Raw genomic sequence first — 288,358 nt, 5'->3', positions numbered from 1 at the left:
TTTGAAAGCTCAACAGGCCAATAAAGAACTTGCCAGGAACCAGTGTCACTGTTGGGAATGATTATTATGGTTTATGATAGAAATACATTTTGGGCTGTTCTGCTTTTAAATCTCCTCTGAGTATAATGAAGTAAATGTCTCAGAATTCAGAAGGCGTATCTGGCTAAGGAGATTGAATGGGGCAATGTTCAGTGAATCGTTTGACCGATATGATAACTATTAGCTGCAATGGACAGAATAAATCTGAGTAGGACATTTTAAAAGCAAATTAATTTATTTTTTTTTAAAGAAAAAATAAACATGCTACATGATAATAGGTCCTTCCGGTCCACGAGTCACTCAAATACCCAATTAACCAACAACTCTGGTATGTTTTGAAGGGTGGGAGGAAACTGGAGCATCTGGAGGAAACCCACACAGACATGATGAGGAGAACATACAAACTCCTTACAGGCACCTGTGTGAACCCCCGTATGCTGGCGATGATCGAGTCTCCACAGGTTTCTGGGACAGAGAATTTGAAAGGTGCATTACCCTCTGTGGAGCTGGGGGTGGGGGATTGTCCTCATTTCAGTCTTAAATGGCCTACCCTCTGTTCTCAAGCTGTTCCTCTGGTCCTTGATTCTACATTCATGGAAAATATACTCCCTCCATTTTGCCTGTCAAGCGTCTTCAGAATTGTGAGACTTGGGAGATTGCAGATTCAGGATTAACAAGGAGAAGAACAATAAGGAAGTTTGAGGAACTTGGCAGGCCAGGCAGCATCCATGGAAACAGATGGACAGTTTGAACTAGTTTTTAAAGTTGGAAAGGGAAGATGGGAGGCATAAAAACAAGGAGGGAAGATGCGAGGGGCAGCTGGGTAACAAGACGTAATGGGGCACTGAAGTTGGAAGAGGTGAATTGGGTAGACAGGAGGAGACCATTGGTTGGAGGTGGTGGTTGTTAATTGAGGGAAAGTGAATGCTGGAATGGGCTTGGAAAGTGGGACCAGACGGAACTGGAATTGGGACTGGGGTCACATGAAAGTGGGAAATTTAGCAATCGTCCTATTCGTTTGTAGACTCCCCAGATACAATATGATTTACTGTTCTTCAAGCTTGTGATTGACCTCAACTTGTAAGCAAATAAGGTTAAGGATAGACAGGTTCTTGTGGGAGTGGGGTGAGGAATTAAAATGGCTGCAGACTAGTGAATGCACAAGGGCAGTGTCCCAAAACATTGGCCAGTTCTCTCCATGGATGTTCTCTGATCTGATCTGCCCATCCGCTGCCTTCTCTCTGCTTAAGATGGCAGCATGTGTGGTTTCTGGTCTCTCTAAACTGCGGGAAGAACTTGCCTCGATCATCTTCTGCCCCCTCGGATGCTGTTTGACCCACTGTTGCTTTTCTGCGGGGAGGGGTGCTGAGAGGAATTGTCCACGGCTTTAATTGTTTGTGGTGTTGGGTTTGCTCCCAGCGCATTGGCCATAGATGCACTAAGGTGCAATTGAAAATCTATAGGAGATTTGAGTGCTGTCTAATCCAGGGGTGTGTGTAGTTTGATGCTGGTGTTGGATTTATGGTTATATTTTAGTTGATATGGCCTAAATAATGCTGCTCGCTCTTTCCTCCTTTCAGTCAAACTACTGAAATACAGGCATTGAGTGTTTGCAAAGGAAACATTGTGGCTGAGAATATAAAATACAAACATTACAAAGCAATTGAACTTCAATTACTCTAGGATCAAGTGTCTGCTGCTTCATTTCTATGGTGAAATTGTGTGGAACTGCATCAAATCTGGAGCAGAGGTGCAACCAATCCTGCCCAATGGGCAAGTGCCCTTCCTACCGTCTGCAAAAATCTCCCACCTTTTATCTCCTCTGGTCAATGCAGCCTTCTGTTCCTTTCTTCCTTCTGGAGGTAACTCGCTTTCCTGGAAATGCTCATACTCCCTTCCTCATACTCCACCTGTAACTCCCACTGCCTCGTTGAAGCAGCCAATCCCTCCCCATCCACACACTCCTGTGAGCAAGAAGATTCATGAGTATGACATCGCCACCACCAGATTCAAGGATGGTTTCTTTCCTGCCATTATCAGACTCCTGAATGAGCCCCTGAATAGTAAGTTGCGCAGCCTTTGCTCCATCCCAGCGGATCATTCTCTGTAACTCTGCTTATTTGTACAATTTCATTTGTTGTTCTATGTGTGAGATGTGTACTGATCTGCTTGTTAAACAACCTCAATCAATGCACCTTGGGAGATGTTATAATAAACTTGAACTATTTTCTTCAACCATTCCATATTTCTTAATAGAAAAAGGGGTGTTTCAGCCCATCATCTTGATACTGGCTCACAGATCTGTTCCCCCACTAATTTTCCATGCTGGTTTTTTTTCCTCCCTCCCTTTCCATTAGATCTTTCTAGAGGCTGCCACTGAATTCCAGTGGCCAATTAATCTGCCAATTTGTATGTGGGATGAAACTAGAGTACCTGACGGAAAACCCATGCGCTTACAAATGGAACCTTCAAACTCCATACAGACAGCACTGGAGGTCAGAATGGAATTTGGGCCACTGGAGCAGTGAGACTAGCTACATCAGTGTGCTGTCTTCCTTCTGATATTTCCTTGATCACACCATTCCCTGAATAAAGATGCTTTTCCTGAATTCTTTGTTAATTCTATTTCTGATTCTGCTAGAAAAGTGGAAACAACTTGTTCCCACGAATCCTTCCAGAATGTTAAGCATCTTGGGTCTTTTTTCCCCGCAAAGGATGGTTGATCTTTCTCAGCTCTGATGTAATCTTGGAGTTGCCTATATAGAAATAATTTCTATGTTATCCTTAAGCTATTTATGCAGGTGGAAGTTCAAGTTTATTATCATCTAACTGTACATGTACAACCTTACAAAACAGCATTTCTCCAGACCACTGTGCACACACATACCTAATAAGCAGCACATAATTGCATACAGATGTAATATAAAATAAATATATACAAATATTTTGGAATGATTTACTTGGTTATAGGATATTGTTTATCAATTTGTGGTAGCATAATTAGTACAATGCTGTTACAGCGCTAGCAATTGGGGCCAGGGTTCAAATCTGGTGCTGTCTGTAAGGAATTGGCACATTCTCCCCGTGTTGGTGTGAATTTTCCCCGGGGGCTCTGGTTACCTCTCAGCATTCAAAATGTACCGGGTGTTGAAGGACATTTGGGTGTAATTGGGTGGTACAGGCTCATGGGCCGGAAGAGCCTGTCACTGTGCTCTTTGTCTAAATTAAATTCAAAAATAAATTAAAAAATGTACATTCATCAGTTTTTATGTTCTGCCTGTGACCTGTGTGAGTTTTCTCCAGGTGCTCTGGTTTCCCCCCACCCTCCAAAAACGTACAAAGTTTGTAGATTAATTGGTGTATTTGGGTGAACCATGTAGACGAGACTTGTTCTTAATATATCCTAATTTCAAAGCATCATCGTGAGCTAAGATATTCCAAATTTTGATCTCTTTAATCCAATAAATTCACCTCTGTGGCTGCTGCTTTATATAGTTGTAATTCATTGATAAAATGGATAAATATTTTGCGTAGCTTCGTGTTAAGACTTTCATAATGATGAATAACAAAGTATTTACTGAATGATAGAGATGAACAAACTTTAGAGAGATACAAAAGATATAGATAAACACATTTAAAGAGACAAAGAATTTAGAGAAAAATTTCTCATGCTCACACTTCCTCTACATGTTGTAATGAGCAAGTTGTTGGCCTGGGCGGATATTACAAGATATCAAAGACACTATGGTAAACTCACAGTTTTCTTGAAAGAGATGGGCACAAAATTAACTAAGAGTTAAAAAAAAACACAATATTTTAATCTTTACAGACAGAAGGGTCTATTATTATGTTGTAACTTGAAGTTAAATCTCACAGGCTGTGGGAAGAAGCTACTTCCCAGCCTGGCAGTTCTGATTTTGATGCTTCTGTACCTCCTCCTTGACAGTAGTGGGTCAAAGATGCTGCGTACTGGATGAAAAGAGTCTTCCGTAATTCCTTGAGCCCTATATAAGCAATGCTTCCAGTAAATGTCTTCGATAGAGGAAAGGGAGACTCCAGTGATATTCTTGGCCATTTGGACCCAGTCTGCTGCTACTGTACTATGCAATGATGCGGCTAGACAGGGCACTAAAATGTTGCCAAGATGGGGGCCGGTCACCGAACCCTCCTCATCCCTCTCCGGAAGTGTAGGTGCTACACCTTCCTGACTAATGAGGTGTTTTGAGTCCAGGATAGATCATCCTTTATATGCATACCAAGGAAATGTATATATTTTTATCCATCTAATATATATTTATGCATATATGTCTGTCTGTCTGTTCTCCATGCAAATCAATATGGAGCACTCTAGAATTGTCCAAGGAGCTTCAGTTGTGCTAACATTTGATGCTGAATGTCAGGACCACATTGAATTTAACCTTTTAAGGTCATATGAAGTTCAAAAGTCAAAACTAAAAATTTGAACTTGCACGAGGGACACCTCAATTCGTTACAGTGGTGGGCATCAATGTACATTCAGAATAAAAACAAGCCCAGTTTGGGCCCAAAAAAGTGAAGCAACCTTGGCAGAAGCTCTTCACAAGCCCATAGAGTTGGACAAAGGAGAAAGCAAGAGACAGCAGGGGAATATCAGTCTCTCCTCGCTGTTGATGCTTCCAGACAGGCAAGGAGCAGGCAGCGGGAAACTGAACAGCAACATCAGGCCTGCCTCAGTGCTCAGGCCTTCAGATATGCACAAATATTAGATTATCATGATGTTTTTTGGGGTATTTTGTTTCAACCACCTAGTCAACTGAATGTTTTATTTCCTGCTTATATTTTGAAACTTGGAATGTGACTTAAAAAAATGTATTTAGGTTTAAAGCTTGAGGCAATTACTAATTTACTGTTAAATGTGGTGCAAGTTTTATAGCCCTTCAATTGTTCATTGGATACAGATTATGAAACTGATATTCCTGTAATAAATCCACTCAATTCTGTTGGCACAGGTGGAATCTACTTGGAATGTTTTATAATGCAGATTTAAACCTGGATTGAAGCTGTTAAGTACATTTAAATAGACAAAATGAGAATATTCACACCAAAGATCTGATTTAACTAAAATAGGAATAGTGTGAAAGAAAACAAACTATCGTCAGTCTAACATCCCACTGCTGCCTGGTTTGAACACTGAGAGTCATAACATTAGATGTTGGCAGTGAGAATAAGTTCTCTAATTTTCTAACATGCAGAGGAGTAGGTTCTGGTCGTGGTGGTGAGATATGTCAACACTATTTGGACAGGCCGAGGTGTAGTGATCCCTGTAGTCTCCTAAGGTCCCAGTCTATCCAGTCTCTCTCTTTCTAATTCAGGCCAAGTAATCCTGGTAATGTTCTTGTTCAATCATCTCAGCCCCCTTTCCCACTGATTGATACCTTTCCTGAGGATGCATGACCAGAGCTGTGCATGGTACTTCAAGTGTGATTTCCCCGACCATTCATACAGTTGTAACATGCCAACCTTTGCCCTTGCGCTCATTGCCCTGACTGATGAAGACATGTGCCAAGAGCCTTCTTCACTCTCTCTGTCTCCCCATGTGGCCACTCTCTCACAGAGGGCAAGGCTACCGGCCCCTATCTTGACAACATTTTTTTTACAGGAGCACAGTTGAGAGTGTTCCGTTTGGCCTCATCATCGCACAGCATCTCAGCTGGGAGAGCTGTTGACTTGCTCAGTCCTGACCCTCAGTGGAGTTGGCTCATTTTCACGTGACCATGGGATTTTGCCATATCTGAACGATTTAATTGGCCATGGTAAATTACCTGCAGGGTGAGGGAGAATTGTTGATTTTGGGAAAAGTTGGTGGAATGGGGTAAAAATAAAAAGGAATTGATTGGATTGTTGCACTTGGGTGCTTGATGCTGAGATGAGTACATAGATAGGAAAAGTTTTAAGGGATAAGACTTGATTGGTCAGCATGTTGCTATAAAACAAAGTCAAGATAACGATCAACTTTTTATTTTAGAGCCCCAATTTGGAAATGGGGCTCCATTTTCTTGGCTTTCCACTTTACAGGTAATCCAGCTGATTTATAATCAATATTACCTGCAGGTTCAGAGAATGAAGCAGAGCCCAATGATTCTCTTTTATTCATCTAAAAAGTAAAAGCAAGTCACGTAATTCTTCCGGACCAAATCTCGTGTCCGGTTGTGTGTCTGTGTGTTTTGCACCAAGGGCCGGAGAACACTGTTTCATCGGGTTGTTCTCGTGCAATCAGATGACGATAGACTTGACTCCTCACCAGCTCTGCACCAGCTCAGGGTAAAGGTAGACCTACTCCTTCAGACGTGGTGAGCCATAGGGTCTGGTTCCACGCTGCATAATTTGATGCTAAGCATGGACACCTGACCTGCATAGGGTAGTTGTGGGAAGACGGTGTTGGTGGTGAGATGGGGAGGATTTAGGATGCATTAACAACAGGGAGATGTTTGGGAAAGGAATGGGAGGGGTTAACAGTACACGTCAAAGTGATGGACTCCCCTCCTCCCTCACTGAAAGTGTCCCGACATAATTATTTCTCAGCCTGAAACCCAAAGGTTTGAAAATCCAATTTTAAATAACCACCACCCCATTTTCTCCCAATGTTCTCATCTCTTATTTACCTTCTACTGTACTTTTTCCTTATTCTCTAACATCATCCCTCTCTCCCTCCCTCACGGTCTTTCCCTCTACCTGTTTTTCCAGCTCTCACCCTTCTGCCCTTTCGCCTCTTATCCCCTCCCTCAGCTTTGTTCTCTCTTTGTATGTGTAATGTCACCTCCTCCCCACCCCCGCTTTCCTCTGGTCTCGATGAGGAATCGTTGACTGACCATTTCTACCCATTAATGCTGTCTAGAGTTCCTCTGGCAATTCTTTGTTGCTCAAGGTTCCAGCATCTGCAGTCTGTTTTATTTCATTAGTCTTTCTCCACCCTCCCCTGGTCCCTTAGGACTCAGACTATTTTTTAACCTTCCATAATAAATCGTCCAGTCTGGGTCCATGGGTAAACTACAGTATGAACACCAGTACGAACCAGCTGGTAGTTGGGTATAAAACCAGACTGGGAAAATGGGGTAACAGAGTACATGCTTGTTGTAGTCCCTGAAAACAGGGACACGGAGGTCAAAGGGTTAATGTAAAGGACTCTTCAACCTCGTGGCATATGGGGGAGGGTGGTGAACATAGTAGAGCATCTGAACTTTTTACAGGCTAACTTGAGGGCGACATCAGACCAAGTTTGGCCCACGGGGAAAGCCTGGGTGTTCAATGTCAAACTGTGTGAACTGTACTGTGTGAACTGGTGTAACCTTTGAAGTGATACTGGAAGCTTCAAGGGAATAATACAGAATGGTGCAGAAATCAGCCAGCCTCGCTTAATGTTAATATTTAATCTTGCTAATTTGCCTTAAATGAAATTCTTTTCGGTGATTCTGGACCAAATTCTTTGGATTTCCTGCTGATGCAGGAATCTGTGTGTCATGAGCAATGCTGACCACTAGGAACAGACAGGCTGTGAACCTGCAGATGAACCAACGAGATCCACTCGAACTGAAACAGAAGATTTCTGTTCCTCTCCCAGACGGAATTTGACACTTCCCGGTTCCATCAGAGTACTTTATCTCAACCTGTGAGCCATGCCTCACTGGTGGGTCATGGCGTAATTACACAGGGTTTTTAAAAAAATTTTAAAACTTTAAATTAGCTGAAGATGTGTTCCTTGCAGAACTACCCTTGACTTGAAAATATTGCTCAGTTATTGCCAGTAGTGAGCCATGGCACGTTTGGCCGGAAGCCAGATGGGCCTTAAACCGAAAAAGGTTGAGAACCACTGCATGAAGACCAAATGCATGCCTCATTGAGATCTGCATTTGCAGAAGTGAGTTGGCGTTGTGTTAAGCAAACAAACTACTGGAGGAACTCGGAGAGTCGGGCAGTAGCGTCCACAAAGGGAAATGGACAGTTGACATTTCGGCTTCAGTCCCAGCCTCAGCTTGCAGTTGGGTCTATGGCTCTTCATTCCTGCATCTGCAGCCTTTTGCATTGTGCTATTTTCAAATTGTTGCAAGCAAGGAATATTTATTTATAAGCATGAATCAAGAACAATTCACTGCTGAAGAACTTAATCCTCTCTCGAGATCTAGAGCCTCACAGCTGAGGATAAGAAGGGGGTGGACACCTTTGTTGTCCTCATGTTTTGCAGTGTCACAGCAGGGAATGAGCTCATTGTATCTGTTGATTACATACCAGCTCCAGGAGCCCCCTTCCCTATGCACCCGAAAAGTTTTACTTTTATCCCTGTGGTGCAACCACTGTATGTATGCATCTGCTGGCCCACCCTCTGAACCTGTGACTCCTCCCTCCCACAAATCCCTATAAAGGCTGTTACACCCAAACTCCTCCCTCAGTACCTGCCTTGGAACCAGGCCAGCAACATGTGAGATGTATTGATGTCTTAAGGTGATTAAAGCCTCTCTGTCCAATGTGGTTGATTGATAGTGGTACAATTTAATCACCTTAAATTGTTTGGACCATAGACAAGGCGACACAGGCAGATAAACTGGACACTGACCCTAAAGATCCGGAAGTCTCAGTCAAATTCGATCAATGGCACCACTGCCTCAACGCTTTCATGTGATGCAATGATGTGCAGAGTGAGGAAGATGAACGAGATCCAATCTTTGCTCAGGTCAGCCACCAGGTCTTCCAGATGTTAAGAGACTGCACGACTTACTCAACCACAATGGAGCTCCTGCATAAACAGTATCGGACGCTGACAAATGTCATCAATGCCAGGTTCCTTCTGGACAGTCATAGAAAGTGCCTGGTGAGCTCCCGTGGGAGATGGGATGAGCCTATGTCTGCCGAGAAGTCTGCTGCTGCCCATCTAGAAGGCCTGATACGCGATGCACATGTGGTTGTATTCAAGTCTGATCACATTAGATGGAGACTCCTGGAAAAGGATGATCGAAGTCTGCAAGAAGTAGTTGACCTAGCTAAAGAGCTTGAGACAGTGCAACTGAATGCAGAGGTCTTCTCAGGGAATGTGGCCATCATGTGGGGTACTTGGGCGCTGCCATCTTGGGTTGCAGGGTCCCAAGTTGCCACCGGTACCATCGAGCATTTGAAGTGCTACTCCTGCAGATATCCAAAGCATCACCAAAAGAACTGCCCGGCCTGAAATGCTACATGCTCCACCTGCAGGAAGAAGGGACTCTAGAGGAAGGTATATAGATTCCAACCCCCTTCCAGCAGTGTCTCGCGCAGCTGACAGCCGCCACCATCTTGAACCATTTCCGGCTTCACCTCCAGCGTCACTTCCAGTCGCAGAAAATGGCTCAGTGGGAACTTGTGGGGAGCAAAACGGGACGGCACCACTTCCGGCGGCGAGGAGCACCACCACATGTGCGACATTTTGATGGCGCCTCCAAACAAACTCTACATCAATGACTCAGACAGTGACCAGATGCTGGCCTCGATTACCTCGGATCAGGAGAGCTCACATCAACTGGCCAGGACCACGATGAACATAGAGGTAAATGGTTGCGTCACAAACTGCTTATTTGAAGCAGGGAGCACGGAGAGCTTCATTCAGCTGGGCACGGTGCCACTCTACTATCTTGAGGTAACCCTGGCAAAATGTAAAGATTCCCTGGCCTCCAAATCCCACGCAGCTGAGACACTGTGACACTGACTGTTCAGGGCATGGAATATGAGGTTTAAACTCCTTATCATGCCACAGCTCTGTGTACCAGTCATACAGGGACTGGACTTCCAGTACCAGCTCATACAATACGTGTTGCACCACATTTTATCCCATTAAATGCTACAAATGGAATCCGATCTACTGCTTCATGTGTAAAATGATGTTTCTTCATGATTCTTTTGGACCCTCATTCATTCTGTGATGACACCTTTGCCAATGGAAACTTTCCGTATCGCAGTCTCTCTCTGTCTCCTTCCCCGCCCCTTCTCTGTCTTAATCTTACAGATTTTAAATAGCTCCACTAGATGATCTCCCAACTACAAAGAGTTGTATTGTGCAGAAACAGGTTCTCCTCACCATATTGACCATCAGGTATATATTTTTAAACTAACTCATTTTAGTCTTTCCACTTAACCATTGATGTGTCCTAGATCCCACCACACACACAAGGTGCAGTGTACAGCGATCAATTAAGCAATCCGCGTCTTTGCGAAGTGGGAGGCAACTGGAGCCCCTACCGCTGACCCCCATGCAGTTCCAGGGAGAATGTGCAGACTCCACAGAAACAGCATTTGATGCAGGGATTGAACCCAGATCAGTGCAGTTCAGCAGCAGAACTCCACTAGCTCCATCCCTCTGTCTCCCACAACTCTCTGTTGACCCCTTCGCCAATGGAATCAAAGCAAGTTTCTCCAATCTGGCCCCCTAAATTAAGTACCTTTTCTCTGACGACCGGAGCCTTCAGACCTTTTCTAAGGCATGGTGTCCTTGTCTATTCCCAGTATTCCACTTATGGCTGTGTTCCATAAATACTGATGATGAATTCCTCAATGTTAGTATTTAGGCATAGTTCAATGGATTTATTTTAGACTATAAATATTTATAATTGTCAGAAGCATCTTGATTTAAGCCTTTTCTCTCTTCTTGGTTTTAAATGCAGGATTTAAACTTGCATGATCTTGAATATATGAGAAATTTATAAATGATATTATTCAGAAGTGAGCATTTTCCAGGATCTGGCAGACTCTTGGGGTCGAGAGAGAGCGACCCATTGTTTTGGGTCAATACCCTACATCAGAACTGAGAGTATAAACGGGAGATGGTCAGTAAAAAGATGATGAGCAGGGGTGATGAAGGAGCCCGCAAGCGAACTGGGTGACCATGGAGCCAGGGTGGGGGGAGAGAGAGTAGAGGTTGGAAGGTGTCTATCCTTGCCTCTCTCGCCTCTACACTCTCAGTTCTGATGCAGCATCCCAACCTGAAAAGTCGACAATCCCTTTACCTCCATGGATACTGGTTGACCCGCTGAGTTCCTCCAGCAATTTTTTTTTTGCTGTAGATTAGAATCTACAATCTCTCGTGCCTCCATGATTCAGGATCCCATTGTCATAGGAAGAGTGGGAATACAGATGTTGTGTACTGAGGAAACCTGGGACTATTTTATGCTAGAGCATGAACACTAACAATTTAACGGGGGCGGGGGGGGGGCACAGTCCCAAAGCCAGGAGGTAATTGGTGGTCAGGGAGGGAGGGCACACCATCAGGCGGGGGAGAAGGGATGGCTCTGTGAGTGCATGGTTGTCAAGCTTGAGAGCAGCAGGCATAACAGATAGGGAGCAGAGAGATAGAATCCCACAGAACTCCCTTCAGAGAACAAATAACTTCTTCAGAGTAGGCGACCCAGGACTGAAAGGGATTTTGTAATTCTACTGGTGAAATATTGGTTATGTGCTTTTATTATCTTTGCTGTATAAAGTTCACTGTTTGACCTACTGAATTTCTCCAGCTTTGTTTTTACTTCAACCATGGTGACTGCAGACATTTGTCTTTTACTACGAATTCTATTAGTTCATTGTTCAGGCCTTTTGCTTCACTTTGTCTTGAAATATCTTCCAGTAACTTTTTTTGGGGCAAGTGTTGGGTGCACAGTGTTGGCTGCTGTGGAAGGTAGTCGAGGAGTGCAGGTACTATGGCCACATTTCAGAAACCTGTCAAAAACAACAAATACCACTATTCTGTGGTAGGTGTTTAACACATCTTGGCAACCCGTCCACAACCATTCCCTCCCTCCACCTTCGATAGGAGCAGTTTTGTACCATCGACAGCAGCTCTCCAAGGCTCCTCAGACAGCTTCTTCCAATCCATTGTCAGTACCAAGGACAAGGGCAGGATCAGCAGGGGGTCCACTGTTTCCCAGTTCCTTCCCTGTTGCAGGGTCAAAATACCGGAACCTTCTCCCTCGCAGACCTTGCACACCAGCGGATCAAGAAAGTAACTCACTGCTCCCTTGGGGGGGGGGGGGGCAATTAAGTGCTGGCCCAGCGTGAAAAAATCCATACCCCTCGTTGTAAAAGAGATGGGTAAATAATATTTGTTTTTTAAGATCTTGTAGTTTCCTCTTCTCCCAGCTGATGGATTCTTCCTTTGGATCTAAATGTCAGAAGATTATGTATTTTTAAAAATCTCTCAGAAGTTCATTTTCAAACACTTTAAAATGTTTTATTAACAAGTGCATTTAGGGGATTTTGAGAATCAAATAAAAGCAGTGGACAGTGAATGTTGTGTCACAAGATAGCGGTGATGTGACAGGAATTGAGTACAGATGTATTAAATTTTATTTTTCTCTGAAGTTGTCAGATCATATTGAGGTTGTCTGTGACCATCTGGGAAAACATTCATGTGAGTTTAATTATGTTAACACATTGAACTTGAGCAGAACAAAGATGACGCTTTTCATGTGTAAATTTAATTTGCCTTTTTCGTTTGTTCTCTCTGTTATTTTGCTTTCTTGAACTTCCAAACTATGTGTTAAGAAAATGAACCCCCATGAAATGATAAGAAATGTGTTAGAGTACCATTCTTCTGTGGAATGTGTCAGGAAGATTTCTGGTGCTGAAGTATTGTTGAATTTAAAGGTAATGACAGGAAGGATGTACAGTGGATCCTTGTGAGAGGATGCAGAGGAGAATTGCCAGGATGTTGCCTGATTGGAGAACTTGTCTTATGAAGTAAGGGTGACAGAGCTAGGGCTTTTCTCTTTGGAACAAAGAAGGATGAGAGGTGACTTAATCATGACAAAATATCCGATTAGGAGGGGCTTAGATAGGGTGGACAGCCAACACCTTTTTCTTAGTGCGGCGATAGCAAATACCAAAGGTCATTGGTTTCAAGGCAAGTGGAGGAAAGTTCAGGGAAGATGTCAGTGGCATGTTTTTAAAATTCAGAGTGTTGGCTGCCTGGAAGACGTTTTGCTGGAGCGGGTGGTAGAGGCTGGTACAGTAGATTTAGGCACTTGGATGTAAGAAAAATATGAATGATGGGTGTAATAGAAGCATTAGGATAGTTGTTGAGTAGGTTTCCAACCTGGTGGGTCAAAGAGCCTGTACTGCAATGTATGTAATTTTGAAAAATACAGCATCTTCAGAAGCTTGTTCTTGTTATTTCCAGCATTAACTGGATACTGATTAAAGTCTTTAGTGGTTCTATATAAAATAATGTTTTGCAAGGGTGGACAACCTTTTTTAAAACTCACATTCTATCTTAAGTAATCCCTATGCCATAAGAGCTCTTGGTAAGGGATTACTTAAGGTAGTATGTGAGTGGGAAAGGAAGGTTGAGAACCACTGCTCTAGACCCAATTGGCTTGAGAATAATTGTCCTTTGGAGTTATGAAACCGTTCATGTAATGAGTCAATGAGGTGTGATTAAAACAGTTGTTTTCAAATCTTTTTTTCTTTCCACTCACGTGCCACCTTAAGGAATCCCTTACTAATCACAGAGCACTTATGGCCTAGGCAATACTTAAGGTGGAATGTGATTTTTAAAAAAAATAAAAGGGTTGTCCACCCTTATTTTAGAGGATTAAAGCAAGGTTTCCTTTGGGTGCAAGTGAAGCTGGTCCAGTAATTGGGTGAAAACAAGTTATTGTGTCATGCAATAGGGAAATAGTCCCTTCCACCAATCGAGTTGGTGCCAACCGACAACCAGCTATTTTCACCAAGTTATGATCCCATTTTATTCTTCCCACTTACCCATCAGTTCTACCCCAGACTCTACCAATTGGAGCAATTTACTGTTCTGATCTACCCTACCACTGGTATGTCTTTAGGGTGTGGGTGGGCTGCATAAGTCGGTGAATAAATACAGTAAAACCCCTGGAATCTGGCCCCTATGGGGGATTGTTGGATGCTGGGTAAATGAATTTTCTAGTTGTGTGAGATCGCGTGTTTGGTGAATTAAAGGTGAGGCGCACCAATTTTAAACTGGCGTATTTTTACCTATTTATTTTCCGTGATCTTTTTGCCGGTTGCTTGAATTCTGGATAACGGGGACCATGCTGTGTGTTCACAAAGTACGGGATAATGAGCTTCCTGGAAATTTTCTTCAGAACTCCATTCTAAAAGATGATCTCTACAATCCTGGTTTGTGTAATCTTGTGTTGTATTATAATCTCCTGGTCCCATAATCTGCTACATTAGATCAACACTGCACTTTCTTCAAGGCTATTATAGCCCTCTTAAGGTGTAGTGATCTCTTGGCATGAAGAACAATAATCCATTACCATGACTTCCAAATGACCTTTCTGCATGGATCTCTGGACCTGCAATGCTTCCAACTTTTCACCATTGAGAAAGTCTTCTGTTCTCTCTTTGGAACAATGTTGACAACTTTATTTTGGAATTCAAAATTGCTTTATTGTCATGTAATATTATAGAATTGCCTTGAGTCAGAAAAAGAGTTGCCATCAATCAATTCTGGTCTGTAAATGCTTTGCAGGTCAGGTAGCGTCCTGTAGATAGTGTTTCAGATGGTTAAACAAGAAAGCCTGCCAGTGCTGGGGCCGAGCGCAATACACAGAGTTGTTGGTGAAACTCAGCAGGTCACGCAGCATCTACGGGAAGTAACAGTCAAGCAACGTCTCGGGTGTAAGATCATCATAGAGAGAACATTCTTCTTTGGTTGTCGATCAGGTTTGGGAAAGATGGGAAGAGTGACATGCTTTCTCTGACAAGATAGGGTATGGTGGCATTTGCGTTGTGCAGGGCGCGTTCTGTGGCTCTGCTTCAAGAGCCAAAATCACACGTTTCTGGCGGCAATGCCCAGTTCTAATGCAGGCAAAAAGAAAGGATTGTTTCCGCAAGTTGGAGAGTTCATTATTTTGTGTAGAGGCTGCAGCATGTCCAGGTGGAAAATGAGGGCTTCCCTTCTGCCTTGTAACGTGGTAGGAGGCGACAGACAGACAGGTCGGAGTAGGATTGGGAATTAAAATGACTGACAACCAAAAGCTCACTATTTTCATTTACTTTGCAATTCATTTTGTTACAGCTTTGTCTGATTGCCCTTTCACATCTCTGTGTTAAAATGCTTTCACCTGCACTGTTGAGAGTGTTGACTACTTTTGTAACATTGCCAAACTTGGAAATGAAGTGATCTATTCTATTTTTTAAGTCATTTGTGCTGATGGCGAATAATTACAGGTCCAACACAGATGCTTGCAGACACCACTAATCGTGCTCATTATCCCCACTGCCTCTCTCCTGTCACTCAACCAGTTTCCGAAATCGGATCTAAACTGTATGGATTTTTGTTTGGTTAGGGCAAGTTTTCAAGCTTCAAATTTATTGTCGCACTATGCCCCGTGCAATGAGAAGCATCCAACTGCAGGCAGTCTAGCAAGTTAACTCTAACATTCATATACCCATCACAGTGTACCAGGGCAAGAGCACAATTACACAGCATGGGGTTGCCATGAGAAAGATGAACTGGTATAAGGCATAAGCAGTATAATAAGACTTATTCCTGATGTCCGAGGGGAAGAAACTGTCTTCAAGCCTGTTGGTGCACACTTTTGCATCCTTGAATGGGAGCAGAAGGTGTGTCTGGGGTGAGACGGATCTTCCCGTTTGCCAGCTGCCTTACGCAAGAAGCGTAGATAAAGTCGATGCAGGGGAGAAAGGGTTGGTTGATGTTCTGAGCTGCGTTAAGGGATGAGAACCGAATTGATCTGAGTGATGGTTCAGTCAAGAGCTGGCTGAATTTCAAAATAGGGTTGAGGAAACAAGTGGCCCACTTCTTTTTTATCCACCAGTATGGAACACGTTTCTGCAGCACGAGGTGTGGTATCATTAGTAGAATGTGGGAAAACTAAAACAATACATTAATGTTTTATTAGTTTAAGAGGGTAATTGTTAGGGAGAAGGGTCTGTCTCCCAAATTTTAGATTTATTCTCAGAGTATATACATGACATCACATACAACCCTGAGATTCTTTTTTCCTGTGAGCCAGGAATAATTTCTATTAATAAGTACAGGTAGTGCAAAAATTAATTGTACTCAGGAAAAGATTCGTATAAAAATGAGAGAAATGTGAACAAGAAGGAAGTGCAAACTGTGAAATACAGAAAATAAATGTTCATTAAAAAATAATGTGTAAAATTAAGACTCTTTAAATGAGTGCCTGATTGTTTGTGATTGAGGAGTCTGATGATACCAACTGTTCTTGAACCTGGTGGTATAGGTTTGGGGCACCTATATCTCTTTCCTGATGAGCAGAGCCTGTGCTGGGTGGTGTGGATCCTTGATGATGGCCTGCTGATCTGTGATGAGAGGATTCCATGCATATTTTCTCAAGAGTTTTGCCTGTAAAAACACAATGCTGGAAAAACTCAGCTGGTCAAACCATGTACTTTATGTAGCAAAGATAACGATACATAACCATTGTTTTGGGGTTGAGCCATTCATGTACTGAGCTGTGTTTACTCCCTTTTGCAAGGCTTTATGTTCAGGGGCATTGGTGTCCCCATACCAGTCAGCACCCTTACATGGAAGTTTGCCAAGGTTTCTGTTGTCATACCAAACCTCTGCAAACTTCTGAGGAAGTAGAGACGCTGAATGTGCTTTCTTCATAATGACATCGGTGTGTAGATTCCAGGACTTCCAAGATAATGACTCCCAGGAATTTAAATTTGCTCACCCTCTCCACCTTTGATTCCCCCAATGGTCACTGGGTCGTACACCTCTGCTTTTCCCCTTCCTGAAGTCAGCAATCAGCTCCTTGGTTTTGGTGACATTGAGTGAAGATGTAATTCATGCACCATTTTGTGAATAGAGAGGGAAGGGGGGAGGAGAACTGGAAAGGGGAAGAGAAGGGAGGGGGGAGGAAAGAGGAGAGCAGGTTAGCAGAAACCGGAAAAATCGGTGTTAATGCCATTTGGCTGGAGTGTGCCCAAATGGAAATTCGGGTGTTGTTCCACCATTTTTGCAGACGGTCTTGGTGAGGTAGTACATAAGGTCACAGACAGACGTGTGAGTGTGTGAGTTTGACACAGAACTGAAATGGTTGGCTCATGAGAAGTCTCTGTCACTGGTGCGCATGGTCATAGATGTATAACCAGCAGAGATGCAGGCGAAGTATGCAGCTCTGTGATGCTCCGGTACTGATGGAGGGGATGTTCTTACCGATCTGCATTCATTGGGGTTTGGAGATGAGGAAATCCAGGATCCAGTTACAGAGCAGGATATTGAGGCCCATGTCTTGGAGTTACTGATCAGTTGTGAGGGGATGATGGAGTTGGATGCCAAAGAGTAGTCAATAAAGAACTGTATTTCTTGAACAATGCAGTACTACCATTAAAAAAAAATCCTTTAGCATATTATTGCCTATCAGATTCATACCCTCCATTTTTTTAAAATGCCCCTTTCAAATTTGTTTTTACAAATATATATTTATCTTGGAAACTGGTAAAATGTCTCTTTGTTTTTCTATATTTACCTCCTGTTCCCTCATTAGATCCAAAGACACAGACTGGAAAATATGTTCCCAATAAGAATGAGCCTTTCGATATCAACTTATTTGTGATGCCACTTGTAATAAGGAAATGACATCCAGTGGATCATTATTTGCTGTCATTCAAATATGTGACTTTGATTGAACTGACATATTCCATTCCTTGTAATAAAAGCACAGAAATGCTGGAGGAACTCAGCAGGGAGTCCTTAGGAGGGAAATATATATAACTAATGTTTTGGGCTTGATGCCTTCTTCAAGGTATGAGCAAAGATTTCTCACCTTTTTTCCATATCCTAGGAGCTAGAAACTACAAAGAGAGTGAGGAGAGACCGCACTCCTCTGCAGGGTTCTGCTGCCTCGTCCAACTTCCGGCACTCAGTACAGGCTTTAAACGGCCTATTAAGGGAGTTGACTGAGGTTTATTTTAAAATCCTGTGACCATCGGTCTGGACCCAAGATGGTGGTGTTTACGTTGGGCAGCAGCTATGGGGGCTGGCAGACTCTGGGGGAGACAGGGGACTGGCGCGGGGCACCAGAAAATGGGGAGTCCAACCCCCATCAAGGAGGAGATGGCCCTATGGGACGGTGAGCAATGAGGAGCTTTGCGGCCGAAGAACAAACCGGCGCTGCGCTGTTGGTGACCCACGCAGGCTGCGGGCAAATGTGGTCAAAGGATTCACACCAGGCTGCAGACCAGCTATCAGGAACGGGATACAAGTGGATGCTGAGGGCCTTCAGGTTCGGATCTGCTGGTGGTTTGGACAGGGGTCTGTGAAGCTTCAGAAGCATTGGAGGTGAATCCATGTCTCTGGGAGGACTCTCTTGCTTCTCTTTCTCTGACTGGAAGAGGCTCTCAGTAAATCTTTGTTGATGGCGAATCTGTCTGCCTTACGGCAGACTAAAGCAAATTTAGTGTGATGTTACACTTGCATGACAATATGACAAAAAAGGAATCTTTGTTTTTTAGGTCCATCAAAACTACAGTGTTATCAAAAGAAGGGCTCCAGCCCGAAACGTTACACATCTTCACCTCCGATGGATGCTGCTGAGTTCTCCCAGCTTTTTTGTAATTTTATTGTTAATAAACTCTTTCTTACTGCTTGTTTACGTGAGATCTAACATAGTAAGTTAAATAATGCAAAACTGGAAGTTTAGAAATTGAGAACAATACCTGCAAATTCAGACTTGTCTATGTAATTCGAAACTCCTGAGGGAAGCTTTGATTTCAGACCAGAGTTCACGATCTGGAATCCCAGCAGATGGATACAGTTGTGGTCAATCCTGTGGCGACATTTTGATTTTTCTTGCCCTGCTGATGAATCAGTTCACATGTAAAAGGGCTATCGTTGAAGATGAAGTACTTAATCTGTGGTCCATCGTTGTAAAAGATTCCACCAAATGTCCATGAAGCTGTACGCTTTTCTGAACTCCTTGGTTGCATACTTGGGGAGGGTGGGAGGACAAGGGGCCGGTGGTAGTTCCTGCTATCTCAAGTTCAATTTCATGTTTGTTGTTATCTGACCGTACATAAACAATCCAATGAAACAGCGTTTCTCCAGACCACAAATTTCTCTGCACAATTTACAGCACAAAATAATAATTTATACATCAAGATGTGATTTAAAATAAATATAAATATTTGGAATAATTTACTCAGTTACAGGATACAGATCATAAATCCCACGGCCTGCAGAAAGGAACTATTTACCAGCCTGGAGGTCCTAATTTTAGGTGAAACATGGAAGTCTAGAGACGCTGTGATTGCAGTAAAAACACACAGAAATGTTGGAGGAACTCAAGCCGGTCTCGCAGTGTCCATAGGAGGGAAAGATATATTCCTGATGTTTCAGGCCTGAGCCCTTCCTCAAGGTGTAAGCAAAGAAGAGGAAAGCATCAGTATGAAGATTGAAGACTGGCTGGGGAGAGGGGGGTGGGGAAGGAGTCCAGAACTACAAAAATGGATATGATAAGAGGAAAGGTAAGAATTGATTTTGGCTCTGTGAAAGGAGACAGAGGGAAAAGGGAAGAGAGAAAGAGAGCATACAACAATATATAAGCATGCCAAGTCAGTGAGTCAATAAATATAAGGCGTCCCACAGCTTCTGGCTCTGAGTTGGGTTGTACTTGATCCCTTAGCTGCACAAGATGGTTGAACCTCAGCACATATAAAATGCTTTGCAATAATGGTGAAAGGGGTAAGACTCAAAGGTGACCTGGTGGGTAAGTTTTTCCATCCATGGGGTGTTGACTATGTAAAACCAGCTACCAGAAGAAAAGAGAGAGAAAAATTGGTAAGCACAAAAGATATTTAGAGAGTTACATATATAGGAAGGGTTGAAGGATATGGATTAAATGCAGGCAAATAGGACCATCTTGGATTGGCAACTTGGTCGACAAAGGTGAATTGGGCTGAAGGGCCTGTGTACATTCTGTACAACTATAAAAGAGTTTGTTCACAGGTGTATCTTGTTGTAGAGGTGGAAGTCTGTTTTGGATAGGAATTTTATTGGTGTAAAATAGCCATCAGGATCATCCTTTAGACCTCGCCCATTTTACTGCTGCTCTCTTTGCTTCTGATGGGACTGTGCTCCTCCACCTGCCCCACTCCCTCCTATCTCTGCAATTTTATTTGGGCACCTGTCCTCATTTTTGTTCATAACTTGATGAAGGGCTCAGCCTGAAATGTTGGTTATGTATCTTTACCCTTGTTACCTCAAGGACACTGTTTGACCCGCTGAGTTTCTCCAGTATCGTGTCTCTACTTCAATCATGGTGTCTGCATACTTGCGTGTTTTACTCCTTTAGACCTGATGTCAGCTAGAACTGACTACACAACCTCCGATTTTCTGCTTAAGCATGGTGGCGGACCAGTAAGGAGGGCTCTCTGCAGCTGAGGGGCCAGTGCACGCGATGGGCTGCTGGCAACATGAGGCGAGGAACCTGCAGAAGCTGTGGGCAGCTGGAGGCTGCTATCGGGAGATTCACGCCAGGCTTCTGACAGCTGAAGACTGGCTCAAACTGGCTGGAGGGTTACCAGGTATGTGAGGGTGTGCCGAGGGCGCTGAAGGGTTCCCGAAGTTCAGATCTGGAGCTTGGGTTTGGACAGGACTCTGTGTGGCTGTGGGAGCTGCTGGAGGCAAATCTACGGGCACTCAGTGACTCTCGGGGTCTCTCTTTTGCTTGCCTCTCTGTGTAGGACTGACTGTAAGAGGCACTTCGGCAATCCCTGCCGGTGGCGAATCTGTCCGCTTTGCAGCAGGCAAAAGAGAAATTTCATATCATATGACACAGTATTATAATTATGATAATAAATTGAATCTTGAAGCTCACCAGAGTAATTTGGCCTTTGGGGCGAATGCTGAAAAGTGTTAGTCAAAACTTTCAAATAACTTTTCGGTGATCTCTTGTGTCTGATTAAAGAGTGGATTGGACTCTAGCTGATTTTTATTTGAGACGTGGGTGTCCTTGTGTGAAAACTGTGCAGACTTAAACCTCGTAGAGATTGGCTTATATTAGATGTGTGGTGATTGGCAGTTCTAGTAGATAAGGAGAAAGCTTGTGATGGAAGGCAAGGTCAGGTAATGGGAGTTCAGTGCCACATTAAGTAAGAACTAAATGTGAGCAATGGCAGTGTGTGAAGATAAATAAGATAATGACTTAATATTGAGAACTATGCCCGAATGCAAAGGAATTAACTTCACAGCTCTTTAATTAACCTGCTGTAATTTCATGCTCTGTTATGCAGAGCTTGTGTTCAAATCCTCATTTATCGAATCCACGCTGCTGAAGATCCAACTGCGCTGGGTAGGTCACGTCTCCAGAATGGAGGACCATCGCCTTCCCAAGATCACGTTATATGGCGAGCTCTCCACTGGCCACCGTGACAGAGGTGCACCAAAGAAGAGGTACAAGGACTGCCAAAAGAAATCTCTTGGTGCTGCCACATTGACCACTGCCAATGGGCTGATCTCGCCTCAAACCGTGCATCTTGGCGCCTCACAGTTCGGCGGGCAGCAACCTCCTTTGAAGAAGACCACAGAGCCCACCTCACTGACAAAAGACAAAGGAGGAAAAACCCAACACCCAACCCCAACCCACCAATTTTCCCTTGCAACCGTGTCTGCCTGTCCCACATCGGACTTGTCAGCCACAAATGAGCCTGCAGCTGACGTGGACATTAACCCTCCATAAATCTTCGTCCGCGAAGCCAAGCCAAAGAAAGATCACAGGAACAGGATAGTTTCCTGCGCAGATCTGTGTCACAGTTAGTGTAGTGGTTAGTGCAGCACCAGCGACCTGGGCTCGTATCTGCTGCTGACTGTAATGAGTTTGTATGTTCTCCTCGCATCTGCTTGGGTTTCCTCTGGGGGCTCCGGTTTCCTCCCACACTCCAAAAATGTTTGGGGTTTGTAGGTCAATTGGGGTATTTGGGCTGGAAGGGCCTGTTACTGTGCTGCATGTCTAAATGTATAAGAATATGTATATATTGTAGCTTAACCCTTTGGACTCTGGGCATTTTTAACCTTTCATAATGTATACTCCAGCCTGGGTCCATGGGTAATCTACAGTATGAACCGAGTATGAACCAGCTGGTGGTTGAGTATTAAACCAGTCCCGGAAAATGAGCACACAGAGTATATGCACTTGTTGGTAGTCCTTGAAAACAGGGACACAGAGTCCAAAGGGTTAATACAACTGGTTAAGGAAGTCACCTTAGCAGTGACCACTGCAATGACTTATTCACAGGTTGCAATCATCACTGGTAAGGGGAGTAGTTATTGTCCACTTTTACTGAATGGTTTGCTGAACTATTTCAGTTTAGCATTGCACAGATGAGGCTTAGTTTGGCAATGAGGGACATTTGTAAAACAGATTGATTTTAGGGCAATCCAGTCAGTTCTTGTCAACAGCGATTGAAACTAACATCTCATTCAAAGGTCATTTCATTTACTTGAAATTAAATTCCCCAAAATTAGAATTAGCATTTCCAGACCAGTAGATCTTTCTACTAGTCCAGTACATTACTTGCTGTGCTCAACACGAGAGGCTTATTGTGCTCTATTTCTCTAACGTCGGGAGACAGTGTTAGAAAGGGAAGACTCAGAATCAACCCTTTTGGTTCAGGAAGTTCCTCTTTTGAATTTATTTTCAAGGATCTATCCCGTAAATTTAGGAATGTAAAATTGGATGTGGCTTGCAAAGCTGCCAGCTCCATTTCTTGAAGAGTTTATTGCTAAAGATCTACAGTATATAAACATGCAAAGTCGGTGAGTCGATAAATAGAAGGCGACCCACATCTTCTGGCTCTGAGTTGGGTTGTACTTAATCCTTAGCTGCACAAGATGGTTGAACCTTAGCACGTATAAAATGCTTTGCAATAATGCAGAAAGGATAATATCGTGCCAGATTTAGCTGGGCCAGCAGCAGTGGTTATTTAAATAATTTGGCATTTTTGCAGATTTTCCAAGGATGTAAATCAAAGTAGTTTTGTTTACTCGTCGTTTAGAGTTGTGACAAAGGCATCTAGAAATCTGGAATCCCTGTGACATTAAGTTGTGTGGTTTTCTTTCTATGATCGAAAAAGCCATGTTATAAAACTTGCCGATATGTTCCACAGAATGTAGACATCTTAGAGGAGAATATAAGCTAATGATGGTTTGGCTTTGCCATCTCGTGTTAGACATGTTGAAATGCTGTAAAGTGTTTTAATGCAATACTTTATTGCCAGTGCACATCCAATACAAAGGCCTGTCTTTTCCCTGTTAGAGGAACCATTATCCAAGCTGACTGCATCAAATGTAATATTCATTAAAATCCCCTGTGTACACAATGTCTGGAAAAATTAAAGTTATTCCTCTTGACATCCTAACACTGAGTGACAAATGCTGTCTGTGTGATTCGTCACTGTGACATATAAAATTATTTATGAAGTGCCTCAGAATGAGTAGCCAATTGATTTGCCCCATTCCCTTGCTCACGATGGGAATTTATCTGTAGGAGTCTGCCCTTTACTGTAATTTCTAAGCATTAGCAGGTGATGTGCAATGTGTTGATAGATTCATATGGTGTTCTGCCTCTCTCGCGCAGAGAAAGAAGGCATTTGGATCTCCACAGTGTGAAGTGAGCTTATTAGTCTGTGGCTAAGTAGCCCAACTTTCCTCAGGAACACCTGTAAAATTTTGTTCCTCGGGAGAAAGAATGCATATGAAATTTTTCGATGCAGGTTATGAAAATATTAATGATTAATTTCCTATTTAATTAATCATGGTAGAGCTCATATTGTTAAAAGAAGGTTATGAGAAAATTACCCCAATATCGCTGCACCTTTTCCAACATACTGCCATTTTCATGGATGGTTTTGCTTGATCAAATCCTATTTTGAATTCTGCAATAGTTAAGTGGCTTTGGCTTGTGCCCCAGGAGATTCCAAAAGTGGTCAGGATTAGGCTTTCTTATTAAAATATTTTTTTATTGGTATTTAAGATGCCAACAATTGAACAATACAATTATACAATGTGTGATACATTTAAAAACATAGGAAAAAGATTTCAAATATGAACATAATGCTCATTGGCCATAGTGGTGTAAAACATAACATCAAACAAAAAGAAAATGAAACCCAACCCAAAAGAAAGAGAAATAAAGGGGAAAATAAAATCAAAAGTTCTTTTCTAATGAATTATAAATTAAAAAAAATGTTTGCAATTGTATTTCCTTCTCATTTTGTAAGAATTTTTATGAAAAGTTGTATTATTCATGGTTGACCAAACCCATTATCTGTTATATTATCCAGTTTTAAGAAAAATTGGCTTAAAGACCAAAAACAAAATCAAGGATTTTATCTGCTGGCCAAAATCTAGATCAGTGGTTCTCGACCTTTTTCTTTCCACCCACTGTACGTAATCCCTATGCCATCGGTGCTCTGTGATTAGTAAGGGATTGCTTAAGGTGGTCTGTGACTGGGAAGGGAAGGTTGAGAATCACTGCTCAAGACCCAATTGTTACTGCAATGTTTTGCTTGAGAAAAATTCTTTGGACCATTTCTTTTGGAGTTATGAATCTACATCACCTTTGTTGACCTCACCAAAGCCTTCGACACCGTGAGCAGGAAAGGGCTTTGGCAAATACTAGAGCGCATCGGATGTCCCCCAAAGTTCCTCAACATGATTATCCAACTGCACGAAAACCAACAAGGTCGGGTCAGATACAGCAATGAGCTCTCTGAACCCTTCTCCATTAACAATGGCGTGAAGCAAGGCTGTGTTCTCGCACCAACCCTCTTTTCAATCTTCTTCAGCATGATGCTGAACCAAGCCATGAAAGACCCCAACAATGAAGACGCTGTTTACATCCGGTACCGCACGGATGGCAGTCTCTTCAATCTGAGGCGCCTGCAAGCTCACACCAAGACACAAGAGAAACTTGTCCGTGAACTACTCTTTGCAGATGATGCCGCTTTAGTTGCCCATTCAGAGCCAGCTCTTCAGCGCTTGACGTCCTGCTTTGCGGAAACTGCCAAAATGTTTGGCCTGGAAGTCAGCCTGAAGAAAACTGAGGTCCTCCATCAGCCAGCTCCCCACCATGACTACCAGCCCCCCCACATCTCCATCGGGCACACAAAACTCAAAACGGTCAACCAGTTTACCTATCTCGGCTGCACCATTTCATCAGATGCAAGGATCGACAATGAGATAGACAACAGACTCGCCAAGGCAAATAGCGCCTTTGGAAGACTACACAAAAGAGTCTGGAAAAACAACCAACTGAAAAACCTCACAAAGATAAGCGTATACAGAGCCGTTGTCATACCCACACTCCTGTTCGGCTCCGAATCATGGGTCCTCTACCGGCACCACCTACGGCTCCTAGAACGCTTCCACCAGCGTTGTCTCCGCTCCATCCTCAACATCCATTGGAGCGCTCACACCCCTAACGTCGAGGTACTCGAGATGGCAGAGGTCGACAGCATCGAGTCCACGCTGCTGAAGATCCAGCTGCGCTGGATGGGTCACGTCTCCAGAATGGAGGACCATCGCCTTCCCAAGATCGTATTATATGGCGAGCTCTCCACTGGCCACCGTGACAGAGGTGCACCAAAGAAAAGGTACAAGGACTGCCTAAAGAAATCTCTTGGTGCCTGCCACATTGACCACCGCCAGTGGGCTGATAACGCCTCAAACCGTGCATCTTGGCGCCTCACAGTTTGGCGGGCAGCAGCCTCCTTTGAAGAAGACCGCAGAGCCCACCTCACTGACAAAAGGCAAAGGAGGAAAAACCCAACACCCAACCCCAACCAACCAATTTTCCCTTGCAACCGCTGCAATCGTGTCTGCCTGTCCCGCATCGGACTGGTCAGCCACAAACGAGCCTGCAGCTGACGTGGACTTTTTACCCCCTCCATAAATCTTCGTCCGCGAAGCCAAGCCAAAGAAAAGAATGAATCTGTGCACATAATGAGTCAGTTAGGGATTGAAACAGTGGTTTTTAACCTTTTTCTTTCCACCCACATCCCACCTTAAGCAATCCCTTACTAATCACAGAGCACCTATGGTATAGGGAATACTTAAAGTGGAATGTGAGTGGAAAGAAAGAGGTTCACAGTTACTGATCTCGATGGACGGAGTTAACTCGGAGTAGAGAATATCAAATAATATGTGTTCAATTCAAAGAGACAGTGAAACTTTAGGCTATATTCAGTGTCAAACCTAGTGTACTACTTTTAACCTATGTCCCTTTGGGACCACTACATCTTTTTGTTGGATGTTTTGGTGTTAACGGAGGAAAAGAAAAGTAAAAATAAAATTGCAGCGTTCTTTGTAATTTAAGAAATATTTCAGTGCTGAAAGGGGCATATGAGATATGACTGAGAAACAGCAACCCTGGGGAGTGGGGATAAGATCGCTTGAGGTGGACCAGCTTTTAAAGCAGCCACTCATGACGGGGGCCCTATGGCTCTCTTGGGGTGGGGGGGAACAGCACATTTATGTACATAATAGCCTTGTTTTCCTTTCCTTTCTTTTCAAAATATTTTATTAAGTTTAACATTACGATCCATATATAAAATATTAAAAAAGCAAGGCAAAATATCGTATAAATGACATAAAATTAAATACATTGTATGCCATATTTTAAATCCCATCCCTTGTTATTAAATGTGATTATCTGTTAAAATAATTATACATATAAATCAATTAAATACTATTGTAACAAATCACTTTATATCTTAATAAGATTTATAAAAAAGGATATTATACAGGATAATTATAATTAAACCAACAAATCCACTTACCTAAAAGAAAAAAAAAGCTGAAACTAATCTATCCCCTCCCTCTAATTAAGGTTACAAAAAAATTACAAAGGTGGATCATGTCACCCACCTCTAGAAGACGGACAGATCAGTCCTAGAGCAAATCCTCTAAAATTGGCAATGATAATATTCTATAAATGGGCCCCATACCTTGTTCATCTGATACTTTTTAAAATCTTTAATACTGTACCTAATTTTCTCTGATCTTCGATATGAGATTATATCCTGTTGCCACTGTGAACGAATCGGTGAGAGTTCATCTTTCCATGTCATTAAAACTACTCGTCTGGCTATCAACGTGCTATAAGCTCAAACTTTCTCTTGAGATGCTGATAAAAGTTTATCTGGTTCGCATGGAAAAACCAAACAGGGCAAGGATCTAATTTTTATCTCAAAAATCGTTGAGATTTTCACAAAATGGATCAACATCCAGATGGAAGCGGTAATGGCCTTGTTTTCCTTTCGTACGTCAATGACGTACGATTAAAACAGTGGTTTTCAAACTTTTTTTCCACCCACATACCACCTTAAGTAATCCCTTAATAATCACAGAGGACCAATGGCATAGGGATTACTTAATGTAGAATATGAGTTTAGAGGGGCAGTTTGAAAACTACTAATCTAGACAATCCAAATTGGTGCATTTGGAGAAGAGTAGATCATATGGTCACCAGAACCTGTTTAATCATTGGCCGAGATCATGGTTGATCTGATCTTGGCCTCACTTCCACTTTTTGCGGAAGGGAGTGGATGCAGCCCAGGAGATTGCAGGCAAAATGCTCCCCCACCATTGAGAACATCTAGAGAGAACACTTCCATCAGAGAGCAGCAGCAAAGATCCACATCACCCAGCGCACGCTCTGTTTTCGATGCTACCATCAGCAAAGAGGTATCGGTGCCAAAAGACTCGCACCACCAGGTTCAGGAACAGCTGCTACCCCTCTGCCATCAGACTCCTTAACAACAAGGGGTGGCATGGTTGGTGTAGCGGTTAGCGCTACTGGGGTTCGAACCCCACGCTTTCTGTAAGGAGTTGTAAATTGTGTGGCATAGACTCGTGGGGTGAAGGCCTGTTACGGTGCTGAACTAAAAAAAAAATTAAATTTGAAGTTTAAAACAAACATAATCAGGGACTTACTTTTGCCCTTCACCTGTTAGCCTGTGCTCCTTCCCCTGCCCCTTTCTCCCTTCCCCCTGTTTTCTCTCCCTCAATCCCCCTTTTTATTCATGTGTCTGCCTGTTATGTTTCTTATCCCATGGTCATCCTTTATTTCCTACGAATGCAGTGTGTCCCGCTGAGTTTCTCCAGCACATTTGTATTTGTTAATTGATCACCCTGGGTCAGGAAAGGGATTAAAGAAATAACACAATGGGGTTTTAATTTACAGGAGGAAAGGCTTGGCTTTTTACTCAAAACCAAGAAAAAGGATTATTCAAGATGCTTCATTTAACATTTTCTGCCATCCTGATGTTACAAGAATATAACTCAGTTGGAAATCAATTTCAGAAAGGATATACTTAAAACATTTGAGGTTTTTAAAAATTTCCCTTTTGCTTACATAGTTCTTTGACATCCTCTTAGAAAGCTGCACCATAGCAAATATGAAAGAAAGAATTCAGTTTATACTGGTGCCAAGCTAGTGTGGATAAAATGTTAAATTTCTTTTGTGCAATGTTTTAAAATTTTTTTTCTTTTTCACACTATGAACCGTACTGACCAAAATACACACAAACACTTCCCTCTTGAATATACACAGTGACATTTTCTCCCATTTCTCCCCCTCCCTCCTTCACCCCACCCCTCCCCACTCACTCAACGTTCAACATATACGATACATTAAACCCATTAACCAATGTCATCACACAATGAAAATAAACAAGAAATTTGTGTCATCTACTTTTACACACTGGGTCAGGTCATTTCGTCGTCTTCTCCTTCTGTCATTTTAGGTGGTGGAGGTCCACGGTAGGACTTCTCTATTGTGTTCCATGTACGGTTCCCAAATTTGTTCGAATACTGTGGTTATTTCTTAAATTATATGTTATTTTTTCCAATGGAATACATTTATTCATTTCTATGTACCATTGCTGTATTCTCAGGCTCTCTTCTGATTTCCAGGTTGACATAATACATTTTTTTACTACAGCTAAGGCTATCATAATAAATCTTTTTTGTGCTCCATCCAAATCGAGTCCAAGTTCTTTGCTTCTTATATTACTTAGAAGAAAGATCTCTGGATTTTTTGGTATGTTGCATTTTGTGATTTTATTTAATACCTGGTTTAGATCTTCCCAAAACTTTTCCACTTTCTCACATGCCCAAATTGCATGTACTGTTGTTCCCGTTTCCTTCTTACAGCGAAAACATCTGTCTGATACTGTTGGGGCAATGTTTTTAGTTGATTAAGTGGGCCCGGTTAGCACACAGCAGCAGCAGCGATTGGGACATGGGTTTGAAACCTGCGCTGTCTGTGAGGAGTTTGTACGTTCCCACTGTGTCTGCATGGGTTTTCCCCGGGGGGCTCCGGTTTTCTCCCACCGTTCAAAACATACCAGGGGTTATAGGTCAATTGAGCAGAATGGGCTCATGGGCCGAAAGAGCCTGTTACCGTGCTGTGTGTCTAAATGTAAAAGTTTAATCTGCAGAATTTGTTTCTTTAACAAAAATTATTGCATAACAATGTAAGAAAATTTGTAAGGGTCTCTTTGAGGGGACAGTGTTCCCCTGTGGGGTCCGACTGCCCAGTCCATATTGCCATCAGCTCCGTACAGCCTTTAAGTGGCCTGCAAAAGGAGCTGATGGTGGTTTCTATTAAAATCCTGTGATGGCAGGGTCTGGCACTAAGATGACGGCACCTATACACAGCAGCGACCAAGAAGGGTTACAGACACTGGGGAAGCAATGGATTGGTGCAGGGCACCAGAAAACCACTCTTCTCCCCCCCAACCAGTTAGAGAAGATCCATGGGATTGTGACCTAGGTGGCAGACCAACGAGGGGCTTAGAGGCTGAAGAACACCTAAGCGGTAGGCTGCCGGTGACTCAAGGCGAGGAACCCATGCAGGCTGGCAAATATGGTCAAGGGAGTGCACTACGCTGCGAACAACTGGAGACTGGCTGAAGGGGGACCAGGTATTGAAATTGTGATGTAAGGTGGGGGGGGGGGGGGAGGGCGATGAGGGCTTCTGATCATGTTGGAGGTTCAGATCTGGAACTCAGACTGTCGCTGCTTTGAACTGAAGTCTGTGGGGCTGTGAGAGCTTTGAAGGTGAATCCACGGGCACATAGCGATGCTGGGGGACCCTCTTTTGCTTCTCTTTCTCTGACTGTAAGGGGTGCTGGGCAATTTCTGCTGATGGTGAATCTTTGGCCTTATGGTAGACTAAAGGAACTTTACACCTGCTTTATTACATGACGATAAAAGGATCTTGAATCTTCATCCTAAAATGGGTCTCATGGAGCAACATGGATGCGGGTTGCTCAGAACATCATCTGTTGTGAGTTTCCCAGTGGTTGGTGTCGATGCCTTAAGACCTAGTGTAAACTAGATTGAATTGCGTGTAAGAAATGGAAGCAGGGGTCTGCAGTCTGGTCCATCGAGCCTACTCCACCATTCAGTGATCATGGCTGATCTGATGAATAGACGTCTCCACCTACCTGCCTTTTACCTCATATTTCTTCATTGCTATGTAAACAATCTATTGAATCTTGTCCTAAATATATTGTATTTACTGAGGTTGTCCCCCCTGCTTCAATGTGATGTGATTTCCACAGATTCACCACCTTCTGGGAAATCCAGTTCCTCTTCATCTCCATCCTAAATCTATTATCCTGAATCTTGTGGCCATGTCCCCTCGTTCTGGTCTCCACCACCAATGGAAACTGATTTTATATGTTTCTATAACATCCCCTCTCATTCTTCTAAATTCCAGTGAGTACAGTCCCAGATGACTCCATCCCTCCTCTTAGGCCAACCCCTTCATCACCCTGGTGTGCCACCTCCTCTGCACTGCCTCCAAACCCAGTACATCCTTCCAGAACTGCATGCAATACCCCAGATGTGGCCTCACCAGGACCCTTTGCAGATGCAGCATAATCTCCCTGCTCATAAATTCATTCCCTCTTGCAATGAAAGGCAACATTCCATTTGTCATCTTGATCACCTGCTGTACCTCCGGACCAACCTTTGGTGATTTATGCACCAGCCCTCCCAAGTCGCTCTGCATGGCAGCGTGCTGCAATCACTTGCCATTCAAATAGTAACCTCAACCATTTGGTTTTGTCAGCAGATCAGGTGGGCATCTGTGAAGATGGAAACCAAGTTAATGTTTTGGTGACCTTCCATCAGAAGCTGCCAGGCTTGCTGAGTACTTCTCACTTTTTCAGCTTCCATTTTGCATCTCCAGTTTTAGTGTCATTATTATTGGTTCTTAATTGCATTTCATCTACTTTAGGTCAGGATTGGGTTTAACAGTTGTTGGGCACTACCAGTTGCCCCAATAATCACGGAGACAAAGACTGAGGGGAACGGTAGGCTTTATTATACAAGAGACTGATGGCCCAGGTCAAGGCTAGGGAAAATGAGGAGAGGGAGAATGAACTCGACCTTTATGGCCTGGGTCACATGGGAGGAGATCAGGGAGGATGTCATCAGGAGGGCGGGCCAGCCTGTACATGCAACCATTTCACTACAACGGTACAATTTGTTCAACTAAAAGCATGTTTTAAAAAAAAATAGTCAACTATGATCTTAAGGGAAGAGGCTTCAGTAACTTGTACGGTGGGTTCTTTTTTTAATACAACTGGCTAAGTTATCACTTATTTCAGCAAACAGTTTCTCAAGATTCAAGATCATTTTATTGTCATGCAAAAGAAAGTGTGATATTACATGAAATTTCCTTTGGCCTACTGTAAGGCACCAATTGCCCATTGCCCCTTACTGCCAGCGTAAGTGTCTCCCCCCCCCCCCCCCCCCCCCACCAAGTCACTGAACGCCCATGGCTTTGCCTGCAGTTCTACCACAGCCTCTGCAGCCTTCCGTCCAAACCATCAGCAATTCGAGTACCAGGTGCAAACTTCTGACATGACCAGGAAGCCTCCACCACCCTCGGCACCTCTCACATCTCTGTTCTGATACCTGGTAACCCCTTCAGCCAGTCTTGAGACGGTGCAAGTCCCTTGACTGCAGTTGCCAGCAGCATGGGTTCCTGGCCTCGAGTCACCAAGGGGCCCACCATTTGAGTGATCTTCAGCCTCCGAGACCCTCACTGGTCCGCCGCCAAGGTTACCATCCTTGGTAGTCTCCTCTGCTTTCCCTCTCAAATGGGGGGAAGGTGGGTGTCCCCATTTTCTGGTGCCCAGCGCCAGTCTTCAACTCCCCTGGCCTTTTTGAATAATTTGGCTTTCTCTGGATCTGGTGGGAGTGATTAGTAACTTACCTTTGGAGTATGAAATTCAAATTGAGGATTAAAATCCTTCATAGAAACTTCTCAATTGTTCTTTCGGCCAAAATCCAGTGAATGAATTAATGGGCGCTTTCCACATTGGGTGACTGTCTTCTACTGTTATAATTTAAAAGTCATCCTCACTCCATGATCTTTATGGACTGGCCACCTTTCAAACTTAGTCAGATTAAATCTAACTTATATAACTATATAAAGTTATATATTTAAAAAAAGAGAGATCTAACTTCTTGAAGTGAAGCACCAATTGTATACACTTGGGAGGGAGTATACTGAGGAATTAAATGTCTGAATCTGACCATACAAGAGACCCCCCCCTCCACCCTCAAGCCAACTGCAAGTTACAGAGGGAATTAAACATGAAAGCCGGCAGACTCTGTGATTGTAGTAAAAATCACAAAAATGCTGGAGGATCTCAGCAGATCTCGCAGCGTCTACAGGAGGAAAAAAATGTATATCCAATGTTTTGGGCCTGAGCCCTTCTTCGAGGCCTCTAAATGGCTCTATAGATCTTCAACCTCTTGTGGACGCTTGCTGAGTTCCTCCAGCATTTTGTTTGTGTGTTCTTACCACAAATTATAGCTGATTATCTTGCATGAAAGACTAATGTGTGTTGAAAATAAAATAAATGTTATAATTGCTTTTTCCATTTTTGTGAAAACCTATAAACAGGTATATAGGTATCGTTTTATTGGGAGAGGGAAAAAAACTATTCAAAGAAGGAATATCATGGGTTCAACATCCAATCTGTTATGCGCTGGCTATTTTTAATTTGTAGTGTTGAGAGAGGCCTTACAATTGGCAAGAAGAACATTTGGCTCCATTTTCTTTTGCGGTTGCTACTGAGCAACCAATGCTTGATGTTGGTACGTGGAGCTGCGATACTTTCATAAATGAGGCATCAAAGTGATTATTCTGGACTCACAAATTGATATTGGAAGCAGAGAAAAAAAGAATTGACGAGGAAATACAACATTAAAAGGGAATGGTTGAATGCTTTTCGTGGTCCATCAATCACTTGATTGTAATTGACGTGATAGTTTCCATTAAGGGAAAAGCAAGCTAGTCCCAGAGTATGTGAATGGTCATAGATCTTTCATTACCCTTTTAAAATGAGGTTTGTGGATCTTTAAGGTAACTCTAATGTCTGGTGTACAATATTACTGGATCTAAATTGAGCTATCTTTCTTTCATGTGATGAAAAATATGATTTTTTAAATGGTAATGGTTTATTCACATTCGCTTTCAATTTCAATTTTAAATTTAGACATACAGCATGCTAACAGGCCCTTCTGGCCCACGAGGCAGTGCCGTCCAATTAACCTGCAGCTCCAGTATGTTTGAAGGGTGGGAGGAAGCCGGAGCACCTGGTGGAAACCCACGCGGACACAGGGGAGAGTGTACAAACTCCTTTCAGACAGGGCTGGTTTTGTAATGGTGTTGCACTAACTGTGTCGCTTGGAAACGCTGGAGTAGAAAGTAAATGAATTGTTTTCAGTCTTGCAGCACCTATTTTGCTCTACCTTCTGTGTGCAGGAGTCCGTGTTATCTTGGGCAGACTTTGGGAGAGTTTACAGTTCTAAGTCCGTAATTGACTGGTGCCCTACTTCTCCACTTAAATTCTCATTAGTCATCATCTGGAGAGAGCTTTTATCCTGAAAGCCTCAGATGAGGTTGCCATGGTGTGTGTTCGTCAATTGTTCTTCCTTATGGCTGTGCTCCAGGCTGTACGTGGACTCCAGCTAGGCCACTGTGAAACTGCATGAAAGAAAATTGACTCCAGTGATATTTCTGTTCAGGTCAAATCTGACAATTGACTGACTCAGATGTTTATGAACATGAACTCGTACTTGATAGGTTTGCTTCCATTTTTAGCTGCCTTGCCTCACACACTTGCACCCCTGTCACTCAATGGAGTTGTCTCAGTGCCATCTACACAGAGAATCAGTGAACATTTTCATGTTTTTACTTCAAAGTGCCAGGTTTTTGCATTAAAAAAAATTACAGCACGTTAGAAGCCAATTCTCATCATTTAAACCTGTGCTACCCAGATTAACCTACAGCTCTGTACGCTTTGGAGGATGGAAGGAGACCAGAGCACTCGGAGAGAAAAACCACGCAGGTTATGAATAACCATAACCACATAACCATTCACGGAGCGGAAACAGGCCATGTTGGCCTTTCGAGTCCGCACCGGTTCACTGATTTTGTGCGCCCTCTTCAGGCATTGGTCCCGGAAGATCTTCATTCACTAACGATGATATCCACTAATTTTTTTTCTTCCTCAGATACTATTGACAATAACAAAGGGGAATGGTTCAAGATAGTGTGTGTCAAATATTCCACCTTTTGTACTTTAGGTTGAACTTGAGCTGCCAATAAAAACGTCAATTTGTCAATATGTCTTATGTTGGAAAGAATAAAATGAATAATCTGAACATACAAACTCTTTACAGACAGCGCCAGATTTGAAGCCTTGTCGCTAGCGCTGTAATAGTGTTCCCTTGACCCTCGAGCCCTTCTCCCTAAATTATCTCCTTCAATAAGCTGAGACCATACCATTATTGCACGTCCTTAGAATTGTAAAAATAATGCACTTGACATTTTTGTGTTGCGCTTTCTATTCCATTCAAAATTTGATCAAGTTTCTCAGTGACATTTGGCTACAGATTTGCTGGTTGAGTTTTTTAAAAAAACATACCACGTAAAGCATCAGAGTTTCTTCCCACCTAATCAAGAATTAATTGTATATAATTCCAAAGACGCGCAGTGCATTTGGGTGGTGTGGGCTGGAAGCAAAATATTTTAGATGCTTGAATCTGAAATAAAACAAAAAAAAGAATGAGAGGGGATTTCAGAAACATTTTGAATAATAAATGGATTGGACAGAGTAGATACAAATAAGATGTTTCCCCTGTTGAGGGCACAGTCTCAGAATTTAAAAAGTACCTATTTACAGCAGGGATGAGGAGAAATTTCATTAGCCAGAGGGTGGGGGATTTGTGGAATTCGATGCCACATGCAGCTGTGGATGCAAGATCATTGGGGGAATTTAAAGAGGAAATTAATTAGTCAGGGTATCAAGGGATATGGGGACGAGGCTGGAACTTGGAACTGTTTAGCTCAGGGAGGTTTCATGGAGCGGACTCGATGGGCCAAATGTCCTGCTTTTGTTCCTTTTTCTTGTGATCATGTGAAATAATTCATAAGTTTTAAATTGCGTGCCATTCTGAGTAGTGTGATGGAATCTCGCGCTGGGACGTGAATCATCCCTTTACCCAGCGTATTCATGCTGTACATGCTACCCGCCCGTTCGTCACTTAGTAACTGTCTCAGTTATCAAATTGAATGTCGTGATATCGCAGAGCTTGTGTTCAAGTAACCCCTTTTTTAAAATATTGTTATAATTATTCTATTTCATTATTAGTTACTGTTGTTAACCTGGGGGAACTACTGTAATCTCGAATTCAAGAGATAACTTTGTTTTTATTTTGGATTGCGTTTTGATATTTGATTAAATCAAGAAATGTGGTCTTCTATTATAACCTCCTAACTTCCTCTGAATTGATATGCTCAACTTTCGTAAGGAGTTAATGAAGTGTGTGATGTAGCAGCATTGGGCAGAGGTGCAAGTTGCATCTGTGCCATGTTGCTCCTGCGGTTTGCCTCCATTGACTGTTTCAAAGCTATTTACAACTTTGGCAACAATTCTGGTAAGCATTAAGATACTTCCTAATATGGAGATGGCTTGCAAGCAAATTTCAAGGAGGAAATTTTCTGATTGTTTGGCTCCCATGAGGTGTTGATGTTAAAGCATTGCAATTATATTTAGAGCTTCAACACGGCTATACTGCTCGATCGGTTCAGGCATTCAGGACAATGTCAAAAATCTGGAAAAAAAAGTACTCAAGAAATATCTGGGAATTTGAGGTTTTAGATTACAAATAGTTGACGGTTTAAAAGTATTCACACTACTGAAAGTTTTTTTTCCCCATATAGATTGTTAAAATATTTCAGTATCTGACATTTTAATAACATGCATTCTCTTTATCGATTGTCACTGTATAACTCTTTGTAATAATATCTCCCACTGGGACCATTTCAGTTGAGAGGGATAATTTGTTCTGAATGTTATCATCCATCATTTGTCACACTTCATGTTACAGTTACAGTGTCCAGATCAGTTGAATCGTTTTGCAGTTCATAAATGCAAGAAATAATTTCAAGCAGAGCCCACCTGATGCTTCCTTCATTGTTCCACGCATTCTTACATTTTGCAAACAAGATCGATGACATCTCACTCATTCTACAAAAGAGATTGGCCGTGGAAAAGATTTAAAATAACAAAATTTGATGCTTCGTGTAAGTAACAAGTGAACCTCTGGTTTGGCCAGGGCGCTTTGCCTCAACAGGAATGTTACGCTTGCAAATTGAAACTGAGAATTAGAATCAGAATTTATTGTCATGAACACGTCAAGAAATTCATTATTTTGTGGCAGTGTTAGTCAGGTTTCATGTCATATTGTTTATAGTGAATGTTGGTCTTGGATTCACTTTTGCCAACTTTAATTATTGGATGGGGAGTTGCAAATGCTTATGTCCTCAATGCAAATGTACATTTTAGACTAAAGGAGATTGGTCTGTGCTTTGCGGTGATGTGTAATTACACCACTAGGTCAGCAGGGGTCATATATATATATATGTCGTAGTTAAATGTAGACATGCTTATTTGTAGGTTTAATTAATATTTTGATTCAAGAAATGCGATCAAAGCTTTAGATGGTACCTAATAATCTTTCTAGTGAATTCCCCATCACTTGTGTTTTCGAACAGCTGTTAGCTATTTACATTTCAGAAATTTGTAATATCTATTCAGCCTGAAAATGAATTCGATGCCTCTGTCCTAAAGCACCATTGTTAAAAGGAAATTCCAGCAATATCTATTGAGTTGACTTTTTTAAAAAAAACAACCATATTTATTTTAATCAAATGTCCTTTGGAGAGTATTTCTTTTATACAATTCACATAGCGAACTTACCTCAATCCTGAATAGTTAGAAAACTAGTTGGATAAGAACTAAGATATTTATGGTGATCAAACAAATTTGAGAAGTGCCAAGGTTTCAAAGTCAAAGTTGAGATTGATTGTCAGAGTACCTAGGTGGCATCATGTACAACCTTGAGATTCTTTTTCCCAAATGCCAGGCAGAATTTCTACATATAAGTAGTATAAACTGTACTCAAGAAATATAAATGTAGACTAATTGCCAGTCCATAAAAAAAATATTCAGTTATAAATAATGTGCAAAGTCTAGAGTCCCTTAAATGAGTTTCTGATTGAGTTTGTTGTTGAGGAGTCTGATGGTGCAGCTGTTCCTGAACCTGGTGGTCCGGGTCTTGTGGCATCTATACCTCTTTCCTGATGGCAACAGTGAGAACAGAGCGTGTGCTGGGTGGTGTGGACTGTGATGTCTTGGAGTGGACTGTGCCCACTACCTTTTGCGGGGCTTTCTGCCCAGAGGCATTGGTTCCCCCATACCAGGCTGCGATGCAGCCGGTCAGCACACTTTCCACTGCACACCTGTGAAAGTTTGCCAAGAATTTCAATCTCAAACTCCGGAAGAATTAGAGGCTCTGACATACTTTCTTCATGATGACGTTTGTGTGTTGGGACCTGGAAAGGTCCTCTGAGATAGTGACTCCCAGGAATTTAAATTTGCTCACCCTCTCCACCCCAATGATCACTGGATTGTACCCCTCTGGCTTTTCCTTCCTGAAGTACCAAATCAAGTAGCGATGTTAGATGTGAGGTTGTTAGTACACCACACAGCCAAGTTTCCATCTCCCTCCTCTATATTAACTCATCACCCCTTTATATACAATCTACCACCATGGTATCGTCAGCAAATATTTATATGGTATTATTGCTGTACCAAACGACCCAGTCATAAGTGTAAAATAAGTAGAGCAGAGGCGTACGGTACTGGTGGAGATTGTGGAGGTGATGTCCTCACCAGTACCAATTGAGTGTGGTCTGGAAGTATGTTTGTTGAACATTATTTATTTTGTAGCAACACAATGAAGCTTGCGATTAGGAGCACATTGTAACAAGGTTCACGTGTTTGTTTCCCTCATTGTGCCTTTTGCAAACATTCCTTTCATAGGAGAGGAACTCAAGCCTTTTGCAGGAAATTTTTGGTTAATTTCTGATTGACCCACTAAAATCCAAATGGAAAAAAATAGTTTTTAAAAGATATTTAATATAGCCTCTGCAGCGTGTAAGAGAACCCACTGAATTGCTTAAATCTGACCATATGTTGGAAAAGAACTTTTATCTTTGTTGTAATTAAACAATAAGATGCCTATTTTACTGTCTGGAAGCTGATCAAATTTTATTAGGTTTTAAAGGAGGACTGTGTCTCTAATATTTCTGCCATGTGTTATTTGGATTAAAATGAACCCCAGACATATAAACACAAATGATTAATTAATCATGGGTGCTGATGTCCCACAAGATGTTTCAACTTTTCTCAGGCTTCAGTTTGCAAAAGACTGTTTAGTGCAGCCATTCTCAACTTTTTTTTTCTGGCTATGCCCCCCCTCCTCCCTTAAGAATCTGCTTAAAGTTTATAGGGCCCCCTTCCCTGGGATGCAGTCAAGTTTTGGTTTCGTCCTTGCTCTCCTACCAACTACATAAAACACGCAAAAAAATTAATGTTACGTGAGGTGAAAATAAACCAAGGCTTTTGCGTCAATGTGCTGTTGCCACCTGGGGGTGGAGGGGCTGTTGGACCCCCGTTGAGAATGGCTGTGGTAATATTATTTGAGTGCATATTGTGCAATTCAAAAAAAATCTGTAGATTCTGGATATTTGAAGTAAAATCATAAAGACAAAAAAAATTAAATAAAAAAAACAATAAAAAGCTAAAAGCTGGCACTGTATGCAGGGCGGTTCCAGGGCTGTACGGTTAGTGCAACACTGTTGAATCTGGCGCTACCTGTAAGGACCTTGCATGTTCTTCCAGTGTGTCTGTGTGGGTTTCCTCCTTAGAGGGGCTGTAGGCTAATTGAGGAATTTGAGTGGCACAGGCCTGTCACCGTGCTGTATATCTAAATTTAAAATGGCAGAAACCCTCAGCAGGTCAGGCAGCATCTGTGGAAAGAGAAAGAGTCAAATCCAGGATCCCTTGTGCCGTTCAGTTGACCAAATGGAGAAAGGTCATCAATAATGTTGCAAAGAGGCTAACCTCGTTGCTGAGATTCTCTTCAACATTGAACAGACCTTGTCAAATATATAGATATGTTTAATAGACTTTTGGTTCATCAACAGCCAATCATTTACATTTATCCATATCTAGTAAACATCTTGTGTACTACAAGCACTTCCCTAAAATTCTGCTTGACATAATTTTATGACACAGCTAGTAAGTTGTTTTATATTGAAAACTTTAATAAAAAAATTATTGGTAATGACAGTGTGTCTGGGGAAATCTGCAATAAACTCAGCGGCATCTGTCATAATGTGCGTGGAAGCTTCCTGGCAAATCTGCTTAAAACATCCTTTGCTTTCCTGAAACTTTTCACTGTTTAATTATCTCTCCTTCATTTGCATTTATGGAAAGAGAATGCCAGTTTTGATTCCTTGTAGAGTCTGGTTCACCATCTCAGTTATTGGATGATATCGTCACCAATCATGGAGTCTTAGTGATACAGAATAGAAACAGGTCCTTCAATCCACTGCCTCAGACTGATCATCAACTGCCCTTTACGCTCATCCAATACAATCACAAGCCACAAGATAGAGGAGCAGACGAAGGCCCATTGAGTCTGCTCCGCCTTTCTAATCATGAGCTGACCCATCTCCCCAGCTTTCTCCTGTAACCCTTGATGCCCTGACTAATCAAATACTTGTCAATCTTTACCTTAAATACACCCAATGATCTCGCTTCCACAGCCGCTGGTGGCAACAAATTCCACAGACTCATGACCCTCTGAATAAGGTAAATGTTTCTGCATCTGTTTTAGTTTGATTCCCTATTATTCCGAAATTATACCTACTTGATCTAGATTCCCCTACCATGGGAAACATCCTTGCCACATCTACCATGTCCTTTCAGCATTTGCAATGCCTCTATTTGGTTCCCTCCTCATCCTTCCATATTCCAACGAGAACTGTCCAAAAGCCATCAATCATTCTTTATTTGCTAACCTTTTCATTTCTGATATCATTCCCTGAACCCTCTCCCACACCAGAACGTCTTTTTTCAAATATGGCATCCAAAATGGTACACTGTACTCCAAATGAGGTTTCACTGGTGCTTTATAGTCTGAACATTATATCTCTACTCTTGTTTGCGATCCCTCTAGAAATGAATGTCAACATTGCATTCACCTTCTTCACCACCACCACCAATGCAACCTGGACGTCAACCTTTAGGGTAAACCTGCACAAACAATCCCCATATTCTCAGCAACTCTCCCCCCATCAAGATTCTACCACTCAAAGATTCAAGAGGGACAATTTTTAGTGGTCAAAGAACCAATCATGTCCATGAGTCTTTGGGGTGTGGGAGGAAGCTGGAGCTGCTGGTGGGACCCACACAGGCACTGAGAGAGCATGAAAACTCCACGCAAACAGTATCCGAGGTCAGGTTTGAACCCCAGCGCTGTGAGGCAGCGACTCCACCTGTGGCACCACTTCTCATTTTAAAAGAAATAATGAAAACAGAATGGTAGGATTGGCATAGCAGTTAACGCATTGCCTTTTCAGCACCAGTGATTGGAACTAGGGTTTGAATCCCTCACTGTCTGTGTGTATGTTCTCCCCGTGTCTGTATGGGTTTTCTCCAGGGGGCTCCGGTTTCCTCCCACCGTTCAAAATGTATCGGGTGTGTAGCTTAATGAGGGTTAAATTGGGCGGTGCGGACTAATGGGCTGAAATGGCCTGTTACCGTGGTGTATGTCAAAAATTTTAAAGGAAACAACAAATGGGTTGGTTAATCTTTTGTCACTGGCATTGTAACTGCTTTTGAGTTAAGTGTTCCAGTTTTAGTTTGTGGCAGACTGTTTCTAAATGTTAATTATTTTTGATTTGTGTATTGTGAAGACTGCATACAGAATAGGCATTTAGCAATCACACTGAGTTTTCCAAATGCCAGTTTGTTAATCATTTACTAGCTGGGTCAGTCTATTGCTTCATTATTTAATTATAACTGAAGGCAAGATTATGGAAATGTCACTAGAAAGCTTTTTGGTCTCTTAATGCATTTCCTAAATATGTCTTTTATTTGCCTTTAAGTAAATGATGAACAGACTCAATATGAACATACCCAACTGTTGAAATGGCTGCACAAGTAAATGTTAAAAAGACTTCCTCACTTTTTTTTCCTGCACTGAACTTTTTCATCAACCTCATTCTAAGTTGGACTGCAATTCTATCTGCAGTGGGAATTGCAATTAAGTGAAACGAGATAGTCAGGATCCCTGAGATTTTTCCATCTCTTTTGATGTTGCTCCCTGGGATGTTTTTATTTCAGCTCGAAAGGTACCAGTTTTTAGCGTTTATTCTTCTGTTCAAGCCAACAAATATTCCACTTCAGATTCAGGTAAAGAGTGATGCAGATGAAGTTGAACACAGGATGCAAATGACAGTTGCCCACCATCTCCTTGGCCTCTGGGAGGAAGCCAAAGGCAAACCAAATGGTTACGGGGAGAACATGCAAACTCCGCACTGACTGCTGATCCAGGGACGCAGTGGCAGAGTGAGGGTCTCCAGTCTGCTACTCTCCAATCGGATGACATTTACATCAACTTCTCTGGTTTCTACTCTCTGTTCTCTCTTCCTTTCCCTTCCCTCTGAATCCTTTCCTCCAGCTCTCCACGCCCTTTCCTCTCCATTCGTACAGTCATCCCCCCTCCCCCTGTTTACTGCTGTGCCTTCCCTCCCTTATCCACCTATTATTTCCTACCTTTGGGGCCATGCTCGTTCCCTACCCCTCCCCCCCCCCACCATTTTGTTTGAGCGCCTGCCAACATTTTTCCATATCTTGATGAAGGGCTCAAGCCAGAAACATTGGTTAATCTGTCTTTATCTTTGCTACACAAGGTGCGCTGTTTGACCTGCTGAGTTTCTCCAGCGTTGTGTTTTTACTCCAGACACTTTTTGATGGATTGGTCAGCTCACGTTCCCCTTTCAGGAGTCCACTTGTTTGGTTGATTTTATTTTCCAATGAAGACCTTATTTACTGTTGAATCACCATCGGTATTCGAAGACCTTCTGCCTTCTAAATGTAATCTGACCAGCGTACGACAGTCCTGCCTCATCTCTTCGCGCAGTCTCCCATATTTATGAACTCTCATCACATTCCACTGCTCAGTCACTCACGGAGTGTTTTTACTGTGGCCGAACCATCTCCCAACTGCGCAGTCTTCTGGATGAGGAAAGAAATTGAAGAACCTGGAGGGAGCTCTGTGGTCACAGGGAGAATGTGCAGTCTCCACGCCACCACCATCTGAGGCCAGGGTTGTGGCTGAACTCACTACACCAGTCTATTTTCCCCATTATAAGCTCAGCTGCTTGACACCCTGACTGATTTCCCCAGCTGTTTTCAGGCATCCAGTCACTTTTACCTTGCATCAGATTTCCATCAGCATTCTTTAGCTCATGAGCCTGGCAAAGTAAACCAGTCGAATTCAAGCTTTAAGGTTTAAAATCAGCAGGGATTCCAGCTTTGAAAATTTAAACTGTTTTAAAAGGTTGCAGGAGTCATTTCCGCAAATGAAGGGGACTTAATATTACTTGAAACTGGGGAAGGTTTAGCAAAATCCATGCTCGTGCTGTTTGGAGGTACCTCCTTGCTCTCTCTGGCCTCCACTAATGGTAAAGGTTCCATTATTGTAACGTAATACTAGATTGAGAATGTAGCATACATGAAATTCTTTAACTTTTGCGGGAGGCAGACAGAGTCGCCACTTTGTCCAGAGCCCCTCACAGAAGCCCACAGCCCCTTGTGTTTCTAGGCCGTCTCTCCTCCAAGTACTGACTTAAGCGTTGCCCATTACAAATAAGCAGTGAAATCTCAGCAATTTGTGAATGTGAATAATAAAGTGTAATCCAAATGACCCAAATTTATAAAATATTTAATATTTTGGTGGTGGTACCAGTGATTCACGTATTAATGGATTCTAAATGGGTGCAGATTTAATCCCTACATAACAAATCATGTATTTTGGATGCTCTGCAATGAATCAATGTCTCTGGTCATTTGCAGTTCCCAGTTCTGGTTGTGTTGGAGACCTGGCTGCCAATCATAAATTAGCAGGTGAGAGTTAGCTTTGAAGTGTCCAGTCTGCATTATATCAATAGTATTGGCCTAGACTTTACAAACTTGATTCAAGTGGCATTTATTTCCCATTGCTTGACCCCTTTTGAGTCACCTACTTGAACACCTTGCATAATGACATAACAAAGAAGGAGCAGGAGTTCGACATTTTACCCCTTGGGTTTATTCTGTCTTTCAATTAAATTGTGGCCAATCAGATCCAGGTCCACTTTCCTGCCAGGCCCCAATACACGCACTTCAATAAGAAATAGCTCAGACATTTAATAAGATCATGGGTAATCTCCAGCCTTATCCCCATATCCCTTAATTCCCCGACGATATAAAAATCTATCCAACCTTGCCTTCAGTATATTTACTGAGGCCGTCCGTCTCCACTGCTTCAACGGGCAGAGAATTCCACAGTTTCATCACCCTCTGGGGGAAAAGCAGTTCCTCCTCATCTCTGTCCTAGATCTACTACCCTGAATCTTGAGGCTGTGCCTACCTCTATCTTATCGATTCCTTTCATAATTTTATACATTTCTATCAGATAATATCAATTATTCATCAATGGTCTGAAAAATCTTTCTATATTTGATGATTCTGCTTCTATGGCTCTTTAGGGTAGAGTATTCCACTGAATTACTTTTCTTTAACATTACAGCACAATACAGGCCCTTCAGCCCATGATGTGCTGACCCATTTAAACCTACTCAACAAACTAAACCTTCCCTACCTCACATCCATATCCCTCTCTTTTCCTTGCATCCGTGTGCCTGTGTAAGAATCTTTTAAATGTCCTACCCATTAAATTCAGATTGGCATTGCCTTTATGCAGTATGCAGTCTCAGTCTAATCTGTGAAATTGAGACTATCGTAGGATCTTGATGCTTCTTTCCTGAGAATTGATGAGTGACTGAATTGTTGTATTTTATCTGAGGAACAACTGCTGATTGTCTAATGTGGTTTGGGATGCACAATGTTAATCACTCGTGCTAAACCTGATGGTGTAATATGGTTAGTAAATGTTGCTCTAAACATTGGGTGGATCATCTGTTCGGTACTGCAGTGCTCTTCTTGCCTTTGGTATTACATCATGTTGCTTCCAGTTTTAATCTTAATTTGTAAATATCTTTGAAACCAATAGGGTTACTTTTAAACCTTGCATCTCCTTACTAAAAAGAAATTCAAAAGTTTTCTCATTTGATTCATCAGAATTGGAAGCAAGCAGATTTCCGGAGGAACAGACACAAAGCACAGCACTTTATTCGGGGGTGGGGGGGGGGGGGGTGGTGGTCACGGTTAGCATAGAGTTTAGTGCGACATCTTTACAGTGCCAGCATTCAAATCCCACGCTGTCTGTAAGGAGTTTGTATGTTCTCCCCAAGTCTGAGTGGGTTTTCCCCAGGGGTTCCTGTTTCCTCCCACCTACCAGGGGTATAGGTTAATTAGGCGGCATGGGCTCATGGCCTGATACAGTGCTGTATGTCTAAATTTTTTTTAAATTGTGACTGTGATGTTATATTTGTGTAGTGAGGCACAAAGATTTTTATTGCTGGTCTGGAGATACTTCATTAAATACAAACACGATCGAGTCAAATCCTTTTGACCTCAATTAGAGGGTGCGTTTTTCGTACTAAGTGACAATGTACACCTTAGTTTAACTGCTCATGCAGTCGAGTGGGGCCCATCCTTTTTTTCTTCCTTGAAGGGAGAACCATGTCAATAATATCTGTGATCACTCAAGCTAATGTGGTTATTTATGTTTGAAAACCGAACGTGGGAATTGCAAGATGATAAAAGACTGTAATCCATCTGTCTCATTTTGTAACATCCTGATAATGATAAGTTGCTGTGACAACAGAGTTGTCGACTAATCAAAGCAATCAATCTCTGTCAATTAGTTCGGCTGCTGATTCAAATATAAGATTGAGTCCCCACAGGGGCTAAATTTGGGGAACCATCACCCTGATGAAGCTGTCCTGTCTTCCTGAGTGGTGAACACTTTTATGTCACAGTTAACACATTTTCAAGATGTGATATATTGTGAAAGAAATCCACCTGATCTATACTTTAGGAATTAACATCCTTTTTTCTTTACACTCACATACCTCTAAGTAATCCCTATACCATTGGTGCTCGGTGATTAGTAAGGGATTGCTTTAGGGGGTATGTGGGAGGAAAGTTTGAAAACCACTGTTTTAATCGTACTTCATTGACTCGTTATGTGCATGGTTTCAGAACTCCAAAGGAAATGGGCCAACGGCTATTTTTCTCAAGCAAAATATTTCAGTAACAATTGGGTCTGGAGCAGTGATTCTCAACCTTCACTTCCCACTTTGCATTTCAAAAGGCAAAGTACTGTTTTGGATACTTTCATCGAATTAGCCCATGACACATTAATCAGTCTCCTTGATGTTCACAATTTTCAAATATTGAATGTCATGCTGTTTTAGGTTGAAAAGAATAAATGAATGAATATTGGGATCCAGTAGCAAAATATGTGAAAGTCTGCATGCTGCTGTGGGTTCCATTATTCTGTTCCATTGCCTGTTAGCATTTGTTGATACCTTGATGAAGGCCTCAAGCCTTTATATCTTTGCGATATAAAGGACACTGTTTGACCCGCTGAGTTTCTCCAGCAGTTGTGTTTTTACAACAACTACGGTCTCCACAGACTTCTTTCAACTAATGATTGTAGAGCAGCTGAAGCATTTATTGTCTCATAGCTAATAGCCTGAATACCTTGGGATTGTCTGATCTTGGAAGCTAAGCAGGCTCAGGCCTGGTCGGTACTTGGAGAGGAGACCGCCCAGGAACACCGAGTGCTGTGAGGGGCACTGGACAAAGAGGCAACTCTCTCTGTCTGCCTTACAGTAGAGAAAAGTTAGAGTTTCATGTATGTTACAATCTAAATGTAGTATTAGTGACAATAATGGAACCTTTACCTTGGGCCCCCCCCCCCCACCTGAATATTGGGCACCTACACCCTTTCCCCTTCAGCTCAGCTTTTTTCTGTCCTCCCACCTATATCCACCTACAACAGTTGGCCTGTTACCCTCCCCACACCTTTTTATTCAGCCGCTTTTTGCTCATACCCGGACGAAGCGCAAGAGCCCGAAATGTTGGTTACTATAGACACTGCATGATCTGCTGAGTTTCTCCAGCACTTTTGTAGATTGCACTGTAATCACAGCATCTGCAGATGTTCCTGTTTGAACTACTTAGGGCAGTGGTTCTCAACCTTTTTCTTTCCACTCACATACCACATAAGTAATCCCTATGCCATTGGTGCTCTGTGGGACGTGGGTGGGAAGGGAAGGTTGAGAATCACTGCTCCAGACCCAGTTGTTATTGAAATATTTGGCTTGAGAAAAATTGTAATTGGCACATTTCCTTTGGAGTTCTGAAACAGTGCACATAACGAGTCAATGAAGTACGATTAAAACAGCGGTTTTCAAACTTTCCACCCACATACCACCTAAAGCAATCCCTTAATAATCACCGAGCACCGATGGCATAGGGATTACTTAGAGGTATGTGAGTGGAAAGAAAAAAGGTTGAGAACCACTGATTTGTTACTGCCAGCAGCCAAATTCCATAGGTAAAAAAGAGGAGCAATAATATTTCAAAATAAATCTAAACATTCCTTTGATAGCTGCTTCTGGTAAAATGCCCTTGTCCAAGACCCGCCTCACAACAACTGCCCCCGTGACCCAATACACACTGCTCGAATAGATCACTTCCCTCAGTTTTTGGGTCAGATGCTATATTGGACATGAGTCCATGCATCCCTGCGAATTCTCCTTGAGTCACCACCTAAATCCCTTGGCCAGCAAAACCTCATGTTGTTTAAGCTACTGGACCCAACCCATGAAGGAATAGGAGAAACTTGCAAATAGTTACAAAGCTGCTTGTTGGGAAAAAAAGACCTTACAGAATAGTACAACAGGAAACACACGGTAAATTCCAGATCAGCCATTTTCAATATGTGCCCTTCGGCCTTCCTTGTAGGGGGGGGGGCACAATGTATGTACATAAATGCCTTGTTTTCTTTTCACCTTGCATAATGTAAACCTTTTTTTAATCGTTAGGAGGAGAGACGTTTGAGAGAAACCAAAACTTCACTGCTTCTCGGGGAAGGGGGCCCATAAATTTTGAGAAGAGTCCTGGGGGTGGGCACAGAGCCGAAATCAGGTTGAGATAGGCTGGTGTAAATGCTGGAATCTGAAGCCAATCTGCTGGAGCAACTCAAAGGGTCAATCGGCATCAGTGGGAGAAAAAGAATGGTCAGCATTTGGAGCTGAAACCCATGTTTATTTTTGTCCAGTTCGCCTCAGTCTACCATTTCTTCGCTTTATTAGAGTGAAATGTGTTATATCCGTGAAAATTTAGGAACTTGGATTTTGCTGCATTCAGGGAAAAAGAAGTCTTGATTACATTTAAAAATGGTGTGATCCAAACAACAGCATGCTTTAAAAAAACCCATCATGATTCAGTTGAATGAAACAATGGGAAAATAATGAAATACGTGGCTTCAGCTTTTGCATACTGGGAGTACAAATAGATCTCAGATGTTTTTTGTTTTCCGTATTCTCTAGTACAACATAGGATAGGAACAGAATAAATTGGCAAGTAAAGTCTCAAAGCTTCTTGCCAATAACATTAAGTTTGTTTTGTACATTTTATGATTTGTATTTCATATTGGTGCAAACAAATGCATTAAAAACTGTGAAATGGTTTGTAATGTTCAGCTAACATGGGGCACCCGCCACTGGTGCCTATATTTCCTCATCAGTCATATCTATTTCTGGAACATTTTGGAATTAGAATGATATCTAAAGCACAGCTGAATAAAAGGGCAAGTCTCCTTTTATGGAGGGAGATGCATTAACAAACAGGGCTTTGTTTCGCTTGCTTTGAGATTTTTAAAAAAAGTTAAATACTTTATATTTTAATGCACCTTAAAAATTGTTAAGTGGCTTCAGCTGTTAATCTTGTCATCTTGTTTAAATGCATCTCAATTAAATAATTTCTTTTCCTTTATACTGGTTGATAGGCATCAACTGGCACTGACCTCTTAATTATTTTGGTACAATTCTTGTCCTGTAAACAATTTAACAATGCAAAAGCCTCAGAAAAGTCATGCTCTTGTTATTCTTTTTATAGACTGATTTCGCCGTGTCCTTAATTGGGCACAAAGGCAAAAGTTTGACCTTTGTGTCAAGATATCTATGCAGAAGGATTGACCATCTGAGCTGGCAGTTAAACAGGACTCATTAATTGGAGTCAGATTTTGTCGTTGAGTCACGGAGTCACAGTTTTCACCAGGCACTTCAGCCCAACTTAGCTGGCATTCTGGGCCAGTTGTAAGTCAACTTTATTTTCATCTGATTGTACAAGTACAAGCCGATAAAATAGCGTTCTCCGGTCCTCGGTGCAAAAACACACAGACACACAACCAGACATAACACACATACAGACAAATAACATATATGCAGGGCAAGTATTATATCTATAAAAATAAATAAGTATTGTTTTGTTCAAATTAGAGTCTTCGTTGGTCAGTGTGAGCAGTTCCTTTGGTCGTTCCGCATTCTCACTGCCTTGCCACATTCGAAATGTCTCAATGAGATTATACAAAGGCAGGTGATAAATTCCGTCATGAGGAGGGCACAGCAACTTTGCAAAGTGATAACAACCAGTTCAGTGAGCAGAGAAGCACAACAGTATCATGTGGAGTAATGAGAGGTTTTGTATAGGAAAAATAGAAATACAGAAAATTATTTAATTTATGCAAGACTAAATGTTGATGTTCAGGGAGATCTGTATCCTTGTAAAAGAGGTGCATAGCTTGTGTGTAGGTGCAGCAAGTAATTAGGAAGGCAAATGCTTTGTCAAACGACTGCAAGGTGGATGGAGTACAAAAGTGCAGAGAATTCCATGGATCTACACCACACCATGACAGGAATACAGCTGGAGCTCTTTTTGTCTCCTGTTTAAGGAAGGATCCCTAAGAACCATGTTTCCTAACCAGTGGGCCATGGCCATTGGTGGGCCACCATGTGTTTCTGTGTGGACCACAGAGACTTCCCAGCCCATCTGGGTCTGAGGTTATGTCTCAGTCCTCCCAGGTGACCTTTGGTGTGGTGGCAAGCAATCAGGTTAGCTGGCTGTCTCTCAATACAAGTGGCTCCACCAGCTATCAGACTCTTGAACCTTCCCCTTATGACACCAATCAGGGACTGCTCCATCACCACTAAAGGATTGTCCTGCACTATTGCAAGCCACTTTTTAAAAACTAGGATTGCTGTGAATATAAATGGTCTCTTTTAATTCCATGAAGTTTACGACTTAAAACCCGTTATCCAGAATTCAAGCAACCAGTAGCCTCAAGCAACTGGCAAAAAAATGAGGAAAATATATAGGTAAGAAATACAGAAGTTTAAAATTGGCGTACCTCACCATTTGTTTGCAAATCCAATCCACACGCAGTGTCAAGCAACCAGAAAATTCACTTATCCGGCATCTACCAATCCGTACAGATGCCAGGTACCAGTGTTTTATTTTTACAGTGTACTTGTTCAGATGCAGCGTAAAGCATATTTTAGTGTATATTTACATTATTCAATTTATATGACAGTGAACTCATTATCAAGTTATGATTTCAATGTTTAAAAAGTATTTGAACAAATGCATGGATAGGAATGGCTTGTGGGCAAAATGCAAGCAAATGGGACCAAATTGGACCATGTGGCATGGATGAGATGGGCTGAAGGGCCTGTTTCCCTATTGTATAACGCAACGAAGCCATGAAAGTTTCACCTTTTCCAGTCTTTCTCCTTTCACTTCTAAAGCAGAAAATATATTCATTGCAATTGAATGTAATGTGTTTTTGCCCACATTGGCCTTTGGCCTTCTGTTCTTTGGAGCCTGCTCCGCCATTCATTCGGATCATGATTGATACTCTAACCCTTGCCAGCACTATCCTCTTTGTCAATCCCTTTATTGTGGAGTAAACACAGCAAAGCAAGGACGCTGTTTGATGGAGGGCCTTAAAATGTGTGTGTGTGTGTGTGTGTGTGTGTGTGTGTGTGTGTGTGTGTGTGTGTGTGTGTGTGTGTGTGTGTGATACATATAAAAGCACCTTTTTCTTTCTTTCACTGTGTAAATGTGAAAATATTTTATGCTTCTTGTTGGCCAAGGTGGTGACATAATGGAGTCTGCATGTCTCTGCCTTGTAAATGTAATTCAATCAAATGATTATAGGATGCCCAATATTTGTATTTGATACCTCTTCAGATTCAATAAAGTATTAAATATTATTGACAGCAAAGAAGCCAGATGTTAAACATTAACAACTGAGGTGTATAATTTGGCATGTACAGTGGGATAGGTTTGTAGCTTAAAGCCAACATTTAGATGTAAAGACGTTTAACAACTTTCTCGCACACAGCCAATTATTTTTCTAAGTTGGCTGACTTTTGGCAAGAAATTCTCGGCTTGATTAACCTTTGCATGATCACTGCAAAGGGTTTCACCGTTACTTCTGTACCATAGCAATGTTATTACAGCACCCGTGACCCCAGGTTGAATCCAGTGCTGTCTGTAAGGAGTTGGTACATTCTCCCCATGTCTGCGGGATCTCTGCTTTCCTCCCACCCTTCGAAGCATATGTGGCTGCATGTTAATTTGGGTGTAATTGGGCGGCACAAACTTAAATGGCTGTAATCGGCTTCTACCGTGCTGTAAATAAAATTTAAAATTGGATTTGCAAGCCAGATTTTTGGTGACTCTGCATTACACTGATCTAACATAAAAGTAAAAGCATAATGCTGTCGAAACTCAGCAGATAAAACGGTGTACTTTATATTGCAAAGATTGAGATATGTTCAAAATGAGGGCTCAAGCCCAAAAATGTGCCATTACCTTTGCTACATAAAGGACATTGCTTGACCTAATGAGTTTCTTCAGCATCATGTTTCTACCATGGTGACTGCGGACTTTTGTGTGTTACACTGAGCTAGCATACATCTTTCATCCTCTATGCCTGATCTTTCAATCCAACAAGCTGACGTGATAAAAGCTAGCACAGTCGGAGGAGAGCGCAAAATGTGATTGTGCAGGCCGAACCTGGTGAACACGGAAGCAACTTCAATTGTGCATTAGCAGCGAGTAATCTTGTCCAGTGAGCATGCTGCAAAATAGATACTGCTGCCATTGGAAGGAGTGACCAGCAGTGCTAGATGCTGTTTCAGGAAGTAATGGGAGTAGATGGTCTGGTATCTAGGAAATCCCATTTTCCAACGCATGATCTGTCCAGCCTGCATCACCAAATAGTATCCAAAGAAATTAAATAAAAAATATATATATTTGCTGCGCTGATGCTTTCTATATATGGGAGCTGTGGAAACTGAGAAGATGTGGAACGTTCTTCAGTTCTTCATTTCCGACAGTGCTACAGCTTTGTACTGGAAATGCCACAGATTGCGAACATAAATCACTCTTTGTACTGATTTTGGGGGGGAATAAAAGTATGGTCGATTGAATGCTTAGGCTTTCAGGCAGATAATTATTGTGCTTGTTTGCAGACAAATAAATCTTCAGTGTGAAATGTTTTGAGCCTTTCAAGTTGCCACTTTTTAATAAGAGTACTTTTTCATTTTTATGTCATCCCACAGGAGATATAGCAGCAAAGTATGATGATTGAAGTCCTACATTTTCACTTAATGGCAGGCTATGTTTATCTCCAGTAATCTGACAGGTTTAGTTACAGTAAGGTTAAGTAACTGCATAGACCTTGGGTAGAACATTATCACAGTAATGACCTAACTTTTGAGCTGATGTTTTAAACAATGATTCAACATCCTCCTACATTCTTGGTGTTGTTCATGAAGTTTATAAATCATTCAAAATAGATTTGGCTTTTATAATATTGGCTGAATTGCCTTAGATCCTTCCCTCCCCACCCCCGCAGTTTGTTCAAGCAAAGGTTCCTGGTTTTCAAATTATAGGCTACCCATGCAACTCGCCATTGCAAATAATATCTGACGTCGGCCTCTCATCAATGTTGAGACACGAGTGCCTTTCAAAGCTGTTGGAATTTATTTAGATAATCAAGTTGTTAAATGTAGCTCAGGTTATCAGGGGAGGCTGGAAAGGCTCGGAATTTCTTTCTCTGGAGGGGAAGGAGCTTGTACAAAATGATCACAGTCAGAGATATGATGAATTGCCATAACCTTCACTTCAGAGTAGGAGACGGCGCAGGTTGAAGGTGAGGGGCAAAGAACTAAAAAAGGTAGTGCATATACGAAACGTGCAGCCAGAGGATGTGACGCTCAGACAGCTACGTGGATGGGAAAGGGGTAGAGGGATGCGGGCCAAGTGCAGCCAAATAGGATTAGCTCAGGTCAGCATGGGTGAGTTGGGCCAAAGGGCCTTCTTCCATGTTGCCTGGTTCTCTGACTTATTTGAATAGCAGGGAAGCTGCTGATTGGCAGGACGTATTGTCTGTCAGCGACCTCAGGTCCTGCCATGTATGATTGCTGAGTGAAATTTAAATGCAAAACCTTTAATTTTATAGAGTCATCAAATCACTACCCAGGAGGTTCCGAGTAAATATGACCACAAATTCATTTTTCAGTATCTAAATTGTAGTCAATCATATTACACTATGGTTTTAGATTATACTAATTTAAACAAAAATATTGATTGCAATTAATGACTTTAATTAACATTAAGTAACAAAAAATTGTATGCTCATTAATTGTAAAACACTATCTTAAAAGTAATCTTTGAACAATTTTATAAATAGTTAAGTTGACCAGATTCCACGAGTCTCAGAACGTAGAAAACTCTGCAATTGCAAGAATTCATAACTCAGTCCTGCAGACCAGAACCAGACCCTTCATTCACAGAGTCCACAAAGGCAGCCAAGTACCCATTCACACTAGTCTAATGTTACCCTCCCAACGTTCTCGTCAACTCTATCACTCACCTGCATTGGTCAATTGACCTGCCGACCTATGCAGGGAGACGGAAGAAAGCTAGAGCAGTTGGGAGAAATCTACACAGCCTCGAGGACAACGTGCAAACTCCACATGGACAGCACCAGAGGTCAGGATCAAACCAGGATATTGGGAGCAGTGAGGCAGTAATTCTCCAAGCAGAGATGCTATAACCCGCCCCCACAGCCCTCCTTTTAAAATCTTGGCTGCCAGACTAAATGCATCAGCGTCATTCAAAACAAAATGCAGCAATAAACATATCCATGATTCAATCAAAGTCTGTTGATGCTTTCACTCTCTTTACCCTTTTCCCTGAAGGGAAGAAGAGAGGGTGTCTGTGGTGTGATGACATCCTTCCGTATTTTGGCTGCCTTTCCAAGGCAATGGGAGATGGAGATGTGATCTGTACTTTCTCATCCACCTTTCAACTCTTTCCTAATTCTCCTGCAATCCATTTATGTTTGGGATAATTTACAGCTGTCAATTCACCCACCAGCTTGTCTTTTGGTACGCAGGAGGAGACTGGGGCACCTGTGCCCATCTTGGTTCCTATGAGCATTCGCGAGTCTTCGGTTGGCGCATGCACGGTTCGTGTACTGTAGATCAGCTGGCGCAAGAGTTAAGTGCCCAAATTCAATATCATCAGGGCATTTATTTCTCATGCATGCGCCACCCGAACTGCAATATGCAAACTCATCCATTGAATGCTCGTGCATGTGCCCAGGAATCAAGATGGCCACACCCAGCCAATGGACTCCAGGATGCAGACTAACAAAGTAAGGGTGCACATTTTGGCTCTTACATGCTCTGTATCCCTGTTATAGTTGGTCAAGTAGATCATAAACTGCGTAAATTTTATATCTTTTCTTTATTTTTTTTAACTAATGTATGCAATTCCATCATGTGTCCATTCCGAGATTCAACAGATCCTTTGGTCCGAATTATGGTCGTAAGTTGAGGAGTACCTGTAATTGTCCATGGATAGAAGGAGAGAATTGATCGGGGAAGGAGTGGCTCTGTAAATGCAGAGTTGGAGGAAAGGAGGGTTGGGGAAAGGAGGAGTTGAGTTTATTGTCATCTGATCATACAAGTACAACCCCGCAAAACAGCGTTCTCCGCTCCTCGGTGCAAAACGTGCAGACACAATCAGATGTAGCGCACATACAAACATGCAGTACATAGGTTGGACAAGTATTCGTATTCTGCATATAAATAAATATCGTTTCATGAATGAGAGTTTCGGATGGTCAGTGTGAGCAGTTCCTTTGGTTGTTCAGCGTTCTCACTGCCCGTGGGACATATGGGGGGGAGGGGTTCATGGAAACCAGATAAGTCAATGTTAATGCTGTCTGTTTGGAGGATGCCTAGGTTGTTAACATGGCAATACAAGTGTTTCAATTTCTATCCAATTCGTAAATATGCTTTTAAGAGCACAGTTCTTAACCAAGCCAAAAATGCAAAGCACTATATTTAAGACTTGGTTAAACTCAATGAAGATGGATGAGATTCAATCTGAAAGTAGACCAAATGCAAAATCCCCAAATAGTGGAGTGTGATCCAAAGGATGTGAACATGATCAACAAGAAGAAATGTTGTTATGACAAGGAAAGATATTTCAAAATGTGGAGGGGTTCCATTGGGAGGATAGGAGCAGAATGCCAGTTGTACGGTGAAACCCAGTCCTGCAGAAAACAGAAGGGATCAGCAAGTGCTGGCAAGGAAACTGAGGTTAACGGGAATGATGAATGAAAAGACCAAAAATGGAATTCTTTAATACTGTGATGGCAACTTCATAATGTTTAAAAGGCTAATTATTTGGACTATAATATAGTGGGTCTATTGCTTAACTCATAATCCATTAAGACTTCCAAGCAAATAATTTGGCTTTACACCAGTTTCAGATTCTTTTGTGCTTTAATTTTGTGTAAATATGCAATCTGTGATATTTTGGAAGCTTTGAGTTGATTTTGTACGTGCAGCTAAATTTAGTACCTCTGGCCAAGCTGAGAGTAGTTGGAGTTATTTTATTCATGGTTTTGATGAAAATTTAGCTGTCATCTTTCACAAGATGTCCCTAAAATTAAAAAAAAAGATGTCAAAGAGGAACATGGTGTTTTAAAAGGTTAAGACATACAACATTTTAACAGGCTCGCTCTGCCCACGAGCTTGTTCTGCCCAATAACATCAAATTGACCCACAGCCTGGTATGGCTTTGAATGGTGGGAAGAAACTGGAGCATGCTGAGGAAACCCATGCAAGCATGGGGAGAACGTGCAAACTTCTTACAGACAGCGCTGGATTCAAACCCCAGTCAGTGATGCTATAATAATAATGCACTAACTGTGACACTAACTGTGCTATGTTATTCCACAAATTTACATTTAGCCTAACCCAAGTATAGATCTGTCTGGGAACGTTGAGGTGAAATAGAATGGCTGGCAACTGGGAGTTCCAGCTTGGACTCATGGACAGAGTGCAGGAGCAGGGGAAAGCAAATGCCCAATCTATGTTTCGTCTCACCAAGACCACACCAAGTGCACTAAATTCAACAGATTTTTTCTGTGCACATTTAATAGCTGCAGTCTATCCTGTGTTACTGTTGATTTTACTTCTAGTGGTTAACAAATAAGCACATGTCAGAAAGCTTGCACACATGCAAATTCAAAATGAATGCTGCAAAGGTAACACCGACTGACCAAGTTGGAGTTTACTGATGGTTTGGATAGAACCCTGTCATTAACTGGCTCCTGACATAGTGTACACCGTGTGCCCCAAGTCAAAATGTGCGGATGTTTCCCACGAGTTGATGAATAAGCAACTTCAAGTTCATTGGAGTAGAAATCTTTTCCGTACATCAACACTACAGAAAATCAGAAAGGTGTTTATTCTACTGACCTGGAATACCTTTGGGAAGAGTTCAGTAAACTAAAATGTCAGCCAAACGACAAACATGTTGACAGAAATAGGTCAAAGGCACAGGTCGCTGTGTAATACAGACCATCAAAGGTATATGAAAGATGTCTTGGATACTGCAGTTTAAATGACCATGTTGCTGGAGTATCTTCACGGAGGCAGTTTACTGTTATTTCTGATATAATAGCAGCTGAATTTCGTGAAATCAATACCATCATCCATCTTTTTTTTCTCTGCTCTCTTCAAAATGTTGATGATTCAATAGAGCACTTATATTTTGTGAAATAGCTGCCTCAATTTCCTCTGTCTTTAAACTTGTTCAGCCATACAAAATTACAAGATGCTGTCTCCATGGACACCAAAGTGAATATTTGGTTGGATGTACACAATACTAAGACATTAACAGAATAAATTGAAATTTACAGACAAAATATAATTGTCAATATTTGGCCTTGTTTTCGCAAAAGCACCCTGATGGATACAGACGTTATTCTATTCAGTGCCAACGTCAATTCAGGAGCCAAGGAACAATTTCTTTAAAATGTTCTTGAATGACCATTTTTATATATCTTTGCAATTCCTCGATCATCATTTATTTGCTCCTGCCCCTGCCTCTACTTCCACTCCCCTTACATTTTGTCTCATAGCTTGAAGGGCTCAAGCCTCAAATGTTAGTTAAGCATCTTTATCTTTGCTACACTGGTTGACCTGCTAAGTTTCTCCAGCCTTGTGTTTTTAATTTTACAGCAAAAATACACTTGTCTGTTTGTTTATTGGAGACTAATGGCATTTTGCACTTCTGTTTTGCACATGGTGCTTTTAATGGAAAAGCCATTTCAAGGTACTTCACAGATGAGGTGGATATAAAAGGTTCATCAAGCCAGTTAAACGGGGAGTTGATGGGGTTGGAGGAACAGATATTGCTGATCTCCAATGTGCTTCTCAAGACTGGACAACTTCCTAGAGATGTCTTCAAGGATTGGACAGATCCCATCAAAGCTGACTCCGCAGGATCTGAATAAAAGAAGATGAAGCAAACCCTTGCATCGATGCCTCAGTTACACCTGATCCGTCAGGTTGGACAAGCTACACCATTTGCGTATGTGATGGCTTCACATAACAGACACCCTGTTCTGAGTTCTCTCATGAGAAGAGATCAGGCCAAAAGCAGATAAGATTCAACAATGTTTTCAACGTCTTTGTGGAAAAAATGCAATCTCCATTGACTCTTGCAATCTCTGTGATTTTCCAGAATAAAGAAGGGGCATTTTGGATGGTTATGGACTCACAGGGGGATGTGCCATGGAAACGGGCTCTTTGGCCCATTGTAACAGTGATGACCATTCATTTTAACGTTAATCCTATGCTAGCCTACAAAAGTGCTGGAGAAACTCAGCAGGTCACCCATCATCTATGGCAAGTAATGGGTCACCAATATTTCAGGCCTGGGCATATGTGACCAAAGCCCCAGGCCAGAAATGTTGGTTACTCTTTACTTCCTATGGATGTTGTGTGACCTGCCGAGTTTCTCCAGCACTCTTGTGCATTGAGCTCGACCCCAGCGTATAAAAGTGGTCCAAAAGATGGTTCCAATGCTTAAGAGCAAAGAACAAAAAATTATAAGCAGGAGGAAATTATTCCTCCCCTTCCATTTGCTCTGCTATCCAATAAAATGTTGGTTGATCTTCCTTTCTCTGTATCACTTTCCTGCATGAATCCAATATCCCCTGGGATTTTTAACATCCAAAAATATGCTAATCTCCATTGCTCTCTGTGGCGAAACCACCACAATTCCTTTGGGAAAGGAATATGAAAGGTGCACTATCCTTCTGCACAAAGAAATGTCTCTTCTTCCCTCCCTTGAATGGCCAACCTCTTATAATAAGAGCCCTGGTTCTAGAACCTCGCCATGGGTAATGTCATTCCTGTCTCCACCCTGTCTGGGCCCATTCAGAGGTACGGATGTTTATTAGTAGTTGATTGCAACAATAGAAATGTTGAAATAAGGTTCAAGGATTATGTTTCTCCTGTTGTTAGATGCAGTGCTCTTGGCAACTCTTTATTAGAGTTTATCATGTATGTGACATTTTTAATGCATTATTACATTAAAGGAACCTTGACCCTAATTGACAACGTGTTTGTACGCTGCCATTTGTTTTCCAATTTTGTTGAATTTTCTTTTCTGTTTGAATTAAAACCACTTATGTCTTCATACAAACGACTATATTTTGTTAAAATTTTGTCGGATGGGGGAAGCCCATCATTATGAACCTCCTCCTCTTTGAAAAATTGCAAGATATCCAATCCATGTAGAAGACATACAAGCAAATGGAAAAGACCAAGCAAGTAAAATGTGTCAGTTCACAATTAAATCTGTAAATTGGATGGTCTGGTAGCTCTCACCTGAAAAGGAAAGGTTAATTAAGGGAGACGTTTAAGCGCCACATTTTTATTACAAGATGAAGGTTGTAAGATTGCACATGTTTATTTGGTTGTGGAAATCCAGAAGATCACTGATGCAACACGTTGTTCTGTTTCCATGCTCTGCTGCGACCCTGCACTCAAATAATTAGCATGGTGAAGCTAGCTCAATGCTGTTACAGTGCCAGCGATTGGGACCGGGGATTGAACACTATGCTTTCCGTAAGGAGTTGTACATTCTCCCCATGTGTGCGTGGGTTTTCCCCTCTCCAGTGGCTCCTGCTTTCTCCCACCCTTCAAAAGCGTACTGGGAATTGTTGGGTGTATTTGGGTGGCACAGGCTCATGGGCCGAAAGGACCCGTTACCGTGCTTACATCTAAATTTAAAGATGGGTCAATGACCATTGGATCGATAAATCAGGAATGGATGATATGTTTGGGGCTTGTGCCACCAGGAATAACTGCAGGATAAGTTTAATTTATTACTGAAGAACCTCTCTTAGCTGGAAGAACAAGTTTACAAATGTGGAGACTTTTTCAGAAGAAAATTGATGTTACAGTTTTAAATATATTTTTTAAATACTGCAAGCACAGAGGTCTGTGCCCAAGATGATGGTGCCAGTGCTGGGCTCTGTAGCACAACGGGTAGCAGAATCTGGAGGAGCAGCAGAAATGGAGAGAACACTCCCTGCTGCCCCACATCCCCATCTCCCCAGTGAGAAGAAGAAGGGGAGATGACCCTTCAGGAAGGTGACCACGGCAATAGACCACAAGGGGCTTAGTGACTGAAGGACTCACAGAGGCTACAGGCTGCTGGGGACTGGCTTATGGGAACCATGTTTTGGAACTGGATTCCAAAGAAGGGCTCTGGGATATCAAAGATTTGGATCTTGTGTTCGGGTTGCCAATGCTGCGGGAGCGCTAGAGGTAAATCCACGGACACTCAGGGACTCTCTTGTTTGCCTGACGCTCCTTACAGTAAGAGAAAGACAATGCTCGTGGCGACTCTATGTTTGCTTTATGGCAGACAAAAGTTGAAGTATATCGTGTATATTACGTTTCGTTACATGACAATAACCGATCTTGATTTTTTTTGGTTTTCTCTGTTTTATTTCTCTTGGTCTTTTGTCCCAACTTTCAATTCACTTCCTGTATAATTATTTAAAGTAATTCTATTTCTCCCTTTTTTTACTTGCCACACCATCTGCATGTTTCATTGACAGGGTAAGGTTTTACCTCACTGTTCATCTTACCAGATGTCATATCAGATATCTGGCTGTTAACAAGCCTTCGAGCCTACCAGCTGTGTGCTCACAACAAAATCCAGTAAATTACTTTTGCTTTTCATTCTAGCAGAACAGCCAATTAAGTCAAAAGTTTTACCAGTTTGTTGTTGAAACACATCCCTTTTCCTTTGTTAACGCTTTGGCTCTTTTAAGTACTTGCCTCACTTGTCTTAAGGTGGACGAAGCTGTAGAACGGATATGATAAATACATATTTTTTAATGAAATGTTATAAATATCAATCTGAGAAATAATTTTAAGTCATTTCAGAAATAAAATGGGTTTTTTTTTTTGCTTTCCTTAGCTTCATTTTAGCACAATCTTAAATGTGGTTTTGCTGCTAGGATTTTTAAAAATGATTTGAATTGTAATTTTCCCTGAATAAGACATTTGAGAATAGTGCAGATCAAAAACTCATGGAGAGTACTGATATTTTCACTGATCACTCTGTATTATGTTTCGAGAAAGGTGTTGCTTGATATCGTGTACATACAGGCAATGGCGGAGCAGATTTGACAGGCCATCTGGCCTACTTCTGCTTCTATATTGTATGATCTTGAATTATACTGTGCTTTGGACCTGGTAAAACAGGAATGTAGCAGGAAAACATTCAGTATTGTCTGTCAAATATCTATTTCTACTAATCCTACACAAATCCTAGTTTATTCTTGCCATATTCCCACCAACTGCCCTCAAATCTACTGCTCTCCTGCACAAAATGGATAATTTTCAATTTCTGATGAACCTAACAATCCCCTGTCTCTTTTTTTTTGGGGGGGGGGTGGCAAACATGGGCTTGTTTGTAGAGAAAAGCCACAGGGTTACAGGGAAAATGTGCACCCTCCCCACAGACAGGACGTGTCAGCACCAAACCCAAGTCACTGGTGCGGCAAAGCAGAAATTCTTATAGCAGTCCCACTGTATCACTGACATTCCTGTACACCCTGTTAAATGAAACTTAGCTGGACCATCTTTAACAGTGGTTCTCAACCTTTTTCTTTCCACTCACATCGGTGCTCTGTGATTAGTAAGGGATTGCTTAAGGTGGGAAGGTTGAGAACCACTGCTCTAGACCCAATTGTTACTCAAATATTTTGCTTGAGAAAAATTGTCATCGGCCCATTTCCTTTAGAGTTATGAAACAAGTCAATTAGATTTGATTAAAACAGTGGTTTTCAAACTTTTTCTTTCCATCTACATACCACCTTAAGCAATCCCTTACTAATCACAGAGCACCTATGGCATAGGGATTACTTAAAGTGGTATGTGAGTGGAAAGAAAAAGTATGAAAACCACTGGTCTCAAAGATATGACGAAGCCTTTATTTCTCAGTGATTTGAAACTCTTTTTGTTCAGGATAAAAATGATGTGGAAAGTTATTTAGTTCAATTTTTTTTTTAATTTATTCATGCCTGGAACTTGGGCTGTGTGGGATTGTTTGTTTTAGCACAATGTTGCAATGTTCCATTTTAACCCGAAGTAAGTTGTGTCATTCCCTGAAGTGGGGGAGGCTGAAGGGTGACGGTGTACAGGTTCATAATATTGTGAAAGCTCACAAGGTTAGGCAATTCTCGAACTGGAGGGCAGTGGTAGGGGTTAAGAGGGTCAATTCCTTCACTCAGAGGATGGTCTGTATCTGAAATGAGCTGCCAGAGGAAGTTGTATAAGCAGGCACAATTTCAATAGTCAAGAGACACTTGGACAGATGCATGGTCTTAGAAGGATATGAACCACATGTAGGCAAGCCCAGGACTAAACTCTCAGTCATAGATTTGTTGCAAAAACAGTTTCATCGTGCACTGAACAAATTGGATGAAAATCAATGGATTGATTTTGCCAAAGTGAAAATACAAAAATGCTGAAAGAACGCCATTAATTGTACCCAGTTCTATTGATCCAAAATGTCATAAGTCTACTTTAGCCAGATTTCTAGGTGTGAACTTCACTGGAAAAACAAAGAAATGCTGCTGGAAATCTGACATGCAAACAGAACGTGCTGGAAATACTCTGCAGGTCAGACAGCATCTACACGAAGAGAGGAAAAAAATCAAACTCAATTCGGATCAATGACCCGTCATCAGAATCGTTCTGTTTCCCTCCGCACGCACTGCCTGACCTGCTGAGTGTTTGCCTGCATTTCCTGTTTGCAGTTTGGGCTCTAATGAACTCGAGTTCGGGTTATCCAGTTGGAGTCTGTGCTGTTTTACCACTTTCCCCTGATGCATCACAACAGTTCAATCTGCTACGCTCGGTGAATATTTTAAGATGTCTTCTCGCACTTTTTATTTGGTTGTATTTCTACAACTCATTTCAAAGGTGAAAGTTTGACTTCTGAAAGTGTATTGCAAGTTTATTCTGTAAGCCTCAGGAAATGCTTTAAAAAGGCCAAAAGTACAGGATTGAATGTCAGTGTTAGTTTGGTTTTTCAAAACGTTGACTGTAATGTGAAGCCTGCTGATCATGCACCTTTAGTGGAAACGATACCTCGAGGAAGGGCTCCAGGCCGAAGAATCCTTGCCTCCCTTGGAGGCTGTGAGACATGTGAGTTCTTCCAGCTCTTCTGTCTTTCTATTAATTTCCTTCAGTTGGTTGTGAAGATAAGGCCCTTAGCGTTGCTTGATTTGGCTTTCAAAAAGATGGTTTGCTGTCATTCATCTAAAATATAGTTGCAAAAACATTAATCCACATTAGGGTGGCACAATTAGTGTAGCAGTTAGTGCAATTCTACTGCAGCACCAGCGACCCAGATTTGGACCCACCACTGTCTGAAAGGAGTTTGCACGTTCTCTCTGTGTTTGTGCAGCCTTCCTCCGGGTGCTCCGGTTTTCTCCAGAACATGTGGATGTTGCAAGTTAATTGGGGGTATTTGGGTGGCTTGATGGCCTGTTTAAATTTAGCAACCAGAAGCAGGTAGATACTGAGAGTTACCGAATTGATGTGACCAAAGATATTAGGTAGCCAATGAGATATACTGAAGATGAATATGGAATAGAAGTTCTCCTTCATTCTACACCATAACAGCGAGCCAAGTGATGGTGATTTAAAAAAAACCAATGTGCAACCAGATCAATAGCCACAAGCAGACTTGAGGTGTGTGATCAAAGGCTGGTATGGAGGAAGGAGACTCGGACCATCAGCCCCACTTGATGTCAGGAAGTTCTTTATCACACGAGGAATAATCAATATAGAATATGTAGTTGAGGGAAATTCACTACAGAATAAAAATGACCTGCGATTATTTAAAATGTTTGAACACTGCAATGCCTAAAGGGTTGAAGGAATTTGGAAAAGTTAATCTCCTGATCAGCTGATTAATACGCTGCGTCTTATTCTCCCATTTTCTTTCTTTCATCCTTGCTGTCTCAAAGTACAAAATGGAGATCTTCAGAGGGGTAAAGGTTTGCGTTCATTCTATGGGTGCCACTCGAATACATTCGACCTCTCATAAATGGCTATCACATTGGTTCAGAGATGGTGAAGAGAGCGTGATTTCACATCCTGAGGTTCGACTCTCTGTGAACTTGTTTGACAAATGGTCCTCAGACTGCAATATGCGCAGTTGCAAGATTTAGGGACTGGATCAGGCATATTATTTTTCCTGGAGTCAAACCCCAAATATTCCATTGGTCACTCTCCAACTGGATCGCATTAACATTGACTTCTCTAGTTTTTGCCAGACCACTCCCCATTCTCCCTCTCTTCCCCATTCCCTCAGTCTCCCTTCCCCCTCCATTTATTGAGTCATCCCCTCCCACTATTTGCTGATGTGCCCTCCCTCCCTTATCCACCGATCACCTCCTGTCCGTGGGACCATGCTACTTATCCTGCCCCTCACCTTCCTTCATTTTGTTCGGGCTCCTCCTTACATTTTGCTCATCCCTTGATGAAGGGCTCAAGCCTGAAACATTAGTTTTGTATCTTTATCTTTGCCATATAAAGGATACTGTTTGACTTGCTGAGTTTCTCAAACTTTGCGTTTTTAAATTATTTTTCCTGTTATATTCATATACAACAAAATTTCTATTTTATGATCCATATTCTTGTCAGACACATCATCTAGATAAACAGTTGAATGACTCTTTTTGAGGAATGCAGTCCTGGTGCTACAATAAGATCATGGGCTAGATGGTCCCATATCTGATCTGCTGCATGTAGTACCTGTGTACCCACTCGAACCTGATGTGAACGGAGAGCTAACCATACTGATCCAACACAAGTCGAGATTTGTCCTGTGAAGAGCAAACTGAGAGAGGTAACCAGACGATAGATTGTGTCAACCAATGCCCAGAATCATCCCACACATCCTTCCTCTACATGGCTTGCTGTCCTATCATAGCTGACAGTAGGCTCATTGGTAAACCACTATTTGTGGGTCTCTCAACAAGCCATGCCACATCTCATGCACTGGGGCTAAGCCCTGGATCTTTTTATTGAACAAAATCAGAATTGTTAGAGCATCTCAGCAGGTCTCACTGCATCCATAGGAGGTAAAGATATACTGTACAACCAACGTGTCGGGCCTGTGCCCTTCTTTAAAGAATGAGTAAAAAGCAGGCAATGCCAGACCAACAGTCAAAGGGTATTACTTGCATATGCATAGGGGGACAGGAGAGAGGAAAGGTGAATTGGGGGGAATTGAATGGGGGTGTTTGGCTCTGTAATTGAGAGTTGGGGGAAAGAAGCACTTGTTGAGAACCTCTGTACACACCACTGCAATAGCTTGCTCTCCCAGCAGCCCACCATTTCAATTCCCCACCCCATTCCATTGGTGACATATATGTCTATTGTCTCAAACAGGCACTGTCAGAATGAGACAACCTGCAAATTGGAGGAACAACACCTCATATTGCATCTGGGCACCCTCCAACTGGATGGTATTAATGTCGGTGACTCCAGTTTCTGTTAGCCCACCCCCTCATCTATCCCTATTTTTCCTTTCTCGCTCTCTCTTCCTTTTCCCCCTGAGCTCTGCCTCCACAGAGTCCCAAACACCCCTCCCCCAGTCAAATGCCAGCTTTTCTCTCTCCTGTGTCTCCCCGCCCCCCCCCCACCCCGAGAAATATACAATTAACACCCTTTGTCTGATTCTCTGGTCTCCTCCCCTGCTCTATCTTTTTAAATCAGAGGATGCCTGCTTTTGATTCCAATCTCGAAGAAGGGCTCATGCCCAAAATGTTGGTTAAATATCTTTACCTCTTTTGGACATTGCGAGACCTGCTGAGTTCCTCTAGCATTTCTGTGTTTTTGCTACACAGCGTCTGCTAATTTTGTGTTTCATTTTTTACTGAACACCCCTGTGGGAGTAATGTTAGCTGAGGACAGCAACAATTGAAGAAGGAATGGTTTTAGTATTTCAGTGAGATGGTAATTCATTGGTGGTCTTCGAATCGTGGCCATATTCTCAGTAATGCCAACATTTGCCAAAATCATACCAAAACGGCAGTATTTTCTGGGCCCCTGGCAGAAATAGCAATTACTGAGGTCTTTCCTCCATGGCATGTTGCTAAATAATTTTTTTTTTGTAATTCCAATTTTTTTTTACACAATTGAAAACAAATTTAAATCAAAATAAACAATTGGAGATTCCGCCATAATCTTGTGTGTTCATCCCCATCTTTCTATTCCTGTGCATTGCTACCAAAAAAAAATCAGGTTTTTTTTGCTTCCTGGTTTCCTTTTTGTTGGAAGTTTTCAATGTGATTGGTTAATCAGTCTCAGGTGACATCACCATTTTTTTCCCCAAGTGATTTCATACGCTGAAATCAGATGAGATCAAAGTGGTGAAAGCGGAAATTCACAGCAGAGATAGGACCAGATTTTTAAGGCTGACCTGTATGGAATCCCATCATCAATAACTGCAAAATATTGATCAGATTTTAAGAGCTCCATTTTTGGGACTCAAATTGTAAATTCTCTCTCTGTGCAACAAGAAACTAACAGCATCCTATTTCAATTATTAAACCGCTGGACCATCAGAGGAGATCATTTACTTTGGTTAAGTTGTATTCTCCCATTTTCCAGTCATTTGGGGTCAGATGTTTATCCTCTCCATTCCTTATATTGCTTTGGATTTCTCCTTCTGTGTTCTTGCTATGACTTGCTGAGTGTTATCCTTAATGTGATGACATACATGGTTCGAGCACGTCAGCATGCTGGTAATCCTTTTGAATTGTGTCACGTTGGGAATGTTCCAGCCATGTGAAGATGTAAAGTGTCAATCAGAGAGATGCACCATACTTCAGGTAAGATGTCCCATTTTTGGTTTTGTAAAGTGAAAATGAAAACAAGTCACCACAGTGCAACAGGAGAAGGGTTACTCAAATCCTCAAATGCAAAAGAGGTAAAACGCTTTGGTTTGATGAGGCAAAAGTAAAAGCTATTATATTTCTACCTTTTGCAGCTCTTCTCTGCAATAGTCTATAATATGCGCAGAGAATGATTTATTACTTAAACGAATGTTACACGAGAATGTAATCTTGCAAAAATGTAAATATTTTTAAAACTCTAGTTTTGCATCAACAGGCCTTCGATGACTTTATTTTTGCATTTTTTGCCGTGGAAATGGTCACAAAGATGGTGGCTCTCGGTATATTTGGGCAGAAGTGTTACCTGGGAGATACGTGGAACCGTCTGGATTTCTTCATTGTAATGGCAGGGTTAGTAATTTATTTCCTGCGCAACGGATCTGTGTTAGTATTAATCCTTAGTTTAATGTTAAAACTATATTTTATCTAGATATGGTTTAATCAGTTAGTTTTGGGTGGGCAGGGCTCATCTACATTCGACAGGTACACACATTTCTTTTCAGCTGTTAGCTGGCTTCAGCACAGAGACAACACATTAGCATTTTAAACACGATGGAAGACAGAAGCCAGTTTGAGACAGAATGGCTGTCGATTGAAGTTGGAGTCAAGAGAAGAAAGGATTTATGATGGTTTTTGAGATACTGGAAACAATGGGTGTTATCTCAGAAACACCCGAGTAAATGCACAGCCATTTGTATCTATATGGATAGACATCATGGAGGCACAAGTGGACAGATATGTTTTAGCACATACATGTGAAAAGACATTATGAACTTCAAAGATGGAAATGATGTCACATGCCATGTGACATGAGAGATTTGGACATTCTGAATCAGTTTCAGAAGTTAAGACCCTGTGTGAAGCATACAGGAGTTGGAACCTTGTGAAAGACAGGGTTGAATTACTGAATAGGTGTTGTTATGTGTTACTCCTAATAAAAGGAGAATACAGAAAATAAGTGGATTTCAAAAGGAAACCCACTTTCTGACTGCTCTTTTGAAAATAAAGAGTGCAGCCTCATCGTGGAATAAAACCATGAAACTTAAGTAAACTGAAGAAGAAGAAGAAAAACTTCACTTCCTAGAAAGACAGGACTTGTATTATTGTATTCACAGGAGATACAACCTAAGTGGCTTTTAGATAAGTCAGCCCACTGAAGGACAACTCATCGAAAGAATTGTGAGTTTAAAGAGGCCTAAAGATATGATGTTTAAAAGCACTTTATAATTATTTCTGACCTACGAGCAAGACCAAAATAATGTTGAAGTTTTAAAATCGATTTTTAAGAGTTTGGGACTTTAACACACACACATATTTACATTTGTGCATAGTGGGGTTAAATTTAGAGTTTAAGTTCGAGATAAGTAAGAAATGTCATATTATTTTGAATTTACCATTGTCTGGTGAATTTTTGCCTCTGCTGTTCTTTTGACAGAGCTACAAAGTCCCTTTAAGTCCCAACAAAATTGAGAGGGTTCATGACAACAGAGAAACTAAATCAATCTATTGCATGTTCATGGAATTTTGTTGGGAAGAAGGACACTTGTAGAAGCCTGATGAATTTTAAAATCAAGTTAATGAAAGCCCTTTTAATTATTTCATTTTCAGCAGAATTTAGTTTTCCACAAATAACATATGACAAATATCATTTTTACAGGTAGCCTGGCATTGAATCACATTTTGTATTTGCCTTGGAAGGTGAATGTCCCATAAGTTCATCTTTCACAAATGCCTTCCTGGTCCCATCCCTGCAATTCTTGGAGTATTTAGATTGCCTGAGACTTTTCTTGTCTCTGAACATTTTGTGTTTTAGCCCTGTGAATGCCACTGGCTTGCCTTATTTTTCTGAATCTGAGGTATTCCAAAAGAGTCCTCACCAATCTCCAAGTACATGCAGCCTTGACATAACATGGTTGTTGGGGGATAACATTTGTACCAGCATTGAAGGTTTGGTGCATTACAAATGAAACTAATGCTCACTTAATTTGGAGCCCCTCTTTGGAGATCCGCAATTAAGTTCCATTTCCATGATGTGACTCCATATTACAATTCCCTCATTCAGCAGAAAGTTATCTAATTGGTGCTCAAGCACTTGCATGCAAACTTCCTGGGGAGATTTCTCCTCAGTCCACCCACATTCAATCTCCTTGGTTGTATCCCACAACTGCAATTTGTTCCACACAACCCCAGCACTGGAATGTCGACCCTGTTGCAGAATGTATTGCTCCCTCCTCAGCTGTGCCTTTGTCAGATAGATTTTCACAAAAGTCTTTGATGTTCTGTTGTGAATAATACTGCTACAGCTGCTACGAGCAAAGCCTGACCAAGGCCCTCCACTGGCTGGATATTTGCTCCCATCATCACCAAAGGTTCATGTGTAACTTCAAAAAACATTCACAATGTTAAACTTACATTTTTTTAACCTATTAGTGATATTAAATCTTTTTATTTATTGTTCTTGATTTGTTCTGAATGATATTGTTTTTGATTTTACTTTTGTCTGATACCAGGGGCTTTTCTGCAATAAAGTCAGTAAAGGTAGACAGCTCAACAGCATAATTATTCCTTACTGGACAACAGACCCATCCCTGTTTTGACCCTCCAGTGTGTAACACCTCACAATACTGGATCAAACTCTATCTGCCTTTTCTCTGTCCATGTTTGTAATTGATCCATATCCTGTTCTAAACTTCAATAGCTCTCTCCACTGTCCACAAATCTTTGTGTCATCTGTAAACTTACTATCCCATGCACCTACTTATGTTCTCACCCAAGCTCATTTATCCATGTCACAAAGAGCAGAGATTATCACACCGATTCCCGAAGAACACCACTAGTCACAGATCTCCAGCCAGAATTACACCTTTCCACACTACCTTGCCCAAACACGTTCATTATATATCTTTACCTCTTACAGATTCTGCGAGACCAGCTGAGTTCCTCCCAACATTTTTTTTTAGTACAATCACAGCATCTGTAACTTTTGTTTTTCACTCCTTTCTTTCCACCACCTGCTATGCACCAGCCAATTCTGAATCCAGATATTAATTTACCATGAATCCCCTGCAAAGGTACCTTCTGGATCAGCCAACCGTGAGGGACCTTGTCAAATCCCTTGCTGTAACACACAAGCATAAATTCCTGTAAAACCACATTTTATGCTTTTTTCCCCCTTTTTTTAAACTAATGATTTTTATTTCCCATGGAAGGTTCATAAAGGCAACAGACTATAAATTACATGTTGACAATAACAGCACAAAAACGATTAACATTTTTTGTTTAACATTCCTCTGGCATTTCAGTAGGAGGGACATTAACTCATTTATTTTGTTTTGTGTCATTCAAGTTTTATTTTTAATTTCTTAAGTACCTGACTGTCTAAGCAAAAACTTTAATGCAAAAGGCCAACACATAAAATGAAGGAACAGTTCTCATCACCTTTGTAACTCCTTCGGTAGTATCTAAATTGGCCATTCTCAATGGAGGGGGGGGGGCCTCAACTCATTTAATTAAATACCTTGTTTTCTTTTCACCTCATGTAACCTTCTGCCCTATTCATTCATACTGACCAAGTTGGCATTCTGGGCTAGTCCCATTTGCCTGCAATTGGCCCTTATCCTTCCCAGCCCTTCCTATTTGTACATCCGTCCAAGTGTCTTTTGAACATGATAGTTTCCTCTGGCAGCTCGTTGCAGATATGGACCATCCTCCTACTGCAGGAGTTGCCCATCAGGTTTCTCTTCAATCTTTCCCCTCTCATCTTAGCCCTATTAAGCCATCTCGTTGTAGTGTCACTTGTCCTCGGGATAAAGACTGTGAGCATTCACTTTGCCTGTGCCCCTCATGTGATTTAAGATCATTCCTCAGTCTCATACCCTCTTGGGAATAAAGACCTAGCCCATTCAACCTCTCTCTGTTACTCAAGTTCTCCCATTGCTAACAACCTCCCAGTGAATTTTATCGGCACCTCTTCCAGTTTGTCAGTATCCTTCCGATAGCTGGACGACTGTAACTGCACACAGTAAGGCAAGTGTGGGTTCACCTATTCTGTGCCCAGCTCTATCATGAAGCTCCAGTTTTTGCACTCATTACCTCGCCTAATGAAGGCAGGTGTGCCCAATGCCTCCTTCACCATCCTGTCCACCTGAGTCACCACTTTCATGGAACTGTGCACCTGTACATCAAGTTCTTCAACCCTACCCAGATCCTGCCATTTATAGTGCAAGCCCTACCTTAGTTGACTTACAATAATAACTTGGAGCAGAATTAGTCCATTTAGCCTATCGAATCCTAGAACATCACAGCACAGTACAGGCCCTTCAGCCCATGATTTGTTCCAACCTATATATTACTACCAAAAAAACTACTAAAACCTTGCTACTTCGTAACCCTCTATTTTTCTTTCATCCATGTGCCTGTCTAAGTCTCTTAATTGCTCAGAATGTTTCAGCCTCCACCACCACCCCTGGCAAGGCATTCCAAGCACCCGCAACTCTGTGTTTTTAAAAAAAATATATCCCTGATGACTCCCCTAAACTTTCCTCCCTTTTCTTTGTGCACACGTCTTCTAGTGTTTCCTGATCCTGCCCTTGGGAACAGGTGCTGGCTGTCCACCCTATCTATGCCTCTCATAATCCTGCAGACCTCTATCAAATCTCCTCTGATCCTTCTACAATCCAAAGAGAGAAGTCCCAGCTCTGTTAAACTTGCCTCATAATGTTTGTTTTCCAATTCAGACAATATCCTGATAAATCTCTCTATCCTCTCCATAGCTTCCACATCCTTCTTTTCATGAGATGACCAGAACTGAACACAATACTCTAAGTGTGGTCTCACCAGGGATTTGTAGAGCTGCAAAATGACCTCTTGACTTTTGAACTTGATCCCCTTATTAACGACGTCCAAGATACCATCAGCCTTCTTAACGATCTTATCAACCTGCATGGTAACCTTGAGCGATCTATGGATTTGGACCCCAAGAACCCTTTGTTCCTCCAGACTGTTAAGTATCTGACCATTAACCCTGTACTCAGCCATCAGGTTTGACCTTTCAAAAGTTATCACCTCTTACTTACCCAGAGTCTGCTCCGCCATTCAAATCACAGCTGACCAAAGTGCAGCACCTCATGCTTGCCGCTTCTTGGGTCACCTTCCCAACTGCTCTGGATCCTGTTGTAAGCTTGCATATCCTTCTACAGGGTCCACTCCATGTTGGTATCATCTGCAGATTTACTAGTCGTGTTAATTAGATTACCATCTAAGTTGTCACTATAGATGCCAAACAACAGTAGACTGCAGGGGCCCCACCACTAGTCGCAGGCATCCAAACAGAAAAGCCTCCAGTGTCCACGGCCCTCTATCCTCTTAGCTGAATCCAGGACAGCGTGGTTAGCGCAGCGCTATTACAAACACCATTGTTCCATTAACAATGGCGTGAAGCAAGGCTGTGTTCTCGCACCAACCCTCTTTTCAATCTTCTTCAGCATGATGCTGAACCAAGCCATGAAAGACCCCAACAATGAAGACGCTGTTTACATCCGGTACCGCACGGATGGCAGTCTCTTCAATCTGAGGCGCCTGCAAGCTCACACCAAGACACAAGAGAAACTTGTCCGTGAACTACTCTTTGCAGATGATGCCGCTTTAGTTGCCCATTCAGAGCCAGCTCTTCAGCGCTTGACGTCCTGCTTTGCGGAAACTGCCAAAATGTTTGGCCTGGAAGTCAGCCTGAAGAAAACTGAGGTCCTCCGTCAGCCAGCTCCCCACCATGACTACCAGCCCCCCCACATCTCCATCGGGCACACAAAACTCAAAACGGTCAACCAGTTTACCTATCTCGGCTGCACCATTTCATCAGATGCAAGGATCGACAATGAGATAGACAACAGACTCGCCAAGGCAAATAGCGCCTTTGGAAGACTACACAAAAGAGTCTGGAAAAACAACCAACTGAAAAACCTCACAAAGATTAGCGTACACAGAGCCGTTGTCATTCCTACACTCCTGTTCGGCACCGAATCATGGGTCCTCTACTGGCATCACCTACGGCTCCTAGAACGCTTCCACCAGCGTTGTCTCTGCTCCATCCTCAACATTCATTGGAGCGACTTCATCCCTAACATCGAAGTACACATTTATGCCAGAGCCCCTTCGATTTTTGTTGATCAGGGAAAAAAATAAATTGACACGAATTAAGAAGACAATGAGTTTGTTGTGTTTTTTTAATGGTTATTCCAATTGTTGTAATTCAGTGGTTCTCAACCTTTTTCTTTCCACTCACATCCCACTTTAAGTCATCCCTAGCCATCGGTGCTAGGTAAGGGATTGCTTAAGGTGGTATGTGGGTTGGAAGGGAAGGTCGAGAATCACTGCTCTGGACTCAATTGTTACTGAAATATTTTGCTTGAGAAAAATTGCCATTGGCCCATTTTCTTTGTAGTTCTGAAACCGTGCACATAGCGAGTTCATTAGATGCTATTAAAACAGTGGTTTTCAATTTTTTTCTTTCCACTCACATCCCACTTTAAGTAATCCCTGTGATTAGTAAAGGATTGCTTAAGGTGGTATGTAGGTGGAACGAAAAAGTTTGAAAACCACTGTTTTAATCGTCCCTCATTGACTCGTTACATGCGAGGTTTCATAACTCCAAAGGAAATGGGCCAATGACAATTTTTCTCAAGCAAAATATTTCGGTAACAATCAGGTCTAGAGCAGTTGTTCTCAACCTTCCCTTCCCACTCATGAACCACCCTAAGCAATCCCTTATTAATCACAGAGCACCGATGGCAGCGGGATGACTTAATGTGGGATGTGAGTGGAAAGAAAATGGTTGAGAACCACTGCTATAATTACTTTTGGTATCAGAAATATTACTAGATCGTGTCTGGAATAGTTATTACTCCGTTAATTACACAGGAGGCATGGTTAGCTCAACACCTTTACAGTACCAGTGATCAAGACCGGGCCAGGGTTCAAATCCCGTACTGTCTGTAAGGAGTTTGTCCATTCTCCCTGTGTCTGCAAGGGTTTTCTCCCAGGGCTCTGGTTTCCTCCCACCCTTCAAAATCATTCTGGGGAAGGGGGAGTGTAAATTGGGGGTCATGACTGAAATGGCCTGTTACCGTGCTGTATGTCTAAAAAAAATTAAAAATATAAGGTAACCAGCATGTCCAATAGCATCAATAAATATGCTTTGACGGTTGTTTGTGATCTTGGCAGGAAGGTCCATTTTGAGCACTCATTGCCAGGGAATTCCCCCTGGTGTTTGGCTGCACTTCATCTGTGTGCATTTTAATGGGCAATTCTAGTGACAGAGAAATTTGTCAAAAGAAGCTATCTACTTATTTCCCCACAACATAACTTACCGCAGGAATGTGGTGATTCTGATATGTATGTCTTCTTGGTTTTAGGATGCTGGAATATTCACTGGACGGACACAACGTGAGTCTCTCAGCCATACGAACAGTTCGAGTTCTCAGGCCACTCAGAGCCATTAACAGAGTTCCTAGTAAGTTTAGAATCGCCCTTCATTTTTCAGAATTGATGTGAATGGCACTGGACAACAGTTTTTTTTCAAAAAAGTTGTTTCCTGAACAAATTGCCGACGATTTGGAAAATATTTTCACTGAAGGCACAGATGGGTTTTAACTAATTTTACTGAACCAAATTTACATTTTTGCATCATTTTATTCATAGCTCCTCAATTAAGGCGAGAACTAGACAAGAATCTTGCTCCTAATTGTCTTGTTGTTAGCAGTTCTAAAGATAAAGAGAATAAACTTCGCATAATTACTTCCAGTAACTTTTGATTTCTTCCCGTTTTGCCTGTGTATACTGTTTTCTTGTTCCCAGTTGAAATGATGCAATCAGATTCTGACTGAGATGAGGCGCGGTTTGCACATATGAGCGCTGCTGTGTGAATAATTTTGACGCAAAGTCCACACACTGTACAACAGGCTTTAATAAGCTTAAACTTGTACACACCAGTCTTAGTATCTTTGCTGGCTCCATGTGTCCCTGAAGGGGCCGGCTCGAGTCTTTATAAGGGCTGGTGGGGCCAGTTGCTTACCTGTGGTATAGTGGTTTCCCCCTCCAGTAGGCTGGTAGGAGTGAGGCCAGTGTAGTGGTTATATCACCACAGCTTAGTGGTTCGCTCAGCACTATTGCAGTGTCACAACCTGGGTTCAATCCCCAAACTGTAAGGAGTTTGTACATTCTCCCCGTGTCTCCTTGCATTTCCTTTGGATGCCACCCTCCAAACATAAGGGGGGTTATAGATGAATTGAGGTAATTGAGCACCATGTTTTTGTGGTCCAGAAGGACCTATAACTGTGCTTTATGTCTTAAATTTTTAAAAAATCTCCAAACTTTATGAAGAATTGAAAACTTTTCTTTAAATTAAGAGAGCTTCCAAAATTTAAGTTGTGATAACTATTCTGGTATCAAAACAGCTATTCTTAAAGCTACTGCAGGAATTGAACAGCAGCTTATAAGCTTTTAAAAAGCAAATTGACATTTCATTAGATTTATAACTAGATGTTGTTATTATAAGATTGTCATTTAATGATACAACAGGGAATCCAAAGGAAACTGCTTTCATCACAGAATGGACAAGAGTACAGGAGGTAGTTGGGGCGTACGGTATGGATGTGGAGGAAGCTGGAATTGGAGGACTGTAATGTTGCTAGGGTTTCGATGAGGCAATGTTCAATTGCTGGCATTAATTGGTTTCATCTATCATCTCCCTGCATGTCATATATCCAATGTCATTTTAAAACTCTTGTGTTGCAAATGTTAAAGGTGAATGTGTAATTCTAATTTGTAGATGGATGGTGATGGATTTGTGGATGTGCGGGGCACTCCCTCTTCCCGCCGCACCTTTTCTTCCTGTAATGAGGATGTCCAGTCAGCCTCTCAAAACAACAATCCTGGGGGAAGTATCTCTTTCCCATTACTGCTTTCAGCACCTTGTACAGTGCACACTGGGGCTTTATTGTTATGTTGAACAAAATATTGGAGTGTGAGGTGCAAGAGGTAGATGCCAAAGAGTTCCCTTGTTTTCTCTGAAGTGAATTTGAAAAGCAATTCAGGAAAATGAAAATGTGATTCAGTGATGGTGTTTCCTGCTGCTGCCTGTGTGTCAGTTTCTTCCTTTCCATGCTGAAAATTGTACATGATTTTCTTTTTTTCCTGGAAACACTGGTGATTATGTTATTCCCTTGAGCATTAATTACGTTAACTAAAATGGGCTCTGCATTTGAGGTGACCTGTGCAATGAAGTGGTGAGGAAGCAAAGGGTAAATTACATTTAACAAAGAACTAACAGTGCAGAGGAGGACAAAAGAAGTGAAGTCAAAACACCGAAATGCTGGAGAAACTCAGCTGCTCACACAGCGTCCCTTAGAGGTGAAGGTATATTGCCGAAGTTTCGGTCCTGAGCCCTTCCTCAATGTATGTGAGAAAAGTCAACATCTGAATTAAAGACTTGGGACATAAAGGGGGAAGAATGGGAAAGGGGGTGGGTGGTAGGGGAACGAGTGTTAATTGGATATAATAAGAGGAAATGTGAGAATTTGATTTTGGCTCCTGCCCCTTATTTTGGATTTCACCCACCCCTTCCCCTCCAGCACTATCCTTTCCTCTTGCTCTGCCTCTCCCTCTCTTCCCTTTTCCATCCGTCTCCTTTTCCCAGAAAATGTTATTTATAGTTTTGTGAACTTGTGTTATAGGGGAACAATCCTCCCCTTTTACAGGTCATTGTTGGCTGTCGTCACTTTTCCCCCCTCTCCCCCCCCTCCAAATCCTTCATCCTTCCTCCCACTTCAACCCAGGTAAAAGCATTCAAATCCATTATTAAAAATATCGATACAAATGGATGAGGGGGAAAAAAGTGGGGTGGGAGCCGGCAGAACTTCCAAATTGTCTCCTCGTTCTCAGTATTTCTGGGCTTGTGTGATCCTGTTATTCCTACTGAGAAAGGCCCTGGGAAGGCTAATCACACCTGCATTTCGACCTGTTGCAAGTACGGCTGCCACACCTCAACAAATGTGCGATATCTCCCTCTTAAGTTGCAAGTAATTTTCTCCAGGTCCCTCTGTCTCCTTTCACAGAGTCAAAATCAATTCTCACCTTTCCTCTTATCATATCCAATTAAGACCTTTTGCCTGTTGGTCTGCACTCTTCTCTCCCCCCCCCCCCCCCCCGCCTTCCTCCCCCAGCCTTTACTTACAGATGGCAGAGCTTTTTTTACTTGTCCCTTGAGGAAGGGCTCAGGCCTGAAATGTTGGGAATGTGTAATTAACTCCTGTGCACACTGCAAGACTGGCTGAGATCCTCCAGCGTTTGACCATAATCACATCATCTATGCACTTCGGTGTTTCAAAGAACAAATGAAGACTGGAGATTTAACAGTGACTTTCACTATGTGCCTCGAAATTGCATGGAAAACAATTGCAGTGGTAAATTGATGTGGTGAATGTCTTTACATATTATAGTACCAGAAAACAATGAAATGGAGTTAGAATAAAGTGGATATTAAAGTACATTTATTTCATATGACATTGATATACAGTAAAACCCCTGGTATCTGGCACCTATGGGGATTGGTGTAATTTCCGGTTGTTTGAGATTTACTCTTTCAATTCCCAACTAATACAACAGCATTAATAATAACGTTTAAAAGACAAAAAAAACTAGACTGTACTTACAGTGAACAAACTTCACTTGCATGAATATATAAACCATAAAGCATTTTACTTTATTTTCAGTCACATCCTTTGAAAACATTTAATCGCCGTAGCGTCTGCAGGTTCCTCCCCCTCCACAGAGCCACCTGAAAGATGAGCAATAACATTATAGATAATTAGCCCCCACCTCCCCCAAATTTACAGATAAAGCCTCCCTCTGACCGGAGTGACTCTTACTAAGCAGGGATAAGGAGAACTCCCCCCCCAAAGGGCAAGTGGCATCAGACAGGTCTTCATCCTGGGCGATGCCATTGCTGTTTCACACAGCTTTATTCAAATAGCTGCTATGAGGAAAGCCCGACCAAGGCCCTCCGCTGGCTGAATACTTGCTCTCATCTTCACTAAAGGTTGACGTGTTACTTCAGAGAATATTTACAATTTAAACTCATACTTTTTATCGACTGTTATTTTCTTATTTAATTTTTTATATTTATTTTCCTCAGTTGTTTTGGCAGTGGCTTGAATTCTGGATACCAGGGATTTTACTGTATCTATGTGTAAAGTAGGAGAAAATGAAATCTCCTGTTTGTTTGGCAATAGAATATTAGAAGGATTTAAGAACCACCAAGACTGATAATAATTTACCAGTTGATCTAATTAACTTTCAGGACAGAATTTAAAGTGGAAGCAACTAGAATTTGATTTTTTGCTTGAAAGTATGTTGATTGTATCACAGATTTAATCGCACCCTTTCCGGACTGTTTAGAAATCGGTTTCAGGTTGAACAGTCTCTTTTGCAATCTTTTAAAGTAATCAACTTTTAAATTTTTTTTAAAATTTTTCACACTATGAACCATATTAACCAATATACACAATGTCATTTTCTCTCCTTTTTCCCCCCTCTCTCCCTCCTTCCCACGCCCCTCCCTACCCACTAACCTTCAACATATACAATACAATTGTATAATCAACTTGACTATACCCCCACAATAGAGGCGATTATGATTCCTGGAATCAACTTTTGAGATTAAAATTCCATTTCCTGGCAAATTTTCAGAAATAGGTTTTTATTTTATTTCAATACTTGCGACATTGACAATGCCAGGGTTTGTGAGGTTTAATGGGCCATCAGCCGTGCGTGCTATTAGTATTAATACTACCTCAAAAACAAAATATGAACAAAATTGGGCATTCTACACAAAGAATATAATTTTTGATCTGAGCTTTCAGCAAGATTACAATTCAGCCTGGAACTTCCTGTTAATTTGCACCTTAAAACATGATAAGCTAGAGCATAAAATAATTTTCCAGTGGAAATGATGCAGGAAATTCAGGAATAATTGTGCTCTGTATGGTTTTATAATGCATCTAATTTTAATTGAACTGTCATGGTCAGATGTCCAGACCTGCTGCTGCATTTTCAATGGTTCATTATTATATCTCTCCGTCAGATAAAGGCAGGAAGTGAGAGGCATAGGGCCAGAAATTAAATTTTATTTATATTGAATTATAAAATCTAAATTAATTTCTTGTGTGATGGTCAGGAGGACCGCTCCTTCAATAACAAAACGACAAAGAAGGAAAAATGTGCAGGAGATGCTGTGATTGAAGTATAAACACAGTGCTGGAGAAACTCAGATGAAGGGCTCAAGCCTGAAATGATGGTGTTTGTATCTTTACTTCTGCTATATAAAGTATACGACAACGAGATAGACAACAGACTCGCCAAGGCAAATAGCGCCTTTGGAAGACTACACAAAAGAGTCTGGAAAAACAACCAACTGAAAAACCTCACAAAGATTAGCGTATACAGAGCAGTTGTCATACCCACGCTCCTGTTCGGCTCCGAATCATGGGTCCTCTACCGGCATCACCTACGGCTCCTAGAACGCTTCCACCAGCGTTGTCTCCGCTTCATCCTCAACATTCATTGGAGCGACTTCATCCCTAACATTGAAGTACTCGAGATGGCAGAGGCCGACAGCATTGAATCCATGCTGCTGAAGACCCAACTGCGCTGGGTGGGTCATGTCTCCAGAATGGAGGACCATCGCCTTCCCAAGATCGTGTTATATGGCGAGCTCTCCACTGGCCACCGTGACAGAGGTGCACCAAAGAAGAGGTACAAAGACTGCCTAAAGAAATCTCTTGGTGCCTGCCACATTGACCACCGCCAGTGGGCTGATCTCGCCTCCAACTGTGCATCTTGGCACCTCACAGTTCGGCGAGCAGCAACCTCCTTTGAAGAAGACCGCAGAGCCCACCTCACTGACAAAAGACAAAGGAGGAAAAACCCAACACCCAACCCCAACCCACCAATTTTCCCCTGCAACCGTGTCTGCCTGTCCCGCATCGGACTTGTCAGCCACAAACGAGCCTGCAGCTGACGTGGACATTTACCCCTCCATAAATCTTCGTCCGCGAAGCCAAGCCAAAGAAAAGAAAAATAAAGTACACTGTTTGACCTGCTGTGTTTCTCCAGCATTGTGCTTTTAAAACAGCAAAGAAGACTACTTCCAAAACCCCGTCATCTACCCAGGTGTATGACTCCCAGAGAACGACTTATAATGATCCCATGATCCTCCTCTGGTCAGAAGATCTTCATCAATCTCCTGGCTACAGAAAGGTAGTTAGGCCTTGTGAGCACTGCTGTGTGAAGAATTCGTACAAAAAGTTCGTAGACTGTACAACAGGCTTTAATCAACTTAAACTTGTATACACACAATGTCTCTGTACCTTCCTGGCTTCACATGCTCGACTGCCTAGCAAAGGGGCCAGCACGGGTCTTTATAAGGCCTGGTGATTGGCAGCGGGCAGGTGGGGCTAGCTTCCCAGGTTGGCTACTTGCAGATACAGTGGTTTTCCACCCCCCACTCCCCCTGCAGTAGGCTGGTAGGAGTACAGCCAGTGTTGTGGTTGTACCACCACAGGCCTTGGAAGCCAAATGATGCCTCGGAGGGAAGATTCAGAGGCTTTGTTTCTGGTTAGGGTCCCTCAGATGTGGTTTTTCAGTCTTTCCTTTGTCCTTGAAAGCAAAAGGAGCCAAAAGGAATGTAACCGCCCACACACTTCTATTTCAACATGATGGATCTTTTTTTAACTGTTAGTTTACCATTTGGCTAAAACGCTTTTATAGGTTTTGTCGTATCAATAATTTTGTGGTGACCCATCCAATTCCAGCAGGTGAATTTCATTTACAGAAATTTTTTTTTTGAGAGTTTTGGAGTCTATCAGTCTGCTTCAAGCTCCTTTGGAATTTAAGCATCTGAAACCGAGGACTTGTGTTTATAAAAGGATTACAAATAATCAGCAAGATGCATGTTCAGTTTTTATCTTGTTCCTGATGTTATCACATCTAGAATCCTCATGCACTGTCCATATGCTGTCAAACACTTGAGGAATATGATTTTATTTTAAACACCCTAAGATCAAGAATCTTACACACGATGTTGCAATTTGAACATTTTTTTTCCTCAAACAGTGAGTTAGCATTCAAAGTCGGCTTAATTTGGTGTCTTTGTAATTAATCTGTATTAATTTGTTAAAAATAAAAGCTAATTCAATAGGGAGTTATGCCATTACATTTACTGGGACGTGCAAATATTCAAGCTGCAAGGTTCCTTTTATTGTCACATAATACATATAGATGTAATCCACATGATGTACTTCAACTTTTGCCTGCAGTGAGGCAAACAAGAAGTCAACATGAGCAAAGCCCGGTGTAACCACAGGAGAAGGAAAAGCAAAAGAGACACGATCCATGGATCCACCTGCAGCGCTACTGGCAGTTGATCCTCGTCCATCTCAATATAACCTGCCTCATCCATCAACACTCTTCCACCCCTTCTACCCCCACGATCATTCGGCAAGGGAATTTAATTGAAGACTCTGTCAGAAATGCCCCGAAGAAACCCACCATTTCTCCTGGCCCTGTTCTAAGAGCTCGCTCCCTGGGTTTGGTGTTGTGAAGAAACCCCTGGGAGTTTCAGTTCCAGATTGAATGCATGTCTTGAATTGTTTAAACCTATTTTCCAGTCAGCATTCAGAGAGTTGCTGCCCTTAAAGTGTCTCCACTGCAAAAATGCAATCCATCTCGATAAATGTCAGCTCATCTCAAAGGAATTAGTTGCAATAAAGTATAAATATTTCTTAAAGAAGCAAATTAAGGCCAGCTTTAGAGCAATTTAATTTGGAAAGATGAGGTGTCCTGTCCACGAAACTGGTAGTTTTGGTGCACTTTCACACGTACAGTGCCAAGGACCCTTTTCCTTCTGAGTAAGGAACAGATTATTTTTGCTAAATAAAGTGAAGCCTGCTAACTTTTTCCTTGTGTAAACGTCAGGTCAGATGGAGGGCAGTGTGGAGGGCTGGAATTAATCACTTAAAAAGCAAATAAGAGTAGTCCTGTTATCATTCCAGTCTAGGGGTTTTCAGACAGTCCTGTACAGTAGTGAAATAAATCATTTATAAATAACGAGATTTTGAACATTTTGTTTCGTTTTGAGTGCAAAAAAAAAGAACGAGAGCTCTCATTCCTTGTCTTTTTAGGCTGTAGTGATCAAATCATCAATTGCGTGAAACACGAAAGTCTGCAGACGCTATGATTGTTGTAAAAATACAAAAATGTCGGAGGAACTCAGAATTAATTTGGATGATAGAGAGATAGAGTCTTAGTTTGGTCACCTCTGCTGATAACTTTCTCTGGTTGGAGTGTTTACACTAAAGCTAGCCCATCGGCACCCAGTTGTACGAAGATAATGTCTAAAACTAACATGAGCTGGGCAGTCTGTCTTGGCTCATGTGCAAGCTAGTGGTTGAGGAGGGACAGCAGTCATGAAATTATGATCGAAACATAGCCTGCTCATGACAGTCTTGATGTACTCCAAGTGCTATGTGTTCACAAAGAAATGAGTGTGGCAAGGTTAGCGTAGCAGTCAGCACAATGCTATTGCATAGCCAGCGACCCGGGTTCGAATCTGACGCTTTCTGTAAGGAGTATATGCGTTCTCTCCATGTCTGCGTGGGTTTCGTCCTGATATTCCTGTTTCCTCCCACCTTCAGAAGCATATAGGGTTCATAAGTTAATTGGTGGATTTGGGTAGCATGGGCTTGTGAGCCAGAATGGCCAGTGTGTCTAAATTTAAATGTTGTGAGGGCTCCGTGAATTAGGTGCTGTAGGTGGGTTTTTCAAAAAACTTTATTTAGTTTTTTTTCAATGAGAATAAACAGATTTTTACAGAATAAGTAATCTAATAATAAAACAAACCCATTCCCTCCTCCCTCCCACAACAGATCCCTAAAGGGAAGCATTAAAAATAAACAAAAACATTCAATAATTTACAATATTACTAAATTCATATTCATGTCAGGTGTCCACATCTTAACCAAAAAATCATCATTATTCTGTAAATTATGTTATTTCCTCCATATAGATACACAACTTCAACTCATGATGCCATCGAACTACATTTAACTCCTCTTCATCTTTCCAAGACATAGCGATACATTTACGAGCAACCGTCAATGTTGGACGAATAAACGCTGTCTGAAACTTATCCAACCCCAAGTCCACTAACGGAGTAAAATAACCCAACCTCAAGTCCACTAACGGAGTAAAATAACCCAACCCCAAGTCCACTAACGGAGTAAAATAACCCAACCCCAAGTCCACTAATGGAGTAAAATAACCCAACCTCAAGTCCACTAACGGAGTAAAATAACCCAACCCCAAGTCCACTAACGGAGTAAAATAACCCAACCCCAAGTCCACTAATGGAGTAAAATAATCCAACCCCAAGTCCACTAACAGAGTAAAATAACCCAACCCCAAGTCCACTAATGGAGTAAAATAACCCAACCCCAAGTCCACTAACGGAGTAAAATAACCCAACCTCAAGTCCACTAACGGAGTAAAATAACCCAACCCCAAGTTCACTAACGGAGTAAAATAACCCAACCCCAAGTTCACTAACGGAGTAAAATAACCCAACCCCAAGTTCACTAACGGAGTAAAATAACCCAACCCTAAGTCCACTAATGGAGTAAAATAACCCAACCCCAAGTCCACTAACGGAGTAAAATAACCCAACCTCAAGTCCACTAACGGAGTAAAATAACCCAACCCCAAGTCCACTGATGGAGTAAAATAACCCAACCTCAAGTCCACTAACGGAGTAAAATAACCCAACCCCAAGTCCACTGATGGAGTAAAATAACCCAACCTCAAGTCCACTAACGGAGTAAAATAACCCAACCCCAAGTCCACTAATGGAGTAAAATAACCCAACCTCAAGTCCACTAACGGAGTAAAATAACCCAACCCCAAGTCCACTAATGGAGTAAAATAACCCAACCTCAAGTCCACTAACGGAGTAAAATAACCCAACCCCAAGTCCACTAATGGAGTAAAATAACCCAACCTCAAGTCCACTAACGGAGTAAAATAACCCAACCCCAAGTCCACTAATGGAGTAAAATAACCCAACCTCAAGTCCACTAACGGAGTAAAATAACCCAACCTCTAGTCCACTAACGGAGTAAAATAACCCAACCCCAAGTTCACTAATGGAGTAAAATAACCTCACAACAAAATTTTTGGATCTAAAGGAAATTGGATTTTAAACAAATTTTGGAGATATTTCCTAATTTTCAACCAGAAAAGGATGAACTTTATCACAAAACCAAACAGAATGTAGAAATGTTCCAACACATAATCCACACCTCAAACACAGATCTGAATTACTAAATCCATATTTTTTCAATTTTTCATGAGTTAAATATAAAAAATTATAATTAAATATACTATATCTTACATTAATTAATTAATTTAATGCATACATTTCTGATATAAAACCTTTATCTGAAAAATATGAAACCAGAAATTCAAATTGTCGACTGTTCAATTTCCCTGCACAGATGCTACCTGATCTGTTGAGTTCCTCCAGCAGTTTGGGGAGTTTTTTTTTTGTGCTCCAGATTCCAACATCTCCCTCCGTCTTGCTGAAATTGTTGAATTTGATCTGATCCTAAAGGTGCACGTGTCCCTCGGTGGAACAGCGCAAGAGGCGATGGACAGATAGGCGAGAGTGTGAGTGGAATGGCGAATTACAGTTCTGGGCATTTGGTGTTCAGTCTGCAAGGGGTGATGCATCTCGCCCTTTATTTGGAACATGTGGGAGCTATGGGGCAGGTACAATTATAACATTCAAAAGACCTTTGGACAGATATATGGGCTTGGAAGGATATGGACCAACTGCAGGCAATTGTGATGAGCCCAGAATGCAAATTGAGAACAGCATCGACAAAGTGAGCCAAAGAGTTTGTTCCGTGTTGTCTCTTTGGTGAAGATCCGGATCTCCAACATGGGGAAGTTCCAGAGAGAGGATTAAGTGCCTTTGAAATCAAGGCTTGGTCTAATTGCTGGGAATCTGTTGGGGAGGTTTTCAAGGGGGAAAATGGTCGTACGGGAGTTATTGTGGTCCCAGTTCGTGTGAGATCAGGGCTTGGGCCAATTTGGCAGAGAGCTGGTGGGGAGGTTATAGACTATGGAATGGAAGGTGCTATGGGGCTTGTTTTATTGTGCAATGCTACCAGCCACAATTCTGTCAACTTTCTACTATCGAGGACATCCTGGCTGGATGCATCACAATGTGGTATGGTTGCTGCAGAGCCCTGAATCAGAGATCAATCCAATAAAAGTGGAAGAGAGAATCACTGGGGTCGTTCCCCCATTGATGGAATTTACTGAGACTGTTGTTTAAAGAGGGATTGTAAAATCAGGAAGGACCCTAACACTCCACACACAGCATCTTTCAGCTACTCCCATCAGGGAAGAGATACAGGAGTATCAGAGCCAGAACCACCAGGCTGAGGAATAGCTTCTTCCCACGGGCAGCAAGAATGCTGAATGACTACTCTCAGGAACTCTACTATTCAGAATATTTATTTCAATATATGTACTGTGCAGACATATCATTTATCTGTATGTGTGTAATGTCCATATGCATGTTTTGCATTGTTCTGCACCATGGATTTGAGAACACTGTTTTGTCAGGTTCTACTGGTACAATCAGATGATAAATAATTTTGAACGATCCCTTTTCAAAACCTAGACCAACAATCTTTGACCTCTGGTTGCTAGCTCCCTCTCTCACGTTGGACCCAGTGGAGGGGTGAGATGAAATGTCTCAGTGACCTTCCAGCGGCATCCAAGAAAATCCAATGGCCCTTGGAAAATTTATAAAAGAAGACTCTCAATGCACTAGAATTCTGAGACTAATTTTTTTTTAAGGGTTATTTGTAGAACTGTGAGAAGGGCTTGGATAGGAGCCAATTATGGGAGATATTTGATGTGTTGAAAATTCCATAATAAACCCCTGAGATGACGAAATGACATGATGGATGTTGTACTAGGTATAATGGTCTTCAGTAAATTTCTTTCAGTTCATTTTCTGCAAAAAGATCACATTATTCGAAATAAATCAAACAACTTTTTGTTAGTTTTGCAATAGATATCGTGTATGAATGTCTCAGGTGTCCAACTTTGCCCCTTGTAATTGCTAACTTTTGTATCTATTGCTTTTGCCAGATGTTAGTCAACATTGTCTCCAGTGCTTAATCTATTGAATTATGATTACTGTTTCAAGGAACAATCATTGCCCCTTTAAATTTCAGTAGAAAGGCACCACAGGCATATAAATCCTCACATTTTGGTATCTTTCACAGAGCAAAACAGTAATTCTCTACAAAATGGAAGAAAATGAGGAAAAAATGTAAATACATTTATCATCAATAGGTGATGTTATGTATCTTTCTGATGGTGTGTTTGCATTTCTATATTTTCCAGGTATGAGAATACTAGTGACGTTACTATTAGATACTCTGCCTATGTTAGGCAATGTTCTTCTCCTCTGTTTTTTTGTCTTCTTTATATTTGGGATTGTTGGAGTGCAGCTCTGGGCGGGGCTGCTGAGGAACAGATGTTTTTATGAAGACAGCTTTGAAATGTAAGTAGTCCTTCCAAAAGTCACTTAAACTGTATGCAATGTGGTTTTTTTGTAAAGGTCATGAATCTCTGTGACATGGAGCGAATGACAGCTCCAAAAAAAAAATCAATTTGGCTTTTGCGTGCCTCAAGTAATCCATGGCTCCTCCTATAAAGTTAAGTGAGCAGAGCCGTCTGGTTGGGTTCAGTATTTTCTTAAATAATGACCAATATTGGGAAGCTACTGTGGGGGGGGGGGGGGGGGTGGAATTGATGATTTCTGACATTAATTGATGCAACCTGATGATTTCCACCATGTGTGAAGGACCAAAGTGCTTACCCTGCCTTTGTAAATGATGCTGGACTTAATCATGCAATCATTAGGAAAAAAAAACATTCACTCCTGGCTCATGACCACAGTCAATTTTTATTCACAGATGCAGGAAAAACCCTGGTATCTGGCAGCCATGGGGATTGGTAGATGCCAGATAAGTGTATTTTCCACAGATAGAAAGTTGCCCTGAACTCTGAAAGATGTCACAGCATCAAATTTTGAGAACAACCAGTGTAAAGAGGTGGATTTAATGTGCTTTTTTTATGGTCATGTTATGACAATATTGAAACACACTTTTTTGAGGCAATGCATTAATTAACAAGCCACCATCTTGTGAAATTCTGCAGCAATTGTATTGTTCCTTCTAGCTGGCTTTTGCTAACCAATAGTTGTCCCGATTGCGAGGGACTCCATTCTGGAATATTTTCTTGCCCTTGTCCATAATTAATTTGCCCTCTACAAGTTTGTCCAGCTGAATAATGGGTGGCAGCGTGGAGCAACCCCTAGTACAGATTCCTTGTTATGCCAAAGTTGTGATGTTGACACTGGTGAGATCTCACTTGGAGATTTGTCAGGAGTTATAGGATCCTCATTTTAAAAAGAACGTGCTGACACTGGAGAGGGTTCAAGAGGAAGTTCACAAAGACATCGCGTTGACAGCTCTCAGTCTGTACTCCCTGGAATTTAGGAGAATCAAAGAGGGATCTCATTGAAACAATTTGAATGTTGAAAGGCATGGACAGAGTAGACGTATAAAGGTTGTATCCCATGGTGAGAGAGTTTAGGACAAGAGGGCACAACTTCAGGGCTGAAGGGCATCTGCTTAGAACAGATTGGGAGGAATTTCTTCAGTCAGAGGGTGGTAAATCAGTGGAATTTGTTGCCACAGGCATTTGTGGAGGCCAGATCATTGGGTGTATTTATAGGTTCTTGGTTAGCCAGGGCATCAGCGGTTATGGGGAGAAGGCCAGACCATGGGGCCGAGTGGAAGAATGCATCAGTTCATGATTAAATAGCAGGGCTAAAGAGCCTAAGTCTTTTGGAGAACCTGGGCTCAATGCTGCCTTTGGATGCTTTCAGTGTAGAGTTCACACATTCTCCTTGTGTCGGTGTGGAGTTCCTCCATGTGCTCTGGCTTCTTCTCACATATAATGATAATGTATTATCCTACAGGCTTAAGAACAATGTTTTGATGCACCAGAATTCTTGCACAGAAATGCGAGAGTTTCTTCAGCATTTTGTACTGCATTAGACCACAGCATCTGCAGATTTTCTGTTTGCCACCAAAATTCTTACTTTCTGCAGCCAAACAGGTACATAAAATTCACCAGCTATAATTGTGTACATTAAATTACCCCAGTACGGGAAGAGTAATAAAGAATGGATAACGAATATTTCAGCGTAAACGTCGACCTTTAGATAAGTCTGGTCCCCATTCATGGCTTTATCGTATATCAAGCGTGCAAGTCGATCCTTCCATAAGTCGCGTTGACTGAGCTGTTGGGCATTGGTGGAAGGTGGTTGTAATCATGGAACCTCCAGCAAAACAAAGAAAGTATGAAGCGAGTTTTAAGTTAAAAGTAATAGAAGTGACCAAGAAATCAGCAACTGTACTGCTGCAAGGACATTTGCTGTAGGTTGGGTTCTTTGGTTTGGTGTTTCGGGTCGTCTTGTATGCCAAATTTATGTCGAGTGGTTTTTGAGTTGAATTTAAAGTCTCATTTTGGTATCTGGCATGTAAGTTGACCTCTGATTTTTGAGCGTTTTTTTGAGGGTTTCAAGACTTATACGCTGAAAAATTCAATAGATAAGTAGTCAATCTATCCTTTATATTAATTAAGAATGATCACAATAAAAAGATAAGTGCTTCAATAGTACAGACTGGCATATATTGGTAGTCCTGGAGTGGTTTGTGGTTCAGGTAGTAAGGAAAAGTTCAACTAGCTGATAGCCATCGGATAGAAACTGTTCTTAAGCCTGGAGGAACTGGACCTCGGGTTTCTGTACCTTTCCCTGAAGGGAGCAGTGAGAAGAGGTGGTGACCATGGTGATTGGGGTGGGAGTCCTTTATGATGTTGGTTGCCAACTCGAGGCAATGTCAAGGATCCCAAGAGCACATCCGAAACGTGCAGATTGGTGGGTTAATTGGTAGCTGTAAATTACCCCTTGTGTAGATTGGCGGCAGAAACTTGGGAGGAGGTGGGGAGAGTAAAAGGTAATGAGAATAACATAGGATCAGTGTAAAAGAGAGATTGATGGTCATCGTGGACTCAATGGTTTGAAGGACCTGTTGATCTTCTGTCTCTCCATGATGAATAAACAGTGGCTAGATGTTGATTGAAAAACTGAGCGAGAGTTGCGTGCAACTCCTATTTTAAACTGCTTTAGATCTTATATATATAAGATAACAATAAAACCCCTAGGATTCAGAATTCAAGCAACTAGCCAAAAAAAATTGAGGAAAATAAATAATAAGAAGATAATAGGTAAAAAGTATGTAAGTTTAAAATTGTAAAAGTAAATGTTCTGAGAATTAACACGTAAATCTTTGATGAAGATGGGAACAAATATTCAGCCAGTGGAATGTCTTAGTTGTACTTTACTTTATCGGCTGTTAAAATGAAGTTGTATTTGAATAAGATTGTATCACCCAGGATGAAGAGCTGGGTCATCTTTCGTTCAAAGAAGACACGTTGTCGTGCAGTTCATCTGTGGACTCGAAGGTGACTTTGCAGTCTCAGTATGGAAGCGCAGAGTCTAGCACAATGGGGGCTCTGGAAGTCTGTTTTTGAAATAACTGGAGCTGCTGCTTTGTGACGTCGTTTATGGTTTGCCATCAGTTTTTGGCAGTGCCTGTCTTCAAAATTGGTTTAGGCTTCATAACACATGGCTCACCAATGGGATCTGTTAGCAGCCGCAGCTTCCAGTTCTCTTGGCTGGATGCCACAGTAGCGGATAGTTTCCTTCACAGCGTCTTTATGGCACTTGTATGGACAGCCTTGAGTTCTCCTTCCAGTCTTCAGTTTACTATAGAGCAGCAGGCAAGGCATACAGTGGTGGTCTCCATTCTGACGACGTGTCCCAGCCACTGCATCTGGGCTCTGATGATCAGTGACTTGACACTAGTGGGCTTCGCATGACCCAAGATCTCCAGGTTGGAGACATGGTCTTGCCAACAGATGCCAAGGATGGAACGGAGGGTGCGCACGTGGAATTTCTCCAGTAGTTTGATGTGATGTTGGTACAGAGTCCGGGTCTCACATCCATATAGGAGAGAGGGATGTCCACAGCTCTGTAGACTTTCATCTTTGTGGAGAAGTGGACGTTGTGTTGATTGAGCACTCTGGTATACAGCCTCCCCAGAGCCTGACTGTCCTTTTTCTGATCTGGAGTCTATTTCTTTGTCCAAAGGCCCATCACTTGAGATGATGCTCCCCAAGTATTTGAGGCTGTTTACATTTGTCAGCCGGGTGTCATCAACTGTGATTTTTGGTTCGATCTTGTTCCTTGTCATCGGAGTTTTTCTTAAAGTGTCTCCTTATACCTGCTTAGCAAGAATTACCCCAGTGTAAGATTGGGGTAGGGGGTTAATTTTATATAAAGCTATTGTTCATCTTTTGAGCAGCTCTGTGGATGTGGAAGAACCTGCAGATAAAGTGACAGTTTAAATGTTTTCAAAGAACATGACTGAAAATAAAATAAAATGCTTTAAGGTATTCATGCACCTGAAGTTTGTTCAGTGTAAGTGCAGTATAGTATTTTTGTCTTTTAACCTGTTTATTTTTAATGCAGCTGCATTAAGAGTAAGTCTCAAGCAACTAGAAAGTACACTTATCTGGCATCGACCCATCCCCACAGGTGGCGGATACCAGGGATTTTCCTGCATCTGTGAATAAAAAATTGACTGTGGTTATTATTGATGCAAAATGAGCCAACTTCAATAGGAAAATGTGGCTCTAAACAGTTCTCTTTGATAACATTTCTGGGATCATCTCAGTGGGGGGGGGAAAAATCCTCAGGGGAATTTGACGTGAATTACTTTGCTTGGAGTATACTTTCCATCCTTGGTGAGATTGTTCCTAGAATTCCAACATTTTGCTCCTTCCTCCTTTTCCGACTGGTCACAGTTTTTGCGGTTGCCGTCGACATTCCCCCCCAGCATTAGAGGAGCAGCCGATCGTGCGCTCATCTCTGGCGCTGAGAGTCATCTCTGGCGCTGAGAGTCATGAGTTGATTTTCATTTAGCAAATGTTGATACATTAACCAGGATCCTCATAATCTGGCTGACAGTGTGAAATTCTTTGTGGACGTATGTGACGCATTTCGTTTACCTTAAGGTGCCACCAGTCCAGTTTGTTCTCAAGGTTTAATTGAATCCATATTTGGGATGACTGGGCTGTGGAGAACAAAGACTCTGAGGACAAATGGTAGAACCCGGGATGCGTAGAAAGAAAAGCTGCCCAGCATAACAGATCAGTCCTTCAAAACAAACCAGGCTCGCCTTGGAAATCTCTTAAGGGGCCGTCCATCATTGCTGGATGTTTTAAACATTCATTAGTGAAATCCATTACTATTGTTCAACTAGTACTTTGCAAGAAAAGGTACCACGGTTGTTGATCATTTACAAGAAACACTCTACATCATTTACCGGACCAATATCCTGTGATTCAAGATGCTACGAGTGAATTACTTAAAGAGAGTGGAAAAAATGGGTGTCATTTTTTCATTTAAAGTACCAAAGATTTTAATATTAGAAAATGATACTCTTGCACAGTGGCTCTCAACCTTTTTTTTGTCCACTCACAGACCACCTTAAGTAATCCCTTACTAACCACAGAGGATAGAGTACCTTAAGTGCTCTGTGGTTAGTGAAGGACTGCTAAGGTGCTGTGTGAGTGGAAAGAAAAAGGTTGAGAACCACTGCTCTTGTATGAAATTTTTTGACTTTTTCTAAATTATCATTTTTGATGTATTGGAGAGCTTTGAGCAGTCATGGTGATTGATGGCAAAGGTAGGGGCTATTTGGTCCTCTGTGCTCATTGCCAGCCAAGGGATCCCTCAGACTCATCCCAATTCCCTTTCCCTATGAGTCCTTGTCCTTGTAGGTAAAGGCACATCTTACACCTGCTCAGGCAGTCTTCAAATGTCCCCAACATCTTCTCTGATGGTGAATTCCAGCCTTCACTTACCCCTTGGGTGAGGAAAAACATACCTTCACTCCCCATTAATCCTCTTAAAATGAATTTAAACCTGTCTCTACTTTGGAAAGTGGGCTCTGCCAACTTGTCTCTTGATTACACCTCACCCAACCTCCCTTCTCCTGAAGAACACCAATGCAGCTTAATTCTTTCCCCCATAACTCCATCCCTCCTGCCTCAGCAGCATTCTCATTCTCTAGTCGTATCTCATCCATCTTTTAATGTCTGCTGGCCAAAGCTACACCCACTCACTGGTGACAGTCTAAAGCAGTACGGTTAGCATAGTGGTTCGCGCAACCCAATTGCAGTGCTAGTCAAATCAAATCAAATAGCTTTTTATTGTCATTGTACAAATTATACAACGAGATTTATGACAGCAGTACAAGGTTACCAATGCAGCGACGCAACCACAGGCAGCACCACAGAAGTTAAATAAAACATTTAATTTACAGTGCCGTATATGTCCTTTATGTGAATAGAGGGGTGGGGGGGGGGGGGGTGCCGGCTGTATGTATAATAGATGTGGAGGACAGAGAGGGGAATTTGTGGATATGTGTGTTCAGTTTAGTGACAGCCTGGGGGAAAAAGCTGTTTCTGAATCTGTTTGTTCTTGTCTTGATTGGCCTGTAGCGTCTGCCAGAGGGTAGTAGGTCAAACAGATGCAGGGCAGGGTGGGTGGGATCCTTTATTATTGCTTGTGCTCTACTGAGGCAACGAGAGGTGTGGAGATCCTTCAGGGAGGGTAGGGGACATCCAATTATCTTTTCTGCTGCCCTCACCACCCGTTGAAGTCTTTGCCGCTCTTCTTCATTGCAATGGGAGAACCATACTGTGCTGCAGTACAGCAGGATGCTCTGTATGGTGGAACTGTAGAAGGGTATCAGCAGCTCTCTGACCCACCTTGCTCTTTTTGAGCATTCTCAGGAAGTACAGGCGTCTCTGGGCCTTTTTGATGACTGCTGAAGTGTTTATAGTCCAGGAGAGGTCGTCTGAGATATTGATGCCCAGGAGGGTGAGGCTGTGGACCCTCGTCACACAGTCACCATCTATGTGGGGGGGGGGTGGGGCGGGTCAGACCTGTGCTTCCTGAAGTCCAGAATGATTTCCTTTGTTTTTGTGGTGTTTAGGATCAGGTTATGAGCCCGGCACCACTCGATCAGATTCAGGATTTCATTCCTGTAGGCAGACTCATCTCCCCCTGTGATCAACCCCACCACCGAATCTGGCGCTTTCCATAAGAGGTTGTACATTCTCCCAGTGACCTGCCTTGATTTTCTCCAGGTACTCTGGTTCTCTTCCACCCTCAGATCCCTCTTAAATCCATTCTCTCTCACCTTATTATCAATATTTGGTAATCTCATGCTTACAGAGCTACAAGGGGCAGCAAGGCTGGCATAGCAGTTAGCACAACACATTTACAGCACAAGCTATCGGGACTTGTGTTCGAATCCCATGCTGCCTGTAGGAGTTTGTACAGTCTCCCCGTGTCAGCATGGGTTTTCCCCGAGGACTCCAGTTTCCTCCCACTGTTCAAAGCATACCAGGGGTGTAGGCTAATTGGGTGGCACGGACACATGGGATGAAATGGCCTGTTACTGTGCTGCATGTTTAAATTTAAATAAAAAGTATATAATTTAAGAACTGGGTTTCACCAGTGTGTTAGCTCTCAGTCCACAGACTTGCGTGGATGGGTAAATTTCTCCCTATTAATTGCACGCATTTTGGATACACATTCTCCTGATAAAAGGACAACATGCTTTTCTTCTGCTTAAACCTGAGCATTGATGGGACGCATTTTAAAATTTTGTGCTGAAGCGCTGTAGAGAGCGTCGAAAGAACCAAAGATTTGTTGATCTAAACCAAGGCTTTTATTAACTAAAGGACTGGAGCATATCACAAGTAGGTCGACCAGTCCAGAATGACTAGGAGCAATCCTTTAAGACCTACCAGTGGGCGTGGCTACACTCTCAGCCAATCACAGTCATCCTCCACTACCATCAGTACATAGACACATTGGTGATAGAATCTGTACTGTCACAGACATATCTAGGATTGGGAAAAGAACGTAATCTGACACTTGAGTTTTGTCAACCCATTCTGGGTTGTCAACCCATTCTGCCATCAGTAACCAGATGAAGGAAGGTCAATCGTTGTTGGTCATCAGTTGCCTGAGGACGTGCAGCTGTATTATCAGAGGTCATGCCTTTCACAAGAGATATCAAATGGTGGCCTCCTGGTGGTCTGGAGTGAAAAGATCCCAGTGCACTCTTCTGGAGTAGTTCTTGTGTACTGGACAATAACTGTCCCTCATGTAATATTATTGAAACAAAACAGTTCAGATCATCATTATCACATTGCCATTTGTGGAAACAAATGAACAGAAAATGGCACAGCTCAGAAATACTTCGTTAACTTTAGAAGTATTTTGGGGTATCTTGAAAGGGGTGAGTGTTACACCCTAGACCAGCAGCAATAAAAATTCATCAAGTATCTTCAATACAATCATTTTTATTAATAACTATTAATAATATAAAATCTTACTGAACTCCACCATGCGTAAGTGTGTGTGTGTGTGTGTGTGTGGAAGATCCCAATCCGTTACAGCTCGGGCACAATTCTGAAAAGTCAGTTTTAAAGTTCAGTTTTAGAAATAAGTTGTATTGAAATTCAAAGCCTTTAAATCATTGTTCAAAAGCAATTATGGAGTTTTTAAGGTGCCTAGACATCAGACTTCTCAAAACTCATAAATTCTTGTAGAGTTGCTTTCAGAGAAATGCTTCTTTGTATGAATGATTTTTCTTAATTCCCTTCTCTTGTGTGGAGGTTATGGAATTTGTGATTTCCACTACAAGGGTTAATCGAAGTGACCATCACAATGGCTGCAGTAGAACTGCTCTCTCTTGACCAAGAGAGACGGTCAAAGTGGCCCTTTTCTGTGAAGTCACTGATTCTGTGTTCTTTCCAGGTCAACACAACAGCTCCTTTCTCACTGACTTCAGATGAAGACTGGTTCAATATTAATGATGCTTTCTTGACATGACATGACCAATGGTGTTGTGTGAAGTTTCAGTTTTTCAAAAGTACAAGTTAACGAGCAAATGGTCTCCAGCTTATCTACACATGCTGTCAAACGTATGGCTGCTGGTTGGACCAGGTGTCTCTTCAGCAAACATTCATTATTTTCAAACTTTCAATAAAACAAGCCATTTTGCTTGTACGACTCTGCCAACTTCAGCCAAGCAGTCTCCAAAAGACACTTCTTATCTGCCAACATGATTGTGTGATCTGTCATCGTGTGTAAGTGTCCCTGTTTCCTAACCCACAAAGTCTTTACTAAAAATTTAATATTTTATACCCTAAAGATTAATAATAACATATTTCTGTAACAGTGTGAAAAGCACTCTATCAATGCAAGTTCTCCTCTTTTATTGATGTAGTTCTTTACTACGAAACAATGAGCTGACATTACATTATTTGAATTATAACCCTCTATTGCTTTGCAAATATCACCAGGGTTGCATTTGAAAGTCAGACATAAATCTACTCTTTCTTCTCCAAGAACAATTGCTTGTCTTGAATTTGACTGCAGAGAAATCCTCAGGAGGATTTAGTTGGCAAATGGCCCCTTCAATATATTTGATACTGCATTGTGCACTCTTTTTTTACTGGGGCCTATTCTGAATCTGTCAAATTGCCCTTGAAAACATAATCCATTATTATCTCCTTCAGAGTTATTTGCTCTTTCTGTGTACAGGTGAAACGGTAAGCAGTGTCGACCTCGTTAAGTTTCCTTCCTACCCTTTGAAAATTTGTGAAGAAATGGAGAAAAAAATTGATTTCAAGGTACTGATCAAATTCAGATTTCAGATTTATTGTCAGAGTACATGCATGACATCATATACAACCCTGAGGTACTTTTTTTCCTGCAGGCGAGGCAGAATTGCCACTTATTAGCAGTGCAAAAACAAATACACATGTGAACAAATAAAGAAATGTAAGCAAACTGACTGTAAAATACAGAGATAGGAAAAAAAATAAATAAAGTGCAAAGTAAGAGTCCTTAAATGACTCCCTGATTGAGTTTGTTGTTGAGGAGTCTGATGATGGAGGGGGAGCAGCTGTTCCTGAACCTGGTGGTGCGAGTCTTGTGGCACCTTTACCAAAACATGACTTTGAGCAATTCCAAAAATATCAAGAGATAATAGTAATTTTTATTTTGAATACCCTTCCTTATGTCTACATTTTGAGCATTGATGCATTTTGCAAGGTGAGCTGGGGTGAGTGTTTCGATCACACATCTCTGAAATGGGTGGACTAAAGTTTAATCCAGGTCCATCTTCATGGCCCTCTGCATGACTAAACAGCAGCAAGACTCCTAAAAATGCAAACAATTATCAATAAATAATAGAAGTGCATTCTTGCCCATTGCGGACAAATAGGAAGCTTCAACTGTAGGATGCTATTTAGTTATAGAACCATAGAACACAAGCACAAAAAAGGCCGATCTATTTTTCTGCCTCATCCCACTGACCTGCACCTGAACCATTGCTCCCCATATCCCTCCCATTCATGTACCTATCCAATTTTTTTCTTAAATGTTAAATGGGGCCTGTCCCGATCAGAAAATGAGCCCAAACAATAATAATGAATGCAACGAGGCGTAATAAAGAGGGAGTGAGTGAACAGGAATAATGATGTAGATCCGTAAGCCAGAGAGTTTTAAAGAGTGAACTACTCAAAAGAACCTATTCTGTGAGGCTTGCTTTATTTGTACAAAATCAAGCCCTGGTATTGGTCAGATGGTAAGAGGAGGCAGATGTCAAGATGAAGTAGGAAGAGCATTATCAGATACATGCGCGGTGGATTCACGTATTGGAGTTCAGTTGGTGCGTGCACGAGAGTTAAGGGCGTAAATTCAGTATACCTTGACAAATGTCAAGTCAACTCCATAAAACCACAAAATGCCACCAAAAAGATGAAGTGCATTGTGGTATCTGATCACCTCAGACATTTGCAGTGTTTGATTGGTTAGCAGATTGTGCTAATTGTTTAAGAATTTTTAAAATAGCGGACTTAATAGGCGCTATCAAATTGCAGCACCTGGTAGCCTTCCTGGAACCCGGGTGAGATGACTGGGTTGTGTGTGGCTCCTGCACCTTTCAAATGGCAACCTAACCTACCTATTAAATCGCCATCCCACCAATTTAAGGAGGGGGGATCTCACCCCGGCGATGTCGTGGAGGGTGATGCGTCACGTAGCCACAGGGAGTCCCCTGTTCCCTGTGTTCTTTCTGTTTCAAATTCAGAGAAACCCATCCTCCATTTCCCCTTTCAATAGGCAGAGGAGGACATCCGGGTAAGTTTTACAGGGTTCCCTGACCACCTGCGAGGTAAGTCTTGGACCCGAGTGGATGTTGACTGGGCTTGCCTGGTTCGGCCCTTTCAAATAGCCTTGTACCCTGGGTCTTCAACCTAGTAAATTGTCTGGTTAACCCCATTTTATGAGGCTATTTGAAAGGGCCTAGTGTCTCAGCAACATGTGAATATTCCATACCCTTATTGTAAATACCAACAGAAATAATGCAAAAATATCTGATTTGTTTCATTCTGTTAGATCTTAGTCAAAATTGTGGATCTCTTGCAATCCTGTATTTTATATGTGCAGTAGTTTGGCGGAAACTGCCAAAATGTTTGGCCTGGAAGTCAGCCTGAAGAAAACTGAGGTCCTCCATCAGCCAGCTCCCCACCATGACTACCAGCCCCCCCACATCTCCATCGGGCACACAAAACTCAAAACGGTCAACCAGTTTACCTATCTCGGCTGCACCATTTCATCAGATGCAAGGATCGACAAAGAGATAGACAACAGACTCGCCAAGGCAAATAGCGCCTTTGGAAGACTACACAAAAGAGTCTGGAAAAACAACCAACTGAAAAACCTCACAAAGATAAGCATATACAGAGCCGTTGTCATACCCACACTCCTGTTCGGCTCCGAATCATGGGTCCTCTACCGGCACCACCTACGGCTCCTAGAACGCTTCCACCAGCGTTGTCTCCGCTCCATCCTCAACATCCATTGGAGCGCTTACACCCCTAACGTCGAAGTACTCGAGATGGCAGAGGTCGACAGCATCGAGTCCACGCTGCTGAAGATCCAGCTGCGCTGGATGGGTCACGTCTCCAGAATGGAGGACCATCGCCTTCCCAAGATCGTGTTATATGGCGAGCTCTCCACTGGCCACCGTGACAGAGGTGCACCAAAGAAAAGGTACAAGGACTGCCTAAAGAAATCTCTTGGTACCGGCCACATTGACCACCGCCAGTGGGCTGATAACGCCTCAAACCGTGCATCTTGGCGCCTCACAGTTTGGCGGGCAGCAACCTCCTTTGAAGAAGACCGCAGAGCCCACCTCACTGACAAAAGGCAAAGGAGGAAAAACCCAACACCCAACCCCAACCAACCAATTTTCCCTTGCAACCGCTGCAATCGTGTCTGCCTGTCCCGCATCGGACTTGTCAGCCACAAACGAGCCTGCAGCTGACGTGGACTTTTTACCCCCTCCATAAATCTTCGTCCGCGAAGCCAAGCAAAAGAAAAAGTTAGTAATAGTTCAGTTTTCTTCTTTCCTTTTGGAAACAGTGCCACTTTCGAATAGTCAAGACATCTTTATTTGTCGTTCCTCCCACGCTCACGCGGTAAAGACGAGATAGCATTTCTCCAGGACCATGAAGCATATTTACAAAAATATGAGTTAGAACATTGAAATGTTAAGACGTATACGGTAAAAGTCCACTATTCACTATCCACATATGTCCTGGGAATTCAGAAGCCTGATGGCTTGGTGGTGGGGGGAGGGTGGGGGGGGTGTGGGGGGAGGGAGACTGTTGCCTAAACAGGATGCAAGGGCCCAAGTGCTGCAGTACCTTCTATCAGATGGCAGAAGGGGGAAGTTTACGTGAGGTGTGTGTGGAGTCCCTCACAATAGTTATTGTATTTCACCTGCATTGAGTGTTGTAGACGTCCTTCACGGTAGGAAGAGAGCCCCTAGTGATCTTTTCTGCTGACTTCACTATCCTCTGCTTATCTTCATTTTTACTTTCCTTTCAGAAAAATGGTCAGTGATAACTTTTAAAAGTGCATGCTTTTGGTTTTTTTTGGGGAGGGGGAGAATCTTAATTATTTCAAAATCTGATGCCAACAGATGGTGCCTTTGATTAGATCCTTCAAACCAGAATTTGCTGGAAGGTGATAAGCTTCATAGCAAGTGCTGTCAGTCGAGAGCAGATGTCTTCCATTCCTCTGACACATAGAGTAACCCAAGCAGAGGCTAACAAAGTCCAGGGATCAAACCTGGCATGTGAAAAATGTTGACAGTAATTTATTTATCTGTTCCACTTGTAGAGATTAAGAATAGCGAGCAGCACTTCCTGATTAAATGGATGGGAAATAAAATATCAACATATTAGGTTTGTGATAGTTACAGTTGCTCAATCCCCAGTCTCCTGGAGTTGATCAATTGAATCACAACACCGCCAAAAATGATTTTCTAAAATGTAGACATATAGTACCTTCACAGGCTCTTCAACCTCACCACCCAATTATGCCCAATTGTCCTAAATCCCTGGTATGTTTTGAACAGTGGGAGGAAACCCATGCAGGCATGGGGAGAATGTACAAACTTCTTGAAGACAGCGCTGGAATCGAACCCCAGTCACTGGCGCTGTACCTGCATTGCGCTGACCGCTACTCTAACCGTGCTGCCCTTAGGAGATTAACTGGCTTGATTTCCCTGGCAGAGGTTAGCTGCTTGCATTCCCCATTCCCACTAGCCCGGGACCAGGCCCTTCACTGAAAGTGGTGTACCAGCTAAACTAAATCTATTTTGCCTGCACATGATTCAGTCTATCTGTACCCTGTGTATTCCTGTGTCTGTCTAGACTAGATCCTCTAAAACATTACAATCTAATCTGTTTCCACCACAGCCCCTGTCAGCCTGTTCCAGGTACCCACCATTCTCTGTCCAAAGGAAGTATCCATACATATTTCCTTTAAACTTTTCCCCTTCTCATTTTAAATGCATGACCTCTGGTATTCTGACAGTCGAACCTACCTCTGCCTCTCGTGATTTTACAAACCTTTCAGGGGATCTGGAATCACGAGGCTGATCTTGCCCTGGAGCCAGTTCTCACTGGATGATGCAGGTGGGCTGGAACATGCATCCTTTCCCCATACACGACCTCCTGCATGAAAGATTTGGGAGATAGCAAGCCCTACCTGTCCTGTGTTGTCAAAACATTCTAGAGTTTTCAGTCATTCTGAATCTTCGGGTTTGATTCCTGCACTTTGTTGACTTCAGTTTGATGTATCTGATGAGCTGAGAGGAATGGGAAATGTCTACAGTCTAAGTCATAGAATTATAGGGAGTTATAGTCAACTGAAGTCTGTAATTATTATAAATGTCCATGACATTTAGAAACATTTTAAATGTTATTAACGATCTTTAAATTGCTTATTTTATGTATTAGAGCTTGGGAAAGGAATACAGTCAAAATGAACATCTAGACTTAATGAGTAAAATCAAAGGGAACATAGAAAGAGGCCTTTTGGCCCATCATGGCTATTCTTGTTGAAAAAATCTACTCAGCCTCCTGCTCAAACATCCTGCACATGATAACTCTTCATTCCTGCATCCAAATAATGCTTAAATGTAATGTGACCACCTGCCTCCATCATCCTTTGGGTCATTGAGGGCCAGAGCCTCACCCACATCCGGCACAAAAATATTTTTTCCTCTGATTCACAGCCATTTACTTTAAAACTGCACCCATTTGATCAGGAAAAGAGGTCCTTCTTATTTACTCCATCTATGTCCCTCATAAGGGCAGCACGGTTTGTGTAGCAGTTCGTGCAACCCTGTCACAGCGCCAGCGACCAGGGTTCAAATCCCGGGCTGCCTGAAAGGATATTGTACATTCTCACCCCAGTTTGCGTGGGTTTCTTCTGGATGGTCTGGTTTCTTCCCAATGTTCAAAACAAACGGGGGTTGTAGTTTAATTGGGGCATTTGAGCGGCAGGGGCTCGGGGGCTGGAAGGGCCTGCTATCTTGCTGTATATCTCAGTATAAAAATTTTAAATAATTTTATTGATGACAATTAACTCTCTTCTAAGCATCCTCTGGGGTAGAGAAAAGTTTTTCAGCATATCCAATCTTCTGTGTAGTTTTCAGTCCTGGTAACATCCTTAGAAGTGTCCGTACGCTCTCTCCGGGCAAGTTGTGTTCTTCCAGCAATCCAGTGACCAGAATTGTTCCTGGTGCTCAAGTCACCTGTGCCATGTGCAATTCTGACCACCACCTCCACCCTGCCCCTGCTTTGAAACCAATGGCATAATCACCTTAGTTCAAGTTTATTGACATCTGTATAAAGTACAGTTTGTTTGAAGAGAAGTCCAATGCGTCAGCCCATGCATAGCACAGAGTGCAGAGTTACACAGATAGATTGGACAGAGCAAAGGTAATGTTATCTTACTTATCAACTAGCCCTGCTACTTTAAGGAACTGTGGACATCAGAATCTATTGTCATGAACAAGACAAAATAGGAAAAAGGGTAGGGAAGATAAAGTAATGGCCAAGAAAAGTAAAATAGGAAAAGTAATGTTGGGAGGAGAAAGTAAAAAATCAGATGGTGCAGTGAGTTTTCAGGTCAATGAGAGTGTTAAGAAAATTACAAAGAAAAATAGTGGGCGGAAAAATCAAAAGAAAAGGTTACAGAAGTCACTAGATATTAAAAGGACAATGAGCATAAGGGCACTTTATCTGAATGCCCGCAGTATTAGAAATAAGGTTAGTGAACTTGAGGCGCAAATCGGTACCCATGCCTATGATTGGGTAGCCATCACGGAAACATGGCTACAAGGTGACCCTAAATGGGAATTAAACTTTCAAGGGTATCAGGTGGTGGAAAGAGATAGACAGGATGGTAAGGGAGGTGGAGTTGCACTCTAAATCAAAGATGAGCTCCAGGCAGTAGTGAGGGATGAAATAAGATCTAAAGACCATAATGTTGAGTCCATTTGGGTAGAGATAAAGAATAACAAAGGGAAAAATTCCACTTTAACTTCCACTTAGATTAGGAAAATCAAGTTGGTCGTGGGAGTCTGGAAGAGGACTTCATAGAATGAATCCGCAATAACTTTCTTGAGCAGCATGTTAAGGAACCCACAAGAGAAAATGCTCTCCTGGATCTAGTGTTGTGCAATGAGATAGGTCGAGTAAATGATGTAATAGTCAGAGACCATCTGGGAAATAGCGATCATAGTATGATTGAATTTCTCATTCAGATGGAAGGGGAAATAGATCTAAAACTAATATATTATGCTTAAACAGGGGTGACTACCATAGGATGAGGGAGGAATTGGGCAGAGTGGACTGGGAGCACAGGCTCATTGATGAAACAGTTGAGGAACAGTGGAAGATTTTCAAAGAAATATTTTGTAATGCTCAACAAAAATATATTCTGGTCAGGAAAAAGGGCAGCAAGGGAGGGAAAAATCAACCGTGGTTAACAAAGGAAATAAAGGAGAATATAAAATTGAAGGTGCAGGTGTACAAAGCTGCAAAGAGCAGTGGGAAACTGGAAGATTGGGATAACTTTAAGAGACAACAAGGGGTTACAAAGCGGGTAATAAGAAATGGGAAAAAGGATTATGAAAGTAAATTGGCACAAAATATAAAAACAGAAAGCAAAAAATTTTATAAATATATAAAACGGAAGAGGGTGGCCAGAGTTCACATCGGACCCTTGGAGGATGAGAAAGGAAAACTGGTAGCAAAAAATGAGGAAATGGCCGAGGCATTAAACAAATATTTTGTGTCAGTCTTCATGGTGGAAGACAAGTCCAGCATGCCCAAGTGCGGAGTTAAGGATATGAATGTTGGGGAGGGCCTTGATAAAATAGTTGTTACAAAGGAAGTCGTGATGGAGAAACTAATGGGACTAAAGCCAGACAAATCACCTGGTCCTGATGATATGCATCTAAGGGTTCTGAAGGAAATGGCAGAAGTTATAGTTGATGCATTGGTGGTCATAGACCAAAATTCCTTGGATTCTGGGCAGATCCCAGCAGACTGGAACACAGCAAATGTCACGCCACTTTTTAAGAAGGGATGTAGGCAGAAGAATGGAAATTATCGGCCAATTAGCTTGACATCTGTGGTTGGAAAAATGCTTGAAGCCATCATTAAAGTTGAAATAGTGAAATTTTTGGAACGTAAGGGTTCAATCAGGCAGACGCAGCATGGTTTTAGAAAGGCAAGATCTTGTTTGACAAACTTGTTAGGAATATTTGAGGATATAATGGGTGCGGTGGATAGAGGGGAACAGGTTGATGTTGTATATTTGGATTTCCAGAAAGCATTTGATAAGGTGCCGCACAAGAGACTTATCAGTAAGTTACAGGAAAGTGGAGTCCGGGGAAGTATATCGGCCTGGATTGAAAATTGGTTGTCTGACAGGAGGCAGAGAGTCGGGATAAATGGGAGTTTTTCAGGTTGGCAGAGAGTGGTAAGTGGGGTGCCGCAGGGGTCGGTGTTAGGCCCACAACTGTTCATCATTTACATTGATGACTTGGAGGAGGGGACAAAATGTGGTGTAGCCAAGTTTGCAGATGACACCAAATTGAGTGGAAGAGCAAATTGTAATGAGGATGTGGAGAGTCTGCAGAGGGATATAGTTAAGCTGGATGAGTGGGCAAAGATCTGGCAGATGGAGTACAATGTTAGTAAGTGTGAGGTTGTCCACTTTGGCAAGAAAAATAAGAGCTGAATATTATTTAAAGGGTGAAAAACTACAGCATGCTGTTGTGCAGAGGAACTTGGGAGGGCTTGTGCATGAATCGCAAAAAGTTAGGTTGCAGGTGCAGCAGGTTATTAAGAAGGCAAATGGAATGTTGGCCTTCATCGCTAGAGGAATTGAATTCAGGAGTAGGGAGGTAATGTTGCAACTGTACAAGGTACTGGTGAGACCGCACCTGGAGTACTGTGTCCAGTTCTGGTCTCCATATTTGAGGAAGGACATACTGGCTTTGGAGACGGTCCAGAGGAGGTTTACTCGGTTGATCCCTGGGATGAAGGGGTTGACTTATGAAGAAAGATTAAATCATCTAGGATTGTATTCGCTCGAGTTCAGAAGAATGAGAGGAGATCTTATAGAAACATATAGGATTATGAAGGGTATAGATAGGATAGATGTAGGAAGGTTTTTTGAGCTGGCCAGGGAAACTAAAATGGGAGGACACAGTCTCAAGATTCGGGGGAGTAGATTTAGGTCAGAGATGAGGAAAAATAGTTTTTCCCAGAGAGTAGTGAATGTTTGGAATTCTCTAACCAGGGAAGTGGTTGAGGCTGCCTCATTAAACATATTTAAAATTCGGTGAGATAAATTTTTACATGATAGAGGAATTAGGGGATATGGGGAGAAGGCAGGTAGGTGGAGTTAGGTCATAAATTAGATCAGCCATGATCGTACTGAATGGCGGAGCAGGCTCGATGGGCCATTTTTGGCCTACTCCTGTTCCTACTTCCTATGTTCATTGTTTTGTAGCAGCGCCACGGTGCAAACATTCACACAAATCACCTGACCAAAATAAATAAAAAATAGTACACGAAAAGCCAAAGTCAGGCAGTGACTTTGGTTCACTGATCATTCAGGAATCTGATGGCAGCACGGAAGAAGCTGTGGTGCTGCTGAGTGCTCCCCAGGAATGCACCCCAGGATTCCTCTGTTCCTCCAAATCCATCCACAGTCTTCTTAGTGATCAATCCACAAGAAATTTATCTTTCTACCATTCAGAGGACATTCTTGTTCAGGATAGAATTATGAACTTAATCACTGCTATTACAAAATAAAGTACTGTTACGGGTTATATTAGTATGGTAATGGATAAATATGTCTTTAAAAGAGATAGATTTTTGGGGTTTTATTATAGATCACTTCACAAACAGAGCAACACTTCGCAAAGGACATCTCATTTAAAATGCTGAAGCTAGATCTTGAGGTTCCGGTTGGCTTTGCTTTGGAACTGCTTTGGAAAGAACTTCAAAAGGAGGTGCAAATGGAACAGAGTTCAGGCTCAAGTACTGATAAGATCTTTCAAAGATTACGTTTGGAGCCTTGGGAGAGGTCGCTTGGTTTTTAAAAGCAGAGAGAGGAAAAAAACAAACAGGATTCTTCTCTCAGAGAGAGAGAGAGAGAGAGAGAGATCGAGAGAGAGAGGTCAGATCTGCAGTAGCAGTTGAGGCTGCAAACTGGCAAGCCGGCAGCTTGTTGAAAGACCCCATTTTGAAGACCGGTTGTGAGTTCTGAGTTCAGCCTCTTCGAAACCCTTGTAGTCCTTACAAGAGGAAATGGCTGGCTCGAATGTTTCTCCCGAAATAAGGGAGAAACTCTGTGGTGTCCTGGAAGAGGTATTATTTGGAAAATCCATGATGGGGCAAGTTTCTTCGGCAAGACACTGAGGTGACTGATCGGCGGAAATCAGTTTCTGTGTGTCCAACGAGGAACAAATATTTCTCTGAAACCAACAGGAACATTCCTGAGCAATAACCATCTAACTTTAAGCACCAGAGCCTGGTGTAGATCCATAAATGTTAAATTCTGTTCACAGCATAAGAATGATCTGATAACCGGTGAACTTGTAGAAGTGAGAAGCGAATGATTGGGCTGTGAAACAAAGAACCTTCCTGAACATAGACACATTAGATACATGTGCACTTAGAATTAGAAGGGGGATAAGTTAATAGTAAGAAGTTAGAGTTTGATCCTGCTTTCATGTTTAAAGATAATTAAAAGCAACTTTTGTTTAAGTAACCATTGTCTCGGTGAATTTCTATTCCTGCTGGGTTTTGGGGTCCTCTGGGCTCGTAACAGTACTAATGGGAAATGTGTTTATGCATGTTTATACATGGTTTTACTTTGATTTACTGCTGCCCGACAAGAGAATCCGTCACCTTAAACCAATCAGGCCTATTTGTGACTTTACACTTGCATTTGATGCTGGAATATCTTCCTCTGGTCTGGGAGGGTTTGAAATAATAGCCAAATAAATCTTTTAGTGGAAGAGACCTGAAATAATGAATCAATGTCACAATTTATTTTTGGAAGTGGAACCACTGCATCACCAATTAGACAGTTGAGCCATAAATCTTCAGGACTATGCAATGCCGAACATGGGACCAGTCAAGCAAAATTAATTCAGGAATATGGTTTTCTTCCTCATTAACATATTCAATAGTTTGAAGGTGCGTATTGACAATGATCGTGAGTTTATTGTCATGTACATGAGTGCAACGTGCTGAGACACCAAAATTATGGCTTGCTGCAGCCAAACAGGTACGCAGGATACACCAATTACGATAGTGTAAATTCAATCATTCCAATACAGAAAGGAAGAATAACTATAAAGGACTGAGAGATGAATAATATCAGGTACAGTTAGTGCAAGAAAAAAGTGGCGTTTCAATAGTGCAGACAGGTCTTTCTGGTGGTCCCAGAGTAGTTTGTGGTTTGGGTAGCAAGGTGATGTTTTCTCATTTTACCTGTTCGCAGAAAACATGCACAAGTGTAGGGATACTAACTGTTGTAAACAGGAAATCCAGAATCTGCAAAAAGAAAAGCAAAACCGAAATCAGGGCAAGTGAACAAGATAAACACCTTAGAAACCGCGGAAGAGTATGGACTATAAATTCACCGGTAAATAAAAACCAGAACTAACAGAGTCTGTATATTTCAGATTAAATGCCAGTAAGCAAAGGGAGGCACAATGTTTTCCCTTGTTTGTATTAATTAAGGATATTAAATCCTCCCTGTTGAGGCATGTCATGGACAGTCAGTTCCACCGACACTGTGCCTGCCATAATGACAGATGCCCACATGCACTGAACCACTGCTTCAACCTCCAATTGTTTAAAACTCCAGGTGAGGATGCCAAGTGCATGTAAATGTTGCCAAATGTAAACACTGCTTCACCGGAAACTTGAGTTAAGTCTTTCCAAAGTCTCAACTAAGGTTTCAGAAGGACCAAATAGAAACCAATTTCATTTGAATGGATTTTTAACAAAATGAATGTGACAAATCCAAATTAATCCTTTAAGATAAGAATTGACTAGTGCAAGAATTTGGAGGTCAGTGGTCACTTTGTTAATGCCAACATTTTTTTAAAATCTGGATAAATCAATGAAGAGCATTTAAATGCCCCAGCTGCTTAGATGGGATTTGAATTTGGGTGTTTGAATTTCCTGATCCTTGGATTAATACTGTTAATGCTTGATGAATTTCCTGTAATGGTGATGATTTGCCTGTAATGGCTACCACCTTTAAGCAGGTTGATAACTGTAAGTTATCAAGTAAAACTATGGGGGAACTTCGGGTTATTGTGACACAGCATCATTTATTTACTTGCAAACAGATTTATGGAACAAATTATGAATTGATTACAAACCTCTTCCAGAGCTTGGATAGATATTTGATTGATTTCTGTCAACCTGAACCTGTTTGCAACCAACACACTCGTTTCAGCTCAATGGAGTATTAAAATTTTTAGGAAGAATTTCCATTTTGCTTTTTATCTCCATTTTTTATGAATGGAAAATAGCATTTGATTAATTGCAAGATATTTCTAATCCTGAATCTGCATTTAAGAGCCCTGGAAACCTGGACTAATGATAAGTATGCCCTACCTGGTTCAGATACTGTTGGAGGTCCATCATTAGAACAGATGATCAGTTTTCTCTTACCTTTCCCTATCATAGATCTAAAAACGGTGGCATGTCCAACTGAAGAAAGTTCACTGATTTGAAATAAGAATACTCAGAGATCCTCTCTGATGGAGCTGAGTTTTTGGAGCTTTTTCTGATTTCAATTTCAGAGTTAACTCAAAAAAGAACTCAAGCAAGATAACTCTGTTGGTGGTACGTCAAATGCCCAGATCCCATGTTCTTAAAACCTATTTTAAAAGTAGTATTGAGTCTTTTTTTTGTTGAGCAAATGATTTGCCTTTGCTTAGAAAAGGTTATCTGAAGTTTATCTTCCGTTGTAAGTGAGGTTCAGTGAAAGATACTTTGTAGTGAAAGAAAATTCGTGCTTGGCATTAAGGTAATTTGGATGGAGATCAGATGTTGTACGAAAACCGTCCCATTAAGGTCAGAGTATCATCCAGTAATGAGTCTGGTTTGAGTTAATGTTATCCAGATTGAAGGTCCAACTAGCAACTAATTTGATATTGTATGTTGTTCTCCAATTAACGGGCAACGTGAAGTGGTTTTTTTTTTAAATTTTTTTATTTTTCACACTATAACCACATTGATCAAGATACATACATTTTCATTTTCAAATATATTCAGTGTCATTTTCTCCCCCCCTCCCTCTTCCCATCCCACCCTCCCTACCTCCCCTCCCATTCATTTAAAGTTCAGAATCTAAGATACATTAAACCAGTCAAACAATGTTGTCATTCAATAAAAACAAACAAGAATTTCCACTGAGTCAATTCTTTTCATTCCCTTCTCCTTCTGTCATTTTAGGTGGTAGATGTCCCTGGTAGGTTTTCTCTATTGTGTTTCATGTATGGCTCCCATATTTGTTCAAATATTGTAATATTATTTCTTAAATTATACATTTATTCATTTCTATATACCATTGTTGTATTCCAGGCTGACATAATACATTTTTTTGCTACAGCTAGGGCTATCCGAACAAATCTTTTTTGTGCACCATCCAAATCAAGTCCAAATTCTTTGTTTTTTATGTTACTTAGGAGGAAAATCTCTGGGTTTTTTGGTATATTACTTTTTGTGATTTTATTTAATATCTGGTTTAGATCGTCCCAAAATTTTTTCACTTTCTCACATGTCCAGATTGCATGAATTGTTGTTCCCATTTCCTTTTTACAGCGAAAACATCTGTCAGATACTGTTGGGTCCCATTTATTTAACTTTTGAGGTGTAATATATAGCCTGTGTATCCAGTTATATTGTATCATACGTAACCTCGTATTTATTGTATTTCTCATAGTTCCTGAGCATAACTTCTCCCATGTTTCATTCTTTATCTTTGTTTAGATCTTGTTCCCATTTTTGTTTAGTTTTACTATTTGTTTCCTCATTCTCCTTTTCTTGTAGTTTAATATACATGTTTGTTATAAATTTTTTGATTATCGTTGTGTCTGTAATCACATATTCAAAATTACTTCCCTCTGGTAACCTCAGACTGCTTCCCAATTTGTCCTTCAAGTAGGATTTCAGTTGGTAGTATGCCAACACTTTATCGTGAGTTATATTATATTTATCCTTCTTTTGTTCAAAGGATAATAATTTATTTCCTGAAAAGCAATTTTTTATTCTTTTGATCCCTTTTTTCTCCCATTCTCTAAAGGAAAGGTTATCTATTGTAAAAGGGATTAGCTGATTTTGCGTCAGTATTAGTTTTGGTAGCTGGTAATTTGTTTTATTCCTTTCTACATGAATCTTCTTCCAAATATTGAGCAGATGATGTAATACTGGAGAATTCCTACGTTGTACCAATTTTTCATCCCATTTATATAATATATGTTCAGGTATCTTCTCCCCTATTTTATCTAGTTCTAATCTAGTCCAATCTGGCTTTTCCCTTGTTTGATAAAAATCTGATAGATATCTTAATTGTGCGGCTCTATAATAATTTTTAAAGTTTGGCAGTTGTAAGCCTCCTTGTTTATACCATTCTGTTAATTTATCTAGTGCTATCCTTGGTTTCCCCCCTTTCCATAAAAACTTCCTTATTATTTTCTTTAACTCCTTGAAGAATTTCTCTGTCAAGTGTATTGGCAATGCCTGAAATAGGTATTGTATCCTTGGGAAAATGTTCATTTTAATACAGTTTATCCTTCCTATTAGTGTTAGTGGTAAGTCTTTCCAATGCTCTAAGTCGTCCTGTAATTTTTTCATTAGTGGATAATAAATGAGTTTATATAGATGGCCGAGGTTTTTATTTATTTGTATACCTAGGTATCATATTGCTTGCATTTGCCATCTGAATGGTGATTCTTTCTTAAATTTTGAGAAATCCACATTATTCATTGGCATTGCTTCACTTTTATTTGCGTTAATCTTGTATCCCGACACTTCTCCATATTCCTTCAATTTCTTATGTAATTCTTTTATTGATATTTCTGGTTCTGTTAAGTATACTATAACGTCATCTGCAAATAAACTGATTTTATATTCCTTGTCTTTTATTTTTATCCCTTTTATTTTATTTTCTGTTCTTATCAGTTCTATGGCTAACGCAAACAATAAGGGCGATAGTGGGCATCCCTGTCTTGTTGATCTGCTTAAGTTAAATTGTTTTGATATATATCCATTTACTGTCACTTTCGCCAATGGCCCCTTATATAATGCTTTAATCCAATTAATATATTTCTTTGGTCTAGACTTAGATGGGGCAGTAGTATTACACATCTATGACATGAAGGAGGACCTTTTACCCACCAGGTCAATGCTAGCTCACTGACTATAGAACAAAGAAAACTACAAGAACAGTCCCTTTGTAATGCGTGTCGAAAGAACCAAAGACTTGTTGATCCAAACCAAGGCTTTTATTAACTAAAAGACTGGAGCATATCACAAGTAGGTCGACCAGTCCAAAATGACCTGGTCTGGCTGGGAGCAATCCTTTAAGACCTGCCAGTAGGTTTGGGTACGCTCTCAGCTAATCACAGTCATCCTACACTACCATCTGTACATATGTACATATACACATTGGTGATAGAATCTGTACTATCACACCCTTCAACCCACAAGGTCTGCACCGAGAATGATTACAAATTAAAATAAAAAATCTCTGCTTGCCCGTGATATATATCCCTCAACTCCCTCCATGTTCATTTATCTATCTATAAGCAGATCTGTTTCCGTCACTACCCCTGGTAGCCCATTCCAGGCACCTGTCACTCTCTGTATATTTAAATTTGCCCCACACTTCTCCTTTAAACTTTCTCTCTCTCCCCTTAAACTCATGGCCTCAAAAACTTGATGTTTACCCTTGGAGAAAGATTCTGACTGTTTCTCCTACCCATTCCACAACAATTTTCCCATTCTACAGCACAGAGCAGACCCTTTGGCCCACAGTGTTGTGCCAACCTAATCATCTCCAGAAAGTTTACCATTTACACTGGCCAATTAACCAACCAACCATCTTGGGCTAGGAAAGAAACTGAAGAATCTCAGAAAAAATACTATGGGGGGGATATGAGGACTCCCAATAGACTGCTTCGGAGGTCAGAGTTGAACAAAGGTTAAATTTAAATGCTGCCCAAATTAGCCTACAACCCCTGTAAGTTTAGAAGAGTGATAGAAAACTGGAGCGCCTGGAGGAAATTCACCCAGACACAGGGAGAACATACAAACTCCTTCCCAGCAGTGCCAGATTCAAACCCGGGTCACTGATGCATTGCACTAACCATACCACCCACCATTATTGGTGCTCTTCTGGCTGCATCACTCCACTGTCGTAGAATTGGCAGTGTATTCATGACAAAAGCCCGCCCCCCCCATATCATCAAATAGTCCATTCAGCTTCTGAATGTCCACTCTTGTATACACAGGGAATCTGCATGTTCTGTGAAAAACCCATGTGCTAATTTTCCCATTCATGAAGATCGCTGTCTGATTGACCCTCAACTCCACATTTCCACTGACACTCAGTGATCTTTCATCTGTTTCTTACCATGAGGCTGTCCACTTTTCCTTTAAAAAGGTTTCCGATGTCATTTGTGGAAGATAGTTCCAAAGTCTCAATGCACAGCCCAGTGCACCACAGTCAAAACTTTTACCATCATTAGCAAAATCGGCAGGGAGCGCTGCCGTTGGAGAGCAGCAGCAATCATCAAGGATCCACACCACCCAGCACACGCTCTGTTCCCGCTGCTGCCATTAGGAAAGGGGTGTAGGTGGCACAAAACTCACACCACCAGGTTCAGGAACAGCTGCTCCCCCTCCACCATCAGACTCCACAACCACAAACTCAATCAGAGACTCGTTTAAGGACTCTTACTTGGCCCAATATTGAATATTTATTTTCTGTATTACAGTTTGTTTGCACTTCCCTCTTGTTTACATATCTCTCTTTTGTACACTTATCAGTTCTTGAGGACAGTTTTCTTTGCACTACTGATAAGTAGAAATTCTGCCTGGCCCACAGGAAAAAGAATCTCAGGGCTGCATGTGATGTCATGTATGTCCTCTGACAATAAATCTGAATTTTGAACCCTCTGAGAAATAAAAAAAATTGCCACATCTCTGTCTTAAATGGGCAAATCTTTATTTGTAAATAGTATTTCCTTGAACTTCCACCCTGAGTGTCTTCAATGTGTTAATCAAGTTTTGGAATTGACTTTCTCTGAAGTCAACAACTCTATCATGTTTTTGATTGAAATCTAAAAATATCTGTTGGTTTGAAATGCAGTTGTAAGTCGCCCAAATAGTTATCTGAATAGAAATAAGTTTTGTACATATTTTACAAGAGGGATGCTGGAAGTTTGTAGATCAAGGATGTTTAGATGTCTGTTATCTGACAATTTCATTACCCAGAAAAGCAGCATTTAGCCTGGGGGTTAAAATCGTCCAAGATCTTCACTTCTGATTTTTTTTTAAATCAAAAACGCCTGCCTGAAAATTTTGTGCACAGAGGACATCAAGTGACAGCAGTCATAAGGTCATGGTCAAATACACTACACTCATGTCTGTGAAAGCATGCCTAAGTATAGACGGCCATTCCCATCGTGCATGCGTGAGTCCCGGCAAGGCACGACAGTTAAAAAACTGAGCTTGGCTGATACCAGACGCCATTACACAAAGTTCATGTTGAACATAGTGTTGTTTGAGTTTAATTAGTAAAGCTTTGTCTAAGGTTACCACTTGTATTGTCTTGTTTATTCAGTGAAATACCAAACACTAATGATCCCAGGCACTTAAGTGCACAAAGGGATAGTTCAAGAGCATTGTTCTTTGTTTTCAAAATAGTGTCCGGGACCTATGGGGACTGCTGGATAAGTGAATTTTCTGGTTGCTTGAGGTGCATGATTAGTGAATTAATGGGAAGGCGTGTCAATTTTAAAAGTCCGTATTATTTTCCGCTAGTGGTTTGAATTCTGGATACCAGAGGTATTACTGTGCTTTTCTGTCAAGGTCCAGGGAATTTTGGAAACAGAATTCAAATGCACAAATGCTACCATGTTGCAAATGTTGGTGCATGCAACTGACAACAAATACCAACCTCCATAACCATATAACCATTTACAGCACGGAAAAAGGCCATGTCGGCCCTTCGAGTCCATACAGGTTCACTTGAACAACTCCACTAGCTCCTCCGCAAACTCCAAGATAGAAAATTAACCATTTTGAATCATTAAGTTAATGGAAACAAAGCTTCATTTCAGGAAACATGAGTTGATTATTGAACAATGATTATTTTGCGAATAAACTTGAAAGTGAAATTGAAATCTATACTGCAGATGCTGGAAACCTGAAATAAATAAAATGAAAAATGTTTGAAATGTTCAGTATCTCTACAGATAGAAATGAAGTTACTGTAACCAATTCAGATCAATTACCCAAATATTAACTCTTTTTGAGTCCTTCTAAAAAGGAAGTTTATCTTTGATCCAAATGATCTTTTCAAGAGCTGGATTGAATTGGAGACTTGATTGAAATGATCGAGTCTTCAACAAAGCACCCAGCTCATTGTGATGGAGATGGGAGCTTCATCATCCTCTTATAGATGGCTATTTGGAAAGAAAACATTTGTAGGGCAATGGGAATAACCCAACTGAGTGGAATTGTTAGGATCATTCCTTGAAATTCAAAGACCCAAATGGTATTCTGTCCTATGTGGCGACATGTTAAATGTCCTCAATCACAAAGTTTAATTATTGAATACTAATTCATAAGGTATGTAATGTCCAGGATGCTTAAACCAGCCATTCTCAACAGGTGGCCTTATGTTCTCCCACCCCTGGGGACCACCACATAATTAAAGGAGCCAAGGATAGAAATTATTAACAAAAAAAATCACTGTTTTTACTGAAATTAGAATTTTTAAAATGTTTTTAATGTCATTGCATGGGCTCGTGGGCCATAAGGGCCTGTTAACGTGCTGTATGTCGAAATTTTAAAAAAAAATTAAACTTGACTGCTTTACAGGGAAGGGTCACATAAACTTTGAGCAGAGTTCTAAAGATGACATGGCCAAAAAAAAATTGTTGAGAATGGCTGCTTTAAAATGGCATGCTTGGTTGTTTTTATATTATGCCAGATATGGTCATATTTGAACCTGGTACTGGGAACAAATAGAAGAAAAGGTCCTCCCAAGCCCATGGTCTTCAGAACAATTGCTATGGCGGCATGAGAAAACCTTCTTCCCAAATATCACATCAAGCCAAGTATTATCCTGACTTGGCCACTAATTGGCAATGGCTCAGAACCCTGCTACTCTGCACCCAGCAACCACATGGGAGTCCTGCCACTGCAGCAGATCACGAAGCCAGCCCACCATAAACGTCCCAAGCCAACCCAGAGATAATCATCCAGTGCTGGTCTTCCCAGCATCTCCTCAACTGTGATTTCCTGAAAGACCATTGCTACGCACCAAAGCTGGCTCAAGAAATATTTGGGCGGGATGTGAACCTCCATCTACCTAACTAAGTTGCAAAGATGAGCATTCACTTTTGAAGGCTAAGTTACTGATTAATGATGGATCTTTTTTTTTCCTTGTCAGTGAAGTGTACACCCTTTGAGCTTGAATTTATCTATAGAATATGCTGTGGATGCAGTGTTGAAAGGAATGAATGTTCACTAATCCCCCTCATTTTATTTCTTAGGTATTACAATGTTTCTTTACCTCTATATTACCACATCGATGGTGATGAGACTCCATTCATTTGCTCACTGCCTCGGGATAATGGCATGCAGAAATGTCAGGATCTTCCAAATTCGAAGAAGAATGGAGCTGAATGTTTTCTTAGCATAGATTCAAACCGTCATCCAAAGTATAGTCTGGAACTGAAGAACACAAGTGGCTGCATAAACTGGAACCAATATTATAACGTGTGCAGAACCGGAGATGTTAACCCACATAAGGGTGCCATTAATTTTGATAATATAGGATATGCCTGGATTGCCATTTTTCAGGTAAGGCCCTGGAGCATTCATAGATGTAATTATTTTGTTTTCCAGTCCTCTAAATGACAATAAGTAACATAATTATTCATTTTCATTGTAAATTCATTGTCATTGAGCTCCTATCTGATTAAAGTTGAGAAAATTAAATTTAAGTTTAGAAAATCTTTGCAACATATGTTTTGGTGTTCTAAGTAAGATATGGATATATTGCAGTAAAGAAACATCACCAGTGGGATTCCGAATGTTTCATTTGAACTGCAAAAGAGCTATTATTGAGTTAAATAAAAACATAATTGCTGGAGAAACTTAACAGGTCTGATGTACCATCAATAATTCAGAAAAGGCTGAATAGTGAAACAATCAGGCTTTCAATAGCTAAAGACTGGAACACTATCAAGCAACCATCCACCTCCTTGATTGATCAGAGCTAAAGTAAAAGGGTGGCATGCAAGGGGCTATGAGTAGGATCGGTCTCGGGAAGCGTGACCCATCAGTAGCAGCCAATCATGGTGTAACAGTGGTTTACCACAAGCTCAAGATGTACTTTAATATAGCAGAGATAAAAATACGTAACCAACATTTCGGGCTTGAGTCCATTTTGTTCAGGTGCCAACATTTCTTCACACCGTGATGAAGGGCTCAAGCCCGAAACCTTGGTGATGTATCTTTATCTTTGCTGCGTAAAGTAAATTGCTTGGCCTGCTGAGTTTCTTCAGCGTTGTGTTTTTGCTTCAGTCACAGTTTCTGCAGACTTTCGTGTTTTACTGCTATTATTGAGACGTTGCATGCACCTAATGTTGTTTATGTAACTGATAAGTTTATAACCTGCTAAAGGACGGATGCTTTGAGTTTAAATAGACAGCAACAATGTTTGTGATGCAGCTGTGGACGTAGCTGTGCAATGATGGATTCTCTGGTTAAATGATACGTCCCCTGCTCAGAAACATTGGGATGAAGTGAAAGTTGCCTGCTGGGTGTGGAAGTAAAACTAGATGATTGCCTGTATCAAGCATGTTCATCTCTTAATGCTTGATTGCAGAGATAAGGGATTGGTTGCTGATCTTTCACATGCAGGACAATCAATCTCTAAAGGGTAACGGAGTCACTGTCCAGTTCTGACCTCTGATGCTGTCTGAGTGAACACAAGAAACTAGGAGCATGTTCCCCTGTTGTTCTTCCACTTCCCTCCACGTGCCAGGGATGTGCTGCTTGGTTAGTTTGCAACATTTGGCCCTTTCACAAAGCAAAACATTTTCCGAACATAAAGGCGGAGATTCTCTGCCCTCATGTTGGAAACCATGCATTGGTGAATGCTCCAAGGTGCCGACTCCAATCCCTCTCTGAGGCAGTGTCAATGGCAGAGTGCAATGCTCCGCCATGCCTCGTGAATGTAGGGGTGCTGCAAGTGGCTGGCTCGGGGCAGGCTGATGATGTCATCAGCCTGAGATGCAGGAGTAAGATTTTTAAAATGCCAACAGCATGCACGGCAGGGAACCATTTCTGCCTGGGCAATAAGACTGGCTGCAAACATCCCAGACAACCTTCCTCCCTGCTCTGGGGTCACCATTCTCCACTATAGGGCTCCTTCCGCGCTCAGCACGTGTGAATGACATCGACTCGGCGGGTGCTGTGGCACCAGCTGCATTGCTTCCATCGGCTCTGGAGTGCTCTACCAGGCACCACTCTTCAAGAAAGTGGCACAAGAGCAACCCTTTAGTGCTCCTTGAAAGGGTGAGTTCGAATTTTTCTCTGCGAATTTAGCCGGCCTCGAGGTGGAGGCTCGAGGTGAAACCGCCTTGTATGTAATCGGTGGTGCAGGAAAATTGGGGATGGGGGTGTGGTGGAGTTGATGGGCACAGGGACAGAATAGTTTATAGAGAAATAAATGTGAGAATCAGACTGATAAGATTGATCTGATCAAACTGAATGCCCCTTTATTTAGGCCTGAACAGAGTAGATATAGAAAGGTTGTTTCCCATGGTGGGAGAGTCTAGGGCAAAAGGATTGAAAGGCATTCACTTGGAACAGAGATGCAAAGGAATTTCTTTAGCCAGAGGGTGGTAGATCTGTGAAATTGTTGCCAGAGGCGGTTGTGGCGGCCGGGTCATTGGGTGTATTTAAGGTAGAGATTGAAGGGTTCTTGATTAGCCAGGGCATCAAGGGTTGTGGAGAGAAGGCTGGGCAGTGGGGGCTGAGTGGGAGAATGGATCAGCTCATAATTAAATGGTGGGGCAGACTTGATGGGCTGAATGGCCTATTTCTGCTCCTATGTCTTATGGTTTATTTCTGACATGAGAAAAATATTTTCCAGATATCATTGCTTTTCACGCAGACGTTCTTCAAATCTTTGTACAGATACTTGGCACAGTGGAAATCAAATTGAATTGAATATTTAATTCTATAGCACATTTTAAACACAATGGAACCTTGCTCCAAAGTGCTGTACACCAATTATAAAAGAATACACAAAATCAAACATAAAATACTGGACACTGGACAAGAGAGTCATCTTGCAGAATAATAGTGGGTTGGAGAAACACGGCATCTGTGCCACAAGTTTTGTTTGCTCCAAATAAAAATGTTTGTGATAACTGAGCACAGTATTTAAATTCCTTATGAAGAACCCCAACTGCTTCACCTTGGGTTGGCAGCACGAAGAATTAAGATTACAAAAACGGGAGGCAGTTTTCTACCTCTGAAAGATGCCAAGCAGCAGGAGTAGTCGAAAGCTTGCAGTCCAGCATATTTGTGTACCATACTGGCTCTCTCCCAGAAATCCGTTTTGCTCCACTCTCCAGCTCTTTTGTTGAAGTATCTATCCAATTTCCTTTAGAAGCTTATAGTTCAATCCCTTGACACCAGCCTCTCAGTGAATCGCAGGCATTGACTATGATCTAAAACACAAAAGTCTCCAGTTGCTGTGATTGAAGTAAAGACACAATGCTTGAGAAACTTGGCAGGTCAAACAGCATTACTTTATATAGCGAAGATAAAGATACATAACCAATGTTTCAGACTGGAGTCCTCATCAATTTAAAAGCAAAATGTAGGTAGGTGTTCTGAACAGAATGGTGGGGGGTGGGGGGGGGAAACAGGAGGAGGAGCACAGGTCCACAGGCAGGAGGTAATAGGTGGATATGGGAGGGAGGGCACCACCTGCAAATGGGGGGGGTGGAATGGATAGAGAGCTGAAGGAAAGAAGACAGGAGAAAGGGGAGTGGGCTAATGGAAAAAGGAGGTCAATGTTAATGCCATCCAGTTGTGGCTCCTCCAATTTACTATGGCATCGACTATGACATGGTTGAATTAGTTCTTCCACTAATCATATTAAATCTGTGTCCTTCAATCCTGATGTTTCCACCAATGTCGACAGTTTCTTCTTTTCTTCACTTCTCCCTTTCATGACATTCACTGATTCCTGAAGTTTGAAATCCCTGAGCCCAGGAATAATGACTTATTCAGCATTATTTAAAAACTCAGTATAAGCAGGCTGACTTTTAAGATCTGCTCTGTCTACAGTCAAAGATCATGGGGGATTTGGTTTGCTTTCTTAAACAGCTCTTCCACTTCCAATGCTTTGTGCTCAAGGTGACTTAGGTTTAAAACCACATCAAGTATTTGATTTAAAAGAAAATAATGCAGACATTTTTTGATAAATGAAATTACACACGTTGAAGTATTGTCTGGGGTGAAGGGTGGTTAGCGTAATGGTTTGCACAGTGCTGTTACAGCGCCAGCGACCGTGGTTCAAATCTCGCGCTATCTGTGAGGAGTTTGCACCTTCTCCCTGTGTCTGTGGGTTTCCTCCAGGTGCTCCTGTTTCCTCCCACACTTCAAAACGCACTGGTGTTGGTTAATTGGGTGGCATGGGCTCATGGGCTGAAAGGACCTGTTACTGTGCTGTAGGTATAAAAGTTCAGTGTTCAACTTCAGCCAGGAAAATGCCTGTTTTATGTATAAAATAGTCTTGACTATCTTTAACTTGTTCATATAAATTATTGCAGCACAATTTGTCATGGTACTGAATACTTCAGCATGAATACTCCAGGTTGACTTTGAAAATAGTGAAATGGGGATAGTAAAAATAGAAGATAAAGAGAAGATTAGAAGAAACCAACCAATATTTTTCTACAGGGAAACTTTTTGATCCAAACAGTGAATGAAATATGAACCACTGCTCTATTTATTAACCAAGTTTATTCAGATTTATTGTTAGAGAATCACATACAACCCTGAGATTCTTTTTCCGTGGGCGAGGCAGAATTGCCATTTATTGGCAGTGGAAAAAAAACTGTAGTCAATGTACTCGTGTAAACAAATAAATGTAAAGAAATTGAGCAATACAGAGAAAAAAAAAATCAAAGTGCAAAATTCAGAGTCTTTAAATGAGTCCCTGATTGAGTTTGTTGTTGAGGAGTCTGATGGTGGAGGGGTAGCAGCTGTTCCTAAACCTGGTGGTGTGAGTCTTGTGGCACCTAGACCTCTTTCCTGATGGCAGCAGCGAGTACAGAGCGTGCACTGGGTGGTGGGGATCCTTGATGATTGCTGCTGCCCTCCGATGGCAGTGTTCCCTATGGATGTTCTTGATGGTGGGGAGGGTTTTGCCTGTGATGTCCTGGGCTGTGTCCACCACCTTTTGTAGGGCTTTTCATTCAGGGCATTGGTATCCCCAAACCAGACCGTGATGCAGCCAGACAGCACACATCAGTAGAAATTTGCCAAGGTTTCCGAGGTCACGTTATTCCTCGTTCAGTGAAAAGGGTTCAAGAATTTATCACAAAGTAAGCAATAAGATGTTCCCATCTCTCTTCTGAAGGTGACTCCAGTCAGTGAGATAATGGCCTGTATAAATATCAAAATCTTCCAAGTTTGAAGGAACTGTCGAATCTGTCTGGTTAAATTTAGAGTGACCACATTTGTCTTGTTTGTTTTTATACCATAGGGAGCGAGTTGATTCGCCCCACATAATAAAGAGCCCTGATAAATGCCATATTTTTGGCATCTGAACTCTGGTTCCCTGCAGAGGCTTCAGCTCCAGTCTGTACTCGACTGATTCCTTTTTGATGTAATATTTCACAAATATCCTCAGTGGTCAAAAGAGAATGAAATGTCTCTCAAATATTGGAACTTTTTTTAAGACTTGTTTATCTCGGCTTCATAGAGGACATTTCAACCTCTGAAAACAAGAACGAGATGCAAAAAAAAAACTATTTTCGCCGCCAAGCTGAGTCGCAAGCACCGACAATGCCTCTTCTAATAGCAGGGTAGGGGATCTAAAACTAGAGGGCAGTTATCTAAGATGAGAGGGGAATTATTTAAAAGGGGTCTGAGAGGCTCCTTCTTTGTGCAGAAACTGGTGGGTATGTGGAATGAGCAGCCTGAGGAAGTGGTAGAGGAGGATAGAACTGTAATCTTTAAAAAGCCGGTACAAGGATGTGAGCTGAACTGAGGCAAGTAGGACTTGATTGTTCAGCAGAAACAAGTTGGGCCAAAGGGCCTGTTTCTGTGCTGTAGGATTCTGTGCATGTGTGTGTGTATGCATGCAGGCGTATATGTGCACTTGTGTGTGTGCACATGCACCTGTTTGTGCGTGTGGGGGGGGGAGGTGTTTGCAGGTGCACATACCCTGTGTGTGTGGGGTGTCGGGGTGTACACATGCCTGTGTGTGGGTTTGTGTTTGGTAAAATAATACCCATTTAGTGCTTAAAACAGACTTGGCTCTGACATAAATATTCATAAATTTTCCTTATCTGCCCACTTCCATTACTAATTTAAATGAATTCTTGCGAGTATTACCAAACCAGAATGTCTACTGTTCTACTTCAATAGCGATAATTAACAACTTAACACCCTGAAGATTCATTTCTGTGCTTTTTCTAAATAATGTCTAATAATTGTCCGTTTGTCCATCTGCAAATTAATGAAAGGTATCTCAAGGAGACTTACTTAAAGATCCAATAAAGTTGGGGCAGAGCAATGTATGGCCTGAGCCATATTTGATTTTTGTTTATTCCAGATGAGAATGCAAGGGAATTTGAATACAGTAGTTAACTACAGAGTGCAACGTTACAGAGGGAACATTACAAGTGTGAGGCACCTTCAGGAATCTGACAACGGCAGGATAGAAATTGACCTTGAAACCAGTGGTGCATGATCTTGTATTCTGGAAATGGGAGGAGAATGAAGAGGGTTAGTTCACAGCAGGGTTAATCTTTTAATAGGAACAGTGTAGACCTGGGGTGGCCAACCAACCTTTTACAGTCCATACATCAATCTTTTCACATAAGAGTTCAAATGCACCATGTAACTTGTACCCCATTCAATTCTTGTAAAAATATGTTAATATAGACATATTTAGCATTTTTACATGATATTTATTTAATATAAAAACAAGATAAATATTACTTGCCTTAATGAGACTTTTGAGTCTGTTTTGGGATTTTGCCAAGCTTTTAATATTTGGAGTTAAATTACATGGGTTTGCGCCGCTTAACGTTCACAATATGTTCTGTGAAATTGGGTGTTATGCGATGTATATATTGTGTGAACACCATATTATACCTGTAATTTTTTTATTTGTAGGGAGGGATCAGTGTGGGGACTGACACGGGGCTGTGGGGAGAGTGGGACTGTAGGATCAATGTGAATACCAACACGAGGCTGTGGGGAGAGAGCGGGGCAGTGGGATCAGTGTAGGGACTGACATGGGGCTGTGGACAGAGAGTGGGGTAGTGGAATTAGTTGGGACTGATACAAGGATGTGGGGAGAGAGTAGGGTAGTGGGATTAGTTGGAACTGATACAGGGCTGTGGGTTAGTGGGATCTGTGTGGGGACTGACACGGGGCTGTGGACAGGGAGCAGTGTAGTGGAATTGCGACTGATGCAAGGCTATGGGGAGAGACCAGGGCAGTGGGATTAGTTGGGACTGATACAGGGCTGTGGGGCAGTGGGATCAGTGTGGGGACTGACACAAGGCTGAGGGAAGAGAGCAGGGTAGTGGGATTAGTTGGGACTGATACAGGGCTGTGGGGAGCGAGCAGGGCAGTGGGATTAGTTGGGACTGATACAAGGCTGTGGGGAGAGACCAACCGGGGCAGTTGGATCACTGTAGGGATTGGCACAAGGCTGAGGGAAGAGAGCAGGTAGTGGAATTAGTTGGGACTGATACACGGCTGTGGGGAGAGAGCGGGGCATGAGTAGGCTTACTTTTTTATTATTAGCACTGGCGTGCACTGCGTCACATCTGATCATCCAATGCGCCACTTTTGGCTCATGCGCCATAGGTTGGCCATCCCTGGGGTAGACACTTGAATCATTCCCAAACCCTTTGTGATGTCCTTTGACCTTTTTTTTGCAAGTTAATAATGAAGGTCATAGCTTTCTCTAACCTGAGCTGGCAGAAGAGGGAACGCACAGTGTTATTCACGTGACCGCATTCAGTGAGGATCTGATGCTTGGCAAAGGTCACCTGGGGTAAAGTGAGCTGGGAAACCCAGTTCCCGATAGGTCGCTAATGAACCTGAATATGTTTGCCAAAGCAATCTAAATGCGAGCAAAACAACTTCGTGACATAATTGCTGCATAAAAGCATGTGCAAATGGCTCCAATTTCCAGGTTAAACTCTCTTGTGACGCACACTTGCCTGTTTATCTTGCTAACGATGCCTCCGTATTCACTGCAGTAAAACAACTCAAATTGAAGCTCTTGAGGTATTCCACTTTCAACGACTAACAATTGAAAATTTAAAAAAAGTTGCGCATATAAATTTAATTTTGGGAAAATATATATTCAGCATAAAACTAGACCGATCTTCCTCCAAAGATCAGTTTGGCTTGTCATTCACACCGACACAGAATAATGCACTTCTCCTTCTCAAAGAGCCAGACGAGGCCAATGTCAGACTCATACAGCAGGGAAACAGGCTCTTCAGCCCATCGAATTCAAGTTGAAGTTGACCAACAACCTCACAAATCCCAATTTCACCCTCCCCCATACTCCCCGCTCCCCAGATTCTACTACTCACCTACATACCATGGGTCAATTGCAGTGGTTGATTTAACATGCAAAACAGAAGCACACAAGCTGGAGATGGTGAGAAAATGTTGCTAGAGAAAATCTGCAGGTCTGGCAGCATCCTTGAGTTGCAATAGTCGGTCAATGTTTTGGATGTTAAAACTTCATCATGACTAAAGTAAAATAAATTGCATAGATAGAGGTGGGGGAGTAGCAGCGAGTGGTGGAGAGACATGTGGGGGTTGGGGGGAGGGAAAGAAAGTTTAGAGCAACGTCGTGAAAACCAATAAATCCAGTAAAACATAAAAGTTTGCAGATGCAGAGATTGAAGTCAAAACAATGTGGGAGAAACTCAGCACGTCAGACAGTACACTTTATATGGCAAAGATAAAGGTTCATAACCAATGTTTCGGGCCTGAGTCCTTCATCGAGGAATGAATAAAATGTAGGCAGGCACCCGAATGAAATGGTGGAGGGAAGGGGGGAGCACAGTCCCACCGGCAGGAGGTAGGGGGTGGATAAGGAAGGGAGGGCACAATTAGTAAACTGTGAATGGAGAAGGTGGGGAGCTGAAAGAAAGGAGACAGAAGGATAGGGAGAGAGAGGGGGCGCATGGGGAGTGGCCGAGCAGAAACAGGAGAAGTTGGAGCAATAAATTCAGCATACCTTTTGGGATGAGGGAGGAAACAGGGTCGCCTGGAGGGAAACCCACATGGCTGCAGAGGCGACATGTAGAACCCATGCAGCAGCTATGGTCGGGATTGAACTGGGTTGGCTGGAGCTGTCAGGCAGCGACTCTATCGGCTGCGCCCCTGTGACCCCCATCTACTGGGAACAAATTGCCAAATGCACTGGCTACTGATTTAACTGTTGCATCTCGTTAGGTGTATGAACAGGAGAGAATTTTCAGTGCTCTCGGGTGCAGACAGGAAATGATCTCATACAGAACCAGCATACAATGGGCTGACCGATCTTCCTGCCACTCTTGGCTTCTGTGGCCTCTTAGAGTAGCCCTGCTTTAGTGTTGCTGCTCTGTTTTGGGAGTGGAATCTGCATTGCAGTTGAGACTAACCGATACTGTTGTTGCACCAGGAATTCCCTGTCCCAGCCACTGCTGCCTTTCGTGTTCCCGCAGCAGAACAGGGGCACCAGCTGCAAGCTGGGCAGGCCGTGAATAATTGCCTACCCTATGGAATAGCAATGATTTCCTGCATTCACGCGGTGGGGCAGTTCAGTTGGGAATAAAGCACTACAGCAGCTCTACCTCCCATTCTATCGTGCCAACACTGGTATTATTTGAATTTCCATGCAACAAAACCATGGTAAGAGCCAACAAGAACTTGCTTTTTACTCAGCGCAAATGATTGCTATTACTTAAAATAGAATGCAAAACAAATGGGGCAGGACGGTTAGTGCAACGCTGTTGCAGCACCGACGACCCGAATCCGACGTCTGTAAGGAGTTTTGTACACTCTCCCCATGTCTGGGTGGGTTTCTACCCACCCTTCAAAGTGAACCAGGAGTTGTAGGTTAATTGGGCGGCACGGGATCATGGGCCGGAAGGGCCTGTTACTGTGCTCTATGCCCAAATTTAATTTTAAAAAAAATTGATTTCACGAACTTTGAAACCACTTACAATGGAATGGGGTCAAGGGATAAATAATTGAAGATGAGAAAGTAAACTGGTGCTGTTATCATATGGGCCATTCAGCAGTCAGCTTATTCCCCCATACATCAATATCATAATGACCAATATAAGTGGGCTTTTAACAAAGCATTCTGAATCAAGCAAGGTTGATCACTGAACCATAACTCCATCTAAACACGGTCACAAATCTCACACACATCAAGGAACCAAGCAGAAGCTAACCCCAGAGGTTAAATGAGCTTCCTTTAAAGCAAAGATCTGTTTACTCAAATCCCGAATGAATTCCCTTCCAGTTTCAGATTTACAGTTAATTAAAAGCATTATTGTTTGTGTTAAGCTTAATGACCTGGAACTGTTTACCTTGGAAATTTGGAAATAAATGACTTTGCTTCAGAGAGAAGTAATGTTGCGTAGAGTAGTGCATGTTTCGTTGGAGATGGAATTCTGAAATTTTAAAAAATTTGGCTTGAAGGTTAATGAACTTGAGAAACGTCACTGTAAATTTGATGAAGCAAAGGTACATCTAATTAGGTTCAATTTTGATCAGAAACTAAATCCGCGATCATTGGGGAAAATGGCTGAGATTGTTATGATTGAAAATGAAAGCTTACCAAAATGTCATCAATTACAGTGGCCCAGCACGGCCAATCTCAACAAGGGTTCAGGTTAGGGCCACAGCACATTTAAGTAAAACGTGAAAGTCTGCAGACTCCCTGATTGAAGTAAAAACACAGGCTGGAGAAACTCAGAAACTTACCTTGATGAAGGGCTCAAGTCCGAAATGTTGGCTCTGTGCCTTTATCTTTGCCATATGAAGGACACTGTTTGACCTGCTGAGTTTCTCCAGCCTTGTGTTTTTACTTCAATTAGGGTGTCTGCAGACTTTCCTATTTTACTGCTGTCTACTGCAAAACTGAAATCTCTCTGTGAGGTGCCTACCCTAAAGAAGTGTTCCTCCTCTCTCCAAAGGGAGTTCTGTGGGATTCTCTCTCACTGTTCCCCATCTGTAATCCTTGCTGCTCTGACATAACCTTGATGAAGGGCTCAAGCCCAAAATGTTGGTTATGTATCTTTATATTTGCTACATAGTCTGTACTCTTTGACCTGCTGAGTTTTTCCAGCAATTTTTACATTTAAGTTGCCTCCCCTCTGTTTTCATCACCTTCTATCAATATAATCTTCAAAGATCTCATCTGTTTTCTGGTTGCCCAACAATCCATTCACTTTAAACTCCATTAGAGAGTGAATTCCACATTCTTGCCTTTCTCTGAGTCCAGCTAGTTTCCTCTGAGTTCCTAATTTGATTTCTTGGTGCTCATCCTGGGAGCCTCTGTGTTGTTGCAATCATGAAGAAGGCTCGCCAGCGGCTATACTGTGTGAGGAGATTCGGTATGTCACTCAAGACTCTCGGAAACTTCTACAGGTGCACCGTGGAGAGCATTCTGATTGATTGGCACCTCCTTACCAGACGGTGATGCAATGCTCAGGGCAAGAAAAAAATACCTCCAGAGGGTTGTTAACTCGGCCAGTGACATCGCAGGCACCAGACTTCACTCCATCAAGGACATCTACAAGACGTGGTCTTGAAAGAAAGCCGCCTCTATCGTCAAGGACCTCCACCACCCAGGTCATCCCTCTTCCCCCGCTGGGGTAAAAGTTACAGGAGCCTGAAGATGAGCACGAGGACAGCTTCTTCCCCTCTGCCATCAGATTCCTGAATGATAATGAACTGCAGACACTGCCTTACTTTGACTTTTTCTTGGAATATTTTTATTTATTGTTGAAAGGTGGTTTATATGACTGTTTTCACTGTGATGCTGCCACAAAAGAACAAATTTGATGACATGTTCATGACAATAAATTCTGATTCATTGTCTTCTCATGACTTACAGTTTACCCTTTCCACCAACTGAAACACGCCCATTTAAGATCTTCCATATTATAGATCTTTACAAGGTTTTTTAAGTGTTGCAGGAGTGATGGGAATGTTCTGAGGACCTGCATTGTCAGAATGAGCAAAATGTCCTCCTATGTTCTAATATGGTGGATGTGGTTGTTACAGCATCTTCTTCTGCAACATTTCTGTTTGCTTCTTGTCATTATCCATTGATCGAAACTGTACTCCCAAATATTATCGAAACCTGGTTCAGCACAAAGTAAAAACTTTGGACTGGTCAACCTACTTGTGATATGCTCCAGTCTTTTCAAAACTTTTTAGTTAATAAAATTGTAGAGCGCGTCGAAAGAACCAAAGACTTGTTGATCCAAACCAAGGCTTTTATTAACTAAAAGACTGGAGCATATCACAAGTAGGTCGACCAGTCCAGAATGACCTGGTCTGGCTAGGAGCAATCCTTTAAGACCTGGCAGTAGGTGTGGCTACACTCTCAGCCAATCACTACAATCTGTACATATACACATGGGTGATAGAATCTGTACTATCACAGGTAGTCACTGGGACATCCCCGCTATTGCAGCATGCATAGCCAAGGTGCCAAAAGAAGTGATCTCCCAGTCTGCGACCAGTGTCTCCAATGTAGAGGACACCATAACACAGTACTGGGTGTAGTAGACGACCCCCACGGATTCACAAGTGAAGTGTGCTTCACTGGGAAGGACTGTTTGGAGTCTCAAATGGTAGTGAGGGAGAAGGTTTAGGAGCAAGTCGAGCATCTCCTGCGGTCACACGGGTAGGTGCCAAGGAGGTGATTTGTGGGAAGGAAGGAGTGGATGGGGAGTCACGGAGGTCTACCGTAACTGCTTTACATTGAAGTTCTGTCCATCTGTTTTGTTCATGTTGTTATAGGCATGTTTTTTTTAAATTTTTTTATTTTTCACACTATGAACCATACTGACCAAAATACATACAAACATTTCCCTCTTGAATATACACAGTGTCATTTTCTCCCCTTTTCCCCCTCCCTTCCCTCCCTCCTTCACCCCCCCCTCCCCACCCACTCAATGTTCAACATACATGATACATTAAATCCATTAAACAATGTCATCACACAATGAAAATAAACAAGAAATTTATGTTGATCACAGATTTATTCCTCAATCTCATGTAGGTATTTATTTCTCAACTAATATGCAAACTGTTTATTTTTTTCTGAGCAAAGTCTTGCTAATGTCCCAAAATGTGCTTGGCAGTGAACACCTTGTATAATCTAGCCAAATGTGCAATTTTTGTTCTTGGGAAGTAAAACTTCTTTTGATATCTGAATATTTAAAGAATAAAGGACAGAGGGAGATGCAGTTAGTGCAGCCGGTAGCATGACACTAGTGCCATTGAAGGTAGTCATCTCACAGTGTCTTCAACATCCCCCTCCCCAGATCGCTTTCATTTACCAAACACTTTTTTTAAAGACATACAGCACGGTAACAGGCTTATCCAGCCCACATGGCAGGGCCACCCAATTCACCCACAAGCCCCATACAGTTTGAAAGGTGGGAGGAAACCCAGGCAGACACGGGGAGAATGTACAAACTCCTTACAGCCAGCGCCGGGATTCTTGCAACAGTGTTGCGCTAACCACTACGCTAACTGTACTGTATTCTGTTCAATTTAAGCCAATCTTCTGTCTTAACTGATTTATATCCCCACATGAACCATTCTGTATCTCTCTACAATTTTTTTTTCTCTGCCGTCATTCTGCTTAATTCTAGCAGCTTATTATGTCCATCTCTTCAATCCGTGGTTAGACCAGACTTGGAGTATTTCAGTTCAGTTCTGGTTGCCTCATTACTGGAAGGATGTGGATGCTTTAGAGAGGGTGCAGAAGAGATTTACCAAGATATTGCTACCATTGGAGAAGATGTCTTGGGAAACAAGGGTGACAGAGCTAGGGCTTTTCTCTTTAGAGTGATGAAGAGGAGACTTAATAGAGGCGTATATACATGATTATCAAAGGGTTTAGGGTGGAAAAACAGCGCATTTTTTCCTGGGGAAGCCAGAGCAAATGACAGAGGACCTCTATTTATGGTGAGTGGAGGAAAGTTCAGGGAGTTGTCAGAGGTAAGTTTTTACTCAAAAAGTAGTGGGTGCCTGGAATGTATTGGCATGCATGGTGGTGGAGGCTGATATATAGAAATATTTTACAAACTCTTAAAGGTTCGTGGATGAAAGAAAAATAGAGAGTTATATGTGTGAGGTAGGAAAGGATTAGATTGTTGTGGAGTAAGTGTAATTAGGTTGGTGCAACATTGTGAGCTGAAGGGCCTGTGTGGTGCTGTAATGTTCTATGTTCTGTGCTTTCATCAGCTTTACATCAATCTGCCTCTTTTACCTTTTCTATTAAAACTTCTAGCTTACCTGTGAAAATGTTAAATACATACATTCGGTTGATCTTTCATCTGGGAGGTCTTGAATGATCTGCCATAGGGATTGATGCAGATGCCCAACATTTTTTTACAGTTTATCCAAGTGGCATGGAAGAAGACATTGGTTGACAGCACAGATAGGTTAGGAGGTGTGTTGTGAGGAGGATTCCAGGAGGTTGTGGAGAGATGTACTCTTCACTCTTGATGAAGAGATTGGACCCAAAATGTCGACCATTCTTTTTCTCCCACGGATGCTGCTCGACCCACTGATTGTATTTTTGCTTCAGATTCTGGCATCAACAGCCCCTTAGATATGTTAAGTGGGTGGGCAAAAGACTGGAGACTGAGTGCATGGTGGGAAAGAATGCGAAACAGTCCATTTTACCAACAAAAATTAACCAACAGATGAAAACTTGCAGAGTGCTGAGATTCAGAGGGATGTTGGTGTCCATTGTAACAGGATCAGCAAGTAATGAGGAAAGCTAACAGACTGGTGTTTATTTTTGGAGGAAAACAGAAGTTTAGGCTTTAGTGGTATTGGACATTTATGGGACAACATCTGGAGAACTTAGTCCTTTATTGGTCTCTGTGTGTAAGCGTGTTAATGAGTTTTGGAGCAGTTCAGGCAAGGTTTACCAGATGAAACCTGCATTGGGCAGATTGCCTCATGAGGAAAGATTGGGTAACCTGTATCTGCTGGAATAGAGAGATATGATCATTCAAACTCCCAGAGCAAATAAGATAAGGTGGAGAAACTCAGTGGGTTTGGCAGCATCCACAGAGAGAAATGGTCAATCAACCTTTTGGATTGGGACTCTTCGAGAGAGAGAGAGAGAGTTCTTGATGGTATGAATATGGAGAGAATGTTTTTTGTGCCATCTCTTTTAGATTGAATCTATCTTTGCTAATAATTCACCATTGTTGTTACAAAGACACGAGAGATTCAGTTGTACCACTTATTTCCTCCAATTTGATATTGTCACTAATAATCTATCCCAGTGGTTTTCAAACTCTTTCCACCTTAAGTAATCCCTATGCCATTGGTGCTCTGTGATTAGAAAGGGATTGCTTAAGGTGGGATGTGAGTGGGAAGGGAAGGTTGAGAACCGCTGCTCTAGACCCAATTGTTACTGAAATATTTTGCTTAAGAACATTTGTCATTGGCCCATTTCCTTTGGAGTTCTGAAACCAAAGGAATGAGTCAATTAGGTACAATTAAAACAGAGGTTTTCAAACCTTTCTGACTAATCACAGAGCACTTATTTCCATTAATGACCGCATCGGATATGTGTGTTGGTATTGATCTAGTACTGTTTAAAATGTGTATTCTTCACATTTCAAACACCATTTTGCATGAAGAATTGTAAATGGATTTTCTGAATATTCAACAATTGTATTGCATAAGTGCATGCACTGATAAATAATTAGTGGACACCTACAGGGTGCTTTAATTCAACTCGAGTTGTTAAACAGTATTCGCAAAAGTTGAAGAGAAATGTTTCCTGCAGGAGAGAGCAATGTCCAAAGGAAAGGCAAGAGCCTGGAGGTATTCAGGAATAATTCCGGTTTGCAGAAGTTGGGAGGAAGTGCAGTTATCATACTTGCTTTGGAACAATCATTAAATCCATCAGTTGTTTCCACAATCATTTTCACTGCTGGAGATTCCAAATGATTCTGCTTTTCTCTTAACTGAAGTTGACAGCTTCCACTGAAAATCCCAGAGGCTGCCTGATAAAGTTGCAAATCAATGGGAACAAATATTCACTGCAACTTGGTGCCGCCACACTGTTGATGCTGACAGAGGCTGGGTGAATGTGAAATTACACGTGAAGCTTCTCATACATTCATATATCAATGCCATCCATGAGGGATTAGAGATGTGACAGCAGATCCAATAAAAAAAGCAGCTCACAATGTTCTGTGTGTATCCAAGTGTCTTTTTTCAGAATGACTGTAAACAGATTGCAAGCTCTTGCTCTCACAGCTGCTATGGAGTGCTGCATACAGTATTGCCTGCTCTAACCGCTTGCCACTATTTTATTAGTCCCGCATTTTTTTTAAGTCAAGTTTATTGTCATCTAATCACACAAGTTCCACAATGATGAAACAGCGTTCTCTGATCCTGGGTGCAAAATACGCTGACATACAACCGGGCAAAACACACAGACAAATGATAAGTATGCAAGTCAAGTATTTCATCCATACCAATAAATAAATAAATCTGCCTTAATGAATATGAGAGTCTCGAATGGTTTAGTGTGAGCAGTCCCTTCGGTCGTTCATCGTTCTCACTGCCGGTCTTTACGCCTGTTTGTGAATGCTTTCACAGACTAGAGTCTTCTCCCAGTGGGAGAAGAGAGTGTGTCCAGGGTGTGATGAGTCCTTCAGGAAACAGTTTGAATCCCTTGATCTTGAATTAATTTTATGCATTGAATCAAGTTCAAAAAACTCACAACAAATTGATGATCCACTCTCTTACTGAACCAGTTCTCGATGTTGGATGGGGGGGTTCCCTCCTGAAACTGTGCACTAGTACTATTGGCAAAAGGAGCTGATGGGGGTGGGGGGGGGGGGGGGAGGGAAATAAAGGTTAACTTCACAGATTAGGAATTGGTGCTGGCTTGAACCATGAGCTTTGCGGAGTTGAAAGTTCTCTGGCCCATCGATATGGTTTAATGATGTGTGTGTGTGCTGTAAGATCTGAGGGGCATATATGTCCTTAGGTCTTAAATATCATTTTTGGTTTGAAGAATGGCACCAGAATTAACTTTAAGATCTTGCCTTACCTCCTGTTTTTGGCATTTTCTGTTTATTTTTGGAGTTTCCTCACTCAATTTCCCCTATCTTTCTTTGTGAGATTTTTTCTCTCTTAAGTGGAGACCACTCTGCCCATGCATGCACGTTACTTGTAATGTAACAACATATGAAACCTTTATATACCTATCCCCAGAACTTGCAGACCAGTGTACTGACTCACACTGATCTGGACTCGGACTGGGGGGACAGGCTTGTGGCCTGGCGGCCTTTATGGGGGAGAAAGGGGAGGAGTCACGAGCCGGCCAATGAGGGCAGGGCCAAACAGAAAAGGCTGTATTATTCCCTAGCGAACTTAAACTGGAGGTAGGGGGAGAGTGTGTGCTTAACAAGGAGATTTTTGAAGAGCTGTATTAAATTTAACTGGGTCTGGTTGTGTGAGTATGGTAGGGTGAAGATTATTCCATGCTTTATTTGTGCGGGGGAAGATATTAATCTCCTACCTTAATTCAGCCACCTCCAAAGAGAAAAGGTGATCACAGTGACTGGTACACCCACCAGTTTTGAAATCTCAAATATTTAAATCATAACTGCTCAGTCTTTAAGGAATAGTACCGTATTCCGATTGACCCATGTTACATTATGCTTAATCCCTGTTCATGTTGCTGAGTGTTGCAATTACCCTCAATTGGAGAAGTAGTCAAATTCAATCTCTTCCTCCTTTTCCCTAAATGTGGAGCTGGCTGTGATGGTTGCTGAACTCATTAGAAATGCAAGGTTGAACAGTCCAGATATGAATCACTAATTGTATGCAGAGGCAAGTTCAATTATTTTATTGCTGTGTTTTCATGATTGGTTCCCTCAGTGGCATGTCACTAAATTAGACACATTTGTAGAAAGGATTGTAATTCCTTGGAAAAGAATTGTCGCTCTCTCTTCCAAACTGCATTTGAGAAATCTTCATTTATAAAGAATTTTTGACAATTGGTTCAAAACTGTCAATTTCCACTGGATGTATTAGTTAACTAAGAGAGTTGATTGATCATTTGTTGAGTGTGTTTCAAACTTGATTCAATAGATAAATTTATTCAAGATCAAAGCATTTACACTGTTTACTGACAGACTTGTGACACCCTGGACAAAATGTCTTCTCCCTCCTCCCACAGGGGAGAAGGCTGACTTAAATGCTTCTAAATGATCCCCTCAACAGTGCTATCACCGCTCTGGTACTAATTGGTCCACTTTTCACTGCAACATTATGATCCACAATCAACTGTACAAAGACTGAAGTTATTGGAACTGAAGGCTTTTCTTAGCAAGAGATGGACAGCATCCCTTATGTTGCTGGCTCACACTGATCTGGACTCGGACTGGGGGGGGCAGGCTTGTGGCATGGCGGCCTTTATGGGGGAGAAAGGGGAGGAGTCATGAGCTGGCCAATGAGGGCAGGGCCAAACAGAAAAGATCATGTCATTTACATATGCAAATATGTACAATGGTGGCTTCACCACACGCTATACTTAGCAAATTGATCGATCCTACTTAAAGTGGCTGTATGAATGTTAGAGGTAACATCTTAGACTGCTTGCTGAACAACCCTTCTCGTTGTACAATGACAAATAAACTTAAATCTCACATCTTACCCGCTTTCTTCCTCCACAGTGTATGGTGTTAACTGGTCCCAATCTCGTGACTCTGCTGGGCTTCAGAATCAGGTCTATTGTCATGAGGTTTCCCATTTTAGTGCAGAATTGTTGTGCATTGCAGACACAAAATTTGCTCCGTTATATTTCCATAAGCACACTGTTTGAAAAAAAAATAGTGCAGAAGATGAGAAGAAAGTGAGATAGTTTCTGTGGTACATTGTCCATTCATAAATCTGATTGTGGATGGGAAGGTGTTTTTGTGGCATTGGGTGCTTGCCTTCAGCCTCCTGTACCTCCTTCCCAATGGTAGCAGTGTGAAGAGGAGTGGCCTGAGTGATGAAGGTCCTTGAGGATGGAGGTGCCGCCTCTTGTTGGTGTCCTGAATGGAGTGAACACTAATGCCCAAGATGGCACTGGCCAAGTTTACAACCGAAGGACCTGTTTCTGTGCTGTAGTATTCTAAGATTCTATGGTTGTAACAGGGTAACAGATTGGTTGGTGTGACGCTCTTCCTATCAGTGAACAGGACAAAGATCAGAAGTCACCAATATAAAAGAGAGGGGAAGGAAATAAAATTATCATGAGGGAAAACTTTTTTAGCATGAGTCGTTGGAATCTGGAGTACATTGCCTGCAGAGGTGGTTCCATAATGACCTTTAGCTAAGTACAAGGTGAGGGGGGGGGAAACTGTACACTACAATAAAAGGGAGAGGGGAAAGTTAGAGGCCAGGACAGAATGGCCTCCTCTGTACAATGATGGGAGAAGGACACTGCTATTGAACGTAAATAGACGGACGCAGAAGGGGCTCCAAGGCAGGACAGTGTAAATGTTCATCGGCCTGCAGTAGATCATGAACACATTTCTCTTTGGTTGGAACCCACACCACAAACTAATGGTCCCAGACCGCTGACGTGATCTTAAAAAGGAATGGTGAGTGCGGACTCAATTTTAACCTTTAAGGAAGAATTTGGACAGGTACATGGACGGGAGAGGCATGAAGGGCTATGATGCAGGTCAGTGGGACTAGGCCGAAAAATGGTTCGGCACAGGCCGAAGGGACCTATTTTGTGCTATGGTTCTAATTGTTAAAAAAATGTCTAACGAAATTTCATAAATTTGTGCATAATACAGCATTAAATAAAAATCTGCTGCAGATTTGTGTTCTGTTGTTGAATATCTTTGCCCTTATCCAAAGGCATCGTCCAGAATTGAAAATGATTACTTAATATTGTCTTGATTATTTTTCTCAGTTATTTCAATAGCCTCAGAGCAATGTGATATTTATTTGCTTTTTCCCCAGGTTATCACCTTGGAAGGATGGGTGGACATCATGTATTATGTCATGGATGCACATTCTTTTTACAATTTTATATATTTTATTCTGCTTATAATAGTAAGTATGTGTCATTTCAGGCTTTACGTTTTTTGTTTATTTGAACAGTGAAAATTAACATATTGTATCATTTCCAGTAAGGGAAGAGAAAGAGGTTCAGTTTAGAATTCTTAAATTTTGATGTACTGCCCGGCAACAGGCCCTTTCAGTCTATGGGCCCATGCTGCCCCAATTGAGTTACATCTCCCAATAATATTATTATATTCCATCCAGATGATTTTTTTGAATAATTTGTATAAAAAATATTTTCAAAGGGCCATTAAAGTTTAAAGTTTTTTTTTGCATGAACTCTAATAAAATAGGTTATTTACCCATGGAAAGTAAGTTTCAAGATTACAGAAGTGAAATTGAGTAATACCATTCTGTCTCTGCATGTTTTCCTGAGAATGTTGTGTACTGTGATTTAAAATCTATTGGTTAATGTAACTAATAGTTGTTAAATTTCCACTGCGGCAGCATGGCCCCACGGTACAACTAGTCATCAAGTCCTCCAGCACTTAAATAGACCTTTAATCCATGCTGATTACTAAGTACCCACCTACATTAACCCCATTGATTGGGATGGTCTGTAGCCTCATACACATAGAACAATACAGCACAGTACAGGCCATTTGGCCTTTGATGTTGTGCCGACCCACATATTCCTTCCTTTAAACAAAAAGCACTAAACCCTTCCTGCCTCGTAATCCTCTTTTTTTTCTTTTATCTGTGTGCCTAAGAGTTTCTTAAATTCCCCCAATGTTTCAGCTTCCATCATCATCCCTGGCAAGGTATTCCAGGACCCACAACTCTCTTAACCTTGTACATATGTCCTCTGGTGTTTGCTGATCTTGCCCTAGGAAACAGGCACTGACTATCCACCCTGTCTTGTAGACCTCTATCGAGTCTCCTCTCATCCTTCTGCGCTCCCAAGAGAAAAGTCCCAGCTCTGCTAACCTTGCCTCATCCAGGAAACATCCTGGTAAATCTCCTCACCACAGCTTCCACATCCTTCCTACAATGAGGTGATTGAAGAATAGCATCATAGTGTAACTGTCCGGAACAATTCCTCCCGCCCAACTCTTCGATGCCAACCAAGTTGGCATTCTGGTCTAGTCCCTCTTCTGTCTACATTTAGCACTCGGCTGTATGCATATCGTCACAATTTCATGAGAGTGATTGCCTCTACAAGGTCAGGGTTCCTTCTATTGCCATGTATAAATACATAAAAATGTAAAATACATGATAAACTTCAACTTTTGTTTTCCATAAAGCAAACAAAGAGTCGCCGTGAGTATTCCCAGATGTCCCTTACAATAGGACAAAAGGGAAGCCAAAGAGAGTCCCCTTAGAGACACTGAGTGTCCATGGATTCACCTACAGCACTCCCTCAGCCTCTGCAGCCAGACAGACTTCTGTTCAAACCATTGGCAGCCCAAGCTCAGATTCCAACCATCCTCTGGGTGAAAATGTTCCTCCCAGGATCTCCTCAAATCCTGGTCCTCCTTGACCCTGAACTTCCACTACAGGGAAAAATGCATCCTATCTGTGCCACTTTATAAATTTGTACACCCCCATCAGGTTCCCCCTCAATGTCTTCCACCCTAAGAAAAGCAAATTCAACCAATCGAGACTCTTCTCACAGATGAAACACTCCATTCTGGTGAAACTCTTCTGCACTTGTACCACTTTGGGAAACCCTACCTTCTGAAAAATTATCACCATCCAAAATATGGTTTGAAAGTTAGCACCACTGTACATGCAACTTTATGCAAGGTCTGTTACACTTCCATCTGTAAATATGCCACATCTTGCATGGTTTCTAGACTCACTGAGACACTAAGGATCATCCCAAATGCTGTGGATGGATAGCAATCAACTAAATTTGAGTAAGTGTCCCAGAAGTTTTCAAAGTGGATCAGCATTATTCTCAACGATTCATCGGCTACTGTTAAATGTAAGAATTCAATTGCATTGATAGGTGCACCCAAAACAGATATTAAAGTATAAAGTATGACCTTTCTCAGTGAGTAATCTGAATCTCATGATGTCTTCCAGTACGTCCTCCCCGTGTCTGCATGGGTTTTCCCCAGGGTTTCTGATTTCCTCCCACCGTTTGAAACATATCAGGGGTGTAGGTTAATTGGATGTAAATAGGGCAGCATGGTCTTGAAGACCGAAATGGTCTGTTACTGTGCTGTATGTTTAAATTTTTTTAATTAACAAAAAATAAACTGATTATCACAAGGAACAAAAGTAAAAACATTTTGCTGGAAAAACTCAGCAGGTCAGTGTCTTTTATATACCAAAGATAAAGATACATAACCCACGTTTCGGGCATGAGCCCTTCCTCAAGGTATGGAAAAATCTCGGCAGGCGTTCAAACAAAAAAGGTAAGGGGGAGGGGTGGGGGGGGAGCATGTCCACAAAGGCAGGAGGTAATAGGTGGAGAAGGGAGGGAGGCCACAGCAGCAAGCAGGGGGAGGAGGGATGGCTAGGTGAAGAGAGAGGGAAGGGGTGGAGAGCTGAGGGAAAGAAGACGGGGGAAGGAAAGGGAGGGAGAAAAGAGAGCAGGCTGGCAGAAACCAGTGAAGTCAATGTTAATGCCATCTGGCTGGAGAGTGCCCAGTCGGAAAATTGTGTTTTCCTCCAATTTACGGGTGGTCTTGGAAGGCCATGGATTATATATGTGATTATGGGTGTGGGGTCCAGAACTGAAATGGTTGGCCACTGGGAGGTCCCTGTCACTGGTGCGTACAGAGTGAAGGTGCTTAGTGAAGTGATCTCCCAGTCTGTGCCCAGTCTCTCTGATGCAGAGAAGGTACCTGGCCTGTACTCATTGAAATTTAGGAGAATGAGGGGGATCTCCTTGAGCCATTTTGAATGTTGAAAGGCATGAACAGAGTAGATGTAGAAAGGTTGTTTCCCCCAGGTGGGAGAGTCGAGCACAAGAGGTCACAACTTCAGGATGAAAGGGCACCTTCTTATAAAAGAGACGCAAAGGAATTTCTTCAGCCAGAGTGGTAACTCATTGGAATATATTGCCACAGGTGGTTGTGGATGTATTTAGGGTAGAAATTGATAGCTTATTTATTAGTCAGGACATCAAAGGTTTTGGGGAGAAAGGGCTGAGTGAGAAAATGGCTCATGATTAAATGGTGGGGAAAACTCAATGGGCTGAATGGCCTATTTCTGATCCTATGTCTTCTGGTCATAAAAGTATAAATGGGAAAGTAACATGATCCAAATATCTGAGGGGTAAGGCATTCAGTCTGCTGAAAACCAATACAAATGTAATACAATTAAAAGGATGAACTTTTACACAAAATACTTTGTTGACTTAACAGTCAGTGAAAATAATTTTCTGTCTCAGAATTCAATTCTTGTTTAAAAAAAAAAGCATTAGTTCAATGTGTTGAGTCTGAAATTCAGAATGTATTATTTGTTCAATCTAATTCCATGCATTGAATATTTCTGGCAGGCTTTAAGATTTATAGAATTATGTTCTGTGATGGGGACGAAGGTTGATCTTACCGTGCGAGTACAATAGTAATCAGTGTTAAATGTTGGCGATGTAAAATTCTTCTTGAATTTATCCTATTCTAAGGCACGGCAACTCCAGGAAACACAGCCTGGGCTTTCGCTTTTGTGGCAAAAGAAACTGGGCTAATTGTTCATTTGTCGTTGTGTTGGTTTGAGCAAAGGAAAGTGCAATTTTCAGGGATTCGTTGGTGGACACCTTCATCAAGACCCTGAGGCCATTATGAATGGGGAAGCAAATGTGATCCCTCCATCCAATCAGATTGAAGCATCCTCATTTTCGCGTGCAGCTCTGAAACAGGATGATGTGAATATTCGGCACGAACCTTTGGCTAACTTTCACTCTCCTCCTATCCTCACCTATTATTTTACATCCCCGCAATTAGTTTAACAAGATTCAAAATTTCCTCAAGGGCTAGGGATTAAAATAATGAGACAAAAGTGTACCTTTATTTGGATCTCACTCAGCCTATCGTTTGTGTGATTTCTTCTGGACAGGTTTAAACTCAATGGCATGAGCATTGATCTTTCCATCTGGAGGTAATCCCACCTCTTTCTGGTTCCACCTTTTCCATTGCCTTCTCCTGTTCTTACTTTTCTCTCTAACCCACCCCCACTTCAAAGGTCTCTCCTTCAGTCTCTAACTCTCCAATCTTCTGCCCAATATCCCATCACCTCTTTGCCCCCCTCCCAGCTTTCCCCCCCATTCCTATTTCTTTCACTGTGAAATTCACCCCTTCCTACTTTAGTTGTGATAAAGGGTCCCGACGCGAAAGGTTGACTCGCCATTTCTCTCCACGGACGCTGAGACCCTCCAGCTTCTCACTGTTCGCTCAAGGTTCTGCCATCTGCGGTTTTTGTGTTCCCACGGCAATTTCCAGCCCCATGATATTTCCTGAATTCCAGCACATTTTCTAGTCACCTCGATTCCTAACCCAACATCATTTTGGCTTTTATGACCAAAATCGAACCCTCATGTGATGAGCCTCTGACATATTTATTCCCTTTTGAGTGCGGGATGAACTTCTGTCCATTCTTTTGTGGTTGCTATCCAAATTCAAGAGGGTAGCTAACATGAGAGTGTGACTGTTGCAATTAAACACTTTAGTGGTTATAAATTTAAAACTGATTATGTATTTTTTTAAATCACTTGAAAATCTTTAGGTTGGTTCATTCTTCATGATTAACCTGTGCCTGGTTGTCATAGCAACTCAATTTTCAGAAACAAAGCAACGGGAAAATCAGCTAATGCAGGAGCAGCGAGCTCGCTTTCTTTCGAACGATAGCACAATTGCAAGTTTCTCTGAGCCAGGAAGCTGCTATGAAGAACTCCTGAAGTATATTTGCCACCTCTATCGGAAGGTGAAACGGCGAACTTTGAGGCTTTACAATACCTGGAGAAACAAACGACGTAAGAAGGTCAGCGTGAGCAGCTCAAATGGACAGGAGAGGAGGTGCCGGAGTAAGGGACGGGTCATGTCCATTCATCATTTAATCCACCACCACCATCACCACCATTATCACATCAGCAACGGGAGTTCAAGGGCGCATCCGACCAGCCCGGAGGTCTGTGACGTGGAGATGAAGGCACAGGGTGTCGACAGCAGGCTCATGCTCCCTTCGTCCACGGTCAACCATCAGAGACCCCCTCCAAGGCCGGAGTCCGTCCACAGTATTTACCACGCTGACTGTCACTTTGAAGGCCCGCAGGTGGCCTGCAAGTCTTCCACTGCAGCCAATGTGAAGCTGGTGGCTGGCCTGACACTGCACGGGAGGATGAACTATCCGACGATCGTCCCATCTGTGACCAGCAGAAACGGCTCCACACCAAAACTAAAAGACAAGAGAAGCCCCAACGCGTCCTTCAACGCAGGCAAGGTGAAGCTGAAGATGAACTGGACAGATTCCTTGGGCAAACTGCACCATTTAGTGGGAGAGCATGGTAAGAGCTGTCACTGTTTGTAGCAAAATATGTCCGAATGGTTTAGTACCTTCATGACGAAGACCATTACTTTTGCCGTTGCTCTGATATTTTAAGACCTTTCAAGAGGATAAGCAAGGGGATTAGGAATAATGCAAATTTACAACTGTTTACCTTTTATTAGGCAGTTGGTTTGAATTGAAAGAGCAAAATTCAAGGGTAAATGAAACTCAAAAGTTGGTGGAAATAGGAACTAACAACTGGAAACAGCTGGAGACATTCAATGGTTCTTTTCCCGACTCTTACTCATGTAATAATTGACCACCCTCCACCTCCCACCCCCCCCCCCCCCACCCTTTGTTGGCACAAAAATTGCTTATTTTCGATATGGCGCTTGTAAAAGTCGATCCCCCTGTTTTTGGCCTTGACTGTCTGCCCAGCTGACTTCCCAATGTTCGGCCGCCTGCCCTTCCGAGCTCCCGATGCCCCGACTACGGGTAAATTCTACCTAGTCCCTTATCACATCCTTTTGTTGATCTGGATCCCTCCCCCATTGTTTGCATCCTGAGACTCTCCGATATTTCCTGCTTCTGCCTTTACTAATTTTTATTTTCCCTTGAAGAAAGGCTCAAGCCTGAAATGTCGGCGATCCATCTTCATCTCCCCTAGATGTTGAAAAGACCGGCTGAGTTCCTCCAGCATTTCGGGGCATTTACTGCGATCACAGCATCTGCAGCCTTTCACCTTTCAGCATCAGATCTAATTGCCCTGTGACTCAAGATTGTTGACCTTTTCCCCAGTGACCTGCTGCTCTTAATCATTTCCTGCACACCAGAGAGAATTTAGGGGAAGGGCAATGAAAGTGAAGTAAGAAGCAGTCAGCTCAGGAACTCAGGAGGTCAAGCAGAATCAGTTGGAGGAAGAGTGTAGTCGATGATTGGGTTCCAAAGCCTTCATCAAGACAATGATGTTCTCCGATTGTTTTTCCATCATTGATGCTGGGTTCCTCCAGCTGATGGCCTCATTACTCTCGATTCCAGCATCTCCAGCCTCTCTACTGGAAGTGACGCTACTGAGATCCTGTTCCCAAAGAAAAAGTTGATGGTATGGGCATGGCTAATTTTCACTGATTGAAGCACTTATATAAAAGGTTCACTTGGACTGCCTGGGAGACATTCGATTCTGTGTTTCGTGGTGGTGAAGTTTTCTGTGCGGCAGTGACCAAACAGAGAGGGGAAGCGTGGAAGAGACAGGGGGAGAGGGGAGGTGAAGGAGGGAGAGACAATGTGATCTGCTTATGCTGAACCATATTGTGCCTGTATTGAGGCAGGGACGTCTGGAGAATTTGCAGATGGTCATCCACAGCAGCTAGGAAAATAAACATCTAAAGGGGTCATTTTTATTTTGCCAAATTTGGGTTTGAAACTGATAAATCTGAAATGCTCTCCATTCCCAATTTGTCATTTGGCTCGAGTGTCCAAGGATTGAGCTTTTATGCACAAAAGCGGCAACTAATGATGCTTTTCTGTTTTGTCCTAACATGGGATGATCCTGAAAAGACAGGATTACTTCAGTTTTCTGTAGCTAATGCTGATTGACACAGGTTTCCCAGTGCAACGTGTCTGTACCACGAGGCCTAAAAGCCAGCACTTTATTGCCATGGTTATTTTCCCTTTCCTCGAAGTAAAAGCGCTTTCAGTATTTTACCTTGCTTCGCTTATTAACTGAGCTCAAAAGGGTAAAGATTCTCTTCCTATTTTTAATACAGAAAACATTGTTGAATCAAATAGAAGAGGTCAATTCTTAAAGATTACACGTGATTCAAAAGACCAAGGAACAGAAGGCAGCCACTAGGCCCATAAATCGACACTACACTAGTTCCAATTTCCGGCCTTTTCCCCATATCCCTTGATGCTCTCACTAATGAGATACTTGTCTATTTCTTGATTAAATCCTCCCAGTGATCTGGCTTCCACCTGCTGTATGCGGCAGCGAGTTCCACAGTTCCATGACCCTCTTGTTAAAGAAGTTCTTCCTAATCTCTTTTATATGGATAACCTCTCATTTTCAGACTATGACCCCTTGTCCTCGATTCACCCACCAAGGGAAAAATCTTACCCGCATCCACCCTATCCAAACCTTTCAAAATACGAAATGCCTCTATGAGATCTCCTCTCATTCTCCTATACTCCAATGAACACAACCCAAGAGCTGCCAAATGCTCCTTGTATGTTAGCCCTTGCATTCTGGGAATCATCCTAGTCAATCTCCGCTGCACACTCTCCAACAACATCACACCCTTTCTAAGATAAGGGGCCCAAAACTGCACACAGTACTCTAAATGAGGTCTCACCAGTGTCCCATAGAACCTCAACAACACCTTTTTACTCTTATACACTTCAATTATTTTTTTTGTTTCTGAATTGAATAAGGTGCCTCTGTTCACTGCCTTGTGTATCAAAATGGACTGTTCTCTTATACTTTCTCATTTGGGGAATCGATTGGAATGGGTCTAACCTATAAGATTAATTGAAAGAAAGTAGGGATATGATATTCAAGAACAGCTATTCACACATTTAATCTGTGCCCATGAAATAACTGAATAACTTCCATTATTAAACTGTCGGTCTAAGTGCATAGACTCAGTTCTTCACACTGCCATGTAATAGAAATCAGATAAGATGGCTCGATTAAATATAACAAGAAATTAGCTTCATGATTTATAAGCCCATGAGGGGCATAGATAAGGTAAATAGTTGCAGTATTTTTTTCAAGTATAAAAATTCCTTTTATTGTCACATAATAATACTGACAAATGTAATGTACATGATATACTTTAGCTTTTGTCTGCTATAAGCCAAATAAAGAGTCACCATGAGCATTATCTGGTGCCCCTAACAATAGGAGAAAGAGAAGCAAAAGACATTTACCGAGTGTCCGTGGATTCGCCTCCAGTGCTCCCAAAATCCCTGAGCTCCAGGTCCATGCATCCAATACGGTCAGGAAGCCTTCAGCAGCCAAGGGTCCTCTGTTGACCTTGCTCTCAGCACCCTCTTGAGTCCCAGTTCTCATGAGCCCATCTCCAGCACCCCGTGTGAATCCTTTGGCCAGCAGTCGGCATCCTGCGCCAGTCATCAGCTGCCTGCAGCACGTGTGGGTCCGTCAGCCACTGAGACCCTCGTAGGTTTGCTTCCATGGTCATCTTCCCTGTACAGTCGTCCCCCATGCTTCTGCTAGAGCTCATGGGCATAGATTTAAGATGAGAGAGCAAAGTTTTAAAAGGAAGCAAAGGGAAACCTTTTTCCCCCCACAGAATGTGGCGGGTATATGGATTGAGCTGCAGAGCAAGTGGTGGATGTAGATTCAATTATAACATTCAGGCAGGAACGCGGATAGGAAAGGCTTGGAGGGATTAAAAAAAACATTTAGACACACAGCACAGTAACAGGCCATTTTGGCCCATAAACCCCAACCACCCAATTACACCCAATTGATCTACAACCCCTGTGCATTTTGAAGGGTGGGAGGAAACCAGAGCCCCCAGAAGAAACCCATGTCGACATAGGGAGAACGTACAAACTCCTGACAGACAGTGCTGGATTCAAACCCCAGTCCCAATTACTGGCACTGCAATAGCATTGTGCTAACTGCTAAGTTGACCGTGCCGCCCCTCGCTAACCATGCCACCCCTATGTAACCATGCCACCCCTATGTTACCATGCCACAAGGATGTGACCAAGTGCAAATATATGTGACTAGCTTGGGTAGATAATTTGGCCACTATCAACATGTGAAGGGTGCTATAAACTCTTAGACTCTTAAAGTTTGAAGATAAGTATGAAAATTATGTGACTACCATTGTATCTTGATAGTTTTATCTGGGTGTCTTTATTGAAGGAATCTTCCGAGCTTCAAGCAAGTTATCAGGGCTCAATGTGCCGTGTTCCACGGCCAGTACTCAGGCTAGGGACTTGACCTGCGAGCTTCAGAACTGTCCATATTGTGCCCGTGTCTTGGAGAATCCAGAGCTCGAACTCAACGATTCGGAAAGTGGCGATTCTGATGCCGACGGTGTGTACGAATTCACACACGATGTCAGACAAGGTGACCAAAGAGATCAGATACAGAAGAACAAAACCAAACCAAAGGAAACGAATAAGTGTCTGTTGTTCTGGATACTGTTCTCTGAAAAGATGAAAAGAATTGTTGAAAGTAAATATTTCAATCGTGGGATTATGACTGCCATTCTGATTAACACCCTGAGCATGGGTATTGAATATCACGAGCAGGTTAGTGTTAATCTATCTTGTGGTTGAAATTTCTTACACCTCAGCGTTTTTTTAACCATTTGTGCTATTTTTATTAATAAGCTTTGAAAGTTCATTGGACATGTTGTTATGAATGCATATTTTTTGAATGAAACCATTTGCTTTTGAACACCAATTGCCTTGCTGAGAATGTTGTTCTCAGTTAATGTGTAATGACCAGAGAGAGAGAAGAGAGTAAAATGACCTTTTAGTGTCACACGATTTTCCTTGAGCCAATGAGAGTTAGGTCCTGAAGTGGAATGATTACAGAAACAGTGTGGCGGTTAGCGACAACATCCCAGGTTCAAATCCAGCACTGTCTGTAAGGAGTTTGTACGTTCTCTGCGTGGGTTTTCTCAGGGAGCTCTGGTTTCCTCCCACCCTTCAAAAATGGAAGGGGCTTGTAGGTTAATTGGGGGATTTGGGGAGGATGGGTCTGTGGGCCAGAAGGGCCTGTATGCCTAAATTTTAAAATATTTAAAAGTTGGTCAGAACTGAGATTGAGAGAGAAAAAAAAACAAGTTAGTATTAAGTTGTACTGAAGAGGAGGGATGGGTGGGACAAAGGGCATATCACTGGTAGAATGCAGCCAATAGGATGAGTTGCAGAGGTCATCCAGTTGAGGGGTTACTGGGGGTGAAAGAAGATGAACAAAGACTATGAAGTGAGGTTAGTTAGAGAGTGAGAACACTGTTGGTGTAAACGTTGTGAAATGCAGGGCTGTGGGACCTGCCCGACGTGTCACACTGTGCCTGTAGAAAGAGAACTGAGTCAATATCACAGCAGAAAAGGCCAGTTGAGAAACAGAGAAAGAAAGCGAGTCAGCCGAAGTTGTTTAACTTGATGTCAGGGTCCAAAAGAAGAGGAGGTGCAACTGGACATGAGAGCATCGACAAGGTAGAAGGTCACGGAGAGATAGGTCAGGGTGGGGGTGGAAAATTAACACCGGAAGCTCAGGGTCAGCCCTGAAGACTGGACGCAGGTGCTCTGCAAAGCAATCAGCCAATCTGCATTTGATTTGCCCAATGTGGAGGACCCTGCATTGCGACCACTGAACGCAGTACATTGGATTGGAAGGGGGCAAAGGAACCACTGCTTCTGGTTGATGGGAAGAGAGGGGCAGGTGGGGAGTAAGTGGGGAAGAGCACATTGGAGAGTCACAAAGACAATGGTCTCGTCAAAACGCTGAAAGGGGAGGGAAGTGGAAATGAGGATCCTTTGTCACTTCAGAGTGATTCAGTGAAAGTTGTCCACACTGAGAAAGCGTGAATAAAATATATTTTAATTTTTTTTTTAAAAATGCAGACATACAGCCCTGACAACAAGCCCTTCCAGCCCATGAGCCTGTGTTGCCCAATTATATCCCATTAACCTACAACCCCTGTAAATTTTGAAGGCTGGGAGGGAACCAGGGCACCCAGAGGAAACCCACGCAGGGAGAACGTACAAATTCCTTACAGACAGCACCAGATTCAAACCCAGGTCACAGGTGCTGTAACAGCATGGCGGTAACTGCGACACTAACCCTGCTGCCCTTTGACCACCATTTCTTAAATTCAGTCAGTTACTACCTGACAGCAATGTGTAGAAATAGAACAGCAGGCCGTCAGTACAATTGTTTCTTTGTTTTTGATACTTGTTTATGTTTTGAATATCAGCCTTCATTACAAATGTATGATTGGTACCACAGCTCTTATTAGGACTCGTCTTTTGGGGAGTTTTGGCTTCTGTTTGCCCGCTGTTATAGCATTTTCCCAGGAACCCAGTGGAACATTAACTATAATATGAGATTCCACAGTCGATCATCACATTAAATATTTAGGCACTTTACTTAAAATGCAGAGCAAATAAATTTGGATTGTTCTCTGCAACCTCACTTCCCTGGTTTAGGAAATTAATCTGCCATAATGCATTCAGGATCATCTTTGTAGGATATAAAGCCACTTTTAATATGTTAACATTTGTTAGAAACACCGTTTGATCTGGGATATCCTTTTGTTTTCATCATTTCAATTGGCTCTTTGTGTTGAAGTATATTTACAGTAATGGATAATGGATTAACTCTGCTGGAGGGAGATAATTTTATGGTAATTATGTTTTATGGTAATTATATTTTATGGTTTGACAATTTTCTTTAATAAGGTATTGTGCAGTATTTCAAAGCAGAGCATATTAATTACCTGTCACATTTTGTGGTTAAATGGAGAAAATCACAAAACAGTCCACTCCATTTTTGCAAAATTTGTTTCACTTCCCACATGACCACACGAGATATGGGAGTAGAAGTAGGCCCATCGAGGCTGCTCCGCCATTCTAACATCATTCTCCCACTCAACCCCACACCCCAGCCTTTTCCCTGCGACCCTAAATCTTGTCAATCTCTGCCTTGAATACACCCAACGACCTCACTGCTGCAGCCACCTGTGGCTACAAATTCTACAGACTCATGACCCTCTGACTAAAGAATTTTTCCCACATCTCTGTTTTAAATTGACTCAGTTTTATCCTGAATTTGTGCCCTCTCGTCCTAGGTATCCCTACCTTGCCTCATCTACTCTGTCCAAGCATTCAAAATGCCACTACGAGGTCCCCCCTTATCCTTCTGTACTCCAACAAGTACGGTCCAAAAGCCGACAAACATTCCTCCTATGCGAACTCTTTCATTCTTGGTATCATTCTTGTAAATTTTCTCGGAACCAGTTCCAACGCCTTACCTCAAATAAGGTGCCTATCCTTGGCCACATCACATCCCTGCTCTTGAATGCTATTCTTCTAGAAAAGAATGGCAACATTGCATTTGATTCCTCCGTGTTTGATGTAATGTTAAGTTTAATTTTTTTCAGCAGGGGAACAAGGGTTTTTTTTGTTTGATGTGTAAAAGGAGAAAAACAAGGCTCTTTCATGTTCAATATAGTGACTGAAAAATCTGGTGAAAATTGTGGGTCAGTTCTGAGTCTGCCTGCAGGCATATTAGGCTAGTCATGTTGTCATTCAATTTGCAACTCTAATTCAATGCGAAGTTGCTTCTTTTGAGCACCCCATCCAACTAAGATCTTCCCGTAAGGATCACGGTTGTACACATGCCCAGCAAAGCAATTAAAGAATGTAAAAAAAAAACTACTGCAGATTCTCGGCTGCTCTAACTTTTGCATTAACTCTAATATCAGCAATTTAAAAGTAGAGTTTGATGAGTCTTATTTGTTTTTAATGCAACAATAACCAGAATGGATGTTGGATGTCAGATAATGTAAATTCTTCCATGTTACATAAGCTGTCAACCATCTAAACCCAAGTGTGCATGGGAAGGTGGGCGAGGTTCCATAATGCTACCAGCTACTGTGCATGGGTGGCCTGATTCACCAAACAGAGGAAATTAGTCAACGGGGATGGAACTGTTTGATTTGTGACATGCCGTTTATAGAAATGATGGGGTATGCGAGGAAGATGGTTTTCTAGAGTCTGGGACCAGATTATAAATCCATGAGCATTGCAATGAAGCTCAGTTTTGGTACAGATTTTAGATTCTGTACATGGACTCCTTCTGAGAGCATTTGGGTTTCTCTTGTAAACAACTGTATTTCAAGAACAAAAATGCAGTGTGATTAGAACACTGTTACCTAAATTTCAAGGTCACTGCAGCAGAGTGAATAAATAATGCCATTTTTTCTACCTAGCAACATTAAATAATGAGAAATCAATGTTGAAAACTTGGATAACATATATAACTATCTACAAATGCAAAAAGCGTTCTTCATTACCAACAATCTACCTCCAATGCCCCACACTAAGACTCTACAGAAAAGAAAACTTGGACGCACGATATTATTTGGTTGCATAATACACACTGGCCTCTGCAGTTCTTGATGCATGTTGGCGCAGTAGTTCAAGATGCCAGATACTGAAATGTCAAATGGCATCTAATTAAAAAGTATTCTAAAGATGTTCCATTTCTGATCAGGCTGTTGTCATTTACCTAGCTACGAAGAGACAATGTGTGTGAAGGGATTACATGTATATAATAACATTGAAATTTTCAGCATCTCTGATTAAAAGAGCTTATATATTAACGCAGACCACCCTTGAGGCCATACATTTCATGTCAAAATTGTGCAGAGGTGCATTCTAAGTAGGTGTACAACAATGAACATTAAAATGACCAAAATTAAACTTATCACAGCACATTTCCACTGAACAACTTTTGAAGATAGCATATAATCATTCACTTGAGTAAAATAAGGTTTCCTTTCTGCTGCGAGATGATTCGTGACATCAAAGATCAAAGGTTACATGAAATTCTGCAGATCCCAGAGAGGAAGTTCTGAATATCATTGTGTAAATATTTAGAATCTACCTGTTCAATACTTGTTCTTGCCTGCATGTAATCTGTTGGTTTGATGAACTCTAATTGGATCAACTCTGCCACTAAAAATAATTTACTCCATTAAATGCCAACTAGCACCTTAACCGTTGCAAGTACTAGGCATCGTCATTATAAATAAAGCAAATTGTAAATACAATGCAGGTCAAAAAATCTTGTATAATGCTCATAGGAGTCATTGCCCTCTTCGTATCTGCTGTAATTAAAGGTTACCCGACTTCTGGTACTTAAGAAATTGATGTACCTGCCTTTTATTTCAAATTCCATTCCTCAATGTAGGTTGACAGAATTGTTTTCCACTCTCGCATTGGGATTGGATGGATCATTTATCCCTACAAAAGGTTATCTTTACTTATAGAAGACACGCACCTTTGTACTTCTTTTGTCCATCTCCAAACTGATACATGATAAATGTGTCAGTTGTCGGTAGAAAAATTAGTCAATAATCTGCATTGATTTTTAAGTGAAGAGCATAGTCAGATATTTTAGAATTCCAATTTGACGGCATCAGTTCAAGTTTATTTGTCATTCGATTGTACCAGTGCAACCTGACAAAGCAGCGTTCTCCAGTCAACGGTGCAGAACAGTGCAAACCATTGGTACAGATAAAACACACATACAGTCAAAATATTAAAATAAATATTATTAATAAATGGTGGAGTCTTGAAGAGTTGTTTCAGTACTTCACAAGTCTCTCTGCCGGTGGGAAGATGCTCTTCCTCAACTTAATGGTTCTGGCTCTGATATTTTTGCATCATTTTACCCATGGGTGTAGTGGAAGATGCTGTGTGTGGAGTGGTAGTGGGGGGTCTTCCCTGATTTTCCAATCCCTCTTTGAATCCCAGAAAATCACATTGAAGGGGCGGGGAGGGAAAGGGAGACCACAGTGATCCTCTCTGTGAATTGACCTCCGATCTGACGTTTTACATCAACCATACTACACTGTGATTCAACCGGCCATGGCACTCTCCTTAGAGCTCCTGTATAAAGTTGAATGGTGGTGGGTAGCCTTGCCCATCACAGCCTTCTGAGAATGTTCAGTCGTTGTTGCACCTTCTTGACAAATGAAATGTTGTGTGTCCAGGATAGGTCATTTTTTAAGCAAACTCCAAGGAACTTGTTATTAATGTGTACTGGAGGGTGGTCGTCTCTGGTCTCCCTGAAGTCCACAGTCATCTCCTTTGTCTTGTCCACGTTGAGGCTCAGATTGTTATTCTCACATCATTTCAAGAGATTTTGTATCTCTTTGTATTTAGACTCATCATTTAAATTGAAATTTATTTGTCACATTAGGGGGAGACATGGTTAGTGTGGCAGTTATCACAACACTGTCAAAGCACCAGCTACCAGCGTTAAAATCCAGTGCGGTCTGTAAGGAGATTGTACCTTCTCCCTGTGTCTGCATGAGTTTTCTCCGGTTGCTCCAGTTTCCTCCCCCAATTCAAAACATACTAAAACATGCTAGTTAATTGGCCGGCATTTGAACTAGCACAGTGTGAAGGGTTCGTCTTCTCGTCAAAGGCACAGGCCAGGCAAGGCTGCCATTATTAATTAGTCCTGTCAGAAATAGATTTTTCTTTCCATTCACATACCAATGTAAGTATTCCCTCTGACATTGGTGCTCTGTGATTAGTAAGGGATTGCTTAAGGTGATATGTGAGTGGAAAAATAAAGGTTGAAAACCACTGTTTTAATCGTACCTAATTGACTCGTTATGTGCAAGGTTTCATATCTCCAAAGGAAATGGGCCAATGACAACTTTTCTCAAGCAAAATATTTCATTAACAGTTGGGTCGAGAGCAGTGATTCTCAACCTTCCCTTCCCACTCACACACCACCTTAAGCCATCCCTTAGTAATCACAGAGCACTGATGGCAGAGGGATTAATTAAAGTGGGATGTGAGTGGGAAGAAAAAGGATGAGGACCACTGATTTATGGAATACCACTGTTGGTTTTCCTGCAGTTTGCTCCGAGTGTAGTTCATAGTGGCAGCCAGGTATTATGGACTGATGTAGCACTTAACAGTATTCTGCTTCCCTTACAGTTGTTACCTTCTATTGCCTTTCTTTTGTAAAGGTTTCATTATTAGTAAACTGATACAAAATAAATGTTCATTGTATTTCGAATGATATTAAGTTATCCCATGGATTTTACTGCTAAGCAGGGGAAAATTATAAGTTTAGATGTCCACAAATGGCAAGGCCATTACAAATGCGCCAGTTGTGCTTTTGGGAAGGTTGACCATTGTAAAGTGCTGAAACATGAGAAAGTTTGTGTCTTTGGAAATTTAATTATCCCTTCCATCTGGCAAAGCACACATCACAAAAATCACCAATGGCTTGTGTGTGTGCCTTGAGGATAAATTGGTGCATCATTCAGAAACCTTCACTCCCCACGTAGCGGAAAACAATGACTACTTTGACCAATATTACAAAAGTCTTTTATCCATCTTGAAAATGCCAGAAGCAATTTAGTGGTGCACATAACTCGCATGTCTTCCAAACAGTCATGCACCTTCAAAGCTGAAATGTCATAATAAATTGCTTCATATTTATCTCATGAAGTGACCTGATCTGAACATTAGGAAATATTACTTCCATCAATGTGTCTAGTTTAGTCTGATGTACTGTGAGTGAGCCTCAAATGATATTCCCACTCTTATAGCCATGCCATATCACATATTCCTGATGAGTGTTCTTTACTAATCAATTGGTCGCATTCATTATTCGTTTCCAGAATTAAATTATACTTTTTCATTATCTTGACAAAGGACTATCAGATGAGAAATTGATCTTCCTTATCCCATAATTTGATACTTCACTTGTAATTTCAATGAAAAACCAAATCATGGCATCAGCTAAGAAAGACTTGTTGATGAGCAAAACTCCATCAGGAGTTTAATTTCTGGCAGCAAGGTTGAGTTTTTGAAATGCAGTTTGTTAATTTAATAGATGTACCCAAATTGGGGAAGTAAATCATTATTTATGAAAGGAAATGTGATCATTCTGTTTGCACTGATTATTCTGGACAACAATTTTTTTTCAAAAGGTTTGTTTCCTGAAACAAAATGGAGATTGGGATATACAACTTCAAGCTGAATACAATTATCATTTCATAATTGCTGTATTTCGTAGGAAGCTGGAGAACATTCAATTAGCTTTTATTGAATGTGGTATGTTTAATCACAACATGATACTGACATATTTCATGAGTTCAACTGACCTAAAAATGTTTTGCCGCTGATTTTCGTTTGTACTCAGCATCTGATGCCTCTCATATCAATGTCGGTCAGCACTGATGGATTCCAGTTGCCTTGATGCTCCTTTTCCATAGTCTCAATGCCCTGGTGAGAGCAGGGAAAAGGTCCAAGTGCAAATGCAGAAAATGAATTTTCAGTAACATGTTGCATTTTATGGTTTTGTAGGCTTGAAGTAGACTTTAAAATATGACAGGAAAATATGTGCATGGTTTCATAACTCCAAAGGAAATGGGCCAATGACAATTTTTCTCAAGCCAAATATTTCAGTAACAATTGGGTCTAGAGCAGAAATTTTCAACCTTCCCTTCCCACCCACATCCCACCTTGAGTCATCCCTTACTAATCACAGAGCACCGATGGCAGAGGGATTACTTAAAGTGGGATGTGAGTGAAAAGAAAAGGGTTGAGAACCACTGGTGTAGATGCTGCGTGACCTGCTGAGTTTCTCCAGCTTTGTGTGATCTGTCAGATGGTAACACAGGGTATTGATGCAATGCAGAAGAGAAGGGAATAGGTTCTTGAAGATGGTGAAGCCCATCAGAAGGGAGGAGGGAACGCTGGTGGAGAGTGTTTATTCATTCCATGGGAATTGAAGGAAACAATAGATTGTTTAATTCAATGTCATGCGTGAACATGAAACAATCTACTTGAAAGCAGTGAATAATATTTGAGCTCTGTGCACCACATTAGGAGGATAAGTATGCTTGAGTATATTTGATCAATGCTGTTTATTGGGAATAACCGGTGAGCATTTGGTTTCAAAAAGAAAAATTGAATCCTGTTGAACACAGTTCACTTTTGCAGGGAGCCAAGCCAACTTGAGATATGTGGCCGTTTGAATGATATTAGAGACATCAACTGATAAGTTACTTGCCTGAAAGTTACAAGTAGGGCAAAGCTGCGCTGCGTGCATTGTACTAGTGGGTTTGGCTGCCTGTGCAGTCGATGGTGTTGGGGGCAGAGAGGACAAGTCTGCAGCCTGTCAGATAGCGAAGAGGGAGAAACATGCAGGTGTGAGGTGACGGATAGGCTTATGAGCCTGGTTAAACTCTTTCTTCTACGGGAGATAAATTACTTGGCACGGATTGCCGTGTCTCTGACTATACTGACGAAAGAGGGAAGCAGAGCATTTCTCTTTTGTTTATCAGCTTTCAGAGACTGGGCCTAACAACCTGTCTGCAATCTTAACAAGGAGAGCAGCCTTCAAGGGTTGCTGTCTCCAATTTCCCATACCAAAGCACCAAAAAAATCCCACAGATGCATTGCAAAGTCCTTTGAAATGGGTGAAGGGCAAACTAATGATAAGGGCATACCCCGAACAGTACAAGATTTCAGAAATCTGTTCTCAGGACATGGAGGGAATATGGATTTTTCGTGGAAAAGGGACCGGAAAGTTGGGCATCAGTAAACGATGGTCCAGAAGAATCCCTGCTTGGTATTTTAGGGTGGGGGGGCGGGAGAGAATACACATATTTCCTGGCCAATTTAGTTATTCTAATCAACAACATAAAACACAACTGGTGTTTCAGATTTATTGTCAGAGTACGTGCATGACATCACATACAACCCCGAGATTCTTTTTCCTGCAGGCCAGGCAGAATTACCAATTGTTGGCAGTGCAAAAATAATTGCATGATGTACACATGTAAACTGGTCTTTTCAGCATCTATAAGAGACAAAGATATTTTGCCAACATTTCAGGCCTGAGCCGTTCTTCAAGGAAAAATTAGAAAAGGCAGAAGCAGGATATATCAGAAAGTCTCAGAATTCAAACTCTGGGGGAGGAGGAATCCAGACCAACAAAAGGTGTAAATTGGATGTGATATGGGTCTTAGTGGAATGTATCATGTCTGTGCGAAAAGCGACAGGTGATGGACAGACGATGGGGAAAGCAAGGGCAGGGTGGGGGGGGGGGGGTGAGGAGTTTTAATGAAAGCCAGAGAAGATGATATTAATGCCATTTGGTTGGAGGGTGCCCAGTCAGATGAGGTGTTGTTCCTCCAATTTACGTGTGGTCTCAGCCTGGCAGTACATGAGACCGTGGACAGACCTATCGGCAAGGGAATGGGATGGAGAATTGAAATGGGTGGCCACTGCGAGATCCACGCTATTGCGGCGGATGGAGCTGAGGTGCTCAATAAAGCGATCTCCCAGTCTGTGCCCCGTCTCTCCGACGTTAACATTGCATCAGGCTTGATCCAACCCAGTCATTTAAAGCAGGCACACACACTCATGATGGCATTCATGTCAGTGGGTGTTTTCCGTGCAGATCTTCCCTTCTGTTGGTGTCACGACATCCTGCTTGCAATGTGTTGTAAACTTTATCAGTTTCCAGATTTGTTTCACAATTGTGCTTTTCCTGGCATAAATAATTAAAATCCTTATGAATACAGTCACCTTCCTAATATTGCTGCACCAACTAAATAAATCACAAGGAGTACAGTGTGGAACTGCGATTTCTAGATTACAGTTTAAATTTAGACATACAGCACAGTAACTGGCCCTTCCGTCCCACGAGCTCGTGCTGCCAAAATACGCCAATTCACCCACAACCTCCATACATTTTTGAGGGTGGGTGGAAACCAGAGCACCCAGAGGAAACCTGCACAGATATGGGGAGAACGTACAAAATTTTTGCAGACTGCGCTGGACTTGAGCCCGGATTGCTGGCATTGTAAGTGTGTTGCGCTAATTCATAGGGTGCACCCTCAACCCGTCCCCTCTGTGAGATAATCCTGTCTTGACCCTTCAGAGTGTCAAATATATAACCAACTTATTAAGCAAACTTCATTTATTAGAAGAGAATTATTTTTATCTTAGTGGCACCAAGACATATAAAACTATGACAAATTCTGCCAGTGTGACTTCAACAAGTCTTTCCCACAGTGGTAATCTTAATTATTTAAAGCTTTACTCCACAGTATTTTCCTTCCTGCATTTGCCAATTACCCTCAAACTCAAGGAATGGTTTTAATTATTAATTTCCAGACATGTCGCTGGCAAGACCCAGCCTTATCGCCTGCTCATGTAGTTTAGAGTCGATCACATTACTGGGGTTGGAGTCACACTTAGGCCAAATCAGGCCAGTTTCTTCTGAGAAGGATGCCAGTGAATTTAATCATTCATTGTAATGGGTTTTAAATCATTACACAGACATTTCATGATTGATTGATGGGTCGACCAGTTATTTTTCCAGTTCTAGAATTACTTGATTATAAACTTCCCAGATACTATACATATCTGAATCAATGGAGTGGAATAGTTCCTGCTCGTCCAGGAATTTGATCTGTGAGTAGCATACTTCTTTCCTCTTTAAAGAAGAATCAGAATTTATTGTCATAAACATGACATGAAATTCATTGTTTCACAGCAGCATCACATTGCTATAAACCATGTTTTTAAAAAAAAAGTTAGGCAGTGTCTGTAGTTCATTGTCCATTCAGAAATCTGATGGTAGAGGGGAAGAGGCTGGGTTTTTTTTGTACCATCTTCAGGTTCCTGTACCTCCTTTCTCGTGGTAGCAAGGTGAAGGGGGCATGGCCTGGGTGGTGAGAGCCCTTGAGGATAGAAACTGCTTTCTCAAGACCCCACCTCTTGTAGATGTCCTCGATGGGTTAGTGAGGGATTACTTGAGGTGGTATATGAGTGGAAAAACAGGTTGGGAACCACTGCTGTAAATTGAAATTACAGCAAAATCCCCATTATCGGGAATTCAAGAAACTGCCAACCTCAACCAACTGGCAAAACAAATCATGGAAAATAAATAGTTAAAAAATATAAGTTTAAAATTGGTGCACCTTGTAGTTAGTTTGCCAGTCCATTCAAATGCAATCTCAAGCAAATTCTCTTAACCGGCATCTACCAATACCTATAACCTGCTGAATATTCAAAGCAAATGTTGAGGAAAAATGAAGATCCTTCATCCAAATTAGCAATGGAGAGGATTTGGATGGACATCAGTAACTAAAGAACAAGATTTTATTTTGCTGTGAAGTCATGATTCATAGTTTCATGCAGTAGAAGATCCATTTGTACGTGCCTTCTCATTGAAAGAGCCATCCAATTTGTCCCACTCTTCCTTCTCCCCAGGGCTTTGTAACTTCTTCATCTTTGTTTAGAAATCAAACTGACATTTGGATGTTCAGTTCTGAAGCGGTCCTCACCCAAGCAGTGCATTCAGATCACAGGAACTTGCTGCTTTTAAGACTTTCTCCTCCTCCTCTTTCTGGTTCCTTTGCCACATGTCAAGGATTTAATTGCATCCATGAGAATCTTGTGCATTTTTTTCAGTTCTCTACCTTCCAAAGTGAAAGAAGAGTAACTCAAAGCACAAATCCTATCTCCTCTGGATCACATGGGTCACAATCTCTGACCTGTCACTTCTGGGTCATACTTTATGTTCTATCGCCTCTGGGTCACACCTTATGTCCTATCACCTGTGAGTCACACCCTGTGTCCCATCACCTCTGGATCGCACCTGACCTGTCACCACTGGGTCACACCTTGTGTCCCATCACCTCTGGGTCCTTCCCCAGCTTCCTACTCCCTTTATGTTTGTAATTTTACCTTTTAATCTTAATCTTGAAATAGGGTCTGACTTGAAACATTGACTATCTTTACCCATAGATGCTGTCTGACTGGCTGAGTTCCTCCAACAATTCTTTGTCTACTGTACAAAGTAGTGTCAGTTACCAGCATACTGAGCAACAATCTGAACTAAATATAATGGTTTTCTTTGAGATTTATTTTCTTTTTAAAATATTTTTATTTATTTTAATAAACTCATACAGAAAAATAAAACAATAAAATAATATGGATAGTTACACAAACTTAAAAATTCAGTATATCCAAAATATACATAAATTTTAAATCATATTCATAATTCATAATCCGAATTATATATATATATATTTTTTTTAAATAATAACAAAAAATAGAAAGAAGGAAATGAAAAGAAAATAATAAAGGAGGAAAACTCAAAACCCCTGCCCACTAGTGTTGCCAGATGCTATATATGATTAGCGGTTAAAAAAAAAATGTGAAAATGGAAAAGATACGAGTCAGACAATTTAATTACATTGAAGTGAAATTATAAAGTTAGATCGTGAGTCGTAAATGACTCCCATTATGTCTGGAATCTTGTATCTGAATTATTAACTGAAGAACAAATCTTTCCCATATTCAGACGACGTGATGTCACGCAACCACTGATCATGAGTAGGTGGGGCAGCATCCTTCCACTTAAGTAAAATCACAACCTTGCCAAAAGAGAAGCAAAAGACATAGCGCGACTCTGAACCAGAGACAAAGAAGAATCATCCACCCCCCACCCCATTGTACTGAAGAGGGCCAACAAAGGGTTCAGTATTAAATCTATATTAAAATGTTTTGACAAAGTATGGAAGATTTATTAGCCTTGCAGATAAAGAACCACGATTAGATAAGACAGTCGCCCCCCCCCCCCCCCCACCAATCCGTGGATTTGGTTTCTGCCATTTCAGTTACCCATGGGCAACCACAGTCTGAAGCTGATCCCACTGCCCTGGTCTCTCCCCACAGCCCCATGTCAGTCCCCACATTGATCCCACTTCTCCACTCATTCCCCACAGCCCCGTGTCAATCCCCCACTGATCCCTACTTACAAATAAAACATTTACAGATACACTACAGTATTTTCCAAGTATATAATATGGTGTTTGCACAATGTCCACATCGCAAAATGCCCAGTTTCACAGAACAGCGCATAGCCTGCATAGGGTTCGGGCATCTGCTTGAGGTCTTGGAATATATCCCTCATGGATAAGTGGGGGGGGGGGGGGGGGGGTGGAGGAAAGAAAAACTACTGTATATATTGAAGGTCTCATGTTATGTCTGAAAACAAATCCATAAGGACATGGCAATTTGACAAATATAATATAAACGGAGTTGGGACAAAATTAGCCGATCTAGAATTGTTGAGATTGTAAGTCTAAAGACACCACAAGGATAAATGGTAACAAAAACAGGAACAAGCCAGCAGCAGGAAATATGTAAAACTGTACATAGCATTTATCTAAAGGACTATAAAAGATGAACTGAATGAATGGAGTGAGGCTCAGCGCAGGGAACAAGTGACACTGTCTACTCATTCTCTGTACCCCTCCCTCCTGCTGTTTGTTTTTTAATTGCAGCATGGGTCATTGTGACCTTCTTGCTTTTCTCCCATTTACCTGCTGATGGGCAAATATGAAAAAGTAAGGCTAATCTTTATGTGAAATATGTAAAGCCTATTATTTTGTTCACAACATGAATGACTGTCTTTGTTACTGAGGGCCTGGAGTGCAAGATCAGGGAGGACATGCTTGAACTGTTTAAAATATGAAGATAGGCCCCTTCTGGAGAACTGGATGTAGTTCTGGACTCCCAGACTACTGGACTCCCGGACTACAGGAAAATGATGGTGGAAGAAGGGGAGCAGAGATAAGTTAGAAGAATGTTTTCAAATGTGGAGAGTTATGTTTATGAAGAAAGATTGTCCAGACAAGGGTTGTGGAACAGACAAGACTGAGGGGAGAAATACAAAAGCTGCAGAGACTGAAACGATGAGCAAACTATGAGAAACTGAAGGGACTTAATGACCCGGGAAGCATCCGTGTGGAGAGATTGATAGTCAACGTTTGGGTCGGGATCCTTTGTCGAGACTAAGAAGTGGAGTTTTAGTTGAAGTGTATCAAATTGTGAAACCTGTAAATACTAACAAAATATATTCTTTACCAGAGATTGAATTGGTTGAAGGATTGGTGGGGGAGGGGGGAAGATTTTTTTTATTTTCACTGAACATGTTGTCAGGATCTGGATCACCATTGCAAGATACTTTCAAAACTGCAACATCAGGAGCTGGCAAGAATATGGCAGCAAAATTCTCTGCAAAAATGGTTTAGGACTACACCTGAGGAGTTGTACCCTTCCAGGTGAGAGCCAACAAGGTGATGTCAACTTTTGGCTGGCATGAATACAATGGGTCAAATGGCCTCTTCTGTGTTACATATTTGGGCCTTGAACGAATAGAGGAGGCCCTTAAAGAAAGCATCCATTGATCTGCCCAACTCTGTGGATTTAATGCCCCTTACCCAGTACCATTGTATTAAATGCCCGGCATGGGCATCCACAGTTAGCGTAGTGGATGCTGGTGGTTAGCACAATGCTGTCACAGCGTCAGCGATCAGGACCAAGATTTGAATCCCATGCTGTCTGTCAGGAATTTGTATGTTCTCTCCTTGTTTGTGTGGGTTTTCCCCAGGGGCTCCAGTTTCCTCTCACCTTTCGAAATGTGCCGGGGGTTGTTGGTTAATTGGGGTGTAGTTGGGTCTCATGGGCCGAAAGGGCCAGTTACCGTGCTGTACATCAAAATTAACTCATAGATGTCTCAGCCACACCAACAAAAATATTCCCCTTCATTTTAGCTTAATACTTGTATGGGATTTAAAAAAAAATTTCCCTCTGTTTAACCTCTAGCAATTCTCACAGTGCAATTTTCTTTTAAAATAGAGTTTAGGAAAAATTAAATTTGCATTCTGAGCATAATTTTAATTCTTACAGAAAAGAAAGGAATTGTTTCCCTCAATTAGTTAGGATGAAGTTTTATCTATTGCCATAACAGCTCTCAAATTTCCCGTGACAATTTGCACAAGTATAAATATAGCATTGTAGCTGTGAAGGAAGCTGTAAATAGAGCAAATAAACTAAATATAACTGAAATTGCTTAACAATCACTCTCTGTTCCTGTTCTTGATTTTAAATTAGTTTCAGAAACCCTTTTTCATCGCACAACGTAATTAGTAGTTGTGAGGTTTATTTTTATAGACCCATCTACTCCTTGGTCACCTGAGTAGGTGACACTTTGCAATGACTTGTTATCACTTGTTAAATTCTTCATTCAGAGTTTGTTCTACAGTCGTCCGTGAGGAAAAAAAAATATATAACATGCAATTCTTTCCACAGTCAGCTTCACGAAAGCTTAAATTAACTGGGAGCTACAAAAATAATTGGAAGAGTAAAATCAGGGGGCCTGGTCCAGCAGTGAATGAATTTGTCCATTTAATTCTTGTTGTGTCTACCATCTTTAAACACTTTTGCCGCCATATTCTTGCCAGCTCCTGATGTTGCAGTTTTGAAACTATCTTGCAATGGTGATCCAGATTGCTCCTTCCAAGGGTCTATTTAAAGCAAGCAATCATTTAGCCATGCAGCCCTGCTGAAAGCTTTGCTTCTATAATCACCATTCTCCCAACTTGTGGGAATCCAATTTCAATTCTTGAAATGAATTGTTTGCAGTCACGTGCACAGAGATACTGCAAAAAGATTAATTTTTGTGGGCTATGCAGACAGCTTGCAAATTGTCGCCAAGCACCATTTTGGATCCACCAAAGAAGTTCACAGAAATTAATGACACGTTTAAACCATGACAATGGTAATATTTCATGTCAACATAACAACCTATTCATCCCTTCAATTCCAACTCAAGGAGTTCAGTTTTAATGGGCACTGGAAGACAACACCAATGTTTCGGGTCAGAAATTGGATTATTTTGGGAGGTTTAAAAACTATTCATAAGAATGCACAAGAATCGTCTTCAAAATAATGCATCTTAAATGGAGATTTTAAAATTGGCATGCCTTTACAAATGGTGTAATAGAAGGCTCGCCTTGAGGAGTTTGAGGTGATTCGGTATATCCCCGAAGACTCTCAAACACTTCTACAGATGTATCATGGGGAGTATTGTGGTTGGTTGCATCACCGTCTGGTACGGAGGTGCCAACCTCAGGACAGGAAAAAACTCCAAAGGGTTGTTAACTCAGCCTGTGACATCGCAAGCACCAGACTTCACTCTATCAAGGACATTTGCATGAGGCAGTGCCTTAGGAAAGTACCCTCTATGCTCAAGGACCCTCGCCACCCAGTCCAGGCCCTCTTCACTCTGCTACCACCAGGAAAAATGTACAGGAGCCTGAAGACGAGCACTCAGTGGCACAAGGACAGCTTCTTCCCCTCTGCCATCAGGTTCCTGAACGATCAATGAACCACAGGCACTGCCTTACTTTGACGTTTGCTTGAACTATTTTTATTTATATTGTAAGGTGGTTTATATAAATATTTGCCCTGTGCTGCTGCCGCTGTGATGTTCGTGACAATAAATTCTGATTCTGCTATTCTGTGTATTGAAACCTCTGTTGAAAGAGAAGTTTCTTCACAATTCAAAACTTATGAAAAGGCATTAGTTAGGAATTTTGGTAAACAGTACAGAAGTTGTTATTTAAGACACTAACTAATAATCCTATGGTTCATCTCAAAGGCATTTAACCTCAGGTTGAAGGCAGCATTTACCCATTTTTTCCTGTAACAGAAGGCAGCTATTTCACTCCCAATGATAAGATTACAAGCAACCCCACTTTGTTGGAGGAAGGTGGATTTATGGGGAACCTTGAAAGAAGATGAGCTGAAGTTTGCTTTAGGAAGGAGATTCCAGAATGAGGCCGTAAACAAAGATGATTAAATGATCATCCAGCATAAATTAATAGTCACAGGTAGAATCTTCAAACCCTACATAGACAGCACAAGATATCAGGATCAAAGCTGGATCACTGGGGTTGTTAGTGGGAACACTATCTGCTGCATTAGACCCGCAAATTGGAGGTCTTCAACTCGACGGCACCAATGCCAACCTCCAATTTCCATTAACCCCTCTCCCCAGTCTTTCTTTTTTCCTCATCTGTCTCCCTTCCCCCCCCAATCTCCACCCCTTTCCCATCTCCTATCTGAGAGCTACCCTCTACTCCTGTCCCTTCTCAGCTTCTTTCTCTTCTACCCTCCCACCTGTATCCATCCATTACCTCTTACCCTGTGTTACTCCCCCTTCACCCCCCCCCCCTCCCACCCACCCTTTTATTCGGATTTTCCACATTCCTGATGAAGGACTCAGGCCCAAACGCCAACTGCCTTTTGCTTGCTCTGGGTGCTCCGTTTCTCCAGCACTTTTGTGCTCTGCAATCCTTTTGCGTCATTCCCAATGTGAGTCAGCTGATTCTGAGATTGTGACCAGATCATTGTAGATATGAGAGCCTTGGTTTAATTGAGAAACTCAGCACGGTAACTTGCCTTTCCGGCTCATGATCCTGCATTGCCCAGATAACACGCATTTGACCAATTAATTGACTAAATCTTTGGTATGTGGGAGGAAAGCAGAACATGTTGAGTCATGGGGTTAGTGTACAAAGTACGTAAAGACAGCCATGAATTTGAACCTGGGTCACTGGCGCTTTTATAGCATTGTTGCTAACCACTACATTAACTGTGCCTTGATATCGCTTGCTTAAGTTGTGAATAGAGCCACCTGAATCAAGAACAAATAAAACTGCTGGAAATACTCAGCAGATCGTACAGGATCAGTAGAGGGAGATGCAGAGTTCATGTTGCAGGTTGAAGACCCTTTACCAGAAGGATCTTCAATCTGCAACATTAACTCTGTTTCTTTTCATTCAGACGGTGCCCAATCAGCTGAGTGTTTCGAGCATCTTCTGTTTGTTTCAATTACCAGCATTGGCCGTTAAGCTTTTTTTTTCAGGACCATTTAAAACTTCTTTTTAAAAAAGGTTTACAATTTTTAATTAGTACCTGCTGGTCTCAAAAAAAAACTGTATAAGAAACTCATATGATTTCTAAGTTCTACCTTTGTTTTGAGATGAAATGGAATTGATTTGAAGGAGGAAAAATAATCATAATCTTGATGCTAATTATCTCCGGAACTTCATTGCCTGGGGAAATTAGCATCAATTTTCTTAGGAAAGAAACTGGGAATAAGCAGAACCTTCAGTGTCCATGGACCACAAATGGACCAGTAGTTGCTTGATTATCTGGGATGTCAAACAGCCTCTATGGATTGAGAAGCAAAGAATATTATTTCATGTCAAAAACTTTCATTATTATATGTCAATGACCTTTCAAGAGGATTAGAAGAGCAGGGATCTTGAGGCTTTACAGCAGGTCATCGCTTAACATTGTTGATGTGTCCTTGGAAAGTGCTACTTCAAGTGAAACGATGTTAAATAAACCAATTTTACCACAGGCTCAATGATTAAAAACTAGAGTTCCTACGGTTGATTTCTGGCTGCAAAAACATCACCAAACTTCCACATAATGACCCGAAACACCTCTAATACAACTGTTATCTGCATGTTATGCAATTTTGAGCGATTCTTAAAATGTTTAACCAGCCTCGACCTGCCACAAAGGTTCACCTTCAGCACTGTTATTTCTTCAAATAAACTTAAAGCTTTCATCTGTATGGCCATGTGCAAACGTGGAGAATTATGCTGATCCATGCCTTCCAGATATTCAAAGATCTTTCCATATTTTCCATTCTGCCTACTCCAAATTAATTTTGTAGCATTAATCTCTTCGCCATTACTGCGAATTGGTCGTACGGTGGTTGGTTGCAGGCCGAGAGCTCATCCAATATCCACAGCTCGCTGTTCACCGTCAAATCTCTTTAACAGTTCTATTTTGTTTCTAGTGTAGCAGTTTTGCTCTGTTTTTTTTGTGGCCACAGACAGCAAGGGTGCACAGTGCAAGGTTAGCGCTCATTGCAACAAGATAAATCAAGAAATAAATGTTTGAAAAGCAAAAATTGTTACAGGCAGCTGTGCCTATCAGCATTCCGTTCAAACCCGAACAATAACAAAGTGTCCCGCAGTATTTTCTTCTCTCATCCATGAGTACAGTGATGTACTTTGATAGAAAAAAATATGCAAGCAGGGTATTTTTTTTAAAAGGGGGAGAAAAGTGAAAAGGGGCCCGAGAGTTCTCGTGCAGGACAGCCAGAAGGTAAACTTACAGGTTGAGCCGGTGGTGAAGATGGCAAATGGAACGTTGGCACTCATTTCAAGAGGAATGCGATAGAAGATCAGGGATGTGATATTGAGGCTCACTAAGGTACTGGTAAGATCTCACTTGGAGTATTGTGAGCAGTTTTGGGCTCATTTAAGAAAGGAAGGGGTGACGCTGGAGAGGGTAAAAAAGGAGGTTCACATGGATGATTTAGGGAACGAAAGAGCTCTCATATGAGGAGGGTTTGGTCTGTATTTGTTGGAATTTAAAAGAATGACTGTTCTCCAAAAGTCGCCAGTGATTCCCACATCATTATTGATTATTTTTTCTCTCATTGTGGAAAAAAAGTAACCTCGATTAGAAGGAGGGAAAAGATTCATTTAGTTCTTTATTTTTGATTTTAATTTTTTTATTTTAATGTAACAGTCTAATAATTGGTCTGACATGATTGCATGCATTATGTTTATCACTAGATAGAATTATTACAAGTAACTATAAATATAGATATGCATATTATTTACCTTTTCTCCTTTTTGTATGTAGTTACTTGTATGCAATTGATTTATTATGTAATCATCATTTATTATGTAGGTTCAAATGTTAAACAAAAAAATTTTTAAAAAGAAAGAATAACATGGTGGGGGGTGGGTGTCTCATTCAGGCTTTTTCACACTGCAATGTAAAAGATTCTTGGGAAATTTTCTGGGCAACTCTACCGTGAGCCTGCTGTGTGAAAAAGTCGGCCTGGGAATTTTAAAAGGGTCTGGGGCCCTACCTCATAGGTAGGGCCGCGGCCCCAGGAAATGTTCCCAGACCACCCTCTCCCTGGGGTGTGAAAGGGCAAATGGCCAAGCAGGGGAAGTCTCGTTTCATCAGCACTTGCGTGCTGCGTTATGTAGGCGATTAAAATTAAGATATACCTACTTCATGGCGACAGCAGGGCCACTTCATCACATCGCGATGGCAGCACAATGCGGGATGAATGGGCGTCCTTGTTAACCATGATCCCTCACACAGCTGGATTTCCCAAAGCGGTTCCAGCTCTGCGAGGGATTATGAGAAATGAAGTCATCCATTCATCCAGGATTGGGCCGTCATACCAAACTTCTGCAAACTCCTGAGGAAATAGAGGTGCTGACGTGCCTCCTTCATGATTCCATTGTTGTGTTGGGTCCAGGAAAGATCCTCCGACATAGTGACTCCCTAGAACTTTAATTTGCTCACCCTCTCCACCTCTGATCCCCCAATAATTACTGGATTGTATACTTCTGTTTTTCCCTTCCTGAAGTCAACAATCAACTCCTTGGTTTTGGTGATATTGAGTGCAACATTCAGCCAGGTTTTCAATCTCCCTCCTGTCTGGTTGATTACATCCAGGAGGGGCGGAATTAATAAGTCTTTAAATGTTTTGTCGAATTCTATTGGGAATCCATCCTCTCCTGGTGTCTTATTATTTGGTAATTTTTTTATTATCTCTTGTATTTCTACTATTCCAAATGGTTCTGTTAATTTATTTTGTTCCTCTATTTGTAGTTTTGGTAGTTCAATTTTAGTCAGAAATTCATCTATTTTCCCTTCTTTCCCTTCGTTTTCAGTTCGGTATAATTGTTCATAGAATTCTCTAAAGTTTTCCTTAATTTCTTTTGGATTATATGTAATTTGTTTGTCTTTTTTCCTTGATGCCAATACCATTCTTTTAGTTTGTTCTGTCTTAAGCTGCCACGCTAGAATTTTGTGCATTTTTTCCCCTAGTTCATAATATTTCTGTTTTGTCTTCATTATGTTCTTCTCCACCTTATATGTTTGTAGTGTTTCATATTTTATTTTTTTATCTGCCAATTCTCTTCTTTTAGTTGTATCATCCTTCATTGCTAATTCTTTTTCTATATTTACTATTTCCCTTTCCAACTGCTCTGTTTCCTGATTATAGTCCTTCTTCATCTTGGTTACATAACTTATTATTTGCCCTCTAATGAACGCTTTCATTGCGTCCCATAGTATAAACTTATCTTTCACTGATTCCGTATTTATTTCAAAGTACATTTTAATTTGTCTTTCAATGAATTCTCTAAAATCCTGCCTTTTAAGTAACATGGAGTTTAATCTCCATCTATACATTCTTGGAGGGATGTCCTCTAACTCTATTGTCAATATCAAGGGTGAATGGTCTGATAATATTCTAGCTTTATATTCTGTTTTTCTTACTCTGTCTTGCATACGAGCTGATAACAAAAATAGGTCTATTCTTGAGTATGTTTTATGTCTAGCCGAGTAATATGAATATTCCTTTTCTTTTGGGTGTTGTTTCCTCCATATATCCAAAAGTTGCATTTCTTGCATTGATTTAATTATAAATTTGGTTACTTTGTTCTTTCTGTTAATTTTTTTCCCAGTTTTATCCATATTTGAATCCAAATTAAGGTTGAAATCCCCTCCTATTAATATGTTCCCTTGCGTATTTGCTACCTTCAAAAAGATATCTTGCATAAACTTTTGATCTTCTTCGTTAGGTGAATATACATTGAGTAGATTCCAAAACTCCGAATACATCTGACATTTTATCATTACATATCTCCTGCTGGATCTATTATTTCCTCTTCTATTTTAAATGGCACATTTTTACTAATTAATATAGCCACTCCTCTTGCTTTTGAATTATACGATGCTGCTGTTCCATGTCCTACCCAATCTCTCTTTAATTTCTTGTGCTCCAATTCAGTTAAGTGTGTTTCTTGCACAAATGCTATATCAATTTTTTTCTTTTTTCAGTAAATTTAGCAGTTTCTTCCTTTTAATTTGGTTATGTATTCCATTAATATTTAAAGTCATATAGTTCAACGTAGCCATTTTATACTTTGTTTATCTTCCCTTTCCGTTTTTCCATCATTACCTTTCCTCCTTTTCCATTTCTGTTTTCTTATTTTAAACCCTTTATAAGACAACATTCCTAAAACATCAAACATTTTCCTTATTCTCCTATTTAAAACTTCTTTAGCCCCAATCTCCCCTTCCCCTCCTGAGTTGTCCTTTATCCCTTGTCAGACAACCACATCTCCCCTCTCCATTTGGGTTTGCGAATTCACTCGCAAGCGTCAGCTGATTTTGCAGTGACCGCAACTCCTCCCCACCCAGCCCCCCCCAGAAAAGATTTCACTTTTCATATGTAACAAAGGTCACTCTTTTAGTTCCCTCCTTATTCCCTCTATTCCATTTCCTTCCCTTATTAATTCTTGTCTATACTATCTATATTTTCCTCTAAATACAGATACATTCACGTATGCACATTATACATCTACACACTTATACCTCTTTACCCACATACATATAAATCGTGGTCATTTTTACTCTCATTACACGTCTTCATCCCTCAGTCTATTTTGTAATTGTTCTGCAAATTTTCCTGCTTCTTCTGGATCCGAGAATAGTCTGTTTTGTTGTCCTGGAATAAATATTTTCAATACCGCTGGATGCTTTAGTATAAATTTATACCCTTTCTTCCATAAAATCGCCTTTGCTGTATTGAACTCCTTTCTCTTCTTTAGGAGTTCAAAACTTATATCTGGATAAATGAAGATTTTTTGCCCTTTGTACTCCAGTGGCTTGTTGCCCTCTCTTACTTTTTCCATTGTCTTCTCCAGTACCTTTTCTCTTGTAGTATATCTTAGGAATTTTACTAAAATAGATCTTGGTTTTTGTTGTGGTTGTGGTTTAAAGGCCAATGCTCTATGTGCCCTTTCTATTTCCATTTCTTGCTGTAGTTCTGGATATCCTAGGATCCTAGGGATCCAATCTTTTATAAACTCTCTCATATTCTTGCCTTCTTCATCTTCCATAAGGCCCACTATCTTTATGTTATTTCTTCTGTTATAATTTTCCATTATATCTATTTTCTGAGCTAACATTTCTTGTGTCTCTATAACTTTTTTATTAGATTCCTCTAATTTCTTTTTTAAGTCCTCTACCTCCATTTCTACTGCTGCTTCCCGCTCTTCCATCTTGTCCATTTTCTTTCCCATTTCTGTTAAGGTCATATCTATTTTATTCATTTTCTCTTCTGTGTTGTTTATTCTTCTTCTTAAATCATTAAATTCCTGTGTTTGCCATTCTTTAAATGACTCCATGTATTCTTTAATAAGAGAAAGTATATCCTTTATCTTGCCTTTCCCTTCTTCTTCTATTTCACTGTACTCTTCCTCTTCCTCTTCTTCTTCCTCTGGGTTGGCCATCTGTTGTTTCTTTGTTGCCCTTTTCTTCTCTTCTTTCTTGTTTTCATTGTCTTCTGTGTTCTCTTCTTGCTGCAGGTGTTCTGCAGCTGTCGTTGCCGGCTGTGGAGATCGACTCCCCAGCTGGTCACCCCTCCCGTCGGTGTGTTTTTTTTCATGTGCACCGCGCATGCGTGATTGCGCACTTTTACTCAGCTCAACGAGTTATTTTTGTAGTCCACTTTCTACCGACCTGAGGGAGCGGGTTTCTCTCTCCACCGCGGGCCTCTTCGAACAGGTAAGGCCTTCTCCTTCTTCTTCCGTTGTCTTCTCTTCCTCTCTTCTTACCGTTGATTTCGATTTTTCTTTTTTTGTCGCCATCTTCTTTCCACCTTTATACTCACTTTTCTTTAACTTTTATTTCTGTGCCTTTGTGTTTTCCTTTGTTTTTTTTGACTTTTCTGGAGAGGGCTGGAGTTCACCGTCCGGCCACTACTCCATCACGTGACTCCCTTTTCAATCTCCCTCCTGGATGCAGACTTGTAGCCCCTTTTTATACAACCCACTGCTGTAATATTTTCGGCAAATTTCTAGATGTTGTTTTTGTCGTACTGGGCCACACTGTTGTTGGTGTAAAGTGAGTAGAGCAGGGGGCTAAGAATGCAGTCCTGTGATGCTCCGGTACTGATGGAGATTGTGGAGGAGATGTTCTTACCAATCCTAACTGGTTGTGGTCTGGAGGTGAGGAAATCCAGGATCCAATTACACAGTGGGATGTTAACTCACAGGTCTTGGAGATTGCTGATTAGTTTTGAGGAGAAGATAGTGTTAAATGTTGAACTGTAGTTGAGAATAATTGATGATTGCATCTTTATGTGCCAGGTGTTCCAAGGCTCTGTTTAGAGACAGTGAGATGGCATCCGCCATAGATCTGTTGCTACTATAGGGGAATTGAAACAGATCCATGTTGCCACAGACAGAAGCTGATATGCTTGAACACCAGCCTTTCAAATCACTTCATCGCCGTTGATGTGAGTGCCACTGGTCGATAGTTATTTAGGCAGGTTTCCACACTCTTCTTCGGTTTGTTTGAAACAGGTGGGTGCCATGCCCTGCCGGAGTGAAATGTTGAAGATACCTATGAAGACATTGGGAAGTTGGTCAGCACAGGTTTTTAATACTTGGCTGGGTACTCTGTCCAGACCGGATGCTCTCCTCAGATTTACTCTCCAGAAAGCAGCCCACACGCCCTTCTTGGATACGGACAAGAGAGGATTGTCAGGGGACGTACTGATACCTCAATGAAGGTCTCAAGCCTGAAATGTTGGTTATGTACCTTTATCTTTGCAATACAAAGATCCATCAGCCAGCTCCCCACCATGACTACCAGCCCCCCCACATCTCCATCGGGCACACAAAATTCAAAACAGTCAACCAGTTTACCTATCTCGGCTGCACCATTTCATCAGATGCAAGGATCGACAACGAGATAGACAACAGACTCGCCAAGGCAAATAGCGCCTTTGGAAGACTACACAAGAGTCTGGAAAAACAACCAACTGAAAAACCTCACAAAGATAAGCGTATACAGAGCCGTTGTCATACCCACACTCCTGTTCGGCTCCGAATCATGGGTCCTCTACCGGCATCACCTACGGCTCCTAGAACGCTTCCACCAGCGTTGTCTCCGCTCCATCCTCAACATTCATTGAAGCGCTTTCATCCCTAATGTCGAATTACTCGAGATGGCAGAGGTCGACAGCATCGAGTCCACGCTGTTGAAGATCCAGCTGCGCTGGATGGGTCACGTCTCCAGAATGGAGGACCATCGCCTTCCCAAGATCGTGTTATATGGCGAGCTCTCCACTGGCCACCGTGACAGAGGTGCACCAAAGAAAAGGTACAAGGACTGCCTAAAGAAATCTCTTGGTGCCTGCCCCATTGACCACCGCCAGTGGGCTGATATCGCCTCAAACCGTGCATCTTGGCGCCTCACAGTTTGGCGGGCAGCAACCTCCTTTGAAGAAGACCGCAGAGCCCACCTCACTGACAAAAGGCAAAGGAGGAAAAACCCAACACCCAACCCCAACCCACCAATTTTCCCCTGCAACCGCTGCAACCGTGTCTGCCTGTCCCGCATCGGACTTGTCAGCCACAAACGAACCTGCAGCTGACGTGGACATTTACCCCCTCCATAAATCTTCATCCGCGAAGCCAAGCCAAAGAAGAAGAACAAAGTACACTGTTTGACCTGCTGAGTTTCTCCAGTGTTGTGCATATACTTCAGTCATGGTGTATGCGGATTTCTGTGTTTTACTCAATCGGCCATGCAAGAATAGGAACATCATGTTTCAATAAGGCAAAGCAGGGTTTAGTGTCAGCTAAGAAAACAAAACCAGAGTATTGAAGGGGAAAGTAGAGTTAGACAGTGCAAGGCCTTGTGTTTCACTTATCAAAGGCCCTTTCATAAGTCTGATAGCAGCAGGAAAGAAAGTGCAGTCAAATCAAATTCCAGCATTTTCAGTCCGAAAGGAAGAGGGAGAAGAGAATCAACCATTTATATGTTGGTTGCAGGTTTCTGGGGAGAATTCCTTGTTTATATTGGAAGAGGATGCTATAACTTCTATCTCTGCTCTTGTTTTCTTTGTGTATAACCATTCGCTTGTGTTGAGTCTGACAAATCATAGGGAGATCATTCGGCTCTTTAAGACCTCCCAGGCTCTATCTGAGGGCAACCCAGTTACTCCCCCCATTGCCTGATGCAACGACGCCAAAACGTGCTCCATTTTACTTTTGAATATCGATTCCCATCGTCCCTCTCAGGGCCCCAAATTTTCATTGCATTTCTCATTGTGTTCATGCCAGACAGCCACAGTAACTCGGGTTCATTCCTGTCCTCTGGTGAGGCAAGAACGAAGGTTATATTTTAAATACCAGCAGTGCCTTTCAGTCATCGTGTACGGAAGGAAAGGTTTCGATTGATCACCCAAACAAACAAATAAATAAATAAGTGGCGCTGCTACAACGGTGGGGATGCCATTGCTATGGACCTGCAGAGATCGAGGTTCATGTGGACCCACGGAGAGGAGAGACAGCGCTCCTCCACAGAATTCTACTGCCCAGTAAAGTTACCAAAGACTCCGGACAGGCTTTAAATGGCTTGTTAAGGGAGCCGACGGTGGTTTATTTGAAAATCCTGCGACCAGGGTCTGGGCCCAAAATGGCGGTGCCTATGTTCGGCAGCAGCCTCGAAGGGTTGCAGACTCCAGGGAAGCAGAGTACTGGTGCAGAGCATCAGAAAACGGGGAGACCAGCCTCACCCCCCCTCATTTGAGGAGGAGGAGCAGAGGAGACAACCTTTGGGTTAGAGGTGGACCAATGAGGGGCTTTGCTGCCGAAGAACACACAGAGAGCGCTCTGGTTGGAGACTCAAGGCGAGGATCCCACGCTGGCGACTGCAGTGAAAGAACTCACACCAGGCTGTGAACTGCCGGAGACCGACCGGCTCGAGACTGGCTGAAGGGGTATCAGGTGTTGGAACCTGCATGCAAGAGGGTGACAAGGACATTGAAGGCTTCTTGATCGTGTCAGAGATTCAGATCTGGACCCCAGGTTGCCAATGGTTTGGACTAGAGTCTGTACAGCTGTGGAGGCTGCGAGAGTGGTGGAGATGAATCCATGGACATTCCATGGCTCTGAGGGACTCTCTTTCTCTGACTGGAAAAAGCACCCGACAATTTTTGCTGATGGTGAATCTGTCTGCCTCTTTTATTACATGACAATGAAGCTGCTTTAACTGCCAGTGTTTATTTGAATGCTCAGTAAGAAATCAGAGCACAGCAAAGATTGCAGTGCTAATTGGGGCAAAGAGGATCTAACATTGAATCCACATCATTTAACTGCTTTTTTGATTGAGTTTGGCTGATCAAAGAGAGTTAAATTCTCTCAAAACACAGACTCAGGAAGATCGTCAAACAGAAAACTGGAAGCAGAAGTCTTTAGTTCCCGTGTGGCTGCATCAAGCAAGAATATTATTTCATCCACACATTGTACTTGTGTATGACAATAAACTCCCATCATTTATCTCACCAGAGAAGTAATAACATGTAGAGTCATACAAGCACCCCCTACTACCACTGGTGCAGAGCCGGGAGAGTGGGGCCACAGCACTGCTCCAAAGCGTTCAACCGCCTGGTCCGAATTTCAACTCAAAGTGCTTCAAATGGTTGTGGAGTTTGGGGGGGTGAGGAGGTGCTGTCAGTGCGGTGGCTTTTATAGTTGCTGCGCACTTCAGCCATTGGGAGTGGATGGAACGTGCGATTGATGGGATACCAGTCAAACTTTGTCCTAGAAAGGGGTGGCAAATTTAGCTTAGTGGTCAGCGCAACGCTATTATAGCACCGGTGTCCCAGGTTCAAACCCATGTCTGCGTGGGTTTCCTCTGGGTGCTCCGGTTTCCTCCCACCCTTCAAAATGCACGGGGCATTTCTGGGTGGCACCTTCTTGCGGTGCAGAAGGGCCTGTCAATGTGTTGTGCCTCTAATTTGAAAGAAAATTAATCGTGATTTCAAGTTTTTTTTTGGACAATCATTGCTGTTGCGCTGATCTAAGCAATTGGGGAACATTCCTTCCCGCTCCTGATTTGCGTCATGTAAGTGATGGCAAGGTCGTGGGATGTCAGGAGTTGAGTCATTCATCACTGCATTACCCAGCCAAGCATCTCATTTATATAATCTTTTGTGGTAATTTAATCCTTTCCAAGATGCTGTGTCCACAATGCCTGACACTACTTCCCAGCTAATTTCAACAGTATCGCAATATTTAGCCTGCACGGCTCTGTGTGTTATCTCTACGCAGCAAAGTCATTGCTGATGAGGTTTTGAATATCACAAGTGTCAGCTCTGGAATTGGGAGGCATAGAGGGGCAGTGGGTAGTACGGCCGTTTCAATGCTCCAGCAACCCAGGTTCGGTCTGTGTGTTGAGTCCATTCTCCCTTCTCCCTCGAGCACTCCACTATCTTCCCACACCCCCAGTGACAGGTTGGTTGGTCAGTTTGTTGGCTGGTGTTAATCGCCTCTGCTGTAGGCGAGTGCCAGGGAAATGGGCATCAGCGAGAGAATCGAGTGCAGGGGAATAAATGTGGAGTGGGATCGATTGGATTGCTCAGAGAGTTAGCATAGACTAGATGGACTGAACAACTTCATTGTCATCAATTTCACATTTAATTGTCTCCTTTACAATCACTGTGGAAGCATCTTCTCTATTAAACCGGACAGCAGACATTGAAGTCTTGTCAGCGTTGGTACACTGAGATACTTGCTCACATCTGTTTCCTCACCACATTTAATTTGGAAGTCTCTTGAAGCTTTAAATGAATTGGGCTCTAAGTTTCCTCATCATCTCTTAAATCTCTGACATTCAGCCAGGGAACAGGCTCTTTCGACCCACAAGCCCCTTGAATGTTGGGAGGAAACTGGAAGACCCGGAGGAAATCCATGAGGACATGGGGAGAACGTAAAAATTCCTTACAGACAGTGCCAGATTCAAACCTATAAAAGTGTTGTGCCAACTGCTATCCCAATCTCTGCTATTCCAGTTTCAATACCACGCTTATGAGACATAAACTCCTCAATTCCAGTATGGGCTTTGGAGGCAGTAACTCTGACCATAGATGCAGGACAGCACAATCACAGAGTGGGGGAATTTAGTTAGTTAATATCGAGATTTAGCGTGGTAACAGGCCCTGGCAGCAACCAAGCCCATGCTGCCCAAATACACCCAATCAACCTATAAAATTATCCCTTTCATGTTTGGTCCCTGCTTATGAAGATCTCACAAGATCTGCAGACAATGCAGCACCAATTAGCCTAAGGGTCATCGCAACGTGTTACAGCGCCAGCGACCGGGGTTCAAATCCCATGCTGCCTGTAAGGAGTTTGTGTGTTCTCCCCATGTCTGTGTGGGTTTCGTCCGGGCGCCCTGTTTTCCCCCCACCCTTCAAAACGTACCGGGGGTGTTGAACAATTGGGTGTAATTGGGCGGCACGGGCTCGCGGACCGAAAGGGCCTGTTACCGTGCCGTATGTCCAAATTTGATTCAAAAATGCACGACGGAAATAGTTGGAGTCCATCTATTAGGTGAGCGGATCACAAAAGAGTGGGCAGCACTTTTAATGATCCAAGGAAGAAAGAGAGGCCTATTCCAGGATTACAAGAGCAGCAAACTGTTGCCAAATTTCACTCCGGCATTGGACAATGTGTGGGGTCGGCAGTTTGCATAATAAATATTATACTCAAAGGAGGGTAAAACTCTATAATTAAGAATGGTACAATTTATAGTGTTTGGGAGCAGTAACTTGGTTACACAAACCACTTTCTCTCCCATGGGATATTAATCAGGCTCTTAAAAGGAGATGCACTTAACAAGGATGACTTTGTTTCCATGTTTGTATATATTTGGACAGTAAATTCCCTGGCAGCTATTAACAGACACACAAATGTTACTGTATGCCCTGAAGAGTTGTAAGCTTGTGAATAAACAAGGGATTGTACCAAATTTTCTTTATACATTGCATATGGTAAGCAAAGCAGCGGATTGAATCCGAGATTATTTTTGTTTTAGTAGCAATTCAAAGAATGCCATCTGCTTCACAAATTAATAGTCCACAGTAACCACAGGAGGTGATTGTTAATTTTAAGCAATTTTTTTTTTTTTTTTTGCAGTGTTTCAATTTACATGTTGAAGTATATTTTAACTCCATTTTAATTTTTCCAACTAAAATGTCGATGTTAATGTTCAAGTTTATTTATATGATTCAGAAAAGAGTTGAGCCGCGTCAGGTTTGTCTGAGCAGTTCATCAGTCGTTCAGCAGTTTCGCTGCACATGGGAAGAAACTGTCTCCCAACCTGCTGGTGCTGGCTCTCAGACTCCTGTATCTCAACATTTCGAGCAGGTTATAGCATATTAAACTGGAAAGAGTGTTCGTGTATTTATGCACATCAAACAGATTTGTGATAAACGTGGCATGCCCAGCAGCTCCGTGAAGGAAGATAGACTATCTAAAGCATTCACTTTAAAAGGTATTAATCCGTGAATCCACAAGAAGTATTCCTGATGTATAGGCAGTAAAAAACATTGTTGCAATGGAAACCCAAACTCAAGGAAATATTTTGGTAACAAGATTAGTTATTGCCTGCATAGAATGAGTATCTATGACTTGCTCACCGTGCTATTTGTTCTCATGTACGTTCATTAAAGATACACATCTTTTTGTATTCGTTAAGTTGTTTGATTTAATAGTACCACCAATAGCCAGGGTAAAGATTATCGCTGTTCAAATTTAACCTGCTGTGTACTGCACTGGTGCAAATGGTGCCATGTGAACTTGGAACAGTATCAACAGCATTCAAGTGCACAATTCTGTTATGATTTTTCATGTTAATGGCTCTCCTCTCTCAGAAAACATGTCTGTATGGGTCCGTTCAGACGAAAGAGGGAGACGAAGGCAAGAGGCAACATTGACAGAACATGGAACATTACAGCACAGTACAGGCCCCTTGGCCCGTGATATTGTGCCGACCTACGTAGCTCAACAAATTAAATCTTCCCTACCTCACACCCATAACCCTCTGTTTTTCTTGCATCCATGTGCCTCTGTGAAAGAAACCACACACACTTACCCCTGACGTCTCCTCTAAACTTTCCTACCCTCACCTTGTCCTGATGTCCTGCATTTGCTACTATCGCCCCAGGAGAAAGGTGGTGGTTGTCCACTCTGTCCATACCTCTCACCCTAGAGAAGGGCCCCAGCTCTGCTAACCTTCCCTCATAAGACACATTCTCCCATCCAGGCAACATCCTAGTGAATCTCCTCTGCAACCTCTCCATAGCTTCCACATCGTTCCTGTAATGAGACAGCCAGACCAGAGGTTAGAGATCTACAACATTGCCTCACAAATGCATCGACTTTGAAAGAAGATTGCAAATGCAGCGCTTGTAAACAAAACCCCAATTTGACATTCTCCACATCTTCTCTCTCCTACTGACCATCGCTTGAGCTCAGCACAAAAATGAACATTTCCAAAATTATTTATGAAATAATGCCAGTTCAGATGCAGAAAACATCTTTGAAGAACACCAGCAATAACTAGAAGAAATCAAGAATGAAGCAGTCTACAAATTATGAACCCTTCCCAATATTACCGGTGCAGCACCCTTCCTACGAGGTCACCAGTCTGAAGTTGGGAGGACACTGACTGGAGATGTGAGCTCTTTCAATAAATTAGTGCTGATGGGCTTGATCCACCCACTTTTTATGCTTCTGATAGGTATGAGTTGCTTACATTTCAATCCTGTTTGGCTTCAACACACTTAGGATGACACAGTTAGCATAGGGTCGCATGCTTGGTGCAACAGTTAGTGCCACATTACTAGAGCATTAGCTACCTGCTGCTGCTGGTTTTGTATGTTCTCTCCATAAGTTTCAGATTTTAAATTTATTGTCAGAGTACATACACAACATCACATTCAATCCCTGAGATTCCTTTTCCTGCGGGCAAGGCAGAATTACCATTTATTAGCAGTGCAAAAAAAAAAATCTGTACGTATGTTTAAAAAAAGTTAACAAACTGACTGCAATACAGAGAGGAAATAAAACAATAAAATGCAAAAGTGAGAGTTCTTAAATGAGTCTCTGATTGAGCTTGTTGTTGAGGAGTCTGATAGTGGAGGGATAGCAGCTGTTCCTGAACCTGGTGGTGCGAGTCTTCTGATGGCAGCAGAGCGTGTGCTGGGTGGTGTGGGTCCTGGATGATTGCTGCTACTTTCCGATGGCAGCATACCCTGTAGATGTTTGCAATAGCGGGGAGGGTTTTGCCTGTGATATCCTGAGCTGTGTCCACTCCTTTTTTGCGGGGCTTTGCACTCGGGGGGTGTTGGGGTCCCCAAACCAGATCGTGATGCAGCTGATCAGCTTCCTCCAGATGCTCCGGTTTCCGCCCACATTCCAAAGACATTCGAGGTTAGTAGGGTGTATTTGCATGGTGTGGTCCTGTAGTCCAGAAGGGCCCGTTACCATGCTACATCTCTAAATTAAGTTAACTCACAATGTAAGTACGTGCATGTATTGAATGTGGTTTTGGTCTTTAAATGATAACTATACACTGTTTAAGAATAATTAAATGAAAGAAAAGATTGTGGGAAGACCATTGAGATGTTGTGTGAGAAACGGAAGAGAGCCAGAGTTTGGATGGAAGGTTGAAGAAGAATAGCAAAGAGATGGGAAGGGAAGTGGCATGGGCTTGTGATAGAAATAACCACACTCCCAGGCCACTCTAACTTGTTCCGCTCCAATGGATTTTCCGTGCAACCCTCCAAGTCATTTTTTCTACTTTTAAGCTTATACACACCTCCTGGATTTCATTAATATGTCATGTCACACCCCATTAATATTTTAAACAGATTCGTTCGATAATATGTGCCAGATTGTTTGTTGTTGATTCGGTGAGTGCAATAAAAATCATTGGTATAAAGTTCAATCATACCATATCCTTCAGGAACAAAGCCAATGCTAGATCTTGCCCTGTGTTGTATTTGTCCAAAAAAATTACTAGTTTTATGATAAACTCTGAAATCTATCAAGCGTGCTTTCATCAAAGTGCTCTGAATGGTAATGTAAAAGAGAATCTGCAAATAAAATATGTTGAGTGCAGTAAAAAACCAGTTATCTGGAATTCAAGCAGCCGGCAGCCTCGGACAACCCCCCAAATAAAAACAACTGTGGACAGCAAATGGCTAAAATAATACTGAAATTTAAAATTAGCTCCCCTCTCCACTAATTCCTGCAACACACAATCTCAAGCAACCGGAAAATTCACTCATCCGGCATCAACCCGGGGTTTTTCTGTATTTCTTTGCATTGCGTGGACTACCAAAGTATGGCAGATGGCGCTGGAAAATGGAAATAAAAATACTGGAAGTACTCAGCTGGTGTGACAGCGTCTGTGAAGAAAGAAGCAAAGTCAGCGTTTCGCCACATCATGAATCCTTCATCTACTGTAGATGATGGAAATCTGAAATGGAAGCACAAAATGCTGAAAGCACTGAGGGTCAGGCAGCTTCCAAGGACCTGAAGCACTAACACAGTCTCTCCCTGCCACAGATGCTGCCTGAGCTGCTGGGTGTTCCCAGCATTTTCTGTTTCCATGTCAGTCTTTCGTCACTGGACTGAGGTTTTATACAGGAAGAGAGAACCCCTTTGATGCGAAGCCATACCATCAAGTCACACAGTTAGAAGCTTTCTCCCTATTTATTTTCAGTAGAAGAATGTCAAAAGGGAATTGGGGAGGGGGCAGGGGGGGGAGGTTACTAAGCAGAACAGTTGTCAGGAATCAAATGATCATCTGTTGAGTTGAATGACAAGAACATTGGAAACACAGCAGACAGAAGAGTAACTCTGCTTTGTTTCATGCAGAGTGCAGCAGACCCTCCTGAGACATCGCGCATGCTGGCACTCTTCAAACGGATTTTTTTCTTTCAGTACAAATTCAAGAAAAACTCTGCAGAACATTCCAAACTTTCCAAAGAGGATTTGATAACAATTGTTGCCATTGTAAATTTGACTTCGGATGTGTGCTAAATTCTGGAAGGCTGTCAATTTAACGACTGTTGTAATCTGCTCATGATTATTTTTGGATTTTTGTTGAAGTTTGATTTCTGACAAAGTCCTCTTCTTACTGTTGGCTGGTTGTTCATCTGTAATCTGGAAGGGAACTTCAGTCCTTACTGCCTCTTTGTGGCAATCTCCAACAGAAAGGACTGTTTATTTAAGTCTAGTACTTCTAATATTCTCGTCTCTACTTCCCCGAACATGTGTTATGCCTCATTGGCCATGAGAACATTTATTGTACAGAATAATCATGTTAAATTGTGAAAAGTTATTGCTGTCATAAACTTGTGTGGGTTATTACACAATAAGTTTTATAGACTTCACAAAAAAAATCATCTCCTCGATTAAAACAGGGACAGTTCTCTGGTATGACAGGAATATAACCCTTCAGAGGACTAAAGGGTTTTGAACAGAAGCGTTGACACTCAATTTCCCTCCGTCGATGCTGCCTGACTCCATGGCCCAGTGTTCCCTCGAAGCTGTGCATGTTCGCACAAATGGTCCATAATGCTAGACTCTGGGCACGTGCGCAGATGTGCGCACCTTGAGTTCCTTTGCGTGTGCGCACACGGACCGTTTAGGCGTGCCGCACAGCTTAGAGGGGACACTGCATGGGACTCTCCCGCAGCTTGCTTGTTGCCTCATGTTTGCCGTCTCTGGTGTCTTTATTTTTAAGCTGGCTTGATGATTGTTCACAGATCAAAGTTAACATGCTGCTTCCTCTTCAGTTTAAAATGAATTAAAATTAAAAAATGGCAGCACTGCTGGAGCTGTTCTAGTAGCACTGCCGCTGTTTTGGACCTATGGAGAGTGGGGAGCGGAGATCCAGTGCTCCCCTGCGGGATCCAGCTCCCCAGTTCAACTGCCAATGGCCCCATGCAGGCATTAAATGGCCTGATAAAGGTGGCTTATTATAAAATCACACGGCCCTGGGGTCTGAGCCCAAGATGGCAGTGCCTGTGATCGGCAGCGCCCATGAGGGATTGCAAACTCTGGGAAAGCAGAGGACTGGTGCAAGGCACCAGAATATCCCATCGTTTGAGAAAGAGAAGCAGAGGAGACGACTCACGGGACAGTGGCTGAGGCGACGGACCAGGGAGGGGCTCTGAAGCTGAAGAACACGTGCGGCAGGTTGTTGGCGACTCGAGGTGAGGAACTCGCGTAGGCCGCAGGTGACTGCAGTCACAGGGCTCACGCTGGGCTGCGGACTGCTGGAGACTGGCAGAAAGGGGTACCAGGTATAGGAAACGGGATGCGAGAGGGTTCTTGGAGTTTCCTGATCATGTCAGAGGTGCTGTTGACAGTTTGATCTGAAGGATGTGCCACTGTGGAGGCTGCAAAAATGCTGGAGGTGAATCCAATGGACACTCAGTGACTCTGGAAGGATTCCCTTTTGCTTCTCCTTCTGTAAGGAGCATCAGGCAATTTCTGCCATTTCTGCCTTACGGTAAACTGAAGGAAATTTTGTGCAATATCACATTTTCTGTTTTATTACATGATATTAAAATAATCTTGAATCCCTTGAAGGCTTTATCTTTGCCCATAAGGAATTGACAACACTCTATGTTTTTAACGCAGCCGCTGCGTTCCAGGAAATTATTCCCAATTTTCTAAAACGCAGTCTGTGTAAAAAGGTCGCAATGGGAATTCCAGTTCTGAAATTTTACCTCTGTGACCCCAAGAAATTTTCACGGATCTAAACTAAACTTCAGACAATCAGTGAACCAAAGGCCAATGAATAGGGCGTAAATACTGCACTTCAGGTGTTCTGTCTAAACTTGCGGTGTGATACGGATATTTGGAGTTTTGGTCATTGCTGTGTGAACGGACTCCCGGAAGGTAGGGAGACACTTCAGAACAGAAAAAAAATGCAAGTTCCATGTGAGAAAAAACAACATACTTGATTGTTTTCAAACGGGTCCTTAGCTCGGGATTTGACAAATGAGTGAGATGAGGTGATGATTGATGAATGAGCATATTAACACTATTCAGTCATCGTGAGGTGCCTTTGAGCTGATGAGAGTGAGAATAATTACGATTATGCCTTTTAAAATTTAGACATACCACATGGTAACAGGCCCTCTTGGCCTACGAGCCCGTGCCGCCCAATGGCACCCAATTAACTAACCTCGCACATTTTGAAAGGTGGGAGGAAGGAGGAGACCCACGCAGACATGAGGAGAATGTTATAAATGCCTTACAGATAGTGCCAGATTCGAACCCGATGTAACAGCGTAGTGCTAACCGCTACACTGACCGTGTTTCCCCCTTTTTATTTGCGAGGCAGGGGACTTCTGGGCAAGTGGAGCGGTCAGGCAGGCAATCCCTTTACAGAACAACATAATTTTGTGCCTATAATTGCTCTTCAGGTGCATTCAGGTGTTGCGGGATAGAGTAATGTTCGGGCAAATTCAGATCTGGATCATAAAGGATCTAACATAGTCGATTGCTCAAATTTATATAATTGTAAGGGCAAGAGGATTCATGATTCTTTTGTTGTCATATAATAAAGCAGAAAATGTAATATTACACAAAATTTCCTTCTGCCTGATGTGGGGCAGTCAAGGAGTGGCTATTAATATTGTCCGCGCTCCTTACTCAGAGTCACAGGGTGTCCGTGGATTCGCCTCCAGTTCTCCCGCAGCCGTGCACACACCATTGCCAACCCGAGCTCCAGATCCAAACCTCCGGCACGATCAGGAAGCCTTAAGTGGCCAAGCCATTTCAGGTGTCCTTCTTGCCTGCAGCACTCCCAACACTCAGGCTAGACCCTCTTCACTCTGCTACCATCGTTGGGTGGGGAGGTGGTGGGGGAATGGTACAGGAGCCTAAAGACAAGCACTCAGCAGCGCAAGGGCAGCTTCTTCCCCGCTGCCATCAGATTCCTGAATGAGCAATGTACCAAAGACTCTGCCTCACTTTGTCTTTTTCTTGCACTATTTTTATTTATTTTGTAAGGAGGTTTATATAAAGGTTTGCACTGTGACACTGCCACAAAACAATGAATTTTGTGAATAACCCAGTTCACATTGAAAGGCTGGAGTTTCTGCACCACTGGTAATGACTGCCCCGGATTTGCTATCTCTTCAATGTATATTTACATTAAAGAGACATCTAGTTCACACTGTCCTTCTCGCCCCATTCTTACATAATCCATTTCATTCTCCCCATCTCTCCCAGATTCTACCATTCAACCACACATTAGGTGTGATTTAGGATGTTCAATTAACCTAGCAACCTGGGAAAGAAATGGAGAACCCACATGGTCACAGGAAGAGCATGCAAACTCCACACGGACAGCATTCAAGAGTCGGGGCTAAACCCAGAAGCTATGAGACCTCAGCTCTACTAGCTGTGGCACTGAGCTGCCATTGAAAATAACAGAATTCCCCAGAATTCATTGACTTATTTTTCTTTGACAAGCAAACCATTGTCTTTGGGAGATGTGCTGATGCCACAGGTATCGGAGGGCCGCTCCGGCTCCCTCTGCTGGCAACATTTGTCACTGCGTAATGTGGTGGTTAATTGCAGGGAGTCGCCTTGGATTGAGGGTGACTCGCTTCTACTCCAGGTTTGTGTGATTTGAGGTGGCTGACGAGGCCAATGTGGGAACCACTGATGAAGCAGGAGGGCCCAGGAACTTGTTTGGGTGGTCTCGGTCCCTTGCTTTATCCCGGATTCTGTTTTCCCAATGCAGGGACTGTAGGTAAATTGATGGTTCCTTGTACGTGCACCAAGATATGGTGCAAAGCTTTGTTTGTAACACAGAACGTAAAGTATTGCAGCATCACCCAAACTGTCCAGAACCAATGTTAATCTTAATGATCCATCACCTTGAGAAAGACAAAAACTGCAGATGCTGGAATCTTGAGTGAAAAGAAGGGGCAGATGGGTCTCAGCAGGTCACGCAGATTATCCATGGAGAGAAATGGTCAACATTTCAGGTCGGGACCCTCTATCGAGAGACCTGTCAACTGCACAGGCTCATTTTGCAGCAAAGCATTTACTTAAACGCAATGTTTAGAGGATAAAAACTTAACAAAAGGGGCAACATGGTTAGCTTAGTGGTCAGCCCAACGCTGTTACAGCATCATCGACCGGGGTTTGAATCCAGTGCTGCCTGTGAAGAGCTTCTACATTCTCTCCCTAACTGCGTGGGTTTCCTCCGGGTGCTTCGGTTTCCTCCCATCCTCAAAACGTAACTGGGAGTTGCAGGTCAATTGTGTGTAATTAGGCAGTGTGGGCTCGTGTTGTTAGTTTAAATTTTAAAAAGTTTAAGCAAAAATGAACTAAATAAGCCCATAGCCATTAATTCTAACTCCCGAAAGAATAAAGAGTATCTGTGGTAAAGCTTCCAGCAGAACTATTGCTTGTTATTGCTCAATTGTTGCAAATACTGAATATTTGCATTGTCTTGTAGGGGGATTCATGAGTGTTTATTTTTAATTAACTTAATCATAATCCAAATGAATATAATTTGATGTCTTGGTGAAGTCATCACCATTGTGCAATGTTGCGCCCCAAAATGGACCTGTATTGATCTCTTCTTAAGCAATGCTTCAGAAATATACACACACACTGTACAAAGACAAAATTAAATATATTTTGAAAAGTGTATGGAATTCATTGCAAGTAAAAGGTAGTGGAAACTGGTCCAATAGCCAGTTTTAAAAGGGCAAAAAATGCAAGGGAGACTGAAGGAAAAAGCCTCTGTGAAGATTTTAACTATGGTTCGGAATGCACTGCCTCTAGGGATGGTGGAACAGCTCCAGTTAAATGGCTCCTAAAGGGAATAATGATAGGCAATCAAGTGATTCCACCAGGCAGTAGATCGGAGTCAAAATGCTTTTATTAGCTTAGATGTTAGCTGGGGCTCAGAGCCTGGATCTTGGGTCATGGTCTTGGGTTGGGACCTTTATTAGGGAATCTCCTGGGAGGGGTCAGAGGGAAGGAAGGGGCGGTCCAGGCCAGTACATACAGTTATTACAGTGGTGTAATACCTCATACCACCACCAATAGAATGGACACTTCAGAGAAAATAATTTGCAGTGAGGAGGAGGGATTTGGACTGACAAGATTGCTCTTCTCAGAGCTGGCAGAAACCCATTGGCTACTCTGGTACTGAAACACTGCTTTGATTTTTTTAAATATACTTCATGTGAGGGAAAATTTTACAAACTGTTCAGGAGACCGAGTCCAAGGCCAAGAAGGGCCTTGGGAGCTGAGTCCTGATCATGTTGGAGGTTTGGATCTGGAGCTCGAATTGCCTGTGGATCAAACAGCACTGGAGACGAATCCACAGTCTCTCAGTGACTCTGAAGGGACTCTCATTTGCTTCGCTTTCTCTCGTTCTGCGTGGGGAATTGGGTGACGCTATTAGTGACTCTTGGTCTGCCTTACGGCAGGCAGGATGCAATTTTGTGCAATATTACATGTTCTGCATTATGACATGACAATCAAGAAATCTTGAATCTTAACTCTTCCAAAGTGTTACATAAGGAATAGGAGCAGCATCTTGCTCGTTGAGCCTGTCCCACCGTTCAATCAGATTGTTGCTGTGGACTCAGCTTCACACTCCTGCCTTTTCCCCATCATCCTATCCTTCAAAAATTTGTGGCTTAAATGTCGTTAATGACTTGGCATTTGCCACTTCATTGAGCAGAGAATTCCACAGATTCACTACTCTCTGGGAGAAACAGTTCCTCCTCATCTCTGTCTTAAACCACTCCTTTGAATCTTGAGGCCATGTCCCCTAGTTCCAATTCCACCTCCTTGAGGTTAAAATCTCCCTGTTTCTATCTTATCCAATCCTTTCCCAATATTATATGACAATTGAAATGGATTATATGGCCTTCTATGTTGTAGAATTCTTTACTTTTCAATATATTTCATTGCTGGTTATTTTTAAACAGCAAACAAGTATAAAAATGCATCATTTTCATCTCTTGTTCTGTGAGGAGATGATTTTGAAAGTATCGGAGTATTGAATTCAAGAGTAGGGAGGTTATGATGAAATTGTACAAGGCATTGGTGAGGCCAAATTTGGAGTATTGTGTACAGTTTTGGTCACCAAATTATAGGAAAGATATTGAGAGATAGTGCAGAGAAGGTTCACGAGAATGTTGACAGGATTTCAGGGTCTGAGTTACAGGGAAAGGTTGTGCAGACTGGGGCTTTTTTCTCTGGAGTGTAGAAGATTGAGAGGGGACTTGATCGAGGTGTTTAAGATTTTAAAAGGGACAGACAGAGTAAATGTGGATAGGCTTTTTCAATTAAGAGTGGAGAAGATTCAAACTAGAGGGCATGGTTTAAGATTGAAGGGGGAAAATTATAAGGGGAACATGAGGGGAAATTTCTTTACGCAAAGGGTGGTAGGGATGTGGAATGAGCTTCCGGCAGACGTGGTCGAGGCGGGATCATTGGTTACATTTAAGGAAAGACTGGATAGTTACATGGAGAGGAGCGGACTGGAGGGGTATGGACCGGGTGCTGGTCAGTGGGACCAGGAGGTTGGGGATTTGTTACGGCATGGACTAGTAGGGCCGAACTGGCCTGTTCTGTGCTGTAAGTGGTTATATGGAAAGGAGGTGATTTTGTTCTTGCTTCCAATTATTGCAGACGCCTGCACAGTGACACCATAATAGTGAAATGCATTTGATTGCTTTCCGTTCACTTCTTGCCTCCGGGTTCAAATGCAGGCCTGGTTGATGGGATGAAAGACTTCTGTCTCTTGACAGCTGTTGGATTCTCTGTCCAAATAGTCAGTTTCTATCAGGCAGAAATCCACGGCAGGAAACTTAAATATTCACAGCCACTAAATTTGGCAGCCTTGTACTGAGAAACCAACTCGGTGACAGATGCCTGAACTTCAATGTTCCTCGAGAAATGCTGCACAAGATCCAGAAACTGGAGTGGGGGCAGATCGTTGAGAGACTATCAAAACTTTCCTGGGACACATTGTGGAGATGTTTTCAAAACTTAACTGTGGAGTTGAGTTTTTAACTAAGGGTCCATAAAGAAGGAGCAAGATCTGTGCCTATTTTGCTTTAGAGGAAGCAACTTTGGCACAGACCTTTTAAATTTTACAGAAGATCCAATTCCGCCCAATACCAATTTTGACGATAGCTTTGTTGAAATAACGATGGATAAATCTGCATTCTCCAGCATTTACATTTATCGTGCAGTTCTCTGTGACTCAAAAGGGAGTCAAATCCATCTAATGTTCTCCATTGTTTCCAGAAAGTGCAGCCATAACATTTCAACTAGACTTTGATGAGCTGATTTACTGGTTTGCTTTAGCTCGTATGCTAGCTCTCTGGCCTTTCACTTTGAGTAATTATGCTGCAAACTTGGCTGATTAACCATGATTTGTGGTTTTAATTTGACTTTGAGCAGATGGGATTTGGAATTTCTTCCTTCGATGATTAAAAATCACCCGGCCTCTCGCCTACAAACCCAAGCAGAAACCATGCTTAATGTTTGACTGCTTATCAGGATGTTGACAATTGCCAGTCTCAACTGCAGCATTGCTGAATTTGGAAATAGAACTAAAGTTCTGGTCACTAGTAGCAACTTGGCATTAACTCGGAGATCATGTTGATGGTGCCTCAGAGGGACTCAAGCTGTAGATTTCAAAGGTCTTCATTGAACATCAGCAGGTAGGCATGGGAGACACGGGGGTGGGGGGGGTGGTGGGAGGAGGGAAACACTCTTGGTGAGTGAATTCTTTTGGAAGTATCTTTTGGAAAAATCTCCCTGATATCAAAAGTACATCAAGACTTTATACACTTCAAACACAAAAATAACAGCAGGTGATGAAAGACAAATTCAAAAGTCACAATTATATGGTTTGCTTCATATATCGATAATTCCTGCTGTAGAATTACTAATTTACAGTGGAAGCAGATCTTGACTAATAAGGCCACCTTTAAATATTCAAAGACTTATTTTTTGGGGAATCCAGACACACAAAACAACTTTACCAGTGCATTGGGAGATGGCGGAATGAATATTGACTTAACAGAAGTATATGTCTGTGGCCATGTGTTAAAGGGTAAGGTAGCCTATCAATCTCTTCCTTAAATATATGTGATGTCACGTATGTAAATCTGCTGATAAATTTGAACTTTGAACTTTTCATCGATTTCCCTGTGTGATTTACAATGATGTCCCACGTCGTGGAATTACATGGGAACAGTTTGCATTACTGGCTGCCCACCACTACTTCCAATTAAAGTTGCTTTAGCAATCACCAACAGGTGCCTTCAGATCCCCAAATGAAGCATTAACATTACTTCATTGCACCTAAGCTGATGCATATTAACAAAAGTAATTCCAATAGTCAAAAGCGTCACACACCCTGTAGTCTTTATATTTCATAAATGAAAGCCAATATTGTAATTGTTGAATTTTGATTTTATTTTAATTATAACTCAATAGCTGCTCAGGGAATCTTGAGATGATATGGTCCAAATAATTTGAAATAAAGTTCATCATAAAAAGTAATTTAATGTAACCTTTTCAACATCCAGAATTTTCCTTCAGTAAAAGTAAATTTACTTTGGGCATTTCTATCCCACAAGGTATAAAAGAGATCGTATAACCATTCCCCGATGAACAAAGATGTTGCATACCATTAAAGTAGACCATTTGTAGAACTTTATAGATTAATTGAAGTTGGCTCATTGATATTCAGCATTGATATGATTCATTATTTCAGTGTTGTCTACGGGGGAATGCATTACGATATATCTCGTAGCATATTTTTTTAATTAGCTGGAAACTACAAGCGTGCCACACACAAATTAATTTTATACTTGCAATAAGCTTTCGTTCTATGAATACAATTCTGTGCTGTGAATCTTAATTTTGAAATTGTTTTACAAGCAAATGTCTTTTATTGTTGTGACACTACCTTAAGCGAATAGTTGTTGAGAGGAGATAGGAAATCCATGGCCAGAGAAGTCTGTGAAGTTTGAGTGTTCTAATTAATTTTTTAAAAATTTAAACATAGAGTATGGTAACAAGCCCTTTCAGCTCATGCTGCCCAATTCTACCCAATTGACCTACACCCCTGGTACGTGCTTTTTGAATGCTGGGTTGAAATCGAAGCACCCAGGGGAACCTCCCTCAGACAGGAATTGGCCCACCCAATTCCACTTGTTAACAGGAGAGCGAATAAACTCCTCACGGGCAGTGCCAGATTCGAACCTGGCACGCTGGCGCTATAACAGCGTTGTGCTAACCTTGCTGGTTGGAGGGGAAGTTTTCTAACTTCCTCACTCTAAGGAACCTTTAGAAGAGAAATTTGTCCGAAGACTTCTTGCTGCGGCATACATGTTGGAATAAAGACTTGTTCATTTGACAGTTTAAAATTGTGTAACAATAATAATATTATCAGCTTATGACAGCCTCCATAAGTTATTCAGTAGAGAAACAGGCCATTCGACCCACCGGGACTGTGCCAAACATCAATTGCCTATTTGTACTAACCCCACTCATCAGCACTAGGACCCCACCTGACTCTGCTGTGCCTGATTGTACTTTCACAAACCCATAAGTTTGAGTGGAGAGGAAGGGACGATGATGTTTGGGATATATTTTCAGAATTTGTTTATTTCTTTGGGTTTCTCAGGTTTAGATAAGTAGTCAATGGAAACCAGAGTCCATTGATGGCGATATTGCATACAAAATGAAGATAAAATACAGACAAATAGCATGGTAACAGGCCTCTCTGGCCCACAAGCTTGTGCCGTTCAAATACACCCATTAACCTACAACCCCCGTACATTTAGAAGGGTGGGAGGAAACAGGAACACCCCTTGGAAACCCATGCAGTCACAGTGAAAATGTACAAACTCCTTACAGATGGCGCTGGATTGCGACCCGGGTCACCTACGCTGTGATAGCATCATGCTAACTGCTTCGCTAGCCATGGAACATTCCATGATCAATGGAATGTTTTGCATCTCTCTCCAGGACGTTGTGTTCTCCACTGGCAGCTACTTGTTCCTCATTTTGATTCCTTTTGAGCAGGAGACGTGAGAGACTGCAGATGCTGGAATTTGGAGCAAAAGGTGATCAGCCAGAGGGACTTGGGTGGGGGGGGGTTCGGGTACCATTAGCTGATGAATGTTTAGAGTCGGGACGATGATCTTCACAAAGGGATCTGACCAGAAACATTGACCATCCTTTTTGTTCCACTGATGCTCCTCGACCCTCTCAGTTCCACAGGCAGAGTTTATTTTGTTTCCTCTTTAGCACCTGTGAGCAAACTTATTTTTCACCATTGCCATTGTATGTGATGGAGGGGCTTGATTTTGACCCAACTATGATGAAAAGGTGATGATTGTCTCCAGGTAAGACTGGTGTAAAAGTCTGGGCTAAATTCTGCTGGGTCTGCCTCATCGCTTGCAGTTCCCATCACTCCTCCACCCTAATGTACACCTGAACTGGATGTAACCAATCTTATTGACCCTCCCTGTTTGACCTGTAAGCCGTAGATGATGTCATGCTAAGAGTCCAATGCCCTGACATCCCTTTTCTCAAAAATAATGTGTGTTTAGGGATGCAACAAAGCCAGCATGTCTTGCATATCCCTAACGACCCATGGTTTGCTGCCTGATTGATCTACTGATGTAGGTGCTCACTCAGTTAATAGCATCACCAACTCTGTGTGGAGTGAGAGGAGAGCACCAGGTTCCATGGAGTCCACTTAGCTAGTGGCCTATCGTGGACCCACAACATTTCCTCACTTGTCAGGAAGGTGCAACAATGTCCTGACCGGTTGCATCACAGTGTGGTACAGTTGGTGCTGAGAAGTAGATCAGAGGTCAATCCACAGGACCATATGAGCAGCACAGAGGATCACTGGAGTCTCCCTCCCTCCTGGGATCGTTGTCTGAAGAAGGCGCTCAAAATTGTTGAGGATCCCTTTCCATCCTGCACACAGCATCTTTCAGCTGCTCCCATTGGGAAAGAGATACAGGGGTATCAGAGCCTGCACCACCAGGCTGAGGAACAGCTTCATCTCACGGGCAGTGAGAACGCTGAATGACCAAAGGAATTGCTTGCACTAACCATCCGAGATACTCATATTTATGAAACAATAGTTATTTATATATATGAATACTTGTCCAATATACGTCCCCAAAGACTTGCCTGTATGCTTGAAATCCCATGGGGAGTTCACTGAAGGAAGGAAATGTGGGTGCAGAGCCATCTCTTGTGTCATCGATCCTGAATGCACAACAGGACAGAAAGAGGTTTGTAGCTGTGGTCATGGGCAGCAGGTTCGTTCTGTCATGTTTGGTCTGGACAGTTCAGGATGGTGGGTTTGCTGAACCTTGACAGGCAGTCATTGAAAGTCACCCCCAACTTCCCATGGATCTGGAGTTGCAACTAAACCAGACCAGGAAAGGAGGGCAAATCTCTTTTTTCCAAGTAATGGACAGTGGGCTTTGTGCATTGCACAGCCATTTAGTTTTACAGGGACCATTGGACTTTGATTTAGATTTTGAGATACAGCCCTTTTGGCCCTTGCAGACGACTAATTAGCCTCCAAACCCCATCGTCTTTGCAAAGTGGGAGGAAACCAGAGGAACGTAGGTCACAGGAAGAATGTATCAACTCCTTAGTGACAATGCCAGATTCGAAGCCGGATTGCTGGCATGGTAATAGCATAACCACGCCTCCTGTTTGTTTGGCACTTCTTAATTACATGAACTAAAGTTCAAAGGTGTTAATATTGTCTCGGGTTTCTTCCCTCTTTCGGTTCAGAATATTTCCCTGCCCCCTCTGTCACTTTTAATTAATGTGGATAGTAATCGCTAGTCAATTGCTTATTCGACAAATGAGTCTTGTATTTGGTTCTCGATTTCCAGGCGAGCAGTTAGTTGCACTTTTAACTAATATTGACAACCTACGCTTGCTTTGTTGACAAGAGAAGCAGAAATTCCTTCTTCAGATGTGAAGAAGGCAAAAATTCTCTTAACCATTTATGGCCCAGAATTGCAATGACCCCGTTATTCTTCAACCAATATCACATTGTGATTGTAGTAAAAGCACAAAAAACACTGGAGGAACTCAGTGAGTCACGTAGTGATCATAGGAGGTCGAGGCGTAACCTAGATTTCAGGCCAGAGCTCCTCTTCCAGGTATGAGCAAAAAGCAGGCAAGCTTAAAAGGCTGAATTAAAAGACTGGTGGAGGAGGGCAGAAAGGGCAGGAGGACGAGCGCAGACCAACAGACAAAAGTCCACAGTTGGACATGGAGCGGAGGACAGGTGAGGGAAAGTGAGAATTGATTGGGGAAGGTGGCAGCTCTGTGAATACAGAGCTGGAGAAAAGGAGACAGCGGAAAAGGGAGAGAGAGAGAGAAACGGAGCTGGAAGAAAGGAGCATAGGGATAGGGGGTGGGGGGAGGATAAACAGAGTGGGCTAATGGAAACAAGAGACATTGATGTTAATGCCATCTGATCGGAGGTGGTCCAGACAGAATGTGAGGTGTTGTTCTTTCCAATTTGCAGGTAGACTCTGTCTGGTATGGGAATTGTGGGGGGGGTAATTGAAATGGGTTGCCTTCTATTTTAGCGGACAGAGTGAAGGTGATCTCCCAGTCTGTGTCCTGACTCTCAGGTGTAGAGGAGGCCATAATGCACAATGGTAATGCCGGATACAGGAAATGACACCTGCAGATTCACAAGTGGAAGGTGACAATATATGTAGAATATTTATGTATATCCTACATACACTGCACCATTAAGTTTCTCAATCTACCATCTGACATTGAACCAAAAGCTCTCCCTTTGACTGAACATTGTATTAATAGTGCAGCCATTTGTTTATCACTTTGAGTGACTAATTGTCAAAGCAAGTGTTCCATTTTTAGGATTCCAAATTATAGGTTGTGACTAACAACTACCTGGAGAGAAGAATTCAACTTCCGCACCGTATGACACTTACAACCCCTTTCGAGTTTAGCTGTGTAACTGGCGACATCTGACCAATCCAGCAGTCTGTGGCATCCTCCCAACAACTAGACAGGAAGGTTGCCGGAATAACATCTACTTCAAGTGAAAGGCTCCATTTCTCATCTGGCACAATACACCTAATGTGCAAGTTATAGTTCCCTTTGTCAGATTTGTCAGTGGTGTTCAAAGCTACTGTGTTTATGCTTCCGTTGTGGGAAGATTGCATTGTAATTTCGTCCTTTGGGATATCATCCCTGAAGTATGGGTCTGGAATTTCTTTGAGACAACTTCAAAACAAAGTCGTGCTCTGCAATTAAAAATCAGGTGAATCCGGAGAACAGCAAATGCTGTGCATGTTCCTAAGTTTCAAAATTACATTAAACTAAATCCACTATTGCCTGTTTTTTTTTATGCATACCTAGCACAAAAGATGAGGTTGCACCTCTCTTGAAGACTCATAGAGGTATCAGCACAGAAAAAAGACCATTTGGCCCACCCAATTCCAGCTAACCTATCTATCAATAGGTTGTGCCAGTTCCTGGTAAGCCCTCATAAAGTTAAATCGGACACTGCCTGTCTCAATTCACCATTGTGTTCAATAGCTTCACTCTTGTATTTCCTGCATGTGATGATCATTTTATTTTGGGGTCAGGAACCATTTGTTACTTGTTGGCAGGCACTGGATCAAAAGCACAAACCAGGGGGCATGGCCTTAAGATTCAGGGGAGTGATTTAGGGCAGAGATGAGGCCTTACCAAGGGAGCAGTGAATCTGTGGAATTCTGTACCCAAGGAGAGGCAGTGGAGGCTGCCTCATTAAATATAGAGTAAAACTCCTGGCACCCATGGAGATTGGTAGATGCCAGATAAGTGAATTTTCCATTTGCTTGAGATTGCATGTCGTGTAGTTTGGTGAACTAACGGTGAGGCGCGGCAATTTTAAACCCCTTTTTTTTATTTTCCACAATTTTTGGCCGGTTGCTTGAGGCAGCTGGTAGCTTGAATTCGAGATAACTCATGAAGATGCAGTTAAGATAGATTTTTTTTACATAGAGTGATGGGCAAAAACCATGTAAATGGAGCTGAGTCCATGGCCAGATCAGCCATGATCTTATTGAATGGTGGAGCAGGCTCGACAGGCCAAATGGCCAAGTCTTCCTTCTATTTTTCATGTATAGTGTTAACAATAAACTTTGCAAGGTTGTTCAAAAAGGAGTACATGACGCTGAAAGCAGTGAACTCTGCACGATATAAAAGGATGTAGCTGAGATCATTCACGCTCTGTAATTTCTATTATATTAAAAATATCTGACACCTCTGGCGCTGTGAGAGCGATGTAGACTATGTTAAGAATTGTCACACCAATTGAGCAATAATAATTTATTTCAGAAAATCAATAAAGTACATTCTCGAATGTTAATTGCAACGTCTCAACTTTTCTCACAGCCTGAAGAATTGACCAATGCTCTGGAGATTAGCAACATTGTATTCACCAGCATGTTTGCCCTGGAAATGATCCTTAAACTACTCGCATTTGGCCTTTTTGGTTACATTAAGAATCCATACAACATCTTCGATGGGATTGTTGTCATTATCAGGTAGATTTGCGTTACTTTTTAAACTCTTTCTCTCTTTGTTCTCTGGTCGCAATCATACCATCAAGTGTTTCCGGTTATGGAGCACTTGGCAGGAATGAAAAGTGGCCCCGGACTACATTTCACAGGAATGTTTGAGGGCACGTTTTTTTTTAAATGACGTGCTACCAAAGGGGATGTCGGGGCAGATCAAAGTTCATATTTATTGTCAGAGGATACACATGACATCTCATACAACCCTGAGATCCTTTTTCTTGCCGACACGGCAGAATTTCTACTTATTGGTAGTGCAAAATAACTGTACTTGAGAAAAGACGCGTACACAAAAGAGAGAATTGTAAACAAGAAGGATATGCAAACAAACTGTAATACAGAAAATAAATATTCATTACTCAATAATGTGCAAGAGTCCTTAAATGATCAGATTGATTGAGTTTGTCGTTGAGGAGTCTGATGGTGGAGGGGGAGCAGCTGTTCCTGAACCTGGTGGGTACGAGTCTTCTGGCACCTCGACCTCTTTCCTGATGCTACAGCGAGAACAGAGCGAGTGCTGGGGAGTGTGGATCCTTGATGATTGTTACTGCTCTCTGACGGCAGCGTTCCTGCAGATGTTCTTGATAGTGGGGAGGGTTTTGCCTGTGATTTACTGGGCTGTGTCCACTACCTTTTGCAGGGCTTAACGCTCAGGGGTATTGGTGTCCCCATAGTAGACCGTGATGCAGCCGGTCAGGACACTTTCCAGTAGACATCTGTGGAAGTTTGCCAAGATTTTTTTACGTCATACCAAATCTCCGCAAACTCCTGAGAAAGTAGGTTCTCAAATCTTGGTCCAAAAGATAGGTTTTAAAGGGGGAGGAAGAGGAAGAAAGTTCTAGGGAGGGACATTCAGAATGTAGGGCTTTGACAATTGAAGGCACACTGCAGCGTTGAGCACAAGGTCAGAATTAAATGACCTCAGATATCATTCAACAGTTCAGATGAAATTGATCTTAATTCCATTAAAGCTAACCTCAAACAAAAATCTAATGAGTCCAGTTTTCACTTGACCTTCTGGTAAATCTATACGGGCCCTTGGCAAGGCCATATTTCATGGTAGTTTTTGTTGAAAGGATATTCTTACAAGGGAGGGAGAGGAAACAGCAGGACTGATTTCTGGAATGGAGAGAGTGACATGAGGAGTGATCAAGGCCATTGTTTTTTGACGTTTAAGAGAAGGAGAGGAGACTGGGTAGACACCTGCAAGATTTGAACAGGACCACACAAGATAAATGCAGGAAAGATGTACCAAAACCTGGAACCCCCAATACCAAGCGTCTGGAAGTCAGGATATGGGGAATGCGCTTCAATGAATTAAATTGATTTTTTTATTGTCATATTAACCGAGATACAAAAGCTTTGTTTTGTCCACCAATCAGGCAAGCCAACATCTACCTGGTACAGCAGGTGTTGCAAGAATAAAAACTGTAGTGTTGCAATGAGTAACAGGGCAGAGTATTGAGTCACATTAAACCTGAGGGTTGGCTATAGAGTTAAAGAAAAAATTGAAGATAGCGGAAAGGAACTCTCCTCAAATCTGGAGGTGTGCATCTTCCACTTGAAGAGGGGGAGGAAAGGAGAGCATCATCAGAAATGCAATTAGGAAATTTCTTAACCCATAGGGTAATGAGACAGTGGAATCCAATGAAGGCTATATCATTCATAACAATCTGGAAAGATTTATGGTTTTTTTAATAATGAAGAGAATTGAAGGGTATTGGGGAAATGTGTCAGCAGGCCTTCTGAAGGAGATGATCTTGTTGAATGGTGGAGTGGATCTGAAGGATTCCGCCAGTCCCTACTTTCTATGTTCCAATCTTTGAGGGTAATAGAGTTTAACCTTTGTTCTGTGGTATTTTTTAAATATCATCTTGTTCATGGACACATGACCTATGTTGAAGTTCAGAAGGACATGTCAACCATTATTTTCTTCCTGTCTCCATGCTAAAACATGAAGCTGTTTATTGATCTCCACCAGTACTCATTTCTCTCCTGCTCCACTCATTATATGCCTATGACTGCGTGGCTCATTATGACAATGGCACCATATACAAATTCGCTGATGATACCCTGGTAGTGGGTTGCATATAAATGGGTGATGAGCCAGCATACAGGAGGGAGATTGAAAACCTGACTGAATGGTGCACCATCCACAACCTTGCACTCACTGTCACCAAAACCAAGGAGCTGATTGTTGACTTCAGGAAGGGAAAGCCAAAAATATACTGTCCAGTCATCATTAGGGGATCAGAGGTGGAGAGGGTGAGTAAATTCAAGTTCTTGGTAGTCACTATCTTTGAGAATCTTTCCTGGACCCAACGCACTCATGGCAAGGTGAAGAAGGCACGTCAGCACCTCTATTTCCTCAGGAGTTTAGGGAGGTTTGGTTGATACTGGAAACCCAGGAAAGTGTGCTGACCGGCTGCATCAGGGTCTGGTTTAGGGATATAAATACCCCTGAGGGTAAAGCTCTGCAAAAGGTAGTGGACAGGACATCACAGGTAAAACCTTCCCTACCATTGAGAACATCTATAGAGAATGCTGCCGTCAGAGAGCAGCAGCAATCATCAAGGATCCACATCACCCAGCGCAAGCTCTGTTCTCGCTGCTGCCATCAGGAAAGAGGTATCGTGGCCACAGGACTCATACCACCAGGTTCAGGAACAGCTGCTGCCCCTCCATCATCAGACTCCTCAATGACAAACTCAATCAGGGACTCATTTAAGGACTCTTTATTGATTTTTTTCTCTCAGTATTGCACAATTTGTTTACATTTTTTATTTGTTTGCATGTGCACATTGAGTACAGTTTTTTGCAATACCATTAAGTGGTAGTGCCCGCAGGAAAAAAGAATCTCAGGGCCGTATGTGATGCCATGTATGTACTTTGACAATAAATCTGAAACCTGAGAGCTAACTTTGATCTGCTAATATAGATGATCTTCACTCCTCCTCAAACAGGAAAGTCAATAATCATGGTTTCCATATGCAGCTGAATTATTCAAGTTTACTTATCATTCAATTGCACAAGTACAAGCCAACAAAACAGTGTTCTCTGATCCCCAGAGCAAAACATAACACACATACAGACAAGCGAAACATCAGCAGAGCTAATGTACAGATGTAAATATAAATAAGTACTGTTCAGTAAATAGTTGCATCTTAGATAGTGAGTGTGAGCCATTCACTTAGTTATTCAGCATTCTCACTGCCCGTGAGAGGAAACCATTTCTCAGCTTGGTGGAGCGGGCTCTGATACCCTTGTATCTCTGGAGAAACTCAAGTGTTAATCAATGTCTAGAATGGAGCAATTTATGGCAAAGTGGACACTTTTGATCTCTCCTTAATCACCGGTCCTTTACCCATCTGAGAAGATTGAAGTGCGAGTATTTGCTGTGCCCCTACTGGTCAACCCTGGACCTGAGTTCTCCTTAATTACAAGTCTCATCCATGTCCTCCTGTCAAAGAGAAAAAGAACCTTGCAGCATTGTTTCTCATCCTGGGGCTCTTCCTTAAAAAGAATGAAGATTATGTATCCAGCCCTTATGGGGATTGGTAGATTCTAGATAAATGTATTTTCTGGTTGCTTGAGACTTACTCTTTCAATGCCTAACTAATACATTTGTATTAAGAATAAACAGTTTAAAAAACAAGACAAATTTTACTTTATTTTCAATCACATTCCTCCCCCTGCATAGAGCTATCCAGAAGACAAACAATAACATGATAGATAATCAACCACCCCCCCCCCCCCAAAGTTTACAGCTAAAGCCTTTGACCCGGGCAATTCTTACTAAGCAGGGATGAGGAGACACTCTTAAAGAGACATTCCAAATGTGAGCGGCATCAGCCAGCTCTTCATCCTGGTGACGCCATCGCTGTTTCACATGACTTTATTCAGATAGCTGTTGCGAGCAAAGCCCGGCCAAGGCCCTCTGCTGGCTGAATATTGGCTCCCCTCTTCACCAAAGGTTTACGTGTTACTTCAGAGAACATTAACTTTTGCCATTTTAAACTTGCAAATGTTTTACCTATTATTTTATTCTTATTTATTTAAGTTTTAAATTTTTTTTTTGTCCGGTTGCTTGAGGCTGCTGGATGCTTGAATTCCATATATTGGGGGGTTTACTGTATCTGAATGGTCTGAAACAATGTTTCACTGAAACAGAGACAAATTCTGGGGTATAAAATGAGCAAAGACGTGTGTGTGTGTGTGTGTGTGTGTGTGTGTGTTTTCAGACAGAGTTATTTGCATTCTGGCAATATGCCATATGTTTTTTCAAAATGAGTGAAATGAACGAGCTGCTGGTGGATCTCAGCGGGATATGTGGAGGTGAAGGGATGGTCGAGAAACTTGCTTTTTCTGCTCTGTATCCCTCTGTTTGCAATCTCCTCTGATTCTTGAAAACGACAGGAAGAAGCAAAAGGAGATTTGCCTACTTCTTCGATGTTTCCATTCTCTTGAATTTACTTAAAAGTCTTTAAAAGGACAAAATTATTGCAAAGCACCAAGAATTTAGCAACCAGCTGTGAGCTATTAAACTGGCAGCTTTGTTTAAAAAGAAAAGAGCTTTTTCATAGCATGAAACTAGAAAATCTGCAGATGCTGGGGTTGAGGGCAATACACAAAAGTGCTGGAGAAACTCAGCAGGTCAACAACGTGGCATCCACAGGAAGTAAAGGGTGACTTTAGTATTGGGCCTTGTCAGGACTAAAAGCTTTACCTCTGCCCTCTCTTAAAAAAAACTCTGCAATAATTTTCTTGTCGTTGATAGCGTTTGGGAAATTATCGGTCAGTCCGATGGTGGTCTCTCGGTGCTGAGAACCTTCCGGCTCCTCCGGGTTCTGAAGCTAGTCCGTTTCCTGCCAGCCTTGCGGCGCCAGCTGGTGGTCCTGATGAAGACCATGGACAACGTAGCTACATTCTGCATGTTGCTCATGCTGTTTATTTTTATCTTCAGGTGAGTTATAAAAGCCTTATTTGCAATGCTAATTCCACGTCGTGTGTATTTTACTTGCAACAGCTAATTTAATCTTCCTTGCTACACCACAAAGTGACAGTGAGATAAAACCCCGCTGGTCTTATTACATCTGGGCTTAAGATGTCCACACCCTCATTTACCAGCCACCATCTTGTGGGAGAGGGGAAAGAGAGGGACAGGAAGGGGATGATGCTACAAAGTTCAAATTTATTGTACATACGTGACATCACAAGCGATTCTTGAGATTCTTTTTTTCCTGTGGGCCAGGCAGAATTTCTAATTACAGTACAATTCCAAATTCAGATTATCCGAAATCCTCAATTATCTGGCATTTTTCGGCTCTGAAAATCTTTTTGGATAATTGAGGATTTCAGAAAAATCAGAAATCCTCATTTATCCAAAGGATTTCAGAGGCAAAATTACATCATTTCACCTCCAAAAAATTTTGGATAAGTGAGGAAATCTGGAACTATCGGAAATTCTCAGTTTTCTGAAACATTTTCAGAGCCGAACTGATACGGAAGTTGAAAAAAGTTTATGGAAAAATCTCTGAGTAGAATTTTGAGTTTTTGGTGTTGGATTTATTTTATTTTATACATTGTTTTCTGGTGAGAATTAAACATTATTTAATGCCTTGTTGTTTGTTGCTGTTTAAACACTGTTCATGTGATTTCTAACTGGGCTGTTTTTAAAATAAAAAGTGACCAGTTCTCTAAAAAATATCGTTTATCCAAAATAGGCCCAATCCTGACCATTTAACGGATAATTGGAGTTGTACTGCACCAGTATCTGCAATCTATAGTCAAGAAAAAAAAATGTATACAAAATAAATAAATTTGAACAAAAGAAAGAAATTGATTGAAAACACAGAAAAGGAAATATTTAGTAATCAATAACGAGCAAAGAGTCCTTAAGCGAGTCTCTGAATGAGTCTGTTGTTCAGGGGTCTGATGGTTGAGGGGTAGCAGCTATTCCTTTTTTTAATCAATTTTATTTAATTGTTTGCATCATTACAGGAAAAAAATGAATAGAAAATTAATCAAATATCCATAACCAATGATACAAAAAACTTTTATATTTTTCTCCCCATCTCCCCTTCCACCCTAAAGTAAGAAAAAGAGAGAAAAGAAAGAAAAACCTGCCATTTAATATTAATATGGGCAGCGACCATCATTAATTGTTATTAAAAATTACTAATTAAGAGTGGATAAGAGAGAAGAAGTGGATGGAAAATTATCCATAAAATCCATATATGGTTTCCAAATGCTATAAAAATTTTCAACTCGATTCCTTAAACTATACGTAAATTTTTCCAAAGGAATACAATTTTGCATCTCATTATATCATCTACTTAGTAACACTTCTCTCTCATCTTGCCATGATATCGCTAGACATTTCTTTGCAGTCAGCAATACTTAAAAATTTTTCTTGGTATTTGTCTAATTTCAATTTTATATAATTTTCATAAATATCTCCAAGTAAAAATATTCTTGGATCCTTTGGTATTTTTATCTTCATAATTTGCTCTAATAATAAACTCAGTTCATTCCAAAACCTTTCCACTTTTTCACAAGACCACACTGAATGCAAAAAAGTCCCTATTTCTTTCACACTTCGAAAACACTTATTTGAGTAATTAGGATTAAGTCAATTTAACTTTTATGGAGTTTAATACAATTGATGAAGAAAATTATATTGAACCATTTGATATCTAACATTTACTGTATTCGTAACACTTTCATAACATAATTTTGACCAAATCTCCTCCTGAATTTGTATATTTAAATCTTTCTCCCATCGGATTTTTGATTTATATAAATCTTTTTTTCTTTCCAGTCTCTTGTAATTTTATATACATATTAGTAATAAATTTCTTAACAACAAATATATCTGTTATTGTATCTTCAAACTGACTTTGTTTATGGAGTCTCAAATCTGCTCCCAGTCTCCTTTTCAAATACTATTTTAATTGATAAATATATAAAAATTGTATTATTATGTATATTGTACAGCTAATCCTGAACCTGGACATACGAGTCCAGTGGCCCCTCTACCCTCTTTCCTGCTCCTCATTTATACAAAATGAAGAACAGGACACTGAGCCTCTCGCCATTTGAGAAGGTCCTAGCCGATTGTAATCCCAACCCCCAATCCCCTCTACTCCCCACCACCCCCCCCCCCCCCCCAAATAGCCTTTAATTCCCTTGCTTGTCTATCAGTGCCTTCCACTGCCCTGACAGGAAGGGAGTTTCAAAGACTCCTGACCCTCTCAGAGAATTTTTTTTTAAATAAACGTGATTAAAAATTTCTAGATTCTCCCACATGATAAAACATTGTGCATTTCAATCATCCCCTCTCGTTCTTGCAAACTCCAACAACTATTAACCTATCCGCTGCAACTTTATGGGACAGCTCACGCATTGCAGATGTTAGATATTCTCTGAATTGCTTCCTTAAATACATGTACATAATTTAACTACATCTGGAACTAGTATAACTGAGGCATAAAATGAAACATTTGTGTTCAATTTCCCAAACAATGAAAGGTTCCATCCTATTAGTTTTCCCGTACACCTGCCATTTTTTCTGGCTAAGCACCGAGAATCCCCAGATCCCTCAGCCTTCAGCCATATCATCCTGGGGTGGGGGGGGGGGGGGGGAGGATAGAAAATGGGGATAATTACTTCAGAGATAATGCCTTCTAATCTTCTCCAGCTCCTGAAATCTGTTCAGTAGGTCATTTCAAGGGTGAAAGACTGAGATGGGTAAGCAGAGGTTCTAAAAACACACTGAAATGCTGGAGGAACTCTCCCAGTCTTGCACTGTCCATAGGAGGTAAAGGTAAATAACTGATGTTTCGGGCCTGAGCCCTGATGGCTGAGTTCCTCCAGCATTTCTGTGTGTTTTTACTACAATCACAGTGTCTGCATTCTCTCTGTTTTCCCCTGGAGCTGGCTCAATAGCTGCCCAACCTGCTGAGAGCTTCATAATTTGCCCTAATAATAAACTCAATTCATTCCAAAACCTTTCCACTTTTTCACAAGTCCACACTAAATGCAAAAAGAGTCCCTGTTACTATTTTTTTCCCTGTTTTCAGTAAACGCATTGACCAAGTGGGTATAGTCAAAATATTTCCACAATTGAAGGAATGGCTAGAAGCCATCGGCAACAGACCCAGTAGGGAATCCAGTTGAGATGCCTTTATCCAAAGAGCAGTGAGATTTTAAGAATCATTCCCAAAGAGAGTGGTTGAAGCAACAAACCTAGATCTATGTGGTAGGAGGCTGGACTAGCATATGGGTGGAAAGAACATAGAGGACAAAGCAAATGGTTTCAGATGAAGAAAGGTTCGAATGGAGCATGAACTCCTGCCCAAATTGGGAGCAGGAGAAGGCCATTTGGCCCTTCAGGTTTGCTGTACCATTCACTATGAGTATGGCTGATCATCTATTTCAACTCTACATTCCCACATCCCCAGGTTTCTTTTGCATCTAGAAACTTATCCTCCTCCTTCTTAAATATATTCAGCATCTTGATCTCCGTAGCAGCAAATCCCACAGGCTTAAGTGGAGACATTTCCCCTCATCTTGGTCTGAAATTTCTTGCCCTGTAACCTGAGACTGTGATCCCTTGACCTAAGGAGTGTTAGCTGGCCTATTTCTGTTTGGAATTTCTCTTTGTCATTCTATTTCCAGCCAAGGAAATCTCAGCCATCAGAAGTTTTTGTTAAAAATATTTTTAAATTGAATTTGAATTTCAACATAACGCATGGTAACAGGCCCTTTAGCCCGTGCTTCCCAATTGACCTCTACCCCTGGTACATTTTTTGAATGGTGGGAGGAAACCATTGCACCCAGACACCCACGCAGACATGGGGAGAACTGCAAACTCCTTACAGACAGCACAGGATTCGAACCACAGTCCCAATCGGAGGTACTGTGTCAGCGTCGCACTAACCACTGCACTAACTGTGCTGCCCCTATGACCCATCCCTGTCCCAATCAGATTCAGATTTCATCTTCATTGTCAAAGTACATATATGACTTTACATACAACCCTGAGATTCTTTATCCTATGGGCACGGAAGAATTACCACTAATTGGTAGTACCCAAAAAAAACTGTACACAGTGTAAACTTGTGAACAAATAAAAGAAGTGTAAACAGATAGCCAATGTAAACAAACTGGCTGTGCAATACAGAGAAAAGAAAAGAAAATCAATAAAATGAACAAGTAAGCTGTTGGAGGGGGTAGCAGCTGTTCCTGAACTTGGTGGTGCGAGTCCCGTGGCACCGGTACCTCTTTCCTGATGGCAGAAGCAACTAATCAATCAAGAACCAATCCAGATTCATCTTTGTAGGAGAGGTCCCATGTTATTTTTAAATATTCCCTTCTCTATCTTTGATGACGTGAGACTCACTTTAAAAGGGTTATTGAGCTCCTGATAAAATGTTTGTTGGCTGGTACCTTGTTTTGCTATTCCTAATGTTGTAAAGGTTATTCTGCTTCGACACACAGTATTCTGGGAATGCACCTGTTTGGATGTAAATTCAGCCTGAGAACTGAGAGTGGAGACACTATTCCTGACAGAAAGAATTTTGATTCTTTATTGTGGGCGATTGTCACTGTGTTCCAGGTGAGACTCTTCCTGAAAAGTGGAATTGCTCTATTGCACGTCACGGTGAGATATTAGAAAATAAGTTACCTAGTTGCGACAAATTTACAACACAGCTTTTTGTTAGATTGATATCACTTACATGCAGCAGGTAGATGTTCATTTTTAATTATTCTAGACAACACATCTTTTCAATATGTTTTCTTCCTGGGAAAAAAAATTGTGATTAAGTTGAACACAAGATAATTTCACATTTGCTGTATCATGTAGGAAGTTGGAGAAACATTAAATGAACTTTTATTGGATTTAACATGTTTAATCGCATAATGATGCTGACCCATTGCGCTAGTTCAACTGGCGTAAAAATGTTTTGCCGCTGATTTTCGTTTGTACTCAACATCTGATGCCTCTGGTGTCAGTGACCAACAATAGTAGGCCAGCATTGATGGATTCCAGTTGCCCCAATACCACTTTTCCAGGGTCGCCATGTCCTGGTGAAACCTTTCACCCTGTTCATCACTGACTGCACAGAGATCAGCCGGGAAGGAATCCAAGTAAGAATGCAGAAAATGAATTTTCAATGACATGTAGCACTTCATGGTTTTGTACTCTTGAAGCAGACTTAAAATGTGACAGGAATTCACAAAAATAGGTTTTATCTAAAAAATCGGTACATGATAGGAATTTTTAAGGTGATTTTTCGTCCATAAAATATACCCTTTGTTATAACCATATAACAATTACAGTACAGAAACAGGCCATCTCGGCCCCTCTCGTCTGCACCGATTTAAGTGATCTCCTCTAGTCCCACTTACTTGCTCCCTGTCCATAACCCACCAATCCCTGCACATCCATGCACTCATCTAACCTTCTCTTAAATGACAAAATTGACCCTGTTGCAACCACCTTTTCCAGAAGGTCATTCCACTCAGCCACCACTCTCTGAGTGAAGAAGCTTCCTCTCATGTTACTTCTAAACTTTTTCCCCCTAACCCTTAACTTATGACCCCACATTCCAATCTCATCTAGCTTCGAGGGGAAGAGTCCATTCACAACTACTCTGTCAATCCCCTCATTATTTTAAATACCTCTATCAAATCCCCCCTCAACTTTCTATAGTCCAATGAATAAAGACCCAGTCTACTCAATGTTTCTCCATATTCTAGATGCTGCAATCCAGGCAACATTTTAGTAAATCTTTTCTGTACCCTCTTTACCTTATTGATATCCTTCCTATAATTTGGGGAACAGAACTGCTCACAATATTCCAAATCTGTTATAATTTTGCAATAATGTATTTTAACTCAACTTGTGGCTTTGCATTAAGGGACCTATGTGGATGTGGTGTGATGTGTGCGCACACCAGCATGTGGTTTACATGCTATCGGTGCCCCAGCATTCTGTGCTGGCAATCCAGAACAGGAGGCTGAGGGATTTCAAACAACCCCACAGTAATGTCAATTTCTCTGTCCTCAGATTCTTACTCAGGAGGATTGGAATGTGGTCCTCTATAATGGAATGGCTTCCACCTCACCTTGGGCAGCCCTCTACTTTGTGGCATTAATGACTTTTGGAAACTATGTTCTTTTCAACTTATTAGTAGCTATTCTTGTGGAAGGCTTCCAAGCAGAGGTACGTTGTTTGCAAGACTTTTTTTTATATAAGTTTCTGCTCTCACCTGATATTTTCCCAATGGGTTTCAGGCTTTGACTGTTGTATTTCTGCCAGTCCCCATCTGTTGTGTTCAGAATAGGTTTGACAGGTTCAAAGAGAATCAAGACTGGGCGCATGTTATCAACAAACAGTAGACTTTATTTACGAACAGGGGAAGTCACAAAAGAGCCTACTCTCACACAGACTAACTCAGAATAATACACAAATAACGACACATCAGGTGCAAATAAATCCTTGTGCCGTTGAGAGCTTGTCTTTAGGCTCCTGTACCTTTTCTCCGATGGTAGCAGAGTGAAGAGGGCCTGGCCTGGGTGGTGGGGGTCTTTGAGGATGGAGGCTGCTATTTTAAGACACACCACTGGGTGAAATCAAGGGAACCCGTGAACTCATTATGCTTTCTATTCCGAGAATAATAAGTTACCTCTCATGAAAAGTCAAAATTAAATCTGCAGATGCTGTAAATGCAAAATAAAAATCAAAGATATGTAAATATCCAGCAGGTTTAGCTGTATTTGTGGGATGAGAAACAGAGGTAACTGTTCTACTACATTTTACAACTACAGGTAGCTTGGTTTCTTTCCACCTCATCAGTCATTTATCTGTCCTATTGGCTCAGCATCTTTGTTTATTCCCCTTATTATCTTTCTTTTTTTTCTTACGGCAGTGGAGGACTCACACATTCTGACCTGCCAGGCACACACATAGTCCTGCTCTGCATTTCACAATTCCTATGTTCTTTTGTTTATGTTCTCACTCTCTCGTTTCCCATTCACTCATTGGCCAGGTCATCTTATTTACAGCTTACTTCCTCTTCCCCAACCTTATCGCCCCAGTTTTACCTTAATCTCCCTCGCCCAACCTTCCTGCAGTTTTACAAGCTTCTGTGGCCTTGAGACATTAACTCTGTGGCCCTTCCTCTTCCATCTTTATGTGGGCTATTTTCCCTCAAACCTGAAGCAGGGTCTCGAAGCATCAGCTGTCCCTTTGTCTCCACAGATGCTGGCCAACTCGTTGTTCTCTTTAGCTCTATCTTCCAACATCTGAGCCCCTCGTGTCTCCATTTTCGTGCCCCCGCCCCCCCCCCCCACCACAGATGAGACCTGGCTGAATGTTCCCACCATTCTGTGTCGTAAACTTTACATAAATAATTCAATGTTTCAGGGAGATGCCAACAGATCAGAATCAGATGAAGAGAAGACGTCAACTAATTTTGAGGATGAGTGTGAACGATTTAAGGATCCTTCTCCTGGTGAGAGTGTTGTCATTGATTCATGGGCCAAGAAATCTTCCATTCACAATTGCTGCCTTTGTATAAATGCCTGTTCTGCTTTCCACAGAATTAAAAATGTATTCAGTCATCATGAGGTCCAACGGGCAGCTGGATTCACGCAGCAGCATTCCACCGCCGATTATCATGCGGACTGCTGCGACCCCTATGCCGACACCAAAGAGTTCACCTTATACGGATTCGGTTCATGCTTACACAGAATCCAGGAGGACCAGCAGTGCTTCCATTGATCCATTGACTTATGACCAGAGATCTTTGGTGAGCTGCGGATTTGTAGATCACTGTGGGACTTGGGCCAAGCGCAGGCAGATGGGATTAGCTTGAGCAGACAACATTGTTGATGTGGGCATGTTGGGCCACGTGGTCTGTTTCCGTGTTGTATATCTCCATGACGCTAGTTTCATCATTGAGCATTATTAACAAATGTAAAGGTGCTTAAATTCTACATTAATAGAATTAATGTAAAAACGGTTGGCTGCACGGATGATGCAACGCCTTTACAGTAAGAGCAAGCGGGACTAGGGTTTGAATCCCATGCTATCTGTGAGGAGTTTTTAGGTTCTCCCTATGTCTGTGTGGGTTTTCCCCGGAGGGCTCTGGTTTCCTCCCGCCATTTGAAACGTACCGGGGGTGTAGATTAATTGGGTGTAAATTGGGCGGCACGGGCTCGTGGGTCGAAATGGCCTGTTACCATGTTGTATGTCTAAAATGCTGGAGAAACTCTGCAGGCCAAACAGTGTTCTTTATATAGCAAAGGTAAAAATACATAACCAATGTTTTGGACCTGAGCTCTTCTTCAAGGTGTGAGCAAAATGAAGGCAGAAACCAAAACAAAATGGTGGGAGGGAAGGGCAGGGGGATATTTGGGATAAAAAGAAGTGTCCAAGAGGAGGAAGAAAGACTTGAAGCACGATAAGAAGAAGCCCCTTGGCCCTCCCTTCCCCACCATCATGTGCCTGCCTACATTTTGTTCATACTTTGATGAAGGGCTCAAACCTGAAACGTTGGTTATGCACCTTTATCTTTGCTAGATAAAGTGCACTGTTTAATCTGCTGACATGCTCCAGCATTGTGTTTTACTACAATCATGGTGTCTACAGACTTTAGAGTTTTACTCCAAACATGATTAATGTTTCAGAGGCTTGTTAAGTTGCAGGGAAGGTGGAGGGAAGAGATATCTGATAGGGTAAAACACGAGGAAGCAGCTTATCCCCCATGGTTGAAACAATTCAGGGTCAATGAACAAAGATCACTTATGTCTCCCTTCCCTCTATTGACGACCTTCATCGGGACCGTTGCTTAAATAAGGCTCAAAGAATTATTGAGGATCCCTTCCATCCATCACAGAATATGCTTGACCTTTTCCCATCAATAAGAAAGAACAGGAGCATCAAAATCATGACTGCCAGACTGGGAAATAGATTCTTCCCGCAAGCTGTGGGATTGATGAATGGTATTAATGAAACTGGGTAAAATATCCCCAAATTAGCGCAATGCTATGTCTTGTCTGAAGCTGTAAATGCAGAATAATTCCCTGAGGAACCAGAGACTGATGGATGAAAATGTCAGAAATGCTGGAGCAGTGTCGAAGGTTAAGGACCATAAGAACGGAGTGGGAGTGAGGCGGAGATTTAAAGTGACAAGGTACTAAATGCTAGGAGTCAATAATTTTAACGTATTGCTCGTGGAGGAACTATGTTTAATGGTCTGTGATATTTTGTGCAGTTTTAATCAAATACAACTACTTTTCCAGTAGATGTTTGCAATTCTTAGACGAAGCCACTTGACTCTGTCTAATTTACCATAATCTCATTCTCCCGATTGTGAAAGACAAATAGTTTGTTCGGAGAACCTGCTGCGGAAAAGGCCTCACTCAGTTCTTTCGTGAGAAATTCTCCCAAGCCATCAACGCACTGTTTGAACACCATCTGTTTGAACAGAGCAATGGAGTTGAAGTAATTGCAAGTGCAGCATGGATAGATTAATAATTGTTATTTAAGCTGTGTTCCGTCGGTGTTGAGCTAAGTGACACTTCCTAGCCAAATTACCAGTGATATTATCAAAGAAAGCAAGAATAAATCCTTCTGTGACTGATGCACCACTCAGGAATGCCTCTTAACACTTCACTTGTAATAAGCTCTTTGGAAAAGCGCTAATTGTTTTCATGTTATTAGACAAATTATACTGAAGCAAAGTATTGGGAAATTGGAATAAAAGCAGATCGTACTGGGAAAATTTAACATGTCAGAAGAGAGAAACTATCTTAACTCAGTGGATCAAATGTTACGAACAACAAGTAGTCAGAAGCTAGAGTGTCCTGGACTGTATTGGTGATGCTCAGGAGACCCAATCTTTGAATAGTGCCTTTGGATGTTTGATTATGCATCCATGAGATATGCTTTGACCTTTAGCTCTCACAGGGCAGCACACTCACTCTTTCTTTCTTTTACAATCTTTTTATTAATCATGTTATAGGCAAACAAATCATGCGGAGAATAGGAAGGAGAAAAGTATCATAAGTATATAACATATTGCATTCCACCACAATTAACGAATATGTTCTCGTCTCCTCAAACTGAAATCTTTAAAATAAGAAAAGAAAAAAAATTATTATATAAAACCCCACCTAATCTAAGGGAAAAAAACTGGGCAGCCTCTCCTGAGAATTTATTAATAAAATATAATCACTAATAAAGAGAAAAAATATAAAATTAAATATAGTCCAGAAGAGAAAATAATTCTACAAACTCAGTCATGTGGAAATGATGTATAAAAGGACACCAAGTCTCTTCAAATTTAACAGAAGTATTAAAAGTACAACTCTAACTCTTTCTGAACTTAAGCGTGACATAATTTGAGAGAGCCAAAGAAGGTGGATTAGAATCTTTCCATTTAAATAGAATGGCTCTTCCAGCCAACAGTGTAGAAAAGGCTACAACCTGATGTGTGGAAGTGGGAACTCCTTCCACTTCTGGAACTATAATTCCAAAAATAGCAGTCAATGGGTAACTAATGTCCAGTATAAATGACAAAATCTTAAAAATATCTATCCAATACCTCTCTAACTTCAGACATGACCAAAACATACAAGTTAGAGAAGCCACTTCAGAATTACATCTATCACAAATAGGACTGACATTAGAAAAAAATGTGGGCCAATTTGTCTTTCGACATATGAGCCCAAAGTACCACTTTGAACTGAATCAAAGAATGGCGAGCACATATTGAAGAGGTATTAACCAATCTAAAAATCTTCTCCCATTATTCCTCTGGAAGATGTAACTGAAGTTCCTCTTTGCAGGCCCTTTTAATTTTGTCATTAGAATTTGATTGCAACCTTAATAACTTATTATAAATATTACCTATTAAACCCTTATAAGAAGAGTTCAATAGAAAAAAGTGTCAACCAAATCCAGTTGGTACAATGAGCACACACTCTCAATGAGTGCTCAAGTTCAGAGTAGGTTTTCTGATTGAGTCATAGAATTTTTTATTTAAGCACAGAAACAGGCCTTTCAGCCAACAGCATTCATGCTGGCCTCTTTGCCCATCTACCCCAATCATTTGCCCATTTTAGGCCTGTGTCTGTCGATACCTTTCCTATTTCAGTGCCTATCTGGATGTCTCTTAAACATAGCGATTGTATCCGACTCCTCTGACAGTGTGTTGTCAATATCAATCACTCACTATAAAAAATATCTTTAATCTCAGATCCATTTGGAAACTCCTTCCTCTCACTTTATTTCTCTGCCTTCTTGATTTTACCATGCAAATAAAATCTTCACAATATACCCTATCCATACCTCTGATACAGTTTGTGTATGATCTGTTCACTATTGCTTTGACTGGATGCAGACTAGGAGATTGCTTCATTGAGCATCTTAGCTCTGTGTATGGGGATCTATCAGTGACCACTCATTTCAATTCCCTGCCTCATTCCCACGCTGCCATGACTATCCATGCACGGCCAGACAGACCACCCACATATTCCATCTGGGAACCCTCAACGGATGGCATTAACATCGACTTCTCTGATTTCAGTTAGTTCCCGACCACCCCCCTCCCCCACCCGCACCATCTCTCCCTATTTCTCCTTCAAGCTTTCTCTCTCACCTTTTTTCTGTCTCCTTTCCTCCAGTTCTTCATTCACAGAGCCACCCCCTCCCCCAAATCAATTCTCATATCTCCTCTCCTGTCCTCTTATCCATGCTCCATTATCACCTGATGTCTGTGGGTCTGTGCTCCTCCCCCTGCCCTTAGGTACCTTCTCCCTTGCCTTTTAATTCAGGGACCTGTCTACTTTTTACCCACACCTTAAAGAAAGGCTCAGGCCTGAAACATCAGTTATGTATCTTCTATGGATGCTGGAAGACCTGCTGAGTTTCTGTGTTTTTACCTTCTGCTTTGACTGTTATAGTTTCTACATTTTCTTGTCCATTTTCCAACATCCCTCCTTCATCATTTCCATTCAAAGCAGATCGTAGTCATACAAGACAGCAGGAAATGCACTTCAAAAATAAGTCATTATCTGTCAAGCTCTTTGGGATAGATGAGAAGTTGAAGCCAATTCCATAATTGCAATTGTTTCTTTCATGGATTCAATGACGAGGTAATTCATTGTTGAATATGCTAAGTAATTACCTTGTATTTGAGACTAGAGCTTTTAAAGCCAAATGACTGCTTATCTTGTGTGTACATAATATTGCTTTGCATTGTTGATACAGAATAACAAGACTAAACAATGGAATAAAATTCAATAGAAAGAGCCTCAAAACATTGAGGTCATGAAGGATATAATGTGGTACCACATTATATTTTTTCATTACTAGCTCGGCACTCTTGCTGATTTATCCTCTCCACAAAAATTTTAAATTTAGACAAACTGCACGGTAACAGGGCCTTTTGGCCCATGAGCCTATGCCGCCCAATTACATCTCCCGGTATGTTTTGAAAGGTTGGAGGAAACTCACGCAGACACAGGGAGTGCCTACAAAATCCTTACAGAGACAGTCAGATTCAAACCTAACTCTGTAACAGTGCTGGGTTAACTAATCGTGCTGCCCAAATTTCTGCAAATAAATGTAAAATGTAATGCAGATATAAATATTATGTTGGAGACATGTTTTATTCCAAAGATTTGAGGAAGAAATACTGGTGCCTCCTTGACTAATAAAACTGATCAATCTCTCAAACAGTATATAATTCATAAGTAATAAAACCTGTCACATAAAGTTTAAGAGCAAGGATCTGCCATTCAATAAAATCATGTTAAACGTACACAAGAGCACCAATTCCTGTTCCATTGCCACTAAGGCAGAGCACCGCAGATTCCCACTTGCTGGTAGGTTTAATTGACCACTGTCCATTACCCCTCATGGTTCGCTGATGGCTGGAAAATTTAGGTGGGGGAAGGGATCAGTTGTTGGACCTGCAAGAAAAAAAATAGATCACAATAAGTGGGTGATTGGGACCAATGGGGTTGCTCTAGGTGCTGGGATGGACTCAATGGGCCAAATGGCCTTCTAATGTCATCAGGAAATGTAAGAAAAGAAGCTTATGTTTTATTTTTGCTTGGCTTAGGCCTCAAATATCCAGCAAGCTGTCCTGAATATTTTCATTCCCTCTACAAATTCTACATATTTACAGCCTTCCAAAGTTACCACACTTCGATATGTCTTTATACATATATACTCTGTGTGTGTGCGTGTGTGTGTGTGTGTGTGTGTATTAATACTGTGTATGTGTGTGTGTTTGTGTGTATTAATACTGTGTATGTGTGGGATGGATATATGGGCACACGCACGCACACTCAACCCCCCCACACACACACCCCACACACACACACACCCCACACACACACACACCCCACACACACCCCACACACACACCCCACACATACACACCCCACACATACACACCCCACACACACCCCACACACACACATCCCACACACACACCCCACACACACACCCCACACATACACACCCCACACATACACACCCCACACATACACACCCCACACACACACACCCCACACACACCTCACACACACACATACATACTCCACACATACACACACACATATCCCACACCCCACACACACATATACCCCACACACATACACACACACCCCACATACACCCCACACACACACATTCTTTGGCTTGGCTTCGCGGACGAAGATTTATGGAGGGGGTAAAAAGTCCACGTCAGCTGCAGGCTCGTTTGTGGCTGACCAGTCCGATGCGGGACAGGCAGACACGATTGCAGCGGTTGCAAGGGAAAATTGGTTGGTTGGGGTTGGGTGTTGGGTTTTTCCTCCTTTGCCTTTTGTCAGTGAGGTGGGCTCTGCGGTCTTCTTCAAAGGAGGCTGCTGCCCGCCAAACTGTGAGGCGCCAAGATGCACGGTTTGAGGCGTTATCAGCCCACTGGCGGTGGTCAATGTGGCAGGCACCAAGAGATTTCTTTAGGCAGTCCTTGTACCTTTTCTTTGGTGCACCTCTGTCACGCACACATACACACACACTCACCCCACACACATACACACACACTCACCCCCCACCCCACACATACACACACACACACTCACCCCACACCCCGCACATACACACACACACTCACCCCACACCCCACACATACATACACACACACTCACCCCACACATACACAAACCTCCAACAGCACAAAAGAACTATCTGTTCTATTAAAAATCAGTTCAGTTGCACTCGGATCGATGCGAATGTTTATTAACTATCTTATGTCTTATTTTCTCTTTTAATAATTTAATTAAATTAATTTCCTATGATAGTTTTTCTTTACAAGTACCTGTTTTGCTGCTGCGTGGGTAAGTTAGACTCGCCTGTTCATTGTATGATATCTATGGCAATAAACTCATTAGCAAAATAAACTAGTGGCCAAGGACTGAGGTCTGCACCATTCCATTGGACTGATTCACTAACCGGGAATGAAAGGGTTATCATACGAGGAATTTTTTGCAGTCTTCGGAGAATAGTTGGGGTGGTGGTGGGGGGGGGGGAAGATGGGGATCTCATTGAAACATTTTGAATGTTTGAAGGCATGGACAGATGAGGTGTAGAATGGTTATTTCCCATGGTGGGAAAGTCCAGGACAAGAGGGCACAATTAAAATAGAGATGCGGAGGAATTTGTTTTTTCCAGATGGTGGTGAACCTGTGAAATTTGTTACCACAGGTAGTTGTGGAGGCCAGGTCACTGGGTGAATTTAAGGGAGAGATTGATTGGTTCTTGATTAGCCAGGGCATCAAAAGTTAAGAGGAGAAGGCCGAGCAGGAAAATGATTGAATGGCAGACTTGAAGGACACTGTCTATGGTCTTATGGGGGTTGAGTGTGTGTGCGTGCGCGCATAGATCCATATACTTATTTTGGGCCAAATCTGCTGAAACCTCATTTTGTGCAGTGGTCTGTTCTGTGATCCAGCTACACTTTATCTACTGACACCACCACTGGATATAATCCTTAAAAAATATATTGGTCAAATGCAATTTCCCTTTCATCAATCCACAGTTAACTCTGCCTCTCGTTATCAAACTGTGTTCAGCTCTCTCCTGAAATATAGATTCCAACAATTGCCCTGTCCTTCTCTCTGCTAAAATAGAGGGATTAGATTTAAGTACACTCCATTCTGCTGGAGTTGTTTAGGGATCAAGAAGAAACTGAAGGTCAAACCCAGGGCATCTAATATCTATAAAGCCTTGAATACTCAATGTTTAGTATTAATTTTGAGTAGAAATCTATCCTTAACCTCTCCTGTTATCCTTGGTTGAATTTCTTTTCATTTGAGGGAATGTACATTTGTTGAGAATAATTAACTATTATTTTACTGTCTTTCAACATAATTGCTCAATTCACCTCATCCAACCTTCCTCTCATACCTACATACAATAATTAGCTAGTTAAATTTAATGACCCTGGATCTGTACTTAATCACAATAATTTAAAACAATATAAAGTCATCATGTGATGACTATACTTCCCTGGAATATTTTTTATGATAATTAATCCCGTCTCATTGCACAATACTGAATATAAAATAACCTATTCCCCTGCTACTTTTATCTTTGCCAAATCTTGAGCAGGGTTTACTTCATGAAGTGATGTGTTCAGCAAATTCCCAAAGGCATCTCTAATAGCAAGGATGTGATTTTTGACATGATACTGAGAACGCTGCTGCGCAAATAATTCTGACACAAATTTCACAGACACCACAAGCTTTAATTAGCTTAAATTTATACATATCAGGTCTCAGTACACTCCTGGCTCCTTATGTCTGACTGGTCCCAAAGGGGCCAGCTTGAGTCTTTATATGGGCTGGTGATTGACAGCGGGCAGGGGTGGGGGCAGCCTCCCAGGTTGCCTACCTGCAGATACAATGGTTGCCCCTGCAGTAGGCTGGTGGGAGTGCAGCCAGTGTACTGGTTGTATGCTACACTGCATGGAAAGGATTGAACACAATTGCCATTGAGTAGGATTAAAACTGACCTGTATATGGTTATATGGTTTCTATAAAATCTCAGCAACCCAGGTTTGAATCCGATGCCGTCTGTAAGGAGTTTGCACGTTCTCCTCATGTCTGCGCGGGTTTCTTCTCTGTTTTCTGGTTTCCTCCCACATTTTAAAGATGTATGGAATTAGCAGATTAATTGGTCATAAGAGTGTATTTGGTGGTGAGAGTTCATGGGTCAACATGTATAGGGTAAGACGGTTTCTATAAAACTTCAGTGACCTGAGTTCGAATCCAGCACTGTCTGTAAGGAATCTGTACGTTCGCCCATGTCTGCATGGGTTTCCTCCAGGTGCTCCATTTCCTCCCACATATGGGATTAATAGGTCAATTGGTTATAAGAGTGTACTTGGGTGACGTGGGCTTGAGGGCCGGAAGGGTCAGTTTCTCTAAATTAAAATTTTAAAAAACTTAATTAGCCAACAGGAGGCACAAACAAGGCCAACATCTCAACTTACATTGTACATTGTGGTTGAAGACTTGCATCACAGATAATTTAACTTATCCCTTCACTCTTCAGATTGGGATTTCAGGTTTATTATCAGGGTACATGCATGACATCACATACAACCTGAGATCCTTTCTCCTACAGGTGAGGCAGAATTACCACTGAGACACTGCAAAAAAAAAACATAACGTATGCAGGTAAACAAATAAAGAAATATAAACTAACTGTGCAATATCGAGAGAGAGGGAGAGAGAGAGAGAAAATCAATTAAATGCACAAGAATTCTAAAATGAGTCCCTGATTGAGTTTGTCGTTGAGGAGTCTGATGGTGGAGGGATAGCAGCTGTTCCTGAACCCGGTGGTGCAATTCTAGTGGCACCAGTACCTCTTTCCTGATGGTAGCAGCAAGAACAGAGGGTGTGCTGGGTGACGTCGATCCTTGATGATTGCTGCTGCTCTCCGATGGCAGCGTTCCCTGTAGTCATTCTTGATGGTGGGGAGGGTTTTGCCTGTGATGTTTCCACTACCTTCTGCGGGGCTTTGCGTTCAGGAGTCTTGGTGTTCCCATACCAGACCGTGATGCAGCCGGTCAGCACACTTTCCACCACACCTCTGTAGAGATTTGCCAGGGTTTCCGATGTCATACCAAACCTCCGCAAACTCCTGAGGAAGTAGAGGTGCTGATGTGCTTTATTCATGCTGTCATTCGTGTGTTGGGTCCAGGAAAGTTCCTCCAAGATGGTGACTCCCAAAAACTTAAATTTGCTCACCTTCTCCACATCTGATGCCCCAAAGATCATTGGGCCACGCACCTCTGGTTGTCTCATCCTGAAGTCCGCAATCAGCTCCTTGATTTTGTTGATATTAAGTGTGGTGTTGTTGTTATTGCTTCCATTGATAAGTCTACCTTTGTGTTGCAGTCCAGCATTCGCAGTTCACCATGTACCCCTTGGAACGCCAACAGCAACTGGGGCAGTCGACGTTCAAGCTGGCATAGCCTTAGTAGGGCTCCCAGTCTGAAGAAGAAGAACCATTCGAGCGAGCGAGAGTCTCTCCTTTCTGGCGAGGGGAAAGGCAGCTGTGATGAGGACGATGAATCTGAAGATGCCAAGTCCAGCAAAGCTGGCAGTCTGAATGGCTGGTCTTTGCACCATCGGGCAGAATCTTTGGACACCAAAGGGTCATTAGACTTACCTGAGTTGCTTCAAGTACCAGTGATGCGACATCCTGTGACATTTAATCCGATAAACATAACACCTTGCGACTATCAAGACTGCAATGGAAAATCCCTGAATGTACCAAATGAGGTCTTGCTTCACATGGATAATCATAAAGATGACCCGAATGATTCAGAAGATGAAATGGATGATGTAATTTTTTTTTTCCCCAAGTGATTAATCCTTTGCATTTTGGAGATATTTAATATAGACTAAAAACACAATGCTGGGGAAACTCAGCAGGTCAAACAGTGGACTTTATCAAGCAATGTTCAAGGCTTGAGCCCTTCAGCAAGGTATCAAACAATGTGGGCAGGTGCCCGAACAAAATGGTGGGGGGGGGAGCAAAAGCCTACAGGCAGGAAGTAATAGGCGGGTAAGGGAGGGAGGACACAAGGTAAACAGGAGAAGGGGGGGATGGCTGTGTGAATGCAGAGACAAGGGGGTGGAAAGCTGCAAGAAAAAAGACAAAGGGAAGGGAGGGAAAACTGAGAGTAGGCTCGCTGTCCCTCCCCACCCCACCATTTCTTTTGGTCACCTGCCAACATTTTGCTCATATCTTGATGAAGGGCTCAAGCCCAAAATGTTGGTTATTCATCTTTATCTTTGCTGTATAAAGTACACTGTTTGACCTTCATCTCCAGCCTTGTGTTTTTACCTTCACCCACAGTGTCTGCAGACTTTCATGTTTTACTCTAATCTGGGCTGCATGGAATTATAGAACCTAGAGCAGTACAGCATAGAGACAGGCCCTTCAGCCCACATGTCTGTGCTGTGTAGGATGCCAAATGATTCTTGTCCTTCCAATTCCTTCCTGCAGGTCAGACAGGAATGAAGGACAGTTTGTGACTCGGATTTGAGACTGCACCACTAAGTATTTTTTCAGTAAATTTCTTTGATCTGCCTTTGTTAAAGCTTCTCCTTTAAACAATGTGCATAAAGATGTCCAACATTAGGCTGCGACAGAGACACAGCTGGAGGAGTTTCTGCCTCATCTCCAGTGACCCACAGAGTTTGTTAGCATGGGAGTAGCCTCTTCAACACAACCTATCCATGCCAGCCAGGATAGTCCCATGTCCCTGCCTTCAGTCCATATCCCTTTCAACCAGCCATTGTCACAGCATACTTAAGGGAGGGGGGGGCATGGATTAAAATCATTAAATACTTTTTATGGGTTATTTTGTGTAGTCATTAAGATAGATGTATGGAAGAAATCAAATAAACATGACTGATTCACAGGGAAGCAGGCCCATAAACATTTAGCAGAGTCCTAAGGGGGCCATAGACAAAAAGGAAGGTGAGAATGGCGACTCAAAACCTTTCCTATCCATGTACCATTCTAAATGACCTTTGAATATTATCCCCATTTCTACCATTTCCTAAGGTAGTTAAAGAAAGTGCTCCTCGGGTCTCTTTTAAATCTTTCTCCTCTCACCTTAAATCTATACTCTCTCGTTTTTAGATTCTTCTCCTGTGGGGGGAAAAAAGCCTACAACTTGTGTATGCCCCTCATGGTTCTATTACCTCTACAAGGATCCACCACCCCCACCCCCCCATTAGCCTTCTACGCTCTAGGGAGAAAAATCCTGGACTCAATCCCATGCTCAGGACCTGACCTCGGATTTAGGCTCTTTCAAATTGCCCTGTAAAACGGGGTTAACTGGGCAATTTACCCGATTAATGACCTGGGGATTGAAGGGTCCTAAGCGGGCAAGCCTGGTCAAAATTGACCCTGGTCCCAAACTTACCTCGGAAGTGGTCTGGGAATGTGGGAAAACTTACCGGGGTGTCCTCCGATACTGATTTGAAAGGATAAAATGGCTTACATGGTAAATCTGGTTGGACAGGTAGGTAGATTACACAAAAGTGCTGGAGAAACTCAGCAAGCTATGTAGTGGTCTTTATGTAGCAAAAATAAAGATACATAACTTATGTTTCGGGCCTGAGCCTGGGAGCAGAGCAAGAGTAGGAACACAGGGTCACAGGCAAGAGGTCATAGGTGGGAGGGCAGAAGAGAAAAAAGCTGAGAAGTGAAAGGGGGAAAGGATCGCTCTGTGAATGGAGAGGGAAAGGGGTGGAGAGCTGGAGGATGGGAGACTGAGGGATGCAGAAGAGAGGGAGACGGGAGAGCCTAATGGAAGCCAGAGAACTCGAGGTTAATGCCATCTGGTTGGAGAGAGTCCAGACAGAGGATTGGTAGATTAATTAGCCACCGCCTCCCGGTGTGCAGATGAATGGCAAAACAAGAGAGGAGTTGATAAGTGTCTGGTAGAAAGAACATGATATTAAGAGTGTGCTTGAGTGTTATTGTTGACCTGTGTCAAAGGACCTGTTTCGTCTCTGTACGAGTCTAAAATTAAAGTTTTAGAAATTATTTGCGGCTGATAAACCTTCAAAAATAAACTTGTTTGTTGTTTTTTTCTTTCCTTTACAGAGCTACTGCTTTAGAATCCGCAGATTCCTGGAGCCTTATAAACCAACTTGGTGTAAAACACATGAGGATTGTTCTCTCTACCTATTCTCTCCCCAAAATCGGTACTCTCACTTTCCATTTCGGACCTCTTTTTAATCTTGTTTTGACTCAGAATGCACTTTTTCCAGACAGTCAAGATAATGATCCTTTCTAAATGTCATTCTGTCCTTTGTCTCAAGTTTCATCCTGCAAACATTTACTCCAAAAACCTTAAATACCGCTTTTGAACTTTCAGTTCTAAAAGATGCAATCGAAATATTAACAAGAGAATGTAAAATGTAACCTGAAAAATCAGTGTAATTTTTTTTAAATTTAATTGAAACATACAGAATGGTAACAGCCCCCGCCCCCCCATACACAAATTAACCTACATTTTTGAAGGGTGGGAGGAAACCAGAGCACCTGGAGGAAACCCATGCGAACACAGAGCGAACGTACAAAATCCTGACAGACAGCGAATGATTTGAACCTGGGTCACTAACCGCTAATGATAACTGTTGTTATTGAATTATTATAAATACATGGGAATTTGAAATGTTCTCCCTTATTAAGCAGATCAAACAACTGCGGAAGAGCATTCAAGATAATTGTGACTTTGAAACATGAATTACAGGAGTGGGTGTCAGCTTACCAGCTCCTTGAGCCTACTCCAGGATTCAATCAATACCCTGTCTGATATTGATCTCCAATATGCTTCCCTCCTGTTCAGTATTGATTCTAATTCCTCTTTTGTCCAAAAATACATCCTGAGAGTGTCCTCAATGGCTTTGCCTCCAGATTTCTCCTGCTGAGTATGTCAGCGATTGGGGTGGTAAGATGTTTCTGCTGTGTCACAGCTCCTGGAACCTGGGTTCATTCGTGTCCTCGGGTACTATCCGTGTGGAGATTGCACCTTCTCTCTGAAGCACTGTGGCTTTCGGCCGGGTGCGCTGGTTTCTTCCCACACCCCAATGATGTGCTGGTAGGTCTATTAGCTGCTGCTTGGTGGAGATGAGCAGTAAAATGAACCAAAGGAGAGTTGATTGGCTCATGTGAGAGAATAAGTTACAGGGGCAAATGAGGAGAATGGGTTTTTTTAATGGAATGGGACCGGTGGGGCCTTGTGGGCCAAGCTCCATTCTTCTTTTGTGTGTAATAAATAAGCAAAGTTCATCATGAAGAATGTCTTTTCATCACTATCTTCAATTCCTCTCTTTGAAAGAATGCCTCCTTGTTCTGCATTCACCATGAGGGATCCATCATAGAACACAACAGCTCAGAAACAGGCCCTTCAGACCATCCCATCCTATATTTCTACTTATCCCCATTGATCTGCACCTAGACCAGATGGCTTCCATCCATCTACCTATCCAAATGTCTCTTAAATGTTGAAATCATCCCATCATCTCAGCATTTACCCTGTCAAGGCCCATCAGATTCATTTATCTGCCAAGAAGATAGCTCCCATTCTTCTGACAACTGAAGGTATTAGTCCAACCTACCCTATTGTTCTTCATTAGACAAGTTTTCCGTTCTAAAGCCTGATCTTCACAAGCCATGTTCAATGCTTCACTTCAGTCCCATCATTTATACAAGTGGTGCCAGACCAGTGGGCCATGACCTGCTGCTGGGTCAGAGCATATTTCCCTGTGGGTCTTTAAAAATGTTAAATAAAATACTCTAAATTAGACAAAGGTTTCTTACAGAGCTGCCTTTAACTTGAAAATATTGCTCAGTCATTGCCACTAGTGGGCCATGTCACATTAGGCGGCAGCCAGGTAGGCCTTAGATTGAAAAAGGTTGATCTATACCAGCCATTCTAAAAATAAAATCTACCCCCCCCCCCCCCCCCCACCCCCAACCATTTAGGTAAAAGCCTTGTTTTCATTTCACCTCACGTAGCATAAATTTTTGTTATGTAACCGGTAGGAGAGAAGAACAGAAGAAACCAACTAAACTTGACTCCTTCACAGGGAAGGGCGCCTATCAACTTTAAGCAGACTGATAGGGGGAAACACTGGCAGAAAAAAGGTTGAGAATGGCTTATCTAGACGAGTCCTACCTCCAGTATTTTTGGATGGCATCCTGGTCTGTGAAAAAGTATGGGTGGGGGGGTGAGGGCACTAATCTCCGATGGATTCCAGACACCATCCTAGAACAGAGGGGCTGGGCTGAATGGCAAGTGTCTGTGCGGTATATTTAACGTATTCTGGATTTTTTTTTTTAATCGCAAATGAGTAACGTCCTTATTTTCATTCTCTCCAGGATCCGCATAATATGCCACAAAGTCATTGCTCACAAAATGTTTGACCATGTGGTTCTGGTTTTCATATTTCTCAACTGCATCACCATTGCCCTTGAAAGACCTGAGATTGACCCCAGAAGTACTGTGAGTAGATGCCATTCTCCCTCTGCCGACTTCTTTCTTGTTTTTACGTTACTTTCATTCTCTGGACATGATATGGGTTGCCAACTAATTGTTTTGTTTCCCCTCAACGATGTTGCAGTAGAACACCTGGAAGTCCTTTTCAAATTGTCAGTTGAGCCGTGGGTTACTGTTCACTTCACTATCCAAGACTTCAAATCATTACTCCTGGTTTTATTTGTTTTCTCCACAGGAGCGGATGTTTCTGAGTGTCTCTAATTATATCTTCACCGCTATTTTTGTGGTCGAAATGGCCCTTAAGGTAAAATCTTCTGTGTGTGTGTGTCTTTTTTTCTTACATTTACTCAATTTGTCTGTATGAACGTCTGAATGAATCCTACCTTTGATGCCCAATGCTGGAAGTACTCAGCAGGACAGGCTGCATCCACAAGGAAATTTGGTGAATGCTTTAGGTCACTGAAGCTCTGAGTTACGGACAAGTTGAAAGATCAGTTCACTTTAATGAACTCATTCAATGTGCTTTTTCATCCTTGAGAAAGGGCTCAGACCTGAAATGTTGGTTAGGGAAATACGATGGTGTGATTGTAGTAAAAACACCGAAATGCTGGAGGAACTCAGCTGATCTGTTTGTCATCTATAGGAGACAAAGATAGTTTCAGGCCTGAGCCCTTCAAGGAAAAATCAGAAAGGGCAGAACCAGGATATATCAGGAAGTCTCAGAATTCAAACAATGGGGGAGGAATCCAGACCAACAAAAGGTGTTAATTGGATGTGATAAGGGACTAGGTGAGAATTTATCATGTCTGTGCGAAAGGAGACAGGGGATGGAGAGATGATGGGGGAAGCAAGGGAGTGGGGTTTTACAAAAGCCAGAGAAGTCGATATTAATGCCATTCAGTTGGAGGGTGCCCAGTTGGAAGATGAGGTGCTGTTCCTCCAATATACAGATGGTCCCAGTCTGCGTCCAGTCTCCCCAATGCAGAGACCACTGGAGAGCGCATCGAAAGAATCAAAGGCTTGTTGATCCAAACCAAGGCTTTAATTAACAAGAAGACTGGAGCGTATCACATGTAGGTTGACCAGTCCAGAATGACCTGGTCTGGCTAGGAGCAACCCTTTAAGACCTGCCAGTAGGTGTGGCTACACTCTCAGCTAATCACAATCATCCTACACTACAATCTGTACATATACACATTGGTGATAGAATCTGTACTGTCACAACCACAACAGGAGCACCTAATGCAGTAGATGATCCTTGCAGATTCACGTGAAATGTTGCTTCACTTGGAAGGGACCTCAAATGGTGCTGAGGGAGGTGTGGGTGCAAGTGTGAGTATCTCCTGTGATCACAGGGGTAGGTCCCAAGGGGAGGGAGGAGTGGACAAGGGACTCATGGAGGGGGTGGTCCCTGCGGAAGGCGGAGAGGGGAATATGCATCTTCCCTTATCGCGTAATAGGTGGCGGAAATGGTGGAGGAGGATGTGGAGGCTGGTGGGGTGGTAGGTGGGGACAAGATGAATCCTGTCCTTGTTGCACGTGTGGGCAGAGGGGATCAGGGCAGCTGTGTGAGTAGTGGGGGATATGCAGGTGAGTGCTGAGTTAATGGTGGTAGAGGGAAAGCCGTGTTATTTGAAGAAGGAGGACATTGCTGAGGATCTGGCATGGAAGTCCTCATCCTGGGTGCATCTGGCATACCTTGACCTCCTGTGGATGCCATGAGTCCTGCTGAGTTCCTCCAGCAATTTTTGTGTTTTCCCTACGATCACAGCGTCAGCAGAAGTGTTTCACTTGCTTCTTCACTCAATCTTGATGAAGCTTCCTTATTTTCTTGAAAGCATCAAAGTTATTGGAAGGGGATCTGCAAATTTATTCTACACTTTTTGGGGTAATAATTTTCTGATGTCAATCTTATAATCATTTGCTCTCTTATGAAGCCATGTCCTGCACTCTAATCTCATATTCTAATTTGAGGAGAAGCTGACTTTTTTCCAATACTCCGTGGCATGGTTCAAGTTTCCTTTTATTGTCATGTAATAATATATGTGATATGCTTCAATCTCTGTTTGCCTTAAGGTTAAAAAAAAAGAGTTGCCATGAGCAACAATAGGAGAAAGAGATGTCTGCAAGGAGTTAGGGTTTGGCATGGTTAGAACCATGCCTTTACAGCACCTGCGACTGAGACCAGGCTTTGAATTCCACACAGTCTGTAAGGAGTTTGTACGTTCTCCCCATGTCCTCATGGGTACTCCCCAGGGGCTCCAGATTCCTCCCACCGTTTGAAATGTACCGTGGGGGTGTAGATTAATTGGGTGGCATGGGCTGAAATGGCCTGTTACCATGCTGTATGTCTAAATTTATTTTTTTTTTAAATTGCTTATTCCCATCTGCCCGAGATCAGCAATGTCTTGTCTCCTGGGGACCAGAATTAGGTGCATTTCTAAAGATCCTACTTCAATTCTACGTTTATTGCTGTTTCCTCCTGTATGATATTCCATTCATTTGATTCTCTTGACTTTTGTTCACATGTTGGATTGGTTGGAGTCAGTCCGGAAGATTCACTCAGCGGCACAAGGACGGCTTCTTCCGTGCGACCATCAGATTCCTGAATAAGCAATGAACTAAAGACACTGCCTTACTTTTTGTGCACTATTTTTATTGATTTTTTTTTTACATTAAAATTGTCGTAAGATAGTTTATAATATGAATGTTTGCATTTTGATGCTGCCACAAAACACCAAATTTCGTGACTTGTTTACTCCAGTAAATTGTGATTCTTATTCCAAAGCCTCCTCCATCTTTTAGTTCTGCGCTTACGATACTGATCATGGCAATTCTTCCACTGCTTTCCACGTTATCACCGATATTCATGGTTTGACCCTTGCTCCGTTGACAATCTGCTCTCTCCTCAGGTTGTGGCCCTGGGATTTTTTTCTGGTGAAAGTGCCTATCTCCAAAGCAGTTGGAATATTTTGGACGGCATCCTGGTCTTTGTCTCGGTAATCGACATCGTCGTCTCTCTGGCCTCAGCGGGAGGAGCAAAAATCCTCGGCATTCTCCGGGTACTCCGTCTTTTGAGAACGTTGCGGCCTCTCCGGTAAGGTTAATCTTCACACACACAGCTGAGTAGCCAATAGAAATTGTTGCTTCCCTGGGCTCAAGAGTTTAACATTTGTGATATATTTAGATGTATTTACTTGTAATCTGCTCTCTGTGTGTGTATGTGTGTTCGTTCATGTATGGATATATATTGTGTATATATGTATATGGAATGCGCATTTCACTGTGACAATATGAACCCTTAAAGAATAACTCGAAGAAAACCAAAAATTAACTCCTCTTTTTTTCATGCCTTATCTATTCTATGTCCATTTTCCCAGCTGGTCCAGATCCCTCTGCAAGCTTTGAAAACCTTCTTCGTTGTCCACCACACCTCCAATCTTAGTGTTATCTGCAAACTTGCTGATCCAATTGACCATATTATCATCCAGAACATTGATATAGATGACAAACAATAATGGTCCCTGCACTGAACCCTGAGGCACACCACTAGTCACAGGCCTCCAGTCTGAGAAGCAGTCATCCACCACTATTCTTTGGCTTCTCCCATCCAGCCATTGTCAAATCTATTTCACTACTTCACTACGAATACCAAGCGTCTGGATCTTCCTGACTAACCTCCATTGTGGGACCTTGTCAAAGGTCTTACTAAAGTCCATGTAGATAACATCCTTTTCTTCATCAATTTTCCTGCCAACCTCCTTGAAAAACTCTACAAGATTAGTTAAACACCACCTACCATGTACAAAGCCATATTGACTATTCCTAATCAGTTTTTGGCTATCCAAATAATTGCATATCTTATACCTTCCAATAATTTATCTACTACTGGCCTACAACTTCCAGCCTTTTTTAAACAACAGGACAACGTGAGCTACCCTCCAATCCTCCGACACCACACCTATGGCTAAGGACGTTTTAAATATTTCTGCCAGAGCCCCTGCAATTTCTGTTTGAACCAAAAGGAAATGGACCCTTTGGGGTTTTTTTAAACCAAAGCAAAAAATAAAAAATCAGCGTAGAGCAACTTGAGATTAAATTCCCTTGATGAATCTTTTCAAGATCAGATGGAGAGTGTCAGTTGCTCTTTTACTCTATTTATTTTGTGGGAGGATTTTCAGCTCTGGCATTGAAACTTGGGTCTATAGGTTGGTCCCATATATACCAACTAGAAGCATCCTTCATGTCTCTCTGCCTCATTATAGAACCTGGCCTTCACTTTGGGTCATGGAATGAAATGCATTCAAGGTGAGGTAACCACAGGAACCTGCACTGCTTCTAAATTGCCAATCCTGGCTGGCTCAAGGATACCTGCAATGCAGTCAACTGGCCAGTCAATATATCCCCATAGAGCTTTGGAAAAGGAGTCGGTGCAAGTTTTAGCAGAGCTGGGAAGTGGATGATGGTGGATTAATTGGTAAACTATGCAGCCTGACCGTTTAATCTGGAGTAGATACCATGAGCTGAAATGCCTGTTCCTTTGCAATGCTTTCTACATTCAATGGACATCATAAAAGCAGAGTGTTGTTGAGGGTAAGTGTGCGGAAGAAAAGAAGTCAATGCTGGAATTATGAGGTTAAGAAAACCAGTGGAGGTTCCATCATGTCCAACTCCCTTGTGTGCTGAAATGTTTATTGGTTTAGCGATTTGGGAAGCTGGAGATTCCGGTTGTAAGAAAATTCGAAGTGACAGTTTTAATCCTATGGTTCATGTTTGAGAAAGTTTGCTCACATTCTGTGCTTTATTTTTTATGGTTCTCTTCATCTAACATAGAAACTCATTGACACTGGATGTATTTAAGACTGATAGGTCGTTGATTAGCCAGGCCATCAAAGGTAATGGGGAGAAGGCCGGGCAGTGGGACTGAGTGGGAAAATGATTGAACACCGGGCCAGCCTCGAGGAGCTGTACAGCCTATTTCTGTTCCTATGTCATATCGCGTATAAACATGCTCTTTAAGCCTAGCTGAACAGTTTATTCTTCAGTGTCATGATTGGTAATGATGGGAGCTTCTCATTCCATTGATTGCGATTACTAACAGCAATTTCCTCTTTTTGTTAGGGTCATCAGTCGAGCCCCAGGTCTAAAACTGGTCGTAGAAACCTTAATCACTTCCCTGAGACCTATTGGGAATATTGTCCTCATCTGCTGTGCTTTCTTCATTATATTTGGAATCTTGGGCGTCCAGGTATATTAGATTTATCAATAAAAGGTCAAAGCATTTTCCTTCCCTGCACATTAGAAACTCCTACCCCAAACCCAACAAAGGAAAATAACTCAAGATGGATTGAGCAAGCAGACAAGCTGTATTGTGTGGCCTTGTCAAACTCTTAATTATTTTACATGGAACAACTTCCCCCAGCAATTATTACAGTTCTATGCAAAATCAAGTAGTTTTTAATTTTTAAAAATGTCTTATTGTCATGTAATAGAACAGAACAAGTCATATTGCACGAGACTGGCTTCTGTCTGCCTTAAGACAGACAAAGGGGTGGCACGGTTGGTGTAGCGGTTAGCGCAATGCCTTTACAACGCCAGCGATCGGGACCGTACTGTTTGTATGTTCTCTCTGTGTCTGCGTGGGTTTTCCCCGAGGTGGGGCTCTTGTTTCCTCCCACCATTCGAAACATACTAGGGGCTTAATTTAATTGGTTGTAAATTGGGTGGCACTGACTTATGGACCAAAATGGCCTGTTAGAGGTTTGCATGTCTAAATTTGTTTAAAAAGTCGCCATTAGTGATGCCCGGCACCCCTTACAGTAAGAGAGAAAGGGAAGCAAAAGAGAGTCCCTTCAAAGTCCGTGTGTGTCCGTGGATTTGTCCACAGCGCCTCTGCAGCCGCACAGACTTCTGTTCAATTCATTGACAACCTGAGCTCCAGATCTCCGACATGATCAGGAAACCTTCAGCACCTGAGGTCCTTAGTGAGCTCTTCTTGCCCTCTGTACCCTCTGGATTCCCGGCTCCGATGCCTGGTTCCAGAAAAGCCAGTCTCCAGAAATCTGCAGCCCGTGTGGGTCCCCTGACCACAAATCACCAGCTGTGTGTCTCTCTCACTGGTCCGCTGCCGAAGTTGGAGTGGGTGCCCGCTGCAGTAGGCAGGTGGGAATGCGGACAGGCGCAGGCAGTCATAGACAGCCCCGGTGGTTGTATCACCACACAGTGTACAATTTGGGGATGTTGTGTTCAGTTCCATGGAAATGCGGGTTTGGAAGGTAGTGGCATGGAAATCAGTAGTGTTGATGCACAAGATTGAAGGCGAGATCAGTCCTATTTATTTCTAACCTTGCTGTGGTTTGAATAGTCTCAGAATTTTCTCTATATTTTTCCCAGCTGTTTAAAGGCAAATTTTACCACTGTGTTGGACATGACACCAGGAACATCACAAATAAGTCAGATTGCTTCCAAGCTAACTTCAAATGGGTTCGCCGTAAATATAATTTTGATAATCTGGGACAGGTATGTTTTAAGCATGTCCATTTAATGGAATAATCAATTGGGGAATGCATGAATATATTGGCAATATTACATTGGTTTATTACAATCTATTTGCAGGATAGTTGGGCCGTTGCTAAACTTGATTCAAGATTCTTTTTATTGTTGTCCAATAATGCAGAAAATGTAATATTACACAAAATGTCCTTCTGCCCAGCATAAGGCAAATAGAGCCATTATTAGCAATGCCTGGCGCCCCTTAGAATAAGGGGGAAAAAGAGAAAAAAAGGGAGTCTCCTCCGAGATGCTGGGTTTCTGAATTTGCCTCCCCTGCTCGTGCAGCCTCTGCAGTTGAGCAGACTTGTGCTCGATAAATTTGGCAGCCCGAGCTCCAGATCCAAACCTACGATACGATCAGGAAGTCTTCAGCATCCAAAGCCCTTTTGGATCCCTTCCTGCCCTATGCACCCCTTCGAATCCTGGTACTGACACTTGGTTCTCTTGAGCCAGTTTCCAGCACCCCTCCACCCTGTGTGAGTCCTTCGACTGCAAGCCTCGAGACTGAATGGGTCCTTCAGCTGCTGAACCCCTCACTGGCTGCTGCCGTGGTCAACTTCCTGAAGGGTTGTCTCCTCTGCTCCTCCTTCTCAACAGAGAGTCCACTGCTCCCCAGAGTCTGCAACCCCCTCGTGGTTCGCTGCCGAGCACAGGCGATTAGCGTAATAACTGTCGGTTCTCAGATGTCACAACACAAGGGGACTTTCCCCATTTAACAAATGCGCACAGAAAACTTAAACCCCAGCATGAAAGTAAAACGACTGAATAAGTTCAAGTACAACCCAACAAAACTGAGTTCTCTGGTCCTCCGTGCAAAACATGCAAACACACATCCAGACATAACACGCATACAGACAAGCAATACAGGTGTAGAACAAATATACACACATAAAAATAAATAAATAGAAATATTCCTCTGCAGATCAGTACTAGTTTATTTTTTTTTGTATTGAAAGGCAAGAGAAAGTAACATTTTAGGAGAAATAATATGGTTTATCTTTTGGTTTCAGGCATTGATGTCACTCTTTGTTTTATCATCGAAGGATGGCTGGGTAAATATAATGTACGATGGTCTCGATGCAATAGGGATAGACAAACAGGTAAAAGTGCAATTTGTTCAATGTGCCTTCATAAATAGGTGCTTCAATTAATAGTCTTATTATGCTTTATTATATAATAAGTTACAATAAATTTAAAGCAGCCAGTTTTTTCTGTTGAATGCAAGTAACTGCATTTCGAAGTGCTGGAATCCAAGGTTTGGGGTGGTAACTGTTGGTAAAACATCAGGTTTACAACATTGGGGCATGAAAGATGAGATAAGCCTAGACAGGTATTGATGTGTGGCACACAGCAGGACTCCATGACGTAACACCATTGATGGGGTGGCAGTGATAAACACTGCTGAGAGCGGTTCAATCCTCACCCTGGGTGCTGTCTGTATTGGAGTTACAGCCCAAGGGTAGGTCCTTCATGCCACAAGTCTGTGCTGAACGTGATATCTAATTCAAACTAAAACCCTGCTGCTTGAACCTGATCGATGCCCACATCCCCTTCACATTCTTGTGTCTGTCCAGCAGTCTTGTATCTGCTTCCACCTCTACTCTTGGCAGTCTGATCCAGGCATCTACAAATCTCTGTGTCAAATATCTGCCCCGCACACCTGCCTTAAACTTCCTCCCTCTCAATTGAAGCAGGTGTCCTCCAGTGTGTGACGCTCTTGCCCTGGGGATAGGATTCTGACAGTCTTTTTGGATAAGAAAGAAAATACACATGTATATGAAGAGGAGACATTCCTTATTACAATTTAAAGTAGACCACAGGGCCCACTATTCCAAAGTTCAATGAGTTAAATTTTATCCCAATATATCCTCTAAATGTGATAAATCTACAACTCAGGAAGGTCCTTTATATCATATGTTCTGGCTATGTCCCTCTCTTTGTAACGAGATATTTTCTACTCCATCTTTAATTCATGATATCAATCTGACTCCGAGCCCTTTTATTGCTATTTTTGGAGTGAGTGGACCAATGGACTTGATTTTGCTTCCATTTCAATCCCATGTGGTCACCTTTGCTTCCCTGATTGCATATTCTGCTGTGTCGGGAAGATGTTGTTCCCCCGACACAGACACAATGGTTATCAGATTTGATGGCATCCCTCTTTCTAGAGAAAATTAGGTGTTCAACTTCTACAATGAGTATTAAATTTCTTCTGTCAACTATTTAAAAATGTCTAGATCAATTTTTTGGGTTTTTTTTTGAACCTATAGTATCGAAATTAGTAGTAGACACCCAACAGCTCAGGTTGGGGTTAGAAATTAGATTAACACTAAATTTTTTTTGCCTTTCTTTTCTTTCATCAGTAACATGGATCTATAAGTGTCTTGTTTACTGTTGTTTATCATCTGTAATTCTCTTTTAACTTTACCTGATCATAATATATGTATCTATGTAACCTGATATTACTTTTCAAAAACCAATAAAAAGATTGAAAAAGACACGCACATACACTACTGTATGTACACAAATATATATGTCTGTGTGTATATACATTCACATATTGTATACACACACACACACACACACACACACACTCACACAAATGATTTGGATGAAAAAGTAGGTGGGTGGGTTAGTAAATTTACATATGTTACAAAAATTGATAGGTTTGTGGACACTGCAGGGCTCTCAATTTATACTAAAAGATACAAATCCTCTTAAGCCAGGCATGTTCCATTATGATGTGTTTTTGGAAGAATGACTGGGGATCTTATTGAAATGTATCAAAGACTGAAAGGCTTCGATAGAGTGGACGGGGAGAGTATGTTTCCAATGGTGGGGGAGTCTAGGACCAGAGGAATACAAAAATGTCCACTTAGAATAGAAATAAGGAGGAATTTCTTTCCTTCGAGTGTGGTGAATCTGGAATTCATTTTTGTGGACAGCTGTGGTGGCAAAGCCATTGGGCATATTTATGATGGAGGTGGATAGGTCCTTGATTAGAAGGGAATCAAAGATTATGGGCAGAAGGCAGAAGAATGAGGTTAAAGGGTAGTAAATCAGGTTAGTAATGGCAAGGCTGAGTAGGTTCACTCCAGGTGCTTCTGCTTCCTTGCACATTCCAAAGGCAAGCGGGATTGTTGGGTGAAATTGGCTCTGAGTTACCACAATCGTGCAGGTGAGTGGTAGGTGAGGGGGTTGTTGCTGGGAATGTGGGGAAAGGAAAAGAATCATGCAGGATTGGATGTAAATGAAGGCTCGGTGGTCAGCATCGACTCGATGGGCAGAAAGGCTTGCTTCTGTGCCGTATGACACTCTGGCAGCCTTCAACAGCTAGCCAAGTTGAGGGTACAGCTTTGTGTGAATGCTGTGGGGACAAAGTCCAGTGATTCAAGCATGCCCTGACTTCCTTGTGGGCTACAGCCCACACTCTCAAGCAGATCCCTGCAGTGAAAGAATTTAGGAGAAAGTTATTCACCGTGTGAATGATTAGAATGTGCAGCAATCAAAGCTGCCATAAGGGTGAAGGGAACCGAAGGGCATCATGGGAAGCAAGGAGGTTTGTGTGGATCATAAATACCAGCAATGTCTCATGCACACCAGGAATTGCTGGAGGTTCTCAGCAGGTCAGACTGCATCCATGGGGAGAAATGGTCCATCACCATTTTCATTCGAACCCCTCTGTCAAGACCATGTCCACCCATGGATGCTGTCTGACCTGCTGAGAACCTCCAGCAGTTCTTTGTCTGCTCAAGATTCCAGTATCTGCAGCTTTTACGTTTCTCTCCAGTGCGGTTGCCTCTACTTTTGTCCTGTAAGCTATCTGCAGCTTCAATGGGCTAGATTGCATCAGCCTTTGATTGTGGCATCCACTCTCTGGAGAAACTATCTTGCTGGCACAGAGCAGAGGTTCTCTCCAAAATACCACTGGCAGCCAAGCAGTGGTTGCTGTTATATTTAATGATGTTTAAACTGCGAAGGATAACAACATTAATAATATTTCAAAACGTTAAATTGGAGCAATATAATTGAGAGTTGAAATAGAGAAGTATAATTGAGTGGGCAGCAAAGTTAGTGCAGCGGTTAGCACAATGCTGTTATCGTGCCTGTGACCTGGGTTCAAATCTGGTGCTGTCTGTGTGAAGTTTGTACGTTCTCCCCATGTCAGCATGGGTTTCATCTGCATGCTTCGGTTTCCTCCCAGCCTCCAAAAATATACAGGTATTTTGACGGCCCAGGCTCGTGGGGTGGAAGGGCCTGTTACCGTGCTGTATGTCTAAATTAAAATTGAAAAGTATTTCGGCTTCTCTTGGATCCTCAACCTCCAATCCTCCCGTGAAAAGGATGAAGTTTCAGATCGTGTGTAGGTTTCTGAACAGGAGAGTCCCATGTGGAATCCGTCATTAGATTTGGCATCACTGAACCCCAGACATCCATATTCTGCATCGTGTGTATCGGCAGCACCAGGTTCAGGAACAGCTGCTCCCCCTCCACCATCAGACTCCTTGACAACAAACTCCATCAGGGACCCATTTAAGGATTCTTACTTTTGAACTTTATTGATTTTGTTTACATTTCTTTATTTGTTTACATGTATGTTTTTTTTCCAAATTTTATTTTATTGGCACATGTAACAAAATTGCATACAAAACCAAAAAATCTATATATCAAAATTAATACCCCCTCTCCCTCCCACACAGAAAAAGCCCCCAAAAAATCAAAAAAAGGAAAAAGAAGGAAAAGAACAAAGAAAAAAAGACTAATTTAAAAACAATACTTTATGAATAAATTATGATCTAATTATTCTAACACTTACAATTATAAGTATATATTTTAAATATAAAATATATAGCGAAATGAAACACTTTCTAATAACACAATTAAAATCCAAATATATATAAATAAATACATCTAAAAAGTAATAAAATAAGATACAATAAGGTGAGGCCGTGAAGTAACCAAGTTTGTACCAAATTCTACCAGTTGACGTAATGAGGTTACTTATAAAGTTATAACACCAATCTTTTGCATATATGGGAAAAAAATTTTCAAAGAATTATCATATTTGTTCTTTAAATTTTATGTAATCTTTTCCAAAGGTATACAACTTCGCATTTCATCTTGCCATCTATCTAATACCAAATCCATATCCAATTTCCATTAAATGGCTACACCCTTCCTGTGTACATATGCTCTTGAGTTTAGTTTCTTTTACATTACCACTAAGTGGTGATTCTGCCTGGCCAGCAGGAAAAGGGATCTCAGGGATGTACTTGACATCATGTGTGTACTCTGACAATAAATCTGAACGTTGAACTTTGAAAGCTTAGAACTGCTTCAGGGTCAACAGTTAATGGTGCCACAATCCAGCCCAAAGTGTATATCAGCCCTCTATGAATAACTTCCATGTGGAAGAGTGGGAATGATTGGCAAATGTCATCTGAAGTGTTTTTATTTTAATCATTGCATCTGTTCAGGGAAGTAAATTGATCTGATGTAGGGTAACCTGGTGGCACTGTGCTTGGAGGGGTTGCTACATATCTCCAATGGCCGGGTTCATTCCTGATTTCCGGTGCCAGGTATATGAAGTTTGCCAGTTCTCGCTGTGACAGCAAAGCTTTCTTTAACAGGTTTCTCTTCCATCTCCATAAAGCTCTGGTCATCAGATTAATTACTCGCTATCAATGACTCCTGGTATTGCTGAGTGGCAGGAGAATCCAGGCAAAGTTGATGAGCATCCAAGAGAGAGGAGGGTGCAGGGAAATAAGCAGGAAATTCTCCGAGTTCTCTGAGAGCCAACATTGACTGTACGGGCCGAACAGTCCCTGCTTACGAGAAGAGCGACTTGATAATAGGTTCTAACTCTGCCCTTTGCCCTCTGACAGCCCCAGAGGAATCACAACCCCTGGATGCTCCTCTATTTCATCTCCTTCCTTCTGATCGTGAGCTTCTTTGTGCTGAACATGTTCGTAGGGGTGGTGGTGGAGAACTTCCACAAGTGCCGGCAGCACCAGGAGGCCGAGGAGGCTCGCCGGCGGGAGGAGAAGCGCCTACACCGGCTGGAGAAAAAGCGGAGGAGTAAGGAACTGTGCCTAGCTGGTCGGTAGTATGTTTAATCTTTCTGAGCCATGCCTGCTTCCAAAGTGGGAAGGACAGCATGCCACTGCACGCCCAGTTCACCTTGCATGAGGATCTGATAAGGCTGCTTGCATTGCAGTTTTATTTTGAAGAATTTTGTTTCTAAAAAACTGAAAAAAATTCCCCATCATTTCAGATGAAATCCCAAACGTATTTATAGTAGGAGTGAGGCTGGGTTAAGTTACACCAGCATCTTTCTACTTGTTAGAGTCTGTTCCCCACTCCTGCAAATGAATTACTTTTCTACAAACATACCTTCTCAACTCCATTGAGACTTGCGATGGACCAGGGCAGATGAACGTGGGATAGATAGCTCTCAACGGACACATGAGTTTGAAGGCCATTTCGTGGGAAAGTCACAAAACAACGTACCACCTAGCTTATGAAGATGTAACAAAGCAGAGGGGAAAAATGCTCAGCTGTAAATGCAAATCCGTTTGCAGCAACCCTGAGAAGTCCCAAATTTTGGTTTGGTACGGCAGACTCAGAAAGATGTGCAGTTTGTTCTGTCCGTTCCAGTGCCGTCTTGATGTTGTAACCTGTTATTCGAGCAATAAAGCACAGGTATTATGATTGAAGGGAATACTTTAATTTTTTTTTCATTTAGAAATACAGGCCATTCTGCCCCACAAGCCCACACTGCCCAAATACATCTATGTGACCGATTAATCGACAAACACCATATGATTTTGGAGGGTGGGAGGAAACTGGAGGCACCCAGATGAAACTCTCACAGACACAGGGGGAACCCAAAAACTCATTACACACAGTGACAGATTCCAACCCGGGTCGCTGGCTCTGTAATAGCGTAGCGCTAACCACTACACTCATCGTGCCCCCTAGTCATAATCATATCTTATTGCAACTCTGCTTTCAGCTTAGCTGGTGGAATTCAGCAATGGCATTCCTTCATCCTCAACATATTGTAGCCAAGGAGTTATGACCTGCAGCTAGCTGTTGCAGTGTTTCGGATAACTTGGCTGTCCTCCCAGTTTCAACCCCTTCCTTAACTAAAGCAGCAAAGACTGGAATTACTCAGCAGGTGGAAAGAGAAATAGTTACCATTTCAGGTTAATAGAATTGTTATACAGAAAGACCTCAGACCTTTTTTTCTCTTTCTGCTTATGCTGTCTGGCCTGTCGAAGATTTCCAGCATTTTCTGATTTTGTCTCACATTTCCAGCGTCTGCGGTGTTTTTGATTTTCATTTATCGAAGTTTTACTTCTTCCGCAGAACATGGCTGCCCGGCAAACATGTTCGGGAAGGCGTGAGACCTACTGTGTTGATCTGCTTTTGTGGGGAACTACAAAACAAAATTCCTATCTGCATGGTCTTCAAAATATATTGAGGACAAACTTCAACTGAATGAGCAGGTCTGGCGTGGGTGGGACATTTTGGCCGGCATTGGCAAGCTGGGCCAAATGGCCTGTCTCTTTGCTGCATGACTCTATAACAAATCTAAATATTATTATTTACATTTTAATGTAGGAAAAAATGAAACAAGTTCCAGTTGAGTAACGGATAAAGTTGGATCTAAATCTCACCGACGTATCTTATAGTGGTGGTTTTTCACACCGACTCATGGTAGTAGGAACTTGAACTTGGGTAATGGAAGGGGGAGACTAAATACCCTCCATAGTTAAGCAATTTTTAAAAAAAAGACGCCAAGCTGGGAAGGGAAACGCTCCTTCCACGTGCACCATTTGTCCTGCAAGGTTTGCAATTGTATTGCTTTCTCTCAGTGTGACTTGCCGCAGAAATCCTCCTCTGGCCCAGCACTGTGCAATGCAACAGTGCATGGTAAATTGCATGTGTTAATGCAAAACAAGCATGTAGGATGTGCATGGTACTTTTATTTGACGAGTTGCAGTACATCAAATTTCACCCATATCATGAACAAAATGTACTCTGAACTGTTGGCACAGCCTTAGTGCATTTAAAACGTTTATCCTGTTCTTTGTCCCAGAACGCTGTGACAAAGTTCTTTGAATGACCAACATCCTTTTCACTCCATAAATATTATTGTTAAGAACAATAAGTGGCTCCTCATATACACATATATGATATGAGGCGACAATGTTTCATGTGTAATTTTTCCCCTGACACATGAATTTCCATAATTTTTAAACCATCCATCCTCTCGCTGTGAATCGTGAGCTCAGACATTTCTGAATGACAGTAAGAGGTGTTGAACTCGTTGACCATCCCTTGTGCGCAGGTTCTCTGCTGTTCCTCCTGGTGGTTTAGACTCGACTCCCGTCTTCCTTCTCCCACCCACTGGCTCATCTCTCTTCAGAGTTGCGGGCAAGTACTTGGAGGAGGTCGTGGTCTGGGCCTGCGAATATCAGTGCAAATTAGAATTGAACAGGGGGTTTTCTGGTCGACTTCACAGCGAGAAGTGCAGTGAATGTCGATGCCTTATTTCATAACTCCCATCCAGTCAAACAAAAAAATCATTTTGCGTTGAATCATTTGAGAAATAATAGTGTGATAAATTTAATGTAATCAGCATAATGTGAACTTTGCTGTCTATTATTTACCTTCTGCATTGTAATTTAAGTTTTTCCTCTTGTTTTCTCTAGAAGCTCAACGTCGACCCTATTACGCTGACTATTCCCCAGCTCGACTTTACATTCATAAACTATGTACCAACCACTATCTGGATCTGTTCATCACATTCATTATTGGCATAAATGTCATCACCATGTCCATGGAACACTACCACCAACCAATTGTAAGTGTGTACTACTGACCTTCCCTCCTTCTTCCCAGGGCCCAAACCATGATATTATTTAGAAGTTCTGAAAGTGGCCTCACCTGTAAATATAAACTCCCAGTTTCATCCATTGCTATAGTAAAGTACCGCATATGTTGGCGTATAAGACAGTATTTGAATCTTGAAAATGTCACCCCAAAGCCAGAGGTCGTCTTAGACGACCTGAATCTGAATCTTAACAGCAAAGTCCCATCTGCCCAGTCCGATTGCGATCAACTCTGTGCAGGCATTAAAGGGCCTGTTAGAGGAGCTGACGGTGGTTTATTATAAAATTGAAATCTTTACTGTGTAATTTGCTTTTAAAATATTGTGACAGCCTCACTCCATTGGTCAGTGGGATGGTTGGTAAAGGACTATTGGGCCAGTAAGGTCTCGGTGGTAAGTGCCAGATGGGATAGACTTATACAGCAAATATAGCTCAGAACCTACTTTTTAGGTGCAAATTCAGGGCTTGTCTTATATACGAGTCATCTTGTACGTCAGCATATACATTAGATTGGAGATGTCACATGACACTTTATCGTCCAGCTTTTGAGGTAAAACACAGTATTCTGTTGACACCGTGGTTAAGTGAAAAAACACACAATGCTGGAGAAACTCAACAGGTCAAACAGTGCCTTTATGTAGCAAAGGTGAAGATACATCACCAATGTTTGACCTGCTGAGTTTCTCCAGCATTTGTGTGTTTTTTCATCGTCTAGCTTTTGATGAGTGTGAAGAAATGTTCTTGTGAATTTTATTCCAATGTGAATTTATGAAATTGAAGTGGGAAAAGGGGTGCTGCCCTTCAAATCTGTTAAGGTCATGGCTGGTCTTATCTTGGAGTGAGTTGGCTCCATTTTCCTGGTCTGTTCCCCATAACCTTTCACTCCCCAAAGAGGGAAGAAGTCCTTCTTCATTTCCATCCAAAGTGGATGATTGTTTACTCTGAGTTTACAATTCTTGGTTCCAGATTCTACCACTACTCATCAGCATTTGGAGCAGAGTTATCAATAGAATGTTAAATACTTAGATTTTCTGGGTACATTTATGCATTCCAGGATCATATGGGGTGGATTTAGGGCAGGTAATCCCTTCTTAGAGGGTTGACCAACCTCTCCTTTGCGCGAAATGAACAAAAGGAGACCTGCTTTGAGACTATTCAGACAAAGAAAGATTTCCAGTCCGCCAAAGTAGACAAATTCAAACTTACATTTTTGAGGTGAGAAACCCAGCCCTTTTGAAGGATGGTCATTGTTTCCACAAAATAGCTAAACCAAAATAAGACGGCTAATTCCTCTGCTAAAATCCCTGGGTACTTCTTCTCATGGGAAAACTGTGCATGTACATCTGGGACATGAAAATCATGTAGCATTGCTTGAGGAGAGTCTGATAGGCAATGCTGCCTAACAATTAAATGCTAATAATCAATATATTATCTCGCACTAAGACACAATAAACTTTAATCTTTTCCTTCTCTTGTTTTCCTCCAGTCCCTTGAAGAGGCTCTGAAGTATTGTAACTATGTGTTCACCATTGTATTTGTCTTCGAATCTGTCCTCAAGCTCATTGCCTTTGGCTTCAGGAGATTCTTCAAAGACCGGTACGTTGTGCTGTTTTGTTCTTCCATCCCTGCTGGTATATAATATAAAAAAAAGATGTGTGACAAGCAGCTCATTGTCTGGTACCTTTCAATCACCTTCCTCCATTTCCTGGCTCCACCTCTTCCCCTCCCCCACTCATTTGACCCTTGTCTTTCATTCCCTCCCAGTTTTGCCAATGCCCCTCTATGGGCCCCTGTCTCACCCTTTCTACCTTGTCCTCCATTATGCTCCACGATCTGTCTTGATGAAGAGTTTTGTTCTGAATGTCAACCATTCCTTTCCTGCCCACGGATGCTGCTCACCGCACTGAGTTTCTCGAGTAGATCACTCTTGCTCCAGATTCCAGCAGTCTCTTATGTCACAGGAAAATAGGAGCTTACACAACCCACCATTCAATATGGTCAACCCTGCTGGCCTCAACTACTTTCCTGTTCCAATTCCCCAGAACCATCAATTCCCTGATCTTTCAAATATTTATCTATCTTTTCCTTAAATAGATCTAATGATCTGGCCTCCAGTATTCTCAGCTGGAGGGAATTCCAGAGATTCACTTGCCTCTGAGAGGCACTAATGTTTTTGAGTTGTTTATTATCATCTGACTGTCCATATACAAATCAGGTCACCTTTATTTATCGCTCATACCAAGGTAAAGACGAGATACTGTTTCTCCAGGACCACGGAGCATATTTGCATAAATAGGTTAGAAGTTAAACATATTAAAATATTAAGACGTATACAGTAAAAGTTTGCACTACACTATCCACATATGTTTTGGGAATTCAGGAGCCTGATGTCTTGGGGGAAAAAAACTGTTGACCAATCTGGACGTAACGACCTGTGTACTACGGTACCTCCTACTAGATGGCAGAAGGGAGAACAGTTTACGTGAAGGGTGTGTGGAGCCATTCACAATATTTATTGCATTTCACATGCATGGAATGATGTGGACGTCCTTCACAGTAGGAAAAAATGCCCAGTGATCCAGAAAAAACAGCATTTCTCCATAGTGCACAACACATAGAACATAATAATCAGATATATACATAAAGATAAAATTTAGAATCAATATATAACTATTTTGGAATTATTTACTTGGTTACATGATACCGTTCATCCAGCTCACACCCTGGGGGAAGAAGTTATTTCCCAGCCTAGCTGTCCAAATTTTGATGCTTCTGTACTGCCTTCTTCATAGTATTGGATCAAAGACACTGTGTGCTGGATGGAAAGGTTCCTCCATAATTTTTTGAGCTCTATTTAAGCCATGTTCTTGGTGAATATCGTCAATAGAGGAAAGGGAGGCCCCCATGATCTTTTCAGCCATTTTGATGATCCTCTTTATCGACTTCTGATCTGATGCTTTGAAGCTTTAATTTATTTTGCAGCTATGTCCACTTGTCTGACATCATGTTTATGAGGTGCTGCCCCCTTCAGATCACAGTCCTGTCATCTTATTTGGCCTTGAGGACAAATCTGGCTCCAAGCTAAACAAAATCATAAAATAAAATTATCAAAATATATTGAGAAGGAGCAGGACAACTCCCTTATGTGAAAAAACATTTTTTATAATGAATCAAAAGTAGGTTATTTTACAAGTGTGGCAATGAAAAAAGGAACTGTTAAAATGAAAAGATAAAATAGTCAATTTGTGGGAAAGTTGAGATCTTAATAAGCACCTTTGCGTTGATTGTTGATCAAGAGAATAAAATGAGAGGGAAAAGAAATCTCAATATGGTTGTCTATGATGGTTATATTATGATAGACAAAAGGATTTTATTTAGACCTTTCTCGACTGACAGAAGTTTTTTAAAAAAATCTAAAGACTGAAAGGAAATTTTTTTGCATGAGTTTGTAAATAGGAATTTGTGGGGACTCTAGAAATGTTGTCTCTTGAATCTGGTGACATAGCTTTTAAATTTAGCAGTTGTATCTGAAAAAAAAAGATAGCTGGATGAACATTTTTTAATTGTATATTTTTAATTAAATATGATACTAACAGAAGAATATCAGTTGGAAGTAGCCAACGGTTTGAAAAGAGGTGATCGAGTGTGTTGCATCCTGGCAATTTCTTAATAGTCCTCATATGCAGGATGTATGGAGAATATTCGGTGGATGTAGTGTGCATGGACTTCACGGAGATTTTCACTTCCATGTCAAGAGACATGGAATCAAAGGAAGAATAGCATGAATTAAATAGTTTGGAATGGGGAAATGGAGCATTAAGCTTTTTTGAAATATAAGAGAAGCTTTTGGAAGGAAATTGAGCTGATATTAATGTTAATATGGCTAATATTTTGCCAACGCTGCATGGAGGAATAAAATATGATTGCTATTCAACTGAGCATTGGAATTAAGTAGTCAATTAACAGAACCTTTCTATTCTGAAAGATGTGCCAACTCAGTCTTTACAGGAGACTTAAATAGGTCAGGCTGACACTTCCGCCAGAGGTACATTGAAGGTTCATTGGTTAAGTGCTCAAGTGATGTGTACAAACTGTCTTTTCTAGTAAGTCAGATAAAGCATTGCCAATGAACACAGAAGGGTACCTTTCAATCACTCCTCCATTTCCTGGCTCCACCTCTTCCCCTCCCCCAGTCATTTGTCCCTCGTCTTTTATTCCTTTTTTTTTGCAAAAAAAGTCAAAATCGACATCAAATGTTTAATTTATTAAAGGGACATTTGTGAAGGGTGGCAGTGCATTCAGGCATCAAAATGTGCTGGTGACTCCATGATAATTTGTAAAGACCTCTGCATCCTGAAAGAAACAAAATTGCTGGACCATCTCTTCCCGGGAAAATAATTATTTGTTAACTATGGACAACGTTATTCATGAAAATGTTCATCGATTTCCAGGCATTAGAAAAGATTACACATTTCGAGTACTCACTGATCTGTTTATGCCTCTTGCAGTTTTTTGGGGGCAAATATTAACTGGTTCTAAAGTAATTATTCTGCTTAAGCATTTGTTAGAATTTGAGGTTAACATTCCATTCAACTTTCTGCAGGCAGCTGTCTTGTAATTCCGAATATTTGCCACTTTCTCTATTGTGTAATCTGCCACAGTGGACTGCCAATAAAACTTTATGATAGGGAACAATTTTTACAAATGAGAGGGAAAATCAATCTTAAAGTGGTTGAGTGCGGTGATGATCTGATGATAAGGGATTGCGAAAAGAATGTAAAATTGTGGATGTGACTTGTTTATCGTTACTTTGCACCTTTTTTTTACTTTCTATCTTTTTTTTCTTCTCTTTATCTGATTTGATTCTAATTCGCCACTTTTAATTCACCCTCCTCGCTTATCACTCTACTTTTAGCTCAAACTTTAATTCTGATTAGTTGAGGTTACACAGTCAGCCCTGGCATCTCTGACTGTCCTCTGCCCCCCCCCCCCCCATCATGCCACTTGCAATTCTAGCAGAAACAATTTTTGAAATGACAATGCACAATATTGCCCACCTAATGCCAGCAGCCGTTAAGTATCCTACCCCAGAAATGTTTAGGCACTGATGTAGTTATTTTTAAATGTAATTTTATGGCAATATTTGCAATCTCTGACGCTGTTGCAAAACAGCAAATTTCGTGCCATATTCTTGACAATAAATTCTGATTTAGCTCAAAGGCATCTGGGGGTTGATGGGATTTATTTAAGTCGTTAATAAAGTCATCTCAGGAATGCTAAGCAGAAAGCTATTTGATTGTTGCCAAAAGCCCATCTTTTTCACCAATGTCTTTCAGAGAAAGGTCTGCCTTTTTCATTTGGTCTGGCGTGCTTGCAATTTCAGATCCATCAATGTAATTAATTCTTAACTTTCTCCCATAAATTAATAAATGGATTTGAATATCATAGAAAGGTTAGAATCATTACCATCCTCTGCTCGATCATTGGATGCTCTAACTAAATAACAGATAGAACTTTTGTCTATCTAAGGAATATCTTTTCTGGGACAATCTGGCAGCACAAACTGTTGGAACAGCAGTGTTTTGGGAGTAGAGGCACGGTGATGCTCCGCAGGGTCCTGTTGCTCGGTCCTAATGCTGATGGCTCCATGCAGGCTTTAAACGGTCTGTTAGAGGAGTCGACGGTGTCTTTTATTTAAATCCTGCGACCTCGGAGGTCTGCTGGGTAGCATGCCTAGAGAGGTTGCAAACTCCATGGGAGCAGTGAACCGGTCAGTGCAGGGTGCCAAAATCATGGAGAAATCAATGCTTTCGGTGTTTAATCAAACAAGATTTGATGTTACATTTGTTAAACACAAATTAAGTGCCAAGATTCTGAATAACTGACATATTGTGTGTAAATCACTTTAAATTAATTTCTATTGAGCCCAAAAAGATTAATTGAAAATATACCCAGGAACATGTACAAACTGATGGTGCTTTGTGTAGTCAAGATTAAAGCTTTTCAAAACCCCTCTGAGCATTTTTATTTCCCATGTGTCAGCATTGCCAGGTTCCTTCAATCAATATTTTGAATAAAATGTTATTTTTGTTTTATTGTAAATGAAGTTAACTTCAATCGAAGTGAGGATAGCGTCATTACTCATTGTGCGTATTAACAATGAATACACATTATTCTCATGGATAATATTTTGGGGGCCACTTCAATAAACTACCTTCAAACTTGTCCTTGCTTCCACTTGTCGAATATCTGCGCTATCAAATGTTTAAAACCAACGCTATGGATTTTTTAAAAATTTGTTAAATTATATTCAATGTTTTGAAATGGAATGATGGAAATATTTAACCAAAAGGGAACACCCAAAGCTTTTTTTCAAATAATTAGAAATTATTATGACTAAAGGGTTCATTCTTGCTAATATTGCCTTGATAATTAATAAATAATAGCTGGTTATTGAATTGAAAACTTTCTTGAAATTGTATTATTTTTAATCAGTGCTCAGGCCAATTTTCCCCATTTAAAGCTGTTCATTGGGAAGCTTGAGGTGTTGAGAACATAGAACACTGAAGCACAGTACAGGCCCTTCAGCCCTTGATGTTGCACTGACCCAGGTATTCCTTAACCCTCCCTACCCTGTATCCCTCTTTTTTAATTCCATCCATGCGCCTGTCTAACATAAATCCCCCTAATGTTTCAGCCTCCACCACCATCCCTGGCAAGGCAATCCTGGTGGCTTTTCCAAACCTGGTGGCTCTTTCAATCCTGGTGGCCCTTCCAATCCTTGTGGCCTCGCCTTCCAAGGACATGTTAACCCAGAATCCACCCATTACCAGTCCTCCTCTTACAGAGCTTGTTGTTGACTGGGGTATATCCATTATCCTCATTTTGGAAGATTTACTCCTGTTCTGGTTTAAATCAGAACTTTTTTTTCTTGTTACAACAGTCACTCATCAACCTGCAAACCTCCATTCTCACCAAGATTCACTTTTGATGCAATCCCTTTTCAAACAAGATTGTATTGTTTCAATCCACTTTTCAATCCATTGGACCTCGATTCCAACAGGCTTTACACAGGAGTGGAGCTAATGTGCTAGATGGATAGAAAATATTCACTGTGTCATTTCCACTCCTGACCCAAGGCCACTGCATTAAGCTTCAACAAGTAGACAATGCTTTGTTTATATGTAGAGAGGTCAACCTGTATGGATCATCATTGAATTGTTCACCATACAGGAAGATGAATCTCGTACTGAGGAAAAGCTCATCTCGGGTAGCTTGAAGAAGGCCTCAGGCCAGTAATATATCTTTACCTCCCATGGATACTGCGAGACCAGCTGAGAATCACCAGCATTTACTGTGTGTGTTTTTTTTTAACTACAATTACAGTGTCTGCGCATTTCCGTGCTTGATGCCAAGCACCGCTCCCCTCCCTTGGAATTATAAAAGTCCGTGACAAGACCCTGGAAAATATGGACCAATTTATCATGCGAGCTAAAGGAAGAATGGATAATGAACTTCACAGTCACCTCACTTGCTGCTTCTGGCCAATTCAGGAAGAGAGTATTTGAAGATCACGATGTTCAACCCATCACTGTGTTCAATGTGTATTAGGCGGCAAGGTTCCCTACCTCCATATGTAACCTGGACACATGAACTACCTCCTGCAGTCATGTCAAACAGCAGAAAGATGCCATCAATGCAATCCCTGCAATATTGCTTATTTTGACACCAAACTGAATTGGGAATCATGTTCTGGTTCTGGGTCACCAATACCCCTGAGGGTAAAGCCCTCCAAAAGGTAGTGGACACAGCCCAGGTCATCACAGGTAAAACCCTCCCCACCATCGAGAACATCTACAGGCCATCGGAAAGCAGTGGCAATCATCAAAGACCCACACCACCCAGCACATGCTCTGTTCTCACTGCTGCCATCAGGAAAGAGGTGTAGGTGCCATAAGACTTGCACCCACCAGGTTCAGGAACAGCTGCTATCCCTCCACCATGAGACCCCTCAACAACAAACTCAATTGGGGACTTTTTAAGGACTCTCGCATTTTATTGATTTTTAAAAATCTCTATATTGCAGTTTGTTTACATTTCTTTATTTATTTACGTGTACGTTGAATCACTTTTTTCACAACCAATAAGTGGTAATTCTGCCTCGCCTACAGGAAAAAGAATATCAGGGTTGTACATGATGTCATGTATGTACTTTGACAATAAATCTGAAATCTGGAGATTTCCCGGATAATAGAGAAAGCATGTTAGAGTTTTAAAATTCCCCTTGCCAAACCACAGCATCTTTACCAACTCGTCTGAATCCTTCTTCCATGACCATTGTCAAGGGGGAAGAGTATCTTGGAAAGCACTGAGCAGATCGAATCTCCTTGATGGAAATATACGAAAACAGAGCAGAAATGGCAGAAGGAGAACCCCCCCCCCCCCTCCTAAATAACCCTCCAGCCAGCTCAGCTGTGTCAGATTCTGCAGGTCCCACGTTGATCTTGCTGGCCACCTCAGGACTGGAGTGGAAGCAAGCCATCCTTGGCCTCTAGGACTGCCATAGAGGAAGGCGAAGATTGATCATCTAAACCTTCAAAAGGAGTTAAACTTTTGCTTTCTGAATCTACTGCTAATGCCCAAATATACAGGACAAGAATTTAAACACTTAGAAAAACAAAAGCAAACCGTGCTTTTTTTTAATGAATGCCTTCACAGCCAAGAAACAGGAGCAAATAGTTTATTATATTTATCTATATCAATACGATAATGGCTAATCCCTCTAAATATGTGACTTTTCTGCATTCTCTGTGCGTTCTTTAAACTCCTTACCCATTTGTGCTTTATCCAACACTTTAATGATCTGGCCTCTACTGCTTTGCTGTGGTGGAGATTCCAGTAGTTCCATCACTTTTTGGATGAAGACATTTCTGCTCATTACTGTTTGAAATGGTGGTTCCCACATCCTTAGTCATGACCCAAGTTCAAAATGAAGAGATTTCACACAGGGTGGAGAGAGAGCTTATCCACTAGACTGTGGTCCTCGTGTGTGTCTTATGTAATTATTTAGAGACCTACAGCGTGATAAAGGCCCTTCTGGCCCACGAGCCCACACCGTCCCAGTTGCACCAAATTGAGGTATATATCTTTGGAGGGTGGGACAAAAACCAGAGCACCCGGAGGAATCCCAGGCAGACATGGGGAGAACGTACAAACTCCTTATAGACAGTGCCAGATTCAAACCCAGGTCACTGCCGCTGCGATGGTATTGTACTTACACAGTAATTCTCAGCCTTTTTTTTCCTACTCACATCCCACTTTAAGTAAGCCCTCTGCCATCGGTGCTCTGTGATTAGTAAGGGATTGCTTAAGGTGAGTGGGAAGGGAAGGTTGAGAATCACTGATCTGGACCCAATTGTTACTGAAATATTTTGGATGAGAAAAATTGTCGTTGGCCCATTTCCTTTGGAGTTTTGAAACCGTCCACATAATGAGTTCATTAGGGACGATTAAAACAGTGGTCTTCAAACTTTTTCTTCCCACCCACTTGCCACCTTAATCAATCCCTTACTAATCACAGAGGACCGATGGCAGAGGGAATACTTAAAGTGGAAAAAGGTTGAGAATCGCTGCACTAACTGCCAAGTTAACCATGCCACCTCGTTATGTTCCATGTAAATGTTTGACCAAGTCAATTTTTTTTCATTTCAATCATAAGTGTGGATTTCTAGACTGAGAACTATTGCACACGCTGATATGTCAAGTGCAGTGAGGGAGGAGTTGTATTAGTTTGGGCCACAGCATGGGAATATTTTAACGTGTCAATTTATCGTGAAATCCTCTTTATGCGTGACACAGTTCAGCAGGGATTTAGCCCCTCAGGGCTTTCTTGTGAATGATCACAGGAACATTATTGGAAGCAAAAATATCCAGTTCTTTAATCCCAACCCCAAAGTGAAAAAGATTCCTGATCAGATCGAAGGTTTGAATCTGAAGCTCAGGTTGCCGACAGATAGAAAAGAATCTGCAAAGGCTGTGGGAGGTGAATCTGTGTCCCTTCACTGTGTGTGAAGGGTCTCTCTTTTGATCCTCTTTCTTTCTGTAAGGGGCACCGAGCAACACTAATTGAATGCCTTACGGCAGGCAGAAGGCAAATTTGTGTAACAATACATTCAGTTCTATAACATGACAATAGAGGAATCTTGAAGCATTTATACTCCCTGAATGCACCCTCTGTCCCCTCTTAGTTAATTACAGACACTGGAGAAAAACAAATCCCTGCTGAGTTGCATCTGGTCACTGCGAATTTTACTTATGGAATGTCGAACAGGTGTGATCTGATTTCTTAATCTAAAAAGTAAAGTTAGCTAACAGGTACCATCTGAACAACATTCATGCAAGGCATATAGGCATTTCTGGATGCAGAGAACTTAAAGGTGGGGCAAATTCATAACAAATTGTGAGCAGCGGGATGGTTTCTCAGTATATGACACAAGTTGAAGCATGTTTTGCGGTCATTTGCAGGGACTAATCTTCATGATAAAATGTTCTTTGCCTCTTGCAGTATATGCTGAGTATTCACTACATTACTCTTTGGATTTACAAATACTCAATGATAATGCTGTGTGCTCGATGCCATCTCGCGACCGTTCTCACCCAATCACTACTGCCGTTCACTATTGCACACATCTACACTCTGCTCGTGGGTCTAAACTGGAGCTACCTACAGCCAACCATTTCGACTTCCCTCAACCATTCCATGTCATCCATCGTCAGGGTGAGGCTAAACGTATACACCGTGTCCCTCCAGGTAGACCTTCAACCTAATGGAATGAACATTGCGTTTTTTGATTTTAGGCTACCTGCTCCCCCATTTGATTCCTTTATTTCTATTCCTTTACCTACTCCTGTTCGCAATGTATTTGTCTCTTTTCTTCCTCCCCTTCTGAATGGTTTCTCTCTTTCTCTCTCTACCTCCCCCCTTCTCAAAGGTTTCACTCTCTCTACCTCGCCCCCTTCTGAATGGTTTCTCTCTCTCCTCCATTCCAAATGGTTTCTGTCTCTCTCTGTTTCTCTCCACCTTTCACACCTTCTATCCTATCACCTTGGCCCCGCCCCCAGTTTCCTTCTTTGTTATATATATGTAACTTTACTGTTTGATCTTAATCTTGACAGGGGGATTTGACTCGAGACATTGACTGACCATTTCTCCCACGGTTGACAGGGGGATTTGACTCGAGACATTGACTGACCATTTCTCCCACGGTTGACAGGGGGATTTGACTCGAGACATTGACTGACCATTTCTCCCATGGTTGACAGGGGGATTTGACTCGAGACATTGACTGACCATTTCTCCCACGGTTGCCGTCTGACCTGTTGAGATACTCCAGCAATTTCTTGCTCATGATTCCAGTATCTGCAGCCTTTGTGGTTTTCCTTTTTATGTCGTTAGGCCTTTCCTCATCTTTGTCACCTTAAAAGTTGTTTTATCTAAAACTTTCCTGAGTTTTGAAGATAGGGCATCTACTTGAAATTAAAAAAAACACACAAATCTAGCAGATCAAACAGTGTCCTTTATATAGCAAAGGTGAAAATACACAAGCGATGTCTCAGGCTTGAACCCTTCACCAAGGTATGGAAACGTCGGCAGGCGTCCAAGGCAAAAGAGTAGGGGATGAGGGAGGAGTGGTCGCAAAGGCAGAGGTGATGGGTGAAGAAGGGAGGGAGGGGACAGCAGTGATCATGGGGAGGAGGGGTGGCTGGGTGAAGGGAGGGAGGAGAACTGGAAAGGGGGAGGGGAAAAAAGGAGAGCAAGTGAGCAGAAGCCAGAGAAGTCAATGTTCATGCCATCTGGTTGGAAAATGCCCAGACGGAAAATCAGGTGATGTTCCTCCAATTTGCGGGTGGTGGTTTTGGTGGGACAGTACATAAGGCCATGGACAGACATGCGAGCAGGACACAGAACTGAAATAGTTTGCTATTGGGAGGTCTCTGTCACTGGTGCGGATGGAGCGAAGGTGCTCAGCAAAGTGAGCCTCTCTGATGTAGAGAAGCCCACAAAGGGAGCACTGGATGCAATAAATGCATCTACTTGAAACATGTTTCTTTCTCCATAGGCTCACCTGCTAAGTGTTCCTGGCAGTTTTGCTTCTATATCTCTGATCTTTTCCATTTTCCAGGTGGAATCAACTGGATTTGGCTATTGTACTTCTGTCAATAATGGGAATAACCCTGGAAGAAATTGAAATTAATGCCTCTCTCCCTATTAACCCCACTATCATTCGCATTATGAGAGTTCTACGGATTGCAAGAGGTACCACTCTCTTTTATGCCTTTTAAAATTTCTGATTTATGCCAGAAAAATTTTTTAAAGCTTTAATTGATATGGTAATTAAGTGCATTTATATATCCCCTTGCACATTCAGGATCACCCTTTGGTTCAAAGAATAATAAATACCTCAAAGAAAAGGTCTGTAGCATTTCCTGTAGCATCTGCTTGGGAATCAGATGGTATCGGATGCCATAACTAAATGGAATCAGAATGGCTCAATGGTACAGTTTCCCATGGGATTTGAACCATGCCAATGCCACAGGCACTTGGTGATGAAAGTATGTGGTCTAAATCAGTGGAAGAGGTGGACTTTATTCTGAGCAGTATTTGTCACAAAATAACATGACATAGTTCCACATTGACCACCCTGACCTCACTGGACCAGCTCTTGCTCCTCCACATTCTCAGTCCTCATGAAAGGTTCCAGCTCGCCACATTGTCCTTTATCTCCCACTGGTGCTGTTCGACCTGCTGAGTTGCTCCAGCAGATTGTGCCCATCTGTCCCCACTGTGTAGTTCCATACAAGTCAGGAATTGTGAATATTTGTTTATCAATCTTTTTATATTTATTATCTTGTCTCACGGCACATCAGAGTAATTGAATTTATACTGTTGCAATTGGTTTACCTTAAGTACCCGTGTGGCTGCAGCAAGTAAAAATTTCAATGCATTTGAACATTACTCTCAGATTTTATATCTGTGTGTGTGTGTGTGTCTATATGTAGACACACACACACATTTATACAGAAAGAGATGTATTTTACATATAAATAATGTATTGAACTTGTTTGAGTTTCATACACAATTCCTATGCACCCTAACCTTTCTGTGTCAAGATTTTGCATCGATATTTGCAATAGGAAACCTCGCATTTACAAATTGGGTTACAATGGCATCTCTGACACCTAATCACATCAGGATTTCAATGCGAGGAAAAATTCAGCAGCTGTGATTCGAACTGGCTCAGTTTTACTCTTCCATCTCATGATCTGAAGGACTCAATGACTCTACGATTCGGCCCTGTATTCACGGCATTTATTAACATTTTGAGTTTTAACATGTTCTGCTTTCCCAGTGCTGAAACTGCTCAAGATGGCGACAGGAATGAGAGCTTTGCTTGACACAGTTGTACAGGCCTTGCCACAGGTATCAGTGCAATTTTCATACTTGTTAAAGTTCTGAGTTAATGTTTCTTGGACTTAAATGTTAGCAATGTTAACATGCATATTTAACAGTAACATATTGAGGGAAACAACGCTGGAACATAAATTGCAAGCTTCCCTTCAAAAATCTTGTCAAGTCATTCTTTGAAGTAACAGTTTAAAGGCCGCTTTTATTTTGGCAGTTCTGCCTAATATCCATAAATATTGATTGAACGTGAAACAATTGTCACTTTCTGAGGGAAAATGTGGATGATCATTGAAAAGTGGCTTGTAATGCCAATAGCATAATACTTTATTTCTCAACCAGTGGTCCGTGGACTGTTGGTGGTCTGTGGCAACATAAGAAGCAAGGACCAGCTAAATCAAGAATGTACATTTGATGATGAAATAAAAAGATAATAGTTTTATTTTTAATAAATCCCATCAGAACAAAATAAAAATCCCTTTGGACTGGGAGGAAGCTTGAGCTCACCAATCCTTCTCCATCCTGCCCCCCCACACACTTGAGGTCGATGAGTATGTTAGTGGTGGTCCATGGCAAGAAAGGTGAAAAATGGTTAAGAACCACTGATATAATAAATTATAGTCTGAGTTGTTGGATGTTACATAATGTTAACGCTGTGAGGAAAGGATTTGGTTAGTTGCCCTTTCCCTATGTACCCCAGGGCATAGTTGGACTGCAGCTATTGGTAATAAAGTCCACAGTGTCAGAACTCTTTCCATGAAGCAAGTTGAGCTCTCCTCATGTCGTTTTCATGTCTGATTGTGGTGTTGACAATCAATGCAGAAATCATTCACGGAAGGTGGGAACAGGGGTTGGGGAGGTGGGGGTGAATTAGGCTTAAAAGTCCATACTTTTAGTAACCTGCTTAAAAATGTATTACGAGTCAAAAATATCAGCTAAAATTTAAAAGCTCTTTTTCCGAACGCACACGGCATTGATAAGTTGACAGCACGTGTGGAAGTGTATGGCTCTCAGCTTCAGGAGGAGGGTGACCTGTCGGAGGCTGGCTACCTAACCTGACCGCTGGAGACTGGCAGAGAGTTAGGGTCAGATCTCCTCACTGGATCGGATTGGCCCGTTCCATGCCAGCCTGGCTCTGCATGTTGTGCAGGTCCAAGTGTTTTCCCCAAACTTCAAATCACAAGAGAATGAAACAATGAAAAACTGATGCTGGAAATACTCCACAGGTCAGGCAGTGTGTTATAAGAGAAAAGTACTCCACAGGTCAGGCAGTATCTGTGGTGTGAGAGAGATTTAACGTTTAAGGTTAGTGAACCTTCCATCAAGATTTTGTGCTGATGAGAAATCATTCACCTGAAATGTTGATCCTCTTTCTTCTCCACAAGCACTGTCCGGCTTGCTGGCCATTTGCTACTTTATTTCAGAATTTGCTCATTATTATCGTGCAGTCTCCATTTTTTTTTAATCATTCTCAGGCAGATCAGTGCTGTGTGACAGTCAGGTCAGGTGTGATTAGATAAAAGGTTGAGGTATTCTGGCTGGGGTTGGTTGAGGTCAGGTCAGGTTTGGATCAGGTATTAATGTTATGCCTGAGCTGACATTAACAATTAAGACTTAGATTCTACCGTGTGTGACCCAATAGATATTGTTTCTGCTGCAAGGGGCCTGAATAAAGTAGAGTTGTCCCACCCAGTACCTTTCAATAAAACAGAACTGTTGACTCTCTTTGCCCAATTCTTGCTACACATTAAGCTACATTGAGAGACTGGATACAGACTGGGAGATCACTTCCTTTAGCACCTCAGCAATAGTGTGGATATTCCAGTGGCCATTTCAATTCCCTGTCCCATGCCTTTGTCAACATGTCTATCCATGATCTCATGCACAGCCAGACTGAGACCACCCGCAATTTGGAGGAAAAACACCTTATCTTTTGACTGGGCACCCTCCAACCAGATGGGAATATCTGTTTCCATTAAAGCTCTACCCCCTTTTTATTCCCCCTGTTTCCCCCTGTTCTGGAGGATCGATCTCTCTCTTTCTGCCTCATTTCACAGAGCCAAACTAAATTGTCACCTTTTCCCCTGTTATATGCAATTCACACCTTTTGGCATTTGGTCTAGACTCCTCTCCCTCCCTTCTTCAGTCTTTATTCAGACACCTTCCTGTTTTTGCTTATACCTTGAAGAAAGACTCGGATCTGAAATATATATCTTTGCCTCCTATGGTCGCTTCGAGACCGGCTGAGATCCTCCAACGTTCCTGTGTTTTAACACATCAAACAAGGACTACATGGGAACTTTCAGTGGGCTTCTGAATCAGTTCCTAATTGCTCACAAGACCTGCACAACGTCCACTCTTGGGCTGGTAATTTGGGGAGCAAACATTCTCATTGCACGAGCACCAGGCAATGTCGACCTGGAACAACAAGGATCATTGACATTGGGCCTTAAATGACGTTGGCTTCACTTACCGCCTCAACATTGAAGGTGGGGTTAGCAGTGACCAGAGACTCAGCTGGGTCAGCCGTGTAACTGCTTTTATTGGCAGGATAAGTCAGATACAAATGCAGTAAAACCCCTGGTATCCAGCACCTTTGGGGATTGGTAGATGCCGATTAAGCAAGTTTCCCAGTTGCTTGAGATTAGCTCTTAAATTGCCTAACTCATACACCTGCATTCAGAATAAACTGTTTAAAAGACAAAATGTAAAGTCATTTGAAAAAAAAACAGTATTGTCATCCTTAATTATGTAAAGTTCATTTTAATTGGCATAACTTACGAAACTTAAATTTAAATTTGAACCCAAACACTAGCGCTGTAACAGTGTTTCAATAAGCACTAGGGCTACCCCTGCCACCATCATAATTATTCCCCTCCCCCACCAGATCTTACTGTGTTTGTTTTTAAAAGAAGTTTGAGCTTCGAGTAGATGGGCCGATGAAACTGCCTCATTAATCTTGAGAGTTTCCACCATATCCATTCATTCATAGGCCTTCAGGAGGCTTCAGAAATCGAACTAGAACATTTGCCTGAAGGGCACTAACAGATAGTTCGTGAAAGACATGCCTTGAATTTATAAAATTCTCGCAACAAAGCCCCAATCCATTGGGTCCTGGGTATTTTATTAATGTCACTGGCTTTATATTACTTTTCAAATGTCACATGTTGGATTGACATTACAATTTAAAATATTTATTTTATTTTGGATGACAATTCTGTTTTCAGCTTCACTGGTCAAACTTTACAAAGCTACTGGTCCTAAATATATCAAGACATATTTAGTCATAAGATTTTTTTAAAAGAAAACCTTATTCTGGTTCATGGCAGATTTTGTCTCAGTTGATTGGCAAATTAATTTGAGTGGCATCTTAAAGAGACATGATTGGGATCGGGGCAGAGGGTGTATTTGGTGGGGGTGATGGCGGGTGGAGGCGTATTGGTTGTGACTGAGGTTGCTGTGAGAATTGGGTGGATGTGGGTAGTTATGGGTTATCAGAGGAGTCTTAGTTATGAGGAAGCGTTAGGGCAAGTAGCGCAGAGACAGTGGATACATGGTAACATCATCATCTTCAAGGCCTTGAAGAAGGACTCAGGCCTGAAACGTTAGTTATGTATCTTTATCTCCTATGGATGCTGTGATGCCCGCTGAGTTACTACAACCAATTATCATTTCAAGATAATATTATTCCTTTATTTGTAGTTGGGAAAATGTAATAACCTGTTGTTGGGGAAAAAGCTTGAAGCTATCTCATTAAAGAAGAAATTGCAAGACATTTAGGAGCATCAGGCAGACGCAGCGTGGATTCAGAAAAGGCAGGTCCTGTCTGACAAATTCACTGGAGTTCTTTGAGGAGATAATGAGTGCAGTAGATAGAGGGGAGCAGTTGTTTACCTGGATTTCTAGAAGGCATTCGATGAGGTGCCACCTAGAAGACATGGATGTATAGAGTTGGAGGGGATAAATTAGCATGGATAGAGGATTGGATAACCAATAGAAAGCAGAGAATTGGGGTACAGGGGTGTTTTTCTGGATGGCAATCAGTGGAGAGAAAGGTGCTGCAGGGATTGATGCTGGGTCCGCAACAGTTCACGATGTACATGAACAATCTGAAAGAGAGGACAGAGTGTAGCATATCTATGTTTGCTGATGACACTAAATTGAGTGAGAATCTGTGGAGAGATATCGATAGGTTCAGTGAGTGGGTAAGGGTCTGGCAGATGGAGTGCAATGTTGGTAAATGTGAAGTTATCTACTTCGGAAGGAAAAAAATAGAAGATCAGAATATTAGTTAAATGGCAAGCGATTGTAGCTTGCTGCCATGCAGAAGGACTTGGAAATACTTGTGAATTAATCACAGAAGGTTGAGTTGCAGTTGCAGCAGGCTATCAAAAAGGCAAATGGATTGTTGACCTTCATTGCTAGAGGGATAGAATTTAAGAGCAGGGAGGTTGTGTTACAACTGTACAATGTACTGGTGAGGCCGCTTTTGGAGGACTGCGTACAGTTCTAATCTCCTTACTTGAAGGATGTACTGGCTCTGGAGGCAGTAGAGAGGAGGTTCACCAGGTTGATTCGAGATATGTAGGTAGCCTACAAGGAGAGATGGAGTCACTTAGGACTGTTCTCGCTAAAATTTAGAAGAATGAGAGTGAATTTTATAGAAACATATAAAATTAAGAGAGACATAGATAAAATAGAAGTAGGTAATATTTTTCCATTGGTGGGAGTAGATTTAGGATGGAGATGAGGAGGAACTACTTTTCCTTGAGATGAATCTGTGGAATTTGAAGAGTGGAGGTGACCTCAGTAAATATATTTAAGACAAGGTTGGATAGGTTTTTACACAGTAGGGGAATTAAGGGATTTGGGGAAAAGGCAGGTAGGTGGGAACGAGGCGATCATCAGATCAACCATGATCTCATTGAATGGCGGAGCAGGCTCGATGGACCAGATGGCCAGATTCCAGAATTCCTCCCAGATTCCAGAATTCATCTACACCCAGAGTAAAACATGAAGGTCTGCAGACACCATGATCACACAATGGTGGAGAAAATCAGCAGGTCAAACAGTGTACTTTATATAGCCAGGGTCATTTACAATTCACCTTGGAGAATATGATGAAGAGACATTCAAAAGGCACATGGATGTAAGAAAAATAGAGGATTAAGTGTGTAAGGAGGGAAAAATTAGATGGTTGCGGAGTAGGTTTATGAAGGTCAGCACGACATTGTGGGCTGAAGGGCCTGTACTTTGTGGTAATGTTCGACGATAATGCTTGAGTAGTGCTGGCAGTCAGACATTTCAACTATTGATTGAGAAACATGAGTTTGCACCTGGGGGTTTAAATAAATCTGTTTTATTTTGAAAAGGTAGACTCAGTTATAATAGCCATTGATTGTTGGTTTATCGTAATCTCCCATCTGGTTCACTGTTGAACTGTTCAACTCTAGTCCATACATGAGTCCTGATCTGACCCATATGGTTGTCTTCAAATATGTCCTCAGTCGAGGAAGAATTGGAGATGGACAATCACAATAAATGCTGGGGTGATCCAGGGAAGATCCAGACCATTTAAGTACCAGACTCCAGTACTTCCTATTTATAAGGACATCAATGATTATGGCAGGAGACCATTCAGCCCAGTGAATCAATGCTGTCTCTTTGAAAGAAATACTCAGTTAGTTCAATAGATTCTTCCCTCAAATGCCTGCAGAATTTAATTGATACCTTAAATTGATTTCTCCACTTTTGACTTCGCTGCATTCTTTACGAGAACTTTTCTTCTTTACATTTCAGGTGGGAAACCTTGGTTTATTGTTCATGCTTTTATTTTTTATCTATGCGGCGCTTGGAGTTGAGCTCTTCGGAAAGCTGGGTGAGACTTCAATCTCCTCGTATTCAGTGAGAAGGAATGATTACCATTTGCTAGTGTGCGTGTTTTAATTGAGAGTGGATGAAGCTGCAGTAACTTATTCTGCTGAACTGTTTGCTGGGGTCTGATAGAGTAGTGCATCTTAAATCTTAATGAAAAATGTAAAAATTCATCCCATTTCATTATCCTGCTCTTAGAATAAAACAGCAGATGTTCAAATAAAATGTGAACTTTTATTAATCCATGGGAACTTTAAAATCTTCATTGAATGGAATTTGATTATTCTGCCCTTTCAGTATGCAACGATGAAAACCCATGTGATGGTTTGAGTCGACATGCAACTTTTGAGAATTTCGGGATGGCATTTCTTACTTTATTCCGAGTTTCTACTGGTGATAACTGGAATGGAATAATGAAGGTATGTAATTAATTCCGCCACACTGCTCATTTCATGCACTTGGAAGCCAGTAATTAGAATGTCCTGCCAGAAAGTGAATGATCTTACTTACCAGTATTTATATTTCAAGTCGCTTTGCTTTGTCCATTTCACATAAATGATATCTACTTTGAAATATATTTAAATATTTTCTGAGGTAATGTTTTTGAAATGTAATAACACAAGGGGTTGGTGTATTCCTGTGACTGAGCCTGTGGCCACGGACCAACAAAGGTCAACTTGATCCAGAGCTATCTTTGTATCTACATGCTGCCTGCTGGAAGCAGAGTTGACAGGAGGTAGAAAGGAGCTCTTGACGGGCATCTGTTGACGGGAAAATTTCCTGCCATTAAGTAGAGAGCAGCACGAGCAAGTCCCCATGTGTTCCCTCGGAGAGCATGAGCGAAATGAAGGTGGCCATTCAAATAAAGAGTTGGCTTTGCATATTTTTGTTGGGAAGACCTCACACTGTATCCACGGCATAGCACAAGGGCTGGTAAAGGGAATGAGTGTGGACAGTACTTGGCCCAAAGGATCTGCTTCTGCGCTGTTTGTCTCTTTGAGATCAGTAAAAGTTCCATGCAAATGGGTGGCTTTGTTTGAAAGAGATAAAAGGGCTGATTCTGGGTCCTTGAGCAAACAACGAGTGGCTGCAGAGACTAAAGTCAAATTTATTGTTATCTGATTGCACAGAAGTACAACCTGACAAAACAGCATTCTCCAGTCCTCGGTGCAAAACACATAGATGCATAAGCAGACATAGCACACAGACAAATAATACACATGTATATCTACAAGTAAATAAATATTGTTTCAGAAATATGAGAGACCCAGATGGTTAGAGTGAGCAGTTTGGTCATTCAGCAGTGGAGAAGTGGTCACATAGCGTTTGAGGTTGGGACCCTTTATTGATATGTGACTTGTTTGTTTGGTTTGAATCATAATTCAGGTTACACTCCGTGGGTGTATTCCCCTCACCCCAATAAATCTTTGTCTCTTTAGCAACACTGATAGTTATCAATTATTTTTCTTTTAACAGACTTCCTGCAAACTTTACTGATGGATTGGTTAAATTGGTTAAGCCTCCATTTGTGGAATTGACAGGAATACATGTCCAAAATTAGAATGTACCCGAATTGCAACTGATATTGGTGTTTAATGTACATAGGGCTACATCCATTCTAGGAAATAAGATACTGGTATTTTACCATCATAAGGCCAAAATAAAACTAATTCATGCTTTCATGTCCTGCGCCTCAATGTTGCAATTGATCATTCTGCTCAGATCCATTCAATGGGTCACGTTATTTTCATCACACACGTCTCGATACAGTTACACACCCATCTCAGGCTACATGATTATGCTGAGCTTGGAATAGGTAGAGTTTAGCAAATGAATAAACTCTTTCCAAAATGATGGACGGGCATTTCGCAGAGAAAAAAAAATCAATGGTGATAGTAAAATTAGTATAATTATGATTGCACCAGGTGCAACAGCCCCAGGGGAAAGCATTTACATAACAGTCAACAAGACTGCCCAAGGGACCTCAATCAGAAATCATCTCATAAAAGGAAGGATTTTGAAAGACAGGCCCATGGCTGAACAATGCAGACTAAATGTACAATTATGGACTGTTGGGAATAGATCATTATGCTGATTTGATCACATTGGCTTTGGCTAGGATTGATGAAATGAGGAGTGATTGGTTTATCAGTGAAATCTACACCTTTGGTTATTTGCAAACCTCACATTGTGCACATTCTTAATTTCTTAAGGGAGCATTGCAATAAACTTTAAATTTTTCTAGCCACAGTTAAAATGATGATATTAACTAAGTACTCTATGGAATGAGTGCAAAGTAATGTGGCTTACCTGTGAGTTTACAGAGAACATCAGCTTCAAATTCTGATGTCAGAGCCTTTTGAGCCCATGGCTGAGGTGCTGAATATTTCCAGCATTTTCTTCCTCGTTAAATATTTCATGTGTAACTTTGTATCTATCACGTAGAAACTTCAGCACCCACATGCCTTCCCTCACCAAACCGAGGCGCGATCACACATCTCCTCCCTGTCTCAGAGCATTCCAAATCCCTTCTATTATTTGCAAGCCCCCTTACCCTTCTTTCTCTCTCTCTCTCTCTCTCTCTCTCTCTTTTCCTCTCCTGTGTATTCGTCACAGTTTTAACTTCCCAAATATAAGAAGTAGGATTCAGCTGTACAATCTTTCAAGCTTGCTCTATCATTCAATAAGATCTTGGCCTTGACACCATTTTCCTGCTTGACCCCCATAATCCTTGACTTGCCATCTCAGCCAGAACAAACAGATTCGGCCTCCACAGCTCATCGGAGGCGTGAAATTCCAATAATTCGTGACACTGTGAGAGAAGAAATTCCTCCTTGTCTCCATATTAAGATGGGTGACCTCTTTTTTTTTACTTCCTTGACTTAGCTTTGAGTTGTCTGGTCTTTTACCTCTTGTAGAGATGGCATGGTGGCTACTGCGACACTGTAATAGGGCCAGAAACTGGGGTTTGTATCCGGCACTGTCTGTAAGGAGTTTGTATGTTCCTCCCCATGTCTGCGTGGGTTTCCTCCGGGTGCTCCGGTTTCCTCCCACCCTTTCATGGGTCAAAAGGGCCTGTTACCATGCTCTTTGTCTAAATTTAAATCTCTCACCATGATACCTTTCTCACCTGATGCTCAACACTGCCTATTGTATATCCATCCCTATGACTCCACTTGTTTCAACTCCCTCTGTCCATTTGCACTCCGTTGAATACCTTGGGAAATATTTACTCAGTTGAACGTAGAAGAGTACAACCCTGTCCATCCATGATGTTGTACCGACCTATGTAAACGGACTTCACAGCAATCTAATTCTCCCTCCCTCACAGTCCATAACACTACCCCCACCTCCGATTCTTTATGTCCATGTGTCTATCTAAGAGTCTCTTAAATAGAACATAGAATATGATAGCAGAGTATCGTCCATTCGGCCGAAGATGATGTACCGATCTACTCTACAACAATCTAATCCTTCCCCATATTATTTTATACATCCATCTGCCTATCTAATAGTCTTGTGAATGTTGTGATTGTACCAGCCTCTGCCACAGCCCTCAACATTGCATTCCAGGCACCCACCACTCTCTGTGTAAATATCCTAACTTTGATGTCTCCTCTAAATTTTCCTTCACTCATCTTAGAAGGATGTCCCCTGTTATTGGCCATTGGAGAAAAAAGTGCTGGCTGTCCACTCTGCCTATGCCCCTCATAATCTTTCTCTATTAAGTCATCTCTCATTATCACTCCAAGGAAAAAAGTCCTGGCTTGCTCAACCTTCCCACATTCTTTGATCCAGGCAGAATCCTGGTAAATCTCCTCTGAACCCTCTTTAAGGATTCCACATCCTTCCTATAATGAGGTGACCAGAAGTGAAAATTTTTGAAGTTAGTGCAGGAGCTACCGTTGTGGTCTCCTCTGCATTGGAGAGTCTGGATGCAGACTGGGAGATTGCTTCGTTGAGCCCCTCCCCTCTGTGCACTGTAATAATGAGGATCTCCGAGCGGCAACCCATTTCCATTCCCCATTCCAACATGTTTGTCCGCGCTCTTGTGCACTGTCCACTGAGACCACCTGCAAATTGGTGGAACCACATCTCATGTGGGCACTCTCCAACCATTGACATCGACCTCCAGTTTCTGTTAGACCCCCCCCCCCCCCCCCCGTCTCCAACAATCCCAATCCTTATTACTTCTTTCCTCAAATTCCCTACCTCCTGTCTCTCTTTCTTTCCCTGTTCCACTGCCTTCTCTCCTCCAGCCCTGCATTCACGGAACTTCCCCCTCCCCCGATCAATTCTCAACTTTCCTCTCCTGTTGCCTATCTATCTATGGCCTCTTGGCCGTTAGCCTGTGTTCCTCCCCCCTGCCGCTTCTTCCCTCCTCCCCCTGCCCATTCTTCCCTTCTTCCATCCTCCCCCATCCCTTTGTCCCTCCTCCCCCTTTTTTCTTGTTCGGGTACCTGCCTGCTTTTGGCTCACGCCTTGATGAGGAGTGCAGACCCAAAATGTAAGTTATGTAGCTTTACCTCTGATGGACGCTGCAGGATCTGCTGAATTTCTCCAGAACTTTTGTGTATTTACATGGAGAAAAAAAAACATTGCTGCTAAAAACTGCCTCTGTGCCCCTCTGTATCTTTCCAGGATACGCTGCGGGAATGCGGAAGTGAGGATAAGCATTGCCTCACCTACTTACCCTTCTTCTCTCCTGTCTACTTTGTCACCTTTGTTCTGATCGCTCAGTTTGTGCTGGTCAATGTTGTGGTCGCCGTGCTAATGAAGCATTTGGAGGAGAGCAACAAGGAGGCCAAAGAAGACGCCGAACTTGACGCGGAAATTGAACTGGAGATGCTCCGTGCACAGGGACCTTCGAGCAGCAGTGTTGGCCAGGCCCCCATCCCAGAAAACAGAGCCTTGGGGGCCAGCCAGGATTCACTGAGACTTGAATCACCAACGCAGGTACAACAGCAGACAGCGAGAATGATTTTAAATTTAAATATTACAGTTTTTAACTTTAAATTTTAGACATACACCACAGTAATAGGCACTTTTGGCCCTTGATCCTCTGCCATCCAATTTAACGCAATTGACCTCTAATCCCGGTACATTTTTGAAGGGTGAGGGAAACTGTAGCACCTGGAGGAAACCCACGCAGACACGGGGAGAACGTGCAAACTTCTTACACACAGCGACGGATTCAAACTCCTGGTGCATTGCACTGACCATGTATAGTTCAAATATTTTATTCAAAGCAAATGATCAGCTGGCTTGTTGAGGAAACTTCTGTGGTATAATTGAAAAGCATTTATTAAAAAAGAGCAAGCTACCTTCACATGACTGAGAAACACAGGATCCAAATCCTTCGGATCTATCAAGTACAAAAGCCCAGGTTGATTTCATATATACATTTTTTATGAACTTGGGAAGTCCCAAAGCTTAGAGCAGTTAATTAAGTACATTTTGAAGTCAATCCATGTTAATAATTTAAGAGACGCAATCACCATTTTGTAAACCACTATTTCAAGTATCAATGATTGAGGACTCACCATTGATCAGGGCACTGGAGGAAACCCTCTGACTTTCCTTCAGTTTTAGACGTGCTCCAGGAATGGGCAGATGTCAGAATCAGAATCGAAAATTTATTGTTATGAGCAAGTCATGAAATTAGGTGTTTTTGGAGCAGCGTCAATAGTGAAAACATTTGTATTATAATCGTCTTACAACATTACTAATAATATAAAAATAACAGTGCATGAAAAGTCAGGCAGTGTCTTTGGTTCATTGATCATTCAGGAATCTGATGGCAGCGGGGAAGAAGCTGTCCTTGTGCCGCTGAGTGCTTGTCTTTAGGCTCCTGTACCTTTTTTCCTGATGGTAGCAGAATGAAGAGGGCAGGGCCAGGGTAGTGGGGGGCTTTGAGGCTTTTTTAAGACACTGCCTCATATAGATATCCTCAATGGAGCGGAGTCTGGTACCTATGATGTCGCGCGCCGAGTTAACCACCCTCTGGAATATTTTTCTTGTCCTGAGTATTGGCGCCTCCATACCAGGCAGGAATACAACAAGCCAGAATGCTCTCCATGGTAAACCTGTAGAAGTTTTTCAGTCTTCCGTGACATTCTGAATCTTCTCAGACACCTCACAAAGTATAGCGGCTGGAGAGCCTTCTTTGTGATTGCATCAACGTGGAGGCTCCAGGACAGATCCTCCGAGATGTTGACACCCAGGAATTTGACCCTCTCCGCTATTGAGCCCTTGATGAGAACTGGGTTATGTTCCCCTGACTTCCTACTAAGTCCACAATCATCTCCTTGCTTTTGCTGACATTGAGCGCAAGGTTGTTGTCAATACACTATTCAATGAGCTGATCTATCTCCTATGTGACCTAGGTTTCAGGATTCATGCTTTATCTGTGTTACGAACTAACAACCTTTTTAATTTTGTTTGGGACTAGAGCGACTTTGTTTGCACTAACAAAGGAACAGCAATGAAAAATTCACCAATGGTAAATTCAAAATAAAAGTTTTTATTAAATTATTAATAACATAACATTTCTAACTTATCTTAAACTTAACTGTAAATTTAACCCCACTATGTGAAAATGTAAATGAGTGTGTGTAATAAAGTCCCACTCTGAAATTTTTTAAATTTCAGCATAATTTTAGTCTTGCTTGAAGGTCTTAAATTTTCAGTTCAGAAATACTTATAAAGTGCTTTTAAGCATCATATCTTCAAGCCTCTTTAAACTCACAGTTCTTTCAGAGTTGTCCTTGAGAGATCATCTTTAAGCTGAAGTGGTCATTTTCTGAGCCACCAATGATTCTCCAATGAAAAGGAGAATATAAATCCTGTCTTCCCAGGATCAAATCTTCTTCTTTTGAACGAAGACTCTGGAATCTGTTTTCCAAATGAAACTGCCCTCTTCATCTTAAAGAGACATTTAGGAGTAACTTCTCTTTTGAAATCTACTTATTCTGTGTCCCCCTTTTCTTAGAGGTAATACATAGCAGCACCTATTCTAGTTACTGTAATTCAACCCTGTCTTCCACAAGGTTCCAACTTTTGTGTGGGTTTTGACTTCTGAAACTGATCCAAAACGTCTGAATTTGATAATATATTTCTCCAAACCATGTGACAGTTACATCATCAACAAGGTCAGTCCTAATTCTTGGAAACCACATGACTATCAGTTTCATCTCTGAAAAATATCTTGCCTTTTTCAAAACCACTCCATATCCATAACAACCTCTGACCTCATCTCTGTTCAAGAAGCTTAAGTCGTTTGGTTTAAAAACAGATGGGTTCTTTCAGAAGTTCTTATTGAGTACTTCATTTTTAATAAAGCAAACACTCCATTGTTCTTGAATAGTTAAGACCCACTTCATATCCATTAGCTCTATCTTTCTAGATGCTTCAACTCTGAGAATGAACTCTCTTTGAGCACAATGGTTCTCTGTGTGTGTAACCCTGTAACCAATCCATAACTAACCTAAAACATAAGAAATATAGATTAGCATTAATGTAAATATTACTATTAAAACAAATCCGTTACATCTGATGGATGGCCCTCTGTACAAGGCCTCTCAAATAGAATTTGACCACTGAGCTTTACTTTTGGAGATATGGGCAGAGCATAACATGGTAAAGTAAAAATATATTTTAATAATGATTTAGAGATTCAGTACAATAATGGGCCCTTCCAGCCCACAACCCCATGCTGCCCAAATACATCCATGTGACCAACTAACCTACAAATCCCATATGTCTTTGGAATGTGAGAGGAAGTCGGAGCAGTCACATGCCTAACGTACAGACTCCTTACAGATGGGGCGAATTTGAGGTCACTGCGGTGTAATAGTGTTCCACTAACCACTATACCAAATGTGCCGCATGAATTTTTTTTTTTAGAATGCACTTGCCTTTTACAAATATAATTCAGTGTGCTTTGACGTAAGAAGGTGAATGAAATTCAGGGTTCATATTTACAGGGTAAAGTAGCCAACTGACCTTCAGAGGCTCCCAATGACAAAGGAAAGCCATTACTCCAGATAAATTGCTGATCTGAGTGTTTCTGATGTTCTGGCTGATTTCCCATTTTTTTTCTTGTGATGTGGGAGGAAGGCACTTGGCTCATCAAGTCTGTACTCATTCCTTCTCCAATGCCACCCACCCACACAACAGACAATTTACAGCAGCCATTTGAGAGACAGGCCAGCACATCTTGCGGATGTGGGAGGGAACCAGTGCCCGCGAGAGGGAGGACCCATATAGTCACGGGAGAAGAATATTCGAAGGCAAGAACATTGGAAGTCCCAGATCAGTAGAGCAGTGAAGCAACACTTCCCAGCCCTGCCACTGCATGCTCAGACATTGGGAATAAAATGCTGAGGCCAGGCAGAAACAGAGTGGACACTTTTAAACTGAGGACCCAGACCTCTGCTCTCTGATCTCCACAAATTTCCTTACCACATCAGGAAAATTCACACACAGCATCACTAAAGTCACAAGTAAAAATTTCCAAGATCTGCTCACATCCAATTTTTATTCCTCCGCAGTGATTACTGAATTCACACTGTGTTAAATACAAAATCGATGCAGCATTTGAAGGATCCAACTTTTTTTATGGTTCATTTTGGGGATCTGGGCTTTGTAGCCGACCAATGTTCCTTACCCATCTTAAATACAGGGCATGACTTTTTTTAAAAATGTATATCTTTTTTGAATTTAGACCCCAAAACAGGCCTTTTCCAGCCCATAAGCCCCTGCTGCCAAAATACCTCAATTAACCTACAACCCCCAAGCATTTTGAAGGGTGGGCGGAAACCCATGCAGACACGGGGAGAACATAAAACTCCTTACAGACCGCGCCGGATTCAAACCCCAGGTCGCTAGCGGTGTAACAGCGTCGCGCTAACCATTGCACTTACCGTGTCACCCAGACTACTTGCAGTTTCCTAAATGTGACCGTGAACAAGGGCAATCGTAAGAAACTTTTTTTTTAGCAATTCTATTTGAAGTTACCATGCCATGTTTGTTTTCATGCTATAGGATAATATTCACAAGAACTAGCGTAGATTTACAAGTCTGTTTCTGAAACATCAAAAAATATTTCACTTTTAAATTCACAGATTTGCATTGCCTTAGCTACCACTCATCTTTTTGGACAAGAAACTCTTGGATTATGGCAAAGCATTTAAGGGCAGACACACAAGTCACTCTTGCTCTTGGATATGAAATGTCACCAGTCCAGCATTCAATTTCACATACAGTACCAATGATGGCTAAGTTAGTGAAGCCTCACCTGACTAAAATTAGTGGAAAAAGAACAAGTGAGTGGGCTGGAACTTTTAAGTTTGGAAGTTAGTGAAATATAATATCTCAGACTCAATAAATTGACATTATAACCAAGATAGGTAAGGTTTTCATTTCATGCAGTCTCTTGTCCTGTCCTTAAGTCTTAAACATGACATGTCAGCAGACCATGCACCATTATTTAAATACTTAAAGGGCTCTCAATCTGTTTAAACAATATTGCCTGACTGATGCTTATTTCAATAGCAATTTTTAAGTCCATATTGCCCAAAAGTGATTAGTAATGAGAAAGAATGTGAAGCTTAATAAATGTTGTAATAAGGTTTACATATTTTACATTAGGAAGTGCAGAATGGGTCCTTAGTAGAATATTAATCATGGCTCTTCCTGGTTTTCAGTCATGCATGGGTCTATTATATAGTTATAATTAAGGATGGCCAATGCCTGAATAACTGCAGTAGGGGAAAGACCACGATGGGCTAAAATCCGCACGTTAATTACTCTGCATTCATTCCCAGTTAAGCTCAGGGTGGTAGGCAGGATAAGGTACTTTCACTGCCTCAGTTGCCCTTACAGGGTTGACAAACATCACATTACACTGCGACATTTGACTTTGAAGAGATTGCTGCAGTTAAAGTCAATTCAAATAAATATAAGGTATGAAAATTGCTTATTTTAATTGCAATTGGCAGAAATCCTAATGTAAATGCCACATTGTAACTAAGGTATCTACAGTGAAGTAATTGACGTGTCCATGTCAGTTCCATATATTGTACAAAGAGAAGGGAGGAAAGTTTAGGGGAGACATCAGGAATTTTTTTAACACAGTAAATCACAAAAGTCTGCGGACACCATGGTTGAAGTAGATGGAAAAAATCTCAGCAACTCAAACATTGTCTTTACGTACCAGAGATAAAGTTTGACCTCCGTACCCCCTTCCAGTCATTCGAGCACATGGAGTTGAGCCAGATGAAATCTAATGTGTATTAAAACCTATCATTCCTCACTCAGCCTTTGGAGTCATTGAGGGTGCAGATCTCCTCCAAAAATGTGCGGGGTATGTCGGTTAATTGGGTGTAATTGGGCAGTACAGGCTCATGGGCCAGAAGTTGCTGGGCTGTATGTCTAAATTTTTTTTAAATAACATTTTAAAATTGATGCCAGCAGTATTCCCATCTTGAGAATGAATACATATTATCTTTGAATTTTGGAATCATTTATTTTCCAATGTTTTGAAGGGAATCGTTCTCAACTGATTGTGGCTCTGTGTGGTCACTCTGTATAATGTGGTGCAAACAAAATACTAACCGTTTATCTTGTTGTTTTTGAACAGGAGGATTCTCAAAATAAGAATTCCGGAGAAAGCAACTTGCTGACAGTTTGGAAACCCTCTGTCTCGCGAATGCATTCTCTGCCTAATGATAGCTACATGTTCCGCCCAGTTAGGCCAGCCCACGCTCATTTTCCACTGCCTGAAGATCCCTGCCATGTTGCATCACTCACAGGTATATATTTTAAAAAAGGTGTCTTTGTGTACATTTTCAGTCAGTAGGTTAAAAGCTTGGAAATTGGATTTTTAATAAATAAAATACAAAATGCAGTTATTTAAGTCAAATTCACAAATCTGTGAACATCATGGTTAGCTAACCGTGGGCTGAATCTGGCGTTGTGTGTAAGGAGTTGGTACATTCTCCCCGTGTCTGTGTGGATTTCCTCCGGGCAAAACGCTTATTGGGAACATAGGTTAATTAGGGTATTTGGGCAACACAAGCAGGTGGGCTGTTACCACGCTCTATATCTAAATTGAATTAATCCGTCCAGAGTTATGGATGTGAAATGGCACCCATCATTTGTGGAAGGACTGGAGAAATCCTCCAAGAATGGATCTCCCAAAAACTGGTTCCTCCACTTGGCTGGATGAGGGGGTGGAGACGAAGCATTGGTAAACACACCGAACTAGAGAATCTCAGCTCGTCTCACAGAGTCCATCGGATGTAAAGGCATATTACTGATGTTTCGGGCCTGAGGCCTTCTTCAAGGAATAAGAAAAGAACAGGAAGGCATCAGAATACAGACAAGACTGGCAGGGGGTGGAGTCCAAACCAGCAAAAGGTGTTAATTGGATATGATAAGAGGAGAGGCTCTATGAAAGAAGACAGAGGGAAAATGGAAGAGAGAGAGAGAGCCTGAGGAAAGGTGACAGGGGGAAGAAGAAGGGGGAGCGGTTTATCAGAAAGTCAATGTTAATGCCATCAGATGGAATGGAGGGTGCCCTGATGGAAGATGAGGTGTTGTTCCTCCAATTTGTGGGTGGTCTTAGTCTGGCCATGCATGGCACCGTGGACAGACATGTCAGCAAGGAAATGGGATGAGGAATTGAAATGGGTGACAAAGCACTGGCTCTGTCCTTTCCAGATGGGGATTTTGGACGCTCTCATGACCTCCATTCTGAGGGTCATTTTGAAACGCTCTGTCCAAGCTGCTACCCCAAGTTGGAGCAATCTGCACTCCCTCCCGGACTTGATCCATTTTCGATTATATCAACCATGACTGTTTTTTTTATTATCTGTCGTGTGCTTGAAATCAACTTGATCTCCAAGTTTGATCACAATCCTTGATCACCTTCCAGTGATTGGCCACAGACTCGATGCAAATCTTAAGCATCCAACAATCTGAATCTAAATGTTTTGCAGTTGTGTTACGCAACGGTTAGCTCAGCCGTTAGCAGAATGCAATTACGGCGCAAGCAACCTGTGTTCAAATCACATGCTGTCTGTATGTTCACCTGTGTCCATGTTGGAGTTCTCCAGGTGCTCCAGTTTCCTCCCACCCTCCACAAGCATCCTGGTTAATTGGGTGGCATGGGTTTCATGGGCTGGAAGGGTCTTCTACAGTGCTGTTTCATTAAAATAAAATTAACTATTGAGTCAAGCTTTTACTCCGGAGCTCCTACCATTTGCTATCAAGGTTTCCGAACTCTACCTCAATGGTGGTTGTTTCTTTTGTTATCAAGGGGTGCAGAACAACTTGATACTGTCCCTATTAATGAATCTGGAATGTAACTCCACATGTTCCAACTGTAATGAAAAGCTAATACAAAAAATATTGGAAACGCTCAGCAAATGAGCCAACGTTCTGTGGAGAGAGAAACAGCCCATGTCTCAGGTCATTTACTATTTTTACTGTAGATCTTTGCTTCTCAATTGCTGTTCCAATCAGTAAATTACAGCTTCTGCAAGAATAGTGAAGTATCGTGGAACAAACAGAAAGAATGTTGGCTGAGGCATTTAATATCATTCTTTGCTCCCTGGTTTTTTGTTGCTGTTGTTTTAAATAGGTTCTGTGACTTCAGTGCATTCCCAACCTGCTGAAGTCTCTACTTGCCTTGGGGTTCCTTCTGAGGTAATTCATCATAACTATGCGTCAGCCAGCCACATCACCCTTCCCAAAATCCCTCCGCCGAGGAGACCACCACGATCACCCAGTCTCAACAAGCAGCTGCAGAGACAGGTACATCGGGAGATCTTGTTTTCAGACGACCTTTGCCCGTTGTATTATGGCATATTGGCTTCCGCTTGGGACAGAATCAATGCCATTTGATGTTGATTTGCACCCAGAGATTGTTTTGCTACACAGGTTGTCAATAAATTCAATTCTATACAATGACCTTCTTTAGCCCTGGTAACGTTAAGGCATGGCCCCTCTTTAAATAGCAGATCACAAATTCCTTTTATAATCTAATGGAGCACACAAGTTCATGGTTCCAGGTTCTTTTTGTTAATATATAAAAATGTAATATACATACATATCATGTAACAGTCGACCCCTCTATTTTCGGCCGTTCTCCCTCCGACATGCCATCCACAGACTTACCGCACAATCCCGCATGCCCATCCAATCCCCTGACGCACCCCCCCCCCTCCTGAACGTGGACTTACCACCCAGTTCCACCCGCCTGCCTTTCCGAGCTCCCAATGCCTCAATCGAAACAGGTGCCATTTAGTGTATACTCGCGTAATCGTTGAGAGCAGTCTGCCTGGGCCCCTCAGCTGCTGAGCCCTGGGCTGGTCCGATTGTATTCACCATTTTCATATGTGAAGCGAGAAAATGTTAGCAAAACAGGTCAAGATTCAGGGTTCCATTGTCATCATGTATATAAGTGCACAAGATGTCTTTTTTTGGGCCTGGACTGGAGATGCTCATAAAGGGGGTCACTAGTCCTGCATCTGAAAGAGAAGAAATATCGAGTGTCTGTGGATCCCACCACCTCCTCTGGTGCTGCTACCTCCTGAGCCCCCATAATCTCCAGGGCCTCCTGACTGTTCCAGCGGTGAAACCGAACTCCGGGTGTCTGAATAACCCTCCAGCTCCTGGTTCCCAGCCCCTGATACAATCAGGAAACTGTCAGTGCTTGAGACCCATTAGTAGTCCTGCTCGCACATGCATCTCGGTCCTGCTGTGTATTTCCCCGCGAGCTGCTCTCCAGCAGCTTAGGTTGCCCTGCCTCCGCCGGTCCACTGCTGCGGTCTCCTTCCCCGTGGGATCTTCTCCCATGCTTCTCCTTCGCAGGGGTTGGGAGGATGGGTGTTCTCCCTTTCTGGTGCCCTGTATCAGTCCAGAGCTCCCCAGGTGCCCACAAACCGCAAGGTGTGAGCAGGTGAGGGGGGGTGAAGAAAGAACATCTGCCCCTTTGTCAGAATGGCATGTGTACTATTACAGCACCAGTGAGCTCTGCTCTCTGTACATCCTCCCCATGTTTGCGTATATTTCCTCCTGGTGCTCCATTTCCCTCCACAACATTCCAAAGATGGACGAGATTGGTTGGTTAATTAATCATTTAGATGTATTTGGCCAGGAAGGGGTTGTAACCATTCTGTATCTCTGTGGTGATGTTTCCTCCATTGTATATAGTTATTTTTGACGACAGTATATATAGAGCTGGCCCGCCCACTGATGACTCATACCCTATGACTCCTCCCCCGTGGGTCCTGGGCCATAAAGGTCGATCCACCTCTCCCTTCCCACCATTCCTACACCTGGATCCGGGCCAGCAAGGTTCTTCTGTATGTTCCCTCAGCCTAGTCTCTGGTAGTTCACTACAATCTCTAAATTAAAAATGCTCTTAACAGTCCTATCAAGTTATGTTGAAATGGGTTTTAACAAATTTTTGTTAAAGTTATTAATGAAAGACAGTACAAATCTTTTTATCCTTTCTATACCAGCTTTAGTCGAGTAAGCCATCGTTTTAATTTCAAGTGTCCTTTAGAGCAGCCATTCTCAACCTTTTATTGGCTCTGGCCCCCTCTTAGGGCTCTGCTTAAAGTTTATGACCAGTCAAGTTTAGCTCTGGACTTCTCTCCTACTGACAACATAAAGAACATTTAAAAATATTTAGGATTTCAGTCCGTGGCCCGCCATTAAATGTGCTGTGGCCCTAGGGGGACTTCTGACCCTTGTTGAGAACAGCTGCTTTACAGCATATTTATGGAAAAACATCATCATTGTTTCTCCCTGACATGAGTGGTTATTTATGTTCTAGGAGTCTATGAGAAATGACTCTGTGGATTGTATGAACGCTGATTCTGAGAACAGCCTGAGAATCCAGTCCAGTGACAATCTGCACCCAAGTCTTTCACCTCATGGCATCCCAATCCCGCCACTGTTGCCCCGGACACCCCAACCTTCGCCTCCACTGACTCAACGCAGCAGGCTGTCGAGCGTCCGCACGCTCAGTCAGATGTACAGCCAGCGCAGCATCTCCAGCCGCTCGCCAAGCCTCAACAGTAGCAGCAACAGCCTGGCCGGCTCCCTCATCAACTCCGACGAGGAGCTGAGGGACGTCGGCAACCGGGAGAGAAAGCGGAGGAAACGGTCCGAAGCCAGAAGCCTGTCGCTGTCACCTTTCCTCGCTCCCAGCCCGTCCGACATGGCCTTAAAGAATTCCAACAGCACAACGAGTCTGGTTGGAGTCACCAGAGAGAAGGATTTAAAGAGGTTCCTTGGTACTGACGCCCAGGGACTATTCGAGAAGCCTTGGGCGGGTGATCCAAGGAGACATTCCATTGAAATATGCCCATCTGCTGAGCATGAAGTTGCAAACGCGGAGACTGAAGGCGAATCTAGTGAAGATCACCCAGAGCCTTCTATCCATCTTCCATCTGATCCCCAATGTGTTCTTCAAGTTCAAAGGAAGGAGAAGATCAGTCCACCTTGCATCTCAATAGACCCTCCTCCAGACAGTGAGAGCGGGCCAGGTTGTCTCACCGCTGAGTCCCGACCCAGCGTGCATTTACGCAAACGCACGCTGTCCATCGAATCTGTGGCCTGCAGAGATTCCTCCGAACTTGTGGGCCCACAGCTGGCGGTCGAGGCGTCCAAACCAGACTGCCGATTTGCTCCTGCTTGTCGGAAGAGGCATCTTACCCTTCCAGACTTTTCCTTCGACCACCCTGATCTGAGTTCACTGAGCAGTCTATCTGACCTGTTCTCCGACAGCAGCCACTCGACTCCCAGCGTCTCTGTGGATTCCAGGGTAGAAATGGCGGCCACTGAACTGAAGGCAGGAGAGCACTCTGAAACCACTGACCCTCACAGGCCTGAACCCAGTCAAGACGTCCTCAATGTCAACAGAACCCCCCTTAGGAAACGGGGACTTACCCGAATGGCAAGCGCAAAGGACGACACAGACGATCTTGTGGTATAGCTGGCTTGGATTCACCCTGGGACAAAATGACTTAAGTCATGCGAACAAAGCAGAGACGATCACTCTAGCCAAATGGCACTTCATCCCTTGTCACTGCTACGAGGAGGTAGCAAAGGGATGCAAAATATAATGGGATCTGCAAAACATTTTCTGAATGGAACATGATTAGCTCCCCATGGCTGAATCACATTGATTTAAGTGAGATTTGTGTATTGGCACTTTATCGTGCAAGCCCACAGTACACAGAAAAGATGAGAACTGTACAGTGCTGTAATGTTTGCAATGTACATACAGATAATGACGTATTAGTGAAAAATAATTTAATTATGTCTTCATAATGCACATATTTTTATATAGAACTGTAATGTTTTGCACACTTAAGATTGAAATCCAAGTTGAGTGGTGTGTTCTGGTGTTTGAGTGGAATGTACATAATTTAGATTCTTTCTTCCTTTCTGCAAGCCGTATATTCTAAATGTTTACCTTTTTTTAAAAAAAGAGAAAAGCTCCTTGACCAAGAACCAAATTACTACTGGATTGTAGTCAGTGCAATAATTAGATGAATTCATTGTTGATATTTTTTTTTAAAAAGACCTTCATGTTTTCAACCAGTCTGATTCGCAATAAGTTATCCATCAAGAATAACAAGGCATAATTAGGAAACATCAAACAAAAGGAAAAAAAAACAGTTAAAATTAACAGTAAGTTATTTATACAATTGCATTTTCATTACAGTTTGGTAAGTTATTGATGGTATTTGTAACGTTACATGCATTTCCGGGTCAGTCGTGTTATGTGTATCCTCTGCCAGCAAATCTGTTTATGTTGACTATACTCCATTCTTAAATGCCTGTTTCTGTGCTCCACTTTTATTTGAGCTTTTCGCTAATCTGTTTCACATAAAAATATGTTCAAATTGTTTTGAAATGTACAATAAATCTTTAAAAATTTGCTTGCTGTAATACTCTTGAGGATCAACAATAATTGAAGATGATTGCCAGAAATAAGAAACCTTTCATTATGTACCATTTCAACAGGACCTATTTTTTTCAGTCTGGAAGAACAAAAACAATGCAGACATGGTGCCACACTGGAGAAACTCAGCAGGTCACACAGTGCCTATGGCAGTGGTCCCCCAACCAGTGGGCCATGGCCCTTGGTGGGCCACGGAGACTTACCAACCCACTGAGGCCAGGGTGGGCCTGAGGTCATGTCTCAGTCCACCCAGGAGACCTTGGGTGGGGTGGCGAGCAATCTGTCATGGAGGACGGTGAGATCATCTGGATGTAAGCGGCTTTGCTCTCAGTCACAGTTCCTGTCAGACCCCCAAACAGGACGGATTCAAAGGTGTGTGTTTTCTATCTTCTTTCTGCTTGTTGTTATTCACTTCGGTCAAGACTCAAGAGGCTCCTGTTTATAAGGTAAGATGCATGATCTATTTCTCCTCTAAAATTGGAGGTAAATAATTTTTGCAAAAATTTTCACCAAAGATTTACCCTGGATGGGTTTGTGTCACTGTAGGATATATTACATTTACTTGGCCATTGCGAGCAAATGAACTATTTGGAAGATGAACCCTTTGTAAATTGTGATAAAATCTGATGTTACATGACTTGGATATTCATCTCCTCCAGATATTACTAGATTTTTTTTAGATCTAACCCTTTTTAGACTTCTGAAAATAGACTTGTTTTTGAGAAGAAGAAGAATAACCAAGGTCTGTAATGTCAATAAACATTGATATGATACATTTAGAGTTAAAACGCAGATGAACCCATGAAGAAAGCAACTAAAATTATGACTAACTAAATTAAAATGGACGTGTCGAGAAATGGACTCTGTGGAAAGCAAGTACATGATCTTGCACAATTTTCTGAAATTTAGGAAAGGATCAAATCTTTGCTTGAGGGTTTTGAGAGACTGTGGCCGAGAAACTCTTTATCCATAGATGGTATCATTTTATCTCCTCTATGCATGTGAGCTTTCCAAACTTCAGGAATTGTGCTGCATGCTCAGGACAGGATAGATGCAGGGGTTGTGGGCGTGTGCTTCTTCTTATCATCTGATATGCAACACAGAGCTGAGCTTAGGTTTTATTAAATTGTGAACACGCAACTTCCAAACAGCTCGGAAGTAGGATTGCAGGTGTACACCTTCACTGGAAGGGATGGCTTGCTGCCACATCAGTTAAAGGCCTGGGCCAGCCGTAGCCAGGCGATGCCTGGTTGTGAGGTCACCCTTCTGCAGGACAGGTCCTTTGAATGGAAGGGTGGGGAATGACCCCCATTGCAAACGTTCACTTCGATGGCTCGATGATCCATCATTCATTGGTGACGTGTAAAACAGATACAAATGCTGTTTATTGTCTTGTGATGAATCAGAAATGTAATATTGCATGAAATTGCCTTTAATCTGCAATAAGCCAGTCACAGATTTGCTGTTAGCATTAGCATTGCCCCTCACAGTCAGAGAGAAGCAAAAGAGAGTCCTGCCAGAGTGTCCGTAGATTCACCTCCAGCGCTCCCGCAGCCCCTGCATTTGCACAAGACTGCAGTTCAGTTCCAACCATCAGTAACCCGAGCCCAGATCCAAACCTCCAACGCGATGAGGAAGCCTTCAGTGCCCATGCCCCTTCGGGACTCTCCTTGCCGTCAGCACCCTCAAATCCCTGTTCCAATAGCTGGCTCTCATGAGCTGGTCTCCAGCAGCCCGGTGTGACTCTTTTGACCTCAAGTTGCCAGCAGCCTGCGTCTGTGTGGGTTCGTCACCTGCAAGTCACCAACAGCTCACCACCTGTCTGTGTCCTTCAGCTCCAGAGCCCCTCGAGGGTCCCCCACTGCGGTCATCTCTTCTGCTTTTCCTTCTCAATGGGAGTGTTCTGTCCATTACCTGTGCCCTCCGCCTGTCTCCTGCTCCCTACCAGAGATGCCAACACTTCGTAATCGCTACCAAACAATGGCGTGGCCATCTTGGGCCCAGACACTGCAGTCGTAGGATTTTAAAATAAAACACCATTGACTCGTTCAACAGGCTGTTTATAGCCTGTACAGACTGTTGATAGCAGGAGTGGGTGGTAGGACCCTGCAAAGCAGCATTGCGTCTCTGTTCCCCATTCTTCCCGGGTCTTCACCAGTGACAGCTCTGCCATTACATCATTTCCAGCAGTACCGTCATTTTGTTTTTACCCAGCTCCCACCATGGTTGCAACTTGTAGATTAACCTTTGTACTTCTCACTCAACTTTGAGCCTGCCAGTTGACCAATCATCACAAGGTTCTGGATTTTTTTAGGTCACCAATCAACTTTAGTGTCCAGTGTCATGATAATGAATATGCATGATATGTATTAACCTGACCGGAAGTCAGATGGTCTGTACTGGAGGTAGAAGGTGCAGGAAGATGAAATAAGGAAAGCAGGAAAATAAAGACACTGAGATGGTCAACTGGTAAAGCATGTGGTGATGGTGTTATTAATTTCACATTTCGGGCCACAAATGTGACATTGGTAACGAGGATAAACATTTTGGATTTTAAACGTGATAAACATTTTGGATTTTGAATCGGTGGCTTTGAGCTGGAAGGTTTTCTTCATGGCAGCCACAGGAGCTGAATTTCTAGCACTTCGAGGTGTTCCTCATTTTGACCCGACGGGTGATGCAAGCACTGTGAGTGTGAAGTGGAAGGCATGGCTGGAAGAATTTGAAGCCTACGCCGACAGTCGTGGCCTATTTCTCGATAGCAGTACGGCAGAACAGAAAGTGCAGCGGAGGGCGTTACTTCTCTTCACCGCAGGACCCGCAGTTCGGGAAACTTTTAAGACGCTTTCGAATACCGGAAGGAAGGAGGAATACCAGAAAGCTGTAGATGCATTGAATGCACACTATGTATTGACACCGAATGCCACATTTCAACGCCATTTGTTTCGCCATACAAAACAGGAAGATGGGGAAACGGTCGCCCAGTACGTGATGAGATTGCGAGAACTGGCTGTTGGATGGAATTACGTGGCAGCTGATTTGAACAACCAGTTATTGGATCAAGTCGTGCAGCACTGCAGATCAGACAAACTCAGAAGGCGATTGCTGGAAAAAGGGGGTGAGTTGAAACTTACCAATGCTTTAGCAATGGCTGCTGCATTAGAGGCTGTTGAGGGGCAATTTCATACCATGAAATTGAAAGACAACTCAAGCCAGCCCAGTAAAGACAAAGTTGGTCAACAAGTAAATAGGCTCTTGCATAGCCATAGCCAGCCAAGAAATATGCTGACACGTGACTTGGAGTGTTACAGATGTGGAGACAGAGGTCATTTTGGAAAAGACCCATGCTGCCCAGCAAAAGGCAAAGTTTGTAGAAAGTGTGGAGGGAAAGACCACTTTGCAAAGAAGTGCAAAAGCAAGTCAAATGCAAACCAGAATGGGAAGAGTACAGCTTCTAAGGGCAAAGCTTGGGGGAAAGGAAAGTCTCCTGGAAAGAAAGGCAACTATGGACAGAGAAAGCAAGGCACTTTTCGCCATATCGAAGGTGACCCAGAAAGTGACGATGATGACGACAACCAGGATGGGCAGAAATACTATCAGTTTATATTGAATGATGTACATCATGAGAAGGTCCCAGTAATAATTGGTGGTGTGACAGTTCCGGTCATTGTAGACTCAGGCAGTGACAGTAATGTAATTGACTGACATTTATGGGAGAAATTGAAAAGAAAAAAGATCATTTGTACATCAAAGAAGTGTTCAAATAAACTGTATCCATACACAGCAACCAAGCCATTGCAGACCATTGGATGTTTCACTGCGACTGTTAAAGCTGGTGACAAGTACACTGAAGTAGAGTTTGTTGTCATAGACGAGAGGGGAGAACCATTGCTGAGTAGATGCACGGCGCAAGACCTGGCAATACTTCATATTGGAGCTCGTGTCAATTCAGTTCAGTCATACGAGGATATGAAGCAAGAATTCCCCGCAGTTTTCCAGGGAGTAGGAAAGCTGAAAGGTCGACAACTAAAGCTAACAGTGGACAAAACGGTCAAACCCAAGGTGCAACCAGTGCGCAGAACCCCATTTGGACTTCGTGGGAAAGTCGAGGCCAAAATCAAAGAGTTGATCGAGCAAGACATTATTGAACCTGTGGAACATTCAACACAATGGGTCAGCCCAGTAGTGATCGTGCCCAAACCAAATGGTGACATAAGACTGTGTGTTGATATGAGGATGGCCAATGAAGCTATAATTTGAGAACGACACCCCATACCAACAGTGGAGGAAGTACTTCAGGAGTTAACTACCAGTCAGGTGTTCTCAAAAATTGATTTAAAATGGGGCTATCATCAATTAGAGCTGGAACCAGAATCCAGGGATGTGACAACATTTGTGACTCACTGTGAATTGTACCAGTACAAGAGGCTATCGTTTGGCATCAATGCAGCTCCTGAGATCTACCAGTACGAAATCCATCGAGTGATTCAAGGCATTCCTGGAGTCGCCAACATTTCTGATGACATCATAGTCCATGCGGCTACACAGGAAGAGCATGACAGATGGTTGAGGATTGTGCTATCCAGAGTACAGGGGGCAGGCCTTACGGTGAATGGAGACAAGTGCCAGTTCGGTGTCTCAGAGATGGACTTCATGGGACACAGGCTTATATGGGAAGGACTGAACCCAGCTGATGCCAAGGTGAAAGCTGTTGCAGATGCACGTGAACCCCAGAATGCAACGGAGATGAGGAGCTTCTTGGTATTGGTTAATTATTACGCAAAGTTCATCCCTAACTTTGCTACACTGGCAGAACCACTGAGGAAACTAACCAGGAAAGGTGTACCATTCCATTTTGGCTCTGAGCAGAAGGAAGCATTCACAGCTCTGAAACAAAGTCTGACAAATGCCAATACTCTTGGGTATTATGATCCGGCTGCACCAACCAAAGTCATAGCGGATGCTAGTCCTGTTGGTTTAGGAGCCGTGTTGGTCCAGATGCGTGATGTGGGTCCAAGAATCATTGCCTATGCCAGCAGATCTTTGACAGATGTGGAAAGGAGATATTCTCAGACAGAGAAAGAAGACTTGGACTTGTATGGGCCTGCGAGAGATTCCATGCATATTTGTATGGCATTGAATTTGAACTCATCACGGATCATAAACCATTGGAGGTGATCTATGCCACCAGGTCCAAACCATGTGCCAGGATAGAACGATGGGTGCTCAGACTCCAACCATACAAGTACAGAGTAGTTCACATTGCCAGGAAAGCAAACATTGTTGATCCGCTGTCCAGATTGTTGAAAGATGAATGCCCACAATCCAAGTCAGAATTGGGGACAGCAGCAGAGAGCTTTGTACGCTTCGTAGCTATTGAGTCGACACCGGAAGCTGTGACAACGAGGGAAGTCGAGAGAGAGTCCGAACATGACCCAGAACTCATGGAAGTTAGAGAATGTATCCAAAGTGGACAATGGGACAAGTGCATTCACAAGGCATATGTTCCCATTAGAGACGAACTTTGTTGCATCGGGCAGTGTGTATTGAGGGGGTGTAGATTGGTGATACCACAGAGGTTGAGACCGAAGATCGTATCATTAGCTCATGAAGAACACCTAGGTATTGTTGGTACCAAGCAAAACCTCAGGAGTAATGTATGGTGGCCAGGTTGTGATAAAGACGCAGAGAAATTCGTCAAAACCTGCCATGGGTGTCCACTCACAAGTAGGAGTAATCCTCCAGAGCCGATCCGGAGTACGCAACTCCCGACAGGACCGTGGATCGATGTAGCTGTTGATTTTCTCGGACCTTTACCAACAGGCGAGTTAATCATGGTAGTGGTGGACTACTACAACAGATGCTATGAGTACTCTGTGATGAGGTCAACGACCACAGAAAAAATGATACAAGCATTGGCAGAGATCTTCGCGAGACATGGATTGCCTGTTACGCTATACTCTGACAATGGTCCACAGTTCATCTCAGAGACATTTGCTGAATATATGAGGACCACAGGCATCCACCATCACAAAGTAACTCCTAAATGGCCGCAAGCCAACAGAGAAGTAGAGAGACAAAATCAATCCATCGAAAAACGACTACGGATCGCTCATGCAGAAGGACAGAACTGGAGAGAAGCCTTGCTATCCTATGTAGCTGTCTATCGGGCAATCCCTCATGCAATCACAGGAAAAAGTCCAGCAGAAGTACTCCTCGGGAGGAAAATCCGCACAAAAATGCCCGAACTGAAGGAAATCAGGGATGACCAGGAGATGAGGGACCACGATGCTGAAAAGAAGGGAGCAGCAAAGCTGGATGCAGACTCGAAGCGTGGGGCCAGGTACTCAGACATTATGCCTGGAGATAATGTTCTGGTGAGGCAAGAGAGTGGTGGTAAGCTAGACACACCTTATTACCATCAACCCTACACTGTTGTATCCAGAAGTGGCAGTATGGTGACAGTCAAGTCTCCAGTTGGAGTCCTGTACAAAAGAAACGTGTCTGGTGTCAAATACCAATCCAGAGCGACACCGAATGAAGTGGTTGGAAGTCCAATAAGAGATGCTCAACCTGAGGGACCAGATGATGTTCCAGGGGTAGTTACCAGCATTCCCGATGAAATGGCCAGAGTACCAGAAACACCAGAGGCCGCAGCGAGCAGTGTTTCCGGTGCTGAGGGTGAACAACCAAGTTGCGACAGTAGCATTGCAGGAAGGCCGAGATGGGACAGGAAACCACCTAAGCGATATGAAGATTTTGTGCCATATTTCTTATCGTGCCCGCATTATCACAAAAGTGAAAGTTTGTGATAGTTGGAATGAGTTTCAATGAAGCGCAGTAATGTTACTCACCAAGGAAGAGAAATGATAATGGGAACATTTGGACAGTGATTTGATCAATACATCATAAAGTACATGTATGAGTGCTGTATGAAATGCATTTTTGTTTAGTCGACTATTTGGTATTAAATGAAAAAAAAACAAAAGTATTGGAATTTAAACATGTGAGGTGTATAAATTTAAATGTTTACATTTTGCATATGAGGTGAGCATTGTATTAGTATAATTACAGAAGAACAGTTGAGCTATTATATTACATTGGGTTATAACATGTTCATGTTACATTTTGTGAAGAGGGAATTTGAAGTTGTTTTTGTTTTGAATTTGAAGTTGTTTTGTTGTTTCAGAAGGCAGAAAAATGCTATTGATAGTATTAAAGTGTTTACATTTAAACATAAAGATATAAAGTTTATTTCTGGTGAAAGGAGGGATGTCATGATAATGAATATGCATGATATGTATTAACCTGACCGGAAGTCAGATGGTATGGACTGGAGGTAGAAGGTGCAGGATGATGAAATAAGGGAAGCAGGAAAATAAAGACACTGAGATGGTCAACTGGTAAAGCATGTGGTGATGGTGTTATTAATTTCACATTTCGGGCCACAAATGTGACATCCAGCATAGCACCACTTTTTATGTGTGAATGGTGTCTGGCCTGGTTTCCAGTGGCATCTCTGTGGGAGTGGCGGGGAGTGCAAGGGGAGCAACAGCTCCCCCCGAGCACATTATTCAAAAGTGGCGCCTCCCTCATCCCACCGTGGTCTGACACCACTAACTGCTAATAAATATTTCCTACTTTGAATACTTAATTGGATTTTATAGTGTTCCATGCTGGGGCCATTCAGCCCATCGAGTCTGTCCTGTCATTCCATCATGGCTGATTTACTATCCCTTTCAACCCCATTCTCCTGCCTTCTCCCCATAACCCTCAAGAACTTATCTGCCTTCTCCCCATAACCCTCAAGAACTTATCTGAGACTTTTGACTTGCAAAGATTAGTGTTAGTAGAAGTCCTAGATAATTGTTGGCCAGTTTAACATTTGAATCCATTTGATATTTGGAACCCATGTCACAATTATATTTTATGAAGAAGGATGTTTACAACGAGAAATGTTTGAAAGAAAAGTCTTGGAACTAAGCATCAATCAGCCCGTGATCTTCACAAACATCACAGTCTGTGCACGTGCAAACTGCGTTTCACAGTAGGAAACTTCAACAGCGTTATTTGTGATAATAGCGTACAATTGTAAAGTGATGTTGGACGTTTGTTCACTGTTTATTTTTATTTTCAGTCTCACTTTCAAAGGAATGTACCCAGCACTTTGAAGTTTTCGAATCAGGGCTGAATTTAAACATTTTCCATGTGTGGGTGAAATATGTTGGGTCGGAATGTTGCCCACTTGTCTGCAGTTAGTGGATTTCAACTCAGCCCAACGAGATGAAAGTCTTCTCTATTATACCAAGTAAAATGAGTTTGTTTTGGCTTACTCCACTTATAAACAAGCAAAAAACCATTCATAATTTGGTGTTGTTTGGCACCAATGATGTTAGTATTGCTTTAAAAGGATAGAAGGATTTCTGGGAACTTCAGAATTGTAGTGTAGTGAGGGTTGAAGATTAAGCTTCATTAACAGTGAGGAATGAATTTCTGCTGTGTCTTTATCTCCAAATAGCTAGCTTGAAAGGGTGAGTTTGTAAAAAAGGCCAATCACTCTGTATCACTGCACTGCAGGAGAAATGTCGGGAAGTGTACAGTCATGCACTTTGGTGGCAAGAAATAAACACGCAGATTATTCTCTAAATGGAGAGAAAATTGAAAATACCCAGATGCAGAGGGACCTGGGAGTCCTCGTGCAGGATGGCCTGAAGGTAAACTTACAGGTTGAGTTGGCGGTGAAGAAGGCAAATGCAATGCAGGCATTCATTTCAAAAGGAGTAGAATACAACAGCAGGGGTGTGATGTTGAAGCTTTATGAATCACTGGTGAGGCCTCCCTCGGAGTTTTGTGAGGAGTTTGGGCTCCTCATTTAAGAAAGAATGTGCTGACATGTGTAGGGATTCAGAGGAGCATCACAAGGATGATTCCAGGAATTAAAGGGTTATATGAGGAACCTTGATGAAGGGTCAAGCCCAAAACGCCAGTTATGTATTTTTACCTTTGCTATATGGGGCACTATTTGTGCTTCTAAGTTTCTCCAACATCGTGATTTTACTACCAGCGTTGCATTTGCCTTCTTCACCATTGTTTCAACCTGCAAGTTTACCTTCAGGCTGTCCTGCATGAGGACTCCCAGGTCCTTTTGCATCAGAATATTTTTAATTTTATCCCCATTTATAAAAGAACAGGTACTCCCCACTTGTGACCTATGTGATCTGCGTCCATTCGCAAGTACGACTGAAAATTTGTTGAAAGCAAAGAAATATATAAAATTTACATGGTTATTGTTGCATTTGACAAACTCAAACAGGGATTCAGGGCATGTAAGAGCCAAAGTGTGCCTACTTACCTTATTAGTCGGCATACCGGAGTCCATAGGGTGGGCGTGGCCATCTTGATTCCTGTGTACATGCGTGAGTCTTCGGTTGGCCCAGGCACGGTTCGAGAATTGGAGTTTGGTTGGCACTTGCGCGAGAGTTAAGAGCACAAATTTGATCTCGTCAGAGCGTTAGCTTTCGTGCATGCACCAACGGAACTTCGACACATGAACCCACCATGCAAGCGCCAACCGAAGACTCGCGTGTGTGCACAGTAATCAAGATGGCCACACCCAGCCCATGGACTACGGGACGCCAACTGACGAGATAAGTACGCTATTCTGACATTCATCCATTCTAAGATATGACCAATCCTAAGTCAGGGAGTACCTGTAGTCCACTCATTTAACATTTTTACCAAAGTGCATGACCTTACGCTTTCCAACATTATATTTCATTTTCCACTTCTCTGCCCATTCTTCTCATCTGTCTAAGACCTTATGCAGGCTCCGTTGCCTCTACACTACCTGCTCCTCCACCTACCTTCGTATTGTCTGCAAACTTGGCTATTCGTTCCATAATCCAAAATCATTAATGTACACCATAAAAAGAAGTGGCCCCAACACCAACCCCAATGGAACACCACTAGCAACCAGCAGCCAATCAGAATATGATCTTTGTATTCCAACTCTGCTTTCTGATAGGTTAATTGGCCAGAGTGTAGGTTACCAGTGAATCAGTGCAAACTCCATGTAGACAGCACCGGGGGGGGGGGTGGGGTGGGATGGAGTGGACTTGAAAGTGGAGAGAATAAAATGAGTTGGTATAATATCAGCGTAAATGGGTGTTTAGAGGTTTGCGTGGGCTCAGAAGGGCGAAGGGCCTGTTTCTGTGCTCAACGTTTCTATAACAATTTTGTCAGACAATAACAAATGGAGAATAAAAGCACGTGTCCATGCAAAACAATGCTGAAAAGGGAACCAAATATCATAAATGGGAATGAACAATTGGGAAGTAAAATGATGTACAAACAGTTGGAAATTTTCACACATGAGGACTTGGACATAGACAAGCATTTAGCCACAATAAGGACTCGGACTTAGACTCAATAAGGATGACTTGTGCTATCAAAGTTGGACCTCCTTCACAAGGGAGAAATTAAAAGTCAAAAAACAACTTGGGAAGTGTTTTGAATAAGTGTGAATTTGATAGAACAGGGGATAATGAGATTTCGAAGAGTAACACTAAGGTTTGGCTTGAATTCTCATTGGGAAAATTTCCTTGAAAATGATTGATGGGGCCCAATCATGGATTAGTGTCATAATTTGAAGATTTAAGGTGTACAGATGCTCCGGAGATTCCCTGTCTGGGATCTGAGGGTCATTATTTGATTCATATCTTCATAATTTATACACGTTAACCTCATTTAGAGGGAGGAGTTAGAGTAGGGGGTTTTTATTTCTTTTTGCTCATTAGTGGAATTATTAGATAAAATTGGGTTATTATATCACAGAATAAGATAATAATACCTTGATATAATGGATTTTTAAAAATTCAATTTTATCCCTTTTCTATTCAATACAAATTTTGTTACATTATGAAGAATAGATTTGCTGTTTATAGAATTTGATGTTTTGAAGTTAAGTAAACAACTATGGGCATTTTTTATGATTTGCAATTTATCTGTGTTATATATAAGATATGACCTGTTGTATGCTATTATTTAGAAGACTATGTACAGAGGGGTTTATCTATTAAACACAATAAAATTGTTTTAAAAGAAAGGAAATGATGGATGAATAAGATGACAGAAAGGAAAAAACATAAACTCAGTGAGCACTCCTGAAACTTAGAATTATCTATCGCATTTTACATTCTGCTTGTCAAAAAGATATTCTGTTTGAACAAGTGTAATGTTTTCCCTTTCTAAGCTATTGATGAAAGTGATTTTTATTCCCCTGGGTCCCCCCCCACCTCATTATTTAAGAAATCTTCACATTTTATTAAGTTGCTTGAATCTTGGAACTTATCCACCCAGCAAGACACTAGGTAGGGGACCAATTTTTCTAACTGTGTGACTAAACTCTCAGGAAAAATAAAGAATATGGAGAAACTGCATGAACCAGAATTGAATGCTAATTTCTGTGTCATTGGCTTGAACTTTCTACATGATTAACAACTGCTTGGTTTCCCTCACATCTTGTCCTGCCAGTTTTGTTTTAGACATTTGATTTGCAGTTCTGCTCTTCTGGTTTCCCTTTGACTGAAATTATAATTGGATTTCAATCTTTCTGAACGGTTGACATTTCACTTTGTTTTTGTCCCTTGTCTTTCATTGGAAGAATCTCTCTGCATCTTTTCTTCCAGTGAGCCACTCTTCTGCTGCACTGCTTCCTGTCACTGTGCTTTGTGAAGAGCAGTGAGACACAAATATTCAGTCTAAAGACTACTGTTCTTCGTTGCTGCCTTGTGACAAACTGCATTCAGATGACCAACAACCTTGTACTCAATGTCTCCAAACTCAAGGAGATGATTGTTGACTTCACGATGGGAAAACTGGATGTGTACGATACAGTGATCATTGCGGGATCAGAGGGGGAGGAAATTTAAGTTCTTGGGAGTCACTATCTCAGAGGATCTTTCCTGGACACATCACTCAAATGGCACCGTGAAGAAAGCTCGTCAGTGCCACTACTACTTCCTCAGGAGTTTGCAGAAGTCTGGCATGACATTTGAAACCCTGGCAAGAGGTGTGGAGGAAAGTGCGCTGACAGGCTGCATCATGGTCTGGTATGGGGACACCAACACCCGTGAGCGTAAAGCCCTCCAAAACGTAGTGGACATAGCCCAGGACATCACAGTTAAAACTCTCCCCACTATCACGAACATCTCCAGGGAACGCTGCCATTGGAGCGCAGCAGCAATCATCAAGGATCCACATGCTCTGATCTCACTGCTACCATCAGGAAAGAGGTATCGGTGCTACAAGACTCACACCACCAGGTTCAGGAACAGCTGCCATCCCTCCACCATCAGAATCTTCAACAACAAACTCAATCAGGACTCTTTTTCACTTCACTGATTTTTTTTTCCTCTCTATTGCACAGTCAGTCTCTTTATTTGTTTACATGTGCACGATTTTTGCAAAGCCAATAAGTGGTGATTCTGCCTCACCCACAGTAAAAAGAATCTCAGGGTTGCATGTGATGTCATGTATGTACTCGGACAAGAAATCTGAAAATCTGATTTTATATTATGTTTCCTTGAGAAGATCTCATTCATCCTTAAAATTCAGACAGTTTCTTGTTCATGTCTTTATGCAACTTTTATTCCAGTGTGCAGTAGCTTCTGGGCGCAACAATTGTGAAGAATGGTCAGGTTTATCTCCCATTTCAGTGCTGCAAAAGCACAAAAAGTTAATCCGTGGCATGGTGACTTGGCTTCGGGCTGTCGGCGGAGTGGAAACATTCTCAATATGACTGTGTGGGTTTCCTCCCACTTCCCAAACCAGCTGGTAGGTTCATTGGTCCTGGTTGGATGAGCAGTGGAATTCACGGGAATGTTAGGAGAATTAACAATTGGCAAAGACTTGGATTGTCGCGGTTTGCATGGGGCTGGGGGGGGGGGGCGGTGGGTGAGCACAGTTAGTGCAGCAGTAACCCAGGTTCAAAAATCCAGCGCTTCTGTAAAGAGTTTGTACATCCTTCCCCTGTCACTGTGGGATTTTTTTTCCTGGATGCTCCGATTAAGATTTGAAGGTTAATTTGGCATGGGCTCATGGGCCAAAAGGGCCTGTAACAGTGTTGTATGTCTTGAAAAATAAAAGCATTTCTGAACCAAAGGGCCTGTTTATAGCTTTTGCACAGTGGTCTCTATTATTTTGTACCAACTGCAACTGTGAAAGTTTATTTATTCCTTCATATTAATTATAATTTCATTTCATAGTTATTATCTTCTGTGTGTTAACTTAATGTAGTTATTGGTTGTTCATTGTTTTTGCTTTCCTGTTTGCCTGCCACAAGCAAGGATTTTGGTCCTTCTCTACATGGTCGATGTTTCGGGCCAGAAGCCTCCATCAAGACCATCTTGATGACGGGTTCTAGCGTGAAGGGTTGACCATTTTCTCCCACTGATGTCGCTCGATTCTCTGAGATTGTGTTTTGCTCCAGATGCTCTCGTGTGCCTCTAATGCTCAATGAAGTTATGTATTTATTATTGTACGGAAAGAGATGGCGGTCCTGCTGGAGCTGTTGTAACGGTAGCTGTGCCACTGGTGCGGACCTGTGGAGAGCAGAGACACAGCACTCCTACCGTGTCCATCCACCCGCCCAACCCGACTGCCGACAGCTCTATGCAGGCTTTAAATGGCCTGTTACTGGAGCTGACGGTAGTTTTATTTAAAAACGCTACAACCGCGGGATCTCGATCCAAAATGGTGGTTCCTATAATCAGTAGCCAAGAGAGGCTGCAGACTCTGGGGAAGCAGAGGACTGGCACGGGGAGACCAGCCCTCATTGAAAAAGGAGGAAGGACGGTGACCAAGGCAGCAGACCAATGGAGGGGGGGGGGGGGCTCTATGAGTGAAGAAACACACACAGGCAGCGGGCTGCTGGAGACTGACTCAAGATCGGCTGAGGGGGCATCAGATATCAGAACTTGGATGCGAGAGGGTGCCAAAGGGCGCTAAGGGATCTGGAGCTCGAGCTGCTGAGGGTTTGCACTGGACGATGTGTGACTGTGGAAGCACTGGAGGCAAGTCCACAGACAGGTAACTCTGAGGGGTCTCTCTTCTGCTGCTTTTTCTCTGACTGTAAGAGGCACTTTTGGCAATTTGTGCCGATGGAGAATCTGTCTACCTTACGGCAGACGAAAGTGAATTTCAAGTAATATTTCACTCTTTATTACATGAAAATAAATTGAATCTTTAATCTTCATAGTTTACACCAAATGATGTTTAGTGTAAACTACACAAAAAAGTGTCTTTTCTGTCATTATGAATGACAACATCATGGTTTCCATTGGACTAGATGTGTTCAGATGAAGTGTGGCCCTTCTATACATGACATCAGTGGAATGGCCGTTCAACATGATTCAAGATTCCTTTATGGTCATGTAATAAAAACAATGTGATATTACATGGAATTTGTTTTTGCGTTCCGTGAAGCAAACAGATTCGCTAATCAGCAAAAATTGCAAGGGTGCCTCTTACAGTCAGAGAAAGGGAAGCAAAAGGAAATGCCCCCCCCCCCCCCCCAGAGTCACCGAGTGTCCGTAGATTTGTCTCCAGTGCTCACGCAGTGTCTGCAGCCGCACAGACTCCAGTCCAAATCATTAGCAGCCCGAACTCGAGATCCGAAACTCCGACTCGGCACCCTCTCGCATCCCGGTTCCGATACCTGGTACCCCTTCAGCCAGGCTCGAGCCAGTCTCCTGCAGTCCGCAGCCAAGCGCCAATCTTTTGATTGCAGCCTCCAGCAGCCCTGGAGGCGAATGCACAGACATTCAATTATTGTGAAGGGACTCTCTTATGCTTCTCTATTGCTGTCTGTAAGGGGAGCCAGGGCAATTTCTGCTGAAGGCAGACTAAGGGCAATTTCATGTAACATTATACCAGTGAAAAACCTCACAAAGATAAGCGTATACAGAGCCGTTGTCATACCCACACTCCTGTTCGGCTCCGAATCATGGGTCCTCTACCGGCACCACCTACGGCTCCTAGAACGCTTCCACCAGCGTTGTCTCCGCTCCATCCTCAACATCCATTGGAGCGCTCACACCCCTAACGTCGAGGTACTCGAGATGGCAGAGGTCGACAGCATCGAGTCCACGCTGCTGAAGATCCAGCTGCGCTGGATGGGTCACGTCTCCAGAATGGAGGACCATCGCCTTCCCAAGATCGTATTATATGGCGAGCTCTCCACTGGCCACCGTGACAGAGGTGCACCAAAGAAAAGGTACAAGGACTGCCTAAAGAAATCTCTTGGTGCCTGCCACATTGACCACCGCCAGTGGGCTGATAACGCCTCAAACCGTGCATCTTGGCGCCTCACAGTTTGGCGGGCAGCAGCCTCCTTTGAAGAAGACCGCAGAGCCCACCTCACTGACAAAAGGCAAAGGAGGAAAAACCCAACACCCAACCCCAACCAACCAATTTTCCCTTGCAACTGCTGCAATCGTGTCTGCCTGTCC

At 42.0% G+C, this 288,358-nt stretch overlaps 1 protein-coding gene and 1 long non-coding RNA gene across 2 annotated transcripts; one reads left to right on the top strand and one right to left on the bottom strand.

Annotated features, from left to right (window-relative positions):
* The first annotated feature begins 66,397 nt into the window (after positions 1-66,397).
* On the top strand, positions 66,398-272,825 carry cacna1ha (calcium channel, voltage-dependent, T type, alpha 1H subunit a). Its single transcript, XM_069904861.1, has 33 exons — positions 66,398-66,505; positions 66,786-66,919; positions 73,978-74,075; positions 86,099-86,258; positions 114,682-114,991; positions 134,666-134,758; positions 139,442-140,219; positions 144,096-144,487; positions 193,291-193,442; positions 198,250-198,435; positions 202,974-203,091; positions 204,547-204,702; positions 205,906-205,993; positions 206,082-206,290; positions 215,943-216,392; positions 218,674-218,774; positions 220,957-221,080; positions 221,310-221,378; positions 223,987-224,171; positions 226,196-226,322; positions 227,468-227,593; positions 228,637-228,726; positions 233,512-233,725; positions 236,347-236,498; positions 238,013-238,122; positions 248,709-248,842; positions 249,936-250,006; positions 255,788-255,866; positions 256,160-256,281; positions 260,504-260,818; positions 266,505-266,676; positions 268,509-268,681; positions 270,711-272,825. Exons 1-33 carry the CDS (start codon positions 66,413-66,415, stop codon positions 271,872-271,874), a joined length of 6,945 nt encoding a protein of 2,314 aa, XP_069760962.1. The 5' UTR covers positions 66,398-66,412; the 3' UTR covers positions 271,875-272,825.
* Positions 121,048-123,900, bottom strand: LOC138747689 (uncharacterized). Its single transcript, XR_011347616.1, has 3 exons — positions 123,663-123,900; positions 123,007-123,169; positions 121,048-121,145 (listed from the first exon to the last, which is right to left on the bottom strand). It is a non-coding gene; the product is annotated as an uncharacterized lncRNA (long non-coding RNA).
* Positions 272,826-288,358: the final 15,533 nt, after the last annotated feature.

This window comes from Narcine bancroftii, chromosome 12 (assembly GCF_036971445.1).
Source record: "Narcine bancroftii isolate sNarBan1 chromosome 12, sNarBan1.hap1, whole genome shotgun sequence".
In the NCBI taxonomy this organism is placed as follows: Eukaryota; Metazoa; Chordata; class Chondrichthyes; order Torpediniformes; family Narcinidae; genus Narcine; species Narcine bancroftii.
This window is presented reverse-complemented; position numbering and strand designations above follow the sequence as displayed.

Excerpts from the sequence above, each read along its gene's own strand:
- cacna1ha (XM_069904861.1), top strand. The coding sequence starts at position 66,413 with ATGCTGGTAATCCTTTTGAATTGTGTCACGTTGGGAATGTTCCAGCCA. Across the intron at positions 74,076-86,098 it reads AGCCATTAACAGAGTTCCTA|GTATGAGAATACTAGTGACG; the intron begins GTAAGTTTAGAA and ends TATATTTTCCAG. Across the intron at positions 227,594-228,636 it reads ATTTTGATAATCTGGGACAG|GCATTGATGTCACTCTTTGT; the intron begins GTATGTTTTAAG and ends TTTTGGTTTCAG.